This window comes from Phoca vitulina, unplaced genomic scaffold (genome assembly GCF_004348235.1).
Source record: "Phoca vitulina isolate PV1807 unplaced genomic scaffold, GSC_HSeal_1.0 scaffold2, whole genome shotgun sequence".
Taxonomy (NCBI): domain Eukaryota; kingdom Metazoa; phylum Chordata; class Mammalia; order Carnivora; family Phocidae; genus Phoca; species Phoca vitulina.
Window position 1 is genome coordinate 59,317,413 of NW_022589705.1, and position 270,089 is coordinate 59,587,501.

Genomic DNA, 270,089 nt, shown 5'->3' on the forward strand with positions numbered 1-270,089 from the left:
GGGGGGGGGGGGGGGGGGGGGGGGGGGGGGGGGGGGGGGGGTGCCTCTCAGGCAACCTCGGGGAGCCCCTTGCCCATGGGGCCTTGCTGCCAGCCCAGCCCTGCTGTTTTCCATATCCCAGGATCCACGGGGTGGAGCTCTTCCCATGGGCACCAGTGCCCCGCCTGGTGTCCCCGGCCCGGGCTCTGGGGGATCCCTCACCTCGGGAAGTCAGGCGATTGTTCTGGAGGTTCAGAGTTTCCAGCCGATGCAACCTGGAGAGCTCCCGGGGGTAGATCTTCTCCAGCTGGTTGTTCTGGGGGTTGGGGGACAGGGGTGGTGAGGAGGCCTCACTAGAGGCCCAGGGCTCCTGCCTCAGTAGAGACTCACCCCCACCCCAGTCCCAGGACCAGTCCCTCGGTTGGGCACCTCCGTTGGGGCTCACCCCCATGCAGACAGACCTGGGGCTGGGCCAGGCCTGGGTCTGAGCATGGGAGGCCCAGCAGTGACCACAACAGACATGCAGGTCTCACCCTCTAGGAGCCCATACATGGGCACCTATAGACAGTTCAAACTTGGAGTGCACCTCCCCTCCAGACCTGCTCCTTTCATGTTCCTACTTGGTGACAGGCATCCCCAGCCCATTCTCCCCACCCCAAGCCAGAAAATACTTTGGGTTCCCTTTCTTGATGGGGAAAAACCTGTGGTCCTCACTCCTTTTGGAATGCTTTACCACCTCCTCCAGAAGCCTTCCTGAATTGGATTGGGGCCTGGATTAGGAGCTGCTCTGGGCCCCGCTGCACTAGTCCTCTGTCTCCATCTGTTACCTTTACCTGTTTAGATCCCTGTCTCCCCCACAGACTGTCCGAGTCCTCCCTCCGTGCCCAGCACCTGACCCGGCACCAGAGGGGTAGGGCAGGTACCCAGGAGACATTTTATGAATAAATGAGTGAATGAACCAATAGCGAGTGTTGCTTGAACTTGTCCCTTTCCCTCACAGGCTACCCTGGCCTTGGACTCCCCCCACCATCAACCTGGACCCATCAGCTTGGGTGACCGTGGGCCGGTCCCTTTCCTTCACTGGGCTTGACCTCTGGGAATGGGTACAACAGCCCCCCACTCCCCCAGGGCTCCTGGGCCACACGAAACTGGTCATGGGTGCACCAGCACTCCCAGAGTCCCCTGTCTGGAACACTGTGTCCCACTTCTCAAAATCTAGCCTGTAGCCCAGCCAGAGAGAGTACTCTATCCTCTGAGCCCCCAGAGCACTCTATCCGGGTCTAATTTCTCTTATCTTCCTGGCCTGAAATGGTGTCTGGGGCATCCTGTCCATTCAGAGGGTCGGCTGCCAGGCAGATCCGTGTCCATTTCTCACAGAGTCTGACTCTGGGGGGTCTCAGCCCAGACTCCCCCGAGCAAAACAAAGCAGTTGTAATAGCATGGTACTCTGCGACCGGGGCGTCAGAGCGGGGACCGCCCTAGCACCCTGTGTCTGGCGTTGGGGAGCCACAAGTTCTGGGGGTTCTGGACGAGCCGGGGGCTGTGGGCAGGGGGATCGGGGACAGGAGCCGCGAGTGTAGGGGGCAGCGCCGTGACCGTTGTTGTGATGCCCGCGCACCTGCAGGGACAGGTGGTTGGTGTGCTCAGGCAGGTCCCCCGGGAACTCGCGCAGGTCAATGCCACCGCAGTCCACAACGCCCTCCTGGGAGCAGGCACAGTCTCGGGGGCAGTTGATGGTGACGGGACCAGGCCCTGGCTCCTCGGGTCTCAGCACCAACACCGGCCCCTCCTCCACAAATTCATTCTCGGCAGGGCTCAGGCTGTGGGTACCACTTCGGCCAAACCCCGGAGACCTCGTTGTGCCCACCAGTCCCAGCCGCAGCTGCGGTGGCAGCAACAAGATGAGCAGCAGTACCCTGCTCCGGGCCATGGTACCTGCGGGTACAGCAGACACAGGGCGAGGGCCCACAGAAGTCAGGACGTGGCCCTCCTGGGGTCCTGGGCACGCATCTGATCCGCTGACTGCCACCCCTTCCTTCCCCACCCGCCTCCCCGTCATCAGGCCTGCCCTCCGGAGGCAAGGCAGCAACCCTTACCCGGCCTGGCCCCAAGGAACCTGTACCCCCACTTCACAGACGGGGAAGCTGAGGCCCGGGATGAACTGTGACTTGCAGGGCTTGGCTGGGACTTTGCGGAGCTCTTGCTGCCCTGGCACAGGCGGGACGGGAGGCTCTGCGCCTCCTCCAGAGCCACAGGGCCATGGCGGGCCAGCAGCAGCAGGGTGCATCCCGGCTCTTCAGCCTGCCACTCTAGGATGTTCCGGACTTGACCCCGTCTCTCTTCCAATACCCCCACCCCAGGTATACAGGTCTACCTAGTAGATCCTCTCTCCAGGCCTTTGCACATGCTGTTCCTTCTGCCCGGAACACCCTCCCCCTCTCTTGTGCAGTCAGCAACTTCTCCAAGAACCAAGGTCAGCGTTGAGCTGCCCCAGGGCTCTCCCTTACTGTGTTCCCTAGGGCGGGGCGTGAGTTGGGTTGGGCTGTGAATACCGGAAGGTGTCCTTCTCCCACAGAGGGCCGTGAGCCACCCTCAGGGTCTGGGTGGAGGCCCAGCACAGGGCTGGCACAGAGCAGGCCTCAGGTGAATGGACCTTCCCAGTTCCTTCTTCCTGATGCTTACACCCTCACCCGGGCCTGCTGTGCTCACATGACTGGGGCTACCTGCAAGAGACCACTCCCCAGCACGGCCCTCTAGGGTAGCAGGGGTGGGGGACTGGGGATGGCCTCAGGCCATGAGGAAGATGCAGGGGTCCCATCTTCTAGGAGCGCAGGGGCCTAGCTTGGCTCTGGGGGGCTGGGCCCTGGAGTTCTCTTTACAGAAACTCACTTAGCAAACATCTCCGGGGAATGCTAAGTTGTGACAGGCCACAGCCCAGGCGCACTGATCTAGAGTCCCACAGACCCCAGTTTGAGTCCCCTTCCAGCACTGCGCGGCCCTGACCTCCCTGAGCCAATTTCCCCATCTTACAACGCAGACGATACATCTAAAACCACAGCGTCTGCGAGGAGTCGGCACGTGGCCCCTCCTAGGGGATGGGCTGTGGCTGTCCCTGCTACGGCAATTACGAATGCGGGCATAGGGCAAGCGCTTGGCCCTGGGGGCGGGGGGCACGCCTCAGTCTGAGGCCCTCACCCTGGCACCAGATTGGGGGCCACAGCCCACACAGCCACTAGAGAGGTCTGAGATGCTGGGCCTGGAGAAACTGGGAGCTGGCCACCGCAGCCGACGTCTGGTTAGGAAGGCAGGCGGGGGAGCCAGACCGGGGCTGCAGTCAGCTCTGGCTCTCAGTTTTGTCACCCACTAAACCTCGGCTTCCTCACCTGTCCACAGAGGTTACCAGAGCTGCCGTGAGAGTCAGAGAGAGGCACATACCGCACACCGTAAGTGCTCAATACACGTCAGCTCTTCCCACCACTGATATCCGTGGGCACTGCCCGCTCCAGGGCCCCCTGCTTCCGCCCCTTCTCTTGTCCAAATCCTGCTTGTGTTTGCAACCCAGCCCCAGGCCCACCGCCCCCCAGATTTGCAGACTCCAGCCTTTTGCATGAATTCCAGCTGCCCTGTGGCAATCGCGATGTTTCAGACACTGCTTTGTCCCACTCGCTGGCTCAGCCAGCTCCCCAAGGTGAGGTCCCGTCTGCCCTCAGCCCTGTGCTGGCACAGGGGACACAAGCGAGGTGGCAAATTTCCCTGCCCTCAGTCTGAGGGGGCAGCAGAGCCCAGTACAATAACTCCTGCCCAGACCGGGTGAGCCCTCTGAGGCCCCAGAGGAAGGTGTGAGGACGGAGAAGAGGGGCATGCAGGCTTCTTAGAATCCGTGTAGGTCTAGGAGGCCTAAGCAGGCTCCAGCCCCAGCCCCTGGCCGGGCAGCAAACTAGGGAGCCTAGCACACACACAGCTCCTGGGCCCCAGGGACCCGTCGGCAGCAGCAAGTAACTTGCGGCAGCCTGGCCCTAGGCCCACCCTACCACACCCCTGCTGCCCCATCCCCTGACCAAATGGGCCATTAATCCTCAACCCGTCTGCAGTCCATCACTCCCATGCACATTATAACCCTCCCCCCGCCACCCCCGACTGGCTCAACAGCCTGCAGCCCCTGGAGCCACCAGCATTAGACCAGAGTCCCCCTCCCTGCCTGTCTGTGTGATCCCAGACCAGGGCTCTGGGAGGGGGAGTGTGGGCATAGGCCCAAACCCCAAATCAATCAGGGCAGGCAGCCAGGGAGAAGGATCCTTCCCACATATCTTGTGCACTCACTGGACCAGCTAGTTTTCCTCCCTCCCCTTTAATTTGTATCTGTAAAGATCTATACACTGTATCTGTAGAAATACTTAATTTATATTAACATTAGGAACCATATTGAGGGCGCCTGGGTGGCTCAGTTGGTTAAGCGACTGCCTTCGGCTCAGGTCATGATCCTGGAGTCCCGGGATCGAGTCCCGCATCGGGCTCCCTGCTCGGCAGGGAGTCTGCTTCTCCCTCTGATCCTCCTCCCTCTCATGCTCTCTGTCTCTCATTCTCTCTCTCTCAAATAAATAAATAAAATCTTTAAAAAAAAAAAAAAAAAAAGGAACCATATTGAAAATGCTATCACCGCCACTTTATAGATGAGGGAGCTAGCAATGGGACTGGCCAATGTGACACAGCTGCTAAGCGGTGAAGCTGAGTCCAGCCTGGGGCCCTTCCCTGGGCCAAGCACAGCTGGGCACTAAGGACCCAGGCAGACCCCACTCAAGTTTGGCTCCTGCCCTTAAGAAGCTCACACCTGCGCTGTCCAATGTGGTGGCCACATGTGGCTACTGAGCACTTAAAACGGGGCTAGTCTAAATTGAGAGGTGCCTTAAGTGTAAAATGTAGTGTACATGGATTCCAAAGACTAGTACAAAAAAGGATGTAAAATAGCTCATTATTAATATTAATGATATCTCATAAAATATTTATTTTTATATTCAGTTGACTTAAATAAATTACTAAAATTAATTTTACCTGTTTCATTTTACTTTTTAAGTGCGGCTTCACATTACATGGTGGCTTGCACTTACGGCTCACATTCTACTCCTACTGGGCAGTACCAGTGCGGATGCTAGCTGTGCTCTGAGTATTATAATCCCAGTGTCATCGAGGTGCGATGGAGGGAAGCTAGAGTCCGTAGGGGCCAGAGGAGAGCTAATCATGCCTGGGGTCAAGAAGGCTTCTCTGAAGAAGCGAAGCCTTATCTAGCCATGAAGGACGAATATCGGGCAAAAGGGAAAAGCTGACATAAGCAAGGAGGTCAGCAGGCGCAAGAGAGCCCATTTGTGACCTCTACAAAGCTCGCTAGAGTGTCTGCTGGGTGTTGGGGACTGGGAGGGATGCAGGTGGGCAGTCCAGGCCAAGAAGGGATTGGAAGCCAGGTTAGGGAGAGTGATCCTTATCCTACGATCTTAGGAAAGATGAGGAGCCACTGCAGAGCAGGAGCGTGGCACAGGTGGGTTTACGGGTGGCCCAGTGCGGAGCCCTCCGAGGCTGTGCAATGGTACAGGCGAGGGGTGGTTGACCTGGTCTGGGCAAAGAGAGGTGCTGGGATGGAGAAGAGGAGCTGGATCACAGGAGAGGCAGGAAGAACAGACCAGGCTTGGAAGCTCCCATCTCCTCCTCTGAACCTTGGGATCCTGGGCAGTCTCAGCTCCACCACCTGGTTTTCTGTGTGACCTTGGCCATGTCATGGCCCATCTGAGTCTCAATTTGTTGTTGTTGTTCTTCTTCTAACAATGTTGAGCAAGATTAGCCCCTAAAGCCCCTTCTGTGTGCTCAGCCACGCTGGGAGCTGTGTGTGGAAGAACAGAGGAGAGCAGGCCCCTGGTCTCTATGCATCCCGAGTGAGGAGCCCCCCGGTGAGGAACAACTCACACACTGGGACAGCAAATGGCCAGTGAGAGGAGCAGCTCAGCCTGCAGTGAGCTCTTTCTCAGGGCGAGCGCTTTAGCCACAGGAGGACATGGCACCACTCCTGACTGCTGTGTGAGTCTGGACAAGTCACTTCACCACCCGAGCCTCTGTTTACTAGTCTGGGCAATCCTCATGAGGATTGAAATGGAATGACATATCCATCTGATGTTGGCATCAAGCAAGTGCGACACACACGGGGTTACTGTTACTGAGGAAGTCCCTGGGACCTGCTGCCTCTCACCCCACCTACCACCCCTGGGGAACCAAACCTCAAGGCCCAGAAGGGCTTAAGTGGGGGATTAAGGCAAGACTAGAAGAAGGAAAGGGAAGGGAGACCCAAATCAGGACACAGATCCTCAGCTCCTAGCAGCACCTTCCTTCTCCACTCAAATACCGTAAAAAAGCACTAATCACCCACTGTGTGCTGGGCCCCAGACAGCTGCATCTTACCATCTCTAACAGAAATCCCCAAACTAAAAGATAGTCTTCCTACTCTGCAGATAGGAAACTCAAGCACAAAGGGGCTCCCATTGCTGCCCATCCCCAGCAAACTGCTACTCAAATGTCCCTGCTCTGGGTAGCTGCTGCTCTCCCCTGACTGGGTTAGGAGGTTCTTTAGTGCTCCCACAGCACCCCTGGTCCACTGCATCCTGCAAGATTTGGCAAAGCCTTTCCTGACTCCCCAGGCATGGAGCAGGTGCTCAGGAAATGTTTGCTGAATGAAGAAATGAAATTGTGAAAGGCAGAAAAGATTTGCAACGTTATCTGGTCTGACCCTCTCAGTTTACAGATTAGTATGTTGAAGTTAAGACCAGGACTGGAATTTGTGTCTTCTGACTCCTGCCCAGAGCCTTGAACTGCTCTTGAAGGCTGAGTAGGAGCTCTCCAGGGACACAAAGGGGAGGAAAAGTACTCCAGACAGAGGGAAAGGCATGAGCAAAGGCACAGTGTGAGGATGGGGGAAGAGGGAGGTGCCTTTAAAGAAAGGTAAACAGGATGAGGCAGGGGAGGAGCTTAGGGCTGGAGGTCCAAGCCTCCAAGGGTGTCAGCCACTACGCTAAGGTGCTGGTGATAGGGAGCCATCAAGGGTACCAGGCAGGTCATGGTCAGAGGTCTTATGTATGACTGTACAGGCCTAAAGATGCCACCATTAGTCACCCATCCCCTAAGATTCAGATAGAAAGAACAAAGTATGTTCCCACAAGATTGCGTGAAAACAGTCACGTGAATCTAACATTTCTTAACTTGCACTCCAGGCTCCAGCAGACTGGGCCGTGGGCCCTAAAAGGGGACATGAGCACCCAGGGGCTCTCGCTGTTCATAGCAGTGGTGCGTCTTGGAGCCGCTAGCCCACAGCTTCACTTTTCCCCGCCGGCCCAAAGTGCAAGGGCAGCCACTCAGCTTGCGGGGGGCCTCAACGGATCCGTGATGCGCTCCAAGTGCCAGGCGCGCATCCCTCTGTGCCTTGGGGCCCAGGGACTGTCAGAGCCGCTCGCACCCTCTTGCGGCGCCCGCTCCTCTCCTTAAGTTCCGGCTGCAGCTGCCTCGCACCCGGAGACCCAGCGGCTGCCCTGCCCCGAGCCCGGAGCCCGCCACCGCCGCCTCCCCTTCCACCTGGCGGCTCCTCAAGGATTCTAAAGCCCCCGCCCCAGCCCGGCGGTTCAAGGACCAACAACCTGGGACTTCCGCCGCTTCAGAGGGAGGGCGCCGACCTCGCTTCTCGCGCTCCGCGCCCCCCCCTTCCTCAGTCCAGCTGTCCCCGCGGGGAGGCAGGCGCGCAGACAGACGGACACCAGGTGCCAGCTGAGAGCTCTGGCTCGCCGAGTGCGCGGCGCGGGGCTGGGGAGCCAAGCCGCGAGCGGGTCCGAGCGGGGGTCGCGCGGGCTCCGCCACACCTGTCCGCGCTTCCCGGAAGCACACCTCGGCCCCGCTCTAGGACTCAGTTTCTCTGTCTGTAACCAGGTTGAAGGGTGAACTAGCCGGGGTGAGCTGACGTAGAAAGACGCGCGTCTCTAAGCCCAGGGGTCCACGCCCCTCCCCAGTTCCACCTGCCCCCACATTCCCGGTCGCCCGCCCACGTCCTTCCACTCCCCCCTCCCATCCGCCCTCAGATTCTTTCCAGATGTGCGCAGCGGGGGGGGGGGGGCCGCGACCAGCCTCTGGCCGGCGAGGAGAAAAGGCCCCTGCCGGGGTCGCGATCGCGGAGGGGGTCGCACGCCCAAGGTGGAGCTCTCGACCGCGCACTCGGTGCACCGCTCCCACCGAGGGGGCGAGTTCGGCGGCCCGGCCCGGGGTAGCTGCGGGAGCCGTCCGGACCCCGCGGGGACGTCCGAGTCCGCCGCCCAGGCTCGGCCCCGACCCCTTGGCCCACCCGCCTGCCCGCGCCGGGTACCTGCTGCGCCCCTGCGCCGCGCCGCGCCCCGCCGGCCGTCCGCGCTGTCCCGAGTCTCCGCTGCGCTCCGCGGGCGCGGGCTCCTTCCATTCAAGTCGAGCCGTGAGCTCGGCGACGCAAGTTTTGTTGTGGGTTTTCTCCTCCCCGCCTCTCCCCCGCCCCCCCTCCACACCGCGTGCATCTGCTGGACGCCGGCCTCCTCCGGACACAGGCGTAGGGTCCCCACAGGCGCGGGGGAGGGGAGAGGGCCTGCCCCCTCCCCGCGTGGACTTGGCCGGGCCCCCCTTCCCGGGGAGGCAGAGCCCCCGCACCGACCCCTCTCCCCCTCTCCGCCCCGGCGGGGCCACCGTACCACGCCCCCCCCACCCCCACCAAGAGGCTGGGAAGGCGGGGTGTCTAGCCCGCAACGCTTCCTAGTTCCCGCCTTCTGCAGGGGAACTGGACCCCCTTTAGGCCCCAGCACCTGAGAGGAGGGCAGGGGAGAGGGCCCCTTCACCCAAGTGCCTCTGAGCCCAGTTTCTTCCTCATGACTGAGGATTCTGCAACCGCTCCAGGCACGAGTACCTTTGCGTTCACTCTCCCACCCTGGGGTCCTGGGCCGTGGCTAACGGGGCCGCCAGCCAAGACCCTGCCGGGCCCCTTCCCGGAAAAGTTCCCCGCCCCCCCCGCCACCCCCCCCCCCCCCCCACGTTGACCCTGGGCCCAGAGCCTCCTGGGCCTTGAAAGACTGTAAATTGGGCTGGGACTAGGGTGCATGCGGATCTCAGTCGCCGGGAGACAAGGGGGTTGGGCAGTGAGCCCTCACGGCACCATATTGCTCCCAGGAGCTGAAAACGTTTCCAAGTTAAGGAGCATTAACTACTAGCAGCTGAAGCAACACTGTCTGGCGCCAGGGGCTTTGGCGGTAGACCGCGGTGGGGCTGGGTTTAGGTGGTACTTGGCACCTCCACTGCCTCTACAAGGCTCTCCCCATACCTGCTCTGGCCTGTGGGCAGGGCACCCACAGCTACCTTACCTGGCTGCCCTCCTACTGGACAGGGAGAAGGATAAATAACTCAAACTTGGGACCACTTGCTCAACTTAAATTACCAATGCCCTGAATGAATGAATGGCTCATGTAAAGGATCTTTCATGGGCTTCTGCTGCTGCATCCTGATTGTACCACATACATTACTCCCTAAGCTTCACAACCCTGCAAGAGGATTACAGTTGGCCCCATTCACAGGTAAGGAGATCACCTGACAAAGGAAAAGCGATTAACTGAGTAAAATGGCCAGGTTTACCCTCCTTCCCCACAGCCCAAGTTCTTTCCATGATGGAAACAGGCAAGTAACTTGAGAAGGCAAATGAAGAGCCTGGATTTGAACCCAGAGCTGTCTGTTTCCATTACATCAATAACTCAAAAACAGCAAGAATGAGAAAGGGAAATATTTTGCCTTCTTTGGCCTCAGATTTCAGTTCTCTCTGAGTTCAAACTTGAGAGCTAGTATGATTCACAGGACTGGACAGGGGCCAACCCAGAGATGTATCTCCTGTCTTCTCAACATTGAGCCTAGATTCAAGTGGAGCTAGAACAAGATTCTACTGACTTGAATACCCATGAACTAAAAATCTTCTAGTCTAGAAGGACAATGTGAACCAGCACATACTGAATACCTACTAAGTGCCAGGCACTGTGTGAAATCCTTAAATATCTTAATCATCCCAATCCAGAGGGGAAGGTATTTTCTGTTACCTATAACTGCTGGGGCCAGCCACAGGGCACACCCCACAGCTCTCCCACCTCACCCCCAGAGAAATAGGCTTTTCTGTGGAATGCCAAGCCGGTGCCCACACGTACTCTGTAGCTGTCGGGTGCTGTCGACACACACACTAAAATCACCTGTCTGAAATAGAATATGGAGGAATCACTCTGAGTGTCTCTGGTGGAAAATGGAGGTGATCCTGGTGCTCTAGAAGGAAATCCTCTAACTTTCCCAATAGCTATAAAGAGTTGAGTTTCAAATTGAGGGTTCCCAATCCACTTGTGCTGCTTTGGTTCCTTCATGCCTTATTTTCAGCTCCTGTTTAATATTACTTTAGTGCCTGGTGTCAAGTACAAGCTTTGGACTTAGATTTGGGTTCGAATCCCAGCTGGGTTCAAATGGAGATATGAATAGTACCCACGCCTCACAGATTGTCTAAATTAAAAGAAATTGGAAGTAAATGAGAAAATGGAGGTACAGAACTCCTCACAGCCCCTGGCACATGGCAAGTGTTCAATAAATAGCAGCTGTTATTACTGCCAAACTGTCACCGAGGCCTAAGCATCTATGAAACATTATTAAATAGAAATGACAAGTGGCAAGAATTAACCAGAAATCTCTGCATTATCCAGGGTAAGCGCCTCTAATTCAAAACAATGAGAAACAAGAAAACTCAAAAGAGGGGAGTAAAGACATACATGTGACCAGAGAACTAGGAGTGAAAGACAAGAGGGCTCTCATGGGGGGCTGATGAGGAAGAAGGGGAGATAAGGTGTTGTTATACCTTCATCATCAGAGAAGAAAATAATTCCTCTTACTTTGAGCTGAGAGCTCAAGACCTTTCCTTATTAAGTAGCAGAGTCCTAAATACTGAGCTCTGGCAGCAGCTTGTTTTCGGCACAGAGATCAAATCACATGGTGTTGTTTTGTGTATATGGATTCCATCTGAAGGATCTTGATAAAAGACAAAACATCAAAGAACAAGCAGGGTATGATGGAAGAACCACAGGCCGAGTCAGATACAGAGAAGGTCTTCTGGGATCCTTGAACATCCCATAGAAACTCTTTTATTGGACTTTTTTGCTTTATGTTTTTTATCTCTTTCCCCCATTGGATTGTAAACCCTCCTGGGCAAGAAGCTCACTTCATGTTCGGCAAGGGCCCTTTCCAGCCCTAAAATACCAAGACTGTAGTAGGCAGAATGAAGACCCAAAGATACCCACACCCTAATCCCTAGAGCCTGTGAATGCTACATTATGTAGCAAAAGGGACTTTGCAGATATAATTAAGGTTATGGACTTTAAAATAGGGAGATTATCTTGGATTATCCAGTGAGCCTAACCTAATCACGTGAGCTCTTGAAAACACAGAACATTCTCTGGCTGGAGGCAGGAGAGATGAGGCCGAAGGGGAGATCAGAGAGATGTGAAACATGAGGACTCCACTAGCGTTAAAGAAGAGGGAAATGCAGGCAGCCTCTACGAGTTGAGAACCCCAGGCTGCCAGCAAGCATATGGAGACTTCAGTCCCACAGCAGCATGTCACTGAATTCTGTCAACACCCTGAGTGAGCATGGAAGCAGATTCTCCCCTTGAGCTTCCAGATAAGAGCTCAGGGCAGCCAACGCCTTGACTTCAGCCTCAAGAGACCTGGAGCAGAGAAACCAGCCAAACCCACCCAGACTTCCAAGCAGCAGAACTGTGAGATAATGGATTTACGTCAAGGCAAACCCCTACGTTTACGGTGATTTGTTAGAGCAGCAATAGAAAACTAATACAAACATTAGTAACTAAAACCAGTATATGGTACAACAGCATTTTCCCACACGTCATTTCACTTAATCTTCCACAACAAGCCTGATTGTATTATTGCCCCCGTTTTAGGAAACTGATGCTCAGGGAGGATAAGTTACTTGCTCAGGTGGCCAGCTAATGAGTGCTTGAGTCAGAATTCACACTCAGGTTCCAACTTCAGGGAGAGTGGTCACCTACACTGCAGCTGCCATTCTGTGGCCTTAAGGTTCTACTGTCTTCAGCTAAGTAAAAATGGGGACTTCAGAAAAGACAAAAACAAACAGACTCGGGCTGCTTTCACACGATGAAAACTGAGAAGCTTTCAGTACTCATTTCTTTCTGTTTCTTCCAAAGATATCTAGTAAGTCACGGAACAAGTCAAGTTATAAACAAGTATAAAAAAAAAAGTCTTCTTTCTGACACAAAGAAGAAAAGATTTTGATAAATGGCAAAAGGAGAAATCCTCAAGAGAGTGGCTATCAATGAAGTATTTTCTGCCATTCAGATGCTCTTCTAGCCACTGTTAAGGCACATCTTTCACAGGTGCCCTGTTTTGCCAGCCTGGTTCGGAACATCTCTGTGTTGGAGCTTTTAGTCCACTCTTTTTTTTTTTTAAGATTTTATTTATTTATTTGACAGAGAGAGACAGCTAGAGAGGGAATACAAGCAGAGGGAGTGGGAGAGGAAGAAGCAGGCTTCCCACTGAGCAGGGAGCCCGATGCAGGGCTCGATCCCAGGACCTGAGCCAAAGGCAGACGCTTAACGACTGAGCCACCCAGGCGCCCCTTTCAGTCCACTCTTGACCAGTTTTTATTGTCAGGCAGTTCAACTGATTTTTAGTCTGAAATTCCCCTTTTATAGTTCTTCCTATTAGTTCTAATAACTAGGCAAAATAACCCCTCCCTTTCATTGGTCTTTCCATCTCTCAAACATGTGTGAACTGTTATCACACCCTGCCCTTGGGCATCACTTTGCCAAGCTGAAGGCTCTTGTCTGCTTGCCTAGGTCAGTCTTGTCCTTATACTGTTGAATCTTCACATCTGAACTTCTTTTCCTTATATTCCTGTTCAAATGAAGTGTCTAATCTTAAACAGAGTGTTCTGCACACTCAGAAGTTGCTATATTCTAAAAGGTGAATTACACAATATTTTACAAAGAAAAAGAAAACATACTGCTGTTTGGTAGAAAACTGTAGCACTTACCGCTTCTCAGCCTGCAATTTAAATAAACACCAGACTACAATGAATTTCCCCCAATTCTGCATAAAAGTTTATGGCTACAAATTCAGTAAATAAAAGGTCAAATGCTTACTACCTGCTGCTGAAAACAGCACTGAATATTTACAAAGTATTTAAGTGACTATTAATAGGATAGGTTAAATGGACATCACTTTTTGCAATAAATTTTGGATATGATACATTAAAAAAAATATTTCTCCAAGAAATCTGGCTAAAATTCCATACCAGATTAAACTGCCTGCCAAATAGAATCAGACACCATATTTCTTAAGGGCCAGAATTCTGGCTCCATGTTCTGTGTTCTAACCAAGAACTAAAGAGCTGTTTGTTTGCAACAGTCTCCAGATAGATATTAATACTGGACCTTTCCAGTAGATTTTGCAACTCTATTGAGAAAAACTCTTAAAATTTGGCCAGATGCAGCTGTGGTTCCTGATAGAACATAATTCTTTCACGGCCCTTATTAGCTATTTAGTACCATACCCCCAATTCCTAATTCATATCAGTGTGGTCTCTAAACAAACCCAGTCCCACAAGGTAATTTACCCAGTAATTTACAATCTGGCTGATAACCATTTTTTTCTGGTCAACAACATCCAGCAAAGTCTTTGTGTTCAGAAAGCAGCTATGCCATGGGGAGCTAGAACTGTAATCTTTGGCTGAAATGCAAACCTTCTGTAAGTCAAACTAAATAATTCTCTATCCATTCACTAAGTTACAGAGACTATTAAATTTTAATGATTCCTGAAGAAAATGTAAGGATGTGGACAGTCCATAAAAATACACAAAGTATCCCCAATCCTGAAGCTAGCATATTATCTGAACTCAAACGATTGTCACGAAATGTTCCAAGAACAAATTCCTTCCTGTTAAAAAATTTCTCAAATAGGGGCACCTGGGTGGCTCAGTCATTAGGCGTCTGCCTTCAGCTCGGTTCATAATCCCGGGGTCCTGGGATCGAGCCCCACATTGGGCTCCTGCTCCGCGGGGAGCCTGCTTCTCCCTCTCCCACTCCCCCTGCTTGTGTTCCCTCTCTCGCTCTCTCTGTCAAATAAATAAAATCTTAAAAAAAAAAAATTTCTGGAATAACATTAGGAACTTCTATTGAGTACCTACTGTGTGGCTTGACATTTTACAGCTATAATTGCTAACCCTCACAGCCAGCAAGGGAGAATTATTATTCCCTTTTTACAAAGGGAGAAGGAAGCTCAGAGCCCTTACTTATTATTAGCTCAAGGTCCCAAAGCTGTTTAAGTGCCACAGCCTGGACCAAAACCCACATCTGATGGGCCCCAAGTTTCCTACACCAGGCTGCTCTATAGTATTATTTTCTGAAACTGCTAAAGTTTCAGAAGATAAAGCTATTCATTATACGATTTAATTTCATATTTCTTTTTTCTAAGGTGACATATATGGGGAAAACAGAACGGGTTTATATTTATATGTGATTGAACCTTTCAAAGGGATTTTCCGTTTAAAAAGAACTTTAATGGGGCTCCTGGGTGGCTGACTTCAACTCAGGTCATGATCCCAGGGTCCTGCTCAGTGGGGAGCCTGCTTCTCCCTCTGCCTCTGCCCCTCCCCCCTGCATGCTCTCTCTCTCTCTCTCTCTCTCTCTCTCTCTCTAATAAATAAAATCTTAAAAAAATAAAAATAAAAAGAACTTTAAAGATCAGTGTCTAAAACTCGAGAAACTTTACCTGATGCTTACTCTGGTAGACACTGTATTAAAACAAGACAGAGAGATGAGTAACATAGAGTTTCTACCTTCAAGGTGTTCACAGTCCAATGAGACTATTAAAAAATTAAGTGTCCCCCTTTTGCAGAGGAGGAAACTAAAAACTGGTGAGGTCTGAGTGCCTTGCTCTGACTTAGCTTCCCAGAGGCAGACAGGACCTGATCCGAGATTCTTCTGATCACACCTCAGTGACTCTTCCACACCCTGCTTCCACATTCACTTCCTAATCATATTCTCCATTATTGTTTCTCTATAAATTCAACAAGGACTGTAGAAATCAGAGAGCCTGAATTCATCTGGACAAGCACAGCAACAAGGCTGATGATTTCAATGCACACAGAACCCACTGGGCCACTTTGTTTTTAAGCCCGTAATAAAACCACAAACTGACTTTTATTGCTCGGGCTGCTTCAATCTTAAATCGAGAGACTGTTCTAAGAAGCTGCAAATATTTTCAAAGAAAGAGCAGGGTAAGTCAGGCTAAAGGAGAACTCTTAATGTCCTCTTTCATCATTAGGGCAACAGAAGGTCATTGTAATAGAGACTGCATTTCTGTGACACGGTTCCTATACTCAGAAATGTCCCCTGTGAATTGTTTTTAAATTGTTATTCAACTTCTCTCATTCATTTACTTAATGACAGCAAGCCAAGACTTTGTGCTGGGGGGATCGAAATGGACACATGAGACGCAGTCTCTCTTCAGGGAAAACAGAAACAAATTACTACAAAGGAATGATTAACTCCACTTGTGGCAAACAGGGACAGCTTCCTGAAAGCTAAGGCAGGAAAAGGATGAAAAGGAATTTGCCAAGTGGATTGGGGTTGGGGCAGGGAGAGAACGGTGAGGGTGGGCACAGAACAGCAAGATGTTGTTGTTGCAAAATGCGTGGTATGCAAGATGACCTAACTTAGAACTAAAAGCATTAGCTAATGTGCTTGCTGTGTATTAATCACTTGGAAACTGAGCATATCACTACCAAATGGAGTTTTTCTGTTCTTATTATTCATAGCTCTTTATGAAATCAATTCCAATCTAGCTTTTATCTCTACTACTCCACTGAAGTTTGATTTTGTAAGTGATCACCAGTGACTTCCATGTTGCCAAATTTAATCCAGTACACACTTTCAGACATCATCCTACTTGACCTTACAAAGGACACAGATGACCATTCCCACCTTTTGACTATATATACTCTCTTCTTGAGAAACATCTCTCAACCTCTCTAGCCCCTTTTCTTCATCCCCTTTGCCAGATCCTCCTCCTTTACCTGGTGGGGCAGGTGACTTTCTTTGGACGATGAAATGGGAGCAAAAGCGGTATGTATCACTTTGGGGTGGAAACTTTAAGAACCAGATATACTACTTCACCTTCTCTTCCTCTGCCTTGACGATCGCAATGCTCCAGGTAATAGCTGCTCCGTTAGCCTGGGTCCTAGACTTAGGATATAATGGCAAAGCGGATATGCAGCATGAGTGAGACATAAATGGATGTAAGGCTACATCTTCAACAGATCCCAAGTGCCTTACCATAATGAACAAATTCCGATAGTTAGTTCCTACGTGCCTGCCTATGCAACCTCATCTTGGACCTGTCCTTCCAGCTCACTACATCCCATTCACATTGGCCCTCTTCCCTCCCTTTCATGCATTATTCTTTGCAAGGTTCGCTCCTCAACCTTTACACCTCAGCTTAAATATTACCCCCTCGGAGAAGTCTCCCTTGACCACTTTCTCGAAGAAGGCCTGTCACTGTGATTCTGCACCACAGCACCCTGACCATTTCCTTCGTGGATTTCCTTCAGTCTGTAATAATTACCCACCTCGTTGGTCGACTGTCTCTCCCTCTAGGTTGTAAGCACCATGAGGGAAGAGCTCATCACTACCTGCAATGCCTAGCGCTGCACCTTCAATATATTACCCTGTATTTGGTAGGCACTCAATAAATACTTGTTAAATGAGTGAACAAGTGAAAAAAGATTCCAAAAGTGGGACCTAAGAAAACAACACAATCACCTATCCCAGAGGCGAGAGGTAGCAGTTGTGGGAACAGTAAGGGAACTCACATTTACTGAGTGACTATGATGTACCTAACACTAATAGGTGCTTTACTTATATGGTCTCTCTCTAGATTCTCAATAATCCTAGGAAGCCAGTATTAGTATCCTCACTTTATAGATCAGGCAACTGAGACTCAACCTGCTCAAGCAGCAAAACCTGTAAAAGCAGCAGTTTTAGCCCAGACCTGTTAACCTTTCCTCCAAACCATGATGTTTCCTTCCCTAGAGATTAAACTGCTACTAACTATATTTCATCATTAAGTTTCTAGCATATGTATAAATTGCATATATACAAATACATTTCTACCCCAAGAATCAGTTTGTGTTTATCTTTTTTTTTTTTCTTTAGGTTCATCCTAAAGCCTATTTCACGTATCTCTTATTATCTGGGACAAGTATAGCAGAATGATAAAGCAAAACCAAATTACAGATAAATCAGACATTGTTTTGGAACTTTTTTCTTGAAATCTTTTTCTTTTCAGGGTAAGAATCTACTACAATTGAGAAGTAGGTCTGAATTCTCTTCTGAGTTCATTTTATAGAACTTGAGACTGGGGCACCTGGGTGGCTCAGTCAGTTAAGCGTCTGCCTTTGGCTCAGGTCATGGTCTCTGGGTCCCAGGATCGAGCCCTGCATCGGGCTCCCTGCTCAGTGGGGAGTCTGCTTCTTCCTCTCTCTCTGTCCCTCTGCTTGCGCTCTATCTCTCTCTCAAATGAATAAATAAAATCTTAAAAAAAGAAGAAGAAGAACTTGAGATCAATTTATATTGGTTTACTATACTGTCTTTCCCCCTCACCAGGTGCTTTTCTGCCAGTCACAGAACATGCAAAGTTGAATGGTCAAAGGGGAGCTGACCCATAGTCCTGATCTGATTAGCACAGGCTCCAAATATCTAACAAACGAACCTGGCTTTTTACCTCTGACCACCTTCTGGTGAAGTAACATGTTAACAGCAGAAAGGTGGGGTCTGTGTAACTCCCGGAACAGTGCTGCCGGGCTGAGTAGACTCACAGGATTCTCAGAGCTGAAGGGGACCTTAGAGACCATCTACTTAATCCCCTCTTTTAACCGTTTGGTGAACAGGCCAGGCAGGCAGTTACGTGCCTCAAAGAAGCAAGACTCCTGGCTCCTAGTCGAGTGCTCTTTCCACTACAACACACTGCCTCCCCAACCAAGAGCTAGTGATTATATCAGAGTAACTGGTACATAACACCTGGATAACACAGACTGTAAATCCCCCAACGTTGCTCTTACTTTCCATCAGTGAGAAGACCCTGAACAAAGAGAACATACACAATACACACAAAGGAGATCAGGAAGAACTATTTTAATTTTCTATTAAACATTCTTCCAAAAGCATTATTTTATCCCGTATCTTACTGAGTTATAAGAAATAACATTAGCATTAGAAAAAACAGGAAGAAGATAAATCAAATGTGGATAATTAAACTAAACTTATATGGAAAAGGAAAATGAGAACAAAGGACTGACAGCTTTACAGATAGATACTTTGAAAACTGTGCATCTCAAAGCAAACTTTATTTGTTCAATTATTTTTAACAATAGCGTTTTAAGACCAATACACTGATTTTTTCAAGAAGGAAAGTCATTTTAAAAATATTTTTATTTTAAAAATAGGCCCGCATTCAGCTGTAGATTTTTTCCCCCCAAGCTCTGATCAGGTTTATTTTGATTTGGGAAAAAAAAATACCATTGTGATGGCATGAAAAGCAAAATTTAAGTCTTTTTTAAAAACATCTCAGTACAGAATTTTAAAAACTATTAATGGAAAATAGAGTAAGGACATTAAGTCACAACAGTAATTACCACTGGCCAGTTCCTGGTATTCGGCTTCTCCCCTAGTTCTCCAGAGGAAAACTTAAGTTGAATCTTCAGCAGAATGATCTTTAAATATACTTTATAAGCAAAATGAGAGCTTTTGTTTACATAGTTTGTAGATTTTGCTGTTCCTAATTTTATTCTGAAACTCAAGTTTTACCCCAAACCATAATTACCATATGAACTTTGTAATGCACAGTTTTGTATGCAATTCAGCATGCAGTAGTACACCACTGGGCCCTGTCCACCCAGAGCTTAGGAAAAACAGGATCGGTCACACCCATTTAAAAACAAATCTCACACTATTTGCCAATGTGTAGTTTCCGTCTAAGTTCGGACAATGAAATATATGGATATATATCTATATATCTCATCTTGATTTTCAAAGGTAGGCAAAGGGAGTTCTTCACAGCTTAGCTTTGCCCGGCTGAAGCTGAAGATTTTGTAACTTCATAGCCAGACCCATGTTGCCAGTGATTTTCAATTTGCCTTGAAAGAAGGCCTGGAAGAAGAAAGAAAATTTATTACTTGGTGTTTTTTGTTTTGTGATTGCTGATATTTCTAGATGATCCAGCCCTGAGATCATTTATTTATCCAGGTTTCTTAAACTTTCTTCAAAATATGAAAGTTGGCTTTCTGGAATAGATTTAGAACTAGATTGCTCAAAGGGAAGGCTTTGTAAAAAGCTCACTTTACAAAGAGCAGTCACACGACACATCTTTCCCAAATGTCTTCTCTTAGAAATTGAGTCTAGGGGCGCCTGGGTGGCTCAGTCGTTAGGCGTCTGCCTTCGGCTCGGGTCATGGTCCCAGGGTCCTGGGATCGAGCCCCGCATCGGGCTCCCTGCTCCACGGGAAGCCTGCTTCTCCCTCTCCCACTCCCCCTGCTTGTGTTCCCTCTCTCGCTGTGTCTCTCTCTGTCAAATAAATAAATAAAAAATCTTAAAAAAAAAAAAAAGAAATTGAGTCTACCTTTATCTGCCTTCGTCACCAATGGTACATTTTCCAAATAGTAGGTAAAGTGGGTTTGTACTAGATCGATTTTGTTTAAAAATACTACATGTGGATCAAGAATATGAACTGAGGGGCACCAGGCTCAGTCGGTGGAGCATGTGACTCTTGATCTCTAAATTCCAGCCCCACACTGGGTATAGAGATTACTTACAAATAAAATCTAAAAAAAAAAAAGAGTATGAACTGAAATTTTCAGTAGTCTGCTAGGAAAAAAAAAAGCACATGCATAACTCCTGGGATTCAATACAATGTGGATGAAATGTCACCAATTTTGTTTCCTTTTTTGGTCTGCATGATAAAGGATTTATCCCTAGAGAGGGAGGACAGACAGCCTGCTGAGACTGAGGTGCTGGTGTCAATCTTTGGCTCAAGAAGAAGAATCAAACCAACCCGAAGTGCAGAGCCACAATTTGTTCCATTTAACAACTGCCTGGGATTAGATCACTTGATGTTTGCTGAATTTATCATGTAACAAAATCCCGGGAAAACTTTAGAGAAATAATAGCAAATTTGGGAACATAGCATGATTTCCCTGCTATGATCTCAGTCTTTGACTCAATTGTTAAAATAAGGAAGAGCTAGATAAAAAAAGTTTCTGGTAGTCTTAGGTTTTTAAGCAAGTATATTAAGAAGTTAGGAGCTCTTCTGCCTTATCCATGGGAATGCACAGAACTCCGCTTTTTCTACACCTTCTGGTAAGGGTGACTAATTCCTTTTTTTCTTTTCCCCCTCTTCTGTCTGGACAAACTAAATATTTCCTTTCTATATGGCACACAGCCTTCTGTCTGATGACTTAAAGGTCAGGTGTCTCAGAACACAATATATTTAACATATGTCCTTTAAAAATATGGACCAGCAGTACCTAAAAGAGAAACTCACCAACTTTCCTTTTTTTAAAAATCAAAAGAGAAAATGACTTTTTGTTTACTAATTATTATAGGGAAAACATGAGTCTTCACCCTTTAGGGAATGCAAACATAAGGATCAGTTTAACCTGGCCCCTAGGTGTTCTTCGTGTGTGCTTACAGGGGAGAGCACACCGCTTTGTTTCAACTGTAGCCAAACACTGAAATTATAATTTCCAATGCATTTAATGGTTTCCAGTCAAATCCTCTAAGCAAAAGGGAAGACCATTAGCATATTAACAGAAATATCTGCCATTTTTATCTTTAATTCCTTTGGGTGCTAACAGGTGTTCAAGAGAAATAAGCTGATCCTTTGCTCCCCCAAATGGGTGGTAAACAGATAAACTGAGAACGAGGGCAGCTGATGTGTGAAGTCTGATCACCCCGCCAAGGAAGTGCATGAACTGCACAGCGGAACGAGGAGCAGTGGGTGGGAAGGAGGAAGACAGCCAGCTCCTGTACTGGTGGCCTCTGTTTTGTCCAGATTCTTGGAGCAGGCTCTGTGGGTGGAGATGTCCATGCCAATGGTGTGTATTAAGCTGAAACATCACAGATGCAAGTCTCTCACTTGTCAGAGCATCAACTGAAATAGGCTTAGCTGCTTAGAGAAAGCATTTTAGAAAGGAATACTAGTGTGCATCAGATTTAGTTGTTTTAGTCTTCTGGATTACCATGGGGCTGTAGGAATGAGACCTAAAACAGATCAGGCTGAGGCAACAGAAAAATAAGTTCACAATGCAAAGCCGCATCTAAGTTTCTTTTTGTTTTTTCTCTGGCTAATGAAAGCTCAGTGTATCAAGTCTGTTCTAATGAGTAGAAGAAGACCCTCGATGATTTGGGGACCAGGAAAACCCATGCAAGACATCAGTACACTTCAGACAAATACAATTTAATCCAGCAATTGTTTAGTGAAAACCTAAAAATGTCAGGCACCGTGCTAAGTTCTGGAGACATGAGGGCAAATAAGATGCGGTTTGTTCCTTTGAGACCCTCACAATCTAATGGAAAGGAAATAGGCGCATCATGACTAATATAATGTGACAAGTGCTAAGCTTGTTTCCAGGAGATGGCCCAGAAGAGGGACTGGCTACAGTTCCCCGGCAACTTGTAAGGAGGTCTTTGGGGGTAACATCTGAGCTAATTTTGAAAGGAAAGGAGTTTGTCAGAGAAGGCAGTTCAGACAAAAAGAGCATGGGCAAAGACAGGAAATATAAAAGGTCATGCCTTTGTTCACATGGCTCCCTCCCCCTAGATGGCTCCTGCTCTCCATCTGTGCACTGCTAACTTCTGGTCATTCTTATGACTCAGCTTAAGTGTCGCTTCCTCTGTGTGACTTTCTGTGATGGCCAGGAAGACACGGCGCCCCCCACCGCCGTCCACAACCAAGGCATGGCACCCTGGATATTCGGATACACTTACTCTTTTACAGATTTGTCCCATACCAAATTGTGAATGCCCTGTGCAGAACTCTTGCTTATTCATCTGGATATTTCCAGCACACAGGACAGTGCCTCGCACATAGCCTGCGCCACAAATGTTGGTCATTTGTTAAGCGAACATTTTAGGGAACACTGAGTTTTGTGGGTTTGACCACTTTGCACTTTATGGTATGAGGCTGAGGCAGGAGATGAAACGGAATGGACTAAAAGACTCACCTACTAGGAGGAAATACGCTCCATCATACTTACCGACTGAGGATTCATTTTACCAGTCATTAACGCCAGTAAGTCCGAGTCAGCCATTGTGATTGTGCAGTCAGCCTTCTTATCTAAAACAGAGATAGGTAGGAAAAGAAAGGAGAAAAAGGGAGTACTCAGTTTCGTGTATACACTTTAGTCAAAAGCCACTGACTTTAACAAATCACCTCCAGTACTGGAGCAGTGTGGGGGAAAAGGGTACTTATGTACTCTTCTATGGCAGCCTGGTAAAATGTGGCATAAATTATAAGCAACCTTAATATTTAACAAGAGGGAATCGATTAAATTAATTATTGGGGCACCTGGCTGGAACCGTCAGTTAAGTGTCCGACTCTTGGTTTCGGCTCAGGTTGTGATGTTGTGATCTCACGGTCGTGAAATTAAGCCCTGTGTTGGGCTCCACACTCAGTGTGGAGTCTGCTTGAGAGTCTCTCTCCCTCTGCCTCTGCCCCTCCCGCTTGTGCTCTCTCTCTCTCTAAATCTTTAAAAGAAATTATCATATTCATATAATGGGACACAATGCAATCATTAGATGATGTGGATCTACATTTATTGACCTGAATAAATATTCATGTTCTACTGTATCATGCATGATACTGTTACACAAGCCAGTTACAAAACAAACTGTGAGCATGGTCCCATTTTTGCTTAAAAACAGATATTCAATTATATATGTATAGGAAAAAACATTTATAAACGTAGACACCACTATATTAATAGTAGTTACTGTGGCCCCCAGACTCTAAGGTGACCCCTGTGATGCCTGCCTCCTGTGTTCATGCCTTTGGATGTGCTCTTGAGTGTGGGCAGGACCTGTGACTTGCTTCTAGCCAAAAGAATGTGGCAAAGGAGATGTCATGCTTGTGGTTCCGTTGTGTTATATAAGACTCTGTCTTGCTAACAGACTCACTCTCTCTCCTGCTGGCCTGGAATAAGCTAGTAGCTATGCTGTGAAGTGCATATGCAAAGGGCCATGTGGTGGGGTGCTGGTCTTTAGGAGCTGAGGGCAGACTCTGGCCTATGGCCAGTAAAAAAAAACAAAGTTATCATTCTCCATAGCTGCAAGGAAATGAATTCTGCCAGCAACCTAAGTAAACCTAGACACACACCCTTCCACAGTCAAGCCTCCAGATGAGAACCCAGCCCTAGCCAATGCCTTTACTGCAGGCTGTAAAACCCTACGCAGAGAACCCAGCTAAGCTGTCTTCAGCCAACTTACCCATGGAAACTGTGAGGTAGTAGGTGTGTGTTGTTTTAAGCCACTAAGTTTGTGGTAATTTGATATATAGAAATAAAAAAAAAGAGTACAGTTATCTATATCAGGAGTCATCAAACTTTTCCTGTAAAAGATCAGACACCAAGTATTTTGGCCTCTGCCCAAAGCTACTAGGTCTCTATCACAACTAGGCAACTCTGCCTCTGTAGTGCAAAAGCCGCCACTGATAATACATAAACAAGTGAGCGTGGCTGTGTGCCAAGAGAATTTTCAAAGCGGGTAGTAGACGAGGGGGATGGGGTGGCTGGGTGATGGACACGGGGGAGGGTGTGTGTTGTGGTGAGCGCTGTGTATTGTGTAAGAGATGAATCACAGACCTGTACCCCTGAAACAATACATTATATGTTAATAATAATAAAAAAAATCACCAAAAAACAGGTAGTAGAAAGAGAAGGAGAGGATATTAGCAATTCATATGTCTGACAACAAACTTGTATCCAGAATATATAAAAAAATTCCTATCACTCAATTAGAAAAGGTTAGATAATCCAAAACAAACAGGGAAATAAGAGACACTGTACAAAAGATCTACAAATGGCCAGAAAAGCATATGAAACTGTGTTCAACTTCATTATTCACCAGGGAAATGCAAATTAAAGGCATGGATGAGATACTACTATATACCTACTAGAATGAATGGCCAAAAAGGGAAAAAAAGACAATACCCAGTGCTGATTAGGATGCGGAGCAACTGAAAGGTCAATACAATGCTGGAGGGACAGTAAAATGGCACAGCCACTTTAAAAATCAGTCTAGAAGTTTCTTAGAAGGCTAAACAAACATATGCCATATGACTTAGCAATCCCATTTTTAGGTGTTTACCCAAAAGAAATGAAAACATATGTCCACACAAAAAACTGTATGTGAATATTCATAGTGGTTTTATTAGAATGGCCAAAAGCTGGGAAAAAACCAAATGTGCATCAACTGGTGAATGGATAAACTACTTAGCCACAAAAAAGAAACACCCCCCGCCCCAGCCTCGCAACGCCTCCACCTTCCACAAGGACTCAGTTCAAACGCACTCTACAAAGCAGCTCATTCTATACATGAAGAGCAGTCAAAGCAAGATGACTTTTGTGTTTTTTTTATTTTAACAATTCTCTAATGTATTAAAAAATTTTTAATCGGAAGTAGTGGATTCCTAAAGGATTCCAAAGTTACATATAATTCTTCTGTTTTTGTTCTGTTCTGTTTTTTCCTTCATTTCAGCTTTGGGTGGGAGGGAGGGGCAGGTGACACCAAGGATATTTTTTTATTGTTGGAATCTTTTCCGATGACCAGCTGAAGATCTGTACTGAAATAAAACTTGTATGCCTTTTTCATTTTTAAAGCCTGCTTCTTGAATTTAAGCACAGTGATAGTGTTCAAAGAGGCAGCTCAGTCTGTAACATGTTTGAAAAGATATATCTGCATTTTGAGGTCCCTTTCGAATGCCATTTGCTAGACCTCTCAAGTGTTTTGTTTTTTTTTAAGATTTTATTTATTTGTCAGAGAGAGAGAGAGTGCGCAAGCAGGAGAAAGGGCAGACAAAGGGAGAAGCAGGCTCCCCACTGAGCAAGGAGCCCTATGCAGGACTCGATCCCAGGACCCTGGGATAATGACCTGAGCAGAAGGCAGACGCCCAACCGACTGAGCCACCCAGGCGTCCCTCTCTCAAGCATTTTAACTGCTACATTCAAGTGCTTCACAAAGTCCAAGATGCTAGATGCTGTATGGCATGGAAAACTCAAGACTTTAGGCAAGGCTTATGGGCTTGCATTGGAGGAGGGAAGGGAACAGAATTTGTGTATTTCTTTGATTTAGAAATAAGGCATCTGGGAGATGCCATTATTTTCTGTGTTTAACTGAATTTTTGTCTTTTGGTTGAAATATGAAATGTACTGTGCCAATATAAAACAGTAATTAAGCACTGGGTGTTATGCACAAACAATGAATCATGGAACACTATATCTAAAACTAATGATGTAATGTATGAGGATTAACATAACAATAAAAAAATTAAAAATAAAACAGTAATTATTTGACCTTTGGAAAAAAATTTAAAAAGGAACAAACTACTGATGTTACATGCAACGACATGAATGAATCTCGGTGAAAGAAGCAGGCTCAAAAAACTATATTGGGCACCTGGCTGGCTCTGTCAGTAGAGCGTGCAACCCTTGATCTCGGGTTTTAAGTTCAAGTCCCACACTGGGTGTAGAGATTACTTATAAATAAAAACTTAAAACAAAACAAAAACTACATACTGTATGATTCCATTTATATGACATTCTGGAAAAGGTAAAGCTAAAGGGACAGAAATCAGAGTAGTGGTTGCAGGGCATGAGGATAGGAAAAGGGGACTGACTACAAAAGGACATGAGAACACCTTTTAGGGTGATGGAAAAATTTTATCTCTTGATTTTTGGTGATGGTTACACAAATATATGCATTTGCCTAAATTCACAGAATTATATATCTAAAAAGGGTAGACTTTATTTTATTAAATTATACCTCATTGAACCCAACTTAAAAAAAAAAAACTAACAGTACCAAGTACTATCAAAAATGTGGAGCAAATGAAACTCTCATGTAATGTGCAAGATAATGTAAAATAGTATATCCACGTCAAAAACTGTTTGGCTATACTGTACCTTATGACCTAATATTTCTGCTGGTTATATGCTAAACAGAAATGAGCACACACATCCACTATAAGACCAATATGAGAATGTTCATAACAGCTTTATTCACAGGCCCCAAAATGGAAACACTGAAAAGATATATCAACCATGGAATTAGTAAATTCTGGGGCATTCACATAGCAAAAACAAACTACTGCTACATACAACAATATTAAAGAATCTTATGATGCTGAGCAAAAAAACCCCCAAACCTAAAAGAGTAAATATTGTATGAGTCCATGTAAATGAATTTCCAAAATAAATGAAATCAATCTATGGTGACAGAATTTGGAAGAGCGGTTTCTTGTGAGAGAGAATGGTGATAGCAGGGGGCATGAGAGAGGCTTCTAGCATGCTGGCAACATTTTGCAGCTTGATCTGGGAGATATATTCATCTGTAAACATTTATCAAGCTGTACACTTCAAATTTATGCCTTTTATTATAAGCTAGACTTCAATACAAATTTTACACAAAACAAAAAAACAGATTGTCAACCCCTAACATAGATGGCGGGATTATAGGAGAGTAATTTTTCCATTTTGTTTATCTTTTCTAATGTTCTTTACACTTAAGTAAATATTACTTACGCTACAAAATTTTTGAAGTATTAATTTTTTTAAGTTTATTTATTTAATTAATTAATTTATTTTTAGAGAGAGAGAGTGCAAGCACGTGGGGCAAGGGGAGGAGCAGAGGGAGAGGGACAGTGAGCATCTTAAGCAGGCTCCACGCCCAGCAAGGAGCCCATCTCGGGGCTCACTCTCACGACCCTAAGACCATGACCTGAGCCGAAATCAAGAGTCGGACACTTAACAGACTGAGCCACCCAGGTGTCCCTAAAAATATTAATTTTAATATCAAAGTATAACAAATAAAAAGACTGTACAACAAAGACTCTAATATCTCACTGCTAAACCAGCCATGTCTACCTTGGACAAATAAGTTTCAAGTGCAAAAGGAAAAATTCACCAAGAAAAAAATCTGTCAGCAATCAGTGTCTTAGACAATTAATATAACCATAGTCCTCTAATAGTTGGCTCCTCCTCAAATTAAACTTGGCCTCTCCCTGAAACCAAGTAGCTTTCTATTTTTTTTTTTTTTTTTTTTTTTTTTTATTTATTTATTTGAGAGAGAGAGAGAGAATGAGAGAGCACGAGAGGGGGGAGGGTCAGAGGGAGAAGCAGACTCCCTGCCGAGCAGGGGAGCCCGATGTGGGACTCGATCCCGGGACTCCCGGATCATGACCTGAGCCGAAGGCAGTCGCCCCACCAACTGAGCCACCCAGGCGCCCCCCAAGTAGCTTTCTAGCTTACTATTCTGTTTTATTTTTCTTTATTGCACTTATGTGAAACTACCTTACTTATCTGTATATGTGTTTTCTGTATTTGTCCACTAGAATAAACACTTCACAGGGACAGGGCCCTTGTCAGTTTTGTTTACTACTACATGCCCAGGTCCTTGAAGAGTGCCTGACACATAAAGGGCAATCAATAAATACTTGCTGAATAAGCAGATTATGTAGAGTTCAAAAGATTATCAAGTCATGGCCTAACAGTTAATCAGATAACCCGTGCCTTAGTGAGAAATTAGGGGTTGCTATGGTCTGAATGTTTGTGTCCCTTGCAAAACGCCCTATGTGATGGTATTAGTAGATGGGGAGGTCAGGACCGTGGACCCTAATGAATGGGATTAGTGCCTTATAAAAGAGTCTCCAAAAAGACTCCTAGCCCCTTCCACCATGTGAGTCCACAGCAAGAAGGCACTGGCTATATGTACACCAGCAAGAGGGCCCTCACCAAAAGTGACCCAGCTGGCACCTTGATCTCGGACTTCCAGATTCCAGAACTGTGAGAAATAACTTTCTGTTGTTTATAAACTATTCAGTCTGCGGTATTTTGTTACAGCAGCCCAAAGGGACTAAGATAGCAGTAAGTTATTAAAGCACAGCATGCCCATATTATTAAATAGTTAAAACAAGATTGAAAGCTAAAAGTTTTTATTGTATGTCTTAGAACTCAGGGATAGACCCTAAAAAGACTGAGATTCAATGGCTATTCCATCTTTGCTTCTAACAAAATTTCCTTATTACTGGGGGAAAAAAAAAAATGTGTGAAGCTTTGAAAATGAAGGGATTTATAGTCTAAAAAATTCAGTTCCCATGTAGATTTATATTATCAAAGAGCAGGGAGAAAAAAACCACTAAATTGAGATCTCTGGACTTGATTTATAGTTGGACTTGATCCTAATATGAAAAGTGAGTTTAGGTGCGCCTGGGTGGCTCAGTCAGTTAAGTGTTCAACTCTTGATTTCGGCTCAGGTCATGATTTCAGGATTGTAAGATCAAGCCTCATGTCCTCAAGCCTCACGTCCATGCCCAGCACAGAGCCTGCTTAGGATTCTCTCTCTCTCTCTCTCTCCCTCTGCTTTCCCCCAACCTTAAAAAAAAAAAAGTGAGTTTAGGAAGTGAAGTCTGCTGCTGCTGTAATTATCAGCATGTATTGCTCTCATGCTAAGCACTTCACATCCCATGGACTCATCTGATCTTTATAACAACCCTATGAGGATTAGAGATCAAACAACTTGCTCACAATCACACAGCTAAAGAGGTTGAGCTAGATCTGAAAGCAGATTCTTGCTGCTAAAGCCCATTATTCCCAAGCTCTACGGCTTCCGATCGTTATAGGAAGGATACAAACATTGAACAGCTCAGTTTGTTGTTGTGTTAAGTAGGCTCCATGCCCAAAGTGGGGCTTGAACTCACAACCCTGAGATCAAGCCCTGAGCTGAAATCAAGAGTGGGATGCTTAACCAACTGAGCCACAGGTGCCCCGACAACTCAGTTTTAATTGGGCCTTTACCAGTTCATCAGTATCTGATGAATCTAGATGCTTTCTCAGTTCCCCAAGCCCTTTTGCAGAGTCTCAGACAAGTCTCTCATGTTCAAGCAAAATTAATGTTTAATATGTGTACTGGGGAGGAAGCAATGATTTACTGCGCTCTTACTATGCTGAAGTGCTTTACATATCTCATTTAATCCCCACAACAGCTCCATGGATAGAAATTATTCTCACCATTTTCTAGATGAGACAATTGGACTCAGGGAAGGTATACACCTAGTAAGTGACAGGGCTGTGGTCTGAGCCCAGTTTGGGTTTCTCCAAAGGCTATGCTCTTTCTATTGTACCTTGGGGATACGAGCCGCTGAGGCCTTCTCTATCATGTTGCCCACAAAGGGGCAGGGTTGAGAACTCAAGTTGATGCTAAGAAGGCAGAATAAAAGGAATGAAAGATAACGTGTCATGTTAGATTAATCAGCTGGCTTCCTAGAGATATGCTGTATGAGTTGTTTTAAAGGAGAGGAGGGAGGGGCAGAATTCATAGACAAAGACACCTAGGCAGGAGGAAAAGATTATGGAAAATGCAGAAAATCTGAAAGTCCTTAATATAACCATCTGTATAATCATTACCAAACTCTTACAATATAAGCAAATGAAATACTTTTTAGGAAATCTTACTTTGTCAACAGTAAGTAAACCTCTTAACACTGTGTATATGCCAAAAGAACTAGCAATTCTCTTTAAGATGCTAGTTCAGACTAGGACAGGTTATTAATGCTTTAACATAGCTGATCTCTAACAAGTGGGCAATTGTTGGCTGATGTAAAAGGATCTGGCAATTTCCAATGGTGGCTTTTACTGGGTAAGTCCACATTGCAACGCCACTCCTAGCTGCCAACAAGTGTCAGTTTCAGCAGAAATCACCTTGCTTCAGGGTAAATTCCCTTCAGGTCTAGGATGGGGCACCTAGTATGGGGAGAGCTCACGGCCAGAATACATACACAGGGAGTAAGGTTTTTTGAAATTATTTAATAGCTTTCCATAAGCATATTATCTTTCATGACAAACAATAATAACAAAAAACAGGAGAAATTTTTTTTTACTATCACCTTATCATCTGCCTGCGCATATCAGAATATAATTCTAAATAACTATTTTCCAAAAGTTCTTATTTTTAAAAGCTTAAATCTAGATGAAGCATTCAGTTTTTTTTTCCTACACCACATCAGAGTGGCAGCTCATAAAAATGCAAATTCATAGTTATTTTTCTGCCTACTGATTTTGAGGGGAAAAAAGTGACTATACGTAATTCAGAAACTTTCCACCACATTACCATGCTGCCCACACAAGATGCCCTTACTACTGCCTCTTCCTTCATGAATCTCTAGTTGATTCCTTGTTCAACAACGCCACTCTTAACATTTTCTCCTGTCTCCAAGCTCTAAACTCTATTCCAAAAGCTCTGCCAACCTCCTTTCTACCTCAAAATGCCCCTGAATGTTTATCTACCCTCTCAGAGAAAGAAGTATCGTCCCTCCTTCCCGCCGTGCTCCTGACATCATCCACTTCTCCAGGACCTCCCTCAATAATGTATCGGTAACAAAACTCTCCCATCTTTGATAGACTTCCTTCTCCTACATAGCTTCCAGGTCCCATCAACTTCACCCCAAATACACTGGTAACTACGATGTCACAACATCTTCTTTTTCTCACTGCCAACACTCAGGCTATCCTTTTTGCTCACTTAGACAGTGGCAACAGCCATCCTCCCAACTGCTCTCTCTGTGCCTGATTTCTCCCTTTCCAATTCATCAGATCTAATGCACCAGCTTCATCCTCTTAAAACACAGTCCTGACTTTCACTTTTCTACCTACAAAGCTTTAACTGGATTGATTATATATCAAATCACTTTCAAAGTTCATAGCATGGTATTTTAAGCTTTCCAAAAAGGTGGTCCCCACACATCATATTTTTTAATTGCACCAGGCTCTCTCCAACAAGAGAAACGAAACATAAAATACAACATACAAAATGTAACCTGCTGAATACTTACTAAGCATCACTCATTTATTTTGCTGTTCATTTTTAAATTATTTCTTTTACTGAAGGCCTACCATGTATCAGGTACTATTGTAGGCAATGGGGATGCAGCAGTGAACCTAACAGGCAAAAAGCTCTGTCTTCATGCAGTTTACAATTCAAGTGAGGGAGACAGACAATAAGGAAATAAGTAAAATATTATAGAGTATATCAGATGGCAATAAGTGCTATAAAGAAAAATAAGGCAGCAAAGGACAATAGGGAATGGTTAACAGGGCTGTGATTTAAAAGCATTAAGGCTGGGGCGCCTGGGTGGCTCAATCAGTTAAGCGTCTGCCTTCAGCTCAGGTCATGATCCCAGGGTTCTGGGATCGAGTCCCACATTGGGCTCCCTGCTCAGCGGGAAGCCTGCTTCTCCCTCTCCCTCTGCTGCTCCCCCTGCTTGTGTGCTCTCTGTCGAATAAATAAATAAAATATTTTTTAATAAATAAATAAAATAAAAGCATTATGGTTAAGGAACGGCTCACTGAGAAGGTGACATCTGGGCAAAGATTCAAAGGAAATGAGGGAAAAAGCCATGAGGATATTAAGGGAAGACAATTCCAGGCAGAGGGAATATAGTAGAAAGCCCCTAAATTGGGAACACCCTATGTTTCAGCAATGGCAAGGAGGACAGTGTGACTAAAGCAAAGTAAGGGCAAGTGTAGTAAAACAGAGAAAAGTGGGGCCAGATCATGTAATGCCAGTATAAGAACTCTGGCTTTTACTGAGTGAGCTAAAAGCGTTTGGATGGCTTTGAGCAGAGAAGAGTCACAATCTGACTTAAGTTTCAAAACGATCACTCCCAAATAAATAAATAAATAAAATGATCACTCCAGCTCGTGCGTGGAGAAGAACCTGCAGGGGGCAAGGTTAGAAACAGGGAGACCAGGCAAAAAAACGATGGAGGCTTAGACCAAGGTAGTAGTAGAAAACAGAATTTGCTGATAGATTAGACTATGTAGTGTGAGAAAAAAAGGAACCAATGAGGACCTCAAGGATTTTGGACCAAGGATCTGGTAGGACAGAGAACCAATTTCTGGAGATGGGGAAGATGATGGGACAAATACATCATTAAAGGGGAGTAGGAGCAAATCAGGAGTTTATACATGTTAGCTTCGGGATACCTATCAAGTATCCAAGTAAACTTGTCAATTAAGCAGTTGGATATACACCTTGTAGTTCACTGGCTGGGTCCATGCTGAAGATATATGGGAGTCATCAGTGTAGGGATGGCTTTAAAAGCATGAGACTAGAGGGGATCCCTAGGGAGTGAATGGAGATAGAACCGAGGCTTGGAGCATGCCAACATTAAGAAATTTGGAGATGAGGAAACAGGAATAGAGGCCAGGAAGAACATCCAGTGGGTTAGAGGAAAGTCTAGAAGTATAATATCATGAAGGCTGAGAATGAACCACTGAATTTAGCAACATGGTGGTCACTGGTGACCTTGACAAGAATAGTTTTGGAACAGTGATGCGGATAAAAGCTGACTGGAGTGGGTTCAAGAAAGACTGGGATGAGAGGAAGTGGAGACAGTGAGTATAGATAGGACTTTCAAGGCAGTATAACCATATGCTGGAGCATGTGCTTTACAGGATACTTAAGAGAGATAATTCTCTTAATCCTTGCATCAACCCTATGAAATAGGTACCATTTATTATTCCCATCTACAGATCAGAAAACTGAGGCTCAGAGAAGTTCAATAATTTGTTCAAAGCCAGAATCTGAATGGCAAGGCCAGGGACCCCAACCGAAGTTTGTCTAATTCTAAAACCTAAAATTGGCAACTCTGTGATGGAGCCTCCCAATCTTTGGGAGGAGGCAGCTGTGACCTATTCCTATTCCCAAGGATTCACTAGTTCTTTTAACAGGGTCCTATACCTCTGAAGCCAGACCTTTTGGAAAACACCAAAGCAGATCCACATTTCCCCTTGTGTATTTGTCAGTGTTCCTGTAAACGAAGTCATCACTGCACTGACCTGAGTTAGGAAGCACTGATCCTTTGCCGTTCTTCACATCCACCACCCAGGTGGCTTCTTTACCCTCAGGGCCGTCCTTCACCTTGAAGGCAAAAATACCACCGATTTTCTTCACAAACTGTTCCCCTTCCTGGAAAGGAAAAACAAAACAAAACAATAAAACGCTGGGAGTTGTATTACATTTGTTTCTCTGGCTTTTTCTCTAAATTGAATGTTTAAATAGATACATGATGTGAGCAGCTGGGCCAGCCGTAGTCCCCAAGCTCCCTCAGGATCTTTTACCCAGAAAAATCTGAAAGGCAACAGGCAACAACTCCCTCATCTGCCAAATCTTTTGTTAAAAATGGCTTTCCGGATACAACTGGTGGAAGAAAAGGGAGAACAGGGGTTGCACAGCAGTACGTTCTACTGAAGTAGCTTTCCTTTATCTCAATAATTTCTGAAAGATTCACTCTGGCCTATCTAAATGTAGGAACCCCCCATTCCCTCTTTTTTTGCAGGTAAATTTCTTTACATGTGTTTCTGGTTTCCCACAATCAGAACTTAAAGATACGGGTTCTGAGAACAAGTCTTTTATTCTGGAGGGGGCGGGGGGTGAAGGGAGACGACAACGTATTTTCTGGATTAGTATAAAGAATTATACAAGTAATATACCAACCACCAACTGCTTTCGAATCTTGAAGGAATGAAACTGAAAAAATAACCTCAGATCCCTATCTCTGTAGGTTGGTTTCCTTCCTCCTTCCCTCTTCCCTTCATTCCTACTTCTTTCATCGTTCCTTACGGAAATACTTGTTGATCACAATGACTGGCACCAGACATTGTTCTAGGCACTGAGAATACAGAACTAGGAGTTAGAAGGGTAAATGATCACTACGATCACTATGACAGCACAGGGGACTAAGCTAAGGCCACTGGCAGGGTGAAAAATGAAAGGGTGACAACAAGCTCACATACCTTTCTTAAAAAAACAAAAACAAAAACATGGTAATTCTACTGCAATTACTTTTCTTTAAAGAAACACATTTTTGGGGTGCCTGGGTGGCTCAGTCGGTTAAGCATCCGAATCTTGATTTCGGCTCAGGTCATGATCTCAGGAGATGGAGCCCCACGTCGGGCTCCGCGCTGGGCGTGGCACCTGCTTAAGATTCTCTCTCTCCCTCTCCCGCTCCCTCTGCCTCTGCCCCTCCCCTTGTGCCCTTTCTCTGAAATAAATAAATAAATCTTTAAAAAAAAAAAAAAGAAACACATTTTCTGTGGAAAAAAACTGAAAAAAAATTTTTTTTAAAGATTTTATTTATTTATTTGAGAGAGAGAGCGAGAGAGCACAAGCAGGGGGAACAGCAGAGGGAGAGGGGGAAGCAGGCTCCCTGCCGAGCAGGGAGCCCGATGCGGGGCTCGATCCCAGGACCCTGGGACCACGACCCGAGCCAAAGGCAGACGCTTAACCATTTGAACCACCCAGGCACCCCCCAAAATTGAAAATGTTGATAAGCAAAAAGAAAATATAAATCATTCATAGTTTTACTACTCAGAGAAGATAATATTTTGATGTAAATCCCCTTCATCTTTTTTCTCTCCATATGTTTTCATAAATGGGATCACATTTTATATATATTGTTTTGTAATCCACTTTTCTGTTTCATATCATTATCCTCATTTCTGTGTCACTAAATATTCTTCAACATAATTTTAAATGACCACATATAGTCTTTATTTGTGTAAATGTACTATACTTCATCTAACCAATACTCTTGCTTGATATTTAGATTAATTCTTATTTCTGGCACTTGTTAACAATGCTGTGAATAACATTCTTACTAAATATTTTTACATAGCCTTGTTTATTGAAGCTTAAATTCCTAGAATTAAACATCGCTAATAACACTAAATCTGAAATCATCATTGGTTTGAATTCCTGCCATGTACTTCATAACCCAGAACAAGTTACTAAACCTCTCTGAATTTCAGTTTTCTTCTTATCTGTGAAATGGAGATGCCAGTAGCTACTGTCATAGAGTTGTATGGTATTTAAAGACCCACAAAGCAGAGTAACTGCTCAATAAATGTTAGCATTTTGTTGTTTTTGTTGTTATTTTACTCTATGATCTGTGTGCTATTCCTGTGCCAATATTAGAGTTTTATAATGTACTTTATACTTTGGTACAATAAATCCCCATTGTAATTCCTCTCTTCCAAATATTGTTGGACTTGTTTTGGACATTTTCCCCCTCTACATGTACATTATAATAATTTAGTTAGTTCTTCTCCCCACCAAAATGCTGTTGGATTTACATGGGGTTACATAAAATCTGTTAGATCAGTTTGGGGGAGAATATCTTTACAATATTAAATCCTCCCATCCATGAATATGGTATATCTTCAAGTTTTCTTTGATGTCCGCTGGCAGTATTTTGTCAATTTTTTCCCACATAGGCTCTTGTACATTTCTTACCAAGTTCATTCTTAGGTGTATTATATTTTATACTGCTCTTAATATATTTATTGCATTTCATGGGTTATTGCAAATATATAAAAACATATTAATCTTTGAATGTTTATTTTGGAACTGGCTACCTCTTATAATTTCTAATAGTTTTTATTTCCCACCTTCTTTATTTCAGCCTTACATTCCTGCAATAATTTAGACACAAGATTCTTCCTTTTGGTATCATAATATTCGTTCTTTTATTTTTTTAACTTATTTTATTTAAATTCAATTAGTTAACAATTACTTTAATTAGTTAACATATCATTAATTTCAGATGTAGAGTTCAGTTATTCATCCGCTGCATATAACACCCAGTGCTCATTACATCACATGCCCTCCTTAATGCCCATCACCCAGTTACCTCATCCCCCACCCACCTCCCTTCCAGCAACCCTCAGTTTGTTTCCTAGAGTTTCTTATGGTTTGTCTAATACTCATTCTTTTAAAATAAAGATTTAAGTGTTTGATATGTTTAGGCACTGTGGTATAAGTACCTGAAATACTCAAATAATTATTATCCCTGAGGAACTTGCATAGACTGATATCAGATACTAACCTCTGTTTCTGTGTAAGCAGAGAGGCTGGCCTAAGTTCTTTCTTTTTGTTGTGTTTTGTTTGTTTTAAAGTATACAATTCCGTGGTATTTTAGTATATTCAAAGTGGTACAACCAACACTACTATCTAATTTTAGAATGTTCTTATCACCCCAAAAAGAAACCCAAAGCCACTGGTAGTCATCCCCCTTCTCCTCTCCTGCTAGTAGCCCCTGGTAACCACCAATCTGCTTTCGATCTCTGTGGATTTGCTTATTCTGGACATATCATATAAATGGAATCACACAATACAAGGTCTTTTGTGACTTTCACTTAGCAAAATGTTTTTCAGGTTCATCCAATCCATGCTGAAGTATGTATCAGTAATTCATTCCTTTTTTATGACAAAATAACATTCCATTGTATGGATGCGGCACATTTCATTTAGTCATTCATCAGCTGCTGGTTGCCTGCCCTTTTTAGCTATTATGAATAATACTCCACGGACACTTGTGTACAAGTTTTTTATATGAACACAGGCTCTAATTTTTCTTAAGTATATATTTAGAAGTGAAATTGCTGGGTCATAAGGTGATGTTTAACTTTATGACAAACTACCAAACTGTTCTCTGAAGTAGCCACACTATGTTACGATCCTACCAGCAATGAATGAAGGTTCCAATTTTTCCACACCCCACAGACTTTTGTCTTTTTATTTTTTTAAGTTTATTTAATTTTTTTTTAGTAACCTCTACACCCAATGTGGGGCTCAAACTCATGACCCTGAGATCAAGAGTCACATGCTCTTCTGACTGAACCAGCCAGGCACCCCAGGCTTTTTTGTCTTTCTAATGTTAATGGGTGTGTCAATCTTTTTCTTATACTAGATAACACACCTGAACCTATTCAGAAATAATCATGTGTCTTAGACTTCAAAGAAGCTATTCTAAAAATATTTAGTCTAGGCCTACTTATCTCAACAATCTCAGGAGCATTTCTTACATGTGGGTGTCCTGGAATTAACTATCAATATTTCCTAGTTAAACCAAGAAACCAACATTTCTTGTCAGATTTTTATAGAGAAATTCTCTTATTTTGGCTTCCCTTAAAATATCTCACTCAAATTATTCTAAGTTAGCTTTAGGAGAAATTAATTATTAATGACAACAATAATCTTTTTAGGGCTATAAAGTTTTCAAATCCTTTTATATACATTATTTCTTTAATCTCCATAAAACCTTATAAGTAGTTGGACAGGTATTATTATTAGCTCATTGAGCAGAAAAAACAACTGAGGCTCATAAAGGTTAAGAACCCTTCAGACTATTTTCTATCCTGTTGCCCAGTAACCTATCTAACATAACCCATCTAACACTAACATAAGCCATCTAACACTTCCAGGTGTGAATTTCTTAAATGTGGCTCCCCAGAGCCTATGGAGAAAGTCTGTCTTTACATATCATTCAAATTCTTCATAATCTGAGGGATATTTATCTGTTCCTATCCAGCCACTTTTTTCATCCTGGAGGCTTTATGTTCCAACAATACTGATCATCTTGAATTCCATAAACATATGTGCCTCCATGGCCATGCTTATGCCCTGTCCCAGCTCACTCACCTCCCATTCACATTCCCACTCCAACCTCATCAAGTCCCTGTTCACTTGCCAATTCTTCTGGGAAGGCTTTTCTACCTGTACTGGACACTTTGATAGCCCTTTGCACATGCATCCATGTTTCTTGTTAAAGCAGTATTTTTCTTTCCTGGGAAAATCTCTCCATGTCTATCATTCCACTAAACTCTGTTCCCTGAAGGGCAGGGACGTGTGGTTAGTAAGTAGTACAACCAGAACTCAGTTCCAGTTTGGTTTAACTTTAAATTCAATGCTCTTGTTGTTTGACCATACCATACTGCAAAGTAGGTTACATCAATATTTCCAACTTAAGCCTATGAAAGCAGTGTGTCTCCATAAATGAATCTTAAGTTCAAGTCTTCTCCATATTCCTTGAGATCTTTTATCCCTCAAGTTTCTGTGAAGACAATCTAAAAGAGTGGGTTAGGGCGCCTGGGTGGCTCAGTCGTTAAGCGTCTGCCTTTGGCTCAGGTCATGATCCCAGGGACCTAGGATTGAGCTCCCTGCTCAGTGGAGAGCCTGCTTCTGCCTCTCCCACTCCCCCTGCTTGTGTTCCCTCTCTCGCTGTGTCTCCCTCTGTCAAATAAATAAATAATAAAATCTTTTAAAAACAAAGCAAAAAAATAAATAAAAGAGTGGGCTGATAATGCTGGTGTGGTGGGCCACCCAAGAGCCAGGCTTCCTTTGGGGCCAGCAGCCCATGAATGACTATTTCTAGGTGCATCCATGCCATCTGCATGCATAAGCCTCAGGAATAGACACCAACAAGTCAGAGCAGAAGAATACCAGCAAACATTTAGAAATTCTACTTAGCATACTTGGAGAGAAATTCCTCCCACCTCCTTAAAACAGATGTAGATTAATTTTACACTTGCCATTACTTTTAAGAACTGATCCTCTTATAAAATAACATTTTTCATTGAAGAAGTGAGACAGGGTAAGGAAATGGACAAGGAGAGAGTTAAAAGAGGAAAGAAAATACACATTTGTTGAGAAACTAAAGATCATTAGTACTAAGAAAGTTCTAAGTGCCTCCTTGATGAAAAAAAAGTATTTCTTTCTGAGTAGGCAAAAGGTCAAGGAGTAGGTTCTGTCTCAAACTTAATTGGAACAAAAAGTTAAGACAGAATTCAAAGAAGGGCAATGGGGTATTGCTAACAGACAAAAGTGGAAATAAAATCTCTGGCCAGATTTCCTTTGCTAATGCAGAAAATGCATGAATTGACAAAAGATTCCAGGACTTTCACTTTCTAGTCCTCACAAACATTTAGGAAACTTACAATCGTGGGAAGAAAACAAGGGGACAAGGTCCACGCAAGTGAGGTTATGGAGGGAGAAGAAAAGAATTAAAATGGGAGCAGGAGGAATACAATTGCAAAGCTAAAAGAAGACTGTGAAATAAAAACAGTACTGCTTTGTTAATCCCAATAATGAAGTATTCAATGATTGACATATAGTTTACCAGGTACTAATTATTTTTATTTGATTTTTTTAGACAGAATAAATTGGAAAAAGAAACAGGAGAACTTGGCAGAAGCAATTATCCTATGGGTTGCTCTGCAGACAAATACTGGTGGCAAGAAAAAAAATTCAAGCTGAGCCCTGATAGAGTCCAATTTCAGTTCAGTGGACATATATAATGAAGGTAATTAAACAATAACAAGAGGGGCACCTGGCTAGCTCAGTCAGGAGAGCATGTGACTCTTGATCTCAGGGTCAGGTGTTTGAGCCCCATGTTGGGGATAGAGATTATTTTAAAAACAAACAAAAAACCAACAATGAGATATCTTTTCCTACTAGATTGGCAAAGATTTTTTTTTATTTTTTAATAGATTTTTATTTATTTATTTGATAGAAAGAGAGAGAGCATAAGCAAGGGAGCAGCAGAGGGAGAGGGAGAAGCAGGCTCTCTGCTGAGCAGGGAGCCCAATGTGGGGCTGGATCCCGGGACCCTGGGATCATGACCAGAGCCGAAGGCAGATGCTTAACCAACTGAGCCACCCAGGTGCCCCACAGATTGGCAAAGATTTTTAAAAATCCAGGCAACACATAGCACCAGAGAAGGTATGAGGAAAAAACAGTCACTCCCATGAATTGTTATTAAGTTTGTAAACTAGTACCCTCTTTTTGGTGGATAGCTTGGCAATATATACCAAAATACAAAATACACATGTCTAACAACTCAACAATTTCCCCCTTTATTTATGCTAAGATGATCATGGCATTAAGTACTTAAAGATGAGTAAAAAAGGAAATTTATTATACCACTACTTTACTTGCAAAATTTAAATACAAGCAATGTTCATCATAGGAGGCTAGTTAAATAGATTATGATACATTAAATAAATTCAAAGTGTACTAGGTGGTCATTAAAACTGATGGTAAGGATTTATACTTATGTGAATGGAACACTGTCAAGAGAAAAAGCAGGTTATAAAACAAGTATAACCCCCCATGCAGATGTATCCCCACAAGATGGTAGCAGGACAGGTCTGCCGCTCCTGGACCAGTGCCTGCCTGCCCAGAACTGGCAAACCTGGCCCTCTCTACCGCAGGAAGGTCCTGATCATGAAAATCCTAGAAATACAGCGTCCTTTGTCAAGACACATGAGTCGCACTGACTGTTTTCCACTCACAGTGCAATCAATCACCTTAGATGTTAAGTTCTTCGTGCTACAATGAAGGAGTTAGGAGATATGCACAATGTATGCATTTCACACTGTAGAACAAATGAAATACACAGCTTAACTGTTCTGAATCCTTTTATTTCAGCCCCCTTTGGGCAGCTTAATAGATGTGTAATTGGAATTGTGTGACTGTGGCTGTAACCGTGCCTTATTAGTCTGAAAATTAAAATCAGTAATGATATCCCGAGATGCTTTTAGGTTTGAAACAATGATGTAAATATGTAATTTTGCTTAAAGAGAAGAACTCTCAAAAAAAAAAAAAGCTCTCTTTTTTAAAAGAGTTACTGTTAGATGGCCTTAGTATGATTATTATCTATCAAGAACTGATTACTGTACATAAAAATAAATTTGTATACAGAATACAATTTAAAAACCAAACATGTACCGTATGATCCTAGTTACGTAGAACTGCATACTCACATACACAGAGAGAGGTCTGAAACAATGTCTACCACTGTTAACATTTTAGTGAACGCTAAGTAATGGAATTTCAGGAGTTTTTTAATTTTTCTTTTTCATATGTTCAGTGTGAATGTTTTTTTTAAGATTTTATTTATTTGTCAGAGAGAGAGAAAGAGAACGAGCACAAGCAGGGGGAGCGGTAGGCAAAGGGAGAGGGAGAAGCAAACTCCCTGCTGAGCAGGGAGCCCGATGTGGGACTCGATCCCAGGACCCTGGGATCATGACCTGAGCCGAAGGCAGATGCTTAACCGACAGAGTCACCCAGGTGCCCCTATTAGGTACCTTTAAAGACTCACTTTATTTTTTTAATTTTTTTTTAAGATTTAAAAGAATTTTTTTTATTTGACAGAGAGAGAAAGAGAGTGAGAAACAGCATGAGAGGGGAGAGGGTCAGAGGGAGAAGCAGGCTCCCTGCTGAGCCAGGAGCCCGATGTGGGACTTGATCCCAGGATTCCGGGATCATGACCTGAGCCGAAGGCAGTTGCTTAACGAACTGAGCCACCCAGGCGCCCCTAAAGATTCACTTTAAATATTATTCTTTTTTAATGGTTCTAAGTAAGGTCTTTTTAATTCAGAAGGAAATTTATACCAAAATAAGGGAGAATCCCTTTACATATGAACTTTGTCCAAAATTATCTCCTGACAAAGAGAGGACTGAGGAGAGTGACAAGGATTAGCCTTTCCTCTACAGTTCAGATTGTCACAGCATTTTACCACAGTTCTTTATAGAACTCAAGTGTGGAGATTTGTACATCTATGAAATGCAGTCTTATCAGAATTACAAAGAAACTATAATAGACACTCAGAAATCTAAAATACATTCAATACTTGACAATATTATATAAATTTTTAACTTGTATCATTTCATGGCAACACCAGAAATCTATATCTGCTTCCTCTAGCCTCAAGGTCCTCTTGGCAGTATTTTATATAAATCTCACTTACCTCTTCAAGCTTCTTCTCAATCTCCTTAAAGACAACATCTGCCTTAAATCCATTAACTGCAGCGCTGGTTGGAAGAGCCTCAATTTGATGAGTTCTAAAAGAACTGGGGAAAACAATCAATTTCAATCCATGGAATCATACAGATACTAGGTTTTTCAACATTTAACAGTAGTAGTTTTCAAAAAAACTCTTAAGAACAGAGATGTTATGGCTCTTACCCAAAGAAAATCACAATTAAGTCCATAAAACAAGCTTTTCTTCCCATTTTCTTCAACAAGTATTAAATGCTCACTAGGTGCTAGGCATTGTCCTTAAAAATACAGTAAACCAAAGAAACTTATCCTCACGAAGCTTATATGCTAGTTGGGGAGAGAGACAATGAACAAGCAAAAAAATAAAGGATACAGGGGCACCTGGGTGGCTCAGGCAGTTGAGCATCCGACTCTTAGTTTCAGTTCAGGTGATGATCTCATGGGTTGTGAGATCCAGCCCCCACATCAGGCTCCACATTCAGAGCATCATCTGCTTGTCCCCCTCCCTCTGCTCCTCACACCCACCCCCGCCCTGCTCATTCTCTTTCTCTCTCTCAAATAAACAAATAAATAAAATCTTTTAAAAAAATGAAGAAAATAAGGCAGGTTGAAAGGATACAGAGAAAGTATACGTGTGTGTTGGGTATTCTATTTTATTATTTTATTTAAATTAACATCTAGTGTATTATTAATTTTAGAGGTAGAGTTCAGTGATTCATCAGTTGCATATAACACCCAGTGCTCATTACATCACGTGCCCTCCTTAATGCCCATCACCCAGTTACCCCATCCCCCCACCGATCTCTCCTCTAGCAACCCTCAGTTTGTTTCCTAGAGTTAAGAGTCTCTTTTGGTTTGTCTCCCCCTGATTTTGTCTTATTTTATTTTTCCCTCCATTCCCCTAGGGTGTTCTATTTCATTTTTTTTTAAAGATTTTATTTATTTATTTGACAGAGAGAGACACAGCGAGAGAGGGAACACAAGCAGGGGGAGTGGGGGAGGGAGAAGCAGGCTTCTGCTGAGCAGGGAGCCCGATGCGGAGCTCGAACCCAGGACCTTGGGACCATGACCTGAGCTGAAGGCAGATGCTTAATGACTGAGTCACCCAGGCGCCCCGGGTGTTCTATTTTAGATAGCCTGGTCAGAGAGGCCTCTCTGAGGAGGTGATATTTAAATTAGGTCTTAAATTATGCAAATGAGCTAGCCATGTAAAGATTTAGGTGGGGAAGCCAGTTCTAAACTTCCAGTATAAAAACACTTGAGGAAAAAACTAACTTGGCAGTTAAAGGAACTATAAGAAGGCCACTATGACTGGCGCAGAGCAGAGAAGTAAAGGATCCAAGGTCACAGAAACATGTAGAGCAAGATAATAAGGAGCTTTAGAGATTATGGTTAGGAGTTTGGGTTTTAAGTATAATGAGAAGAACTGTATGGTATAAGCTACAGAGTAGCAAGATCCAATTTATATGTTCTTTTTTTTTTTAAAGATTTTATTTATTTATTTGACAGAGAGAGACACAGCGAGAGAGGGAATACAAACAGGGGGAGTGGGAGAGGGAGAAGCAGGCTTCCCGCCGAGCAGGGAGCCCGATGTGGGGCTCGATCCCAGGACCTGGAATCATGACCTGAGCCAAAGGCAGACGCTTAACGACTGAGCCACCCAGGCACCCCTGATTTATATGTTTTAATATATAAATTTCCAGCTGGAAAATTGTAAGGCTGCAAAATAGGGAAGCAGGGAGACTGGTGAAGAGGCTACTGCAGTAGTCCAGGTAAGAGATGATGGTGATTAGAACAGAATCATAAGCAGAGGTTGGACTCAAGATTTATATTTTACCTGTGACACAGAGATGAATTTAACAACCATTTGCTATTGGTTGTTTGATAGTTAGGGAACAACTATAGATAAATGACCTGATGTAGCAGAAGGAACATAGTCTTTATAGCTACAAAGGCCTGGGTTTGAATCCCAAGGGCTTCCTCCACTCACTAACTATATGATTCTGAGTAAATAACTTTACCTCTATGCACCTCTGGTGGGGAGGTAGGAAAAAGGTGGAGAGGGCCAATGACTCTGCATAATTAAACAGAATCCTGGGGAGGAGAGGGCACCTAGCAGAGCCTGTAGCCCATGGTAAAAAGTGATAGCATGACTGGTAAAGGCTCCAGAGCCTCAAGTGTTAGATACAGACAGAAACTTGAGGGGTCTGAGGAAGAGGAGGGTGTTAGGTAATTCCTCTGACATACCACAAGCAGGCTGGTGGTGGCTGGGACCCAGATGGGGACAACATGGAACTCCTATGGAACTCCATTATTGAAAGAGGAAGCAGCAGCCAATGATACAAAAGGAAAAACCAGAAGAGCATGGTGTTGCAGAAGCTGAGAAGGGAGAAGAATCTGGGAGAGAGGAATAAACTATGTCCACTGCTGCCAAAGGTCAAATACCCACTGGATTTTGTACCATGGAGAGTACAGGTGACTCTGACAAAAACAATTTGAAGAAGTGAGGGAAGGTAGAAGTCAGATTGTAGTGAAAGAGTGAAGAGGAGAGAGAAATGACATTTTGAGGTGATGACATGAGAAAGACATGAATTTGAGGGGCCGAGGACAAATTTTGTTATAGCAACTTGAACAGACTAAGACAGCAGGCCTCAATTTATCCAAGAAACAGCTCAAAATCAAAAAGTAGTAACAGAAAAAAAAAAAAAAAATACTGTTCAAAAGTGATCTAAATTAAAGGAAAGAAAAGCTTAACTATAAATTAAATGCAACTGGTCACAGCTCTTAAATATGACCTCTCCTCCTCATTTTCTCACTTCCTACTGCAGCACTGAACATTTCTTCTCCACACTGCTAACAACTGCCTCCTAAGGATTCCTGGCCTCTGGTTCCTCCACCATTCAATTCAAAGTAATCCCAGACTGATCTGCTTAAAGGGCAATATAACCACATGATTTTTTGATAAAACTCATTCTGTGGGCTCAGTTCCAAACTCCTGAGTAGAGGATTTGAAGGTTTCAAAACCATAATTCAATAGTTACAACTGGATCTCCTGTCACCACCACACTGCTGACTCTGCCCATCTACCAAGGCACACACAAAATAATCTACTCTGTATCCACACAGTGCAAACCACTCACCAAACCCTCTATCTCAAATCTCTGTGCCTGGAATACCCTTCCCTCTACCTTTCTGCTGGGCAATCCTAGTCATCTGGTTTAAATTTACCTTCTTCATAGTAATTTCTTCCTTTGGGCTTCAACAGCGTTTTGAAAAAACTATGTCTGCCTTCCCCACATACACAGAGGACCGTACTTGGGGGGGCCTAAGCGTGTAGCAGTTGCTCCATCAAAGTTAGCTAAATAAAAAACTAAGTAAATCAGATTATATGCAATGGTTACCAGCAGTATAATGACTTATAAGAAATATTATTTGGTCATTCAGATGACTAAAATATATTTCTCAGATAGATTTGGTCTTCCATCCACAGTTCCTGAAAATGTTGCAAAGCCATAAAGGTGAAATGAGTGTCTTGTTATTATTGAAGGTGACTTATAGACCCCACCACCACACATCACTACCACCAGGGAGGGGAGAGGAGCTGGAGGTTGATGAACCAATAGCCAATGGCTTGGTCAATAATATTATGTACTGAAGCCTCCATAAAAATCCAACAGGACAGATTTCTGGTCCTTTTCACAGAGCTTCCACACTTAGAAAACCAGAACCTTTCCTCATACCACCAAGCCAGGCCCCAAGCTCCTTTGTTTGGGACCTCACCCAATGTATCTCTTCATCTTATTATTGATTTGTACACTTTATCATGTCCTTTAATAAACTGGCAAAACATAAGTAAGTGTTTTTCTGGGTTCTTTGAGCCACTCTAGCAAATTAGTCAAACCTAAGGAGGAGGTCATTGGAACCTCCAACCTGTAGCCAGTTGGTCAGAAGCACAGTCTGAGGTTTGTGTCGCATCTGAAATGGTGGGAGGGGGCCGGTCTTGTGGGACTGAACCCTTAAGCTGTGGAATCTGATGCTCTCTCTGGGTAGATAGTGTCAGAACTGAGATGAATTCAGATCTACTGGTGTCTGAGAATTGCTTGGTGTCTAGGGACAGGTTGTGGGAACTCCCATTCCCCATGTTGGAACGGGGTCTGGGAACCCTGAAAGAGTACCTTAAAATGACCTTGTTCAAAACAAAACCACAACCTTGCTTTAAAACTATATTTGTACCATTAGATTCAGAATCATTTTCCCAACTTTGGCCTTTGTAGTGAGTTATGCCGTATCACTAAGACTATCAATAACACCCTCAGTATTTTCTTATTAGTCATTAATTCTTATTAGTCATTCATACAGGTATCCCTGCTTTTCCTTTTTTTTTTTTTTTAAGATTTTATTTATTTATTTGACAGAGAGAGACACAGGGAGAGAGGGAACACAAGCAGGGGGAGTGGGAGGGGATAAAGCAGGCTTCCCACTGAGCAGGGAGCCCGGTGCGGGGCTTGATCCCAGGACCCTGGTATCCAGATATCCCTGCTTTTCAAAAGTTCACGTTACACCACTTTGCTTCTACGAAAGACCTACACTAGTACCTGTTTCTACTAGCCAAAAGAAATCCAAAGAGGATTTTGGTTTTAAAAAAAAAAAAAGGTAGGGGCGCCTGGGTGGCTCAGTTGGTTAAACGACTGCCTTTGGCTCAGGTCATGATCCTGGAGTCCCGGGATCGAGTCCTGCATCGGGCTGCCTGCTGAGCAGGGAGTCTGCTTCTCCCTCTGACCCTCCCCCCTCTCATGCTCTCTCTAACTCATTCTCTCTCTCAAATAAATAAATAAAATCTTTAAAAAAAAAAGGTAAAAAGAGATAATAGCGTTCACCGTTTGTTTTGCAGCAAGCCATTTTAGAGGCAGGGTGCAGATGGAGAGTGGCACCTCCCCCAAGTTCCCTCCCCAAGAACTACACTCAGCAGGGAGCCACAGCTTTGAACTGTGCCTGTGAGCATCTGTGCTTTATCTCAATTTATTTTGTGCATCCGTTAGCAAGATGTATCCTAAGGTATCAGAAAAGCATAAAAGAGGTTATTCTGGAGGTCTGGGAAACACTCAAGAATTTTTCCATATAAGTTAATGGTAGTTGCTTCTTCGCCTTACACCATTTTGGCTTAAGAAAAATTTCAAAGGAATGTTCTACTTTTGGATAGCAGGGGAAACCTGTATATCATCTGGATTTTTTTCATACTTCTGCCCTCCCACAAATAACACTGTACGTATTTTGAACCAAATCAATCTCCCAGAATGTATTGTCCCAAATTCATAAACTTCTAATCTGAGCAAATTAGATACTATACTAATATGCTGACTCCAGTAGCTCTTTATAGTTTGGCTTCTACCGAGGGTTTTTAATGTCAAATATGAGCTGGATGAAATTCTAGAAGATGGTACAGATTGGTGATCACCTTTAGGAGGAAACTGGAAAATTCAACATTTTAACAACTTTTTATTTGATTCAATTCAAGGAACATTCACTCTTTATGTCAGAGATTCTTACAAGGGTGGAGAGAAGTCACTACAGCCTTAGGCCTCAATGATTTCATATAAGGGGAATAAAAATGTAGATATACTAAGCCAAAACTGGATATGAGTCCAAGAGGTACAAAGTGTGTGGATATTTAAAGGGAGATGATACCAGAGATGGGCCTTCAATGATAGAATTTTCACAATAGAAATGATATTCCAGGCAGGGAAAGAAAAGTGAAAGGACAGACAGAAGAGACTCTAGAGCTTGTAAAACATAAGAATATAATGGATTCTGAAAAGTGTGTCACATATCCTTTGTGGAACCAAAAGTGTGAAAAAATAAATAAATAATTACCAAGAATTTCAGGAGAAAAAAGGGAGCCAATTAGTGTTGACAGCTACAGCAAGGTTAAAGAGAACAAGAACAGAAAACAAGGACAGGGACATTTCATAATCACATCACTAGTAGCCTTACCTGACCTCTGTGGTGAGGACAAAAACTAGACCGTAAGATAGATATTTTAGCATGGGCCAAAAAAAAAAAAAAAAAAGGCCGGCCCAGTATAAAAGGCTCATCACAACAGAAAATAAGGCAAGAAGAAAAATAAATTTTTATCATATGTAAGACCTGACCATGTTTGCAACAGAAGGAAAGGAGTTAACAGAAAAGCAAAGATGAAAAGATCCAAAAGGGAGAGGGTATACTTGGAACAAAGTTACAGAACGTGGTTGGAAACAAAAGCATGTGAAGACTACAGCCACGCCTTGGAAAGGAAGAGGGACTTTTTGTCTATGGGGAGGATGAATGAGTACTTCTGACACAAGAGCAAGAAGTTCAGGGATCCTGAAAGGCTTGGAACAGAAAGCGCTTGTAGATTTGAGGAGCACAGGCATTTGGTAAGGACAGGAAGAAAATGAGCAAGAGACAAATAAAAGGGATTCTAGCAGCAGTGAGGGCCGAAGGGCATTCAGAAACATACACGTGCAGAGAGCCAAGTAGCATATTTGATAACTTTCTCCAAACAACCTCAGAAGCTTGGGAGGCTATTCAGGGAGAAAGCAATTTTGAGAAAGAAAACCAAAAAAGTGAACTTGCCTAAATTAAAATCACTCCGGTTGGCACGTCTAAGACAAGTAGTTTTAGGTCAGCACTCTTGACTATGCTGCCTCTTTCTTTCTTTTTTTTTTTTTAAAGATTTTACTTATTTATTTGACAGAGAGAGACACACTGAGAGAGGGAACACAAGCAGGGGGAGTGGGAGAGGGAGAGGCAGGCTTCCTGCTGAGCAGAGAGCCCGATGTGGGGCTCGATCCCAGGACCCTGGGATCATGACCTGAGCCGAAGACAGTTGCTCAACAACTGAGCCACCCAGGCGCCCTGCCCCTTTCTTTTTTTAAGTAGGCTCCACAACCAGCACGGAGCTCAACGCGGAGCTTGAACTCACCACCCTGGAACTCAGATCAAGATCAAGAGTCCCTCCCTTAAGCCACTGAGCCACCCAGGAGCCCCTATGCTGCCTCCTTTTTGAACACAATTTTCCTAAGGCTGGTTAGGTTTAAAAGCTAATTGCCAGTTTAAAGGTTTTAAAGCCAGGCTACCAAAGCGAAGTAACTGGATATTTACTAAGACAATAAAATTTGGACTTGATACTTGTACAACGTCATCAGCTGCGAAAAGTCAGGATTCATTAACAGACAAAACCCAGAATGCCACTCACCTGGCAGCTTCAGGAAAACCCATCTTGTAGATCGTCACAACCACAGCTCCTCCAATGCCTAAATTATGCTGCAGAGCAACCTTTGCACCAGGAACTTGCCGTTTTCCGGCTTCCCCTCTCAGCTGCCAGCAGAGTTCGGCGCACTGAGCCAGACCTAACAAATCGAACACAGAGCAGTCAAGTTCCACTGCTATTGAAAGCTGCCCCAGGGGCGCCTGGGTGGCTCAGTCGTTAAGCGTCTGCCTTCGGCTCAGGTCATGATCCCAGGGTCCTGGGATCGAGCCCCGCATCGGGCTCCCTGCTCCGCGGGAAGCCTGCTTCTCCCTCTCCCACTCCCCCTGCTTGTGTTCCCTCTCTCCCTGTCTCTCTCTGTCAAATAAATAAATAAAATCTTAAAAAAAAAAAAAAAGAAAGAAGGAAAGCTGCCCCAACCAGCTTTCTCAAGCCAGACAAGGGCTTACACTGAATCGTAACTTTTAATTAAAATATTTAATTAAGCCAAGACAATGTTTGCATAAATAATAACTTCTCTTAAAAACCATGAGGGTTTCTGCAGCCAGTTTTTTTTTTTCCCTCCTAAGTCTGTATTTAGACAATATTCAGGCTTAAGAAATTCCCTGCACTCTTTAAAATTCCAACCTGTCATTTTTTGGAAATGTTGAAAAACAAAACACTGAACATACAGTTCTCTGGCAAAATGGCATAAAAGTAATTTCACTAATTTTACCATTTTTAATGTATCAAAAGAAAATAATCTAGGATTTGGGAGTTCACTTTCCCTAAAAAGTTTAGCTAGTATGGGGAATTTTCCTATGATTTTCCCCAAAGAGTTCTCAACAAGAATGGATTTTCATAAGAATAGCATTTATCCCCTGGATAATAAAACCAAAGGTTTTTAGAGCTGGAAAGAATTTAATAATGTCAGACTGAGAAAGTGTAAGATTAAGTAATTCGTGAATGGTCACAAAGCAGGCTAATCTAGAGTTGATAATAGAACCCCGGTCTCCTGATTTACATTTGTTTTTCTTTCTACCAGACCAGCTATTCAAGGATACCTGAGTTAAGAATGTTCTAACAGGATAGACTGGTTCCACCATCGTGGAGGCAGAGCTATGCAGGTCTACCTACAATGTCTGTTCTTCCACCACTTCTGATTCCTGAGTACCTGTGACAATTTCCTACCTATGAACCTGTTAAAAAGAAAACCACAGGTCCAAAATGGTGTCATTTAGACCAAGTTCCCAAACCGAGGCTTAAATCCTCATCTTATTGTAGTTTCAACCTCCCTCAGAAATGCAGTCTTAAGGGGCACCTGGGTGGCTCAGTTGTTAATAGTCTGCCTTCGGCTCAGGTCATGATCCGAGGGTCCTGGGATCCAGACCCACATCGGGCTCCCTGCTCATCAGGAAGCCTGCTTCTCCCTCTCTCACTCCCCCTGCTTGTGTTCCCTCTCTCGCTGTGTCTCTCTCTGTCAAATAAATAAATAAAATCTTAGAAAGAAATGCAGTCTTAACTAGTCAGGAATTTTTTGATCAGTGCCACTGAGTCTGCCATCTGGGCCCTCTGCATCCCCCAAATATGAGGTAAACTGCATGATAAGACCCCTTGCTTTTCCACCTAAGCAAAAGCAGCCTTGCCTGGAGCAATCCTTTTCTTTTGCTAATAACTTTTTTGCCCCTCCCACCTATAAAAGCCTTCCATTTTGTACAACCCTTCAGAGCCTCCCATCTACTTGCTAAATGGGATGTTGCTCAATTCACGAATCATTTATTAAAGCCATTTAGGTCTTTAAAATTTACTCAGTTGAATTTTTGTTATTTAACAAACCCCAACCTCAAGAAATTTAACTGCCACTTCTTAGTTCCAAGCAGCATGTATGTATTTACAGAATATATATCTTAAGCACTGTTTGGCAGTTACGAAAGCATTAGCCTGGGACTCCACTACATATAGTCTGGTTGCTACTGAAAATAAACCATCCAAATATGTACCAAGCACTCCACTAAGTATTAAATATATAAAGAATTGACAGCGTAATATAAAGTGCTAATAAAGTAAGTACTAAGTGCAATGGAAAACCTCAGGATGGAAAAACTACAGGGAAAAACATCTTGAGATACTACCTGAGGTCTTTTCCTTCTCCTGCTTCCTTGAACCCATCACTCTTCCTTATACCATAAAGACAGCCAAGTACAAAGAAGTCATAATTCAGCTTTAGTTTACATTAGCTATCTAAAGGCCTTAGCATAAACAACATTAAAAAAAAAAAAAGCATGGTCTTCTACTATCAGAGCCTGGTTTTTTGAGAAAGAAAAGGTTTGCTGAGTTTGGAGAACAAAAAGCTTTAATGGACTCAGCATGCACTAAAGGATGCATATTTATGTAAGAGCAGTTTTTCCCTCTAAAAGTTATCAACCCAGAATGCTATCAAATACAAAATATATTTCAAAACCAAAAGTAATATAAAGACATTTTTAGACATACAAAGCTGAAAGATTTCATTACGATACTGCAACACTCACACTGTAGAAATGTTAAAAAGGAAGTCTGTTACAGAGAAGGAAAATGGTAGCAGATGGAAAAAAGGATCTACACAAAGAAATGAAGAGCACTGGAAGTGGTAACTACATGGGTAAATGGATAAGGGGGTCTTTCTTTTTTTTTATTAAAAGATTTTATTTATTCATTTTGAGAGAGAGAGAGACAGAGAGAGCACAAGCAGAGGGAGAGGCAGAGGGAGAGGGAGAGGGAGAAGCAGATTCCCCTCTGAGCCAGGAGCCCGATGTGGGGCTCGATCCCAGGATGGGGAGATCATGACCTGAGTGGAAGGCAGATGCCTAACAACCGAGCCACCCAGGCGCCCCGGGGTCTTTTTTTTAATTATTTAAATCTCTTTAAATAAGATAGAAATAAAATGGAGTCATAAAAAGAAATCCAAAAGAAGGCTGGAAAAAAAAAATGTAGAAGGGAATAACAAATAGCAGGAACAAAGAGAACACAAATAACAAGACAGACTCAAACCTAACCATTTTTATTGAGTTTTGAAAGTTCTTGATATATTATGTATCTAAGTTCTTTATCAGATACATGCTTTGCAAAAGTCTTCTCCTAGTCTGTGACTTCCTTTCATTCCTTTAGCAGCGTCTTTTGAAGAGCAGAAGTTTTTTATTTTTATTAACTCCCACTTATTTGTTTGTTCTTTTATGGATTTACTTCTGGTTTTGTATCTAAGCAATCTCTATCTAATCCAGGATCACCAAGACCTTTTCCTGTGTTTTCTCATAGATGTTTTATACTTTAAATTTTACATTTAGATCTATAACCCATTTTGAATTAATTTTTGTGTATGGCACAAAGTATGGATCCAAGTCCATTTTTTACTTAATGTATTTCCAGTTATAGTGCCATTTGTTAGAAAAGTTATATTTTCTCCATAGCATTGCCTTTGTCAAAAATCAACTGTTCATAAATATGTGGGCATTATATCTGGACTCTCTTTTCTGTTCAGTAATCTATTTGTCTGTCTTTACATGAATACTATACTGTTTTGATTATTGTAGTTTTATAATAGTTCTGGAAATTAGGTCGCCTTGGCTCTCAACTTTATTCTTCTTTTTCAGAGTTGTTTGGCTATTCTAGCTCCTTTGCATTTCCATAGAAATTTTAGAATCAGCTTATTGATTTCTTTTTTTTCATTTTTTCTTTTTTAAGATTTTATTTATTTATTTGACAGAGAGAGACACAGCGAGAGAGGGAACACAAGCAGGGGGAGTGAGAGAGGGAGAAGCAGGCTTCCTGCTGAGCAGGGAGCCCGACTCGGGGCTCGATCCCAGGACCCTGGGGTCATGACCTGAGCCGAAGGCAGACGCTTAACAACTGAGCCATCCATCCTGGGATTGAGCCCCACATAGGGCTCCCTGATCAGCAAGGAGTCTGTTTCTCCCTCTCCCTCTGCCCCTCCCCTCTGCTTGTACTCTCTCTCTCAAATAAATAAATAAAATCTTAAAAAAAAAAAGAACAACCAATTGTGTCCCAAAATAGGCAAAAGATTTTAATAGACTCTTCAGAAGAAGATATACAAATAGCAAATAAGCACTTGAAAAAACACTCAACATCATTAGTCATTAAGAAAATGCAAATTAGGGGCGCCTGGGTGGCTCAGTTGTTAAGCATCTGCCTTCAGCCCAGGTCATGATCCCAGGGTCCTGGGATTGAGCCCCGCATCGGGCTCCCTACTCAGCAGGAAGTCTGCTTCTCCCTCTCCCACTCCCCCTGCTTGTGTTCCTGCTCTTGCTATGTCTCTCTGTCAAATAAATAAATAAAATCTTTATTAAAAAAAAAAAAAGAAAATGTAAATTAAAACCACAAGGAGATGCCACTCCACACTGGTTAGAATGTCTAAAATTAAAGACTGACCATACCAAGTGCTGATGAAGATGTGGAGGAACAAGAACTCTCACACACCGCTAGTGGGAATGTAAAACAGTATGACCACTCAAAAGCCAAATTATGGAAAGAGCCCAAATGACCACTGACTGATAAATGGATAAAGAAGATGTGGTGTGTGTGTGTGTGTGTGTATAATATATATATATATATATATATATATATATATATATATATGGTGTGTATATGTATATATGTGTGTGTGTGTATGTGTGTATACATACACACACAATGGAATATTACTTGGCCATCAAAAAGAATTAAATCTTGCCATTTGCAATGACGTGGCTGGAGCTAGAGAGTATTATGCTAAGTGAAATAAGTCAGAGAAAGACAAATACCATATGATTTCACTCATATGTAGAATTTAAGAAACAAAACAAATGATCATAGGGGGAAAAAAAGAGAGAGGCAAACCAAAAAACAGACTCTTAACTATAGAGAACACACTGATGGTTATCAGAAGGGAGGTGGGTGGGGGGAAATGGGTTAAATAGGTGATGGGGATTAAGGAGTGCACTTATCCTCATGACCACCAGATGTTGTATGGAAGTGTTGAATCACTAAATTGTATTACATGTATGGTAACTAACCAGAATTTAAATAAAAACTTAAAAAAAAAAAAGTTAAACACATACCTAGTGTATGATCCAGTCATTCCACTCCTAGCTGTTTACTCAAGAGACATCAAATGTTCATACAAAGATTTATACATGAATGTTCACAGTTCATAGTAGCTTTATTTATAGTAGCCAAAAACTATAAACAACCCAAATACCCATCAACAATAAATTGTGATATATCCATACAATGAACTACTACTCAGTAATATAAAGGAATGACCTATTGATTCACGCAAAAATAAATAAATCTCAGGCAGACAAGAACAGAGAATACATACTATGGGGTTCCATTTTATAAAATCCTAGAAAATGCAAATTAATCTACAGTGACAGAAAGCAAGATCAGTGGCTGCTTTGGGATGAGGGGTGAGGAGCAATGAGAGGGAGGGATTACAGAGAAGTATATATGAAGAAACTTCTGGTTCATGGATATGTTTACTATCGAGTATGGTGATGGTTTCACAGATATATATACATGTATGTCAGAACTTATTAAACTTTACATTTTAAAATCAGTTGATTATATGTTGATTTTACCTCAATAAAGCCATTAAGATAATAAAATAAAATATGAGATATATAGGCATGATCTTCCTTCTCCGTTACTTTTACTTAGCAAGTGCAATAAAAGCCAGGAGCTGGTCCTAGCTATCTCTACCTGCCAACAGGTATCAAGAGTAAACACTCTCACTTGGGTTCCATTTCCCCTGGCACTGGAGAGTATTCATTAGAATCTAATGATAAAACTTAACTTTCCTCAATCACAGTGGCAAAAATGCAAAATTCTGGGCAATGGGAATGAGGATAGGTGGCCTATAGGACATGACGAGAGGCTAAAATAGATGCTTTGGTAAAAAGCTATTTAGGGCAGCTGCTCTTTCTGCCCACGGGTCCTACCCCCATGCTTTAATAAAACCACCATTTTGCACCAACAAAACAAAACAACAAAAACACAACAAAAAGCTATTTAGGCTTTACTGACTTACTGACTTTTTAGAGTCAGTATTAGATTTAGGTCTTGCCAGTCATCATCCTAGGATGTATTTCTTTCAGTGACCTTTTACAGAGTAGAAGGGGCAAGCCATAGTTTGAATATGCTAGGTCTCCCGGCTCAGATTCCATCTACTCTCATTTCATTTTCACCCAAATCTTTACAACCTAACTTTATAATACCTAAAAAGGTATTAAAACATGTAAACAAAAATCACATGATAGAATAATATGTGTACCATTAAAAACATCAAGAACAATGTGAATTCAGTAGGAGAAATAATTATATCACCTTGCGGGATCAGAACATCTTTGAATTAGAAAGGATCGAAGAGTTCATCGAATCTCAGGCCCCAACAAATGGGCAATTGCCCTCACAACACTGCCATCGGGTTGTTAACTTGTATTTTTCATACACAGCCTCTGTGACAGGCAACGCACGCTATCAGGAAGCAACCTACTACACTTCTGAGAAGCCATGTTCGACAGTTAATTTTCTGTATCAGCCCCAAATCTAGCTTCCCATGAATTTTTCCTAATTCTTCCCACACTAGACAAGTTTATCCCCTCTGCCCCATACCACTTTTCAGATGTTAAAGGAACAAAATTTTATTCAGCCATCCCCTTTATATGTGCAGATTCTTGTACTGAGCACTGTTCAGGGTACAGAGACTAAGGAAATACGGATTCTGCCTTTACAGGCACTTTAGTCAAATGCAGATATTTTTTCTTTTTAAGCCACAAATAATTACAATATATACTATAAGTATAAATGTCAAAAAAGAAGTACTGATTGAAAGTATAACGAGTTCAGAAAAGGGAAAGAATAATTCAGTCTATGGAAAGGATGAAGAAATTAGGGAAAGCTTCATAAGGCAGATAACACTTGAGATGGACCTTGAAGATGGGCATTTCTCCTGAGAAAAAAGCATTTTATTTATTTATTTATTTTTTAAGATTTTATTTATTTATTTGACAGACAGAGACACGGCGAGAGAGGGAACACAAGCAGGGGGAGAGGGAGAAGCAGGCTTCCTGACGAGCAGGGAGCCTGATGCGGGGCTCGGGCGCCCCGAGAAAAAATCATTTTAGTGAGTATAGTGGTTAAGAGCTTGGACTCTAGAAATACATTGCCTAGGTTTGAATCCTAGCTTTGCCACTAGTTTGGTGACTTTGGGCAAGTTACTCTGTGCTTTTATTTTCCACTTTTATAAAATACAAAAATAGACATGAGAATTAAATGAAGAATACTTAGAACAGTGCCCAGCACTTAGCACTGTGTAAATATTTGCTGTTGTTGTTATTCAGAAAATATCAAAGATAGAGTCTGCAGCAGTGACAAGGAACTAAAGTTGTCTGGGAAGGAAACAGTCCATTTTAATTTAAACATTTAAACATTTTGGTTTCACCCAAAACCCAGCTAGATATAAATGCTAGCACAAAACCTGGCCGGTGGTAGGCAATTAGTAAATCTTCACCCCGCCACTTTTCTTTCCCTTTTTCTTCTCCTCATAGTTCTGGTTTATACTTTGCCTGAATTTGTGCATTCTGCCTTGCATAATAACTATTTGCATTATCACATTATCTGCCTCTTGTACGCCTGGGTGGCTCAGTCAGTTAAGCATCTGCCTTCGGCTCAGGTCATACTCCCAGGGTCCTGGGATCGAGTCCTGCATTGGGCTGCTTGCTCAGCAGGGAGCCTGCTTTTCCCTCTGCCTACCACTCTCCCTGCTTGTGCACGCTCTCTCTCTCTGGCATATAAATAAAATATATATTTTTTTAAATAAAAGCTATAGGAGATTCTGAATCAGTACATCATTAGACACTATATTTGAGAACCAATTACACAGGCGCTTGGGGGGCTCAGTTGGTTAAGCATCTGCCTTCAGCTTAGGTCATGATCCCAGGGTCCTGTGATTGAGCCCCGCATCAGGCTCCCTGCTCAGTGAGGAGTCTGCTTCTCCCTCTGCCCGCCCCCTCCCGGCTTGTGCTTTCTCTCTCTCAAATAAATAAATAAAATCTTTTTTAAAAATAAATTAAAAATAAAAAAGAGAACCAATTACTTAGATCACCTAATGATAAAGTGGGCACACAATAAGCATTTGCTGAACTTTCATGGACTGAAAAATGAAAGATCAGGATCTAAAACTAGGTTGAAGCCATACTGGAAAGGCACTAAATGCCAGGCTTAATTGGCACAAAAGGCCAAACTAAATAACCATCGTCCAGCTTCAAAACAACAATCCCTTGTAAGGAGCTGTATCTCAAATCACTTTCGTGGCCTTTCAGCCAATCAAAAAACATTAATATGCATTTTCAAAAATCAGAGATAGCTAATAATAAGATAAAGTCAAATTTTATTTATTCATTTTAAACAACAGTTCAGTAAGCATTAATGCAATATATACGAAAGCACATTAAAAATTGAAATAAAATATGAAACTATTATATGGATGCTAACAATTAAAAAATCTAAGTTTTAATGTGATTTTCCTAATTGAAAAATCTAAAAGGGAGGCGCCTGGGTGGCACAGTCGGTTAAGCATCCGACTCTTGGTTTCAGCTCAGGTCGTGATCTCAGGGTTATGAGATCAAGCCCTGCATCAGGGTCCACACTGAGTGCAGAGCCTGTTTGAGACTCTCTCTCCCTCTCCTCCCTCTGTCCCCCCCTACACCCCCTCCCCCGCTCTCTCTCTCTCAAATAAATTTTAAAAAAGAAAGAAAAATCTAAAAGGAATTCATGATTTTAAACCAACAATTAACAAAATATTCACTTCAAATACTTAAATCTATCTTTTTTTTTTTCTATTATAGGTACTGTTACGGCAACTAGAAGATTTTTTTTATCCAGATCTGGACAAGTTAAAATTGGAAACCATATCATGAAGCTTTAATTTTAAAGCTAATTTCCCAATACTGAGTTCACACCAAAGTAGCAATATCTTACAATTAAACTAACACCGTTTGTAGAAGAGAACCTTACACTGTCCCCACCCCATCATAAGTTAGTATGTTTTGGAAGCACTTGACCATTTTCTGATTTTCTTAGAATCCTATTGCAATTTGTTATCCAAGTAACCAGGGAAAAATATTTAAACCACTCAGAGCTGTCATTCTAATATATTTTCCAGGAGTCTGAATTCTTTCTTGGACTACAGCTAATGGCCATGTGTCAGATTTATTTGAAGTATATCCAAATCCTCAATATGTAGCAAGTAAACATTTACAATTCAATAATTCCTCATCCCTATTCAGGCTACTAATCAAATCAGCAAGATCCGTAAATTTTTCCCCCAAAATGCTACCCCACCATTAAACATAATCCCTAATGACTGATGATAACAGGAAAATGTTACCAACAGTGTAGACTAAAATACTGGAAAGGGTGCCTGGGTGGCTCCGTTGGTTGAGCATCAGACTCCTGATCTTAGCTCAGGTCTTGATCTCAGGGTTGTGAGTTCAAGCCCCATACTGGGGTCCATGCTGGGCATGTAGCCTACTTAAAAAACAACAACAAAAATATATAAATAAATAAAATACTGGAAAGTGTTTTCAAAGGATACTACAGAAGGTGTGACATTCTTTGAAGTATTTAAAAGTTGAGTAAATTCTATCTTCCTGTGGTGTTTTAGGTTAGCCTTTCAGGCCAGGGGGAAGAAGTAGACGACCTGGCCAAGACTGACAAAATTGTTTACATTTGATAAAAGAATCTAATGTTGGGCGCCTGGGTGGCTCAGTTGGTTAAGCGACTGCCTTCGGCTCAGGTCATGATCCTGGAGTCCCGGGATCGAGTCCCGCATCGGGCTCCCTGCTCGGCAGGGAGTCTGCTTCTCCCTCTGACCCTCCTCCCTCTCATGCTCTCTGCCTCTCATTCTCTCTCTCAAATAAATAAATAAAATCTTTAAAAAAAAAAAAAAAAAAAAGAATCTAATGTTGACAAGATTATTAAAAGAGAAGTACTCTTGGGGTGCCTGAGTGGCTCAGTCAGTTAACTGTCTGCCTTCAGCCCAGATCACAATCTCAGGGTCCTGGGATGGAGCCCTTCATTAGGCTTCCTGCTCAGCGGGGTGTCTGCTTCTCCCTCTCCTTTTGCCCCTCCCCCTGCTCATGCTCAAGCTCTCTCTCTCTCTCTCAAATAAACAAATAAAATCTAAAAAAAAAACAAAACCTTACTAATTTGACTAATAAAATATATTATTTTTAAAAAGTACTGTCATACTCTATTGTTGGGAATATACATTGTCTTTTTTGAAAAAAATTTGGCAATGTCTACCAGTTTTTAAAGATATACTATCCTTTGACATAGTAAGTCCATTGTTTTGAACTTATCTTGAGTATACACGCAAAAGTATGCAAAGACACGAGGATGCTTATTGCAGCGTTGTTTATAATAGCAAAATTGATACCACATATATGTCTGCTAGGTATGGTTAGGTAAATTTCCTATAATGAGAATACTGTGCAGGCATTAAAAAAGAATAAACAATATCTCTAAGTGATAATATAAAAAGATTTTTAAGATGTAAGTAAAGAAAGCTGTCTACAATGTGGTAAATATACATATATGACACATACATATAGAAAAGTTGTATATAGGGGCGCCTGGGTGGCTCAGTCGTTAGGCGTCTGCCTTTGGCTCACGTCATGATCCCAGGGTCCTGGGATCAAGCCCCGCATTGGGCTCCCTGCTTGGTGGAGAGCCTGCTTCTCCCTCTCCCACTCCCCCTGCTTGTGTTCACTCTCTCACTGTCTCTCTCTCTCTGTCAAATAAATAAAATCTTAAAAAAAAAAAACACAAAAGGTTGTATAGTAATAGTAATAGTAAAAGAGGTTGACTCTGAGGAATAGAACTAAGAGTAAGAAGGAAGAGAAAGACATGTTAAATGTTAAAATTTGTCATCCTGCTATAATATTAAAAACCATATGACAAACCTTTGGAGAACTATTTGGCAGCTTCTTATAAAGTTAAACATATATCTGCCCTCCGATTGAGCCATTTTGCTGAGTTATTAACCCAAGAGAAATGCAAAAGGTATGTCCACAAATAGACTTGTACAAAAAGGTTCATAGCATCCTTATTCATAATGGCCTCAAACAAGAAGGACCTCAAATGTCCATCAACAGGAGAATGGATAAACAAAGTGGTATAAGGAATACTATTTAGCAATAACAAAGGATGAGCTACTGATACAAGAAAAATTTGGATCAGTCTTAGCCTGCCTGAGGGAGAAAGGTTTGGAGAATGGGGAAGATGTCTGAGGGAAGTCAAGGTTCATCTATGTTGTAGCATCTGTCAGTACTTCATTTCTTTTATGGCCTAAGAATATTCCATTGTATGAATATACCACATGTATATTGCCTGATGACAGACATCTCAGTTGTTTTCACCTTTTTGGCTATTATAAATAATGCTGCTATAAACAATTGTGTTTTGTGAGAACTGTGTATTTTATTATGTGAAAATTACACCTCAATTTTAAGAAAGAATATGGATATGAAAAATCGTATTGTTACTACAAAGCATGATTTCTGAATGTTTCAGTGAATGGCAGAACAAAAATATCTCAGAATGGCAAACAAGTTAATTATAATAAAAATATGTTCCTTCAGAGGAGAAAAAAGTTATGTGTCAATAAAAACAACCTGAAATGCCATATTCATCTCCTGATGAAAAGAAGTTTTTTATATGAGAGTGAGGAACCTGTCTGAAAAAACTTAAATCACTGTCTCTAATGTAAACTGCAACTCTTTTTTTTTGGTCTTTTTGTAAATTTTAATTCCAGTATAGTTAACATATAGTGTTATATTAGTTAGAGGTGTACAATACAGTGATTCAACAATTCTACACATTACTCAGTGCTCATTAAGGTAAGTTTATTCTCAGGGCACCTGAGTGATACAGTTGGTTAAGGGTCCAATTCTCGGTTTCGGCTCAGGTCGTGATCTCAGGGTTGTGAGATCAAGCCCCATCTCAGGCTTTGCGCTCAGCATGGAGTCTGCTTAAAAGACTCTCTCTCACTCTCACCCTGCCCCTCCCCACCCCCTGAGCTCTCTCTCCTTCCCTTAAATAAATAAATCTTAATCTATTTATTCCATCTAGTGTATTTTTTTTTTTTTAAGATTTTTTTTTTATTTTATTTTTTTGACAGAGAGAGACATAGCAAGAGCAGGAACACAAGCAGGGGGAGTGGGAGAGGGAGAAGCAGGCTTCCGCAGAGCAGGGAGCCTGATGCGGGACTCGATCCCAGGACCCTGGGATCATGACCTGAGCCGAAGGCAGACGCTTAACGACTGAGCCACCCAGGTGCCCCCCCATCTAGTGTATTTTTAATTTCAGCTTTTGAGTTCTTTAGCTCTGATTGGTTCTTTTTTATGTTTTTTTATGTCTGTTGAGGGTCTCACTGAAGTCTTCCACTCTTTTCTCAAGTCCAGTGAGTATTTTTATGACCATTACTTTTAAATCTCTATCAGGCATATTAGTTATCTCTGTTTTGTTTAGCTCTCTTGCTCTGATTTTGTCTTGTTCTTTCATTTGGGACATATTCCTCTGTCTCCTTATTTTGTTTAACTCTGTGTCTGTGTCTATATGTTAGGAAAGTCAGCTACATCTCCTCCAGGTTGGAGGGGACAGATCTGTGGGGACTAGGTCTACTGTTAGCAAGCTAGGTGGAGAGTGTTGGCAGTGCGCTTGGTCCCACAGGTGTCCACGTGTCAAGGCTTGATGGGGGCAGGGAGCAGGGGAGGGAAATGCCACCTGCCAACTCTTTTGTTCTAGAGAAGTCTCCCAAAGAACACTGACCCTTTAGCACACGCTCTGAAATTAGTAAACAAATCTCCCTCCTGTATACCCCAGGTGTTTTTCAAACTGCTGCTTTTATACTGTATCTCCACGGGGCTATATGTTGTGCTATATCTTTAAGGGCTGGGACACAGTTTCCTATAACTTGCCCAGCTCTCCCAGAGCTGAGCCCACTGGTTTTTAAATCAGCTGAGCTCACTGAATTGTATGGTAAGGGGATGATTCATTTCTTTTTTATTAAGTTTTTAAATTTTAATTCCAGTATAATTAACATACAGTGTTATATTAGTTTCAGGTGTACAATATAGTGATTCAGCAATTCTATACATTAGCCAGTGCTCATCATGTTTCACTTTGCAAAAACTTGCCAACATTTGGTATTGTCACCATTTTGGATTTTGGAGATTCTAATATATATGTAGAGGTATCCTGTGGTTTTAATTTGCAATTTCTTAATGACATATGATGTTGAAGATCTTTCCATATGCACATTTGCCATTGTATATCATCATCTTTGGTGAGTTGTCTGGGTCTTTTGACCAATTTTTAACCATACTGTTCATTTTCTTATTGTTTAGTTTTAAGAGTTCTTTGCATATTTTATTTTATTTATTTTTATTATGTTATGTTAGTCACCATACAGTACATCATTAGTTTTTGATGTAGTGTTTTTTAACCCCTCTATTTCTCCATTATTTACTTCTTGTGTGTATTTTCTAGTGTACCATTTTCATTCTTTGTCATTTTACTATATATTTTTTCACTATATATCTTTATATTTTAAAGTTATTTTTTAGTGGTTGCTCTAGGGATTACAATTAACAATTTATAGCAACCTAGTTTGGATTAATACTAACTTAATTTCAATAGTATACAAAAAAAGATTAGCTTTTTCCCCTCTACACTCCTTTGTGTTGTTACTGTCATACAAATTATATCTTTATGCATTGTATACCTATTGACTCAGATTATTGCTTCACGCAGTTGGATAGGAGGGGAGAAACATGACAAAGAAAAATGCATTTATATTGTTCTTTATATTTACCAAAGTAGTTACATTTATTAATGCTCTTTATTTCTTCATATGCCCTTTATTCCACTGTCTAGAGCTCTTTCATTTCAGTTTGAATGACTCTCTTTATAAAGTATTTCGTATAGGTAAATTCTCTCAATTTTTATCTGGGAATGTCTTCATTTCTCCTTCATTTTTTTTTTTAAAGGTTTTTATTTATTTATTTGACAGAGAGAAACACAGCTAGAGAGGGAACACAAGCAGGGGGAGTGGGAGAGGGAGAAGCAGGCTTCCCGCTGAGCAGGGAGCCCGATGCGGGGCTCAATCCCAGGACCCTGGGATCATGACCCGAGCCGAAGGCAGACACTTAATGACCGAGCAACCCAGGTGCCCCTCTCCTTCATTTTTATTTTTTATTTTATTTTTTATTTTTATTTTTTAGAGATTTTATTTATTTATTTGAGAGAGAGAGAGCAGTGAGAGAGGGAACACAAGCAGGGAGAGTGGGAGAGGGAGAAGCAGGCTTCCCGCTGAGCAGGGAGCCCCATGCGGGGCTCGATCCCAGGACCCCGGGACCATGACCTGAGCCGAAGGCAGATGCTTAATGACTGAGCCACCAGGCACTCTTATTTTTTATTTTTTAAGATTTTTATTTATTTATTTGAGAGAGAGAGAATGAAGAGAAAGAGAGCATGAGAGGGAGGAGGGTGAGAGGGAGAAGCAGACTCCCCACCGAGCAGGGAGCCCGATGCGGGATCCGATCCCGGGACTCCAGGATCATGACCTGAGCCGAATGCAGTCACTTAACCAACTGAGCCACCCAGGCGCCCTCTCCTTCATTTTTAAAGGGTGTTTCACTGAACATAGAATTCTTGCTTAGCACTTTCTTTCATCACACTGCCTCAATGGTTTCTGAAAAGAAATCAGCTGTTAAGCCTTACTGAGTAATGCTTCTACAGGATGAATCTTCTCTGTTGTTGTTTTCAATATTCTGCATTTTGCTCCCAACAGTTTGATTATGATGTGTCTAAGTATAAACCCCTTTGAGATATTCCTACTTGAAGTTTGTTTAACTTCTTGGACATGCATATAAAAGTTTTTTTCCTCAAGTTTGGGGAGTTATCAGTCATTATTTCTTCAAATATTCTCTCTGTCCTTTCATTCCTCTCCTTCTGGAGCCATTATTATGTGCATGTTGTTAGAGTTGCTGGGGTCCGACAGGTCTCTGAGGCTCTGTTCATTTTTCTTCATTCTTTTTTTTTTTTTTTCCTTCTGTTCCTCAGCCTGGATAATTTCAACTGACCTACCTTTAAATTTACTGATTTTTTCTTCTGCCTGCTCAAATTTGGTGTTGAGCCCCTCTAGTGCATTTTTCATTCCAGTTACTATAATTCTCAATGCCAGAATTTTTTTGGTTCTTTTCTATCATTTCTACCTAGTAACTGATATTCTCTATTTGGTAATATATTGTGATATTTTCCTTTAGTTCTTTATAGTTTCCTTTAATTCTTTGAACATACTTAAGTAGATGATTGTCTTTGTCTAGTAAATCCAATGTCTGAGCTACCTCAATTTCTATTGACTACTTTCCTCCCCCTGTGTATGGGCCATACTTTCTTGTTTCTTTGCATGGCTCATAGTTTTTTTTTGAAAACTAGGTATTTTAAATAATATAATGTGGCAACTCTAGAAATCAGATTCTTCCCCTTTCCCAGAGTTTGTTGTTGTTGTTGACCTAGTGACATTTCCAAACTAATTCTGTAAAGTCTGTATTCTTTGTCACAATTGATCACTAAATTTTCTTCTTGGTTAGCTTAGTGGTTAGCTAATGGCTGGACAGAGATTTTCTTAAATGTCTGGAACAGTAAGTCTCTCAGTCTTTGCTGAGGCTGTGTGTGTGTGTTGGGGCTCTCAGCTAGGCAGTTTACAACTTCACCTTAGCCTCTACTTCCTGCTTGCACAGAGCCCCAAGGTTAGCCAGAGATAAAGGTTAGGACCTTCTCAGGTCTTTTCTGAACATGCAGACAGCCTCGAACATACACACAGCCTTATGTATATACTTGGTGTTCTAGATTCCCAGGGATATGTCAGATCTTTTCAAAGACCCCTATAGACATTTCATTCCTCAGCTTTTTCTTTTAAGTTTTTTGGTTGGGCTGTTTGCCCCAATTGTTATCAGCACCTCAGGGAGCTATGTTGTTAAGCCAGTTTTTGCTACTTGTTCTCAGCAAATGACTCTGAGAAAATACTGTTTGCACTGGCGCAAGTTCTCTGTCAGGTTACATAAAGACAAGCCTTTTAAGAATGGTTCACCAGGGAACTGCCAGAGAGATCAAATAATGACAATTCTCTGAGAATGGGGCTTTGAAAGAGCTCCAATTCCATTCTGACTCCTCCAGTGCTGGCTAGGAGGATTGCAGGCTCTTGTTTTCAAGTCTACCATGGAGCTGGGGAAAGGGGGAGTGGTATTAGAGCAAGTCAAAATGCCATAAAGCTTAGTATTCTTATGGAGATTCACCTGTTTGTTTTTAAAAATGTGCCCCCAGATTGTTGTTAAGTCTTTGGTTAATTTCCAAAGTTCTGTAAAAACTTGATCTTGACAATTTTTACAAGTGTTCTTGGAACTTTTATAAAGGAGAATATTTGTCAGGTGTTGTTATTCCATCACTCCCAATGATATCACTCTCATTCCCCTCATTTTCAGATTACTTTGAAATATATTAGATTGTTTAGAGAAATAATAACAATAGTATACTGTGGGGTTTACAATATATTCAGAAGTGCATGGATATAAAGCCCTTACATCACATGTGAAATAGCATAACATTAATTGAAGGTAGACTGTGGTTAATTTAAAGATGCATGTTGTACATCCTAGAGCAACCACTAAAAAATAAGAAAAAGAAATAATTCAACAGAAGAGAGAAAATAAAATACTATAAAATACCCAATTAATAAAAAGATAGTATGAAAAAGAGAAAAGACCCAAAGAACAAACAAGACAAAATAAATAGCAAGGTAGCACATTATACTGCAACTATCTATGTGTGCATACCTGTCTACCTACCTCTTACTCTTTATCTACGTACATCTATTTTCTCTACCAGGTTATAAACTTACTAAATTACAGTCATAAACAGAAACAAACCAAAGTTAATTGCTGTAATGAATACACTGTTCATTCTAACTTCTTTATTTTGGAATTTACAATAATTTATAAAAATTTTAATTAATTAGGGCGCCTGGGTGGCTCTGTTGATTAAGCATCTGCCTTTGGCTCAGGTCATGATCCCAGGGTGCTGGGATTGAGTCCCACATTGGGCTCCCTGCTCAGCAGGGCATCTGCTTCTCCCTCTGCCCCTCCCCCTGCTCAAGCCTTCTCTCTCTCTCCCGAACTCTCACTCTCTCTCTTTCCTGATCTCTCGCTCTCTCAAATAAAATCTTTTTTTTTTTTTTTAAGATTTTATTTATTTATTTGACAGAGAGGACACACAACGAGAGAGGGAACACAAGCAGGGGAAGTGGGAGAGGGAGAAGCAGGCTTCCTGCTGAGCAGGGAGCCCGATGCGGGGCTCGATCCCAGGACCCTGGGATCATGACCTGAGCCGAAGGCAGACGCTTAACCGTCTGAGCCACCCAGGCGCCCCTAAAATCTTTAAAAAAAAAATTTTTTTATTAATTAATATATAAGACAATATGAAAAAAATACAAAGCTCACCTATCTTCGTAACAATAAATCCCAGATTTTAGTGCTAAGTTATTTTATAAACTTCTTTGTACAATTTCATTTTACAATTAAGGAAACTAAAAGTTAAAGTGATTAATTGACTAATTAATCAAAACAGTCAATGGCCAGTCAGCAGTAGAGCCACAGTAAAATTCTTCTTCTTTTTTTTTTAAAGATTTTATTTATTTATCTGACAGAGAGAGACACAGTGAGAGAAGGAACACAAGCAGGGGGAGCAACAAGGAGAGGGAGAAGCAGGCTTCCCGCTGAGCAAAGAGCCCGATGCAGGACTCGATCCCAGGACCCTGGGACCACGACCTGAGCTGAAGGCAGACGCTTAATGACTGAGCCACCCAGGCGCCCCTAAAATTCTTATTTCATAACTTTTAGTCCAGCTCTCTCAAGAGAAAAAAAATTTCCATGTAACATCAACGACATACACAACTATATACAAATAATGTGCTCATTTCAAATTATTCTTATCCAGCAGGTCTAGCAAGATCTCTATTTGGAAACATTTTAAGTTAAATTGTATACCTATTTGAAAATAATAAAACTTTAAAAATATACATACTAAAGAAGATGTGGTATATATATACAATGGAATATTATGCGGCCATCAAAAGGAATGAGATCTTGCCATTTGCAACGACGTGGATGGAACTGGAGGGTATTATGCTGAGCGAAATAAGTCAAACAGAGAAAGACATGTATCATATGACCTCACTGATATGAGGAATTCTTAATCTCAGGAAACAAACTGAGGGTTGCTGGAGTGGGGGGTGGGGTGGGAGGGATGGGGTGACTGGGTGATGGACACTGGGGAGGGTATGTGTTCTGGTAAGCGCTGTGAATTGTGCAAGACTGTTGAATCTCAGATCTGTACCTCTGAAACAAATAATGCAATATATGTTAAGAAAGAAAAAAAGAAGAAGAAGAATGTAGCAGGAGGGGAAGAATGAAGGGGGGGAAATCGGAGGGGGAGAAGAACCATGAGAGACGATGGACTCTGAAAAACAAACTGAGGGTTCTAGAGGGGAGGGGGGTGGGAGGATGGGTTAGCCTGGTGATGGGTATTGAGGAGGGCACGTTCTGCATGGAGCACTGGGTGTTATGCACAAACAATGAATCATGGAACACTATATCTAAAACTAATGATGTAATGTATGGGGATTAACATAACAATAAAAAAATTTAAAAAAATAACATAAAAATATACATACTGTTGAATTTAGAGTTTCAACTAATTCAAATTCTCATCAGTTATTACTGAAGTACACTACACTTAAAGGAAAATTAAAAATACTATGACTAAACAATCACTTAAAGCACTGGCTACCAGGTTCAGAGAATACAATCTTTCATTCAAATCAATGGCTAAACCATTCATATTTATGTCAAAAATGATAACAAAAAATTAGGAAATCTGTGTGTAGTATTACCTGTAGCTCCCAGTGGATGTCCCTTTGAAATCAATCCGCCACTAGGATTTATGACCCACTTTCCTCCATAAGTATTATCTCCTCTATCAACCAGTCTTCCACCTTGTCCTAAAGAAGGAAAAATAATATTCATGAAGGTTAAAAATAACATTGGGCCAGGGGCGCCTGGGTGGCTCAGTTAAGCATCTCTTTTTTTTTATTTTAAATTTCAGAGAGAGAATGAGAGAGAGCACATGAGAGGGGGGAGGGTCAGAGGGAGAAGCAGACTCCCTGCTGAGCAGAGAGCCTGATGTGGGACTCGATCCCGGGACTCCAGTATCATGACCTGAGCCAAAGGCAGTTGCTTAACCAACTGAGCCACCCAGGCGCCCCAAGTGTCTGACTCTTGATCTCAGCTCATGTCTTGATCTCAGGGTTGTGAGTTCAAGCCCCACATTGGGCTCCACACTAGGCATGGAGCCTACTTAAAAAAAAAAAACCACATGGGACCAAATGATATGTTTTGTTTTGTTTTTTAATTTCAATATAGCCAAGATTTTCTTATAGCAAACATTTCTTAACAGCTCAAACATTAAATTGATATAAGCACTTCTAAAAGTTACATAATAGGGGTGCCTGGGTGGCTCAGTGGGTTAAGCAGCTGACTCTTGATTTCAGCTCATGTCATGATCTCAGGGTTGTGAGATGGAGCCGGCATCAGGCTCCACACTGGGCATGGAACCTGCTTAAGATTCTCTCTCTCCCTCTTCCCCAGCCCCTCCCCCCTTGCTCATGCTCTCTCTCTGAAAAAGAAAAAAGTTACACAAAAAACATTGAGTAATAAAGGTTTATATTTTCAGAAAGTTTCATGCATGAAACAGAGCTCTTATTAGTTCCTAAGAATTCTCTGGCTTCCAAAATTGCTATAACTATAACACAGATTCAGATACCTAAAGAATGAAACTGGATACAATACTATAACTAAAATAATTATATCAGCTTTAAAAATCCACAATATTGCCCAATATATTCATTTCCATTTTTTTAAAAGATTTTATTTATTTACTTGAGAGAGAAAGAGCACAGGGGGGAGGGGCAGAGAGGCAGAGGGAGAAGCAGACTCCCCATTGAGCAGGGAGCCCTATGGATATGGGGCGGGGGGGTGGGAGGGGCACCTCATTCCCAGGACCCTGGGATCATGACCTGAGCCAAAAGCAGATGCTTAACCACCTGAACCACCCAGGTGCCCCCATTTCCATTTTCAATTGCACTGTTATATGTTATATAAACATTCTTAGTAAATGGAGGGTGCAGGGGGTGGGGTAAGGGCAGGGGACATGAAATGAAGGGAAGTGGCTGAAAATATTGTTAAACCATAAATGTAAGCTTAAAAGAAAATGAAAATTACATGCTTGGTGATTTCAACATTCCTATCAATTCTCTGGTGATTCTTCCAGGTGGTTAAAAAGTAAATTAAAATGCATGCATTATATAAAATATTCTTCTATCCATATAATGAAGTGGAATCTCCAAAGAAAGATGATAAAGGTGGTTGTGGTGTTGTTAGAGGTGGCTAATAACTTTAAAGTACTCACTCTGTGTCAGGCCTTGTTCTAATTATTTTCCATATATTTACATAATTTAATTCTTAACCCTGAGAAGTAGGTAGTATCATTCTCATTTTATAGATAAGTAACCAGCCCAAGGCAACAGCAGGGCATTGATCTAGGATTAATTATCAGATAGCCTGGCTCCATAGCCTGTGTTCTTAACCAAATATTTTATTGCCTTTAAAAACCAAAGAGTTGGGGCGTCTGGGTGGCTCAGTTGTTAAGCGCCTGCCTTCGGCTCAGGTCATGATCCCAGGGTCCTGGGATGGAGCCCCGCATCGGGCTCCCTGCCCAGCAGGAAGCCTGCTTCTCCCTCTCCCACTCCCCCTGCTTGTGTTCCCTCTCTCACTGTGTCTCTCTCTGTCAAATAAATAAAATCTTTTAAAAAACAAAACAAACAAACAAAAACAAAGAGTTTCTCCATTGGTAAACTGAAGCACACTAATCACAGAATTTTTTATGACTAATACTTCTTTTTTTTAAAGATTTTATTTTTTTTAATCTTTTATTTTTTTAAGATTTTATTTATTTGATAGAGAGAGACACAGAGGGAGAGGAAACACAAGCAAGGGGAGTGGGAGAGGGAGAAGCAGGCTTCCCGCTGAGCAGGGAGCCCCATGCGGGGCTCGATCCCGGGACCCTGGGATCACGACCTGAGCCGAAGGCAGACGCTTAATGACTGAGCCACCCAGGTGCCCCTAAGATTTTATTTTTAAGTAACCTCCACACCCTACGTAGGGCTCGAACTCACAACCCCAAGATCAAGAGTCACATGCTCCTCTGACTGAGCCAGCCTGGCGTCCCTATGACTAACACTTCTTTTAAATCTAGGTTGTAGATTAAAAACCATCTATTGCAGCATTCTTTTATTTTTTGGTGTGTTTCTGACATAGAACCTGATACAAGGCTCTGGTCATAACAGGTATTCTACCTGCCATCACAGCTTTTAAAACTCCTAAATATTGTTACTGTACCAAGTAATAGCACACTGAACACAAATCAACCCCAGGAAATCAATAATTCACTGCATGTTCTTTTCTATAATATATGCAATCCTATTAAATATCAGAAGATTCCACTGGGAAGTTGTCTTGAGCTCATCAACTAAAAGTGATCCAGAGATAAAAGTACTATAATGACCACTCTTATGTACCACAGATAAGAAAATAAATAGAAAGCAATTATTATGCCTATTCTGTGTCAAAAACTCTGCTCTCATGGAATTTACTTCATTGTCAGAAGAGATGTGAGGAAGAGACAGACAATATGTAAATAAAATATACAGTAGAGTGGTGGTAAGTGCCATAGGGGGGAAAAAGGCAGGAAAGGGGGTAGAGGAAGTGTTGGGACAAAAAAGACAGAGTTGGGGCGCCTGGGTGGCTCAGTTGTTAAGCATCTGCCTTTGGCTCAGGTCATGATTCCAGGGTCCTGGGATCAAGCCCCACATCGGGCTCCCTGCTCAGCGGGAAGCCTGCTTCTCCCTCTCCCACTACCCCTGTTTGTGTTCCCTCTCTCGCTGTGTCTCTGCCAAATAAATAAATAAAATCTTAAAAAAAAAAAAAAGAGGTAAGGAGTTCACATTTTAAACCAAGTGATTGGAGAAGGCTTCCACTGAGAAGGTGACAATTGGTCAAAGACCTAAAGGGAATAAAGAAGCAAATCCTATGGGTATTTGAAGAAAGGCCCTGAGCTAGGAGTAAGCCTAGAATGTTTGAACAAGGCCAATGTAGCTGCCACAAAGTAAAAGAGTCAGAGATGTACATGAAGAAAGCTGGGATGCTGTGAAGAGAATCCCTACCCCTCTGCCCCACATGCAACTGAAACATTCTATAGTGGTTTGCCATTAGGGTATTCATTCAGATAATGTTTTCCTACTAGGAATTACAAACTTTAAATACTTTTTAAACCTTAAAAATATTTAAAAACATATTAAAAGGGTGTGTTAGTCCCTACATTTTTCTTTACTAAAAAAAAAAAAAAAAAAAAAAAAGAGTCAGAGATGTAGAAGTCAGAGAGATGGGAAAGGGGACTAAAGGGGACAGATCACATTTGGCTTTTACTTCTGAATGAGATGAACAGAGGAATGACATTGATCTGCTGTATGCTTTTTTTTTTTTTTTAAGATTTTATTTATCTATTTGACAGAGAGAGTTAGCGAGAGCAGGAACACAAGCAGGGGGAGTGGGAGAGGGAGAAGCAGGCTTCCCGCTGAGCAGAGAGCCTGATGCAGGGCTCGATCCCAGGACCCTGGGATCATGACCTGAGCCGAAGGCAGACGCTTAACCATCTGAGCCACCCAGGCGCCCCTGCTGTATGCTTTTAACAGGATCATTAAAGATTCATTATAGAGAATAGACTGTAAGGAGACCTGGTAGGAGCAGACCAGTTATGAGACTACTATAATAATGTAAATGAGAAATAATGGTGGTCTGGACTAGGCTATTAGTGATAAAGAGTGGTAAGATACAGTTATATTCTGGATATATTTAGAAGGTAGAGTTGATAGCCAATAGGACTTAGAGATGGATTCAATGAGAGCTGCCAGAGAAAGAGAGGAACTGGAGCAACTGTAGGATGGGGAAGACTGAGGAAGGAAGAAGTTTGGGTCACATCAGAAACTCAATTTGGACTTAGGTTTGAGATACTCATGAGATATCTAAAAAACCTCTGAAAATTAGGCAGCTGGACATATGAGTCTAGAGATCAGGGAAGTGGTTTAAGATTGGGATATAATTTTACAAATCATCATTATATGTCAAAATGTATACATATTTAAAACCTTGAAATTGGGTTCCAGTTCTGCTAAGGCAGCATATATTCACTATAGCCTGTGTCTCCTACTGTTTACAACTGAAAACACTGGATAAATACAAAAACAACTATCTGAAGACTCTGAAAAGTAAACAAAAGCAGGGGAATCATGGAGGGAGTTAAAACGTGGAGAAGCCGCTACACAAGGATGAGTTCCAAGTTTTCTCTTTTTAGGCTCTCTTAACAGCTTTGCTCCAAGGGTAAGCAGAGTCCTGGAGCAGACTGGCAGCAGGGCAGCACAGGTAGCTAAAAGTCTAACAAAAACCCCATCTTTCTAACCAGAGAGACCAGGAAAAGAAATCCATACAGGTCAGAGAGTAAGAGTAAGCTCACAGTGGAAAGAGCCAGAGAAGAGGATCCCTTATTTCTGTGTATGGACTTACAAATCTCAGGCTCACTCTTCAGCTAAGCATGAATAGGACAGACCCAAAGCCGCACAGCAAAGGCTTGGAGAACTCAACAGAGACTTTAACCGCGACCCACAGAAGGCAAGACAGAAAGTGTCTGAACACAACTGGGTTGACTGCTTGCTAAAACAAAAACATGAACATTCTCTAGAGGATCTATACAATGTAACAATCACCTGTCCCCAATACAATCCAAAATTAATACAGAAAAGAACCAGGAAAAGGAAAGTGTGACCAGCTCTCAAGGGAAAAAATAATCAACAGATGCAAAACCCGAGAAGCCCCAGATCATAGAATTATCAGACGAAGACAAAAATAACTATTTGGACTATGAGGTAAGGAAAACACAGTAAAAATAAAAAGATATGAGTTCTCAGCAAAGAAATGGAACCTGTGAAATGAGCCAAATGTAAATCTTAGAATTGAAAATGCAATATTTAAAATAAAAAACTCACTCACTACAGATGGGTTCAAGAAGTTTCAAGAAGAAGGCAGAAGAAGGCAGAAGAAGGCAGACGCTTAACAACTGAGCCATCCAGGCGCCCCATGAAAAAACTATTAATAAAATACTTTACATTCTATTTTTCATATTAAGTCTTCAAAATCCAATGTGTACTTCACACAACACATCTCAATTTGGACTAGCCATATTTCAAGGATTCAATGATCACATCTAGTTAATAGCTACTGTATTAGACAGCATAGGTTTAAACACTCCAGTTAAAAGGCAGAAATTGACAAAGGATAAAAAACAATACACTTTGCATATAAAAAATACACCTTATACAAACAGATAAATAACATAAATAGTTGAGAGCAAATGAGTAGAAAAGAATATATCATGCAAATAGTAAGCGTAAGAATACTGGAGTGGCTATTTTATTTATTTATTTTTTTTTGAGAGAGAGAGAGAGAGAGAGAGAGAGAGAGAGAGTGGGTGGGGGAGGGGTAGAGGAAAAGGGAGAGAGAATCTTAAGCAGGCTCCACGCTCAGTGCAGAGCCTGAGATCATGACCTGAGCCGAAATCAAGAGTTGGACCTCAACCGACTAAGCCACCCCGGTGCCTCTGGAGTGGCTATTTTAGTCAGATAAAAGAGACTTCTAAACAAAGAATATAACCAGACATAAAGTAAGATATTTCATAATGAAAAAATGGAAGACATACAACTGTAAATGCACTTGTGCTTTATAACAAAGCCTCAAAATAAATGAAGCAAAAATTGACAGAACTAAAGGGGAAAGAGACAATTCAACAATTAATAGAAGAGATTTTAATACTCCTCTCTCAGTAACTGATAGAGCAAAACAAATAAATCACTAGAGACATAGATCTGAAAATCCTATCAATCATCTCAATTTAATTGACATGTTTAGAACACTACATCTAATAACTGCAGGATCTGCATTATTTTCCAAGTGCATATTTATAGATAAATTCACCAATAATATATACCATATGTTGAGCCATTAGATAAAATTCAGTAAATCTGAAAGGATCAAAATCAAAGTGTATTCTCTGACCACAGCAGAATTAAATTAGAGAGCAATAACAGTAAGATATCCAGGAAAATTCCAAATACCTGGATATTAAATAGCATACTTCTTCTTCTTTTTTTTTTTTTAAATGCATTTGATTTTTATTTATTTGTCAGAGAGAGAGAGCATAAGCAGGGGGAGCAGCAGAGGGAGAGAGAGAAGCAGGCTCCTCACTGAGCAAGGAGCCCAATGTGGGACTCGATCCCAGCACCCTGGGATCATGACCTGAGCCGAAGGCAGACGCTTAACGACTGAGCCACCCAGGCGTCCCTAAATAGCACACTTCTAAATAATTTACAGGTCAAAGACAAAATTATAAGAAACATTAAAAATGTTTTGAACTGGGGATGCCTGGTGGCTCAGTCGGTTAAACATCTGCCTTGGGCTGAGTCATAATTCCAGGGTCCTGGGATCGAGTTTCACGATGGGCTCCTTGCTCAGCGGGAGCCTGCTTCTCCCTCTGCCTGCCGCTCCCCCTGCTTGTGCTCTCTCTTTCTCTGATAAATAAAATCTTTAAAAAGTATATTTTGAGCTGAATAATGATGAAATATATTGAATTTTATGGAAGGTAGCTAAAATACTACTTAGAGGAAAGCATACAGCTTTAAATACTTATATGAGAAAAGGAGAAAGATCTAAAATAAATGACCTAAGGTTCTCCTGCAAGAAACTTAAAAGAAGAAAACCAAAGTAAACCCAAAGTAAGTTAAAGGAAGGAAAAAAAAAAAGAGCAGAAATCAATGAAATGGAAAAATAGACGATAAAGAAAATTAACAAAGCCAAAGCTGAATCTTGTTAAAGCTCAACAAAACTGACAAACATCTAGCTAGACAGATCAAGAAAAAAAAGGAGAAAGAACACCAATCACCAATACAAGGAATAAAAAAGAAGTTATCACCATAGATCCTATAGACATTAAAAGAATAATAAAAGAGTACTTTGCACAAATTTCAGCCAATAAATTTGACACAATGAAATGGGTAAATTTCTTTAAAAATATAACTTACAAAAATTGATAGACCCTGGAAGAAACAGAAAATCTGAATAGGCCCATCTCTATTAACCAATTTTCACTTATCAAAAACTTTCCCAAAAAGAAACCTGAAAAGCACTTGATTATACTGGTAAATTCTATGAAACAGTCAAGGAAGAACTAACACTAATCTTACACAAACTTTTTCAGAAAATACAGAATGAATGGTCACTGCTCAATTTGTTTTCTGAGACCAGCATAACTTTAATACCAAAACCAGGGAAAGAAGAAAACTACAGACTTTCTCTGTCTGACTTATTTCATTTAGCATAATACCCTCTACATCTATCCATGTTGTCACAAATGGCAAGATCTCATTCTTTTTTTATGGCTGAGTAATATTCCATTGTGTTTATTTACACAGAAACCCCCTCCCCACACACACACCCCCGCGCACGTGCGTGCACACACACACACACACACACACACACACACATCCCCTGCATCTTTATCCAGTCATCTATTGATGGACACAGGCTGCTCCCATATTGTGGCTGTAGTAACTAACACTGCAATAAACATGGGGTGCAAATATCTTTTCAAATTAGTGTTTTTGCTTTCTTTGGATAAATATCTAGTAGTGGAATTACTGGATTGTATGATATTTCTATTTTTTAATTTTTTGAGGAACTTCCATACTGTCTCCACAGTGATTGTACCAATTTACATTCCTATCAAAAGTGCATGAGTGTTCCCTTTTCTCTACATCCTTGCCAACACTTATTTTTTATCTTTTTGATATTTGCTATTTTGACTAATTGTGATTTTAATTTACATTTCCCTGATGATTACTGATGTTCAGCATCTTTTTATGTATCTGTTAGCCATCTGCATGTTTTCTTTGGAAAAATGTTTATTCAGGTCCTCTGCTCATTTTTCAATTGGATTATTTGGGGGTTTTGATGTTGAGTTGTATAAGTTCTTTATATATTTTGGATATTTAACCCCTTATCAGATATATCATTTGCAAATATCTTCTCCCATCCAGAAGTTGCCATTTTGTTTTGTTGATGGTTCCCTTTGCTTAATTGTGGTGTAGTCTCAATAGTTTATTGTTGCTTTTGTTTCTCTTCCCTGAGGAGACATATCCATAAAAATATTGCTAAGGCTAATGTGTCCAAGAGATTACTGCCTTTGTTTTCTTTTAAAAGATTTATGGTTTCAGGTCTCAACTTTAGGTCTTTAATCCATTTTGAGTTTATTTCTCTGTATGGTATAAGACAGTGGTTCAGTTTTCCCAGCACTACTTATCTAAGAAACTGTCTTTTCCCATTATATGTTGTAGATTAATTGACCATACAAGTGTGAGTTTATTTCTGGGCTCTCTTGTTCAGTGATCTATATGCCTATTTTTCTGCCAATACCATACTGCTTTGATTACTATAACTTTGTAGTATATCTTGAAATCTGAGACTGTGATACCTCCAGCTTTGTTCTTCTTTCTCAAGACTGTTTTGGCTATTTGGAGTCTTTTGTGGTTCTATACAAATTTTAGGAATATCTGTTCTAGTTCTGTGAAAAACACTATTGGTATTTTGATAAGGATTGCATTGGATCTACAGATTTCTTCAGGTAGTATGAATATTTTGACAATATTAATTCTTCCAATCCATGAGCATGGTATATCTCTTCGGTTGTTTGTGTCATCTTCAATTTCTTTCATCTATGTCTTATAGTTTTCAGAGTATAAAACACTTTCATCTCCTTGGTTAAATTTATTCCTAGGTATTTTATTCTTTTTGGTATAATTTAAATGGAATTGTTTCCTTAATTTCTATTTCTGCTACTTCATTATGAGGGTATAGAAATGAAACAGATTTCTGTATATTAATTTTGTATCCTGCAACTTTCCTGAATTCATTTATCAGTTCTAATAGTTTTTCTTTAGTGGGGTCTTTAGAGTATTCTATATATAGTATCATGTCATTTGCAAATAGTGACAATTTTACTTCTTCCTTACCAATCTGGATGTCTTTTATTTCTTTTTCTTATCTGATTGCTGCAGGACACACAATACTCTTTTCAGTGGCTGAAATGTTTAAAACTGTTGGTGAGGATGTGAAGCAACTAAAACTCTCATACACTACTGATATTAATGAAAAATAATACAACCACTTTGGAAATGAAAAGAAAAAAAATCCTCCAGATCTCAACAACCAGTTTTTCTATTTTCCTTTCTGCAAGTACTTATTCAAACACAATATGAAATATTTGGAATTACCTATGTAATTTTTATCCTTTTTTTTTTTTTACTTAATGGTTCATAATAAGTACCCCTGATTTACATAATACAAATTATTTGTATAATCTGTTATCTCAGTGTTGGTATTGTCCAAGACTACATGTTCTAAAAAGTCTAGTATCAAGATAGCTTACATTCACTTTGCACAGTACGGCAGAGCCAACATGGAGGTAAAAGCAATTAGTGAATTCCTCTTTTTAATGGCAAAAATGAAATTTCCTCAGTGAAATTTACTAAGTTAATCTGCATCTCACCAAAGATATTACCTTCTGGACAGAGTCCCAGGGCTTCATAAGTAAGGAGTTCATTGACAGAAAAGCAATCATGAAGTTCTATAACATCAATATCATTTGGTCTCAGGCCAGATTTCTCATAGCACTTTCTGGCAGCTTCTTTACTCATATCAAAGCCAACCTAAAACCAAAACCACATATAAATGAATTAAGGGCATCAAAACTGGGACTTTTATATAAGATTCATAAGAGATTAATATGTATAACCTTTAATAGCTGAAAATTGAATGCACATATTGAAATCTCAGTTGATTCTATATTACACAGAAAGTCAAAATAAAAGAATACTCAGAATGGAGAATGTACATATTAAATTCTGTACTATAAAGAACAGAATTTTAAATAAGATATATAAAAAGGACTTATAATTCCTCGGGCCATATCTTGTGCAGTTATAAAAACTCTTATCAAACCACAGTATGTTGTTGTGGTAAATAGATTGGAAGAGATAGATCAATAGATCATTATGACTCAGATACACTAAAAACTATGAGGAATTTCTACATGAAAATAAACAATCTTCATTTAAAAAAATCATACAGGATACCATTTTTCCAAATCCTTGCTCTTAACACCCCTTTGCCCTCAGATAATAACAAGTCAACTTTTCTCCAAGGAATAAAATTGTGGTGTAAATGTACTGTACTCAGAAAACCTGAGACGTTCTACCTCAGCCACATCCCAGCTTTGTGATCTTGGGCAAGTTATAGAGACATTTTCAAATTCAAAGCATTGTTGCAATATCATTTTGTAAACTCTAATTACCTTTTGATTATTATATATGTGCATATATATGCACCTTTGCATTTCTTTAATATGTATGTGTGTATCTTCAAATATTCAACTAACTCTAGGTCTGAATTCTCATTTTTTTAACTTCCTCCATATTTATTCAATCTTTAATCAGCATTTTTAAAGTGCTAAGGGTCAAGAAAGTTCCCTGAAAATATCCTTGTTTTTCCCTCAGCTGTGTAAGAAAGGAGCTCTGGGCATATCCAGTCAACTCAAAAAGAGAAAAGCCCACCAAAATAGCACGTTTAGTTAGTTAAAAATGCATGCGTGGCTCTATCACAAGAAGCATATGTTCTCATCAGTTTTTTTCCCTTAACAGATTCTTAAGGATGGGTTATAATACTAAATTTTCTGGACTGATTTTTTTTTCAAGTAAATAACTTCTAGAGCGAATGACAACATGATGTCACCTTAAAATTTTTAAACAGAAATCCCTCAATTGATAGATAAAATAGAATCTCAGACATACCCTATATGTTGGCTAATTGAACTTAATTTTTAAAAAAAGAATCTCAGACATACCATTTTAATAATGCTTTTCTCTTCAAATGAGCTTGGCAAATCAGTTACCATCTCTTGTGCCAAAATTTCCACAGCTTTGGATTCCAGGCCATACTTCCGTACAAATATTTCACTAGCCAAAATTGCCGCTGCAGCACCATCTGAAGTGGGACTAAGAGGAGGTAAAAACAATTATTTACACCCAGTCTACCTCTATCCTAGGATTATAGACTAGGAGTTCTTTCTATGTGGAAAGAAAAACTGAGGATGTTTGTTAGTCATTGCACTGTCTTCATTGTGAAATCTACAGTTAAAAATTATACATGCTTCCCACTTGAGGACTGAACCTCTATCAGAACTTAAATACTATCAGTCACTGCTTGGTCTCTAAGAGTCTCTCCCAAAAAGTTCTCATTGCAAAGAACCCTGGATTAGCCTCTGCCGATGCATAAGGCATCTCAGAGTGACTTCCGAGGAGTCCACAGGTTATTCCTATCCTAGTACAATAAAAATTCCACTATAGGCCTAATTAGCTCCAGCTTTGCTGTTTCCCAAATAACCAGTCATGGAATCCTTTTGAAAACTGGGAAAAGATAGGATACAGATACCAGAAAGTCCAAACCAGAAAGTGGTTTAGTTAAGACTTTGGTGATCTCCTCAAAATAGCTCTTTTCCTTATAGCAAGCTGTAAAGGAAAGTGGCAGACACAAAAAGCCTTCTCTGAGTTCAGCTGGATTTATAAATGGGCAGACCTTCATATTGCAACAGATAAAAGCTGACTCCGTTTGTTCACTTGCATCCTAGCCAGTATCTTCCAGGAGAAAGATATTGTTGAGCAATTTTCAAGATGCAACTATTACCATTATTAGAGCTATTTTCTCTTGTTTTTCATTTTTCTTGTTTCACATTTACTCTTAGTTACTATAATTGAGTAACATTTCCTAAGGTAGAAGCATACAGCAGAGAAAACAAAATGCTTAAGGGAGAAACTCTGGACTCCACTGGCCTCCTAAGCCACATTTACATGAATAAAATACAATTTTTAAAAAGTAGGTAGAACTCATGAAAGAAGGAAATAAAATACAGAATTTTCCAAGAGAAAAGACAGTCTGTCTCTAGATATGAATAAGAAGTACAGGTCCTCCCTCCAGAGTGAGGACACATTAGCAGGAGTGCTGCAGAAGCAGATACAGATACAGATTTACCCAGACACAAAGCCTAAGGTTTACCTAAGGCGGGGGGGGAGGGAGCAATTATTTTTCTCTATTAAATATTAAAATGTGGGGGCACCTTGGTGGCTCAGTCAGTTGAGCATCCGACTCTTGGTTTCAGCTCAGGTCATGATTTCATGGGTCGTGGGATCCAGCCCCACACTGGGCTCCGCACTCAGCAGGGAGCCTGCTTGAAGATTCTCTCTCTCTGCAATCTCCCATCCCCCCACTCTCTCAAATAAATAAATAAATCTTTTTTAAAAATAAATGAATAAATAAATATTAAAATGTGGTTTTCTTACCAACATTGTAAGACAGTCAAATAATCAAAAACTTCTCGAGATGTCATCACTTCGTCTAAACTGTATTCCTGTTGGAACTGGGAATGCCTAAGTACAAAATAAGTAGTTATAGAATAGGAGGTAGCAATAACAATTTTGTTGAAAATATTCTGATCCAAAAGTCAGAGAATAATATGTAAATATTGTTTTTACAACCAAAAGACAGGCTTTTATGAAGTTTCAACCTTTAATATAAGTTGTTTAAATTGAAGTTTTTTAAAAATCTAATCTCCAAAATACCATATGCTGTATAATAAAAAATTTGTCTAATCTTTGTCCTGGGTTCCTAGCATAGAGCTTCTAAAACCCTTGCAATTTTCTGAGTTATAGGAGTGTCTCTGTTATGCTAATAGGGTGACTCATAGTGGGCCCCTTGTTAACTGGGGAGGGGAAGAGGGAAGGCAAGGGGCTGGTCACCCAGAAACACCAACCATGTGAATACAGGATTAGGACTCTTGAGTCACTTTGACCGCTGAGGAGAAGGGAGGGGGCTGGAGATTGAGTTCAGTCATGTGGCCAATGATTTAATCAAGTATGCCTGCATAATAAAGCCCCAATTAAAAACTCTGGACACTGAAGCTTGCTGGAGCTTCCTGGTTGGTGAGTACCTTCATATATCAGGAGATTGATGTGTCCCGACTCCATGGGAAGAGGGTACAGAAACTCAGCTTTAGGAATTCTCTCAGACATTGCCCTATGTGCCTCTTTATTTGGCTGTTCCTGAGTTGTATCCTTTATAATAATACTGTAATCATAAGTATAACACTTTCCTGAGTTCTGCGAGTAACTCTAGTGAATTATCAAACGTGAGTGATCATGGAAACCCCTGAATTTACAGTCAGTTGGTCAGAAGTACAGGTGGCCTGGGGACCCTACTTGTGGCTGCCATCTTAAGTGAGGGCAGTCTTGTGGAGGACTAAGTCCTTAATTCAGGGGGTCTGCATCAACTCGAGTGGTTAGTGACAGAATTGAATTGCAGTACACCTAGTAGGTGTCAGATCAGTTGGGGGTTAAAATAGGATACCATTTTTTTTCCCCTGGAGAATTACTAAATACTAGTTCCTTAAAAGCAAAACAAGGGTACCTGGGTGGCTCAGTCGGTTAAGCGTCTGCCTTCAGCTCAGGTCATTATCCCAGGGTCCTGGGATTGAGCCCCATGTCAGGCTCCTGCTCAGCAGGGAGTCTGCCTCTCCCTCTCCCTCTGCCCCTCCATCCCTCTCATGCTCTATCTCTATCTCTCCCTCTCAAATAAATAAATAAAATATTTTTAAAAATAAAAAAATAAAAATAAAATCAGATGGTTTCAGAAACTGCTCTGGCACAAATAGCAGAAACAGCAGACACCACAAAGGAGATTCTAAAAGCAAATTTCAACTGGTATGGAAATTAATAAGCAATTCAAATGTTTAGAAATAAAGCCCATGTAACTTAGATCTGTATACTAGTATCTGTACCTCTGCTTCTAAAGTTAACTTTGACCATCACCAACTTCCAAAAACACCTAATTTGTGCCAGATCCTGTGCTAGGCTCATGGGACATGGGTATGTCCCATGGGTCCTTACCCTCAAGGAATTCAGTCTGAATCTGTGCCAAACAAATATAATATGATAAATATGATGACAGAGATGTTATACAGGGGGGCACCTGGGTGGCTCAGTCAGTTAAGCATATGACTCTTGGTTTTGGCTCAGGTCATGATCTCAAGGTCGTGGGATCAAGCCCTGCATTGGGCTCTGAGCTCAGCAAGGAGTCTGCTAAAGTTTCTCCCTCTCCCTCCACCCCTCCCTGTACTTGTTTTCTCTCTCTCTCTAATAAGTAAATAAATCTTAAAAAAAAAAAAAGATGTTAAGAGAAGTAATGACATTTGGGTTGGGGATTGATGGGTAAGTAGATATTCACCAAGCAAAAGAAAGGCAAAAGGATATTCCAAGGAGAGCTAACAGCCTAAGTAAAAACACAAAAGTGAGTATTATATACTATACTTGGGGGGAAAAAAGTAATCTGGTGAGGCTAGAGATTGGGAATAGCCAGAAAGTGGCAGGAAATAAGACTGGCAAAGTAGAGTGGGCCAAATTATAACGATCTTATTATCTCATATGAAGGAATTTGTATTTTATCATATAAGTAATGAAAATTCACTAAAGCTTTTGCAATACCTTTACATCTTTCATAAAATATCCTTTGATCTAGGGCATGGGATTAGATATTACTTGTTAATTAAGTATGCCCTGAACTCAAATATCAATTTAAAATTAGGAGAATCAGGAGAACTAGCAGTAGCATGAAATATTAGAAATATGTGGTAATGATCCATTTGTGGTATAAAATATTTCTTGTCATGGTTTTATTAGTAAATATGACAAAATTTGTTTAATAGTTCAGAAACAATTTACTGAGCACCTATCATGTTCCAAGATCTCTGCTAAGCATTAAGATCAGGAAGGGATGGCTCTGGTCCTCAAGGAGTTTACAATCTAGTAGGAGGAAATATAAACATTATTTTACCACTACTTAGAATGATCCTGTGCAAGTTGCTTCATTTCTGTAAACCTCGTTTTCCTTATCTATAAAATGAGAATAAAAATACCTACCTTATAGGGTCCTTGAGAGGATTCAATCAAAATGTACATAAAAATACCTAGCACAGTGACACACAGTTGGCATTTAATAAAGCTAGTTATTACTCTCTTATTGCCTAGTGGTATTGCTTTTGTAGAGATTAATTCAATTGCCAGTGAACCAATTTTATTCAGCAACCATTAAGTACATGCTTTAAGCCCGGCATTGCAGTAGGCACGAGGGATTCAAAGATGAATGATCTGACAAGATGTAATTTTACTTCAGATCATTTAGGATATAATAATCATATTATTCTACCAGAATAAGAGTTAATGATACTGACATAACTAAAACACATTACTAAAGTAATACAAATATTTAATAGAAAGTAATTAAAATGGCTACTAATAGGCATTTTATGAACACTTTAAGAAAAGTTTTAAGGAATGGTTTAAAATGGTCACTGGTTATTTTCAACCAAAATTATCACAAAAATTTCAATACTGCAGTTGCAATGTATGACCAATTACATCTTTAACAACAACCATTCACACTCTTTTGTAAACTTAAATGGCATCCTAAATACAAACAGACCCAAAACTAAAACTGTAGTCAAAAGTTTACTTGGGCCAAGCCTTTTATCTGAAAGACAATAAAACATTCTAGTTAATATCTTTGAGGTCTTGCATTTACCTTTCAAGTATAAAGTTATATATTACATAGCAGGATAACCCAGATTTTCACTATTTCATATTTCCAAAATACTTACGGGTTATTAACTGAATGTTTATGATTTTTCCATCCAATTTTTGCAAACTGTTCAACTTTTGTTCCTGTAGAGAAACCAAACATCTATTAGTGGGTCAATGCCTTCCTATTGCTTATTAACAAACGTTGCAATGGTACTCAGTGTCCTGCCAAATATTTCTACCTTTTCCCTGGTACACATTATCAGTACTGACAACTTCAACACTGATCCCTCACATAAATACTTCTTTAATTAAACTTGAGTATAGTTGAATCCACTAATAAGCATATGACATGAAAATAGTTCAAACTGGCCAATTCTACCTAGTATAACTAGAGTCCAATTTCAAAAAACAGAAAATATAGCCTGGGATTAACAGTGGATATAAGGCAGGAAAGCAATGCCAGAAATTTTTCAAGGAGTCTGCCAAAGCATCCCAATGCCCCTAGATTAAGTGAATTTTACAACTCACACCCTCCAGGACCTGATCCTTCTCCTTCCTTATGATAAGGCAAAAGGGTCTTCAGGAAAGTTATAGCATAACAAGAAATATGTATGTTTTTAAATTCCTTAACAGAAAGCTTAAAGATTAGTGTCAGGAAAACAAAAGCATACATTAAGAAAGTAAAATATGAAAAAAATTTTTACTACTTTTTTTTAAAAGATTTTGTATTTATTCAATTGAGAGAGAGAGCACGAGCGAGAGAGAGCAAGAGCGCGAGCAGGGAGCAGGGTCTGAGGGAGAGGGAAAAGCAGACTCCCCACTGAGCAGGGAGCCCAACCCGGAGCTCGATCCCAAGACCTCAGGTTCATGACCTGAGCTGAAGGCAGATGCTTAACCAACTGAGCCACCCAAGCGCCCCCCCGCCTCTTTTTTTACTACTTTTAAAAAGACAAAGCAGCATAAGATAGGTTTTGAATCCTGCTTTAGAGCCAGAAAGGCCAAGGATGGAAAAAGTCCACTGATAGGAGCTGATAATGTTACGTTAATGCATGGCACAGGAAAATGAAGAGTTCCCATTTCTGCTTCATCTCTATCTCCTCTGTCAGGAGGATGATCTTCAGAGCAGAAATGACATACATATAATTCAGCAAATCTTAAAGAAAGTAGAGTCCATATTAGTGATCTCATATCAATAAGAGTGATGATCAGGAGGCAGCCAATATGGATTTAGTAAGAACAAGCCATAGTAGATTTATATCTTTTTTTGATTGGTTTGACTGGTAGATCAGATGAAACACGGTATCTGTATATCAGCAAGAAAATTAAAATTCTTAGGACATCTTTTGGGACAAGGTAAGGAAATACTAGAGTGTGGGTTTTGGTTTTTCTTTTGTTTGGGGGGAGCACTTTGATGTTACTAAAAAATGAGGGGGGACACCTGGGTGGCTCAGTTGGTTAAACGTCTGCCTTCGGCTCAGGTCATGATCCCAGGGTCCTAGGATCGAGTTCCGTATGGGGCTCCCTGCTCAGCAGGGAGCCTGCTTCTCCCTCTGCCTGCAGCTCCCCTTGCTTGTGCTCGCTCTCTCTCTCTGACAAATGAATAAAATCTTTTAAAAAAATAAAAATTAAATAAAAATTTAAAAATTAGGGTTCTTCCGTCAAATAAGTTTAGATAATACTGGGTTAAACAAGTTAAACATACTTCTTTATAGCAAGACATTCAGAGCCTTTATTATTATTACATGTGTATTATGTCTAAAAGGGGGTTAAAGGGGGACACCTGGGTGGCTCAGTCAGTTAAGTGTCTACCCTCGGCTCAGGTCATGATCCCAGAGTCCTGGGATTGAGTCCTGCATCAGGCTCCCTGCTCAATGGGGAGTCTGCTTCTCCCTCTGCCCCTCCCCTATACGCATGCTCGCTCTCTCTCTCTCAAAAATAAATTAAAAAAATCTTTAAAAATAAAATAAAATTAAAAAATAAAACTACCACCGGGAAGAGAAAGACTCCCCCACAAATGTGAAAATACTGAACAATATTACTGCAGATCAAAGCATGACTGCAGGAAGGGTCTGAAAAGTACAGCAAATTCAAGGTGGTAATCTTTGAAAAGCATAGCTCTGGGAGAAAAAAAGGGGGCAAAAAGAAAGGGAAAGGTGTCCTTTGGTAGCTGGATAGTGAAAGAGGAAAGAAGCAAAAGGGGAAATCTTTAGGGTCCTGCAAGACAAAAAAGAGGGAGAGAGAAATCAGAGGACACACAACCCATCTTTCAAAAAAAATCCACTACAGATATAAGACATTACTACACTGACATAAGAGGGAGCCATAGAACCAGGAATCACCCCAAATCACAATGCAATAAAAAACTAAAAATTATTAATAAATTCAAAAAATTAAGAGGCGCCTGGGTGGCTCAGTTGGTTAAGCGTCTGACTTGATTTTGGCTGAGGTCATGATCTCAGCATTGTGATATTGAGCCTCATATTGGGCTCCAAGTTGGGCATGGAGCCTGCTTAAGATTCTCTCTCCCCACCTCCCTCTGCCCCTCCCCACCCCCACCACTCATGCGTGTGTCCACACATGCTCTCTCTCTCTAAATAAATAAATAAAATAAAGTAAAATAAAATAAAATGAAATAAAATAAGATAAAAGTACATCTAGAAATTTAAAAAATATTTCCATGAAACAACTCTTACGTAAAAAAAATTTAAGGAAATGCAAATGGAAATTATAAAACTTCTGTGAAAAATGATACTGAAAACACCTCATATCACAATCAATGTGATAAGTTTAAAACAGTAAACAGGAAAATACATAGCACTGAACACAGAAAGAATGATAAAATGTAATATTATTCAGCAATGAAGAGGAATAATGTTCTAATACATGCTACTCATGAATGAACTGTGAAGACATTATACTAAGTGAAAGAATCCAGTCACAAAAGTCCACATATTATGATTCCATTTAAATGAAATGTTCAGAATATGCAAATCCATAAAAACAGAAAGCAGACAGTGGTTGCCAAGGAGGAGAGGAGAGGGAGAGGGTAATGGAGAGGACCGCTAATGGGTATGGGGTTTCCTTTTGGGGTGATGAAAATGTTATGAAATTAGGTAGTGGCAATGGTTGCACAACTCTGAATATAGTAAAAATCACTGAATTGTACACTTTAAAAGAGTGACTTTTATGGGATGTGAATTATATCTCAATAAAGTTGTCATTAAAAAGAAAGAAAATGTATTAAATTTCCAACTCAAAAACTAGAAAAACAACAACTGAAGTAAACTAAAAGAAAGCACAAAGAAGATAAAAGCAGAAATTAATTTGGCAAAGAATAAAAAGAGCAGACATAATCAAGATCCTGTTATTTTGAAAAATTTAACAAATAAACTACTACTAATTTAAAAGGAAAGCAGGAATACACAAAAATAAGAAATAACAAGAGAGGGGCACCTGGGAGGCTCAGCTGGTTGAGCATCTGACTCGGTTTCAGCTCAGGTCGTGATCTCGGAGTCTTGGGATCGAGCCCCAAGACAGGCTCACCACTCAGTGGGGAGTCTGCTTGAGATTCTCTCCCTCTTCCTCTGCCCCTCCCCCTGCTCATGCTCACGCACTCTCTCTATCTCTCTCTCAAATAAATAAATAAATCTTTAAAAAAATAACAAGAGGGAAATACCATTGATAGAAATAAGTTTTAAAGTTGTAAAAGACTACTTTTCAGACTTCTATACAAAGATTTGGAAATCTAAATGAAATGGATAATTTCCTAGAGATATATAGACTGCCCAAAACGACCTCACTAAAGATAAGATGTTCAAACATAAAGAAATATATAAATTACCAAGCAACTACCAAAAAGAAAAAACGAGAAAGAAAAACAGGCCGAGATGTTTTCACAGGGAATTCTACCAAACCTACAAAGATCAGGTAGTCCCAATACTCCACAAATTGTATCAGAGCATTAAAAGTAAAGAAAGGCTTCCTATTTCTTTTTATAAAGCAGGTATAAAATTAATACAACTTGGTATTAAAACAAGGAAAAAAGAAAAGGAAAAAGATAAGGAAAAAAGCAGGAAAAAAAGAAAATTATACATCAATATCACTTATGAATATTGATTTAAAGTACTAAATAAAATAGTGACAGAATCTAACCCCCCACTAAAAAAAAAAAAAAATCAATACATCATGACCAAGTGGCATTCATTCCAGAAATGCAAAGTTGGTTCAATATCAGCAATCCATTAATAAAATATTCTAATAACAGATCTAAATGAGGGACATAATGCAATTAATTCAACAGATGCTGGAAAAAGCCTTTAACAAAATACAATTTCCCATTCCTGAAAGATAAGAAAAAAAAAACTCAAGAAAACAACTGACAAATACTTTCTGAACACAACAAAATTATATATATATAAAAGATCCTGAAGCCAGCAGCCAGAATCTTACTTAATGGGATAATAACATCCCCCATAATGGATTGTTATGAGAATTGAATAAGACAATATAGGTATGGGAATTCATTCAACAAATATTTATTGAGTATTTACATATGCTAGGGACTGTAGAAGAGAAAGGAAAAAACAAACAAAACAATTTTCTTCTGTCTAGATTACATGCCAAGCACTGTACTAAGCTGGGTATATTGAAAGTAAATAAAACAGACAGGGATCCTGCTTTCATGGAGTTTACAGAATAATGAGGAAGACAAAAATTAAACAAATAAAACCACACACAAAATATATATGAATATAAACAGTGCTAGATGCTATGAAGGAAAGCAATAGGGGGCTATCTATGAACGAGAATAACAGGAGGGACCTACTTCAATTTGAATGGTCAAAGACAGCCTTTCTTTGAAGATTAATTAATTACAGAATACCTGTTTTGTGCCAGGCACTGTTCTCAATAACAGTCAATGAACAGGGAATAAAACAAAAATCAGTGGCCTTATGGAACTTAGATTCTGGCTGGAAGAGACAGTCAGTAAGAAAAAATACATATGCCAGATTTTTATAAGTGTTACATAAAATAGTAAAGCCGGAGACAGAGGATAGGGAGTTCTGGGAAAGAGGGTGATGAAAGAAGCAGATGACAATACTTAAGCAAAACCTGATTGAAATAAGGGAGCTAGCACTGATGAGATCTTAGGGTAGAGCATTCCAGAAGTGGAAAGGGCAAGTCCCTGCCTGAAGTAGGAATGTGCTTATTGTTTTCGAAAACAGAAAGGATAATGTGGCTAGAGTACAATGGTGAAAGAAAAAAAGTGGTAAGAGATGAGGTCAGAAAGCTAAGGAGGGTGGGGGACCAGATTGTGTAGAAGTTTGCAGGCTATAGTAAGACTTCTAAGTTTCAATCTGAACGTGATGAGAGCACATGCAGAGTTTCGAGCAGAGGAGTGAAATGATCTGGCTTATATGTTAAACACACTGCTCTGAAGCAGGATTTAGACTCTAATATAGCTGTTAAGTACTGCGTTGTCCTTCCCCCTGCTCAAAATAAAGTTGTTTCTTAACTATAACTGTCTGCTATACTCCTGTAGCAGCTAGGGATGCTTGGTCTCATACATGTCAATAAAACTAAATATTGATTTGACTGGTGATTCTTGAATTAAAAAACAAAAAACAAAACAGACAAACAAAACACTGCTCTGGCTATAAAGTGAAGATTTGCTGTAGAGATACATAAGCAAAAGCAGAAAAAGTTAGGACTCCTACAATCCAAGTGAGAAATGATGGTGGCTTGCACTATAGTATAAGTGGTAGAAAGGGTAAGAAATGGATATTGAAAAATCAGTGAAAACGTTTGCCAATACAGTGAATGTCAAGTTCAAGTAGAATCAAGAACAGCTTCAAGGTTTTTGGCCAAAGGTCCTAGAAAGATGGAGTTACCATTTATTGAATGGGGAAAACTTCAGGAAGAACAGAGGGAAAAGGGAATTCAGGGAAAGAATTAGGACTTCAGTTTTAGACCTATTAAATTTGAGATGCCTCTTTGACATCCAAGTGGAGATACTTTTGTAAAGTGTTGGATATATGAGACAAGTTTTTTTTGTTTTTTTTTTTCTTTTAAGACCTAAAGGATGGGGGTGCCTGAGTGGCTCAGTCAGTTAAGCATCTGACTCTTGATCTCAGCTCTGGTCTTGATCTCAGGGTTGTGAATTCAAGTCCCATCTTAAAAAAAAAAAAAGGATGAGGACAGCTGACCTTGAAAGAATGGAGTAAAGAGCACTGTAGCCAAAGGGAAGGGAATATGAGATTCTAAGGCAGAAAACAGTTTGGCTTACTGAAGACACTGATAAAAAGGCCAATGTGCTTAAACCCAGGAGACTATACAACCAGAATGAAAACAATAAGAAATTATTTTTTAAAATACACAGTCTCATTATTATACAATAACAAATAATGAATACACATTTTGGTACCTAAATGCTACAGACTGTGTCCCTGACAAAATTCGTATGTTGAAGCCCTAACCCTCAGTGTGACGGTATTTGGAAACAGGACTACTGGGAGGTAATTAGGGTAGACGAGGTCATGAGGGTGAGGCCTTCATGATGAGTTAGTGCCCTTACAATAATCCTTTTAAGAAGGGGAAGAGAAAGATGTTTCCTTCTCTCACTCTGTCTCTCTCATTCTCTTTCTCTCTCCCTGCACCTGCACAAAAGAAGAGGTCATCTGAGTACACATGAATCTGAGTACACATGAAGCGAGGGCAGCCAGCTACAAGCCAAAGGAAAAGACCTCAGAATAAAAGCTATCTTGCACCTTGATCTTGGACTTCCCAGCCTCTAGAACTGTGAGAAATAAATTTTTGTTGTTTGAGCCACCCAGTCTATGATATTTTGTTATAGCAGCCTGAGCAGACTAATATACTGGAATTGGGGTTACACTAAACAAAAAATGTAAAATATGTGGATGGTTTTGGAAACAGGAGGTGGTTATAAGGAAACTGCTAGTGAAAGCCTAAAGTGCCTTAAAGAAACTATTACTAGAAGCCTCCAGATCCTTTGAGGATGCTGTTGGAGAGGGTTTGCAAAATGATAAAACCTTACTGAAGACTAGAAGAAAGGAAATCCTTGCTACAAGAGAAGCAGAAATTATAACACTATTATCTGCAGTTACGTGAAAATTAGATAATAAGGAAAATATTGAAGGTGCCACATGGTTTCTTCTTGGTAAAAATCTATATTGCTATATAGAGGAGAGGGCTATTAACCAAAAAGAATTCAGGACTTGATGATTTTGAAAATTCAAGCTTCTCAAATGGGAAGAGATGCTAAAATTAAGAAATGGCCTTTGAGCAAAGATCAAATCCAGGGCACTGCCAGGAAAAAATGGTCCAAAGATGAGGCCCAGGGTGTGACAATCTTTTGTTAAAGATCTCAGATCAGGGGCGCCTGGGTGGCTCAGCCGTTAAGTGTCTGCCTTCGGCTCAGGTCATGATCCCAGGGTCCTGGGATCGAGCCCTGCATCAGGCTCCCTGCTCCGCGGGAAGCCCGCTTCTCCCTCTCCCACTCCCCCTGATTGTGTTCCCTCTCTCGCTGTGTCTCTCTCTATCAGATAAATAAATAAAATCCTTAAAAAAAATTAAAATTTAAAAAATTAAAAAAAAAAAGATCTCAGATCAAAAGTGATGCCTTAGAATATAGTTCGAACAGAAAAAAAGCCCTCTAAAGAGAAAAGGGCTGCGCCTCACAAATCCTCTCATGATTGATAAGAACTACAAGGAAGCTTAAGAATATTGTCCCTCAGCCATCTCAGAAAAGACCCAAGGAAGGAGAGCTTATCTCAAAGGGATTTGTAGGTATAGCTTTTTGTCTAATGGAGTGACCTAAGATGATTCACAAGAGACCCACAAAATTCTTAAGAATAATCTACAGAGAGCATTCTTGAGTATTAACATTCTATTTTTTACCTCGTAGGTGGTTTTGATCACAGTGAGGAGCTCTGTGAGAATTCACTAAGCTGTATATTTATGTTTTGTGTACTTTTCTGTATTGAGTTTTAATACCCAGCACTGAAAATGTTTTGACTTTAAAAAAAAACTGGGTTCAACCCACTAACTTGATTCCATCATTTCCTAGCAGGTCACAACCCACAGACTGAAAAATCTAGGGTAAGAGCTGTGGTAGTGAAAGGAACTGGAAGGAAGAAACACTGGGAGTCTGCAGTTAGAATTGACAGGACATAATGAGGGACTGGGAGTCTGCAGGTAGAATTGACAGGACATAATGAGGGACTGGAATAGGGGAAAAGGCCGGAGAAGTGTCAAAGATGATTCATGTTTCTGCTTTGAACATCTGAACGGATGGAAGTGCCACTTACTGAGACGAGGAAACTAGAAAAGGAACAAGTTTAAAATTATGGGAGACCAGAATTAAGAGTCTACATCTGAACATGTTAAATTTGGGACGCCTGAGTGGCTCTGTCGGTTAAGCGTCTGCCTTCAGCTCAGGTCATGATCCCAGGGTCCTGGGATCGAGCCCTGGCATTGGGCTCCTTGCTCAGCAGGGAGCCTGCTTCTCCTTCTGCCTGCCGCACCCCCTGCTTGTGCTCTCTCTCTGACCAAAAAAAAAAAAAAAAAAATCTTTAAAAAAATAAAAAATAAAAATGAACATGTTAAATTTGAGATGCCTATTAAAGATACAAGCAGAGATCCAAGATGCCAACTGGATATGGGAGTACAGAGGCCATCACTGGCCCCCCTCTTCCCCTAAGTATATTACTTTGTTTTTTTTTTCCTCACAGGACTAATAATTACCTGAAATTATCTTCATTTTTTTCATATTGTCTGTCCCAAACTAGAAATTTAAGCAAAAATTTCACATCTCATCTGCTTATTGATAGCTTGTGAATGAATGCACTAACATACTTAATTATTTTTCCCTCTTAAATGTCCTTTTAGGTCTGTCTTTGTAGTTTCCTACCACAAAAGAAATGAAATATATTTCCCTATCCCTTGATTCCAAGTTTGCCATGTAACTTGCTTTGGTCAACAGCCTAAGTCTCAAAAGGCTTTACATGTTGCAAATTACTCTCTTGTCCTGCTGTCACCATGAAAAGGACATGCCAGGGCCGGCTCTCTGGTCCCAGGAGGAGGAGAGACATATGACCCTGACAAACAAGAGTGGAACAGAGCTTCCACCAACTTATAGCCATATGATTAACCCAAATAAGGTCTGAGCTCAGCTTAGATGAGCTGATTCCCAATCTACTAACTTGTAAACTATAATAATAAATAATTATTTTTTTAAATCACTGAGTTTTGGCATAGTTTATTACAAAGCAATAGCAAATTGATATACTGCTATATTCCAATGCCTAGAACAGTGCCTAGAATATAATGAGAGCTCAAATAATATTTTAATTGAAAAGGAAATGGACAAGGAATAGCCAAAGAGGTAAGAAAAACCAGGAGAATGAGGTGTCATGAAAGCCAAGAGAAGAATATGTTTCAAGAAGGAAGTGGTCAAAGGGATTAATGGTGCTGAGGTCTGTTAAATTAGGATTAAAATGTATGTACTGGATATGGCAACATGGTGTTCAATGGTAGCCTTGAGAAAGGAGGGAAGCCAGATTGGAATGGACTGAGTTTAAAAATGTAGGAAATAGCTTTAGGAAAGAAAATTCTCCTGGCCAAAAACTGGCAATGCTCCTCCCACCATTCTTCTCTGAAGATTTTTTTCCTTTCTAATTATTTGATCTATCAAACAACCTGGGATATTTTTCCTAGAGAGAATAGGAATGTTGAACTTTTGAGTATAATCATTTCCTTTCTTATCTAATAGTACACAGCAAGGCACTGGTCCAGGGTCACACAATTAAAAAAAAATCCCATCTGCACTATCCCATGCTTTAACTAACTGTCTAAGGCAAGCCAATCATTGATCATCAGTCAAAAAATTAGGATGTAAACCTATAAAATGCAAATCAACTATGAAATTTAAATCTAATAAAACATTATGGAATGACAGATGATGAATTCTTGGTGAATTCAAGTACTAAGAATTAAATTTGGCTATATAAACATATTACCAACAGCATGCTTTAAGTGTCATCATATTCAGAACTTAGAAACCTCAATTTATAATTCATGATTAAAGGGGACAAGATTTATGTTATTTTTCCTATTTCAATTTCTTGGCATGGATCATTCTAGGTACTTCCCATATGATGTCTTATATATAATACTTTCTCTACAACTAAACCCTTTGTGGACTATTTCTTCAATTTAATTCAAAAACCATTTTATATTTTATATATCTTGGCATTGTCCACAGATCCTGAATAAATTCTTGTTGTTTCTCATCACATGCATACAACTACCAATAGACCTTAAAATTTTTTTAACATACCATATTTTTCCATGTGCTCTTTCCCAGCACACGCAAACATCTGAGGAGCAACTGGTTTGGCAGACAATCCATATTTATTGATCAGGACCTCAAGATGTTTATCAATTGGGTTGGTCCTATGTGAAGACTAAGAGAGAGGAAAAAAAATCAATAAGTACTTGATATGATAAGGGTCTCATTCAACTCTTACACTGTAATAGTTGCATATTCTAAGACATATGCATATTCTAATATGAAAGACATATGCATATTCTAAGCACATAGTAAAGCAAAAATAAGCAATGTGAATAAAATCAGTCAGGAAATGCTTTGCAAGGAAACGTGGAAAGGAAAAATAATCAAGTGAAGTATTAATTTTTCATGAAATATTTATAAAGAATCCAGTAGGGTGTGCTCCTGGATAGCTCAGTCGATTAAGCACCCAACTCTTAGTTTCAGCTCAGGTCATAATCTCGCGGTGTGGGATCGAGCCAGCATGGGGCTCTGCACTCAGCATGGAGTCTGCTTTGGATTCTCTCTCCCTCTCCCTCTTGCTCTCTCTCTCTCAAATAAATAAATAAATAAAATCTTTAAAAAATAATAATAAAATAAAAATAAATAAAGAATCCAGTAGGTACCCATAACTACTCAAGGTGCTGGGGATAAAATAGTGAACAAAACAGATAAAGCCTCTGCTCATCTGGCATTTACATCTGTGGCAGGGAGGGGGCAAAAGGTGATGAAGATAAAAATAAATTAAAATGTAAATAGGGGCGCCTGGGCGCCTCAGTCAGTTGAGCGTCTGACTCTTGACTTCAGCTCACGTCATGATCTGAGGGTTGTGGGATCAAGCCCTGCCTCAGCTCCATGCTCAGTGCAGAGTCTGCTTGTCCCTCTCCTGCTCCTCCCACTCACTTACTCTCTCACTCTCAAATAAATAAATAAATCATTTTTTAAAATTTAAATAATAATGCTATAAAGAAGAATAAATCCAAGTAAGAGAATAAAGACTGAATGTAGCAAGTGCTACTTTATACACAACTGTCAGGGAAGCTCTCATCGACAAAATGGTATTTGAGCAGGAATGTGAAGCGGTAAGGGGTAAGTCATTTGGGCAACCTTGGAGAGGAACATTCTAGGCAGAGGGAACAGCAACAAAAAAGATCCTAAGGCAGGAGCATGCTTGGGTGTTTGAGAAAAGAAGTGAATTAAGATTAAAATAAAGCGGGCGCCTGGGTGGCTCAGTTGGTTAAGCAACTGCCTTCGGCTCAGGTCATGATCCCGGAGTCCTGGGATCGAGTCCCACATCGGGCTCCCGGCTCAGCGGGGAGCCTGCTTCGCCCTCTGACCCTATCCCCTCTCATGCTGTTTCTCTCTCTCTCTCTCTCAAATAAATAAATAAATAAAATCTTTAAAAAAAAAAAAAAGATTAAAATAAAGCAATACTCAGAGAGTATAATCACCTTTGTTTCCATGGTTCTAGAGTACAAGAACATAGTTCCTACTACTAATATTCCACAAAGGGAAAGCTAACAGTTTCTTCTCAGTTTACCTACTAGATTATGAACTCCCTGAAGTCATGAATTCTTTTTCATACACCTTTGTACAGATACCCAATGCCTAGCGTATGGACTGCCACATAGTAAACATTCTACAAATAATTGTTGAATGAATAAATGAAGATTATTTTTTGGTGCACAAGGGCTTCCAGAGGGAATACTGTTCAGCCATTCTCTTTGAAGAAGAGAAAAAAGTCTTTTTTTTATTTTGTAGGCTCCATGCCCAGCATGGAGCCCAGTGCAGGACTTGAACTCATGACCCTGAGATCAAGACCTGAACTGAGATCAAGAATTGGATGCTCAACCAACTGAGCTACCCAGACACCCCAAGAAAAAATAATCTTAAAGGAAGAAAATTATTGTTAGATACGATAAAAAAAACTTGATAATCCAAAGGATACTTTAATATAAATGGGTCTTGTATAGTCTCTGAACACAGAAATCTTAAAAATAAGTACATATAATTATGTGTTTGGATGGCCACAGATGGAAATTTTTTTGTCAAAAGAAATTTTCAAAAACAAAGAGAAAATGTTCATTGCTAAGTAAAAAAAGGAATGCTAATTAAAACAATGATATACAACTTCTGCTTCTAGACATGATGGATTACAGAAAACAGATTTATCCTTCTACCTTAACCAACTAAAAACCTGGACAAAATATACAAAGCAATCGTTTTCAGACAATGTACCAGTAGAAAGCATTGTATAGTGATCTCTGAGTTAAGGAAAATAAATAAGATGAGCATTATGATTGTCCCCAGATTGCTACCTGTAAAGAGTAGGGAGGAGAAACACAGAGTCCAGCAGTCTTCCTAAGTTGAAGAAACAGAGTTTAGAGTTCAGAGAAACCAAGCCATCTAGAATTCACAGAGAAAAGAAAGAGAGAGAGGGGGTGAGCATATGTACATGCTCTGAACATACAAAGAGTGTTCTCCCTGAGTCTTCAGTGAGTCTGATCAATACATGAATATGAGGAAACTACTGAGATAATGAAAAAAAAAAAAAAATCACTGGACAGGAGCAGACAGAACAATTCCCAATGCTCACACAGGGCCAGAAATAGTTCTTATTCTCAAGAACCACAATAGAAAGATCTCCTAACATATGGGGTATCAATAGAATCCTGAGGTTATTGTCTGAAAGGCCAGGCCAGTTTAGCCTATGAATAAAGGCTGTTCTGATTCTACCTAACAGAGCTTAAAAGCAAATCTCAAAAGGATCAAACCATTTCTAAAAGAAACTGCCCCAGAACACATCCCCAAATAGTAAAAGGAATATAAAAATTCAACATTCAACAAAGTAAAATGTACAATGTCTAGCATCCAATCACAAATCATAAGGTATGCAATGAAATAGAAAAATACAACCTGTAAAGAGTAGACTAATCAATCAATAGAAAGACTTAGAAATGACACACGATAGAATTAGTAGATAACATTAAGACAGTTTTAAATATTCTCCAATTGTTCAAGAAGGCATAAGCATAAGCATGACAATGAAAAATATGGAAGATATAAAAAAAGACCCATACAAAACTTTTAGAGACAAACAAATACAGTATCTGAAATGGAAAGTACACTGAATGCAATTAACAGCAGACTAGACAATATAGCCGATTAGTGAACTTAGGTACATAAAAAAAAAACCATGAAGAGAAAAAGAACTCTAGAAAAAAAATTAACAAAGTATCCGTGAGTCATAGAACAACAATCAAGTTTAGTAAATGTGTCATTGGAGTTCCAGAAAAAGAGAAGATGGAAAGAAAGAGAAGTCAGAAGGAAAATATTTTAAGATAGAATGGCTGGGGACACCTGGGTGGCTCAGTCAGTTAAGCATCCAACTCTTGATTTCACCTCAGGTCATGATCTCAGGGTCATGAGATCGAACCCCTAATCAGGCTCCGTGTTCAGCACTGAGTCTGTTTGTCCCTCTCCCTCTGTTCCTCCCCCCACTCATGCTTACTCTCTCTCTCAAATAAAAAAATAAATCAAAGACATAAAGGCTGAAAATTTTCCAAATCTGATGAAAACTATAACCCACACGTCCAAGAACCTCAAGAAACACCAAGCACAAAAAACACGATAAAACTTCACCAAAGTACATCATAATAAAATTGGTTAAAATCAGTGTTAAAGACAAAATCTTAAAAGCAACCAGAGAAAAAGGTACATTAAGAATATAGGAACAACTCAGGGTGCTTTGGTGGTTCACTCAGTTAAGCAAGGGACTCTTAGTTAATTTCAGCTCAGGACTTGATCTCAGGGTCGTGAGTTTAAGCCCCACATTGGGCTCCATGCTTGGCATAAAGCCTACTTAAGAAACAAAAAAAAAAGAATATAGGAACAACAACAAAATAAGAATGACAGCAGACTTTATATCAGAAAAAATGAAAGCCAAAGACAGTGAACCAATATCCTTAAAGCACTAACTTTTTTAAAAAAAATTAATGCTAAACTAGAATTCTGTACCTAGCAAATATATCTTTCAAAAAATAAGGTAAATAAAGACTTATTAAAACATACAAAAGCTAAAGAGAATTCATCACCAGCAGATCAGCACTATACAAAATGTTAAAGAAAATTCTTCTGGCAAACGGAAAATGATCCTAGAAGGAAATGTGAATCAATATAAAGAAGTAAAGAGCACTGAAAAATGATAAATATGTGGATAAATACAAATTATCTTTAAAATTATCTTTAAAAAATAAAATTATATTTTTTCAAAACTGACTATTTAAAGTAAATTCAGGGGGTCCCTCTCGGCTCCCCTCCCTCTTCGGGAGCTTTATACTATCCCTCAATAAACTTTGCTTTGCTGCCCACAAAATAAATAAATAAATAAATAAATAAGTAAGTAAATTCAATAACTGTTGTAGGGTTTATAATACATATAGATAGATAGCTATAAAATGTGCTTCTGGAAGAGGCAAACAAAAAACATACTTTGTAAGGTTCTTATAATACTATAGTGTACAGTCACAATACTACTCAAAGGTGATCTGTGAATAAGTTAAAAATATATACTATACTCCAACAATACATTAAAAAAAAAAAATCACTCACCACAATCAATTGGGATTTAGTCCTGGGGTTACAAGGGTGGTTCAATATCCACCAATCAATCAACATAACACATCACATCAATAAGAGAAAGGATAAAAATGATATGATCATTGCAAAGATGCAGAGAAAACATTTGACAAAGTACAACATCCATTCATGACAAAAACCTTCAACAAAGTAGGTTAAGAGGGAACATAATAAAGTCCATATATGAAAAACCCACAGCTAACATCATCCTCAATGGGGAAGAACTGAAAGCCTTTCCCCTAAGGTCAGGAACAAGACACTGATGTCCACACTCACCACTTCTACTCAACATAGCATTGGAAAGTGCTAGCCATAGCAATCAGATAACAAAAAGAAATAAAAGGAATACATATCAATAAGGCAAAAGTAAAACTTTCACTATTTGCAGATGACATGACACTATATATCAAAAACCCAAAAGACTCCACCAAAAAACTGCTAGAACTGACAAATGAATTCAGTAAAGTCACAGGATACAAAACCAACATACAGAAATCTATTGCATTTCTTTATAACAATATTGAAGCAACAGAAAGAGAAATTGAGAAAACAATCCCATTTACAATTGCACCAAAAATAATAAGATACCTAGGAATAAACCTAATCAAAGAGGTGAAAGACCTGTACTCTGAACACTATAAAACACTGATGAAAGAAATTGAAGATGACACAAAGAAATGGAAAGACATAGGGCACCTGGGTGGCTCAATTGTTTAAGCATCCGACTCTTGATTTCAGCTTATGGTCATGAGATCAAGCCCTGCATTGGGCTCCATGCTCAGCACTGAGTCTGCTTGTCCCTCTCCCTCTGCTCCTCCTCTCTCTCTCTCAAATAAATAAATAAAATCTTAAAAAAAAAAAAAAAAAAAAAAAGAAATGGAAAGACATTCCAAGCTCATGGATTGGAAGTTCAAATATTGTTAAAATGTCTATACTACCCAAAGCAATCTACACATTTAATGCAATCCCTGTCAAAATACCACCAGCAGGGCGCCTGGGTGGCTCAGTTGGTTAAGCGACTGCCTTCAGCTCAGGTCATGATCCTGGAGTCCCGGGATCGAGTCCCACATCGGGCTCCCTGCTCAGCGGGGGGTCTGCTTCTCCCTCTGACCCTCTTCCCGCTCGTGCTCTCTGTCTCTCATTCTCTCTCTCTCAAATAAATAAATAAAATCTTAAAAAAAAAAAAAAAATACCACCAGCATTTTTCAGAGAGCTAGAACAAACAATCCTAAAATTTATATAGAACCATAAGAGACTCCAAACAGCCAAAGCAATCTTGAAAAAGAAAAGCAAAACTGGAGGCATCACAATTCTGGACTTCAAGTTATATTACAAAGCTGTAGTTATCAAAACAGTATGATACTGCCACAAAAATAGATATGTAGATCAATAGAGCGGAATAGAAAATCCAGAAATAAGCCCACAATTAGATGGTCAATTAATCTTTGACAAATCAGGAAAGAACATCCAATGGGAAAAAGACAGTCTCTTCAACAAATAGTGTTGGGAAAACTGGACAACAACATGCAAAAGAATGGAACTGTACCATACACAAAAATAAATTCAAAGTAGATTAAAGACCTAATTGTGTGACCTGAAACCATAAAAATCCTAGGAAAGCACGGGCAGTAATTTCTCCGACATCAGCTGTAGCAATGTTTTTTCTGGAAAGGTTCCCTGAGACAAGGGAAACAAAAGCACAGCAAAAGAAACAATCAACGAAACTAAAAGGCAACCTATGGAATGGGAGAAGATATTTGCAAATATCATATCTGATAAAGGGTCAATATCCAAAATATATAAAGAACTTATAAAACTCAACACCCAAAAAACAAATAACCCACTTAAGAAATAGGCACAAGACATAAACAGACACTTCTCTAAGGAGAACATACAGATGGCCAACAGACAGATGAAAAGATAATCATCATCACGCACCATCAGGGAAATGCAAATCAAAACTACAATGAGATATCACCTCTCACCTGTCAGAATGGCTAAAATAAAAAATACTAGAAACAACAGGTGTTGGCAAGGTTGTGGAGAAAAAGGAATCCTCTTGCACTGTTGGTGGGAATGCAAACTGGTCCAGTCACTGTGGAAAACAGTATGGGGGTTCCTCAAAAAGTTAAAAATAAAACCTACCTTATGATCCAACACTACCGGGAATTTACCCAAAGAATACAAAAACACTAACCCAAAGGGATACATGCACCCCTATGCTTATAGCAGCACTGTTTACAATAGCCAAGATATGAAAAGAGCCCAAGTATCCATCGATTGATGAATGGATAAAGAAAATTTGATACACACACACACACAGGAATATTATATGGTGATAAAAAAGAATGAAATCTTGCCGTTTGCAATGACATGGATGGAGAGAGAGTATAATCCTAAGTGAAATAAGTCAGTCAGAGAAAGACAAATACCATAGGATTTCACTCATATGTGGAATTTAAGAAACAAAACAGAGGAGCAAAGGGAAAAAGAAAGAGAGACAAATCAAGGAACAGATTCTTTTTTTTTTTTTTAAGATTTTATTTATTTATTTGACAGACAGAGACATAGTGAGAGAGGGAACACAAGCAGGGGGAGTGGGAGAGGGAGAAGCAGGCTTCCCTCGGAGCAGGGAGCCTGATGCAGGGCTCGATCCCAGGACCGCGGGATCATGACCTGAGCTGAAGGCAGACGCCCAACGACTGAGCCACCCAGGCACCCCCAAGAAACAGATTCTTAACTGTAGAGGACAAACTGATGGTTACCAGAGGGGAGGTGGGTGGGGGGATGGGTGAAATAGGTGATAAAGATTAAGGACCGCACTTGTCATGATAAACATCACATGATTAAAATAAAAACATCTTTTAAAAAGTTAAATTATTGTATTTACTATGTTTTGAGACAAAAAATATTCTGCTTGAGAAAAGAATGATAAAGATATCTGTTGAATAAGAAAAAAAAGATATATACTATAAATCCTAAAAGCAAGACAAAACACCAGAGATACAGTTAATGAGCTTATAAAACAACTAATGTGAAATTACCAAAAAAAAAAAAAAATCTCAACAGAAGACAAAAAAAGGAACAAAGAAGATATTGAACAAAAAGAAAACAAGTAGCAAGACAGTAGATTTAAACCAGTGTTGTCCTAGTAAATGCTTAATAACAGGCTCACAAGGGTGGAAGAGACCTAACTGATATATTTACCAATTTTTGTTGTGTAAATACTCCTACCACAGCTAATTTAAATCACTGAAAGCAAAGATGAGAAGAGATATGCACAATCAAATCTTGCAAGCTAGTATGAGCCAGAGGTAGCAGTTTCAGCTAACCACTAATTTAAACCCTATATATCAATAACCATATTAAATGAAAAGATATAAAAAGCCCAATTAAAAGGCAGAGATTGATATATTGCTAAAAGCAAGACCCAACTATATGTTGCCTACAAAAATCTAATTCAAAAACCACAGTGAAATAGCACCTAAATCTCAGCCACTATGAAAAATAGTATGGAAGTTCCTCAAAAATTTTTTTAAAAACTACCACATGATTCAGCAATTCCACTTCTGTGTATTTATCTGAAGAAAACAAAAACACTAACTCTAAAAAATATATGCATCCCCATGTTGTTGACTGCAGCATTATTTACAATAGTCAAGATATGGAAACAACCTAAACACCCACCAATGGATGAATGGATAAAGAAAATGCAGGGTGGGGGCACCTGAGTGGCACAGTCAGTTAAGTGTATGACTCTTGGTTTCTGCTCAGGTTGTGACCTCGAGATCATGATCTTCGGGTCATGAGATCAAGTCCCACAGTGGGCTCCATGCTCAACAGGGAGTCTGCTTAAGATTCTCTCCTCTCTCCCTTTGCCCTTCCCCCCTTCTATCTCTCTCTCTCTCAAATAAGTTTTTAAAAATAAAAGAAAAATGCGGGGGGGCATATATACATACATATATATATATATAATGGAATGTTATTTGGCCATGAAAAAGAATGAAATCTTGGGGCACCTGGCTGGCTCCGTTAGTAGAGCATGTAACTCATGATCTCAGGGTTGTGAATTCAAGCCCCATATTGGGTGTAGAGATAACTTAGAAAAAAATAAGAGGAGGAATGAAATCTTGCCATTTATGATAACATGGATGGAACTTGAGACATTATGCTAAGTGCAATAGGTTAGAGAATGACAAATACCGTATGATATCACTTATACGTGGAATCTAAAAAAATAAATAAGGGGCGCCTGGGTGGCTCAGTGGGTTAAGCATTTGCCTCTTGATTTCAGCTCGGGTCATGATCATGAGATCAGGCCCTGTGTTAGAATCCACATTCAGCAGGGAGTCTGCTTGAGATTCTGTCCCTCTGCCTCTGCCCCTCCCCACCACTCGCACATGCATGCATGCTTTCTCTCTTTCAAATAAATAAATCTTTAAAAATTAATTAATTAATTAAGCTCATAGATACAGAGAACGGACTGGTAGTTGTCAGAGGCAGAGGGCAGAAGGTAGGCAAAATAGATGAAGGTATTCAAAAGGTACAACTTCCAGTTATAAAAAAGTCATAGGGGCAGTGCCTGGCTGGCTCAGTCAGTACAGCATGCAACTCTTGATCTCAGGGTTGTGAGTTCAGGCCCCACACTGGGTATAGAGGTTTCTTAAAAATAAAATCTTTTAAAAAGTTATGGAGAAGGGCGCCTGGGTGGCGCAGTCGTTAAGCGTCTGCCTTCGGCTCAGGTCATGATCCCAGGGTCCTGGGATCGAGCCCCGCATCGGGTTCCCTGCTCCGCGGGAAGCCTGTTTCTCCCTCTCCCTCTCCCCTTGCTTGTGTTCCCTCTCTCGCTGTCTCTCTCTGTCAAATAAATAAAAATTAAAAAAAAAAAAAGTTATGGAGATATAATGTACAACATGGTGACTATAGTCAATAATACTGCATTGTATATTCAAAAACTGCTAAGACTATAAATCTTAAAAGTTCTCATCGTAAGAAAACAAGTCTACCTGCCTCACGATCTTGTGGAAAACTGACAGGACTAGAGCCACTTTAAAACAGAGTTGGAGGGCGCCTGGGTGGCTCAGTTGGTTAAGTGACTGCCTTCAGCTCAGGTCATGATCCCAGGGTCCTGGGATTGAGCCCCACATCGGGCTCCCGGCTCAGCGGGGAGCCTGCTTCTCCCTCTGACCCTCTCCCCTCTCATGCTGTTTCTCTCTCGCTCACTCTCTAATAAATAAATAAATAAATATTTAAAAAAATTAAAATTAAAAATAAATAAATAAAACAGAGTTGGAGCAGACATTGTAGAGAAACCGCCTTACTTGCTTTTGTTTGAACTGGCTGAAACCTTCTGGACAAAATGGTAATTATGTTAAGCAATTGTTTGAGAAGTCACCAGGAGAACAGACACCCTGATTACAAGACTGATTGTTATGGACTTTCTGGGGAAAAAGTCAACAGTTAATGTATAACCCAGAGTAATTTGGCTTGTAAACATAAATAGAAAACCTTTTTTCCCCTTTTATTCAACTCAGGTAATTGCTCCCTACCTCTTCCTCTAAAAACCTGTTGCTTTCACCCGACAAGTGGGAATCCTATTTGGGTATTTACTTGAATTTGTCCTCCCCACAGTGCAATTCTTTAATCCCAAATAAATGCTCATTTGCCTCTCAAAAAAAAATCTATAACTATATTTGGTGACAAACATTAACCAGACTTATTGTGGTGATCATTTCACAATATATGCAAACATTGAATCATTATGTTGTATACCTGAAACTAATATAATTGTATATGTCAATTATACCTCAATTAAAAAAAAAAAACTAAATCAAACATAAAGACAGAAATAGGCAAAAGGATGGGAAAAGACATACTATTCTAATTCTATTCAACAGAAAGCTGAAATGCCTACGTCAATAACAGACAAAATAGATCTAAGATCAAGGAACACTACATGGGATAGAAGAGGGCTATCCCACAATGATGAAAGGGTCAATTTATCAAGTACCTAACAATCCTAAATGTTACTATGCCTAATATCAGAGCTTCAAAATACATGAAACAAACACTGATAGAAGTGAAAGAAATAGACAAACCCACAGATTTAGCGGTTCTCAATACCCCCTCTCAATAACTGATAGAACAAGTGGACAGAAATATCAATAAGGATATAGAAGACTTGATCAATATTAACAATCAATGTGATTTAGCATTTATAGAACACTCTACCCAATAACATCAGAGTACATATTCAAGTGCACAGAGACTATTTACCAAAACAGACCATATCCTGAGCCAAAAAGTAAGTCTCAGTAAATTAAAAAGTATTCACATCATACAAAGTATATTCTCTGACCACAGAGATTTAAAATGGAAACAAATAACAGAAAGATATCTGAAAATGCCCAAATACTTGAAAAATTAAGCAACACACTTCTAACACATGGGTGAGAGAAAAATCACAATGGAATTTTTTTTTCAAGTTTTTATTTAGATTCCAGTTAGTTAACATACAGTGTAATATTAGTTTCAGGTGTAGAATTTAGTGATTCATCACTTACATACAACAACCAGTGCTCATCACAAGTGCCCTCCTTAATATCCATCACCCATTAAACCCATCCTCCCCACTCAGCACTCCTCTGGTAACCATCAGTTTGTTCTCTATAGTTAAGAGTCTGTTTTCTGGTTTATCTCTCTCTTTCTTTCTTTTTTTTTTTTTTAATTTTTTTAAAGATTTTATTTATTTATTTGAGAGAGAGAGAGAGCACAAGCAGTGGGGAGGGGCAGAGGGAGAAGGAGAAGCAGGCTCCCCGCTGAGCAGGGAGCCCGATACAGGGCTCATTCTCAGGAGCCCAGGTTTATGACCTGAGCCGAAGGCAGATGCTTAACCACCCAGGCATCCCTTTTTTTGGAAATTTTAAAATAATTTGAAATAAATGAAAATAAAAGCTTGACATAAGAAAATTTGTGATATGCTGCTTGAGTGTTTTTGGGTTTTTTTAAAGATTCATTTTATGTATTTTAGAGAGAGAGAGAGAGAGCACGGTGTGGGGAGGGGCAGAGGGAGAGAAAATCTTAAGCAGACTCCGCACTGAGTGCGGACCCTGACACAGGGCTCAATCCCACAACCCTGAGATCATGACTTGAGCTGAAAACAAAGAGTTGGGAGCTTAACTGACTGCACCACCCGAGGGAGAAGCAAGCTTCCTGCCGAGCAGGGAGCCTGATGGGGGCTCGATCCCAGGACTCTGGGATCATGACCTGAGCTGAAGGCAGATGCTTAACGACTGAGCCACCCAGGCGCCCCAACATTTCCCACTTTCTTAAAAAGCTCTCTAAGGGAAAAAGGGAAATAGCTCTTATTGATTTGAATGCCTATTATGTGCCAGACACTCTCACCAATACTAAGAGATATTATTACATGTATTTAATTTTATTTGATGTAGAGGTCCCTTAATGTTTGAACAGAGAGAACTGAATCAGATTGACCTCATAAGTTAAATAATAGTATAATCTTAGATGAAGAGGCTAAAAGTTATCTTCAACTCATTTTCTAACAATGATTCTAGTTTTAGGGGAGGCTGGCTGGCTCAGTCAGAAGAGCATGGGACTCTTGATCTTGAGGTCATGAGTTCAAGTCCCATGTTGGGTATAGTGATTACTTCAATGAATAAAACTTAAAAAAAAAAAAAAAATGGGCGCCTGGGTGGTACAGACAGCTGAGCAACCGACTCTTGGTTTCAACTCAGGTCATGATCTCAGGGTCATGGGATCAAGCCCCATATCAGGCTCCTGGCTCAGTATAGAGTCTGCTTGAGATTCTCTTTCTCTCTCCCTTTGCCCCTGCCCCCCTCTAAAATAAATAAATCTTTTTAAAAACACACACACACAATGATTCTAGTTTTATATTGTACTGCCTTCTATAGAAAAATCTGTTTTTACCAGAGATCAATTCCTACATATTCATATTTTAAATAGTCATCAAGTATATAATTTAAGAAGCAATTCCCCTTGAAAAAAAATACATTTATATCAGAAATTGCCTACTTGCCACTAGAGAAACAAAACTAAAAAGTAGGAACCATTACTAAATGATTATTACTGAAATGAAGATTACTTTTAAAATGAAGAAAATGGATTAAACTAAAATAGAAATCTTTAAAATCATGTTGATAATCAAACTCAAAGGCCTTCAATCACTAAATTGCCAAAAATTGCTTTAAAAGTTGCTTGCAGGGCGCCTGGGTGGCTCAGATGGTTAAGCGTCTGCCTTCGGCTCAGGTCATGATCCCAGAGTCCTGGGATCGAGTCCCGCATCGGGCTCCCTGCTCAGCGGGGAGCCAGCTTCTCCCTCTGCCAATCTCTCTCTCTCTCTCTCTATCGTTTATAAATAAATAAAATCTTAAAAAAAAAAAAAAAAAGTTGCTTGCAATTGCTTTAAAACTGCTTTGAAAAGTTTTAAAAACTGGGGCGCCTGGCTGGCTCAGTCAGTGGGGCATGTGACTCTTGATCTTGGGGTCGTGAATTCAAGCCCCATGTTGGGCCTAGAGCTTACTTTAAAAAAAAAAAAAGTTTTTAAAATTGCGTTTTTACAAACAGAATGTAAGACTATTCTAAAGGTGACATAAGCCCAAAACTCAATATCCATACATATACAAAACAAATATCTATAACCTTCTGTTCTAGTAATATTCTTCATATAAAGACAACACTAGGGGTGCCTGGGTGGCAAAGCTGGTTGAGCATCTGTCTCTTGGTTTCAGCTCAGGTCATGATCTCAGGGTTGTGAGATCCAGCCCCGAGTCGGGCTCCATGCTCAGTGTGGAGTCTGCTTGGGATTCTCTCTCCCCCTCCCTCTGCCCCTCCTGCTCATGCTCTTTCTCCCTCTCTCAAATAAATAAATCTTAAAAAAAAAAAAAAAAAGACAATACTAATACTCACCCCACTATTCCCTTTGCTTTTGTTTTGTTTTTTTGTTTTGTTTTGTTTTGTAGTTTCATTGTGGGGTTTCTTTTTATTTATCCTAATTTGGATTCACTGGGATTTTTCAATCTGCAGATAGTGTCCTTTGCCAGTTCAAGAAAATTAGTAGCCATTATCTCTTCAAATAATGCCTATGCTCTATAAAACAGCCAGAAAACAATTAACAAAATGGCAATAAGTCCATACCTATCAATAATTACTTTAAATGTAAATGAACTAAATTCTCCAATCAAGAGATAGAGTGGCTGAATGGATAAAAAAACAAGACCCATCCATATGCTGCCTATAAGAGACTCACTTTCAGATGTAAAGACACACAGATTAAAAGTAAAGGGATGGAAAAAGACATTCTACGCAAATAAAAACCAAAAGAAAGCTGAAGTTGCTATAGTTATATCAGATAAAACAGATTTTAAGACAAAGACTATAATAAGAGACAAAGGTCACTATATAGGATAAACTAAAACCCACTTCTATTTGTTACACCTAAATTCAAATATTCAATCTAAAAAAAACCACTTCATTATTTTGGCTCTTCTCTACATTCACATGCTGATATACATATTAAAGTATAATTATGTTTGGTCTTATTATTTTAACTCAGGTTTAAAACCTCAAAACCAGGGGCACCTGGGTGGCTCAGTCGTTAAGCGTCTGCCTTCGGCTCAGGTCATGATCCCAGGGTCCTGGGATCAAGCCCCGTATTGGGCTCCCTGCTCCGCAGGAAGCCTGCTTCTCCCTCTCCCAATCCCCCTACTTGTGTTCCCTCTCTCGCTGTGTCCCTCTCTGTCAAATAAATAAATAAAATATTAAAAAAAAAAAAAGAAACCCTTAAAAAAATAAAAATTAAAAAAAAAAACCTCAAAACCATGATAAAGGGGTTAATCCAACAAGATGACATAACATCTGTAATTATTCATGCACCTAACACAGGAGCACCTAAATATATAAACCAAATGTCAACAGACCTAACAGGAGAAACAGACAGCAATGCAATAATAGTATAGAAAACTTTAATACCCTACTTTCATCAATAGATAGATTATTCAGACAGAAAATCAATAAAACATTGGACCAGATGGACTTAACAGACATATACAGAACATTCCATCCAAAAGCAATAGAATATACATTTTTCTGTGGTACACATGGAACATTCTCCAGAATAAATGATGTGGTAGGCCACAAAACAAGTCTTAATAAATTTAAGAAGACTGAAATCATCAAGCATCTTTTCCAACCACAATGGTATAAAACTAGAAATCAACTACAAGAAGAAAGCTAGAAAATTCATAAATATGTGGAAATGAAACAACACGCTACTGAACAACCAATGGGTCAAAGAAATAAAAAAAAGAAATAAAAAAAAATCTTAAGATGAATAAAAATGGAAATACAACATACCAAAATTTACAGGATGCAGCAAAAGCAGTTCTAAGAGGGAAGTTCATAATGATAAACTCCTACACTGAAAACAAGATCTCAATAAAAACCACACAAAAACAAACAAAACATTTAACTTTACACACCTCAAGGAACAAGAAAAAGACACCCAAACTAGGCCCAAAGTTAGTAGAGAGAAGAAAATAACAAAGATCAGGTTGGAAATAAATGAGAGAGTAAAAAGAAAACAGAAAAGATCAGTGAAACTCAAGGCTGGTTTTTAGAGAAGATAAAATGTCCATGCCTTATTTTCTCTCTCACCACTTCTTCTCCATTAATTCAATTAAACATAATTATATCTTATCACACTATCCTCCATTTATCTTAACTTCCTGCCAATTTTTCATCTTTTTTCTAAAAGATAAGAATACTTTTTAGAGTGTATTCTAGATAATTTTTTTTTTAAGATTTTATTTATTTATTTGACAGAGAGAGATACAGCGAGAGAAGGAACACAAGCAGGGGGAGTGGGAGAGGGAGAAGCAGGCTTCCCGCTGAGCAGGGAACCCGATGTGGGACTCGATCCCAGGACCCCAGGATCATGACCTGAGCCGAAGACAGATGCCCAACGACTGAGCCACCCAGGCGCCCCTAGATAATTATTTCTAATCTAATCCAGTTTCACTAATTCTCTTTTTAGTTATGGGTAATCTGCTATCAAACCTACCTTCTGATTTCTTGATTTTAATTATTTTATTTTTCTTTTCTATAAACTCTATTTTTTTCATGCCTATAATGTCCCTTTTCACAGCTTCCCTATGCCCTTGGGATATTTCCAAGCTTGTCTTTTATTTCTTCAAACATGGTAAGTGTGTCTAAATCTGTGTTCAATAAATCCAGTTTCTGAGGTCTTCAGAGATCACTTTTTACTATGCCTTCTTTCTCCTGGTTCTCAATTATGGTGCCCTGTTTCTTTAATGCCTGGTTATCTTTGACTGTGTGTCTTAGAAAGTTACTTGAAGAGTTCTCAAAGCCTCCAAAAGAAAACGCTTTCCTCCAAAAGCAAATTCACACTTGTGTCTGTTAGGTGCCTTCTGGAACCAATTTAGACTCAATTCAAGGTTTAAGGTTTCTTGGACTGCCCTGTAATAAGAATTTTGGTAGCAATCTCAATGAGGAATAGCTTCTGGTTTATTAATTATCAATGAAAGGTTTTTCTGGGGGATTTCTTTCCTTCTCTTTTTTCTCCCTTGCTCTGCTCAGGGCCAAGTCAACTCTCCTTGTAATCTCATGAAAGTGGGGAAAAGAGGACATAGGGGAGGAGGACAGTTTTTCTTTGGGTTCACCCTTACCCAAAGGATTTATCCCCACAGAGCCCCTATTTTATTGTGGGAAGTGGTTATTACACTTCTGATCATAGGAGGACCTGAATTTTGACTACTTTCCTCTTCATTTTAGGGGGCCGTCAAAACTGAATCTCACAGCTTCCTGATGAAAAGGCATTCAAGGCAAAAGCAGCTTCAAATACTGATCTTAATTCTCTGGCATTCACCTGCAATTTCTCTTCTCTCTTTAACACTTCAATGCCTTTAGGATTTTTTGTTTATATTCTATTCAAATATTTTAGTTGTCATCAGGAGAACTGGTTCAAATAACCTGGCTTCCCACTACCAGAATCAGAAGTCCCATACTTTAGTAATCCTCTTCAATTTGTTAAATGGAATTAATTTTTGAATTAATGCCTCTCAAATTAAATAGGTAAGTCACCTCAAATTCAATTATTTGACCTCTCTGAACATCAGTTTCATCATTGACAATGTAAAGAAGCTAAACCAAATCATCTCTATGATTCTTTACTGTTCTAACATACCAGAATTTATACATACATATGCAATGTCACTTTTCAGATTGTGAATTCTATCAGCTCATTTAGTAACTATGCCAAGTTACGCTTTATGTTGCTTATTAACAGGTTCTATTCATAGTAGTCAAACGGGAAAAGTTTTCTCACAGTGTTATAAAACTCCAGAATAACAGTAAATAAGACTCACATTTGTTAGAAGGGATCCCTTCTCCATCTTCTCAAACCCAAGAGCCAAGACACAATCTGCCATACCTTGAAAGAAAATGTAATTATTATGAAAAATTAAATTTTCAGACACCTAACAAAACCATTAAATACTTTAATTTATATAAAATGGAAAAAGATGCTATAATCCTACAAAATGTTTAATAAGCGAAAAATTAGGGAAAGTTCTTACATGATTCTATTTCTTTTAAAGATTTATTTATTTATTTGAGAAAAAGAGACAGAGAGCACGAGCTGTGGGGAGGGGCAGCAGGAGAGAGAGAAGCAGACTTCCCACCCAGCAGGGAACCGGTATGGGGCTCAATCCCAGAACCCTGGGATCATGACCTGAGCTGAAGGCAGATGCCTAAGCGACTGAGCCCCCCAGGTGCCCTACATGATTCTAGATAAGAGGAAAAATTAGGAAAGTATTGAATTCTTCTTTTGATTCCCAATATGCTAACAAAACTTTTTACTAATATGGAAATATGATTCAGTGAAAAAGAAATATAAACAGCTAATTTTGAATTTTAAAACACTAAATAAAATTTAAAAAAAATTTTTAAAGGATCCTAATCAAAATCTTAACAGAATTATTTCTGGAGGGAGGGGATGCCTAAAAAAATGATGTTAAAGTTCAACTGAACATCAAAACAGGAATTACTAAAATTTTTCTTTAAAAAAAAAAGAAAAGGAAAAGAAAGGGGTGCGTGGGTAGCTCAGTTGGTTAAGAATCTTGATCTCAGGAGAGAGGAAAGATGGCGGAGGAGTAGGGGACCCTATTTCAACTGGTCCCCGGAATTGAGCTGGGTATCTACCAGACCACTCTGAGCACCCACGAAACCAGCCTTAGATGTAAGAAGATCTGGATCTCTACAAACAGAATATCGCAGGTAGTTGGTTTTGAGGTACGAAGCAAGGAGCCGTGATTCCGCGGGCAGATATCGGAGGATAAACGGCAGTGGGAGGGTGCCTGGCCCTGGGGATCCTACACCGCCGGTGAGTGACAGCCTCGCGCGCTGCGGACGGGCACAGACTCACAGACCGGTAGCGGCGGGGAAAGGACTTTAGGGCAGCCCCCGGGCGGAAACCCGGAGCAGCGGGGTCGTGCCTGCGAACTGGGAGCGGCTGGCGGTTTTAGAAGCACAAAGGGCAGAGACATGCCCCGACCTGGAGGCAGGACTGGGAGCACTGCAGAGGGGCGCACAACCCAGACGCTGCAGTTTATAGCAGCACGGACAGAAACAGAGACAGTGTGGCCTGGAGGGCTCACTGAAGAACAGACTGTGGTCTCTCTGCTCTAAGGCAGAGGGTTGGAAACGGTCTCTTCTGCTCTGACTGGCGGAAGAGATGCGGAAAGCCGCCAGAGAACAAAAGCCCCCAAAACTGATTTCCGCTGAGCTCATCCCCCGCCACAGGGGGGCAGGGCAACTCCGCCCAAACAGGGTTGCCTGAGTAACAGCGCGGCAGGCCCCTCCCACAGAAGACAGGCTGGGAAAACAAGAGGCCAGCAACCCTAAGGTCCCAAGAAACCAGGTGCATCTTGCTTGGGTTCTGGTCAATAATTTGGACTCTATACACTCCCTCAAACACCCATCAACAGAATGACTAGGAGGAGGAGCCCCCAAAATAGAAAAGACTCAGAGATTATGACTTATGCTGCAGATTTACAAATGGATGCAGATATAACCAAGATGTCAGAGACGGAATTCAGGCTAGCAATTGTGAAGACAATGGCTAGAATGGAGAAATCAATTAATGGCAACATAGAGTCTCTAAGGGCAGAAATGAAAGCTGAATTGGCAGAACTTAAAAATGCTATCAATGAGATCCAATCCAATATAGATAATCTAACAGCTAGGGTAACTGAGGCAGAAGAGCGAATAAGCAACCTGGAAGAGAATATAATAGATAAAAAGGGAAAAGAGGAGGCCAGGGAAAAACAACTCAGAATCCATGAAAATAGAATCAGAGAAATAAGTGACACCATGAAGCGTTCCAATGTCAGAATAATTGGAATCCCGGAGGGAGTGGAGAAAGAGAGAGGACTAGAAGATGTATTTGAGCAAATCGTAGCTGAGAACTTCCCTAATCTGGGGAATGAGACAAACATTCACATCCTAGAGGCAGAGAGGACCCCTCCCAAGATCAAGGAAAACAGGCCAACACCCCGGCATGTAATAGTAAAACTTGCAAATCTTAGAACCAAGGAAACCATCTTGAGGGCAGTTAGGGGGCAGAGATGCCTTATGTACAGAAGGAGGAACATCAGAATAACGTCAGACCTATCCACAGAGACCTGGCAAGCCAGAAAGGCATGGCAAGACATATTCAGGGTACTAAATGAGAAGAACATGCAGCCAAGAATACTTTATCCGGCAAGGCTTTCATTTAGAATGGATGGAGAGATGCAGAGCTTCCACAACCAGCAGAAACTGAAAGAATATGTGACCACTAAGCCAGCCCTGCAAGAAATATTAAGGGGGGTTCTATAAAAGGAGAAAGACCCCAAGAGTGATATACAACAGCAATTTACAGGGACAATCTATAAAAACAACGTCTTCACAGGCAACATGATGACAATTAATTCATATCTTTCAATAATCACTCTCAAAGTGAATGGCCTAAATGCTCCCATAAAATGGCACAGGGTTGCAGATTGGATAAAAAGAAAGGACCCGGGCGCCTGGGTGGCTCAGTTGGTTAAGCGACTGCCTTTGGCTCAGGTCATGATCCCGGAATTCTGGGATCGAGTCCCACATCGGGCTCCCGGCTTGGCAGGGAGCCTGTTTCTCCCTCTGACCCTCCCCCTTCTCATGCTGTTTCTCTCTCTCTCTCAAATAAATAAAAAAAAAATCTAAAAAAAAAAAAAAAAAAGACAGGACCCATTCATATGCTGCCTACAAGAGACTCATTTTGAACCTAAAGATATATCCAGACTGAAAGTGAAGGGATGGAGATCCATCTTCCATGCCAGCGGACCTCAAAAGAAAGCTGGGGTAGCAATTCTTATATCAGACAAATTAGATTTTAAACTAAAGTCTGTAATTAGAGACACAGAAGGACACTATATCATTCTTAAAGGGTCTATCCAACAAGAAGATCTAACAATTGTAAATATCTATGCCCCCAACATGGGAGCAGCCATCTACATAAGCCAACTGTTAACCAAAATAAAGAGTCATATTGATAACAATACGTTAATTGTAGGAGACCTCAATACTCCACTCTCAGCACTGGACAGATCATCTAAGCAGAAAATCAACAAGGAAACAAGAGCTTTGAATGATACATTGGACCAGATGGACCTCATAGATATTTACAGAACATTCCACCCTAAAACAACAGAATACTCATTCTTCTCGAGTGCACATGGAACTTTCTCCAGAATAGACCACATACTGGGTCACAAATCAGGTCTCAACCGATACCAAAAGATTGAGATTATTCCCTGCATATTCTCAGACCACAATGCTTTAAAACTAGAACTCAATCACAAGAAAAAATTTGGCAGAAATTCAAACACTTGGAAGCTAAAGACCACTCTGCTCAAGAATGTTTGGGTCAACCAGGAAATCAAAGAAGAACTTAAACAATTCATGGAAATCAATGAGAACGAAAACACATCGGTCCAAAACCTATGGGATACTGCAAAGGCGGTCCTAAGGGGGGAATACATAGCCATCCAAGCCTCACTCAAAAAAATAGAAAAATCCGAATTCACCAACTAACTCTACACCTTAAAGAACTAGAGAAAAAGCAACAAATGATGCCTAAGCCATGCATTAGAAGAGAAATAATTAAAATTAAAGCAGAGATCAATGAATTAGAAACCAGAAACACAGTAGATCAGATCAACGAAACTAGAAGTTGGTTCTTTGAAAGAATTAATAAGATCGATAAACCACTGGCCAGATTTATCCAAAAGAAAAGAGAAAGGACCCAAATTAATAAATTATGAATGAAAGGGGAGAGATCACGACTAACACCAAGGAAATAGAAACAATTATTAGAAATTATTATCAACAACTATATGCCAATAAACTGAGCAATCTGGATGAAATGGAGGCCTTCCTGGAAACCTATAAGCTGCCAAGACTGAAACAGGAAGAAACTGACAACCTGAATAGGCCAATAACCAGTAACGAGATTGAAGCAGTGTTCAAAAACCTCCCAAAAAACAAGAGTCCAGGGCCTGATGGATTCCCTGGGGAATTCTACCAAACATTCAAAGAAGAAATAATACCTATTCTTCTGAAGCTGTTTCAAAAAATAGAAACAGAAGGAAAACTTCCAAACTCATTCTATGAGGCCAACATTACCTTAATCCCCAAACCAGGCAAAGACCCCATCAAAAAGGAGAATTTCAGACCGATATCCCTGATGAATATGGATTCCAAAATCCTCAACAAAATCCTAGCTAATAGGATCCAACAATACATTAAAAGGATCATCCACCACGACCAAGTGGGATTTATCCCCGGGATGCAAGATGGTTCAACATTCGCAAATCAATCAATGTGATAGAACACATTAATAAGAGGAGGGAGAAGAACCATATGGTCCTCTCAATTGATGCAGAAAAAGCATTTGACAAAATACAACATCCTTTCCTGATTAAAACTCTTCAGAGTATAGGGATAGAGGGAACATTCCTCAAGTTCATAAAATCCATCTATGAAAAACCCACAGCAAATATCATCCTCAATGGGGAAAAGCTGAGAGCCTTTCCCTTAAGATCAGGAACACGTCAAGGATGCCCACTCTCACCACTATTGTTCAACATAGTACTAGAAGTCCTAGCAACAGCAATCAGACAACAAAAAGAAAGAAAAGGTATTCAAATGGGCAAAGAAGAAGTCAAACTCTCTCTTTTCGCAGACGACATGATACTTTATGTGGAATACCCAAAAGACTCCACCCCCAAATTACTAGAACTCATGCAGCAATTCAGTAATGTGGCAGGATACAAAATCAATGCACAGAAATCAGTTGCTTTCTTATACACTAACAACGCAACTGTAGAAAGAGAAATTAGAGAAACGATTCCATTTACAATAGCACCAAAAACCATAAGATACCTCAGAATAAACCTAACCAAAGAGGTAAAGGATCTATACTCTAGGAACTACAAAACACTCATGAAAGAAATTGAAGAAGACACAAAAAGATGGAAAAATATTCCATGCTCATGGATCGGAAGAATAAACATTGTTAAAATGTCTATGCTACCCAGAGCAATCTACACCTTCAATGCCATCCCGATCAAAATTCCAATGACATTTTTCCAAGTGCTGGAACAAACAATCCTAAAATTTGTATGGAATCAGAAAAGACCCCGAATCGCCAAGGAAATGTTGAAAAAGAAAAACAAAGCTGGGGGCATCACGGTGCCCGATTTCGAGCTATATTACAAAGCTGTGATCACCAAGACAGCATGGTACTGGCACAAAAACAGACATACAGACGAATGGAACAGAATAGAGAACCCAGATATGGACCCTCAACTCTATGGTCAAATAATCTTTGACAAAGCAGGAAAAAACATGCAATGGAAAAAAGACAGTCTCTTCAATAAATGGTGCTGGGAAAATTGGACAGCCACATGCAGAAGAATGAAACTCGACCATTCTCTAACACCATTCACAAAGATAAACTCAAAGTGGATGAAAGACCTCAATGAGAGACAGGAATCCATCAAAATCCTAGAGGAGAACATGGGCAGTAACCTCTTTGACATCAGCCACAGCAACTTCTTTCAAGATACATCTCCAAAAGCTGGTGAAACAAAAGCAAAAATGAACTTTTGGGACTTCATCAAGATAAAAATCTTCTGCACAGCAAAGAAAACAGTCAACAAAACAAAGAGGCAACCCACAGAATGGGAGAAGATATTTGCAAATGACACTACAGATAAAGGGCTGGTCCAAGATCTATAAAGAACTTCTCAAACTCAACACCCAAAAACAAATAATCAAGTCAAAAAGTGGGCAGAAGATATGAAAAGACACTTCTCTGAAGAAGACATACAAATGGCTAAAAGACACATGAAAAAATGTTCATCATCATTAGCCATCAGGGAAATTCAAATCAAAACCACATTGAGATACCACCTTACACCAGTTAGAATGGCAAAAATGGACAGGGAAAGAAACAACAAATGTTGGAGAGGTTGTGGAGAAAGGGGAACCCTCTTACACTGTCGGTGGGAATGCAAGTTGGTACAGCCATTTTGGAAAACAGTGTGGAGGTTCCTCAAAAATTTAAAAATAGAGCCACCCTATGACCCAGCAATTGCACTCCTGGGTATTTACCCCAAAGACACAGATGTAGTGAAAAGAAGGGCCGTATGCACCCCAATGTTCATAGCAGCAATGTCCGCAATAGCCAAACTGTGGAAAGAGCCAAGATGCCCTTCAACAGATGAATGGGTAAAGAAGATGTGGTCCATATATACAACGGAATATTACCCAGCCATCAGAAAAAATGAATACCCAACTTTTACATCAACATGGATGGGACTGGAGGAGATTATGCTAAGTGAAATAAGTCAAGCAGAGAAAGTCAATTATCATATGGTTTCACTTATTTGTGGAACGTAAGGAATAGCATGGAGGACACTAGGAGAAAGAAGGGAAAAATGCGGGGGGGAATTGGAGGGAGAGATGAACCATGAGAGACTATGGACTCTGAGAAACAAACAGGGTTTTAGAGGGGAGCGGGGAGGGGGGATTGGTTAGCCCAGTGATGGGTATTAAGGAGGGCACGTACTGCATGGAGCACTGGGTATTATACGAAAACAATGGATCATGGATCACCACATCAAAAACTAATGATGTCTTGGGCGCCTGGGTGGCTCAGTCGTTAAGCGTCTGCCTTCGGCTCAGGTCATGATCCCAGAGTCCTGGGTCGAGTCCCACATCGGGCTCCCTGCTCAGCGGGGAGCCTGCTTCTCCCTCTCCCACTCCCCCTGCTTGTGTTCCTGCTCTCGCTGTCTCTCTCTCTGTCAAATAAATAAATAAAATCTTTAAAAAAAAAAACAAAAAAAAAAACCAATGATGTCTTGTATGGTGACTAACATAACATAATAAAATTTTAAAAATAAATAAATAAATAAAATAAAAGTTGTTTAATGTGTAAAAAAAAAAAAAAGAATCTTGATCTCAGGTCAGGTCTTGATCTTAGGGTTGTGAGTTCAAGCCCCACCTTGGGCTCCATGTTGGGCATGGAGCCTACTGAAGGGAAAGGAAGAGAAGGGGAGGGGAGAAGAGGGAAGGGAAGGGAAGGCAAGGGAGGGGAAGAGAAGGGAGGGGAAGGGAGGGGAGGGGAACGGGGGAGGGAAGGGAGAGGGGAGGGGAGGGGAAGGGGGGAGGGAAGGGAGGGGAAGAGAAAGAAAAATAACAAGGTGAGGGGGACAGAAGACACCAGCATTATCAAACAATAACTGTACGACCCAGCAACTGCACTACTGGGTATTTACCCCAAATATACAAATGTAGTGATCTAAAGGGGTACGTGCACCCCAACATTTATAGGAGCAATGTCCACAATAGCAAAACTATGGAAAGAGCAAGATGTCCATCAACAGATGAATGGATAAAGAAGATGTGGTATATATATAAAATGGAATATTATGCAGCCATCAAAAAAAAACCCGAAATCTTGCCATTTGCAACAACATGGATGGAACTAGAGGGTATTATGCTAAGCGAAATAAGTTAATCAGAGAAAGACATGTATCATATGATCTCACTCCAACAATGGGGAGTGACTGCTAATAGGTTTAGGGTTTCTTTATTCAGTGATAAAAATGTTCTAAAACGAGATTGTGGAGGGGCACCTGAGTGGCTCAGTAGGTTAAGCATCTGCCTTCAGCTCAGGTCATGATCTCAGGGTCCTGCGATCGAGCCCCACATAGGGCTCCCTGCTCAGCAGGGAGCCTGCTTCTCCCTCTCCCTCTGTGCTCCACCTGCTTGTGCTCCCTCATTCTCTCTGTCAAATAAATAATAAAATCTTTAAAAAATAATAAAATAAAACTAGATAGTGGTGATGGTTCGTAAAATCTGCAATTCTACTAAAAAAGACTGAATTGTATAGTTTCAAAAGATGAATTTTTGGTACATAAATTAGATCTCAATACAGTATAAAGCAATCCCTCTGATGGTCATGTGGAGAACTGATAAAAGAGGAGAGCAATAACCCCATACCTATTTCAGTACACTAGACAAATAAGCGATCCTTACCACCCTGAATCAGCTGCCGGGCCATAAACAAAGCAGTAGAACCAGTAGCACAGTTATTGTTGACATTTATTATAGGAATTCCAGTCAGTCCCAAACTGTGATAGATAGACCTCTGCCCGCAGGTAGAGTCACCTGTATAGAAAAAGAAACAAAAAATATAATATCTGCAACATGGGAATTTATGAAGCTGCAATGCAACATGATACCACATTATGGGTTTTTTTTTTCAGTATTGTGCCTTTGTGCATATAACACAGGCACAACAATAAACTATTGACATCTTATTCAGAAAGTTTTTGCATTAAGCATTATTTACACTCCAAATATGAAAAATCCTCAAAACACAGTATATGTGTACTTTCTTTACATGTCACAGACATAGGAGAGTAGAGAAATGACCAAGTAATAGCAAACAATTCAATCTTCTAGGACTCCATGATAAAAAAGGAAGCAATGTTTCATTTCTGCTTCAGATATAAATCTTTTTATTTATTTATTTTTTTATTTTTAAAGATTTTATTTATTTATTTGACAGAGAGAGAGACAGCGAGAGCAGGAACACAAGCAGGGGGAGTGGGAGAGGGAGAAGCAGGCTTCCTGCTGAGCAGGGAGCCCGATGTGGGACTCGATCCCAGGACCCTGGGATCACGACCTGAGCTGAAGGCAGACGCTTAACGACTGAGCCACCCAGGTGCCCCAGATATAAATCTTTAAAACTACATCAATTGATTAAAAGGCTGTGGTTTTCTCTTCATATAAAGGTTCTACAACTTCAAAAAGTTTAAAAGATCCTGTATGGCAGGGTGTTCCAGAAAAACAGTGATCCAAGCTGAATATACATTTGACTCCCTTTCCCAAGTAACACAATCATCAAGGCAGGACATGCTGGAGCAATCTGATGGGAACATGTGAAGGGACAGACTCTCCAGAAGTCTTCAGGGAAAACAGCAAGGTTCGGGACCTTCTTTTCAATAAATACATTGTGCATCTCTTTGACCTAGTAAATTTCCCTTTGAGGATGCTCTTGATATCTTGAAATCTCAAAAAAAATAAATAAACACAGCTAAACACAAAGATTCATCTACAGTAATGCTTACTATAGCCTTTTATGGTAACTAGAAATTAGAAATAATTTAAAATGTCCAATAAATAAATAAATAAAATGTCCAAGAACAGGATATCATTACAATATCCCCAAGACTAGAAAAGCATGCAGTCATGAAAAATGCTGTAAACAGACCGGGGACATTCTAAATGTCATTTAAAAGGCGGTGGATTATATGATATATCTATTCAATGGAATTTTATGTTATCATTTTAAAAAAGACCAAGGAAGCTCTTAATGATATAATTTGGAACAGTAGCCAAGAACTACTAAGTAAAAAAAAAAAAAAAAAATCAAGATACAAAACAGTGAGTTTATTATGCTACCATGTGTGTAACAAAAGAAAGGGAAAAAGGGAACTTACACACTCATACATACTTGGATATGTACAAATCACCTCTGCAAAGATACACTAGAAATTAGTGAAATTGGCTTTCTAAGGGAAGGGAACCATGAGACAGGGAGATAGGAATAAGAGTGAGACTCTCCATCATATAACCATCCACCTTTGGTATTTTTGTACCATGTACATATTTTATCTATTCCAGAAAAAAAAAAAAAAACTTAATTGAAAAAATGTTAATGGTACTATAAAAGAAGACTTTTTTTTAAATCTTTTTCTTTTTAAGATTTTATTTATTTATTTTGACAGAGAGACAGAGAGAGAGGGAACACAAGCAGGGGGAGTGGGGGAGGGAGAAGCAGGCTTCCCACTGAGCAGAGAGCCCATCGTGGGGCTCGATCCCAGAATCCTGGGATCATGACCTGAGCCGAAGGCAGACCTTAACGACTGAGCCACCCAGGAGCCCCTAAAAGAAGATTTAATGGGGAATATGAACTATACTAAAATGAGAAAAGTAGGTTACCAAAAAGTACTAGGATCCTTCTTTTTTTTTTTTTTAAGTTTTATTTATTTAAGTAATCTCTACACCCAACATGGGGGTCAAACTCACGACCCAGAGATCAAGAGTCGCATGCTCTTCCAACTGAGCCAGCCAGGCACCCCAGGACCTTGTTTTCTTTAAGAGAAAATTCTATGTGCATGCAGACTTACATGCATTCATATTCACTGAAGGATACATCAAAAAATTAACGGTAATAACTTCGGGACTGGACAATAGGGTTACAGGTGACTTTTTTCTTGTGTTTTTCTGTGTTTCCTTATTTCTTTCTTTTTTTTACAATTAGTCTATACTCTTTTCCTAGTTAGGAAAAAGTTTAATGAAAAATTTTTATTGGGGGTGCCTGGGTGGCTCAGTGGTTGAGCGTCTACCTTCGGCTCAGGTCATGATCCTGGAGTCCTGGGATCGAGCCCTGCAATGGGCTCCCTGCTCAGTGGGGAGCCTGCTTCTCCCTCTCCTGCTCCCCCTGCTTGTGCGCTCTCTCTCTCTCTGTCAAACAAATAAATAAAATCTTTTAAAAAATGTATTGGATACAAAAAAGTCAACGAATACAAATTTTAAGATAACAACAAAAATTTATCTTCTGAATAGTAATTATCTTTACATGGTAGAACTATGGGTAATTTTTTCTTTTTTAAAGATAAACAATGCTTTTTAATTTATCTCCTGTTTTGGCAATAAACAATGGCAAAAAACATATGTTAAACTAGGCTGACACATAAGGGAAATCTAGGAATGATGGAAATAAGTCTGAATTCTGAGTTTGGAGGGTTAAAATTCACAAACGCCTCTGCATTGTTTATGAAGTTGCTGCTAGATTAGGTGAAACATTTTTAAAATATATAGTTTACCACATACCATAAACGTAGCCAATACATGCCTGTTCCACTACTGAATAAGGGATCTGTGCATCAGCTAAAGCCTTCTGGCCTATAAAAACAAAAGGGTTTTATCAAAGAGTGCTTTGAGTATTTGCTTTAGGTGGGTCAAAATTAAGTTTAGAGTTTTCCCAGAGTAGATCTGCCTCTAAATAGTCTATGCTCAATTCAAATGACAAATCCTTCATCAATTCATCTCAGATCTCTCCATTCAGAAGTAAATGTTTCTTCCGCTAAGCTACTACTTTTTTCACACCTCCTTTTTGATACTTAACATTTTCTGTTCTAACTGTATACCTAACTATAAATATATTAAATCCCAAAGTCTTAAAGCTCCTTAACCTCAAGGTCCTTACTCATCTCTGTGGCTCCACTGCACATCTAAAGGACAAAATTGGAAAGAACATCATTATTGTGGGGGGGAAGGGGAGACTCCCACAGAGCCCTTTGATGTCCCAGCAAACAGTTGGACAGTACATAAAATCACAGGCCACTGTTTGCCCTGGTTATCTAGCTAAGAATGCCCAAGCTCTTCTCCCTTTGTCCTTCCTAATGAATCACTAGGCAATTGTCTGTATAGGTCCTTCTCCCTTGACTCAGCTTCTTTTTATGGTTCCAAGGTTCCACAATCAAGGCAGATGACACAATAAGTCCAATGTTCAAAGATCTAAATTTTCTATATTACCTGCTTCTTTTGCCAAGTCAGGGTAGTCTCTTGAATTCTCAAGTCCAGGCTTCATGAACTAGAAATACAGAAGGAGATAATAAATAGAAGCAAATATAGTTAGATTTTTCTCACAACAGAGCACTGCAAAAATTCATTTATCAATTAATTTAAACAAAAACATACTGAGCACCTAACATGCTCCTAGACTCTGATAATAAATAATATACAGTCGTTGCCCTTGGGGAGCTTCCAGTCCAAAGGAAAACAGACAATTATACTATAGTGTCCTTAAGTACAGAATAATTTGGGAAAGAAAACTACCTAGCCTCAGAACGAGGACTAGAAAGGCTTCCCAGAGGAACTGACATTTAAATTAAGTCTTTAAGAATGAGTAGGAGTTAGCCAAGTGATAGAAAAAAAATTCTAGGGCAAAGACCTAGAAGCGAGAGAATATGGCTCAATCTAGGTACTGTAAGCAATTTTATGTTGCAGAAGCTGAAGCACAAATCAGATTCGGCAAGTGACAGGGACAGAAAAGTAACTTAGGACCAAATGATAATAACTACTAACGCTTATTGGGCACTTACTGTGTTCTGCATTATGCTAAGCACTTTTCATGTTTTAACTTACTTAATCCTCACAATAATCCTAAAAGGTAGGTACTATTATTACCATCACTTTACAACAAGAAAGGGTACAGAGAGATTAAGTAATCTGCCCAAGGACACATAGCTAATTAAGTAGTGAAGCTGAAATTTCAGACAGTCTGGTTCTAGAGCTAACTCAAAAGGGAACTTATATGCTTTCCTATGATGTCTCGGCTTTATTCTAAAAACAATGGATTTTTCTTTTTTTTTTAAGAGACTGGGGATGCCTGGGTGGCTCAGTCAGTTAAGCGTCTGCCTTCAGCTTGGGTCATTATCCCAGAGTCCCAGGATTGAGCTCCGCATCAGACTCCCTGCTCGGGCTCCCCGCTCTCTCTGAAGTGGAGAGCCTGCTTCTTCCTCTGCCTCTGCACCTCACCCTGCTTGCTCTCTCTCTTGCTCGCTCACTCTCTCTCCCTCTCAAATAAATAAATAAATAATCTTAAAAAAAAAGAGAGAGAGAGACAGGAAAAAAAATGAGATACTGCTACACACCCATTAGAATGGTCAAAATCCAAATACTGACAATACCAAATGTTTACAAGGATGTGGAGCAACAGGAAGTCTCATTCATTGCTGGTGGCAATGCAAAATGGTATAGCCACTTTGGAAGACAGTTTGGCAGTTTCTTATAAAACTAAACATCCTCGGGCGCCTGGGTGGCTCAGTTGTTAAGCGTCTGCCTTCGGCTCAGGTCGTGACCCCGAAGCTCTGGAATTAAGTCCCACGTCAGGCTCCCTGCTCCCCACTTGTGCACGCTCTCTCTCTCTCAAATAAATAAATAAAATCTTAAAAAAAAAAACAAAAACAAAAAACTAAACATCCTCTTAACATATGATCCAGCAATTGTGCTCCTTGGTATTTATGCAAATGATTTGAAAACTTATGTCCACACAAAAACCCACACAGGGATATTTATAGTAATTTTAAATAATTGCCAAAACTTGTAAGTAACCAAAATGTCTTCAGTAGGTGAATAAACTGTGGTAATACAAACAACGGAATATTATATTATTCAGCCCCAAAAAGATATGAGCTATCACGCCATGAAAAGACATGGAGGAATTTTAAATTCATGTTACTAAGTGAAGAGGCTAATCTGAAAAGCCTACATACTGTATGATTCCAACTATATGACATTCTGAAAAAGGCAAAACTATGGAGACAGTAAAAAGATCAGTGGTTGTCAGGGGTTGAGGAAAGGGAGGGATGAATAGGCAGAGCACAGAGGATTTTTAGGGCAGTGAAACAATTCCATATGATACTATAATGGATACATGTCATTATACACTTGTCCAAACCTAGAATATTCAACACTGAGAGTGAACCCATCTTCAGTGATAATGATATGTCAGTGTAGGTTCATTGATTATAACAAATGCCCCACTGTGGTGCAGATTACTGATAGTGAATGAGGCTGGGCATGTGTGGGGGCAGGGAGCATATGTGAACTCTACTTTCTGCTCAATTTTGCTGTAACCTAAAACCTAAAACTACTTTGAAAAATAAAGCCCTATTTTTAAAAAAAAGAGACTGGGGGGTGCCTGGGCGACTCAATCAGTTAGGCATCTGCCTTCCACTCAAGTCATGATCCCAGGGTACTGGGATCGAGTCCCGCATCAAGCTCCCTGCTCAGTGGGGAGTCTGCCTCCCCCTCTGCCCCCTCCCCCTCCACTCATGCGCTCTTGTGTGTGTGCGCGCGCGCGCGCGCGCGCACACTCTCTCTCTCCCTCTCTCTCAAATAAATAAACAAAATCTTTTAAAAAAGAGAGAGAGAGACTGGGATGAAAAGACCTGCATTTTAGATCATTTCAGATGCAATGTGGAGAATGAATGAAGAAATAGGCTGGAGGCAGTGAGAAGGCAGAGGGTTAACGACTGAGCCACCCAGGCGCCCCTGAATATTCTTATACTATTACTTCTTTAACAATTTAAGAAATTATACCACAATCTCCAATATGGGCCAATAAGGATTAGGTCTCTTAGGCCCCCTCACATATACATTTACACTTCCCCCAACCCACTTATACAACTGAATAAATAATTTTTTACTAAATCAGTACTCAGTGTTTACCTTATTAAGTAAATATGTCTCAACACTGGGCCAAGTTGTGTGCTATGATTACACTTCCTTTATGGTACAATTTTTTTTTCCTAGAGTTATCAACTGCCTCATTCTTAAAAGTTTTAACCTGGTGCCTCAAAAATTTAAAAATAGAGCTACCTTATAACCCAGCAATTGCACTACTGGGTATTTACCCCAAAGACGCAGATGTAGTGAAAAGAAGGGCCGTATGCACCCCAATGTTCATAGCAGCAATGTCCGCAATAGCCAAACTGTGGAAAGAGCCGAGATGCCCTTCAACAGATGAATGGGTAAAGAAGATGTGGTCCATATATAATATGGAATATTACTCAGCCATCAGAAAAGATGAATACCCAACTTTTACATCAACATGGATGGGACTGGAGGAGATTATGCTAAGTGAAATAAGTCAAGCAGAGAAAGTCAATTATCACATGGTTTCACTTATTTGTGGAACATAAGGAATAGCATGGAGGACACTAGGAGAAGGAAGGGAAAAATGGGGGGGGGGGAATTGGAGGGAGAGATGAACCATGAGAGACTATGGACTCTGAGAAACAAACAGGGTTTTAGAGGGGAGCGGGGAGGGGGGATTGGTTAGCCCGGTGATGGGTATTAAGGAGGGCACGTACTGCATGGAGCACTGGGTGTTATACGAAAACAATGGATCGTGGATCACCACATCAAAAACTAATGATGTCTTGTATGGTGACTAACATAACATAATAAAATTAAAAAAAAAAAAAGTTTTAACCTTTTGGGGGTACCTGGCTGGCTCAGTCAATAGAGCATGTGACTCTTGATCTTGGGGTTGTGAGTTCAAGCTCCACGCTGGGTGTAGAGATCACTTAAAAATAAATAAATAAGGGCGCCTGGGCGGCTCAGTTGTTACGCGACTGCCTTCGTTCGGCTCAGGTCATGACCCCAGCATCCTGGCATCGAGCCCCACATCGGGCTCCCTGCTCAGCGGGAGGCCTGCTTCTCCCTCTCCCACTCCCCCTGCTTGTGTTCCCTCTCTTGCTGTCTCTCTCTCTCTCTGTCAAATAAATAAATAAAATATTTAATAATAATAATAATAATAATAAAAGTTTTAAGGGTGCCTGGGTGGCTCAGTTGGTTAAGCATCTGACTTCAGCTCAGGTCATGATCTCAGGGTCCTGGGATTAAGCCCTGCCTAGGGTCCTAGGATTGAGCCCTGCATCAGGCTCCCAGCTCAGCTTCCCCTCTCCCTCTCCCTCTGCCCCTCCCCCTGCTCATCCACTGTCTGTCTCTGTCTCTCTCTCTCTCTCAAATGAGTAAATAAAATCTATAAATAAATAAATAAAAATAAATAAATTAGGCATTAGCTCTTTCTGCCCACAGTTCTTGTCCCCGTGCTTTAATAAAACAACCATTTTGCACCAATAAATAAATAGATAAGTAAATAAACAAATAAATGAAACTTCAAAAAATAAAAATAAATTAAAGTTTTAGCTTTGTTTAAAGTTTTTATTTAGATAATAAAAGTAAATATATATATTATCCTAATGAATTATTGTAAGGCAAACACTCTTGCCACCACTGACAAAGATTCTCTTCTCCCCTTCTACTCTAGCCAGGCTTCTCTGAGAGCTAAGGCTCCGCCTTGGCCTATAAAAACTTAAACACTAACACAGTTTCTAATAGCTCAAGTCCACATTCCTAGGATGACCCTAGCCCTACTTAAAGTGCCTTAAGGCTACCAAAAACAAGTTACTATTTGTTCCCACAAACACCAGAAGATAAGGTCCCTGTTTCCAACTCCCTGTGGCAAAGTAGGAGCCTAAGTTTGGATAAATGCCAGTTAGCAAACCCAGCCGGCTTTCACATGGACCAAGCCCCTCTTCCCACTTTTTATCAGTTTTCACTTCCCTGACACTACTGAGCCCCAGCTCACTCCCTATTCCCTCATTTTCCCTTTAAAACACCCAGTCACCTCTGTATAAATCAAAATTCAGTTGAGTTCACACTGGACTTTTCCCTCTATTCCCAATAATATATTACTGATGAAAACTTTCCTAATTACCTAATGTAAGGTAATCCTTACCTAGTGTGTGCCATTCCTTATCTTTGATACCACCACCCACACAAAAAACTGAACTTGGCCTTCTACTGCAGAAACTCCTCTAAGCACTCTTTCTCAATCTCAGTCTCTACTCCACCCCCATAGTAGTTACTATCTTCACTCCTACAGTAATCACTTTCTTGTAATATTTCATAATTTTATCATCCAAGTATGTATCTATAGACACTACAGTTTAGTCTTGCCTGTTTATGAAAATTTTATGGGTCTTTTAATTCTTTTTTAATCTACAGGTCCTCCTCCACTACTTTGTTTTCCTCTCAATATATCTATTTAAGAACCTGTAACATTTGACCTAGAGCTTCCCCAAATAAGTGTTGCTTTAGCAAACTTGTTTCAGTTGTGTGTGTGTGTGTGTGTGTGTGAGGTTGTAATGTAAGGTGTATTTCTTCTGTGGGTCATGAAATTATCTCACATAAAATTATTAGAAAAATTAAGTGCTTAATTATTTGGTCCTAACTACAAGGGCACCAGAATTTAAAAAAAAAAAAAAAAAAGGTAACCAGAATAACTTAGAGCAATATGAAGAAATAGAAATAAAAAAATATAGGACTTGGACTCTGCTATAGACTGAATGTCTGTGTCCTCCTAAAATTCATATATTGAAATCTAATCCCCAATGTGATTGAATGATTGAGGTGGGGCCCTTGGGAGGTCATAATGATGGAGCCTTTACAAATGGTATTAATACACTTATAAAAGAGACCCCAGAGAATGACCTCACCCCTTCTGCCTATGAGGACACAGCAAGAACACAGCTGTCCATGCTCCAGAAAGCAAGACCTCACAAGACACTGAATCTGCCAGTGTCTTGACCTCAGACTTCCCAGCTTCCAGAACTGTGGGAAATAAATATTTGTTTTTTAAGCTATCCACTCTGTTTGTATTGCTGTTATATTGCAGCCAAAACAGATGAAGTCAGATCATTTCTTGAAATCGGTAGAATGAAAATCTATGAAAAAAGGGCATATCGGAAGGTAGGCAGCATAAGCAAAGGGCCTTGGCCTGCTGTCAGCCTGGTAGTAGTGCTGATTTAGTTGTATTAAAACCTGTTGACATCCACCATAGGAATTCTAACTTATTTCCTACACTGATAATAAAACCTTATTAAGGGAACTTCAAGTTGTATCGGGAACTCAGCTATTCAAATTAAGAACCATAACATAGGAACCCAACCATTAGAGATTTACTAATAGAGCTTAAAGTATTATCTAGTAAGTTTCTCCCTCTACATCAAACCCTGCCCCAAGTTCCAAAATATCTAACCTAGAAAGAACTGGAATAAGTACATTAATAAAGCTGTTCTTCACACTCCCAATCTCTTCCCTCAATACTGTAACTAATACTGCCCACACCTCCACCTCCTAACTTGGAAAAAGAAAACAAACTATTTCCCAAAGGGTTAGAAAGTTCTGTGCTTTTCTACACAGCCAATATAATCAGATATTCAACAGCCAATGGAGGACCTGACTGCATGAATGTCATACTTAAAAAGCTTCTACTGTCCATCTATATTAGAAGTCCCCTCTCCCATGAAACAATAGGATGAACTCCAAGTATCTGCTTTATAATGATTAGTTGACTTTTCTACTCACATGTTTTGATCAAAGTATGTAGTCTCACCCCATTTGGTAAGATAACAAAAACTTTAAGGCTGTTTTCTCAGAAAGAGAACTTTCCCTTAGAAAGTCTCTTTCACAAAGTATATCCATTTAGTACTATCTAACATTCATTAGGATCTTCAGGCACCAGGCATTTTCAAGGTGTTACAGATACAGCAACGAATTAGACATGGTACTCACCTTGGAGGAGCTTACATACTAAGGAAGAATATGAACATATAAACAGAGAACTTCAGTATAACATAGTAAGTACGGGTTTCCCCTGCTATCAAAAATATTGTGTTCCTCCGAAAACTTTCATAAACTGAAATGGCATAATGTGAAGAAGCAATTACCATTAACTTATCTGGAAAATTTTTTGAGTGTTCTTGGACCCCAGAACATAACCTCTTAGGCTTTTCTGATACCTTAGGACACATCTTGATAATGAATGCACAAAATAAATCAAGATAAAGCACAGATGCTCACAGGCACAGTTCAAAGCTATGGCAGCGTAATGCTGAGGTGCTGAGTGTATTTTCAGGGAAGGAGCTCGGCAGTCCCACTCTGGCAACTGCCTGGGGTGCTCACTGCCTCAGTAACACCTCCCTGCAGAGCAAATGCTGGATGCTATTTTCACTTTTTGCCTTTTTCTAAAAGCAAAAATCCTCTTCAAATTTCAGTTAACAAAAATAGGTAGTAACCTACGCCTTTTGTGAAAGTCACGTGGTAGAACTTGAACTTTCCAAAAGTGGGGGATATCAGCACTGAAGCAAAGGTAAGTACAGGGCTCTGTGCGAAAAGTCAGGAGGATCAAGAGACTTCTTGGAGAAGATGAACTGGTCTTTTAAAAACGCAAAGAAGTCAACCAAGTACAAGTAGTGAGAACAAGAGAAGCAAAGCAGGAGAGGCATAAAACAGTGTGGGGTGAAACTAACAGCAGTTTGGCATTACTAGAACGTGGGAGTGGTGAGGGTGACAAGAAATGAGACTGGGGGACCCTGGCTTCCTAAGAACCAAGCAGAGTACCATTTGAGGAACAGAAAGGAGGTCAGAGGATCCAGAAAACCTGCCACTTGTGCCAAGACACTGAAGATCACTAATGTTTCTCCTCCTCATCCTCACTTCTAACTGTAAAGGGATCCTACAGGAGAGTATTCCTGGGTGTGTAGAGCTGGGGACAGTCCCCACCCGCTTTCCTTTCCAGTGTAAGGAGGATGTTGCCTCATCAAAGGTCCACATACCTTGGGGTTCCACTCAGAATCAAAGGAAGTGTGGACTTTATTGGGGCGTCCGTCACCAACTCTGATCCAGGGAGAAAAGGGAAGGAGGAACGGGAAAGCAATGGCCGCAGGAGTAACCCCCGGACAGTACCACACTTCAGAGACAACGCTAAACTGCAACCCCTCCGAGTCGCCAAGAGCCAAGACGCCGGAGCTGAGCAGTGGGATGCCCGGGACCCCCACCCCGTAGGAAGGACAAACCACCGCACAGCACCTGGCCCTGACCTGGGCTCCCGTTTCCCGGTCACCTCCGGGCTCCCCCACTCCCCGGCCTCTCCCGGACAGAGCCGAACTGGGAGCCCGCCTCTGGGGGTCCGCAGCTCTGTTTACCTTGGTCATCCCAACCCCCACCACGAACACCCGGCGCAGAGGCCCAGACTGTGAGGTTGCCAGACGCATGGCTCAGGTGGTGCAGGGCGGAGGCGGGTGCGGCGGGCCCTGAAGCAGCTGACGCGAGCGTGCACAGACTGAAGCGGCGGCGACGCCGGCGATCACTCAGAGCCAGGGGCGGGGCAGGAGGAGGTGAGGGGGGCGGGGCAGGAGGCGGTGAGGGGCGGGGCAGGAGGCGGTGAGGAGGCGGGGCAGGAGGCGGTGAGGAGGCGGCGAGGGGCGGGGGGGCACCCGGAGGGGAGGGGGGAGAGACTGAGAGAGAGAGAAAGAGAAGGGCGCTCCGCGTGCGCAGAGGCGCCGGAAGTGGCGGAAGGGAGTGTTGAGTAGTTCTTTGCCGCCGAAGTTCTGGTCCCCGGCTCAGGAGCGGGTCGGAGAAGAAGTCCACATCAAACGTCCGAAAAAAACTTTATAACCTAGTACAGCCATTGGGTTTTAAGTCCTCTATGATGAGAGGGAGTGTGGCCTGGAGTAGCGCCCGAGACTGACTTGATGGCAGGGGTTGGCCTGAAACCAGATTCACAAAACGGTAGCCTGAGACAAATTTGTGGAGTGTTGTAATTGTTCCGTATCCTGTTAGTGTTGGTACTTAGAAGAGTCAGTGCAGGTGTTAAAACTCGGAGGGCTGTCCACCAACAAGAGCGTGGGGAGTATTTTACCGTATGTCTAAAAGAACCAAAAATCATTTACTAGCTATGTGACCACCTTTGTTAATCTCTGAAACTCACTCTTGTTTCGCTCCAGCAAATTATGCCCAGAAACTGAGATTTGTCTTTGCCAATAGTTTATATAGCACAGGTTCCCTGTAGGGACTCTAATTTATAACAGTAGTAGTTCACAAGCCAGTAGCATACAGGTTAATGTCTCTTAATAAGCTAATGAAGAAATAACATACTCCAGGGGCGCCTGGGTGGCTCAGGTCGGTTACTCGTCTGCCTCCAGCTCAGGCCCTGATCCCCTGCATGGGGCCCTCTGCTCTGTGGGGAGCCTGCTTCTCCCTCTCCCTCTGACTGCCCCTCCCCCTACTTGGCTCCCCCCCAGTCAAATAAATAAATCTTTTTAAAAAATAAAAAAAAAAATAACATACTCCAAAACAAAGATAGATTAATTACATTATAGTTCCAGGCAAAAAGGAGATGAAATAAAGTCCAAGTTTAGTTGTGATGTGCTGTCTACGAGTTGGTCCTCTGTGAATCAATCCTCCCAACTAAGCTGGGAATCAGCTGCCAGCTTGCGTTCCTTGCTGCTGGGGCACACAGCTAGCTGGCACTCTGTTGACCACCGCCCAGAAAGACGGCCTTGCCAAGGCAGGAAAAGATGTCTTTCTCTTCTTCAGACCATTGTGTCTTTAACACCACTGAGGACCAAGAGTATCCTGGCCACCACAGGAACAAATGTCTCAAGATCTTCAGAGATCTGTTTAGATCAGCAAAGAGTAGCCTTGCCCAGACCGAATGTTCTCAGTAAGTCCTCATAAATTCTTGGTATTTCAAGTTTAAATGTCCATTATGTCATAGTTGCTTCTCCATATGTTCCTATCTATAAGCACCTGGTAGCACAACAGTTCAGCTGCTATCATCCTCATGTGGCCTTCCAAATTCACCCTTAGATCAAAACAAGTGCATTTAAGTCATAAACAAGTGGATTTGAAATCTTAAACCAATACACAGTTCCCATACATTGTTTTGTGAGGATGAAATGGTGACAGCAGCAAAACCTTTAGCATTTAACAGAAGGAATATATATGTACATGTGGGATGATTTTTATTTGCTGATTCTGAATTTACAAATTTGCCTACTCAACAAAAATTTATTTATAACCCCAAAATCAGTACTTCAAGAGCTCTTGAGGTGGCCAAAAAAAATTGAGTTGCCCCAGGCATCTGTTCCCAGCTGAGGTAGAACAATACCACGCCCGCTGCCTTCTTGTTTCAACTCCCATGCTGCCAACCAGTGTCTGTCTCATGATCTACTTAGTGCCACATTTTTCATGTTTTTGTGCTTTTTGTTTGTGCTTTTGCTGTTTAAAATGGCACACAAGCATAGTGCCTGGAGCGCTGTCTAGTGTTCCTAAGTGCATGAAGGGCATGATCGGGGCCAATCCTTTGATCTCTGCTGGCATGGCTGCAGCAGGCGCCCCCAGGAAGAAGGGAAGCTCAGGAGAGGAGACCAGGTGGCCCGTCGCCCAGGTCCTCCAGCTGCATTGCCCTGCGTAAGATATTCGCCGGCATCAAGCTCGCCCGCACACCCACTCTGATTCAAGTTGGATCCAGAGTTGCATCCAGACCAATTTCTCCATCAGCGTTATCTTGCCCAGACGCTAGGACTGGAGAGAGAATAGCAGTAATAGAAATTAAGTAAACCCACAAAGGCTCTACGGTATTTAATGGGGCCCAGAATGGTGTGTCTCAGTAATCCAAAGGGAGTTTCAGACCAGCGCAATCAGCAGAAACATTGGTACTGCTGCCAAATTTCTTGGTGCAGTTGCTGCGACAGCTGGAGTGGCTGGTTCTGGCGCTGGTATTGGAACAGTCTTCGGCAGCCTTATCGCTGGTTACGCCAGAAACCTTTCACCGAAGTAGCAGCTGTTCTCATTGCTATCCTGGAATTTGCCTTGTCTGAAGCTATGAGTCTCTTTTGTTTGATGGTTGCTTTCTTGATTTTGTTTGCCATGTAACAAATTATTGCTCGAAATGTTGGCATTCATATTAATTACAGATGTAATTCTGTGTATCTTACTGTGACTCCGAAAACTGTAGTATTGGTGTCATGGAAATAGATGTTATTTCCAAGGTCATTTTTTTTGCTGTGATTTGTACTTACCTAAATTTAGATCGTCACAAAGCCTTCAGGTAGATGCTGTACAAGTCAGAGGAGACTACAGTAGTGGCCCTAGGATGAAAAAGAGCCAGTTTTTATGAGAATTCTTTTATATAGTATTCTGCACATTGTAATTTATAGTGCTTTGGGTTATTCATATAAAGGAGAAATGAGTGTTTTCAGCTTCTATGAAATATGATTAACTAAACCAAGATAGTAATTGCTAAAAAAAAGGGGGGGGTATGATATGCTTTATGAAGAAAATAGGTGTTAGATAAACTTAGTTCACACATGAGTTATAGTGCTACTGGCCTTGAGTTCAGTGTTAATGAATCAACAATATATACTAAATAAGGTGCCTTTAAACAGAAACATAAAACAAGTAAGGTTATGTGTTGATAGGTTGACAAATCAGAGGCTTGCAGAAGTCTAACCCTGTATTTTTCCCAGGAGCAATGGTTCAGTATTCACTAATTTAATGTTCACAGGAACTTTTAGAACATAACTATTACAAAAAAGAGAGGTGTGTGTGTGTGTGTAAAGAGGCGCCTTCCTGCCCTAAGGGTCTGTGATAAGAGCCCCTTACAGATCTCTGTGACATAAAGCATCAGAACAACTGGAAGGGGGCACCTGGGTGGCTCAGTCACTAAGCGTCTGCCTTCGGCTCGGGTCATGATCCCGGGGTCCTTTGATGGAGCCCCACATTGGGCTCCCTACTCGGCGGGAAGCCTGCTTCTCCCTCTCCCACTTGCCCCCTGCTTGTGTTCCCTCTGTCAAATAAATAAAATCTTAAAAAAAAAAAGAAAAAAAAGAACAACTGGAAGGTCACTCCCTCTAGGAAACCTCCTATAATTGTTCCTAGAACTGCAAGGCCAGGGGTCCATTTAGCAGAAACTCCTTGGCTGAGGAGCCATTGGGCAGGAGGGGGGAAAGGGTAGCTATAAGGAAAGACCAAAGGAAGAACTTGGGGCAAGTGAAGGTGTTCTGAGGCTGAACATGCTGCCTCTGCAGGGGGCTGAGTCCCCTGTCTCTGGGGGAAGGGACATGTTCAAATTGATGCTGACCAGGCTCAGGGATACTGCAGAAGATAGCCTTACACCAGGAGGGAAATTGAACCAAATGGACCTCGAGTTCACAGGCTATTTTCATTTTTTCAAAAAGCCTTATAGAAATTATATGGATTATACCCACCATACCACCTCCAATAAAAATCACCATAGGTTCAAAACATCCACATCCAGATCCCATTCCCTACTGAATCAGAGCCTCTGGGAGGGAGTAGAGCTTGGGCATCAATATTTAGAACGATTCTTCCAGGTGATTCTAAGAAGCCCCCACTGTGTTAGGTAAAGAACTACTGGGCTAGGACTAGGTCAATTTAGTAAAATCCCCGGCTGCTCAGAAAAGGGGCAAAGAATCTCCCTCTTTCCTGCCTATCCCTAGAGCTTAGCATAAAGCAAGGCACTGAAGAGGCTTTTACTAAGTGTAGATTTCTTTCTTGAAACTCTGATTAGCCAATAAAGACAGCAATGTGATCGGCCGATAAGACAGGGTTACCAACCCAATGGAACAAATGACAGGGTCCAGATTAATCATTATGTAACGAATGCTCGCTGTCCACTGGACACTGGCTTCAAAACAGAAGTCCAAAACGCCGGCCTCTGAGCCCGCCCGCCCGCCTCAGGGCCAGGCGCTGACCCGTCCTGGAGCTGGAGGTCGGGTCGCTCCCGAGGCTCTTTATAGAAGCTGATGCCCGGGCGCGTGCCAAGGGCCCACCACAGGAACTCCTGCGTGTCCGGCTCCAAAGGCAGCGGGAAGGGAGGCACTCGCATCAATAGACGGCTCCACAGCGCGGGCAGACACAAGCCATCAAGCCCCTCCAGGACCACCTCGTCCAACAACGACTCCAGTGTGTCCATTGCTACTTCAGTTTGCAGCTCCCCGGGCGCCTGCGCACCAGGACACGAAGGGCCCTCCAGCGCGCAGACGCACTACGATCCGCAGCCCCGGGACGCGGATTGGACCTAGAGATCAGAAGAGGAGTTCCAGAGCGCCGGCGTGACATCACGCCCTTTGGGGGGTGGGCTCAGTCCGCGGGGCTCCAGCGCCATTGGTCCGGAACCCCGCAGTAACCAGGGGAACTGCGAACAGTGTAGGGGCTGCTTCCGGTTCGAACACCCGGAACCGCCGCCTCTAGGGATGGGGGTCGCTCGGGCAGTTATTCTCCCGTCTCTCCTGAGGCTCCCTCAGACAGAATCTTAGGCAAGAGAGCCCTGGGCCACCACTGCCTGACCCAGGGTGGTCCCTAGTCAGAGGGAAAGGGAGCCCTACTGGTCCGGGATGGGAAGAAGAAGCTGGGGGGAGTGGTCAGTGGTTTGGCCACTGTGCAGAGCTGTGTTGGTGTAGGAACCCGGTACAGGCCGGGGGCTCAGAAAAGGTTGAGTGGAAAGGAGAAGTAGAAATCTGAAGGGGGATCTTGTATGTCTTCGTCGGATGTGGAACTGTGATATCTGGGAGTTGTTATGGGGGTAAGCGTCATCCTGGGGAGTGCGGTCGTCAGCTCCTGGGAAAACGGAGTTGGTAAGGTGGGTGTGGGAAGACGAGAGCATACTCTTTCTGTTCGCTACCAGGAACTCTATAAGCGCTGTCAAGCAACACCTCCTTAAGCTTCTTTAAAAAAAAAAAAGAAAGAAAGAAAAAGATTTTATTTATTTGACAGAGAGAGAGAGAGAGAGAACAAGCAGGGGGAGAAGCAGAGGGAGAGGGAGAAGCAGGCTCTCTGCTGAGCAGGGAGCCCGATGTGGGGCTCTATACCAAGACCCTGAGATCATGACCTGAGCCGAAGGCAGATGCTTAACCCACTGGGCCACCCAGGCGCCCCCCTCGTTAAGCTTCGTAACAGCGCTGTGAGGTCAGTGGTGTTATCCTGTTTTGCAAATGAAGAAACTGAGGCTCGAAGAAGTTAATTTGCCCCAAATCAAATAGCCAGCAAGTGGCAGAGTGAGAAAGAAACCCAGACACTCTGTCTCTGGAGCTAAATTATAGAGTTTGAGATTTGGAACGGGTTTCAGAGGCTCTTCATTCCAGGCGCTGCAAATGCAGATATCTGCAGGGGCAAGTCTGATGGGTTGGATTGGGCTGTAACTGAAAATCAATTCCCCTTTTGAAAGGAAGGCTCACTTAGCTCCAACCGACTTTTTTCCTGGAGCACTTCTCTAAAACCATGACAGCCAATCAGTCTGACGACCAGATGGCCAGATGCCTCCCTTGGGCCACTATTTAGGGTTCCCTGAATCTATCCATGGAATTGACCATTGAAAACAATCTAAAAATAGGCTACTCTGATCTCATTTTGAAGATAGGAGGACTAATGTCTAAACAAGACTGTTACGTCTGTGCTAGAATCCAGATCATTTTTCTCATTTCACCACTGTCCCTTCAGGGAATTTGTTCCTTGTATCCACTTAATGCAGTGTGGGAAAATTTTTGTTTAATTGAACGGTACTTAAAAGACATCTATGTCTTTTGTACTTCAGAGGTATTATAAAATGTCATTTGCAGTTTGCCTTGTGGGAAGATCAATGTAACATTGCTACAAAACAACAGTTCTCAAATATTTTTTGATCTCAGGACACCTTTATGCCCTTACCTCAAAAGTGTTTTGTGTATATTATATCTATGATATTTACCATATCAGAAATTAAAGCTGAGAAAATCTTAAAACATTCATTTATCAGCTGTTTAAGAATAACAGTAAACTTGGGGTGTCTGCATGGCTCAGTTGGTTAAGCATCCGCTTCTTGGTCATGATCTCATGGGTTTTGAGATCCAGCCCCATGTTGGGCTCCATGCTCAAAAGAAAGTCTGCTTAAGATTATCTCCCTGTGCCCCTCCCTGCACTTGTGCACTTGCTCTCCCTCTCTAAATAAAATAAATCTTTAAAAAATAACAGTAACCCGTTACTTCTGAATATAAATAATAATTTTAATGAAAAATAGCTATGCTCCCCCCCAAAAAATATTGGTAGGAAGAGTAGCATTATATTACATTGTCTCAAATCTCTTCAATATCTGGCTTGATAGAAAATAGTTAGACTATCATTTCTGCTTCAGCAACCAAACTATTGTGTCTTTTGACTGATGTATATGAAGAAAGTCTGGTCTCACACGGATTTTTAATTGCCTCTTCAAATAACTGTAGACATTCTTTTTTGATACTACACTAAAACTTAGCAAGTGGTAATTTCTTGAAGGGTATGTACAGCGTGCCATCTGAAACCATACTGATGAATTTTGTACTCTGTTATGTTAAAATCCATTGGTTTGGGACGCCTGGGTGGCTCAGTCGGTTAAGCGGCTGCCTTCAGCCTGGGTCATGATCCCAGGGTCCTGGGATCGAGTCCCACATCGGGCTCCTTGCTCAGCAGGGAGCCTGCTTCTCCCTTTCTCTCCCTCTGCTTGTGCTCTGTCAAATAAATAAAATCTTAAAAAAAAAAAATCCGTTGGTTTATCTTGCCCTTTGTTCGGATATTTTACCCAAGTATGATTTTATTACATTAGGCATTGGTCATTTGGAAAATGTTAGTTTACTGAGTTAAGCAAATCTTCCAAATGTTGACATTTCAAATTCCATAATGTAATATCAAGTGGAATGTCAGTATACAATATCAAGAAAGTCACATTTGTGAGTATCACCACCTATCTCATTTTTTAAGAAAAAAGTTTAAACTGCTAAACTCAAAGTAGTAGAAACAAGCTTTCATTTGGGCAAAAAATACTGTCAGTTGTTTTGTTGAAGGGACAGACTCACTTTTTTTTTACAAATTTGAGAAAAATGTCTGTGAAAAACCCAAGTCTGAATAACTATAGTTTGTTAGCTGTTCATTCAAGTAAAATTGGCATTCTATATGTATGTGGCTAGTTCAGCTGGTAACTCAAACACACGAGTGTTTTCTAGGATCAGCTATTATACTTTGGCTTGTAGCAGAAGTGCTTGATGTGTACTTTCCATTTTGTCACATAATATTAAAAAGATATGTACTCATGGGATGAAATTGAATAAAATTAACTTTTACTATTTCATAAGGACGAAAAAAAACAAAATAGAAGTCCATGGAAGTGGAGAGGGACTAGTAAGATAATAAAAGTTGCTGTTAATGCTGAAAAGATTGGGAAAGAACATTTCCATTTTCAATGTGGAGGACTAGATAATAAAAAAATTCTCCTGCCAGGGCACCTAGGAGTTGGTTGAGCTGGCAGCTCTTGATTTTGGCTTGGGTCATGATCTCAGGGTCCTGGAATCAAGCACCACGTTGGGCTCCATGCTCAGCGGGAGTCTGCTTGAGGATTCTCTCTCCATCTCCCTCTGCCCAACCAACCCCCTGCTCATATGCACTCTTTTGCTCTCTCTCTCTCAAATAAATAAATCTTTAAAAAGAATTTTTTTCTGGGGCACCTGGGTGGCTCGGTCGTTGGGCGTCTGCCTTCAGCTTGGGTCATGATTCTGGGGTCCTGGGATCGAGTCCCGCATCAGGCTCCTTGCTCTGCAGGAGGCCGCTTCTCCCTCTCCCGCTCCCCTTGCTTGTGTTCCCTCTCTCGCTGTCTCTCTCCCTCTCTCTCTGTCAAATAAATAAATAAAAATCTTAAAAAAAAAAAATCTAGAAAAAAGAATTTTTTCCTACCAAGAAACACCCAGAAATGCTGGATAAAATGCAATAAATATTCTTTTAAATGCATACAGTATAGAGGAGGGGCGTTTTTTCTTTTAATTTTATACCCATCTGTACTGTTTGAATGTTTTGACTTTGTATATTACTTTTTTAAGACTATTTGAGAGAGAGAGAGAGAGCATGAGCTGGGGGGAGGGGCAGAGGGAGAAGCAGACTCCCCACTGAGCAGGGAGCCCAAGATGGGGCTTGATTGCAGGACCCCAGGACCCTGAGATCATGACCTGAGCTGAAGGCAGATGCTCAACCCACCAAGCCACCCAGGTGCCCCTGTGTATTACTTTTATTTTTACTGTGTCATGTCTTTAATTTTTGTCGTGTTTTGTTTTCATTTTCCTTATTTTGGGGGTAGATAATACTCACCACATGAATTAAGATTCAAAAAATACAAAAGGTCAAACTGCCAAAATTCTCCCTCCCACCCCTATTCCGTTTCCCAGTTCCTCTCCCTATCCTAGAAATATTTTATGTAACTACAACCAAGTAATGTTCGTTGTACATGCACACCTGAATGGTGTTATCCCCCTCTATAACACACATTTTAGCTTTCTTTACATGCTATTTCACATCTTAAATTTTTCATACAACAATAGATTTTGAAGATTATATCAGTGCATAAAGAGCTGCTTGTGTTGTTTTTTTTAATAACTTCCTAGTGTTCAGTTTATGGAGGTACCATACTTTATTTAACCATTCCCCTATTGGTGGATATTAAGATGGTTTTCAGTGGCGCCTGGGTGGCTCAGTCAGTTAAGTGCCTGCCTTCGGCTCAGGTCATGATCCCAGGGTCCTGGAATCGAGTCCCTCATCAGGCTCCTTGCTCAGCTGGGAGTCTGCTTCTCCCTCTCTTTCTGTCTGCCATTCCCCCTGCTTATGTTCTCTGTCTCTGTCAAATAAATAAATAAAATTTTTTTAAAAAATGATGGTTTTCAGTCTTTTGTTATTATATGGCATCCTGCAGGGAGTCTGTTTCTCCCTCTGCCTGCCGCTCCCCCTGTTTGTGCATGTATCATTGCACACCTGTGTGGGTATGTCTGTAGGTTAAATTCCTAAAAATGGAATTTGTGGGTCAAAAAGGAGATAATTTATAGTTCTGATATATATTGCCAATTGCTCTCCATTAAAGACATTCCTACAGCAATGTGAGAGTATTTGCATATATTCTTTTATAACTAAAACAATAGTTTTATTTATTTATTTTTAAAGATTTTATTTATTTATTTGATAGAGAGCACAAGTAGGCAGAGCGGCAGGCAGAGGGAGAGGGAGAAGCAGGCTCCCGTTGAGCAGGGAGCCCGATGTGGGGCTCAATTCCAGGACTCTGGGATCATGAACTGAGCTGAAGGCAGATGCTTAACCGACTGAGCCACCCAGGCGCCCCTAAAACAATAGTTTTCAAAACTTATAATTCAGAAGAGATTACTGAGGAATTACTTCTGCTTAAAAGCAGCAGGATTAAAAAGGACAAAAATATTATTACCTATAGCCATATTGTTATTACCACTGTTCTATCCCCATTGCCCCTCTGCTGATTTTCCTTGGAGTCTCAGGAACAATAATAATGTAGAGGAAGGGGGGCACCTTGTTATTTTAAAAACCAGGCACCAAATCTCTTAACAAAAGAAATTCTGTGATTGGTGTATTAGTTTGCTAGTGCTGTCATAATAAAGTACTATAGATTGGGTAGCTTAAACAGCAGAAATGTGTTTTTTCACAGTTATAGAAGCTGGAAGTGTGAGATGAAGGTGTCAGCAGGGTTGATTTTGTCTGAGGCCTCTCTCCTTGGCTTGCAAATGGCTGTCTTCTCCCTCTGTCTTCACATGGTCTATCTTCTCTACTTATCTGTGTCCAAATCTCCACTTCTTGCAATGACATCAGTCATATTGGATGAAGTTCTACCCTAATGACCTCATTTTAACTTAATTACCTTTTATTTTTTAAAAGATTTTATTTATTTATTTGATGGAGAGAGAGAGCACAAACAGGGGGAGCGGCAGGCAGAGGGAGAAACAGACTCCCTGCTGAGCAGGGAGCCCGATGTGGGGCTCGATCCCAGGACCCTGGGAACATGACCTGAGCCAAAGGCAGCTGGTTAACCCACTGAGCCACCCAGGCGCCCCTTAATTACTTTTTAAAGACAGTCACACTGTGATATAGTAGGGAATAGGCCTTCAACGTATGAATTTAGGGGGGACATAACAGTCCATAACAGCATTAACCTCATTAAGTATGAGAAGTGGAGTCCCACAGTTGCTCCTCAGCCTTTCTTTCTTATGCAGTCTGTCTCTGTTATTTAAGGAGTGAAAGAATTAGAGTTGTGTCCAGGAATATATAGAAAAGGGACACAGAGGGATGGCCGGATGATCCATGATCTGAATTAATTCATTGGAAGCAAAGGCAAGGGATCAAAAATGACTAGGACTGCTAAAAACCCCAATTAATATTTTAGGTCACAGAGAGGAACTTAGAGTTTCCCATTAGACCCAGGAAGGAGATGAGAGCCCATTTTTGTTAAAACCTTAATGGACATAGTGATGACCCCAGCAAGCACCAATGGCTTTAAAAAGAGAAGATTTTATTTCTAGATCACCTAACAGTCCAGCCATTGGTTGGAGGTGTGGATTGTTAGTGACTTTGGGGTCATCAACAAGTGGAAGGTGGAGGAGGGAGAGTGTGCACTGAATACTCCTTATTGATCCGCCCAGAATGAACTAAACAGGGCCTCTGACAACTGCTGCACCAGCAGTTTGGGTAGATAGTGGAGCAGAAGCTAGGGACTCACAGTCACAAACATTTTTGAAATCTAATTATTGAGCATAAAATTGGGATGATTGAAGCGTAACTGAGCAGTGAGGGAGTGAAGTCCATGAATGCAGACAATGCCAGAATGAATAAGTGAAATGACATTTTAAAAATGAAATAACATTTATTGGGCATTTATGTAAGCAAGGTTCACACCCCCCCATTCAGTCATCATAATACCACCATGACATGGTAACAAAGATACTCTTCTTCACCCAACTCTAGCCACACTCCTCTGAGCCTCACCCAACTCTAGCCACACTCCTCTACTAGGCCTCAACGTTGACCTACAAAGACTTAAACACTAATATAGTTTCTAGCAACTCCAGGCCACATTCCTAAGATGACCCTAGCCCCCCTTAAAGTGACTGCATGAGAAATATAAGCCAGCTATAGAAATTAATAAAGAGAAGCCTTGCGTATATTGGTGTTGGTTTTCCCTGTAAAACAAAACAAAACATTAAGTTATCAAAAAAAAAAAAAAAAAAGAGAGAAACCTTACTAAAATGCAGTCAGGAGGCTAGAAGGCGGAGCTCTGGTGCTATACCACTGGACATCAATCACAGGAAGAATTGTCAATTATAGACCCATCAGGAGAGGATGTACATTGTATCTCCTTCCAGAAATCCAGTAGGTCAGCAGCTCAGCTGATGAGAAACCCTGTCACCCTGAACTCTTGCTTTTCTCCAGTGGGTTTTGGTTTCAAAACAACCCCTCCCAACTTCTCTCCTCCGTTGGACTAACCTATGGTTGTATCCTGTGGCTTGTTTGTCTCAAATCGCAATTCTCTGCTATTCCCAAATAAACCTATTTTTGCTGGTAAAATAACTTTTATTTTTAAGGTCAACACTGCCAAAAGAATTTACTGCTTGTTCCAGCCAACACCTGAAGACAACCCTCCCCAACCCTCCCCCCCCCCACTTTCTGTGGGAGCCTAATTTTGGATAAACCTCCCTTAGCTGACCCAGACAGGTTTAACCTGGCCAAACGCGTTCCATGATTTTTGTAACTTTTCACTTCCCTGATTCTATTATACAGGCCCGGTTCACCCACCTCCATATTCCCTCCTCCGTTTAAAACTCTCAGCCCCCTCTGTACAAACGGGAGTTTGAGCTCATTTGGTTAAGCGTCTGCCTTCCGCTCAGATCACGATCCAGAATCGAGCCCAGCCTCTGGCTCTCCGCTCAGGGGGGAGCCTGTTTTCTCCCTCTCCCTCTGCCTGCTCTCTGCCTACTTGTCTCTCTCTCTCTCTCTCTCTCAAGTAAATTTAAAAAATCTTAAAAAAAAAAAAAAGTTTGAGTTCAGTTCACACTGGATAGTCCCTTTTGCCGTAGTATATTTTATATTACTGAGTAAAACCTGTTCTCACGACTTTAACCAGCCTCCCCCTTTATCTTTGACAGTAGTCACTATTACGATCCCCGCTTTACTGATGACAACACTGACACTTAAAAGAGGTTGACATCCAAAAAAAAAAAGAGGTTGACATCCTTGCCCCCCGTCGCTCAGCGGAGCTGGGTGGGCTTCGCCTAGCCAGGGCTCCAAGTCTCCAAAAGGCAAGAGGCGTAGAGAACCGCTGTGGGCTCTGCGCCAGGAGGTGGAGCAGTTGCGAAAACCTGCGGCCCAGCTGCGAGCTTTCCCCGGCAGCGGACCGAGCAGTGGAGGGGCTCTTGGCACCTTCCCAGCCTGCGCCCAGATGCTGCGCGCCCTGACCAGCGCCCTGCGCCTTCCACGCCCCTGGAGGCCCCTTCGCACGCGCAGCTGCGCCTCCCACGGAGCTACCGGCGACCCCGAGATCCAAGTGCGCGCCCTGACCGGCCGCGACCAAGGTAAGTGCGCTGTCCCCGGGAGCGCCCAGGAGGCGCGGGAAGACAGACCGGTAAGGGGAAGGCGGGCCGCTCGCGGCGTTTGAGGATTTGATCCCCGGCTGCGGTTTCCCAGTCAAGGCTCCCCAAACCTTTTGTAAGGCCGGGGAGGAGGGTGACCACCTTACCAGCCGGCCCGACCCCTAATTGCGGTGGAACTCTACGTCAACCTAAGTCCCTTCAGTCCCCCATTCGGTGGCCTGGGGCTGTGAAGGAGGGGAGAGGAACTCGCGCAGGGATAGGACGAGGCACCAGCGACCCACCGCTTCCACCCCAGTAACTTTAAAAGGCCAGTTGTCCGTCCCGGCCTAGAGTCCTGGCTCGGTTCCAGCGGGGCAGGCGGCGGAGCCAATCCCGCCGGCCAGGCAGGGCCGAGTAGGGGGGAGAGGAGAGCAGAGGATGGGGCGTCAGCTGCGCACGGCTCCCTGCTCTCTGGCCCTGCCCACGCTGGCCGACTTTTGTGCCCTTTTGCGTCAAGGAGAGAAAGTTCCCGCTGGTCACTGGTGACGTGGTTTGGAGCCTATGGCCAAGAAAGAATTCTGGATGCGAATTTGGTGCAAAAAGTGGTTTTATTAAAGCGCAGGGACAGGACCCGCGGGCAGACAGCGCCCGGGGGTTGTGAGGAGTGGCTGATTATATAAGATTTTCTGTCCTATGGAGGGGTGGGTAATGTTAGGGCTCCAGGAATCTATAGGTTTCTGGAGATTGCTTTTTTTTTTTTTTTTTAGAAATCATTAAGACAGTTGCAAACTGCTGGAGACTCAAGTCCTGCGGGACTGTGATCCCTATCAGTTAACCGTTTTTTTCCCTTTCCTTTGTGCTGGGGCAGCCAGGAGTCCCTGAGGAATGTCACACACATTCCACCTGGGCCAGCGGGGGTTGGGGGGGAGGTTGCTGCGTGTTAGCTTGTGCTTTGCCCTCAGCTTGCCTTCTGCTCCCTCATCAACGGGCAGAGAACATTTTCCGATTGCACCTGTTGTGTTGTTTTTGGGGGGTGAGAGGAGACCAAAGTGCATTCAGTGGCGTTACACGCCTCAGTCCGCTGCCTGTTACCATCAGGGCAAAGCCATTTTCTTGGCTTTACTTTCTCCCCAATCCCAACCCCTCTCCCTAAATTTGATGTAACAGAGTTTGTGCTTTAATTTACATAGTTCTAATGTACATAGATGGTGTCCTACTATACATTTTCTATTTATTTCTTCCTTTTTTCCCTGCTTGAGTCTAAGGTTTTTTTGTTTTGTTTTTGTTTGTTTTGACAACAGAGAGAAGTTTTTTTAAAGATTTTATTTATTTATTTGACAGAGAGAGACACAGTGACAGAGGGAACACAAGCTGGGGAGCGGGAGAGGGAGAAGCAGGCTTCCCACAAGCAGGAAGCCCGATGTGGGGCTCAATCCCAGGACCCCTGAGCAGAAGGCAGATGCTTAACGACTGAGCCACCCAGGTGCCCCCGGAGAGAAGTTTATTAAGATACAGAAAAAGCTCTCTATTGACTCTTCCGGGGAGCAAGAATTTTCTGTCCCCTTCAAGGTCTTTCTAGCTGGACTAAATTGACATGAAAATTCACACAGGAGAAAATCAAATTTAATTTTGAATGTACAGGGAATTCACACAGAATGGAAATTCCCAAAACAGGCAAAATGAGATATATATATGTCACTCTAAACTAAGGAGAAGAGGGTAGGGGTCTGGGACTTCAGATGGAGGGAATGCAATTCACAGGAAGATAAAAGGAGTAAATGTTTGGTAAACAAATGTTTGCTGGGCCACCCAGGAACAATGGGACATAGAGGACTTTGATCAAACAGGCAATGGAGTGCCTGGGTGGCACAGTCGGTTAAGGGGTTAAACTTCTGAGTCTTGGTTTCAGCTCAGGCTCAGCACTCAGCAAGGAGTCTGCTTAAGACTCTCTCCCTCTCCCTCTGCCCCTCCCCGCCTGCTTGCTCTCCCGAGCTCTCCCTCTCAAATAAATAAATCTTTTAAAAATATATTTATTTATCTTTTTATCTCTAAGATCTTTTTTTAAAAGATTTTATTTATTTGAGAGAGAGAGCGAGAGAGTGAGCACGAGTGGGAGAAGAAGCAAAAGAGGGAGAGGGAGAAGCAGACTCCCCGCTGAGCAGGGAGCCCGACTCCAGCTGAATCCCAGGACCCTGGGACCATGACCTGACCTGAGCCGAAGCCAGACGCTTAACCGACTGGGCCACCCAGGTGCCCCTCAAGCAAATAAATCTTAAAAAACAAACAAAAAAAAACAGGTCTTGCTAGGTTCCTCCCAGTCTACCATACCTAGTTCATAGTAATATAGTTATCTATGGTGATAGCTCTCGTCCTGGATCAGATCCTCTATCTAAATTCTTTTTAGGCAGTTGTGGGGGAGGTAAAGAGCTTTTCCTGAATCTGCTGGGTTTGATTGCTTAACTCAAATAATCTTCATGCCAAAGTGACCCAAGGCAGCCTGTCCTTGGCCCCTACAACTCCCACCTACATTACCTAGCCTGTGATCTAGGCCATCCAAACGTAAGTGACCCGAGGTCAGCTGCTAAGGAAATTATTAGCCAGTGGCATGGTGGGTTTGGTAAGAGTGGAGATGGGGTATGGTACAGACCTATCCCCACTGCAGAGGTCCCGTAAGGGCAATGTTCTCAGAATCAGGGCTCAACTAAAAGCTTAAGGACCATGGCTGAGTCCTCTCTTACTTCTCCAGGACCTGACATGGAGTAGTACAAATTGAATGAAAGCCAAAGATGCCCTGTCTGGCTCCTCACAGCACCCAGCTTGAAGTTCTTTCCTTTTATTGAATCCTGGAATTTTCCTTAGCATCTATGCCTTTTTCCTGCTCACTGTACCCACAAACTCTGGCTAAGCACTTATGGGCATTATATATATATATTTTTTTTTTTTTGAGATTTTATTTTTAAGTACTCTGTACACCCAGTGTGGGGTCTGAACTTACAACCTCAAGATTAAGTAAGAGTCCCATGCTCTACCGACTGAGCCAGCCAGGTGTCCCAAGGCATTATTTCTTTAAATCCTCATAATGGGGGCGCCTGGGTGGCTCAGTCGTTAAGCATCTGCCTTCGGCTCAGGTCATGATCCCAGGGTCCTGGGATCGAGCCCCGCATCGGGCTCCCTGCTCAGCGGGAAGCCTGCTTCTCCCTCTCCCACTCCCCCTGCTTGTGTTCCCTCTCTCGCTGTGTCTCTGTCAAAGAAATAAATAAATCTTTAAAAATAAATAAATAAATAAATAAATCCTCATAATGGCCTTTTTATTATTTCTATTTATGGATCAGGAAATTGAAGGCCAGAAGAGTAAAGCAACTTGCCCAAAGCCAATGGCTAAGCTGTGACTTGAGCCAAGTCCCCTATTTGTATTCTGCAGGGAGGAGATAAAGATGGAGAGAACAGATAGAGATGAAATATGGGAGACAGCCAGAAAGAAAGGAGACAGAACAGGAAAGTGAAGAGGAGAGAGGAAAGTTTCTATCAATCTCAGAACGTCATGACCATGATAGTTTTCTATTGCCACATAACAAATTACTACAAACTTTACTGCTTAAAATAATATACATTATCTTATAGCTTCCGTAGGTGAGAAGTCCAAGCACAATTTACCCAGATTCTCTGCTTCAGGGTTTTACTGAGCTGCAATCCAGGAGTTGGCCAGGGCTGTGGTCTCATCATAGGCTTGACTGAGGAGAGATCTGCTTCCAAGCTTCTCCCGTTGATAGAATTCACCTCCTATGGTTGTAGGACTGAAGCCCTGTTTTCTTCCTCTTGGCCTGGGGGCCATTCTCAGCTCCTGGGGGCTGCCTCTAGTTCCTTGCCACATGACCCTCTCTGTAGGCCCACTAGTTTGTCTAGTGTACCCTAGCAAGACAGAGTCATACATACATTGTAACCTAATCATGGAACTAACACCTCATCACCTCTGCCATATAATTGAACCCCAATCTTGGAAGTGACATTTTATGATCTTAGCTGCATTCTGTTGGTTAGAAGCAATTCTCCTGCCCACACTCCAGGTAAGATTATTGAGGATATGAAGATTGGGCCCAGTCTAGGGTCTCTCTGCCACAAAGACCTTGGACCTCTACACTCTGACATGGTTTTTCTGTATCTACCAGAGTTTCCCTTCCCCAAAGTTGCAGCATTTTCTTTCCTGGAGCACTAGAGCTGGAGAAGACCTTGGGCACATCTTTCTGTGGGACCTCCAGGCCTGCTGGGCTCAAAGAACTTTTTGAAGGTTTCTAGGGAAGCTAAGGAGCCCACCTAGTCTGAATGTTATGGTTTTCTCTCCTGAACCACAGTTCTCTAACTCCTGGCTGGAAACTCTGTCCCTTGAGAGCCCTGAAACTTTCATTGTCCCTTCCCTGTGTCATAAATCAACTCACACTGAGAATGCCATCTTAATAAATACTGCTTGTTCCACAGACAAGGCTAAGAACCCTGGGATAAAATAATAAGAGGCCTTTGAAGGCTAAAGGATTGGTAAACACAGGAGGGAAAACAGCCAAGAAGGTGTAAGAGTATTTGAGCCCTTGCCCAGAGCCGGTCTCTCTTCCCTACAACTGGCCCAGATTGTGGGGGTGAGTTGAGGCTAGAGTGGGAAGCAATGGCCAGATTGGGGAAGGGGGGCATCTTTTGGGTGGTATTAAGGAATTTGACTTAATTTTGGTGAAAAGAGAAAGGGAGGGACATGGCTGGATTTGGGTTAGAAAGAGGATTCTGACCCAAATGAGGGAATGAATGTGGAGTGGGGAGGAGGAGCAAGACTGAAGGCAAGAGGGCCAGTTGGGTGATTCATGTAGTAGAAGACAGCCCACACCAGGTTACTGGCTGCAGAGAGGGATATTAGCCAAAAGATCTGAGATCTATTTAAGAGGTTGAATTGGTTAAGGAGACTGAGTAAATTTCATGGGTGAGGAAGAGGGAGCAACAGGACAGACTCCTGGGTTAATAGAGCATTTGCTCACCAAGGGTACAGGAGAAAGACCGATCCATGGAGTTTACAAGCTCTTCCAGTTCTGTGAGGCAGAAAGAACAAGGGGTTATTCTCTCCTTTTTATAGTCAGAGAAACTGAAGCCTGGGTGTATGTGACTTGCCTGAAGTCACAGTGCTCATGAAGGTAGAGGTTGCCCAGAACCCAGGCTGCAGGCCTACTGGCTCACCCAAGGCTGCCCTGTCACCTGCAGGAATCACTGAGATTCTGATGAATAGACCGAGTGCCCGCAATGCCCTGGGGAACATCTTGGTCAGCGAGGTGAGAAAGGGCAGACCTCAGGGTGGGTGCGGGGGTGCTGGGCCGGGGCTGGACTGGGAGGTTTCTGACAAGGTCTCCTCTGCAGCTGCTGGAAGCTCTGGCCCAGCTACGGGAGGACCAGCAAGTGCGTGTTCTGCTATTCAGAAGTGGAGTGAAGGGTGTGTTCTGTGCAGGTGGGTTTCCTCCCCTGCCCCTACCACGGGGCTCAGCAAGATACCCTCAGCCTACAGGGGGTTGGAGGCTTAGGTCAGCTCTAGCATAGGACTTACTATTCCCATTTTACAGATGTGAACTCAAATACTCAGACATAAAATTCCTTGCCTAGTGTTACACAGCTAGTAAGAGGTAGAACAGAATTTTAACTTGGCACCTCTGACCCCCAAATCCTTATTCTTTCTGCTACACCATGCTCTGTTCTGACCCTTCATTGAGGAAATGAGGAAACTGAGTCCAGTGACATTCACAAGGTCTGTGGCCAAGATGGGACTCTGTGCCCCTTTGCCCACCCACAAGATCTCAGTCCCTGTCACCATAGCTCTCCACCGCCCCTGGACAATTTGGTCCTCACAAGAGGACAAGCACCATGAACTTCTGTCTCAAAGACAAGAAACGTCCCATCCCCACAACAAGAAGCAAGTGAGTGAGAGATATGCTGGGCTAAGAACCTACTCTGGGTGATTGGGGAAGGGACAGCAGTGGTCAATGGGGAGGTGGGAAGAGGCCATGGGGCGCTGTAGGAGGTCTGGGTCTGTCCCTGACTTGCTCTGGAATCCTGGGATCGCCCCTATTCCTCTCTGGGCCTCAGTTTCTCCATCTGTCATTGAGGGGTTGGAACTAATCAAAGACTTGCAAGGGCTCTCAGCTCTGACTTCCTAATCTCAGACTTGAAGAGAATATATTCACCCCCTACTCCTACCTCCAGCCCCCTGCCATCTGGCCTTAGATGACACTACTCTCACCAAGGTCCTTGCCCACCTCCATGCCACTGTGTCCTGCCCTTGCTTCTCAGTTCTCATCTTACCTGACTGCTCAGCCTCCTTGGACCACACTGACCCCTCCTGTTAAAAAATAATCAATGTCAGCTATTTCTCAATAAAACTGGAAAGAAATAATACATTTTAAATATTATTTTATACATTTAAAATTGTGGTAAATATATACAGTACACAGAGTTTACATTTCAACCATTTTTAAGTATAAAATTAAGTGACTGAGTACATTCACAAGGCCATGAAACTATCACCACTGTCCAGTTCCAGAGATTTTTCATCATCCCAAACAAATTCTGTACTCATTAAGCAATCCCTCCCATTCCTCCTCCCCCCAACCAGCCCCTGATAATCTCTGTTGTACTTTCTATCTCAATCAATTTGCCTATCCTAGGTACCTCATACAAGTGGAATCATGCATGTCCTTTTGGGTCTGGGTTCTTTTACTTAGCATAACGTCCTCAAGGTTCATCCATAGTATAGCATGGCAGAACTTCATTCCTTTTTATGGCTGAACCATATTCCATTGTTTATATACTACAGTCTATCTTTTTTTTTTTTTTAAGATTTTATTTATTTGTCAGAGAGAGCACAAGCAGGGGGAGCGAAAGGCAGAGGGAGAAGCAGGCTCCCTACTGAGCAAAGAGCCTGATGTGGGACTCGATCCCAGCACCCTGGGATCATGACCTGAGCCAAAGGCAGACGCTTAACCAACTGAGCCACCCAGGTGCCCCTTGTTTATCTATGTTGATGGGCACTGGGTTGTTTACACCTTTTGGCTATTGTGAATAATGCTGCTATGAATCACGGCAGGCAAGTCTCTTGAGTCTTTGCTTTTAATTGTTTTAGGAGTGGAATTGCTGGATCATATAGTAATTCTACGTATAACTTTTTCAGGACCCACCTGAGTGTTTTCCATAGCAGCTGCATCATTTCCCGTTCCCACCAGCAATGCATCAGGGTCCTCCACACCCATGCCAGCACTTGTTTTCTGCCTCTGTTGTTGTTGTTTATAATAACCATCCTAAATGGTGTGAAGCTGGTTTCTCATTGTGGATTTGACTTGCATTTCCCTAATAACTAATGATGTTGAGCATCGATTCTTGTGCTTATTGACCATCTGTATGCATCTTCTTTGCAGAAATGTCTATTCAAGTCCCTTGTCCTTTGTGGTTTTTGTTGTTGAGTTCAAGGAGTTCTTTATGTATCCTAGATTATTACTACCTTATCAGATATGTGATTTGCTAGTATTTTCTTCCATTCTGTGGGTTGTCTTTTCACTCTCTTGATAGTGTCCCTTGATGCACAAAAGTTTTTAATTCTGATGTCCAACTTATCATTTTGTTGTTGTTGCACCTGTCCTTTTTTTGACACACAACCCCCCTTTTCCTCCCTGGCTTCCTTGACCATGCTTTCCTGATGTTTCACCTTCCTCTCTGGCTGCCGCTCCTCAAGTTTCTTGGCTGGATCCTTCAATGGCCTGGGATTCAGTAATGGGTCATGTCACCAACCCCTCACCGTCTGCAGGTGCAGACCTGAAGGAGCGGGAGCAGATGAGTGAGGCAGAAGTGGGGATCTTTGTCCAGCGGCTCCGAGGCCTGATGAATGAGATTGGTGAGGTTCTTGGAGTGGGTTGGAGGAGGGCATTCCATAGGAGTCAAATTTCACCAAGCATGCTTTCAGGCTTCGACAATTACTGTTCCTTTTGCCTGGAATTTCCCTCCTTGGCCGCCTGAACTTTTTAGTCATCCTTTAAGACCACCAGGAAGCTTTATCTCGAAGCTTTATCAGAGCACTGATCACCCTGGGTCATCATTGCCTGTTTATAGGTCTGCCTTCCCCATGTCTATTCAGTCTATGTTCCCAGCCCACCGAGTATGGGGCTTGACACAGAACAGAAAGGCTGGTCCCAGGGAGGCCAACAGGAAAGTGGGCTTGAGTGGGGATCATCTAGCCCATCTCCCCACTCTAGTACCCCAGCTGATTCCCCAACTTTCCCCAATAGGAAAACCTACTTCTAAGATAACCTGGCTGAGGTACCAGGTAATGTTCCAAACCTGGGACCAATGAGGCCATAGCCCCTCCCCAGCCTTGAGTCCCTGTCCTGGTCCTGCCAGGGCCTCTCAGGCTGAGCCCTTCTTCATCTCCACAGCAGCCTTCCCTGCGCCCACTATTGCAGCTATGGACGGGTTTGCCTTGGGCGGAGGCCTGGAACTCGCCCTGGCCTGTGACCTCCGAGTGGCAGGTACTGGGCAGGAGGAGAGGTGGGATAGGGTGAGGAGGCAAGTGTAAGTAAAACAGAGTAAGTCTGGGGACTTTGCAAAGCTAGCCACTACTCTGGGCTTTCCAAACAGCAGCAAAACTAGAGAAAGACGATGTGGGAGATCCAGAGTTTGGGTGTAAGCTGGTTCCCCTCCTGGCCCAGCCACCGACCGCTGTAGCACCTGTCACCTCCCAGAACCAGCCTCCCTCATCTCAAGAATGCTTCTACCAACCCCAGAGCAACTGGCTAGAGGACAAAAAGAGAACAGAGAGCGGAGACTGAGGACAAAGATTAATTGTTCAACTTTCCAGTTCTATGCAAGCCAATTCTGTGTCATGTTTTGCACAAAGACAGTCACAGGGGCAGTCTGTCACCAGTCCAGCTACTCACAAACATGCCTGGGCAGGAACATTGCCCTCTGGTTCACTCTGGCACCAGCCAAGGTTTGCATTACTTGTTCAGAGCGGTTGAGCTTTGAAGAGTGGAGGGAGGGGATGAAGATAATTGATCGCCCTTCTAGGAGGCAGTTAGAAAAAGTCCGAGGGCTATCTGGTGCCACTCTCTTCTCTTCCCCTCGCTGCTTTCTCCTGCCACTCCAGGTGTATCTCCAGGCATAGAGGTAGCTTGTATCTACATGAGAAGACATCAAAATACCAAGTCGGGTTATGCTCCAACTTGCTTCTCAGGGGCCCATGTTTAGGGCAACTAACTTGCAGGGTTTTGGTAGATAGCGGAGAGAATATAAAACCCCTTATAGGCAGGAGTAATGGCCATTCCCTGCAGCCACACTGTATGGTTCAGATGGCCTGTGAGGGGATTCAGGAGAAGCCTGTGGGGTGGGACGCTCCAGGAGAACTCCTTAGAGGACACAGAACTCGGAAGGAGATGTGGACTGGAACTCAGGGAAACACAGGCTGGTGAAAAGCTGAGGGAATAACTGGTAGGAGCAGGAGCCTGAGGTAAGGGTCAAGTGAGACAGAGAATCCATTACCCCACAAACAGGCACTGGGCAACTTCCAAGAATCCCTTCCTTGTTACAAGCACCATTACCTCATTTGATCCGTAGCAGCTCTCTAAGGTAATCCTATTTTTTCCACCTGTGAATGAGGCTCAGGGTGAGATTGGCCTGGATGCATACCTTCACTCCTGGGAAGTAGGATGAGGGCCTGGGCTTCCGGACTTCTGTGCTAGGGCTCTTCCCAAGGCAGAGTCTGGAGAGGTCTGTTATGGCCCATGAAGTGGTTGGCTGGAGGGCTGAGCAGAGCCTAGAGGCAGATGTCTCTTCCCTCTGGGGACTGGCCCTGCAGGATAGTGTGGGTGCTTCACTCTGTTCTGTTTAAGCAGCTTCCTCAGCTGTCATGGGGCTGATCGAGACAACCCGAGGGCTCCTCCCCGGAGCAGGTAACTGTACCCATTGCACCCATCCTTCTCTTACTTAATCCCACTCTCTCCAGGTTACTTCCCTGCTTTCCTCTTTTGCCTTGTGCTCTGGGCTCTGCCCTTCCATCCTAACTCAGAATCTGCTCCTTTGAGAAGTCTTGGTTGACTCCCAAACTGGGCTTCTCTGGGCTCCCACTTCCCATGTGGATTTACTAACCCTGCTCCATCCCGGCAGGAGGGACTCAGAGGCTGCCTCGATGCCTGGGGGTGGCGCTGGCAAAGGAGCTCATCTTCACAGGCCGAAGACTGAGTGGTGCACAGGCCCAAGCCCTGGGGCTGGTGAACCACGCTGTTTCCCAGAATGAGGAGGGCAACGCCGCCTACCATCGGGCACGGGAACTGGCCCAGGAGATCCTGCCCCAGGTGTGGCTGCAGTCCAGCACAAGAGGGAGGGCCTGTGCCATGGGGGAGGGAGGGGGGGTGCAACTGTGGGGAGGCCAGGGGGTATGTCCCATGGGGCCACACTAGATCCACTTATCCAGACTTACATTTTATTTATTTTTTTAAAGAGTTTATTTATTTATTTGACAGAGAGACACAGCGAGAGAGGGAACACAAGCAGGGGGAGTGGGAGAGGGAGAAGCAGGCTTCCCGCTGAGCAGGGAGCCCGATGTGGGGCTTGATCCCAGGACCCTGGGACCGTGACCTGAGCCAAAGGCAGACGCTTAACGACTGAGCCACCCAGGCGCCCCCCAGACTTATATTTAAATTGAATTAAAAATTTAGTTTCTCTGAGCACTTGCCTGGCTCAATCAGTAGAACACACGATTCCTAATCTTAGGGTTGAGATCAAGTCCCACACTGGTGTACAGATTACTTAAAAATAAAAAAAATTTAGTTTCTCAGTTACGCTTCCCCATTTCAGATGCTAATGGCGACATATGGCTAGTGCCTACTACATTGGACAGTACTGCAATAAAATGTCCCCAAAACTAAAAAAGCAAAATTCTAAAGCAGATAAAGAACAACCAGCTTATCTTTTCAGCCACACTGCAGGGTGGAGAAATTCCTGAAATACATCATGTAAGACATGTGTTAGGACTCAGCCTACATGTACCAGGACAGGATCTGGCTGATGGGGTCTCCAAGGACCTGGGAGCCTCTCACTGCTGGCTTCTCACTACTCTAAGAGGACCAAGAGGGATGTCCCAAGTTTCCATATGAAAGCAGCGTGAAATGGAGCTAGGTTTTATAATTTATAGTAAATACTGACTTAGCCAATATGGAGCACTTCCTATCCATCAGACACAATCCTATGTACTTTAAAAGTCTCTGAATTACTAGGAGAGTCTAGCTGAGTTGATTATCCCTGTTGTATCTGTGATATAACAGACCCAGAAACATTAAGTGACTTGCTCAATCAAGGTCACAAAAAAGTGATTGCAATACCAGAAAAAAAGACAATACTGGTATTTGGGCTTTTATTTTGCATAATACAAAATACAATATAAAAACTGGCATTCTAAAGAGTGCAGGGGGTGTCTGCCTTCGGCTCAGGTCATGGTCCCGGGGTCCTGGGATCGAGCCCTGTATCAGGCTCCCTGCTTGGTGAGCCTGCTTCTCCCTCTCCCTCTGCTGCTCCCCCTGCTTGTGCTCTCTCTAATAAATGAGTAGAATCTTAAAAAAAAAAAAAAAAAAGAACCACTGATGTATAGTACCCTTTTAAAAAAAATAAAGAGTGCAGAATATTATTAAACTCAAACTAAATATCAAATGCATTTCCAACACAAAAAATTAAACATGTTACAAAACAAAGATAAAAGTTTATAAAACTGTTAACCATATATTATTTTAATATTAACAGATGAAAGTATTTTAATTAATCACAAAAATTTTATTTCAGAAAAAAATCTGTCTCCCTTAAATTTAAATAATCCTTCTTCTAACTTGGAGGTCTTCTTTGAGGGTAAAGATTATAACTTTAAAAAATTAATAGTGAGTTCGGTCTAAAAGAAAGCATTTGTCTTTTCTTTTTTCTTTATCACATACAAACGGAATCTGATGCTGTTACCTAGACCATCTTAAAGCTGCCAGGTTTCTGTTACACTTGAGCAAAAAGTCTCTGAACCAACACAAAACTCTTGAGTGACTCAAGGTAGTGTGTGGCTGACTGCACTTCCACAGGGGGGCACGGAAGGGGGGCAGCGGCTATAGCAAGCAAGACTTGTGGACTGTGGGGTTTGTCTTTTTGCATGAACTGAATGCAAGGAGTCAGATTTCAGATTTTTTAATATACTAAAGCAATGGTATTCTACTAATTACTAGTATTTCAGTACTTAAAGCTAGCTTTGTATACCAAGACACCAGCTTACCAAAAATTAGTTGTACATTCACTAATCCCAATCTTTAATTCCTAGCAGAGTTACTGGGTGCCAAGAATGAGAGGGTTCCTGGATGGGGTGAGTGCTGGGGATGGTGTGGTAGTGGGCTATTCTCTAGTGCATAAACCACCAAGACTAGGGAGCCAAATGGTGTGTATATATATATATCTCCATACACTCAGGAAAAAAATATTATATTTTCAACACATACACACATACCATATCTATATAGTTTTTACTTTTCTTTGGTGAGAAATCAGTTTATTAGGTAGTTACCTAAATAATAATGCATATTCATAACAAGCAAAACAAATAGAACAGAAGAATATAGGGCATAAAGTAAAAATCAAAAATAGGGTCGGGTGCCTGGGTGGCTCAGTTAAGCATCTGCCTTCAGCTCAGGTCATGATCCCAGGGTCCTGGGATTGAGTCCCACATTGGGTTCCCTGCTCTGCAGGGAGTCTGCTTCTCCCTCTGCTCCCTCCACCCCCGCTTGTGCTCACTCTCTCTCTCAAATAAATAAAATCTTAAAAAAAAAAAAAGTAGGGTGACCCAGGTGACCTTGTTTTCCCAAGGCTGTCCCAGTTAAAAGCGAAAGTCCCACATCCTAATAACTCTCAGTCCCTGGCAAACCAGGATAGGTGGTCACCAAAACAGCTTTCAATTCCCCAATCCCTCTCCCCAGAGATGACCACTGTTTTGTTTTTTTATTTTTTTTGAGATGACCACTGTCAACTTACACACTCTTCCAGAAATTTTCATTGTATATATAAGAATATATATTATGCACATATACTCACATATCTAAACAACTCTGAATTCCTTTTAAGATGGTTTGGGGGACAAGGAACACACCTTTAGAGGCTAATCCAGTTCTAAGAGACATTTGAAAAACATGAAATTAAAATACACATAGTAAAGAATTCAATATACATAGTAAAGAATTCAAACAGTATGGAAAAGTATAAAACAAAAAGTGAAGTTCTCCATTCTGACTCTTCCCAAAGGCATGTCACGCCAACATCTTTTACACAAAGGAGATAACAATATACATACTTAGTATGCACCTTGATTTTTTTCACTCAATATTTTGGAGAGTTTCCCATTTCAGCACATACTTACCGACCTCATTCTTTTAAATAACTGCACACTTTTTCATTCACAGTACAGATGTGCCATCATTACTTAACCAGTACTCTAATAATGAACATTTATGTTGCTTTTTGCTACTGCAAAATAGCTGGAGTGTATAACTAAACATCTTCATGTACTTCTAGAAGTACATCTGTAAGGTAGATTCCTACATAGAATTACAACATCAGGGTACATACATCCATCTAATAACATTTGCCAGTTCTTGCCAAGTTGCCTTCAGAAGCACTGTACCAATTTACTCCATTAATAATGTATGCAAATACCTATTTCCTGAATCTCAGCAATAGTGGGCATTATCAGCATTTTATGATTTACCTATTCTTAGGTGAAAGGGGGCACCTCATGGTTTTGAGCTACATTTCTTTAAGAGTAAAACTGAAAAATCCTTATGTTTATAACCCCTTTTCTGTGAACTACCCTTGTGAATATTTGTTAAAAAATTATGCCAGATCTTTGTAAATCAAGGACATTTGCTGGTCAGAAGTATCACAGGGGCGCCTGGGTGGCTCAGTCATTGTTGAACATCTGCCTTTGGCTCGGGTCATGATCCCAGGGTCCTGGGATCGAGCCCCGCCTCAGGCTCCCTGCTCAGCAGGAAGCCTGCTTCTCCCTCTCCCGCTCCCCCTGCTTGTGTTCCCTCTCTCGCTGTGTCTCTCTCTGTCAAATAAATAAATCTTTAGAAAAAAAAAAAGTATCACAAATATATCTTCTCAGTTTTTTACTTTTGTCATTTATTCATGGCATTTTTCCCTACAGGAGGTCATTCATGTTTATGTAGCTAGCTTTTTCATTTATGGCTTCTATGTTAACAGACTTAAAAATCTTTTTTTCTGAGAAAGCTGTACTTACAGAAACCTCAAATAATACAATACAAGCAATAGAGGAAGTAAATGCAGTCTTTGCCAGGAAGTGAAGCTGGGTATGGAGTGCCAGGCCCTGTAGTGGCACAAGTTAATTAGAAGCAAGATCAGTGACGCAAAGGTGGCCACTTTGATGCACTTGCTTCCAAGTGGCCGTGTAAAATGGCCCCTTGGGATCTCAACCCAGGCCGGTCAGACTCCACAAAGCCCAAGTTCCTAATCTTGACCTTTTGTTTACTCTGCTGGGATGAAACCTTCTTGCAGTGGAGGCTTCTATCTGCCAAGATGAGAGGGGTAGGGGAACACAGCAACAGTGGGAAAGGTGACTGGGAACCAATCCAAGTGTCACCACTCTTTGGACAAACATGGCGAAGTGCTTCACCTCCCTGAGTCTCAATTATAAGATGGCACCATCCTTGAAGGGTGGGTAGCACCATTAGACAAGTCTGTGGGTAGGAAAACACTTTGTAAATGGTAGCATGTTATACACATTGGTGGGATGGATTAAATGACAAGAACCTCAGATAGTCAGAATTGGGAGGATCAGGGATCAGTCAGGCTTCCTTCATTATAGGTAAGTATGTCAATATGGTGGCTAACTGAACATTAAAAAAAAAAAGACTATCAACCAAGAAGTAGTAGGTACTAACACTAACAAAATGTAACAGTCAGTAGAATAGCTGGAACTTGACCCAGACCGATCTACCTGTCCATGACTCTTCCCCCACCATGAAGCTCTGTCCCTCTCTTTATTCCAAACCCCCGTCCCCCGCCAACTATCAGCACCAATCCCCTCAACCAAGCCTTTTCTATTTTCCCTAGGCACCCATTGCTGTGAGGCTGGGCAAAGTAGCCATTGATAGAGGAATGGAGGTGAGCAGGCTCTGGGTCAGGACTTGGGTCCACTAACGTCAGTGGGGTGGCTGGGAGGCAGTGCTTTCACGTCAATGCAGGCTGAAGGCACAGCTGGAAAGAACTCAGAAATGGGACTCTTCTAACAGACACTGAGTCTGACCTCTCTCTTTGTGCCTGAGTTTACCCACCCATGAAATGTAAAGTTCGGCCAGATGACATTCTGAATTACATTTTATCTTCATCTCTCTCTGCTAGAGAGAAGGTAATTGAGGTCCAGAAAGGGTAAACGACTTGTCTAGGGTCATACAGCAAGTGAGTAATAAGAACGAAGCTCTGTGTGGCTCCCAGGCCATGTTCTCGGGTTTGTGCTGGTGGTAAAGGTGACCTCAAAGATAGAGCTCAGGGTAGTGTCTTGGATGCAAACTAATCCATCCTTACACAACTTACTCATCAATTCACTCGTTACACACTGAATCTAGACCTGAGCTGAGAACACGGACACAGAGATCAGTTAAATATGGTCACTGTCACCAAGGTGGGGAGAGAGGACAGATGCACACAGAATCACTAATACACTAATACAAGGTTAAGGATACCAAGCAGGGGTGCCTGGCTGGCTTGGTCAGTAGGGCATGCAACTCTTAATCTTGGAGTTGTGGGTTCAAACCCTACATTGGGTGCAGAGGTTACTTAAAAAGGGGGGGTATCAAGAAGATACCCTGGAGGGGTGAGAGCTATGATATCGATGTGGCTAGTGGCTACTACTGGGTAGTGTTGGGTTAGAGATGTTTTGTAGATTGAGGCCTTGGGAAGGATTAGGGTTTGAGAAAAAGAATGGTATGAGCAAAAGCACAGAGGTGTATAAATAAGCAACTTGACTGAATGGGAGTGAGGAATGAGTGAAACTACATAGCACAGAAGTTAGGGGCAAAGGCTCTGGTGCTAGCCTGCCTGGGTTCAAAGACCTGCTTTTCCATATACTGTTGTGACCTTGACTTTCTATGCCTGATTTCTCAGCTGTATAGTAGGGATAATAACCCTTGCTGTAAAAGTAGATGAGTTCATACACACAAGGTACTTCTCTTAGAACAGTGCTTATAAGTGGTAGTAGCAGTAAGCACTGGGCAGCAGAGGCTGGAAAGCTGCCAGAGGCCCGGCCATAGAAGCCTAGGACGTTATTCCTCAGGGCAACAGAAAGCCTGTGAAGTTCCCTCACCAGGAGGGACAGGAGGCATGGAGAGGCGGCCACCGGCTGTGCAAGCACAGCTCACTTACCCTCCTCCTCAGCTCCCCAGGCTGAGTGCCATCCTCCCCGCTGTTTTCAAAGCCCCCCCACCCCTTTGTCCCAACATTGTTTTATCACTGTTACAAACGGTGTTCCCTCTCCAGGTGGGAAATGCCTTATCATAATCACCTCTGTCCACATGGACTAGCATACAGTAAGCCTCAGTAATACTGCACCAGACGAATCCGTGAACAGTAGGGAATGGGGGTGTAGGCAGTAGGGTGCGCTGCACCCAGTGCAGACGGAGGTGGCTAAGGTCAGGCTGATCAGGGCACCACTTCTTTCTCACAGGTGGACATCTCATCAGGGATGGCCATTGAAGGAATATGCTACGCCCAGGTACGTGACTGCTGCCAGTCCGCGCACACTTCCAAGCAGAGGCCAGGCCAAAGTGGGGAGCCTTGTGCCATATGTGACCAATCTAGTAGGTTCCTCCTAACCTGAAGAGTTAGACTCTGGACCACTCCCTCTTAGAATTAGCCCGGGGCAGTCCTAGGGAACCCACCTGCTTCTCTCTGGGACTGCTGCCTCAGCCATCTAATCGTGGCACAGCCTGCCACACTCGGTGCACCCAGAATCACGGAGCACACAGGTAGGTGCCTGTCAAAGCACCACTTCCACTCTCTGTACCGGCGGCTGCTGTAGCGGCCAGGCTGGAGTTGGGATGTCACGGCCTTGGTTATAGCCTGCAGGCTGTGTGTTCAGTGGGGGTGAGGGGGGGAAGGAGGGGTGACCTGGGGCTGACTTATTTAGCCCTGGACTCCTGGGTGAGTCAAAAATACTAATCTCTAGAGGTTAACAAATATCCACAATACTCTTAAACAAGGAGTCCTGGAACTTGCAGAACCTGGTGTGAACTAACTATACACCAGACTCAAAGCCAGCTTTCTTACTGCAAAACTTAACTGTTTTTCTCTACTAAGCAGCCGCATATCAGACTGCTGCAGACTATCATCTCTCTGGGGCATGTAAGCAGTGTGCAAGAGACTAATGTGATAGGCCACGGATGCTAGAGATGTGGCCTGCCTTCCCCAGGAGACCAAGGAGCCACTGAGGCCCATACCTCTGCCTGGCCCATTACCAGAGTCAAGAGACAATGGAAAGACGTGGACTCTGACCTTGTCAGGGGGTAGACAAGTTTGAGCACGTCTTTATTGGCCTCTGGCCCTGCAGCTCCCCCCAAAATTAATACTCTGTCTTGTTGTTTCAGAACATCCCCACTCAGGACCGCCTAGAGGGCATGGCAGCCTTCAGGGAGAAGCGGCCCCCCAGATTTGTTGGCAAGTGACTCCCATTTAACTATAAGCATGGGAGACGCCTGCCTTCCAGGGCAGGATCCAGAAGGAAAATGAGCAGGGTGACTGTTCATCATTTCACCTCTCTGGGCTTCAGTCTCCTCACAAGGACAAGGACAGATATAAAACCACTGGAACGGTGTTTGACACCAAGGTACTGCCGATGTCACCTACAGCTACATTCCTAATCCCTCATCCTGGCTAGATAATCACTGGGGTCAAGTTGGCTTTGGAGAGTATGTCTCTCCCTACTCAAACGGTAAACTAAGGATTAAAACAGACCACTCTGGGACTTCGTATTATTGGCTCTCAGGCCTGACCTCTGCCTCTCAGTTATCGGGTGCTCACCAGAGATGGCAAATGTTGTAAGAACCCTCCAGTTTCTTCCTCTGTACAACAGAGATAATACAGAAACCCTGGTAGTGGCTGAACAGGCATCAGGGATCAGACTGCAGATCCCAGCTCTCTGCCATTCACTGTGTGCCTCAGCTTCCTCATCTGCAAAATGAAACTGCTGTGAGGATTAAAAAAAAAGCCTATGCCTCATGTTCAATAAACCTGAGTTATGATTAATGTACAGTGTTTTTAATAGAACCAAATGAAATTATCACTGAGAAAACTTTTTGTGAACTCTATAGGGTGGCAGGCAATCTTCGATGGCTGCAGTATATAGCCCTTAGGAGCACTGAGAAGGGAGCATTAAGTCTGAGGGAGAGAACAAAGGAAATGGGCAGGTAACACTGGAGTGAAGCCCGAAGGTTCAACAGACATTTGTGGCAAGGAGAGGGGGGCTGAGGGGGAACAGCAAGAGTGAAGGTGAGCAAGAGGACGACACACTTAGAAATGATGGGGCTTGATAAACACATATGCACACTAGCTAGCCCTCCTCCTAGACCAAGGTAGAGAAGGCTGCATCTTACGCTGCGGCCTTATGGCCATTCTTTAATTCATCTGAGCTTCCGGCGCCTAGGTCTGACCTAGAGACACTAAGCCAAGGGCACAGATATATACTCCCTCCCCCCCATTGTTGGTATGCTGCTAAATACAAGTGTGCCCAAGGCTGGGTGCTCTTTTCCTGGAAGGAAGAGTAAGAGAAAAGTCCAGGCCATAAAACCAGAACCAACCATATTAGCTGGAACTATGCATTAGCTCTAACTACTCCGGAAAGTAACAACCTTACTGAACGTCCTTTTTCTCATCTGTGAAATGAGGAGAATACAACTTATCTCTCCCAGAGGACTGTTGTGAATGAAATGAAACTTGGAGGGGTGCCTCAACAGGCACTAGTTCCTACCACATTCTCTCACATTAGCAAGAGCTAGTATCTGGTAACAGGATGTTCTAAAGTACTAGAACCCAGGTCAGTAAATGAAGACAGCCTTTTGGAATTATGCAGAACAGTGAATAAGAGAAAATACGGTGCAGTTTCAGAACTGTAGAAGGAAACAGGTTACAAATTCCCCTTATCAAGTGGGACACTGGTGAGCAAGAATCTGGAATATGATTCAGAGTAAGGGTAAGCCTCATTTGATTCCAAAAGATGGTATACAGTACTCCAGTTAAGAGTCTGGCCAGCTAAAAGCACAAATATCTGGTATGAAAATACACTACTCATCAAAAAGGAATTTACTTTTGTTCTTTGGACAGATGAATGGCAAGACACATTTCGTTAGCTGTCAGTAATAAGGAAGGAATTGATACTCTGTTCCACAGAGGAGGTTTGCAAAGGACACAAACAGAAGCTTCTGGTACTGTATATTGCAGGTGAGGTTGGTTCTCAAAAGCCCCTATTTTTCTTGCCTCCATTCTAGGCAAGAGCACTCTTGAAATCTATAGCAAAGTCTTTTTTCTGGCTTCCTCCTCCTCCTGGGTTGGTCACAATCCCACTAAAATCAAAACCTTACAGGATCAAGATTTACAGTCCCCATATAATCTTCATCTAAACACTCTACTTGAAGTCCTAAATTCTATTTTCCACCACCACACCCACTTACACAGAATGTTTTGTTCACTCAGTCTAATGTGTAAAGTTGGAGGAAGAAAGGCCAGAGGCAGAATATCCAAAATTGTAAAAAAAAAAAAGAAAAAAAAAAAAAAGTTATTTTTCTTCCCCTCTACCCCCACAAGTGGAAGATACTTCGGTATTTATTTAAAAAAAATTCCCCCCACCTTGTTCCTCCCCTCCAATGGAGATTCTGCCTCCAATAAGCATGTATTTCCCAGAACTTTTTCACGTGCTTCTTTTCTATTAGCTTCACATAACTAGAAATAACAACTCAGGATATTCTTCCAAACATGAAATTTAACATAAATACGAAGGTCTCCCTGTTGGTCTTTCTTTTCCCCTTCCTCTGACAAACTCCCACAGTTAAGAAACTGGCCAGGGTTAGGAAAAGTAATTGGCAGAGCTGTTGCAACACAAGCTCACAGATCTTCCCACAGAGTCCGAGACTTGATTTTGCAAAACTTTTTTTTTTTTTGATTTTGCAAAACTATTGAAGGGGTGTTCTCAGAATGATTCCAACTTGATTTGGGATTATGGCTATCATTCAAATCCAACCTTTTTGTAGCCTACAGAAAATCAACAATAAAAGGCCAGTGAGGCGGCCAACTCACAAACTCCAATGACAACTGGTTTCAACATTCAATTACTGGCAAGGCAGAAGTCCTGACACTGAGAACAGAGAGCACCTCTGAAGCCCCAGAGGTTAAGAAGGGCATTCAACACAGAAGGGGTCTCTGATAGTTCATGAAATGCATTCTGAAGTCATCTAGCATGGAGGCTGCAATCTGCTGTGCTTGGGGGTCTGCCTCACTGTGCTTCTGGATGTCACACAAAAGCTGCAATCCTTCTTCTTCAACTAACATTTTGCAGTATTTGCTGGCTGAAAGAAAATCAAACAAAGAAACTTGGTGGACAAATTGGCATTTTAAATATTCCCAAGTCACCACATTCACCGTTTTGAAGAAAAGGTACCAAGGTTTAAGCCCCTTGACATAAGAATTAACAGATAAAATTAGTCAATTCAAAAGAAATATGTCAAAACTTAAATAATGCTTGACTTGTGTAGTGCGGTAACAAATGATTATTTTAGTATGTTTACTTCCAGACAACTCTAAGCTTCAAAATCTCTAATCCTAGCTAAAAGAATAAGAACTTCATTTATTATATATATAATAAACATTTCAAGTTCAGGCATTATGTTGAGCTAGATAACCTGAAAACACCAGATGCTGGATAAAAATGTAACAAAAAATTTAAATGCATATTCATGTGTACAAAGTAAAGGATTTGTCCAGGAGCCAGATACAAAGAGCAGAGAGCACCTAAACTCATGTAACTACCTAGAGTTATTCTGGGGCAGAAAGGGACTGTGAGTTTCAGTAATCCAAGAATTTAGGTTTTAACTTACGAAGTTAAAAGCAATATGTATATAATAAAATATATATCAGTGCATAAAGTTGGTCCCTCAAAGGACTATACAGGAGAAGGGATAAGACATGAAACATCTTTACGATTGGTCTGGGCTCTAGGTGGGTAAACAGGGGTGGGCTGGACAAGTCTTTCCCAAGAATTCCTAACCACAGTACTGAGTTGGTATAGGATTTGAATTTAACCTACACCTAAATGTTCTGGGAACCCTTGAGCTGAGAAGTTAACATAAAAATTAGTTAAATCCCAGAGAAACCTCTAGAGCACCTGACAGAAGCAAATACAAAATTGCCGAAGGAACATGTCTACAACGCAGCCTAGAAAAGATTCTCTTAATCAGTCCAAAAGCCAATTAGACACAGAGAGATATAATGATCTAAAAACACTGCAGTTACCAAGAATGTAGCACAAATAAACAGACATGGAAATTGTTCTTTTAAACATTTAAAAAATATATTTTATTTATTTATTTTTGAGAGAGAGAGAGAGAGAGAGAGTGAGTGAGAGTAAGGAAGGGGAGAGGGACAGGGACAAGCTGGCCCCATGCCCTGCACGGAGCCCCATGTGAGGCTCAATCCCACAACCCTGAGATCACAACCTGAGCGGAAATCAAGAGGCAGATGTTCAACCGACTGAGCCACCCAGGCATCCCTGAAATTATTTTTAAGTCCACAGGATGTGTAGGATAAAGTGAGAGAAGATACAAGATACTTCTGATAGACATTCCATAAGGAAAGTATAGGGAAAAGGTAATATTTTTAAATAGCTGAGAATTTTCATCAATTTTGAAAAGTTTAACTGTGACCTGAAATCCAGAGGCCATATAACAAAAGGCTGACTAAACACAATGAACAAAGTCAAGATGATAAACTGGGAAAAAATATTTGCACGAGTTCCTTCAAATTAAAAAGACCAACAAACAATAGATAAAAGGTGAATAAAGAATATCAATAGACAATTCAAGGAAAAAAAAAAGGACTCTTCATTATAAGATGGTTAACTGCACTTAAAATGTCAAGTGAGACTATCACTTTCACCTTAGATTGGCAAAGATCAAAAAGTTCAATTAAACATTGTTGTAAGAATGTAAGGCGACTGGCAAGCTCTCATACATTGCTGGCAGGAATGAAAATTGGTAATCAATTCTCTGGAAAACAGTTTAGCAATAACTATCAAAATTATAAGTGTTCCTAACATTTTGACTCAGCAATTCTACATATTCTGCAGATGAACTCACACACTTGCAAAATGATGTATTTTATTTAATAAATGCTATGTGCTATGTGTGAACTAATACTATGCTATGTACAAATGCTAATACTATGAGCCAAGCAGTGTTTTAAATGCTTAACAAATATTAACCCACTTAATTCTCAGAACAGCCCTATGAAGTATTATTTTATAGATAAGGAAACTGGGACACAGTGAGGTCAAGTAACTTGCTCAAGTTCCCACAGTTAGTAAATGGCAGAAACTGGGAACAGAGCACAGATAGTCTGGTTCTAGCATCTGTCCTCTGAATTACCCACATGTGCACTTCACCTGATAGATAGTGTAAATGTCTATTCATTGTATATGAATGTTAATATTCACTAAACTAGTGCTTATAATAGAAAAGATTAGAAATAGAAACAATGTCCATCTAAAGCAAACTGGATCCATATAGTGAAGAAATACTAAGCAGTTTAATTCATAGTGGTGATGTGGAGTTCTGCCAGTTGCTAGCTATTTTAACTTTGGGCAAGTTACGTAAGTTCTCTGTGCCTTGTTTTCTCATCTGTAACAGATGGATAATAAAAATAATAATGCTACCCTCTTCTAGTTGTTGTGAAGATTAAATGAGTTAACTCATAAAGAGCTTGCAATACTGCCTGGCACAGAGAAAGTACTCAACTAAGTTCTAGTTGTTATAGTTATTGCTAGTCTGTTCCAGGGCCATTCTGACTGGCAAATCTGCCTGTATCTGTTCATATGCCAGCACCATTCACAATACTTTTTTTTTTTTCTTTAAGATTTTATTTATTTATTTGCGAATGCAAGAGAGAGAGCAAGGGAGCACGAGTGGGGGGAGGCAGAGGGAGAAGCAGACTCCCCACTGAGCAGGAAGCCAGACACGGGGCTCTATCCCAGGACCCTGGGATCATGACCTGAGCCTAAGGCAGACTCTTAACTGACTGAGCCCCCCAGGCATCCCTCAGAATACTTTTTTACAATTTAAAGAGAAGTGTTAAGGGAGGTTCCTAAAAACCATTTTTCTTGGGGCGCCTGGGTGGCTCAGATGGTTGGGCGTCTGCCTTCGGCTCAGGTCATGATTCCAGGGTCCTGGGATCGAGCCCCGCATTGGGCTTTCTGCTCAGCAGGGAGCCTGCTTCTCCCTCTCCCTCTGTCTCCCCCCCTGCTCATGCTCTCTCTCTCTCCGTATCTCTGTGTCTCAAATGAATAAATAAAATCTTTAAAAAAAAAACAAAAAACAAAAAACATTTTTCTTGGTCAGTTCTTTCCTGCTTATTCTGCCAGGTTAACTTTAGAATAATTTTCAAATCCCTCATATCACACTCATCCACTTGAATTGTAGTATATCCAAAAATTGAAAAGATCTGACATCTGTCTCTTAAAAAGTCTTTCCATCTAGGAATATAGTATGTCTCATAATCACTTCAGGTTTTTCAATTATTTCTCAATTTTCTGCATATAGGTCTCATATTTGTTAAAGTTATTTTTGGTATTTTATACTTTTGTTGGTAGCTAATCCTTTAATTAATTCTAAAAGTCAGCTCTTGAGTTTTTTAGCATAAAAATATAGCCTATATTTCTTTTATAATAAGAGCAATAATTTTTTACAATAATCCTTAGCAGAGAATGTAAGCCCCCAATGCTCAAAACAGCCAAACATGGAAAAACATTTAATCTGGCTGGGAAACAGCTCCTGACTCCTGATCCCCCAGCCTCCCACAGACCATTACAAAGAGGTAGATGTATGTATTACTATAGGAAAAGTATTATTCATGATAAACTGTTGAGTGAAAAGAGGAAGCTATAGGACATCATGCACAGAATGAGCCCATTTCATTTAAAAACATTCATATTTACATATTCTATAAATTAACTACGGTATGTGTATAGAAAAGTATTTGGAAGGACAGTTATAGTTATCAAATTATTAACAGTACTTGCCTGTGGGGAACAGGAGTGGGAGCCAACTTTCACTTTTATTTTTTAAGTTTGTTTTTTTTTTTAGATTTTATTTATTTATTTGACAGAGAGAGAGACAGCGAGAGCAGGAACACAAGCAGGGGGAGTGGGAGAGGGAGAAGCAGGCTTCCCGCCGAGCAGGGAGCCCGACGCGGGGCTCGATCCCAGGACCCTGGGACCATGACCTGAGCTGAAGGCAGACGCTTAACGACTGAGCCACCCAGGCGCCCCAATTCTATAGCATTTTAAAAAACTGTTTATTTAAATTCAGTTTAATTAACATATACATATTATTAGTTTCAGAGGTAGAATTCAGTGATTCATCAGTTGCATACAACACCCAGTGCTCATTACTTCAAGTGCCCTCTTTAATGCCCATCCCCCAGTTACCCCATTCCCCCAATTCTGTGGCATTTTTTAAACAAAAACATTTTCCAATTTCTTTTTTAAAAGAGTTAAAATTCAGGGGGCGCCTGGGTGGTTCAGTTGGTTAAGCGTCTGACTCTTGATTTCAGATCAGGTCATGATCTCAGGGTCATGAGATCGAGTCCTACATCGGGCTCCATGCCCAATGAGGAGTCCGCTTGAGACTCTCTCCTCGTGCCCCTCCTCCCCCCATACCCTCTCTCTAAAATAAATAAAATCTTAAAAAAAATTAAAACAGAAGAGTTAAATTCAGTACATAGGTGAACACATTTCCAAAATTCCATCTTGAATTTAGTTTTTATACAGAAAAATAGCTGGAAAACTATTGTTTTGAATACATACGGTTTTTACTGCAGACATGATACATTGCCCATAGTGCCCAGAGCTGAACTGCTGGTTGAGAGAAGTTGCCAAGGAGTGGGAAAAATGCCTTGAAGGATCTAAAAAGGCACAAAGAAGTGCATTCAAAACTCTGGCTAGTGTCAGAGATATAATAATTATTTTCAACCTTTTCCACATAGGGTCATATCCTCACTGAGACAGACACATTGTTGAGCATATATCAGAAGCTAATGTTTAAGAAACTGCATTTGTGTTAGATACTCTTTACATTCAATATCTCATTTCATCCTCAATCTTGCAGACTATCAGATAGCTTCATTTTACAGATGAGAAAAACTGAGCCTCAGAGATCTTCTAAAAGTGATTTTCCCAAAATCATAGAAATAGGATTTGAACACAAGGTTATTTGACTATAATATTTTATCACTGTACCATGGCCTCTACATAGTACAATGAGGACAAGCTTTAGGAGAAGTACTATACAATCACGAGATTACCTGTAAGTCACCAATGCTGTCATCTTACAACTTGAACTTGGCCAATTCTGGATGGTTGCATACTATACAGAAAGAGAAACCAAGATGCTAGTATTGTGTTCCATAATTTTTAAAAGGTCAGAATAGGCTATTTTATGTCATTTATACTTATATGTATATGAAAAAACAAATTTTCAAAATATGGGAATGATCACCCAAATTAAGGTATCCCTACCTGCCAAAATATCAATTAGATAACCATTATATATGTAAAATATGAACAAAGTCGTGTGGAAAACAGTGCAATAAAAGGGGGCTTCTGTTTAAAGATGCAGGATTGAGCATGCATCCATTCCTTCCCTAAATCCCATGAACAGAATAGTACAAATGGTTTAAAATAAAAGAAGGCAAACACACAAGAACAAAGCAGAAGGAAAATGGTAACTGATTTAATAGATCTAGCACTGGGGAATGTTAAAAAATGAACCAATTTGAACAGAACCCACAAGAGACTTAAAAATTTGCACACCAGTTACTTCAGGAAATGAGATTAGAGGTAAGATTGAAAACAGGAGGACTGGTTCAAAGTACTAAAGAATCAAGACTCCCAGATCTTCTCTCCCACCCCTAACAAAAATTTCTGGACTGGGCAACCTTGCAAACAACTGAGGGTGGGAGTACCATGATAAAAACAGGGGATGAAGTGAAAATCTAAATGGTAAATGCTCAGAGTCCCCTGTCCTCAACTCTCTTCCTCTAACGGGCTTTGAGGCCGTTGGAACCAAACTTGTAATTTTCAGTCAGAAGAACAGAAGATTCTTCCTCAGGTAAATTCCAACCAGCTCAGGACAAAAGATCTAGTAACAATGACAATGACTAATCCAGATCACTCTAAGTGAAACCCACAGTTGACAAGTTCTACCCATCTGCACGCAGCTTCCAAAGTGAAACCCACAGTTGACAAGTTCTACCCATCTGCACGCAGCTTCCAAACAGCCCCACTCTTAGATATGACTGGACAGCTGAGGATCACCATATAGTTTAAGAAAATCTGTAACATAAAGGAACAAAATAAGGGGAAAAAAGCAACTTGCAGGAAACAGAGACCTTGAAGGAAGAGAAAAACAAAAAAACAAACAAAAAAACCACCCAAACTAATCACTAATACCTTTAAAGAGATAATAGATATAACAACCATGGAAAAAGAGTACAATATTGTATAAAAAAAGAAGAACTCAGAACAAAAAAAGAATTCTTGGAAATTAAAAACAGAAATATAAAAATACAATATAAATATGTAAGTATACATAATAAACATTAAAATATATATTATATATAAAATATAAAGATATATTAAATGTACATTATATTAATTATATAATATATAAAATTATATTAAAATATAATTATATAATGAAATATATAAGATAAAAACATAAATGCAAAATCCAATAGGACTAGAAATTTAAAAAGATTTTTTTTAAAAAGGACAAAAAGGGAAATAGGCAAGAAAAAATTGAGTCCGTGAAGGCTGACAACCCAGAAAAAAAAAAAAGGAGAAGAGGGAAGGTAGGGAGGAGGGGAGAAGAGAGAAGAGAGAAAGAAAGAAATTTCCCAGAACTAAAGGAAACAAGCTTCCAGAGCAATAAGTAGCCAACATAACAGAAGAAAATAAACCTATATCAACGCACACTGCTGAGATTTCTAAACACTGAGGACAAAGATCTTAAAGGTCCCAAAGGAAAATGGCACGGGCTTCTTAACAGTGATACCAAGAAAGAAAAGACAAAGAAGCCAATGGCTTAAAAATTCTGAAGGGAAAATATTCCAAAACTAAAATTCTATACCCAACCATGTGACCAATTAAATGTGAAGGAAAAATAACGGCCTTTTCAAACAGAGGTCTGAAGTTTTCTATTTCATGCATTTCGTCTTAGGAAACTACTAGATATGATCCAACAGAATAAGGGAGTACATAAAAAAAAAAAGAGAGAGAGAAAAGGAATGCAATCCAGAAAACAAGGAATCCAACACCAGGGAGGCAAATCCCCACAATGACAGTAATGGAATATACCAAGATGACAGCAGTATGGCAGATACACAAATAAGCAGACCAGATGGAAGAAAACAGAAGGTTCTGAGAAAAGTCTCTGAGAAGCTGAAATGGATAGAGTATGTTTAACTATGCTGAAAGGAGATTTATACTTGGAGTATAGGAAAGGGTGTGCACAGAGACAATGAGAAAAAGAATCTTCATTTTCCAGAGAGGGAAAATGAATGAACAGATAATGCCTATTACTGCAAAGTCAAGAAGTACCAACAGATGTTATTTAGAGATATGGAGGCAAATACCAAAAGAAATAGCCTGAAAAGGAGCTGAAAGTGGGAAAGAGAACTGGTAAAGCCATATACAACTGTTTGCAATGGTAACTTTTATAAAAGAAAAATATCAGAAGGAACGTAACAAAATATTAACAAAGTTAGCATTGGATGGTAGGGTATGAGTGATTTAGAATATTTTCTTTATACTTTTCTATTATGTTTCCCATTTTCTACAATGAAAACATATTTCTAAAATTCTTATCTAGAAAAATAAGTTTCCTACAAGAAGAGATTACTCCCGATTTTGTAAAGAGGAATGGTCCTTGTACCAGATCCTGGAGAAGAGCACTCCTCTGAAGGTCATGGGACATCCAGGGCTGTCTGTCAGATGTCAGGTGGGCTATGATGCCTGCAGCAAAATAGCTGACTTCCATCTCTTTGCTATGGAGCAAGCTGCTAATATGTTTCAGCACATCTTCAGTCACCAGCTTGGAAGAGAGTTCTCTAACTTCAGCTATGTTGTTCTACAGGTCAGATGAAGCAGAAAATATCAGGGATAGAAAGGAAGACAGAATCAGACACTGGCTCCTCTCCCTCTCCTACTGCTTAGCTCAGATACAGACAGAACACTTAGTCCCATCCTCCTCCCTCTCAATTTAGCCTAATACCCCACAATCCCACCCCTTGATGATGAGGATGATCAGTAATGACAAATCACTGAGTAAGCACTTACTAAGTGCCAGGCACTGTACTAGACAAAAATGTCTTTTTATCTGCCTTATCTCATTTAATCTTTTTTTAAAGCTTATTTATTTATTTGAGAGAGTGTGAGCATGCACAGTGGGGAGGCGCAAACAGAGAGGAAGAGTCTTTTTGTTTTTTAAGATTTTATTTATTTATTTGAGAGAGAGAGAAAGAGAGAGAATGAGACAGAGAGAGAAAGAGAGAGAGAGCATGAGAAGGGGGAGGGTCAGAGGGAGAAGCAGACTCCCCACCAAGCAGGGAGCCCAATGTGGGGCTCAATCCCAGGACTCCAGGATCATGACCAGAGCCGAAGGCAGGCCCTTAATGACTGAGCCACCCAGGCACCGGAGGAAGAGACAGTCTTAAGCAGACTTCACGCTGAGCTTGATCCCACGACCCTGAGATCACAACCTGAGCCGAAACCAAGAGTTAGACGCTCAACCGACTGTGCCCCCAGGAGCCACTCAGTTAATCTTTAACATAGTTGTACAAATAAATAAGTCACTCAGCAAGACTTAACTTGTCAGTCAGTGAACTTGTCTGTCAGGTTCACACTGCTAATAACTGGTTGAACTAGAATAAAATCCAGGCCTGACTGAATACTTAAAGTTCCTCAGTGCCTACTATATGTTACATTAGCTTGAAATTTAACAATAACAATGAAAGACAGGTGGCACTGTATTTTATATGTATTAGTTTTCTATGTTGTTGTTTAACAAACAACTGCAAACTTGGTGGCTTAAAATATTTTTTCTCTCAGTTTCATCCATGTGCTTAGCTGGCCCCTCTACTCTGAGATCTCACAAAGTCACAAAGTGCTGGCTGGGCTGCATTCTCATCTGGGGGCTCCGCTAGAGGGAAACCTACTGCCAAGCTCACTCAGACTGTTGGCAAAATTCATTTCCTTGCAGCTGCAAAACTGAGGGTTTCAGTTTCTTGCTGGAGGCCACCTTTAGCTCCTAGAAGCTGCTCATAGCTCCTTCCCACGTGGGTTTCTCCCTTCTCCAACCACTTATTTCATGGCAGCTTGCTTTTTCAAAGACAGTTAAGAAGAGTCTCTTAGCATACCTACTAGCAAGAAGGACTGATACAGAAGTCCCCTCTTATCTGTGGGGGACATGTTCTAAGACCCCAGTGGATATGCCTGAAACTGCAGATAATACAAAACCCTATATATACTATGTTATGTTTTTTCTATATATACATACCTAAAGTATAATTTATAAATTAGGCACAGTAAGAGATTAACAACAATAACTAATAATAGAACAATGGTAACAATATAATAAGTTACACGAATGTGGTCTCTCTCAAAATAACTTATTCTACTGTACTCACCCTTCTTCTGCTTGTGATGAGATGATAAAATGCCTATATGACAAGATAAAGAGGTGGATGACGTAGGCATGTGACAGCGTTAGCCTACTACTGACTTTCTGACCATTCGTCAGAAGGATCACCTGCTTCCACATTGCAGGTAACTAAAACTGTGGATGGGGGGTGTGTCTACTGTACATACATTGTAACATAATCATGGGAGTGATGTCCTATCATCTTTGCCATATTCTGTTGGTAAGAAGCAAGTCACAGTTCCTGCCCACATTTGACAGGAGAGCATTACACGAGGACATGAACACCAGGAGAGAAGAATCACTGGAGGTCACTTTAGGGTCTGCCTACCACAGATATTAAAAAACAAAGGTTTAGAAGTGAAACACATATTTAAATTGCACACAGCAGTTATTGTTCCTTCTGAAGTAGCTTTCAGAAAAGTATACCCTAGAAACTAGTAGGTTAAAAGCAGCATACGGCGCCATGCAGAAAACTGCATTGTCCTGAGCTCACTTCCCCCAGTTTTTCACAAGACCAGCTGTACCCTATTGATTTCAGCAGAAACTGCACTATTTTGAGATTTACCCCCGTTTTTCCCCAAAGCCAGCTATACATATCCTCACCAGTAGCAGGATTTCAACATTAAGCTGATCAGATGGAAGCCCCGAACAAGGAGAGACAACACAATAGCATCCTTAGCATAACTGAGCACACCTTAGATGAATCTCAAGATTTCTCTTGTAAGCCTGGCAGAGGCTACTTTTCTAGCAGCTTTTTCATTTCAAGAGTCTATGAACAAAATGTTGAGAAGATGCAAGCTACAGGAGAATGTGGGTCTTCTTCATTCAGAAAAAGGAAGGAAAGGGGGCAACCTCATAAATCCTCAGCATTCTGAGAGTCTCTCAGAAAAAAAGCAAAAGATCTTTTAGAATAGGTTAGCTGAGGGGCACCTGGGTGGCTCAGTTGGTTAAGAATCCGACTCTTGGTTTTGGCTCAGGTCATGATCTCATAGGTCATGGGATCCAGCCCTGTTTCGGGCTCTGTGCTCAGCGGGGAGTCTACTTGAGATTCTCTCTCTCTTCTCTCCCTCTGCCCCTCCCCTTGCTCTCTAAAATAAATAAATAAATCTTAAAAAAAAAAAAAAAAAAAAAGGTTAGCTAATAGTAGGACACTTAACATTATATAGCATATATGAGGCTCCAATCCACCTTTCTGGCCTTATTTTCTATTGCTTTTCTTCTTCCCACCATCTCCCAGAATTCTAGATATTCTGTATTACAGTGTCCCTCAAATGATTACATTTTCTCATCTTCCCTAGCCAAAAGACCTTTGTCTCCTGCTTCTTTAGTCCCTCCTTTCTACTTTTCTATACCTTACAGATTTCCAATATTAATCATTTAATCCTCTCTACTCTGTTCCAAGTCCTATATGTGCTAGGGATACAAAGGAAAAGATATAGTCCCTGCTTTCAAGGAGGGCATGATCTAGAATCAAAAGCTCCCATGAGACTTTGTGCTTCTTTTCTAGCACTTACCATAGTCAATCTTAAGTTGGGAAGCTATTTGTATACCCGTCTACCACCACCTCCCAAGTGTTATAAGACCATCAGCTTGATACATTTCACGCACGGCAAACTGAAGGGACTTACAGTATATCTTCATTACTTTTTGTAAATCTTCACCTTTATCTTTTGGAAACAAAGAAATTTCTCAATTATGTATATCCTGATTGAGAAGTAGTATAACAGTATGAGCAAAGAAATTTTTTTTTTTTAAAGATTTATTTATTTATTTTAAGGGGTGTGGGGTTGGGGAGGGGCAGAGGGAGAGGGAGAGAGAGACACTTAAGTAGACTCCACATTGAGCGTGGAACCCGACACCGGGCTTGATTTCATGGCCCTGAGATCACGACCTGAACCAAAGAGTTGGACACTTCACTGACTGCACTACCCAGGTGCCCCAAAGAAATTTCCAAACAGGGGCACCTGGGTGGCTCAGTCGTTGGGCGTCTGCCTTCGGCTCAGGTCATGATCCCGGGGTCCTGGGATCGAGCCCCGCATCGGGCTCCCCGCTCAGCGGGAAGCCTGCTTCTCCCTCTGCCTCTCCCCCTGCTTGTGATCCCTCTCTCGTGCCTCTCTCTGTCAAATAAATAGATAAAATCTTAAAAAAAAAAAAAAAAAAAAAAAAATTTCTAAACAACTGATTGCCTTGATAAAAAGGAAGTATAGTAAAGTGGTTAATATCAGAGGGTCTGGGGCCAGACTGCCTGAGTTTGAATTCTGATTCTGCCTCCTACTACCTAGGTAACATAGGGTAAATGGCACTTCTGTGCCTCAGATTGTGTCTATAAAATGTAACTAACAATGGGTGGTAGAGTATAGAAAATAGCACAATTTTTCCTATCCCTGTTTGACTTAGCCATGTGACTTCCCTGCTTCTCCCATCAAGGGGTGGTCACCTCCTTTAACCTGGGCTTAACCATGGGCATATAATAAGAAATACACATTTTGTCTTTGTCCCGAATTCTTGAAATCCCTTGGATTTCTTAAGTCCCTTGGAATTTCCCAAGTGATAGGAGCATCTTTGTTCTAATGAGGCAACTCTTGGCAGGCACCTAAATAGCTTCAGGATGAGGACTGGTTGCCAAAAAACTCACCTTAATTAGAAGCCTGGGCTTTAAGCCCCACCCTATAACTTCTGGGGGATGGGAGAAGGGCTGAAGACTGAATTAATAATCAATTGTGCCTATGTGATGAAACCTCCATAAAAAGTCCTAAATGATGGGTTTGGAGAATTTCGGAGTTGGTGAACACATCAAGGTACTGGGACGTGGTGTGCCCAGAGAGAGTATGGAAGCTCTGCACGTACCCATCCTTCCTACCCTATACACTTCTTCCATTTCAATGTTTCTCAGTTGTATTCTTTATAATAAACTGATAATAGCAAGTAAAGTGTGCTTTCCTGAGTTCTGTGAGCCATTCTAGCAAATTATCAACCTGAGGAGGGGAAACCCTTACTTTACAGCCAGTCAGTCAGAAGTACGGGTGGCCCAAGACTTAATGACTGGCAACTGAAGTGGGGGCAGTCTCATGGGACTGAGCCCTTTAACTTGTGAGGCCTGATGATAACTCCAGGCACTCAGAGTAAGAACTGAATTGAACTGAACTGTAGGATATCCAGTTGCTACTGGAGAGTTGGAGAAGTGATTACTAGGAAACACCCCAGACCACCTAATGTGCTTTGCCCAGTGAGACATTAGAAAATGTAACATAAGCGGGACTTGCCTTCTACCGCTACCATGAAACTGCCAAATAAAGAAGCCCATGGAGATACAAGCCCTAACTAAAAACCTGCACCAACTGTCACAGCAAGAGTCAAGCCATCTTAGATCATCTAGCTCTAGCCCTAGGTGACACCACCAGGTGTCAGCAGCAACACGAGTAACTCCACATGAGACCAGAACTGTACAGCTGGGTTCAATCTGCTGACCCACAGATTCGAAAGTAAATAACATGGCTGTTTTAGCTGTAGTTTGTTCACAGCAACAGATGACTGATACGGTATTACTTTATAGGGAATTATGTGAAGATTAAATGAGTTAGTACACAGAAATTCCTTATAAAAGTGCCTAGCATATAGTAGGTGCTACGTAAGTGTTAGTTTTATTTACTTTTTTATTTTAGTAATTAGAATTAACTGAAAACAAGTCACCTTACCCAAAGACCAAGTACTTTGCTTTGTATTGCTGACTCTGAAAAAGTCTGTCAAAAGAATATACAGGTTACTTTATCATGAAGAAAAGAACTTTACATACAAACTCAATCCTGTCTTCCCACCTCCAAGACTTGGATAAAGGTTGTCAATCCTTGATTTTCCATAAAGTGATTGCAGGCAGCTGGAGACTCATCTGTAAGATTCCAAAGTGCTTTCAAAGTAAACAAGAGGGTGACATCATCTAAATTCTCAGTAGTCTTTTGTTTTACTATTGCTAGAAGTTCCTAAAAACCAAAGAGACGAAAAGTTAGATGCCCCAGTGACTGACTTGATTACAATATAAGAAAAGCAATAGTTGTTATGCCACTTAATAGCCTTGTGATCCATTTTTTCTCTATATAATGAATTACACCTAATTCCTAAGGTTTTTATGAGGATTAAAGGGGAAAAAAAGTTAGTTTTGTGAGCACTTAACCTAGTTCTTGGTCCTTGTTAATAAGACTCATAATCAAGTACATATTAACTATTCCATTATTCATTTATTGAGAATGCTTAGTAAACATCTCCTGGAAATCAAGCACTTATTCAGGTAAGTGAGACAGATTAAAAAAAATAGTTGGTTTTTCTCATCTAAATAAAAGAATTTTAAGTTTTGGTAAATGTTCTGAAGGAAACACATAAAAGCCTAACAATTTATTTTAGAAAAGGTAGGAAAGGGAAGCCTCCCTGCAAAGGTAATATGTAAACTGAGACAAATGAGACCAGCAGAGAAAGAGAGAGATGTGAGTTAAGCAAGAAATGGAGACATGGTGGGGAGGGGGTTAAGCCAGGCCAAAGAAAAAGTATGCTGTTCTAGGTCACTGAGCAGATCAGGATGGCTAGACGGTAACACTAGTACTACAACCATATGTTGTAGTACATATCACACATACATACAATCCTCTGAGCTGCACCCTGTATCAAACTGCCTCCTTGACATCTCAAGCACCTCAGAACTTAATCCATCTAAAATCACTCTGATTTTTTTTAAAGATTTTATTTATTTATTTGACAGAGAGAGAGACAGGAGAGAGGGAACACAAACAGGGAGAGTGGGAGAGGGAGAAGCAGGCTTCCCTCTGAGCAAGGAGCCCAATGCGGGGCTCGATCCCAGGACCCTGGGATCATGACCTGAGCCAAAGGCAGACGCTTTAACGACTGAGCCACGCAGGCTCCCCTAAAATCACTCTGATTTTTATCCCCCAAACCTACTGACTATAGATACCAAATACTCAGAAGATTCCACTTGTAACAACCATATGTCCTAATAGCTTAAAGAAATCATGGGTTCACTTGAACAGAGATTCTAAAACACCGGTTCAGATCAGAATATTTCTGGACACAAGCCAGTATCCATGCTTTCTTTCAAGCATATTAGACTGTCATAAGAGAGGAAAAAGATAGGTGTTTTCACTCAGCCACCTAATGTAAAGGTACATAAAATATAACAGCACTAAACAAATCAGAGTATGTCTATTTTCAAGAGGAATGCAACCACTTCAAAAATTTTACCCATGGGGCGCCTGGGTATTTTTACTCTTCTTATTTGATCACTTCATCTAGTTTTTCAGAGAACTATCGCTGTTCTTCCTAACAAAATCTCCCAGCCTACCTGCTTGCATCAATGTATTCCTCTTTCCCTTCTGCTCTAGTCTAAAGCCAACATCTTTACTCTTGCTGTACAATTCCAGTACACACACAAAGATTTGGCACCAAATTATTTCCCTCTGTCTTGCCTTTGCCATCAGTTTTCCCCTTTGTGTCAGAATTATTTTCATGGGCATAAAATACATCTTAATGTAACTGATCTTGGAAAAAAACAACTACTGGCCCATGTAGTATCTTCCTTTTTCTTTCTTTCTCATTAAAATATACAGAGGGACGCCTGGGTGGCTCAGTCTGTTAAGCGTCTGCCTTCGGCTCAGGTCATGATCCCAGAGTCCTGGGATTGAGCCCCACATCGGGCTCCTTGCTCAGCAGGGAGCCTGCTTCTCCCTCTGCCTGCTGCTCCCCCAGCTTGTATTCTCTCTCTCTCTCTCTGACAAACAAACAAACAAACAAACAAATAAATAAATAAAATCTTTAAAAATAAAAAAATAAAATATATCAAAAAGTTGCCTCCATTTCTCACCTTTCATTTGCTCATCATGTAGTCCAAACAGGTTTTGTCCCACTACTGCACTAACATAATGTAAGCAAGACAACTGATGACTTCTATCTTGCCAAATCCAACTGGCAACTCTGTCCTCATTTCACTCAACCACTCAATAGCATCTGAATTAACTGCTCAATTTTTCTTGAAATAATTCTCTTGGATTCTAAGACATCACTCTTTCCTGTTTTTCTACTACCTCATTTTGGACACTCCTCTCTCTTTTCCTGGCTCCTCCTTCTCTTCCAACATACTCATTCCAGTCCTTTTCTTTTCTGTCTATATACTCCACACTCTTTAGGTAGGTACTTGCATCCCACATCAGAACTGATGACTCAAAATTATTCTCTAGCCCTGTCTACCCAATCCTCTGAGCTGCACCCTGTATCAAACTGCCTCCTTGACATCTCAAGCATCTCAGAACTTAATATGTATAAAATCACTCTGATTTTTATCCCCCAAACCTACTGACTAGATACCAAATACTCAGAAGTTTCCACTTGTAACAGCAATACAAAAGGTAAAGACCTTAGGAATAAATTTAAGAAATACAGAATATCAACATGAAGAAAACACCACATACTTCTGATGTTCACATTAAAAAAACAAAAGGATAAGGATAACTAAAAGAAACCCAAGGAAAGATCTTAACTATTAAGGAATTTATAAAGCCAATAAATAAAAAGTGTGATATCAGCACATAAATAGACATACAAATTAACACAGCACAAAGTCCAGAAATAGACGCAAACAGATATGGGAATTTAATATATGATAGAGGCAGCAATGCATAACAGTGGAGAAAAGATAATTCATTCAAGAAAAGGTGCAGACACTGAGAAGAAAACAGACCCTTACATCTAAAAAAAAAAAGAAAAAAAGCTCCAAGTAAATCAAGTATTTACATGTTAAAAATCATGAGAAATTTTTAGCAATACTTTCAAAATGTGCCATCAACGTCAGAGAAATAAAATAATAAATTGAATCCTATAAACATTTTAAAGTTACTGCATGGCAAAATATGCCATAAATAAAGTAAAAACAGTCAAACAGCCAAGTGGGGAAAATAGATGCATCTCATATCACAAAGGCTCAATTCCTTAATATATATAGAAACCTTATAAATCAGAAGAAAGCTAGCAACCCAAGGGAAAACATATCAAGGCCATGAATAAACAGTTCACAGGAAACATAAATGACTGGGGGAAGGGGGAGGTATTGCAAGCCTCATCTCAAAATAAGTACAAAATAAAACAATGTATGCTTTTTTAGTGAGCAATGTTAGCATAATCATAATGTAAATACTGATTAAAAATTAAGATATATTGAAGTATTGAGCACTGTGTGTTATATGCAACTGATGAATCACTGAATTCTACCTCTGAAACTAATAATACAGTATATGTTAATTAAACTGAATTTGAATAAAAAAATTATGATATAAATGTGTTGGGAAGGGAGGTAATTTGTAAAGATACATGTGGGAGAGCTAAGTTCTTATTTACCATAGCAGCGGAATCACTAGGAAACATCTAAAACTGATAAATCAAGTTAAAAGCATTTTATTTACAGATGTGGAGGTAGATACTAGAAGAAGTAGCTCCAAGAGTAGAAAGTAGTTTCTTCTGGGGAGCAGGTCTTATAGATTTTTCATTTTATAAGCCTTTTAGAATGATCTGACTTTTTAGATTATGTTCATAAATTTTTTATTAGAAAAAAGGTTATGAAAGTGACAACCCACCTACCTTAACTGCCATGAGGAGCTCTTCCTTAAGTTGTGCAGTTTGCTCAGGTGAGAGCTATAAGCAAACAAAAAGCCGAAAGTGAAATACTGGAGGTCTATCAGAGCTCCGTCAAGACTAGAGAGAGAAATCTTGCCTTTAGCGATCACATACCTGCAGGGCTAGAATAGAGGTGATGCTCACTGCCATTGTTTGCATCTTGGGGTTCTCATGTTTACAGAGCCATCTCATAACAAACTTGGCAGCATCAAACCTGAAAAGCAGTATTTTTCTCACAATAAAGTTTTAAACTGTACATAAGGAAAGAGGAAATCACTTAGCCTCCCCAACAAATCCTGTTTCTTAGGTTTCTAAAGACTCAGCTATGAGAATCAAGAGCATCTGACAAAAAGAGAAGATCAGAAGAGAGCAGGCAAATAAGAATGTAAGTGAAATGCAAAGAATTCAAAGAAAGATAAGCAGATCTAAGAAAGACTTATTTTAAGCATTCAGTTTCTACTATGATGGGTCTGAAAAAACGGAAAGAAGTTCCCCTAGAGGTAGTAATTTATAATCTGAATTGTAGACAATGCTAAAATGCCACAGCAAACACATCACGTAGCTAGAGAGAATGCCTGCCTTTTTAAAGGGGTAGCTGGTAGTCAGCTCCTATTGATTGCAACTGTAGGAATGAAGACTGAGTTGAGAAAGATCTAACTTCTCAAGAGAAGGTAGAAATAGATTTTTTTTTTAATGAGGAAGACCACCTTCCCTATTGTAATTTTAAAAGTCAACTCTCATTTTAAGCACACATCTCAATTAGATTTGAGAATGGCTTAGCCTACAACTCTGTGCCAATGTATCACAGGCTTTGTTCATGTTAGCCTGTGCTTAATTTTCCTGCCGTTAGCAGCAACTATTATAAATGTTTTTGAGCTCATGAATCTGCAAGACTATAAAGTCCTCAGGAGGAGCCCCTTTAGAGTCTATGAAGATGATTTTCTTAATTATTATCAATAAAATAATAAGAATGACTAATGTTTAGAACAGACTCTACTTCTTAAGCTAGGCGCTGCCGTAAGTACTTTACATTGTCATGTCTAACCCTCAGAAGAGTCACCATTTTATAAATGAGGAAATTAATGCACAAAGATAATGGAAGGGCTAGAACTTGAATCCAAGTATGTTTGACTCTCTGAAGCCCATGTTCTTACCACTCACTACCCTGAACTGGAATCACTTCGGGAGACATTTGTGAGCACAGTCGACCCTGGAACAACACAGGTTTGAACTGTACTGGTCCACTTATACACAGATTTTTTTCAATAAATATACTGGAAAATTTTTTGGAGATTTGCGACAATTTGGAAAAACTCAGACAAACCGCATAGTCTAGAAACATCAAAAAAATTAAGAAAAAGTTAGGTATTTATAAATGCATAAAATATATGTAGATACTAGGTAGTAGTTTCTTTTACTATTTATAACCATAAAATATACACACATCTACTATAAAAGGTTAAAATTCATTAAAACTTATACAAACACTGACCAGTCAAGAGAAATGTAAACAAAACATAAAGATGCAGAATTAAATGGTAACAGCATAAAATTAACTGTAGTAATACTATACAACTGTATTATTTTGCAGCCACCTCCTATCAATATGGGGGTGAGCTCAAGCATTGTGAGTATCCACTTAAAATGCCATGCAAAACTAATCACTCCATATGAGCAGTTCGTCTTTCCAGTAAATTGAAAAGTAAAAAGTAATCTCTTACAGTTCTCGCATAGTTTTCATTGTGTTTAGTGAAATACTGTAAACCTTGAGTAACACCATGGGGGGGACCCATACAAAGTGCCACTAGCGATGTTGGAAGTGCTCCCAAGAAGCAGAGAAAAGTCATGACATTACAAGAAAAAGCTGATTGCCTGATATCTACCGTAGAATGAGGTCTGCACCTGGGGGTACCCATCATTTCAAGACAAATGAATCCAGTATAAGGCCCATTGTAAAAAAAGAAAAGGAAATTTGTAAAGTTGTTGGTGCAGCTATGCCAGCAGAAATGAAAACCTTGCACTTTTTGCGAAACACCTTTTTATCTCTTTGAAAATGCAGCTTTTATGTGGGTACAGGATTGCTTTGAGAAAGCCATACTTATAGACTCTAACATGACTCGACAAAAAGTAAATTCATTATATGACAAGTTAAAGCAAAAGGAAGGTGAAGGATCTAAAACTGCAAATTCAATGTCAGCAAAAGACGGTTTGATAATTTTAGAAAGAGGTTTGAATTAAAAAATGTCAAGATAACAGGAGAAGCAGCTTCTGCCAATCAAGAGGCAGATGAGTTCCCAGACACCATTAAGAAAATCATGAAGAAGAAGAGATCTACCTGAACAAGTTTCTAATGTAGATGAAAATGCTCCATCCTGGGGGAAAAAAAATGCCACAAAGGACATTTATTTGTAAGAGAGAGAAGCGAGCACCAGGAATTAAGGCAGAAAGGGATAGGCTAACTCTACTGGTTTGTGCAAATACAGTTAGCTTTATGATAAGAACTGCCCTGGTCTATAAAGCTGCTAATCCCCAAGACTTGAAGGGAAAAGATAAACACTGGCTGCTAGTCTTTTGGTTGTACAAGAAGAAGGCTTGGACAAGAATCCTTTTTCTGGTGGTGCCTGGGTGGCTGTCGGTTAAGCGTATGCCTTTGGCTCGGGTTATGGTCCCAGGATCCTGGGATCGAGCCCCATGTAGGGGGTCCCTGCTCAGTGGGGAGTCTGCTTCTCTCTCTCCTTTTGCCTGCCACTCCGCCTGCTTGTACTCTCTGTCAAATAAATAAATTAATTAATTAATTAATTAATTAATTAAATAAAATCTTAAAAAAAAAATCCCTTTTCTGGATTGGTTCCATCAATACTTTGTCCCTGAAGTCAGGAAGTACCTTGCCAGTAAAGGACTGTCCTCTTTTTTTTTTTTTTTTTTTAAAGATTTTATTTATTTATTTGACAGAGAGAGAGACAGGAGAGAGGGAACACAAGCAGGGGGGGAGTGGGAGAGGGACAAGCAGGCCTCCCGCGGAGCAAGGAGCCTGATGTGGGGCTCGATCCCAGGACCCTGGGATCATGATCTGAGCCGAAGGCAGATGCTTAACAACTGAGCCACCCAGGCGCCCCAAGGACTGTCCTTTTTTTTTTTTAATTTTTAAATTTTTCTTTAAATTCTAGTTAGTTAACATATAGTGCAATATTGGTTTAGAACTGCCTTTTAAAATTCTTTTTATATTGGATAATGCCCCTGGCCACCCAGAATCCCGTGAGTTCAATACTGAAGGCACTAAAGTGGTCTATATGCCCCCAAACACAGCGTCTCTAATTCAGCCTCTAGATCAGGGGGTGATAGGGACCTTTAAGGCTCATTACACACAGTATTCTAGGGAAAGGACTGTCAATGCTATGGAAGAGAATCCTAGTAGAACGTCATCAAAGTCTGGAAGGATTACACCATTGAAGATGCCACTGTTGTTATCGAAAAAGCCATAAAAGCCATCAAGCCTGAAGAAAAAAAAAAAAAAAAGCAATCAAGCCGGAAGAAAAAAAAAAAAAAAAAGCCATCAAGCCTGAAACAATAAATTTCTGCTGAAGAAGACTGTGTTCAGATGCTGTGTGTGACTTCACAGGATTTATAACAGAGCCAATCAAGGAAATCATGAAAGAGATTGTAGATAAGGCCAAAAAAGGGTGGGGAGTGAACAGTTTCAAGATATGGATCTTGGAGAAATTCAAGAGCTGATACACCCCACACCAGAGGAATTAACAGATGTCAACTTGATGGAGATGAGCTCTTCCAAACCAGTGTCCAACAATGAGGAAGAAGACGTAGGAGAAGCAGTGCCAGAAAATAAACTGACATTAGATAATCTGGCAGAAGGATCCCGATTATTCAAGACTGCTTTTGACTTCTTTTATAACATGGACCTTTCTATGATATGGGCAAAGAAACTAAAGCATATGGTAGCAGAAGGATTGGTACTACATAGAAATATTTTTAGAGAAATGCAAAAGCAAATAAGTCAGACAGAAATTATGATGTATTTCTGTCAAGGTACCCCAAGTGTGCCTGCCTCCCCTTTCAATCCCTCCACCTCGTCCACCCCGAAGACAGCAAAACCAACCCCTCCTCTTCCTCCTCAGCCTACTCCACATGAAAACGATGAGGATAAAGACCTTTATGATGATCCACTTCCACTTAATGAGCAGTAAATAATCATCGTGCTTACAGTTAATAAACTTATCCGTTGTGTATGTATCTTCATGTGAATATCTAATAACTGCACAGCAAGAACTGTATGAGATGTTTCTGTGTCGTCATCATCATCACTGCCTAAGTATTCATGATGCAGAACATCACATGCAAGACTGGAAGTGGACAGCCTATCCTTATACGGCATAAAGTAAGTGATATTTAATATAAAATTAATAACGTGTTAGTTTTCTTACAGCTTATAACTTTGATTTCAAAGAATTACATTACCATATAGTATGCCTTTCTTTCATAATTGGAGAAACTGCATATCAGCCTATCATCACAGGTAAGTAGTTTTATTTTTTTTAATGTAACAGTGTTTCCAATATTGTATTATAAATATGACTGTTATGCTGTATGCCATAAAAATGTCATAGCAATTCATTCATTAGTGGGAGGCTACGCTACCATGAAGCAATTCTATCGATTATACAACACTACCATAAAGCAATCATATTGCTGCTTCTCCATTATCGGTGCATGAATTACCCATCAATAAATATATATGCGTGTTTTTGTTTTTGTTTTTGAGAGAGAGTGTGTGTGTGTGCACGTGAACACTCAGGGCGGAGCCTGACAGAGCCACAGCCCCAAGATCATGACCTGAGCCAAAATTAAGAGTCAGGTGCCTAACTGACTGAGCCACCCAGGTGCCCTGTAAATAAGTATTTCTTTTTCACATTATCTTTTCTTTCTAAGTAAACTCCACCCCCAACGTGGAGCTCGAACCCATGACCATGAGAGCAAGAGTCACATGCTTTACCGACTGAGCCAGCCAGGTGCCCTACATTGTCTTTTTTTTTTTTTTTTATTTGACAGAGAGAGACACAGCGAGAGAAGGAACAAGCAGGGGGAGTGGGAGAGGGAGAAGCAGGCTTCCTGCAGAGCAGGGAGCCCGATGCGGGGCTCGATCCCAGGACCCTGGGATCATGACCTGAGCCGAAGGCAGACGCTTAACGACTGAGCCACCCAGGCGCCCGTCTCTTCTTTTTTTTTGTAAAGATTTATTTAGAGAGAGAGAGTGCATGAGCAGAACAAGGGGCTGACATTAGATATCTGGCAGGAGAGAGAGGAGGAAGAAGAGAAGATTCCCTGCTGAGCATGGAGCCTGACACTCGATCTCATAACCCTGAGATCATGACCTGAGCTGAAATCAAGAGTCGGACGGTTAACCGACTGACCCACCCAGGCGCCCCTACCTTTTCATTTTTGATATCTAGTCTTAGTAATACATACATCTACAGTGTTTTGTATGATGTAAGATGATATTGATGTAGGTACTGACGGATGATTCATCTTATAAACAGATAATGTAAGCTTTTCATATTGATAAATACAGTATGGTACTGTAAATGTATTATACTTTCTCTTGTTTATGATTTTAATAACATTTTCTTTTCTCTAGGTTACTTTATTGTAGAATACAGTATATAATAATACTTAACATACAAAATACGTGTTAATCGACTGTTTATCACTAAGGCTTTCCAGTCAACAATAGGCTATGAGTAGTTCAGTTTTTGGTGACTCAAAAGTTACACATGCATTTTTTACTGTGCAGGGTAGAGGTGGGGGGGGCAGTGTCCCTAATCCCCGCATTGTTCAAGGGTCATCTGTAGGGTACTTCCAATCACCTCTCTGGCAGGTGCTCAACAGAACATTCTCCTCAAACACCTTAGCCCAGCCTTAATCAAAACCTTGCTAATAAGCTAATAACCAAAAGCCAACAATGTTCAGAGTAACACTGGTCAACACCCCAAAATCAGATGACCAAGTTTTATACTTGCCTGTCAAATGGAACATCCACAAGAATCCTGGAATTAGTTAAGGAGAGAAGACAATTCTTCTGTAACTTTAAGGGAATAAAGAAAAATAATTTTGAGCAAAGGGATACCCCATTCTAAATAAAGATTCTAAGCACTTGGAAGGTGCTACCAATGAGCTTTTCTTACTGAGAACTCACTGTGTACCTGGCCCTCTCCAAGTTCTTCATGTAATCTTACTCTGTCACATTCACCTCTGCCTAAAGAATAATCTGCCCCCACTTTTTTTTTTTTTTTGGCAAAGCAGGGGGTCTTTTCCCCATGAACCCTAGTGGCCTGCCTGTGTGTCAATCCAAACCAATTACCTGAAGCCTGGCCATCTACAAATGTCCTTACCAGACCTTATAACTAACTCTGTGATAGAGCTGTACTTGCAACTTAAGACTGGTAGGGTTGAACTGGGCCTTTACAGATAGAAAAGAAAGAGAAGGCCTCCTGAGAAAGCTGTAGCAATAGAAAAATACACCATCTCTTTGAAAGGCCATAAGTAGGCCAGGAGGCAGGGGCAGCAAGCCTGAAATGCCAACAGGAACTAGGCAGTAACAGAAACAAGTGAGGAGGGCTGACTGTGACACAGCAGAGCAGTGGTGGGAATTACGAACAACTGGAGAATTCATGCCCTTTTATAGGGGCAGTTGTTACTCCAACTGATGGCTTCCATGAAGGAATAAACACTGAACTGTGAAGGAGCTTCCAACTTTTCAAGAGAAAGTGAAAATGCAGATTTTTTTTTTATTGAAGAAAGACCACCTTCCTTATTGTATTTTTTAAAAATTTCCATTGTAAGTACACACTTCAATTAGATTTGGCAGACTGATACAGCTGTATAACCACTACCATCCACCATCACCATAATTGAGATAAAAAATATTTCCATCACCCAAAGAGTTGCACTGTACCACCTTCTAGTCAATCCCAACCTCAGAAAATTACATTGTCATTACAGATTAATCTTTTCTAAAGTTTCACATAAATAGAATCATATAATATCTACTCTTCTGTGTCTGGCTTATTTTGCTTAGCATACAATGCTTTTGAGATTCATCCATGTTGCATGTACCAGTACTTTATTCCTTTTTATTGCCAAATAGAGGAGTTTCTTATATGAATATACCACAATTTGTTTATCTATTCACCTGCTGTTCAACAACAGAAAGGTTTTCAGTTTTAGGGGATATATTATGAATAAAGATATTATAAATATTCATGTAAAAGGCTTTGTATGAATATATGATTTCATTTCTCTTGGAGTGGAAAGACTAGGTAGTAAAGAAGGTGTATGTCTGACTTTGAAAGAAACTACCAGCCTGTTGAACTGATAGTTCTATCATTTTACATTCTTAACATCTATATATGAGAATTTCAGTTGCTCCACACCCTTGCTAACATTTTGTATTGTCAATCTTTTAATTTCAACCAATCTAGAGGGTGTGCAGTAGTATCTAGGTATGCAGTGGTAATTCAAAGTGGTTTTAATTTGCATTTCCCTTATGACTAAAAACACTGAGCATCTTTTCATATGCTCATCTGTCATCTGTTTAATCTTCTTAGTAAAGTGCTCAAATCTTTTGCCTTTTTAAAAAATGGGCTTGTCTTATGCGGAGTTAAGAGTTCTTTATGTTCTCTATAAAAAGTCCTTTTTCATATAAACAAAACAAACATTTTTGCCATCCCATGACTTACCCTTTTCAATTTGTGTATGTCTGTGTATATGAGAAGCCTTTAATTTTGATGAATTCTAATTTATTATTTTTCTTTCATGACATGTGCTTTTTGTATCCTAAGAAAACTCTGCCTACTCCAAGGTCACCAATATTTTGTCCTGTTTTCTTCTAGAAGTTTTATGGTTTTCAGTTTTTATATTTACATCTATGATTCAATTCAATTTAATTTTTTTTTTAATTTAATTTTCACATATGATGTTAAGCCTGTAAGGATGTACTGAAGTGTTAACAGTATATGGATTTCTGGGTCAATGGTTTCTAAAAAAATTTTAAAAATTTAAACCCATCTAAAATTAATGATGTAATGTATGGGGATTAACATAACAATAAAAAAATTAAAAAAAAAATTTAAACCCAATTGCTAATCCAAATTTGCTATTTTTTTCTATAACAAACATAAATTCCTTAACTATTCTCTCTCAGGGAGGATGAAAAATTAAAACAAAATAATGCTAATATTAATAATAGCTAATATTAACTAATACTAATAATTTTTTTCATGTTATTTGTCCTGAAGTAAGAAGCAGTCAAGTATTCAATTACCTGCTGGTAATGGGGGAAATTTTTCAGAGCCTTGAAAAGCAGACAGGTGACCTCTGACAACAGACGAACAGGCATCCCCCTGGCCAGGCCCTGGCGTGTTAAGTTGAGGGCGCAAGCACTGGCTGTGAACTGCACTGGCAAATCCAATGGATGATTCCTCATTCCTACAGCCACAAGCTGAAGATGAACTTGTTTTTAGTGGCATATGACAACATGAGCATTCTTTTTTTTTTTTAAAGATTTTATTTATTTGACAGAGAGAGACAGCACAAGCAGGGGGAGGAGAGACTGGGAGAAGCAGACTCCCTGCTGAGCAGGGAGCCCGATGCGGGGTTCGATCCCAGGACCCTGGGATCATGACCTGAGTTGAAGGCAGATGCTTAATGACTGAGCCACCCAGGTGCCCCAAACATTCTTTATACTGTCTTGTTTTTGTGTTGGCAAAAATATTTGCTCATTGGGACAGAAAGTAAAAGATCTTTCCCTACCCTCAGCATTTATTTTTTAGGGCAACAGCAATAACTTCCCAACCAAATGAAGCTGTTAACTAGATGTGTGACTTTAGGCAAGTCACTTCCCTTCTCTGGACTTCTTCCATTTCCTCCATGATTTCATAATCATTTATTAAACCTTACTCCATACAAGGCATTGTGATAAGCACTACAGGACACAAACATGAATCACACCCTATTCCTTAGCATAAAGCCCTGTGAGAAAAATACAGTATGTAAACAAATAACATTGAGAGGGATATCAAAACATGAAACTGGAAAAAAAAAAAAAAAAGCACCATAAACATATATATGTTTACCTAAGTGCTACCTAAGGTAGTTGTGGAAGGAGCTACCTGTGGAAGTGCTACCTAAGGTAGTTGTGGAAGGAGCATTCATTTCTGGTATGGAACAGAATTCTTCATTCAGACAGCACATTTAAGGCAGGGTCTCAGATAAGATTTGGACAGAAGGAGGTAGAGATAGGGATGGAATGAAAAGGGAATTCCTAAGGAATGGAAATGTGATAAGGAAATACACAAAACAGACAAAAGGATGGGATGAATCCAACAGAGGAGGAAAATTTTTGAATTTAACAGAATTTTGAAAGAATTTGAAAACTGCAAACATAACATGAGAAAGGTCATTAGAAGACAGACTGTGGAAGACCTACAACACAAATGTAACATGAAGGCGTTGTACTAAGCTTAGACCACACCTGCACTAACATTCAGGGACAGTGCAATCTGTTGTCCATTTCTATCCACCTCAGAAACCAGTCTGCTGATACTGGCATGAACCATGATTTTAAGAGACCAGAGCCCCTCACTCTGACAGCTGCATGAAGTAACAGAGCCTAGAGACAGACGTGGGACACAGTTCCACTACGGAAAATGACTTTCTATATTGATAAATTGCTCCTAGGATTTCACTGGATTGCCATCATCCAAGTTAAATACATAGGGGGAAAAAAAAAGCAAAACACAAAACATGATTTTCAAAAATCACAGAATCTTAGATATGAAAAGGACTTTTAGAATATCTAATTCAATCTCCTCATTACAAATGGGAAACAAAGGTCCAGAGTTTTTTTCACTTTATACGGTACTGCTTTTAAGTTATGAACAAAGCTTATCTCCCACAGTGCAGAAATACCCAATTTTTTTAAGGAACTATAAAGAATTACAAATAATAATAAAGACAAAGTGACTTCAAGTCTTCATTTTCATGTTACGTTTCACCTTAAATAAATGCACTTTTCTTTCCCAAACCACTTAATACTTCCAATAACATTTAAAACAAATTCATTTTTCTATAAACCAAAGCAAAGTTTGGCCCTATCAATACTGGTCATTTTACTTTATTCACAAAATACTTGATATGGTAAATCTGGCACCTTCATTTTTTTGCTCTGTTCTTGTTGAAGACACTGTTGTTTTCTTTTAGAAAACCAGACGTTAGGTTTTAAAGAGTAAATGAATGAATAAATAAGAAACATTTACAGCAAAGTGAATACTTTGTTTATAGATTAAGATCTCCTATTTTAGGCAAAATAGTACATATGTCCTATGTCTCGTTCTCAGACTAAATCAAAACACTGGATGACTTGAACTAATTTAGATGCTGAAAATGAGAGATGATCTGGCAGTTAATTAAGCCTAACACTGTTTTCCTTTCTCCGTGAGGGTACTTTGGCTCACTATAGAATAAGGCATATAAGTTACTGTACTCCGTGTGTTTGGTGAACACCTTTAATTGAACTAAGCAAAAAGTAGTAACAAAAACTACCTTTCTGCAGTGTAGTTACCTTTAAAATAGCAGGCATGGTTACCTGCATTGAAAATGTCTCTGTGAAGAGCCTGTAGAGTGCTTCCTTCATAAAACATGACCTATTCCTGTATCGGCTCAGTGCTTCTGAAATCTGACTCATATTGGCTCCTCCAGCAACCTGAAAAACAAAGATGTTACCAATGGGTTTCATAGTTCAGGCTTTTAGGGGCTTTGAGTGTTTGAAACAATGACAGGTGTTCAATTAAATGTTCCAGGGGCTTTACAAAGTTAAACGAATCCTAAGTCTAATAGGTAAATGTTCTCCTCAACCTCATTTTTACAATGGGGCCAGAGAGATGAAGTATGGTGCTAAATGTAACAAACCAATTAAGTAGTGGAGCCAAATTCATCTCCCTACAACTATATTACAGTTAAGACTTCAACTGAACAATGGCTAGCATATAAATTTTTAAACAATCAAAACCAAGACTGCATATCTTCTAAGTACTACTCATATAGAATAAATTAGACAATAAGAGAAAGGTAAAAGGCCACATAAAACAACTAAAATGAAAAAGGGAACTGACTTCTTTGTAGTAATATTTTATTTATTATTTATTTATTATATAAATATTATATTTTATTATAATATATATTATATATTATATAATAATACATAATTATTATATAAATATTATTATTTATTTATTATTAATTAAATGTTAACATAATTTTTCCTTGCTACCACTTAGGTAATAGTTTTTAAAAATCTATACATAGACTTTGGGTCTGGAGGATAATGGTACCCCCAGATACAAAACATAAAATTAACAAGGAATGCAAATAAAACTAGGTATGACCCAATTTTCAGCATTCCTAGATAGTGAAGGGAAAAAAAGAAAATAAAGGGGGAAATTCAGATCTTGCAAAAATGAAAAGAAAAACACTCCCCTCTCTACTCTACCATGACCAGTAACAACATCACTCAAGAAACCTCACATTGTTAATTGACATCACTAATGGATAATGCTTCTGAATTAGGAACTATGTCAATTAAATAACAAAAAATTAAAAATTCAAACCAATTCCATATAAGGCTATTATAAGAAATATTTAAGCAGCAAATCTACACATTTCAGCTGAGAAAAATTCTTCCTATAAACCAACAACAGGGGCGCCTGGGTGGCTCAGTTAAGCGTTCAACTCTTGATCTCAGTTCAGGTCTTGATCTCGGGGTTGTGAGTTCAAGCCTTGTGTTGGGCTCCATGCTGGGTGTGGAGCTTATTTTAAAAACAAAAACAAAAACAAAAAAACTCAACAACAAATCAGAAGAAAATTTTAACACGGCACTTTAAACTGAATTAAATATTCTCAATAAGCATTTTGGGATGTGAAAAAATATCTTCAACAAAAAGATGAAAAAACAATTCATTAAAAAGGGAAGAAAAAGACAAAATTATACCAAATATAAAAACTAAGTTAAAGGGGCGCCTGGGTGGCTCAGTCGTTAAGAGTCTGCCTTCAGCTCAGGTCATGATCCCAGGGTCCTGGGATCGAGCCCCGCACCGGGCTCCCTGCTCGGCAGAAGGCCTGCTTCTCCCTCTCCCGCTCCCCCTGCTTGTGTTCCCTCTCTCTCTGTCTCTCTCTGTCAAATAAATGAAATCTTTTTTAAAAAAAAAAAACAAAACTAAGTTAAAAGGTACCCAAGGAAAGACAGATTTGAATAAAAATTCGGTAAGGGGAAGAAATGCAAGAAAACAAGAAACAAATTTTTAAAAAAAATTTTTTTAAATATTATTTATTTATTCATTTGAGTCAGAGAGATACAGAGAGAGAGAGCATGAGCAGGGGGAGGTGCAGAGGGAGAGGGAGAGCAGGCTCTCCACTGAGTAGGGAGCCGGATGTGGGACTTGATCCCAGGACCCTGGGATCATGACCTGAGCCAAAGGCAGAGGCTTAACCCTCTGAGCCACCCAGGCGCCCTGAAAACAAGAAAATTTTTTAAAAGAAAGAAGTACAAAAGATCTAAGATTAAGTGTTGATACGGAAAAAAGACAAAGATCCATGATGCATATACCTGAAGTTCCTGAGGGGAAAACAAACTAATATTTAAAACTATTATCTAGGGGGTGCCTTGGTGGCTTAGTAGGTTAAGTGCCTGACTTCAGCTCCAGTCATGATCTCAGGGTCCTGGGATCGAGCCCTCCATCGGGCTCTTGTGCAGTGGGGAGTCTGCTTGTCCCTTTCCCTCTCTCAAGTAAAATCTTAAAAAGAAAAAAAAAGGGGATGGCTCAGTTGGGTGTCTGCCTTTGGCTCAGGTCATGATCCCAAGGTCCTGGGGTCGAGCCCTGCGTCGGGCTCCCTACTCAGCGGAGAGCCTGCTTCTCCCTCCCCTCTGCCTGCTGCTCTGCCTATCTGTGCTCTCTCTCTCAGTCTCTGTCAAATAAATAAATAAAATCTTTAAAAAAAAAAGAAAAGAAAAGAAAAGAAAAAGAAATCAACAGCAACTGTCCCTGTAAAGAAAGAAAAAAAAACCCGATCGCGGATCTATTAGGAAAGAATTCTTGAAAATGTTCAAAGAACTAAAGGAAGATACAGATAAAATCAAAGAAATGATGTATGATCAAAAGAGAAAAATCAACAGAGATAGAAAACAAAAAAGAGGGCGCCTGGGTGGCTCAGTTGGTTAAGCGACTGCCTTCGGCTCAGGTCATGATCCTGGAGTCCCGGGATCGAGTCCCACATCGGGCTCCCTGCTCGGCAGGGAGTCTGCTTCTCCCTCTGACCCTCCTCCCTCTCATGCTCTCTGTCTCTCATTCTCTCTCTCGCAAATAAATAAAATCTTAAAAAAAAAAAAAAAAGAAAAGAAAAATTCTGGAGGTGAAAAGTGCAATAACTAAAATGCAAAATTCACTAGAGGGATTCAAAGGCAGATTTGAGTAGGCAGAAGAATCAACCAACTTGAAGATAGGACCATGGAAATTACTGGGTCAGAGGAACAGAAAGGAAAAAGACCTCAAAAAAGTGAACAGAACTTCAGGAACCTATGAAATACCAATAAGCAGACCAAACTACACATTGTGGCAGTCCCAGGAGAGAGAGACACTATTTGAAGAAAACATGGCTGAAAACTTCCCAAATTTGATGAAAGACATGACTATGAACACCGATGAACTCAAGAAGACTCTCACCAAAGACACATTATAATCCAATTTTTGTAGGCTAAAGACAGAAAATCTTGGAAGCAGCAAGAGAGAAGTGAATCACACACAAGGGATGCTTGATAAGATTATCTGCAGATTTCTCATCAGAAACTTTAAAGGCCAGAAGACCACGGCCAGTATGTTTAAACTGTTAAAAGGAAAAAAAAAAAACAAAACACCAAAACCCTGTCAACCATGAATCCTATATCCAGCAAAACTGTCCTTCAAATGTGAGAGAGAAATCAAGACATTCCCAGATAAACAAAAGCTGGGGAAGTTCATTACCACTAAACCTGCCCTTTAAGAAATGCTCAAAGGATGGGACGCCTGGGTGGCTCAGTCAGTTGAGCACCTGCCTTTGGCTCGGGTCGTGATCTGGGGGTCCTGGGATCGAGTCCCACATTGGGCTTCTTGCTCAGCAGGGAGCCTGCTTCCCCGTCTGCCTGCCTCTCCCCTGCTTGTGCTCTCTCTCTCTTCCTGACAAATAAATAAAAAAATCTTAAAAAAAAAAGAAAAGAAAAGAAAAGAAATGCTCAAAGGAATCCTGCAGGGCAAAATAAAGTAACACTAGACAGTAAGAAGAAACCATATGAAGTAATAAAGACCTCAAAAAAAGGTAAATACAGGGCAATTTTAAAAGCTAGTGATATATTAAAACTGGCCTGTAGGAGTCCCTGGCTGGCTCAGTGGGTACAGTATGCAACTCTTGATCTTGGAGTCGTGGGTTCAAGCCCCATGTTGGGCATACAAATTACTTAAACAAACAAACAAAAAAAAACAAAAACTGGCTTGTAACTCTACTTTTTGTTTTCTACAGGATTTAAGAAATTAATACATGTTCAAAAAATATTACTCTAAAAGCTATTATTATAACTTTGGTTTGTAACTGCAAATTTTGTTTTCTACATAATTTATAGATTTTATTTATTTGAGAGCAAGAGCAGGAGGGAGGGACAGAGGGAGAGGGAGAAGCAGACTCTCCCACTGAACAGGGAGCCCAACACAGGGCTCAATCCCAGGACCCCAAGATCATGACCTGAGCCAAAGGCAGATGCTTAATTGACTGAGCCACCCAGGTGCCCCTGTTTTCTACATAATAGGCAAATGGATTAAGAAGAATTATCATTTTATACTTTGGGGCAGACAATGTATAATGATGTAATTTGGGGACACCACTGATTAAAAGGGTTGGGGATGGAGATGTAAATTAGCAGTTTTTTACGTTATTGAAGTGAAGCTGGTATAAATTCAAATTAGAGTATTTTAACTTTAGGATATTAAATGTAATCTCCATGGTAACCATAAAGAAAACAGTTATAGAATATACACAATAGGAAATGAGAAAGGAGTTTAAACATTTTGCTATAAAAAAAAAAAAATCAGCTCCCTGCTTAGTGGGGAGTCTGTTTCTCCCTCGCCCTCTGCCCCTCCCCTTGCTTGTGCTGTCTGTTGCGCTCACTCTCAAATAAAATCTTAAAAAAAAAAAGAAAACTCATTCTCAGAAAATTAAAAAAAAATATCAGCTGAACAAAAAAGAAAACAGTAATGCAGGAAATGAGGAACAAAAAAGCTACAGAACATATAGAAACCAAAGAGCAAAATGACGTAAGTCCTTCCTTATCACTAATCACTTTAAATGTAGATGGATTAAATGCTATATATAATCAAAAGACAAAGATTGGAAGAATGAATAAAAAACACATGATCCAACTATACACTGTCTATAAAAGACTCACTTTAGACCCAAAGACACAGCTAGATGGAAAATGGAAGGATGGAAAACAATATTCCATGCAAACATAACCAAAAGAGAGCAGGGGTGACTATACTACTATCAGACAAAGTAGACTTTAAATCAAAAGAGGTTATGAGACAAAGCCAGACATTACATATTAATAAAAGGTTCAATACACCAAGAAGATATAATAAGCATAAATATTTATGTACCTAATGACAGACCATTAGAACACATGACACAAAAACTGACAAAATTAAAGGGAGAAATAGACATTTCTACAATAATGGAGACTTCAACAACCCACTCAATAATGGATAGAACAACCAGACAGAAGTAAGAACAGAGAGGACTTAACACAATAAACCAACTAGATCTAAAAGTGCAAAACACTCTACCCAACAACACCAGCATCCACATTCTTTCAAGTGCACATGGGACTTTTCTAGGATAGACCATATGTCAGACCACAAATTAGGACTCAATAGATTTAAAAAAAATAGGTATCATACAAAGTGTTTTTTCTGACAACAGGATGAAGTTAGAAATAACAGAGGTAAAACTAGAAAATTTATAAATTTATGGAAATTAGATAACATACTCTTAAACAACCAATGGATCAAAGAAGAAATCACAGGGAAATTAGAAAATATTTAGAGACAAATGAAAACAAAAAACACAACATACTAAATCTTATGGGACCCAGTGAAAGCAGTGCTAGGGGGAATTTTATAGCTATAAATGCTTAAATTAAGAAGACAAGAAAAATCTCAAGTCAACAACCTATCTTTTCACAACTTAAGAAACAAGAAAAAGAACAAATTAGACCCCAAACTAGCAGAATGAAGGAAATAATAATGATTACAGCAGAGATCAATGAAATAAAGAATAGACAAATAACACTGAAAATTAGTAACACCAAAAGTTGGTTCTTTGAATAAAATTGACAAACCATTAGCTACTAGATGGACTAAGAAAAAAAGAAAGGACTCAAAATACTAAAATCTGAAATGAATGTGGGGACATTCCTACCAATTCTAGAGAAATAAAGAAAAAATTATAAGAGTATTATGAACAATTATGCTACAACAAATTGAATAACCTAGATGAAATGGACAAATTTCTAGAAACAGAAAATTTTTAAGAGACCTGTAACTTAGTAAGGACAATCGATGAGTAATCAAAGATCTCCTGCAAAGAAAAGTCAGATCTGATGGCTTTGCTATTAAGTTCTACCAAACATCTAAGGAAGAATACCAATCCTTCATAAAGTTTAACAAAAATTGAAGAGAAAACACTTCCTAATTCATTCTATGTGGCCAGCATTACCCTGACACCAAAGCCAGATAAAGATACTACAAGAAAACTACAGATAAATACACTTTATGAACAGTGATTCAAGACTCAACAAAATACAGGCAAACTAAATTCAGCAGCATATTAAATGGATTATATTCCATGGCCAAGTGGGATTTATTCCTGGATTGCAAAGATGGTTTAACATATGGAAATTGAAAGGTGGAATACATGTTAACAGAACTAAGGGAAAAAACATGACCGTTTGAACTGATGCAGAAAAAGCATCTGATAACCCTTTCCTGGCAAAAACATTAAAAAAACTAGAAATAGAAGGAAACTACCTCAACTTAATAAAAGCCATGTATAAAAGGGGTGCCTGGGTGGCTCAGTTGTTAAGCGTCTGCCTTCAGCTCAGGTCATGATTCCAGGGTCCTGGGATCGAGCCCCGCATCAGGCTCCCTGCTCTGAGGGAAGCCTGCTTCTCCCTCCCCCACTCCCCCTGCTTGTGTTCCCTTTTTTTTTTTTAAGATTTTATTTATTTATTTGACAGAGAGAGCGAGAGAGCACAAGCAGGGGGAGCAGCAGAGGGAGAGGAAGAAGCAGGCCCCCTTCTGAGCAGGGAGCCTGATGTGGAACTCAATCCCAGGACCCTGGGATCATGACCTGAGCCGAAGGCAGATGCTTAACCATCTGAGCCACCCAGGCGCCCCTTGTGTTACCTCTCTTGCTGCGTCTCTCTCTGTCAAATAAATAAATAAAATCTTAAAAAAAATTTTTTTTAAAGCCATGTATAAAAAAACCTGCAGTGAACATCATACTCAATGGTAGAAGACTGGAAGCATTTACTCTAAGATCAAGAACAAGACAAGGCTACCCACTTTCATGACTTCCACTGAACATAGTACTGGAAGTCCTAGCTAGAGCAATTAGGCAAGAAAATGAAATAAAAGACATCCAAATTGCAAAGGAAAAAGTAAAATTATCTCTGTTTGCAGATTAATATCATCTCATATGCAGAAGTCCCTAAAGATCCCACACACACAAAAGCGCCATTAGTGCTAATAAATGAACTAAAAGTTGCGGGAAACAAAGCAAACATAAAAAAATCAGATACATTTCAGGGTACCTGGATGGCTCAGTCGGTTGAGCATCCAACTCTTGGTTTCAGTTCAGGTCATGATCTCAGGGTCATGAGATCAAGTCCCACATTGGTTTCCGCACTCAGTGCTGAGTCTGCTTATGAATTCTCTCCCCAATCCCTCTGCCCCTCCCCCACAGTCTCTCTCTTAAATAAATAAATCTTTTTAAAAAATCAGCTACAGGGGCGCCTGGGTGGCTCAGTCGTTAAGCATCTGCCTTCAGCTTGGGTCATGATCCCAGAGCCCTGGGATCGAGCCCCACATCGGGCTCCCTGCTCTGCGGGAACCTGCTTCTCCCTCCCCCACTCCCCCTGCTTGTGTTTCCTCTCTCGCTGTGTCTGTGTCAAATAAATAAAATCTTAAAAAAAAAAAAATCAGCTACATTTCTGTATAATAACAATGAACAATCTGCCAAGGAAATTATGAAAACAATTCCATTTATAATAATATAATAAAGCACTTAGGAATTAACCCCAGAGGTGAAAGACTTACACAACGAAAACTACAAAACACTGCTAAAAGAAATGAAAGAAGACATAAATAAATGGACAGACATGTTCATAGATCAAAAGACGTAAGATAACAATACTACCCAAAGTGGTCTACATATTCACTGCAATCCCTACCAAACCCCTAAGACTTTTTTTTACCAAAACAGAAAAATCCATCCTATATTCATATGGAGTTCCAAAGGACCACAAATAGACAAAGCCATCTTAAAAAAGAACAAGACTGGAGAAGTCACCTAATTTCAAAACTTAACTACAAAGCTACAGAAATCAAAACAGTGTGGTACTGGCATAAAGACAGACATATAGACCAATGGAATAGAACAGAAAGCTCCAAAATAGAAAGCCCTTACACATATAGTCATATATGTGATCATATGATTTTTTTTTTAAAGATTTTATTTATTTATTTGAGAGAGAGAATGAGAGAGAGAGAGAGAGAGAGAGAGCACAAGAGGGGGGAGTGGGAGAGGGAAAAGCAGACTCCCCACTGAGCAGGGAGCCCGATGCGGGACTCGATCCCGGGACTCCAGGATCATGACCTGAGCCGAAGGCAGTCGCTTAACCAACTGAGCCACCCAGGTGCCCTGATCATATGATTTTTGACAAGGGTGCCACAACCATTCAACGAGGAAAGGACAGTCTTTTCAAGAAATTGTGCTGAGTGAGGGTGGGGGGATGGGTTAGCCTGGTGATGGGTATTAAAGAGGGCACGTATTGAATGGAGCACTGGGTGTTATAGGCAAACAATGAATCATGGAATACTACATCAAAAACTAATGATGTAATGTATGGTGATTAACATAACATAATAAAATTAAAAACAAAAAAATTGTGTTGAGTAAACTGGATATGCACATGCAAAAGAATAAAATAAATACACCATATAAAAAATTAACTCCAAATGGATCAAAGACCTAAATATAAGACCTAAAACTATACAACTCTTACAAGGAAACCTAGGGCAAAAGCTTCATGACAATTCCTTGGGGCACCTGAGTGGCTCAGTTGGTTAAGCATCGGCCTTTGGCTCAGGTCATGATCCTGGGGTCCTGGGATCAAGCCCTGCAGTGGGCTCCCTGCCCAGTGGGGAGTCTGCTTCTCCCCCTGCTCATGCTCTATCTCTCTCGCTTGCTCACTCTCTCAAACAAATAAAATCTTAAAAAAAAAAAAAAGTTTCATGACAATGGATTTGAAAATGATTTACTAGATAGGATACCAAAGACTGGCAATAAAAGAAAAAAATCTAAGTATCGGACCTCAAAGAAAAAAATTTTTTTAAGTAATCTCTATATTCAGTGTGGGGCTTGAACTTAAAACCCTGAGATCAAGAGTCGTATGCTCTACCAACTGATCCAGCCAGGCACCCTGGACCTAAATTTTATTTTTTAAATTTTGTTCAAATTATATTATCAACAGAGTAAAAAAGCAATCCACAGAAAGGGAGAAAGTATCAGAAAATCATGTATCTGGTAAGGGACAGATATATGAATAGATACCTATATTCATGATATAGAGAGAACTATACTCAACAACAAAAAACAACCCTACTCAAAAATGGGCAAAGGACTTAACCTTCTCCAAAGAAGACAAAGAAATGGCCAATAAGCTCATGAAAACATGCTTAAAAATCACTGATCAGTAGGGAAATGCGTATCAAAACTTCAATGAGATACCACCTCACTCCCACTACGATTGTTAGTGTTCAAAAACAAAAACAGAAATTAACAAGTGTTGACAAGGATGCAGAGAAATTGGAATGTTTATGAACCATTTGTGAAATATAAAACTGTACAGCTGCTGTGGGAAACAGTGTGACAGCTCAACAAATTGAAGATGGAATTACCATATGATCCAGCAATTCCACTTCTAGCTATATTCCAAAAGAATTGAAAACAGGATCTCAAAAAGATATCTGAGTACCCTGGTTCATAGCATTTTTCACAATAGCTGGAAGCAACATGGAGGCATCCAAAGTGTCTACTGACAATAAATGGACAAACAAAATGTGGTATACATAATGGATATTATTCAACCTTAAAAAGGAAAGAAATTCTGCAATATGTTACAACATGGATGAACCTTGAGGACATAGGCTAAGTGAAATAAGCCAATCACAAAAAGACAAATACAGTATGATTCCACTTATAGAAGTAATTAGTCAAAATCATAGAAACAGAAAGTAGAATGGCATTTGCCAGGGTCTGGAGAGAAGGGGGAATGAGGAGTTAGTGTTGAATGGGTATACAGAATTTGAGTTTCACAAGATGAAAAGAGCTGTGGAGATGGATGGTGGTGATGGTTGCACACATTATGAAGGTATTTAGTATCACTGAACTATACACTTACCATCTTAATTTAAACTTAAGATGGTAAATATTATGTTATGTGTAGTTTGCCAACCAAAAAATTTAAAAGGATGGACATACAGAGACACCTGGCTGGCTCAATTGGTACAGCATGTTACTCTTGATCCCTGGGTCGTGAGTTTGAGTCCCACATTGGGGGTAGAGATTACTTAAAAAAAAAAGTTTAAAAAAAAAGAATGGAAATATGAACTGACATGGGGTCATTTTCAAGACATATTATTAAGTAATAAATGCAAAGTGCCTACTACATATTAAGAGGAAGAAATAAGAGAACCTAAGTACATCTGCTTCGTACCTTGATTATACCCTCAGTCTAGGAAAAGAAAAAAAGAACTGCAAACAAATCTTCAACTCTTTTTTAGCAGGTTTGTGTTTTCTATAGTATAAGTATAGCAATTCTGAAAACTCTTTTACATGTACTGTAGGATTAAGCAAATGTGCCAATGCTGCTAAGAACCAAGTTCTCACTGTGGAAAAGAGATACAAAACAGAATGGGGAAGGGCAAAGGAAAATGATGTGAGGATGGCCACTTGGAAGTATTATTATTTTTTATTTTATTTTTTTAAAGATTTTATTTATTTATTTGACACAGAGACAGACACAGCTAGAGAGGGAACACAAGCAGGGGGAGTAGGAGAGGGAGAAGCAGGCTTCCCGCCGAGCAGGGAGCCCGATGCAGAGGGCTCGATCCCAGGGTCCTGGGATCATGACCCGAGCTGAAGACAGACTCTTAACGACCCAAGCCACCCAGGCACCCCGTATTATTATTATTTTTTTAAAGATTTTATTTAGGGTCGCCTGGGTGGCTCAGTCGTTAGGCGTCTGCCTTCAGCTCAGGTCATGATCCCATGATCCCTGCTTCTCCCTCTCCCACCCCCTGCTTGTGTCCCCTCTCTCACTGTCTCTATCAAATAAATAAAAATCTTTAAAAAATAAAAAAATAAAGATTTTATTTATTTGTTTTGAGAGAGAGAGAAAGGAGGAGGGGGGAGGGTCAGAGAGAGAAGGAGACTCCCCACTGAGCAGAGAGCCCGATGCGGGACTCAATCCCGGGACTCCTGGATCATGACCCAGGCCAAAGGAAGTCGCTTAACCAACTGAGCCACTCAGGCACCCCAGAAGTATTATTTTTAAACTTATTTCATATATCTCTTTTGCCAAAAGGACTTAAAAACAAAGTACACCAACAACAATGAGCATACCAATATTCAGATTAGCTTCTTAATAAAAGGAACCTGGGCGCCTAGTAGAAATGTCAGAAGGGCTAAAACAGGGAAGCATAAGAAGCCTAGAACACCTTAATGTGCTAAAAGTGAGGAAGTACTCAAAATTATAACAACAATTATAATGGGAGCAGTAAAAAATAATATAGGAGCCAGTATGAAGGAGCTCTCATTGGCCAATCTGTAACAAACTGAGCATCAAAATAATTAAGGACAGTAATGAATGGTAAACCCCTGAAAACAACAAGAATCAATGAGTTCACACTGAGGATAGGTTAGACATAGAGGGAGAAGACAGGGTTCTTCCTCACAGTAGGAAGCCTACTACTAACTGTAGAAAGGAGGGCTGGAGTTGGAAAATCATCACTTTGCAACGATTCCAGTAAAGATTGGTTCAGGTAAGAATCTTCAGTGGCGCTAAATCCAGATTAGAAAGTTTGATGAGGACCAGGATATTCACAGTCTTCAAGTATCTTATATACCACTTATTAGTTGCAAGAGAAAAAAATATTACTTATATATAGTGTAGAAAGAATAACAATACTATGTAAATAGTATTTTATCTGTACAATTTTATCTAATATCTGGACAATACTTTTGACCACGTGATAAAAAGTAACATGACTAATGAGAGGCACTGTGCGCTCCAGGATTAATATTCTTGAGACTGTCACAATATCCTTCACACAGAATTCTGGCCAAAAACGAAGAAACTGATTATACGGAAACATCAGACAAACCCAAAATGAGGAACATTCTATTCTTCAAAAAAGTCAACAAAACAAAGCTAGTCTGTATTCCTCAAAAATATCAATGTCACAAAGGACAGGAAGGACTAAGAACTCTTCCAGATTAAATTACAAAGGAACATGACAAATGAATGCAAAAATGACACCAGACTAAAAGGAAAAATATTTTACAGAGGGCATTATGGGGATAATCAACACTGTAAATATGTACAGTAAGATTATGTACAGTATTGCATCAATGTTAAATTCCCTGAAATTTGATAACTGCACGATGGCCATTGAGGAGAATATCACTGATCTTAGGAAATACAAAATCAAGCATTAAGGGCTAGAGGGGCATGATGTATGCAACCTACTCTTGAATGGTTCAGAAAAAAATTGTGCATAGAAAGAGGATATGATAAAACAAATGTGGCAAATGTTTAAAATTAGTGACCCACAAGTTAAAAATTATATCAAAACAATTTTTAAGCACTATACATAAATTGCCAAGGACCTACACATTCAGAATCTAAACAATGGATATATTCTAAAATTTTTAAAAGATTTATGATCATCCAGATGTAAGACCTGAAAAGGAACAAAGGATAAGCCACAGCAAGACCAAGCAAAAGACCAGATAGCTGTTGCCTCACCCTCTCTTCTCCCTGGCTTCCTGCAGATGCCATTACAAAACAATCTTCAGAAGGAACTCTTGCCACACCCCACCAATGGATCAACAAGGATTCCCTACCAAATGAAGATGTTGCGTGGCTTTTAATACTAATGTTGGGTGTCCTTTCTGCCTATTTTTTATTTTTATTTTTATAAGTAGGTTCCATGCTCAACATGGGGCTTGAATTCATGACCCTGAGATCAAGAGTTATACGCTCTACCGACTAAGCCAGCCAGGCACCCCCCACTTTCTGCCTATTTTAGAGGAATTAAGTACATGCTGCCCATTCTAATTTGCGGTGCAATAAATATCTGCTTCCATTAAATAAAAGGTTTCCTGAAACATAACCCCCCCCCTTTATTTTTAAAGATTTTATTTATTTGACACAGAGAGAGGCAGCAAGAGAGGGAACACAAGCAGGGGGAGTGGGAGAGGGAGAAGCAGGCTTCCTGCAAAGCAGGGAGCCCGATGTAGGGCTCGATCCCAGGACCCTGGGATCATGACCTGAGCCGAAGGCAGAAGCTTAACCAACTGAGCCACCCAGGCGCCCCTGAAACATACCTTTTAAATTTGCCATACCTTACACTCCACATAAGGCTGGCTTAAGATCTTTAGAGTTTCTTAGTAGTGGGAGAATTGTGGTTTCTCCTCTCCATCCCAACAATATCTAACACTGCGTATAATGCATAATTTTAAATTTTCAAAAATTTCAAAATTTCAAAAAATAAACTAAACTCACATGTATACCAGGTAAGTTTACTGAAACACAGTTTCTCGTTTTCTTTTGGCGTACCCACTCTGACAGTATTTTAACTACATGCATAATCCGTCTACAGAATATTCCAACATTTGTCCCATATTATTGCATATACCAAGAGTTTATGAGCTAAAAACAATTTTTCCCCGATTGCGGCAGTCTTTTGATCACTGCGACACTAAATGCTAATAATCTGGGGCGCCTGGGTGGCTCAGTTGGGTTAAGCGACTGTCTTTGGCTCATCATAAACCTGGAGTCCTGGGATCAAGTCCCGCATCGGGTTCCCCGCTAAGCGGGGGGTCTGCTTCTCCCTCTGAGTCTCTCCCCTCTCACGCTCCTTCTCACTCTCTTAAATAAATAAAATCTTAAAAAAAAAATGCTATTAATCTGAAACAGGCCTAGGCATACATTCCTAGTAAACAATTCTCTACATATTTAATCTGAAAGTGCACATTATTACCTCTATTTCAAGGCTAATGATGTAACTGATGGCTCCAGCTTCAATAGACATGCCAGAAAATTAAAAGGACTTCAGGGGCACCTGGGTGGCTCAGTCAGTTAAGTGTCACTCTTGATTTCGGGCTCAGGTCCTGATCTCACAGGTCATGAGACTGAGCCCCATGTAGGGCTCCGCACTCAGTGGGAGTCTGCTTGGATATTCTCTTCCTCTGCCCTTTCCCCTACTCGCGCGTGCTCTCTCTCTCAAATAAATAAATGAATAAATATTTCTTCTAAAATATAAAAGGACTTCAAATTACAATTGCTATTTTCAAATCAAAGAATAAAAATGTGAAAATAGCTCTCTCCTTTTCTATGCCATCATGGTGTATGCGGTTGACTGTCCTTTGCCATGTCTTCTCACAAGACTTTCAGGATCAAGCAATTCCTGGCCAAGAAACAAAAGCAGAAGCGTCCCATTCCCCAGTAGATTCGAATGAAAATTATTCGAATAATAAAATTCAGTACAACTCCAAGAAGAGGCATTGAAGAAGAACCAAGCTGGGTCTAAAGGGATCGCACATGAGATGGTACACACATTTATGCTGCATGAAGGTCATGAGCTCATATCCTATCACTCTGTAAACATCACTGCTACCTGAACAATAGATATGTTTTATTGGGGAAATGATTTTTCTCTGTCACTATGCTTCTGCACCAGTAGGCTGGTTCAGTAATTACGTGAGAGACCTTTTGTTGGGGGGTGGGGGGGGAGAATAAAAATGTGAAAACAACTGGGGCACCCAGCTGGCTCAGTCGATGGAGCATGTGACTCTTGATCTTTGGGTTGTGAGTTCGAGCCCCAGGCTGGGCACAGTAAGTAAATAAGTAAGTAAGTAAATAAATAAATACAACTAATGATTGCAAATCATTTTGCTCTCTCATCCTAGAAGGAATTACATATGGTGTAATTATAAAGCATTTTAAAGCAGTGTTTCTGAACCCTGGCTGCACATTAGAATTACCTGGGAACTTTCAAAATTTTGATGCCCACTCCAAGTCCCAGACCAATTAAATCAATCTCTGGGAGATCAGACACGGGCATCAGCACATTTCAAAACTTCCAAAGTGATTACAATGTACAACCAAGGTAGAGAACCACTGTTTTAAAAAAGAAATATTCTGAAACATAAATATTTAAATATATGCTGTTTTAAAAACAGTACCATGAGTGCTTCCTTCAACAGTACATATATTAAAACTGGAACAATACAGAGAAGATCAGCACGGCCCCTACGAAAAGATAATACGCGTATCTGTAAAGTGTTTCACATTTTAAAAAATACAAATTAAAAAAACAGCACCATGACTGGCTATAAACTTATTCTGGCAATGTTCAAAACTTTCTTCTTCTTCTTTTTTTTAAGGATTTGTTTATTTGAGAGAGAGAGAGAGAGAGAGAGAATGAGTGTGAGCACAATTTGTGCCAGCAGGGGGAGGGGCAGAAGAAAAGGGAGAAGAAGAGGGAGAGGGAGAATCTCAAGCAGACTCCTGGCTGGGCATGGAGCCTGATGCAGGGCTCAGTCCCACAACCCTGAGATCATGACATTAGCCGAAATCAAGAGTTGGACACCTAACCGACTGAGCCACCCAGGCACCCTGTCTTAAGACTCTTTCCAAAATTGTTTTCTCTCATATCTTTACCAAAAACGTTGATCACCTGGCCTTACTAATTATATTTAGGTAAACAACACAAGTTTTAGAATCACAAAGACTTGGATACAAGTCCTAGTTCTATCATTTAATACACAGTTATATGATTAGCTTAACTCTGAGCTTCCATTTCCTCATCTGTAAAATGGGAGGATTAAAGAGGGAAACAACATGCACAATGTGGCATCTGGTACATAGGAGTGAATGTATAAATGGCTATACTTACCATACCAAACTAGACTAGAAGACCTGGAGGCCAGGACCATATCTTGTTTAAGGTCATAATTCCAGAACCTACCACATGGTAGCTAGAGAGTAATTATTAAACTCCTTAAGGATTTTTTTATCTGTCTCTGTAACCCTAATACCTCGTGTACATTCTTATATACAACAAAAACCTAGTAACGTTCTGAACAAAGGAAACAAACTGATTTCAGATAAAAAACAAACCCTCAAGCCTTGCTTTGCAGTAAAGAAGTCAGAATAACCAGCATCCGTAGCCAACAGTCCCACAAACTGCATCGCAGGTCGCTGCTGTATGAACAGTTCTACAGCTCCATCGGTGATGCAACTGCCCCCTGAAATATCCAGCGACACAAGATGAGGCAGAATATCCTTTTGCTGCAGCAAATGAAAAGCTAAATCTGATTTGAGTTGCCTGTGATCAGAAATATCAAGATGAAGCAGACATTTAAGTTCTCTAATAACTGCAAGAATTTGTGGTTTGGTCATAGTCAGACATTTCAGATAGTGCATTGTCAGAGATTTGAGTCGATCCTTACAGGTAAGGAGTGCAGAGATGTTAGTGACCAGAGTATTGGAGATATCCAAGCTTTCCAGTTTTGGTAACTGAGAAACATTAGCCAGGTCTTCACTATGAAAACAAACATTGAAAACACTTAAAATGCGAAGACCAGTGAGCTGACCAAAGAAGAGTAGTCTTGAATCTCGAGGGATGCTTGCCGAGTCCAACAGGAGACACCGAAGGTTTTGCTGGATCCAGCTATTGCTGCAGAGTCCACTTATGATGTCTGGAACTGGGAGGTCAGTGTGCACAGCAGTAGCATCTAGCTCAATGACTTTGTGATGGCAGAAGGCTTTTGTGAATGCAGCTGCCGAGATTTTAGCTTTTTGAATATTGACCAGCTTCAGTTTCATTTGGTTGCCTTGGAAAATGCTTGCCGTTCTATCAGTCAGCTTGCCTATAAGAGAACCAAAACCAGCTGTAATAACAACTAAATCTCATGCCTTTTCCAGCAGGCATTGTGGCCAATGAACAATGACAGATGCTAACAATAGTGACTATATTTACTGCTTACTCTGTGCCAAGCATTGTTCTAAACCCTTTACTCAGATTACTTCATTTATTCTTTATAATACCATAATAATACTATAATACTATTATTACTACTATCGTAACTGAGGAAACTGGAGCTTAAAGAGGTTAAGTAACTTGCTCAAAGTCAAAATATGTAGCAGAATCAGGAATCAAAACCAGTTCAACTCCAGAGCCCATAGTTTTATCCACAATAACCTTGTTCACACACACACAAAAAAAAAGAAGAAAGAAAGAAAGAAAGAAAATAGGTAAATAAGTAAATAAGTTCAGGATATATAATATACAAATAACACTACTAATGATTACTTTTAACCAAATTAATCAATAGCCTCTGACAATTCACTTACCTCTCTGGGCCTCATTTTCCTCATCTATAAAATAAATGGGTTATATTAGATTTTACTTAGAAAAGATTTACTAAGCATCTTCTATGTGTGAGATCCTGTGTTAAGTAATGGGCACACAAGGTGATTAGACTTCTGTGGCCACAAGGAGTTCCAGTCTCGGAAGGCACATCAGGCAAATAAATGATTATAATAGTGTATTACATGCAGTACTGATTTGCACCAGCTATTGAACTAGAACAGATGAGATTAGCTTTGGGAAAAGTTCTGAAGACTAAATATCAGTTTGGGGGAGTGGGGGAGAAGATGAAGGGTGGAAGGACATATCAAAGACAAGGAGGCACAGACCAGCAGATTATTTGGAAAGGCCCTAAGTAGATCAACACTACTGGAACACAGTCGTGTAAAGTGAGGAAGGAAAGTGGAACAGAAGGTAAAAAGGCAGATGGGGCCTGTACACAAAGCTATGGACAATTCAATTTTGAAGCAGAAAAAAAAAAAATGGTCACAATTATATTTTTAGAAAGAGCGGGGCGCCTGGGTGGCTCAGTCAGTTAAGCATCTGCCTTCGGCTCAAGTCGAGCCCCACGTTGGGCTCCCTGCTCAGCGGGGAGTCTGCTTCTCCCTCTTTCTCTGCCCCTCCCCCATTCATGCTCTCTCTCTCTCTAATAAATAAAATCTTTAAAAAAAAGAAAGACCAATTATGTGACTATAAAATAATTAAGATGGTGTTTGGTGGGAATGAGATGGGGCAAGATTTTATTAATGCTTTTCATAATGTGAGATAAAAGTTTAAACTAAGGCTGACAGAACATGGTGGCTGAACAGACTGGGGGAGAACTGAGGAAAAAAAAAAAGATACATAATGGGGCGCCTGGGTGGCTCAGTTGGTTAAGCGACTGCCTTCGGCTCAGGTCATAATCCTGGAGTCCCTGGATCGAGTCCCGCATCGGGCTCGCTGCTCAGCGAGGAGCCTGCTTCTCCCTCTAACCCTCCCCCCTCTCATGTACTCTCTCTCTCAAATAAATAAATAAATCTTTAAAAAAAAAAAAAAAAAGATACATAAGCTGATTCCCAGCTTCTGAGTTTGAACTGGGTTATGCTACCAAGACAGGAGGAAGGAAGTCCCTATACTTCAGACTTTGAGGAAGAATTCAGTACATTCACTCATACATTTATCCAACAAATAGCGAGTGTTCGCTGTATGTGAAGTGCTAGCTATGCTAAGTGCTAAGAATGGTGAACGAGACAAACATGGCTCCTCCCAACACGGAGTTTATTTACACCCTAGAGGGAGAACACTGAACAAGCAGAAAACTACTAATATTAAAAATACAGTGAGAAAAAAAATAGTGAGTTAAAAATAGAACTACCTATGATTCAGCAATCATACTACTAGGTATTTACCCAAAGAACACAAAAGTACTAATTCAAAGGGATACATGCACCCTGATGTTTACAGCAGCATTATCTACAACAGCCACATTATGGAAACGGCCCAAGTGTCCATTGACTGATGAATGGATAAAGAAGGGAGGTATGTATATACATATACATATATGTGTGTACACACACACACACAATGGAATGTTACTCAGCCATAAAAAAGACTGAAATCTTACTATTTGTATCAACATAGATGGAGCTACAGAGTATTATGGTAAGCAAAATAAGTTCTAAGAAAGATGAATACCATATGATTTCACTCATATGTGGAATCTAAGACACAAAACAAAAGAGCAAAGGGGAAAAAGAAGGAGAGAGACAAACCAAGAAAAAGACTTTTGGGACATCCTGGTGGTTCAGTCGAGTGTCCAGCTCTTGATTTCAGCTCAGGTCATGATCTCAGGCATGAGATCAATCCCCAAGGCAGGCTCCGCCCTAGATGGGGAGCATACTTGGGATTCTCTCTCTCTCTCTCAAAAGAAAGAAAAGGAAAGAGAAAAGAAAAAAAAAGAAACAGACTCTTAACTAGAGAAAACAAAATGATGGTTACCGGGGGAAGGGGGGAGGGGACAGGTTATAAATAGGTGATGGGGATTAAGGAGTGCACTTGTCCTGATGAGTGTTGGGTGATGTATGGCTGAATCACTAAACTGTACACCTGAAACTAATATTACATGGTATGTTAAATAACTGGAATTTAAATAAAAACTTTAAAAAATGTAGTAAGTGTTTAAAGGAAACAAACAAGAACATAATACAGGGGTAAGGAAAGAAAGAAGGATGACAAGAATTTTCTGTCTCCCTGTAGAGTTTGAGGAGGTGATGTTTTAAGCTAAGACCTAAAGGACATGAAAGATAAAGGTCACTGTCATTCTAGATGGAAGGAAGAGCTAAAATCCTGATATGGGAAACAGGTAGGCTTTTTCTGTGAAATGAGAGGAAACCAGTGAGACTAAAGCACGGCTGATGAAGGGGATACCAGCATCTGACAGGGTAGAGACAAAAGCAAAAGTCAGATCTCGCAGACCAGGGCAAAGAATTGACATTTTATCCTAAGTACAAGGAGAAGCCTTTCAAGGGTGACAGAGGAGTGGCCAGATCTGTTAAGAGGGCTGTTTGCTATGTGGCAGAGCTTGGCAAGGGGCAAAAGAGGAGGTAAGGAGGGCACTTGTGAGGTCAGGGGAGAGGAAAGAGAAAGGTGTCATTAATAGGAGCTAAGAGGAAAAAGAATGTTTGAGACAGATATTTTGAAGGTAGAAAATGTTTCAATAGAACCAAGGAGAGAAGAAGGAAAAATGAAAAATGACTCCTTCTAAGTCATTGAACAAGGAGGTGGATGGCCAAGTCATTTTGGAGATGGGGGAAATGGTAGTGCAGTAGATGCTATAATATGACACCAAGATCCTTTATAGGAACAAAGGACTTACTACTAGAGCTGCTGGGAGTGCCACCAGCTAAGAGCCCTCATCCATAGGACATCAGCTGAAATGACCCAAGGTCACACCATTTCCCATGCAGACCCATATACTGAGTTGGGAGGTATAAAGGTCCAGCCCTCACATTCCAACTCTATACAGATCTGAGTAATTGTTCCACCTTCAGGATTCCCCAAAGATCAGCTGAGGTGTTCTACAAGACAGAAGGATAAACACTTGGAATTAACTGGCATACAGAAAGTATTTAAAGCTATGGGAATGGATGATATGGGAATGAAAGAGAAGGAGCAAGGATGAAGTACTGAAAACATCTACATTTAAGGTCAGTAGAATGAGGAATAAGTCATAATAGCAAATAACAGCTGCTGAATGTTCTAAACATTTTAGAAATATTAAACTCTCTAAATGCTCATAAAACCCAATGAGGAAGGGATTATTATTAATCACATTTTACAGATGAGTTGAAGCATAGGAAAGTTAAGTAACTGGCACAAGGAAACATATCTAATAGTCATGACAGTGTACAAACCCAAATGGTCTGACACCAGAACCAGAACTCTTAAACCTTAATTTGTACTGCCTTTCAAGGGAAGCTGGATAAGGAGACAGATCAGCAGCAGCCACTGAGGCAGGAAGAAAACCAGAAGAATATGATGACTGAGCGGCCCAGAAAAGAAATACAGTATATGCAGGATGCATCCTGGATATGTGATTCTGAAGTCTAGAATAAAAATGTGCTGGGAACTCTGGGGAATCAGAGTAGAAATGGTAGCTAACCCCCCCCCCCCCAAAAAAAAGGCCTACGGAATGTTCAAAGTGAGATGGGTACCCAAGATGGAACCTCAAGGAACATAAAACACTTAAGGTACATACAGAAAAACAACAGCATACAAAGGAAATTGTGGAAAAGTAACCAATGATACAAGGGAAAAAAAAAAACAAAACAGAAAAATGAAATACTCGGGACACATGGGTGGCTCAGTAAGTTAAGTGTCTGCCTTCGGCTCAGGTCATGATCCCAGAGCCCTGGGATCAAGTCCCGCATTGGGCTCCCTGCTCGGTGGGAGCCTGCTTCTCCCTCTGCCTGCTGCTCCCCCTGCTTGTGCTGTCAAATAAATAAATAAATAAAATTTTAAAAAAAAGGAAAATGAAATACTCTAAGTCAGAAAGGTCGAGTAATTAATACTAAAAGTCAAAGGTACATGAATCCCTGATGATTTAATGAATCTAGGTAATGCTCATTTATGGCCACCAAAGTCACAAAACCAGACAACCAAACTTAATTAACCCCCTTAAGGAAGTATAGGGCCCCACCAAAAACATCAAACCTGAATCTGATCAAGCCTCTACATCTAACTTCCAATTTAGAGGTATTACAAGGATCAGAGGAACAGTCAAAAATCATAGTACTGTCAAACAATGGCAAAATCCAGACTGGAAAAACTCTACATAACAAACCACCATGGTTTCTTTGAAAAAAGTAACTGGAAAATCCCCAAATACATGGAGATTAAACAACACATTTCTAAATAAACATATGGATCACAGAAGAAATCTCAAGAGAAATTTTAAATTTTGAACTACATGAAGACACAACTTATCAAAATTTGTGGGATAAAATGAAAGCAGTGCTTAGAGGGAAAGTTATAGTTCTGAACACATACACTAGGAAAAAAAAGATCTAAAATCAATCATCTAAGTTTTCACCTTAGGAAACTAGAAAAAGAACAAATTAAATCCAAAGTAAGCAGAAGAAAAGAAATAATAATTAGAACAGAAATCAAGGAAATTGAAAATGTGAAATCAACAGAAATTGAGAGAGAAAATTCAACAAAACCAAAAGCTGATTCTTTGAAAAGATCTATAAAAATCAGGCTAACTGGGGCACCTGGGTAGCTCAGTCGGTTAAGCATCTGCCTTCGGCTCAGGTCATGATCCCAGGACCCTGGGATCGAGCCCTGCATCGGGCTCCCTCCTCAGTGGGGAGCCTGCTTCTTCCTCTCCTGCTCCCCGCTGCTTGTGCACCTGTGCGCACGTGCTTTTTTTTTCTCTCTCTCTCTGTCAAAAAAAAAAAAATCAGGCTAATTAAAGAAGCCTCTAGCCAGGCTAACTAAAAAAAAGGAGAGGAGATAAATTACTAGCATCAGAAATGAAAAGAGAAGACATCATTCTAGATCCCATGACTATTAAAAGGATAAGAAAAGGCCAAAAAAAAAAAAAAAAAAGGGTAAGAAAAGAATACTATGAACAACTCTATACCCACAAATAACCTAAATAAATGGACCAATTCCTTGAAAGACATAATCTGCCAAAACTCATACTTCTCGAGAAGAAACAGATTATCTGAACAGCCTATCTATTAAAGAAATTGAATCAATAATTAATAACCTTTCAAAACACAAAGCACCAGGTCCAGATGAGTTTACTGGTGAATTTTACCAAACACTGAACAAGAAATTATACCAGTCCTCCACAATTTCAGAGGATAGAAGCAGAGGACATACTTCCTAACTCATTCTTTGAGGCCAGCAATATCCTAACAGCAAAACCACACAGATGTTTAGAAAAGAAAACTACTGACAAATAAATCTCATGAACACAGATGCAAAAATCCTCAACAAAATCTTAGCAAACCAAATCCAACAATGTATAAAAAGAATTCCACACCACAACCAAATGAATTTATCCCAGGTATGGGAAAGCTGGTTCAAAATTCAAAAATCAATTAATGTAAAATAAAATGCAAAAAAAAAAATCAATTAATGTAATCCATCATATCAAGAGACTGAAAAAAGAAAAATCACACGATTATATCAATAGACGCAAAAAAAAAAAAAAAAAGGCATTTGACAAAATCCAACATTCATTCCTAATAACAACTCTCAATAAACTACAGGAACTTCCTCAATTTGAAAAGCCTACCTACAAAAAATCTACAACTAATCTACTTAGTAGTAAGAAAGTAAAATTTTTTAATAAGATCAGGTACAAGGCAAGGATGTCCCCTCTCACCACTCCTTCCTAGAAATACAATTACATCAGCACCCCAAAACAATGAAATACTTAAGTATAAACCTAATAAAATATGTACAAGATCTATATGAGGAAGACTAGAAAACACTGATAAATGAATTCAAAGAACTAAATAAATGGAGAGATATTCCATGTTCACAAATAAGAAGACTCAATATCATCAAGATATCAGTTTTTCCCATTACTCAGCCATAAAGAAGAATGAAATCTTGCCATTTGCAACAACATAGACAGAGGTAGAGAGTATAATGCTCAGTGAAATAAGTCAGTCGGAGAAAAACAAATACCGTATGATTTCACTCATGGAATTTAAGAAACAAAACAATGAGGAGAGGGCGCCTGGGTGGCTCAGTTGGTTAAGCGACTGCCTTTGGCTCAGGTCATGATCCTGGAGTCCCTGGATCGAGTCCGGCATTGGGCTCCCTGCTCGGCAGGGAGTCTGCTTCTCCCTCTGACCCTCCCCCCTCTCATGTGCTCTCTCTCATTCTCTCTCTCTCAAATAAATAAATAAAATCTTTAAAAAAAAAAAACAATGAGGAGAGGGGAAAAACGAGAGAGAGACAAACACAAACCAAGAAACAGACTCTATTGAGAACTGATGGTTACGGGGGGGGGGGGGGGGGGGGGGGGGGGGGGGAGTGGGGGGGTGAAACAGGTGATGGGGATTAAGGAATACACTTTTTGTGATGAGCACAGGGTGATGTACAGAACTGTTGAATCACTAAGTTGTACACCTGAAGCTAATATAACACTGTACGTTAACTACATTGGAATTAAAAAGAAAAAGAAAAAAAAGTTATCAGTCTTTCCCAACTTCATCTACAGATGCAGTGCAATCCTAAGAAAAATCCCAGCAAGTTATTTTGTGAATATCAATAAGCTGATTCTAAAGTTTATTTTTAAACTTTTTTTTAATCTTTTTTTTTTTTTTTTAGATTTTATTTATTTATTTGACAGAGAGAGTACAAGTAGACAGAGTGGCAGGCAGAGGGAGAGGGAGAAGCAGGCCCCCCACTGAGCAGGGAGCCCGATGCAGGACTCAATTCCAGGACCCCGGGATCATGACCCAAGCTGAAGGCAGATGCTTAACCGACTGAGCCACCCAGGCGCCCTGATTCTAAAGTTTAAATGGGAGGCAAAAGACACAGAATAGCCAACATAATACTGAAAGAGAACGGTGTTGGAAAGCTGACACTACTAACTCAACTTCAAGACTTACCATAAAAGCTACAGTAATCAAGGCAGTGTGGTACTGCTGAAAGAATAGAGAAAGAGATCAATGGACTAGAAGAGAGAGCCCAGAAATAGTCAACTGATCTTTGACAAAGGAGCAAAGGCAATTCGATGGCTCAAATACAGTATCTTCAGCAAATGATGTTCGAACAAATGGACATCCACATGAAAAAAACAAAAACAAAAAAACACGCATCTAGACACAGACCTAACACCCTTCACAAAAATTAAAACAGATCATGCAGCACCTAAATGTAAAACACAAAATTATAAAACTCCTAGAAGATAACATAGGAGAAAACCAATGATACAGTATGGTGATGCCTTTTTAGATACAACACCAAAGACACAATCCATGAAAGAAATAATTGAGGGGCACCTAGCTGGCTCAGTTGGAAGACCATATGACTCTTGATCTCAGGGTTATGGGTTAGAGCCCCATGGGGGGGGGGGTTAGAGATTACTTAAATAAATAAAATTATAAAAAATAATAACTGATAAGCTGGACTTCATTAAAATTAAAATCTTGGGGTGCCTGGGTGGCTCAGTTGGTTGGGTGTCCAACTCTTGGTTTCAACTCGGGTTGTGATCTCACAGTCATGGGATTGAGCCCCATGTCAGGGTCTGTGCTCAGTGCAGCGTCCGCCTCACGTTCTCTCTCCCTCTTCCTCTCATTCACACTCTCTCAAATAGATTAATAAATAAATTTAAAAAAAATTAAAATCTTATGCCCTGTGAAAGAGTATATCAAGAGAATTAAAAGACAAGCCAGACTGGGAGAAAATCATTATAAAACACATATCTGGTAAATACCTTATCCAAAATATACAAAGAACTCATAACAATAAAAAAACAAAAACAGTAAGAAAACAAACATCCCAATTTAAAAAAATGGGCCAGAAACCTGAACAAACACCTCACCAAAGACAATATATAGATGGCAAATAAGCATACAGAAAGATGCTCCACATCATCTGTCATTAGGGAAATGCAAATGAAGACAACAAGGAGACACTACTGTATACCTGTACACCTATTAGAATGGCCCAAATTCAAAACACTGGTAACACCCAAAGCTGGGCAGGATGTGAAGCAACAGGAACTCTCTCACTGCTAGTGGGAATGAAAAATGGTACATAAGCCATTCTGGAAGACAGTTTGTCAGTTTTTTACAAAACTAAACATATTCTTACCATATGATCTAGCACTCGCATTCCCAAAGGAAGTGAAAACATGCCCACACAAAAACCTGCACAGAGATGTTTATAGAAGCTTTATTCATAATTGCCAAAACTTGGAAGCAAGACATCCTTCAGTAGGTAAATGAATAAAGTGTGGCACATCCAGACAATGGACTATTATACAGCACTAAAAAGACATGAGCTAGGGGCACGTGGGTGGCTCAGTCAGTTAAGTGGCCAACCAACTCTTAATTTGAGCTCGGGTCGTGAGATCCAGCCCCGAGTCAGGCTCCACGCTAAGCAGGGAGTCTGCTTGAGATCCTCTCCCTCTCCCCCTGCCACTGCCCTTCTCCCTGCTTGTGTGCTCTCTCTCTCTAAAATAAATAAATCTTAGGGCACCTGGGTGGCTCAATTGGTTAAGCAACTGCCTTCGGCTCAGGTCATGATCCTGGAGTCCCAGGATTGAGTCCCACATCAGGCTCCCTGCTCAGCAGGGAGTCTGCTTCTGCCTCTGACCCTCCCCCCTCTCGTGTTCTCTCTCTCATTCTCTCTCAGATAAATAAAATCTTAAAAAAAAAAGAATATAAAAAAATAAATAAATCTTAAAAAAAAGAAAAAAGACATGAGCTATTAAACTATAAAAGACATGGTGAAACACATATTACTGGGTGAAAGAAGCCAATCTGAAAAGGCTACATACTGTATGATTCCAAATATGCAAAATATGGGGACGGTATGAAGATAAGTGACTGCCAGGAATGGGAGGAAGAGATGAATAGGAAGAGGACAGAAGACTTTTTGGGTAGTGAAAATACTCTGATATAATGATGAGTATGTCATTATACTTTTGTCCAAACCCATAGAATACACAACACCAGGAGTGAACCATAAGGTAAAACATGGACTCTAGGTGATTATGATGTGTCAAATGTAGGGTCACCCTTGGTTTAAAAAAAAAAGTACCATTCTGATGAGTGATATTGACAACAGGAGAGGCTATGCATGTGTGGGGGCAGAATTAATGAGAAATCTCTGTACCTCCTTCTCAATTTGGTTGTAAACCTAAAACTACTCTAAAAAATAAAGTCTTAAAAAAAAATACACACACACACAAAGATAGAAACACACACACAACATACATATTGCAAAATAATACAAGAAATAGATGGAAAGCCTGTAGATTAAAAGAGTCCTAAAAACCCCATCAACCATCACAATATATGGACCTCACCTAGATACTAATTAAAACAAAGGTTTTTTAAAAGTTGTAAGACGGGGGCACCTGGGTGGTTCAGTTGGTTAAGCAGCCAACTCTTGATTTCAGCTGAAGTCATGATCTCGGGGTCCTTGGATCAAGCCCTATGGGCTCCGTGCTCAGCGGGGAGCTTGCTTCAGGATTCTCTCCCTCTGTCCCTCTCCCCATTCTCTCTCTCTCTCTAAAATAAATAAGGGGCACCTGCGTGGCTCAGGTCATGTGGGATCGAGGCCCCGCCTGGAGCTCCCCATTCAGCGGAGAGTCTGCTTCTCCTCTCACCCCCCCACCCCCGCTCTTCCCCCTCACCCTGCCCCGGCTCTTGCGCGCTCTTAAATAAATAAAATCTTTAAAAAAAATTAAATAAAATAAAAAATAAAATCTTTAAAAAAAATAAAGTTGTGAGACAGTCAAAATGAACACTCACTATATATTTGATAAAAATATTAGAATTTTAAATGTGAAATTAAAATTACGGTGTTATGTATATACATATACGTACGTACACACACACACACACACACATATATATACACACACACACACACACATGCCAACAAGTCCCCACTCCCCAACGACACTTACAGTTGAAATGACAGAATATCTAGGATTTACTTCAAAATATGTGGGGGCAGGACAAGGGTGGGCAGAGGTATAGATGATACAAGATTGGCCATGAGTTGATAATGTCTAAGTTGAATATACTGAGGTTTAGTTTCTCTAGTTTTGTACATTTCAAAATATTTACGTAATAGTTTTTAAAAACTCAAATCTACAGAGAGATTAGAAGATATAAAATTTATCTTCTTTTCTTACTAAACTATATACACTCTGAAGAATATATGCTGCTCCGAGGGTAAAAGCCACATGATAGAATACATTTTCTTTTCGTTTTTTTTTTCATTTGTAAGATTTTTTTTATTTATTCATTTGACAGAGAGCACAAGAGGGAACACAAGCAGGGGGAGTGGGAGAAGGAGAAGCAGGCTTCCCACAAAGCAGGGAGCCCCATATGGGGCTTGATCCCAGGACCCTGGGATCATGACCTGAACCGAAGGCAGACGCTTAACGACTGAGCTACCCACGTGCCCCACCGCAGCTGGATTCTTTGTAGAAATTGGCTGACTGGGATGGGCGCCTGGGTGGCTCAGTCGGTTAAGGGTCCTGAGATCAAGCCCTGCATCGGGCTCCGTTTGGTGGGGAGTCTGCTTCTCCCTCGCTCTCTGCCATTCCCCCTGCTTGTGCTCTCTCATGTGCATTCTCTTTCTCAAATAAATAAATTCTTAAAAAAAAAAAAACTGACCAACTGGTTCTAAAATTTATATGGAAATATAAAGTACCCAGAATAGCCAAGACAATCCTAAAAAGAACGAAATTGGAAGACTCGCACTTTCCAATTTCAAAATTTACTACAAAGCAACAGTAATAGAGTCATACAGACATAAGGACAGACATACTGTTCCATGGAACAGAACTGAGAGTAAGAAATAAACCCGTGCCTTTATGGTCTTCCAATATATTTTTTTAAGATTTTATTTTTAAGTAATCTCCATACACAATGTGGATCTTGAACTCACAACCCTGAGATCAAGAGTCTCACGTTCTTCTGACTGAGCCAGCCAGGCACCCCACTGGCACCTTTTTAAAAAACTGGATGACCAGGGGTACCTGGCTGGCTCAGTCCATACAGCTTGCAACTCTTGATCTCAGGGTTGTGAGTTCAAACCCCATGTTGGGTGCGGAGCCTACTTAAATTTTTAAAAATAAAAAATAATAAAAAGGGTGCCAAGACCACTCAATAATCAAAGGTAGACTTTTCAACAAATAGTGATGGGACAACTGTATAGGAACATGTTAAAAATGAAGCTGGACTCTTACACCTCATGCCATATACAAAAATAAACTCAAAATGGATCAAAAACCTTAGAGTGTGTTAAGGGTGAAGAAACCAACACTCTTAGAAGAAGAAAATACAAGTGTAAATACTTGGGACCTTGGACTTGGCAATGGATTTTTAGATAGGATACCAAAAGCAGAAGCCATAAAAGAAGCAGAATAATTGGGCTTCATCAAAATTAACTTCTGTGAGTCAAAGAACGCTATCAGCAAAGTGAAAAGAGAATTCATAGAATGGAAGAATATAACTGCAAGCCAGTAACTGATCAGGGACTTGTATCTAGAATATTTAAAGAAAACAGACATGGAGACATAATGTATAGCATAGGGAATATAGTAATAGTGTAAAAACTTTGTATGGTGACAGATGGCAACTAGATTTACCAAGGTGATCATTTTGTAACATACGCAATGAATCACTGTGTTGCACACCTAATGATGTCAATTATACTTCAATTAAAAAAAAAAACAAGAACTTGGGGCGCCTGGGTGGCTCTGTCGGTTAAGCATCTGCCTTCGGCTCAGGTCATGATCCCAGGGTCCTGGGATCAAGTCCCACATCAGGCTCCTTGCTCAGCAGGGAGCCTCCTACTCCCTCTCTCTCCCTCTGCTTGTGCTCTGTCAAATAAATAAAATCTTTAAAAAAAAAAAAAAAAGGGGCGCCTGGGTGGCTCAGATGGTTAAGCGTCTGCCTTCAGCTCAGGTCATGATCCCAGGGTCCTGGGATCGAGCCCCACATTGGGCTCCTGGCTCAGCGAGGAACCTGCTTCTCCCTCTCCCTCTGGCTCTCTCCCTGCTCATGCTTTCTCTATCTCTGTGTCTCAAATGAATAAAATCTTAAACAACAACAACAACAACAACAACAACAACAACAACAAAACTCTTGGGGCTCAGAGTGGCTCAGTTGGTTAAGCAACTGATTCTTGATTTCGGCTCAGGTCATGATCACGGGGTCATGGGATGGATCTCTGCAATGGGCTCCACACCCAGCATGGAATCTGCTTGAGAGTCTGTCTCTCCCTCTGCCCCTTCCCCTGCTCACACTCTAAATAAATAAAATCTTAAAAAAAAAAAAATCCCCTCTCACAACTCAATAATAGAGGACAACCTAATTAAGAAATGGGCAAAGGATCTGAATAGACATTTCTCTAAAGAAGATATACAACTGGCCAAAAAGCATATAAAAATATGCTCAACGTCATTACTCATTAGGGAAATACAAATCAAAACCACAATAAATACTTAACACCCACCAGGATGGCTATAATCAAAAAGTCAAACAATGACTCTGGTGAGGCTGTAGAGAAATCAGAACTCTTGCATGCTGCTGATGGGAACATAAAATGGTGCAGCCACTTTGGGAAACAATTTGGAAATTCCTCAAAAAGTTCAACACAGAGTTGCTGTTTAACCCAGCAATTCTACTCCCAGGTACACACCCAAGAGAAATGAAAACGTATCTCCACACAGAAATGTGTACACGAATGTTTTTAAGCAGCATTATTCATAATAGCCAAAATGTAGAAACAACCCAAATGTCCATCAGCTGATAAATGAATAAAATGTGGTACAGTCATACAGCGGAATATCATAGCCATAAAAATGAAGTAGTGACTGCTGCTACAACATGGATGAACCTTGACAATATTATGCTGAGTAAAAAAAGCCAGACATAAATGGTCACATATTGCATGATTTTATTTATATTACATGTTAAGAAAAGACAAACTCATAGAGACAGAAAGAAGATGAGTAGTTGTTTAGGGTTGGGGAAACGGGTTAGGAGTTTCTTTTTAAGATGACGAAAATGTTCTAAAATTGATTGTGATGATGGCTGCCCAAATCTGTGATTAAAAAAAACAAAACAAACCCCTGCCCACTGAATTGTACACCTTAAATGGGTGAATTATATAGTATGTGAAATTACATCTCAATAATTTGTTACAAAAAAGCCTTCTTAGTAAGAAAAAACTGTAGGGGCGCCTGGGTAGCTCAGTCAGTTAAGCGTCATGATCTCGGAGTCCTGTGATGGAGTCCCGTGTCAGGCTCCCCACTCAGCAAGGAGTCCGCTTGTCCCTCTGCCCCTTCCCTGGCTCATGCTTGCTCACTTGCTCTCTCTCAAATAAATAAATCTTAAAAAAAAAAACAAAAAACAAAAACTGTAACATGGTAAATTAAACATAGCCCTTGAAGGCCCGACTACAATGGGAAGTAAAGTAAAAAATTTTTTAAGGGTTTTTTTTTTTTTAGATTTATTTGAGAGAGCAAGTGAGCACAAGCAGAGGGGGTAGAGGGAGAGAATCTCAAGCAGACTTCACCTAGCGTGGAGCCAGATGCGGGCTCAATCCCAGGACCGTGAGATCATGACCTGAGCAGAAATCAAGAGTCAGTCACTTAACCGACTGGGCCACCCAGGTGCCCCAGAAAAATTTTTTTATTTTTTATTTTTTATTTATTTTTTTTAAAGATTTTATTTATATATTTGAGAGAGAGAGAATGAGAGAGAGCACATGAGAGGGGGGAGGGTCAGAGGGAGAAGCAGACTCCCTGCCGAGCAGGGAGCCCAACGCGGGACTCGATCCAGGGACTCCAGGATCATAACCTGAGCCGAAGGCAGTTGCTTAACCAACTGAGCCACCCAGGCACCCTAGAAAAATTTTTTTAAAGTCTCATATTCACAATGAAAAGAGTAGGAGGGGTACCTGGTTGGCTCAGTTAGAAGAGCATGTGACTAAAAAAAAAAAAAAGAAGAGCATGTGACTCTTGATCTCGGGGTCATTAGTTTGAGCCCCATGTTGGGTGTAGAGATTACTTAAGTAAAACGTAAAAAAAGAAAAAAAGAAAAAAAAAAAAAGAGTAGGAGACAAGACTACAGCAACAGCATTTCAGAAGCTAGAGAGCCGATGGAAGAGCGGGAACTTGGTTTAGTTCCCCACCGTCTTCACTCTGCTAAGCCAATAGCCATAAGCCTAGAAGCAAGATAAATTTCCATCAAGGGATCCCCAAAAGACTCAGAGATTCAAATCTCCACACAAATAAAATGGTAATAATTTCCATATTTCCCATCCACTTGTTGTGAGGAGCAAAACAGAAATTGTATATGAAAGTGCTTTTCAAATAGTAAAGTGCCATAAGAGTACAATATAAAGGAGCCTTATCAAAAAAAATTAAATAAAATAAAAATAAAGAAGCTTTATCTTTACCTTGCCATGTCATTACCCCAAGGAATCGATCAGCTACTTCCTGAGGGAAACTCCAATGCTCTGGAAGGCACAAGGTTCCGTCAGATCTTTCAGAACACAATTTCTCTAGGTTAGCAATCAGGACGTTCAGGCAGATATTGACCAAAGAGTAGGGAGATGCCTCCTCCTAGAAAACAAACTTTGTTAGAATACATCTACAAAAATTCAACATAAAAGTGGTCATGCAAAATACATCTAACTACTTGATGAGGATATCTGAAGATACATTCTCTTTACCCTAATAGTGATTTATATGATCTATATGTAATGAAACCACCTTATTCCAACTGTTAACTGAATGGAAAATTTTATCTATTATACTTTCTGTTCTATCTTGAAAAAAATTAAGTTCTCTCAATCCTTCACTCATCACCTGTTCTGTACCAGCCACTGAAAATACAGGATGAGCAAAATATAGTTCTAATCTGTTTGGAGCTACAATTTAGAGGGGAATAAAACCAAGAAATCCGACAATTTCAGTAAAACACAAGGGACAACTCAAGCAGAGATCACATGGTCATTCATTCAACAAATATTTATTCAGTGATTACTATGTCCCAGAGGATAAGAAGGAATGCCTATTATTACCCTCAAGCGTTCACAATGTAAAAGGCTGCTATACCCAGGGTGCTGTAGAAGGATAAGAACCTTAAGAGAGGTGAGACCTATGGTCCCTTTCTCCTCTAAGAGAAACTGGCATTTGTTCATTCAACAAATATTTGAAAGGCATGGCACTGTGTTAGAAACGACTGTATTAGACAAAGGCCAAACTGAGGTTGTTACCTTTGTCAAAGGCTTCAACATGGAATAATTCTTTGACCTCCATGGTCCAAAGTTTAAATTACTCCTTTGCAAATACCCTCAACTCCTTGTTCCCTCTCCAGACAAAATTTCATTCCTGGAAGAACTTCACTATCCAGTTTTTTATAGCAACACGCAGCAGCTAAGCATCTACGGAGAGGGGAAAGACTCACATAACATAGTTTGTCACAGGAAATTCATAATCATTTAACTTCAAATGAGCCCTCAGTAGCTCTGAGCCAATAGCTCTGCTCACAAGATCTCTTCCAGACAGGGTACTCTCCCAACATCAAGCAAGAATTATTCCTTGGCTTCCACTTGTTCCTTAAACACATTTTATGCTGTTATCAGAATCTGACTCACTTCACTGAGAAAAATGAAGCCATCTCACCATTAAACTTAGCTGGAAACCACATGGATCTTTTCTTTATTCTCCTCTTACATGGAGAACATGTACCTCCTTGAAATGGCCAACACTTCCACATGTGCTGACTGGATTTCATCCCTCCTTGCCTTGGTTCCTCTTGTCATTTCTTCATTCGTACATACATATTTCAAACTCTCCTCAAATGGATCACTTTTTTTTTAAGATTTTATTTATTTATTTGAGAGAGAGAGAGAGAGCATGAGAGGGGGGAGGATCAGAAGAAGCAGACTCCCCGCTGAGCAGGGAGCCTGATGCAGGACTCAATCCTGGGACTCCAGGATCATGACCTGAGCCGAAGGCAGACGCTTAACGACTGAGCCGCCCAGGTGCCCCTCAAATAGATCATTCTTAACATATAACTTATGCTCTACTATATACCTTAAAAACAAAAAAACCTTCTGCTGACCCCTATATTCTCTTCAGTTACTCCTCTTCATAACTGAATTTCTCCGATAAGTTCACACGCTATAGAGTAGTCCCCCTTATCTGCAGAGGATACGTTCCAAGACCCCAGCGGGTGTCTAAAACTGCCAACAGTACCAAACCCTATACCCACTATTTTTCCCTATACATACATACCTATGATAAAGTTTCATTTATAAATTAGGCACTGTAAGAGATTAACCTACTGTATTAAGTCATATGAATGTGGTCTCTCTCAAAATATCTTACTGTACTATAACCCACCCCTCTTGTGATGATATGAAACGATAAAATGCCTATGTGATGAAATGTAGTTAGGTAAATGACACGGATGACCTTCTGACAATACAACAGGAGGAAGATCACCTGCTTCCAGATCACAGTTGATTTCGGATAAGTGAAACCACAGAAAGTGAAACCTCAGATAAAGGGGGACTACTGTAATCACTTTCTTCCTATTCATTTTTGTTTTTGTTCTTTTAAGTGAGATGTAATTTACATATAGCAAAAAAATTACTTTTTGTTGTATCCTTAGTTCTGTAAGTTTTAACAAATGCAGTCATGTACCACCACCATAATATAGAGAACAGTTCTATGACCCCAAAATTCCCTAGTGTCCCTTTGTAGATACTCCCTCCCACCATCCCCATACAATAACAATCTGTGTTCTGTCCCCAGAGTTCTACTTTTTCCAAAATGTCATATAAATAGAATCATACAGTATGTAGGCTTTTTGAATCTGATTTCTCTCACTTTCCATAATGCATTCGCGATTCATCCATGTTGTTGTGTGTTTTTGTGTTTAGTTCCTCTTTATTGCTGACCTGAGCTAAAGGCAGTTGCTTAACCAACTGAGCCACCCAGGCGCCCTGGAATTCCATTTTCTGAGGTCTCCTGGAATATAACTCTTTTAGTCATTGATTCTTACTCATGGAGACTCATGCTTTATAAATCAAGACTGTGAGTGCATCTTTAGTGGGATTTTATTTGTAGGACTCCTATGAGGCCTGAGTAGAATATATGTCACATCAGAGAGATTCTGCTAAACACCAGTTACCCCAGGGGCATTACCAGGGATCACTTTGATGATTTCTCAGCTACAGATTTCCTGAACCAAGCAAGATATGTCATTTACAACCCTGAATCTGTGTGAAGACAGGCCTGTGATAGCAAATTTTTAGGAGATATCTTTCCACTCAAAATACAAGCCAAAACTGACAAGATTCCCCAATTCCCTTTCCCATAAGCAGATTTTTTTTAGATCTAACACTTCACCAAAGTAAAGCCAGACTTTATTAGCCCATATTAACTATATTATACATATAGTTACAGTTACAGTCTCCACTCAAATTCCCTACCTGGTTTTGGCAAAAGCCTGGCCTCCAATCCCTGGTTATTGACATTGGTAAATATCAAAGCTTCAGGGTCCGCTTACAGTGCTGTTTTCCAGCTTCTCTGAATTAGGTGGGAATGCTGGGGATTTCTCTTACTTTGAGTGTGTTCGTAACATTTTATCCCAAATATTTAGTTTTAAGACTTTCTGACATTATTTGCCATATTGCTGAGCATGACAGCCCCATTTTAAAAATACCGTATATTAAAGACTAAATCCACATATAAGTTATCAAACATTCAAATATAAAAATGTAATAAAATATAAAACAATATAGATCTATTTTTAAATATTCTTATATAGGGGCGCCTGGGTGGCTCAGTTGGTTAAGCGGCTGCCTCAGCTCAGGTCATGATCTCAGGGTCCTGGGATCGAGCCCCACATCGGGCTCCCTGCTCCACGGGGAGCCTGCTTCTCCCTCTCCCACTCCCCTGCTTGTGTTCCCTCTCTCTCTGTGTCTCTGTCAAATAAATAAATAAAATCTTAAAAAAAAAAAAAAATTCTTATATACCCCATAGCTTAAATTGAATATACCAATATGTTTGGAGTCCCTTATTGTGTCCCTCCCTCATGTTATTTCCCATCCCTTCACCCAGAGGAAATCATCTTGAATACTGTTTAGTTCTCCATGTTTGTGAACTTTATGCAAACAGAATTATACTACAGTATTCTGCTACTGGTTTTTATTTCATAAATCAGTGTATGTTTTAGAGAAACATCCTATGCCATTCATTCTTCAAATCACTCTATTAGGTTTCCACCCACCACCAACACCACTAATGACTAATGCCTCTACCTCTGTATTATTTGACTACTGATTACATGACTCTAAATATTAATCTATAGGGGCACCTGGCTGGCTCAGTCGGTGGAACATGCGACTCTTGACCTCGGGGTCGTGAGTTTGAGCCTCATGCTGGAATAGACTTTACTTAAAAATAAATAGATAGATAGACAGGTATTAATCTATAAACCCAATGAATTCCAGATTATCTCCAGGTCATATCTCTCATTAAGCTAGTCTTAGATACCCAGTTGCCTCCCTGACATGTCTACTTAACTGTCACAAATACGTCAAATTCACCACGTAGAAAACTGAACTTCCCCAGTCTTTTACTGCTCAATAAAATGGCATCACATCTATTTAGTTGTTTAATCTTTACCGATACTTTCTTTTTTTTTTTCCTTGCTTAGGCTTTAATTTTGATCAACAACGGCAGATATTTACTTGTCAGTATCCCCTGTAATTTTATATTAAGAACCTCTGAGGGGCACCTGGGTGGCTCAGTCAGTCAAGCATCTGACTCTTGGTCTCAACTCAAGTCTTGATCTCAGGGCTGTAAGTTCAAGCCTCGCTTTGGGCTCCACGCTAGGCATGGAGCCTACTTATTATTTTTTTAAGATTATTTATTTATTTATTTATTTGACAGAGAGAGAGAGAGAGAGAGAACACAAGCAGGAGGAGCAGCAGAGGGAAAGGGAGAAGCAGGCTCCACACTGAGTAGGGAGCCCAACATGGGGCTCGATCCCAGATGCTTAACCGACTGAGCCACCCAGGTGCCCCTGGAGCCTACTTTAAAAAAAATGGGGTGCCTGGGTGGCTCAGTCAGTTAGGCACCTGCCTTTGGCTCAGGTCATGATCTCAGGGTCCTGGGATCCAGCCCCACATTGGGCTCTCTGCTCAGGGGGAGTCTGCTTCTCCCTCTCCCTCTCCCTCTGTGCTCTCTCTCAAATAAATAAAATCTTAAAAAAAAAAAAACAAAAAAAACCTCTTAAACTACTGCCATGGCTAATAATTTAGAAAATACATTAAAATGCTGAATCGAATCATAACCAAGTTGTCAGGCCCTCATGCTGCAGCTCTACCTTTGGCATTTCAATTACATATGGCATTAGAGTTTTGATTTCCACAATGCGTTGAGAGCACACAAGAAACAAGACCATTTCTTTTAAAAAGCATCATTTGCCAAACCCTTTCTTACAATCAATTCTAAATCTTCCAAGAGAATCAAGCAATATAAGTTCACATTGCAATCTGGATCAATCTAGTTTTAATCACATTTCCCCCTTTTCTAGAAATTAGTGTGCTAAAAATAGCATGTTTTCAAATAAACTAACATAATGGGTAATTGTATTCCTTCTACTGTCTTGGATGGATACAGACTAACAAGAAAAATTTGCACTCAAAAACACTATTTTTAATTCCTTGAAATACAGACAGTAGAGAAATTTTAACAGTGTTTCTATAAGACACACCAATAATTGTTTATTGTGGCTAATTCTATTTATCAGCTGTCATAAAGCATGCATGGGAACTAGTTGCTGTGCTCAAGTACCATCTCTTGAAAACCAGAACATGAAAACAAATTCTGACCCACCAATAGGCCATCAACGACCTTTCACTCAGATATTAAATTTCCCCAACGCTGAAATTAGAATAAAAAGCAGCTGTGTCTTTATGTGACTTTTCCCCAGCAGGAGTACAACCCGGGACACATAGCAAAGGCTCAATGAGCATATGTTAAAAGAATAAACAATAAAAATAATGTCAAGGTTCAAGAGTTTACAATATGTACCAAAAAGTAAGAAGTATTCACACACGCTTTACTTTTGGCAATAGATCAAGCTGCAAAAAAAGTTACATATATGATCTTTATAAATTATTTCATTTTGGGGCTCCTGGGTGGCTCAGTCCGTTAAGCGGCTGCCTTCCACTTAGGTCATGATCTTGGAGTCCTGGGATCAAGCCCTGCATCAGGCTCCCTGCTCAGCGGGGAGTCTGCTTCTCCCTCTGCCCTTGACCCCCTGCTAGTACCCACTCACTCTCTCTCAAATAAATAAATAAATTATTTCATTACCAATCTACCTTGCTATATGAATTGCTATCTAGATGACCTTGTATTACTGCATCCTATAAAGAAAAGTTTGGTGACTATTTGTTAGAATGTGAATAATTTCCTAATTTATCTATTTCATAACTGATGATACTGGATTTGTTATTGTCTCATTCTTTATAAAAGTAAATATGAAGATAACTCAAATTCATTTTGGAAGTATGAAGAGGATAAATATAAATAACTAAAAAGTGAAGTACCTGTACATTCAAATGATTATTTTTAACCACTCCTTTATACAGACATATTGGGGAATGTAACAGTACTGAAAGAAGATTTCTCAGGATTAATAACATAATTTGATAAAGAGTAGAACATCTGAACAGAACTGGGGAGAACAAGCAGTATCAACCTATCAAAACCCATTGTTTCTATTTCTTTTGCTTTACATGACAGTGCTTTATATGGAAGGTATACCGTAAATTCAAATTAATTTAAAACAAAATCCTATCCATATATACATTATTTTTAAGTCGGCTCTACACCCAATGTGGGGCTTGAACTCATGACCCCAAGATCAAGACTGCTCTACTGACTAAGCCCAGGAACCCCTCCTATCCATTTATTCTAGTAGATGTGCTGCCGAAGCAAGCACTTCTATCCATATATTCTAAATACACAATTTTATAAAGTACTCTTGTGAATTTGGAACATGCTCCTTGTAGTATGTGATTATTACAAGATCACATTCAAAGCCCATGCTGTATCAACGGTGAATGTGAAATTCTATTTAAGCATAATATAGATTCCATTATTTCTCATTTTAAAGACCTATACTTTCTGGGGCGCCTGGGTGGCTCAGTCGGTTAAGCGGCTGCCTTCGGCTCAGGTCATGATCCCGGAATCCCGGGATCTAGTCCCGCATCAGGCTCCCTGCTCAGCAGAGAGCCTGCTTCTCCCTCTGCCCCTCACCCCATTTGTGCTCTCTCTCTCTCTCTCTCAAATAGATAAATAAAAATCTTTAAAAATAAATTAATTAATTAATTAAATAAATACCTATACATTCTAAGAATAAATCAATTCCCTGTCCAGGATAACCACCAAGTCAAACTCCATTGTCACAAACTTTTTGATTTAGAGTCAGGAGCTGTGTGACACATGAAGTTTTATATAAATGTGGATGGATTATCACTAACCTCCACAATTCCTAAAAAAGAATTTTAATCTAAGGTTACAGAGGCAATGCACATACACTGTGTGCTACGAAGTCTAGGTCCTTCCACTGACAGAGAAATTACTGATACTTTCTTGTTCTTAATGAACACCCCATACAAACACACATTTCCAATACTTTAGCAAAATCCTAACAGTTCTACCTATCGGGTAGCTTCAATTTGCCACCTACCTCCCACCCAGATTCACCCCCTTATTCTTCACCCTGCTCTCTATTCCTGGAGGTCAGTGGATCCCATGAATAGATTCTCTTGCCCTGCTATCAGTTTGGTTCTGACAATGTGAAACTCCCAAAGAAGACAGGAGGGTGAATTAAGTTAGAACATGTATTCCTATCCTAGTGTGACTATACAAATGCCACAAAAAATGGAATGGCTCAAAATAACAGAAATTTATTCTCTCACAGTTCTGGAGGACAGAAATCCAAAAATCAAGTCCCCTGTGAGCAGGGCCATTCTCCTCTGAACGCACTAGGCAAAAACTGTTCCTTTATTAGCTTGTGGTGGCTCCTGGCTTTCCCTGGCTGTGGCAACATAACTCTGATATCTGCCTCCATCTTCACATGACCTTCCTCCCTGTGTCTCTAGGTCTCAAATCTCCCTCCCTTTTCTCATAAAGATCCCACCAGTCACTGGATTTAGGTGGACCCTAAATCCAGATAATTTCAACAAGATTCTCAACTTAGGAACGCCTGAGTGGCGCAGTCTGTTGAATGTCCAACTCATGGTTTCAACTCAGGTTGTGATCTCAGGGTTGTGGGATCGAGCCGCGTGGAGCTCCACACTTGATGCTTGAGATTCTCTCTCCCTCTGCCCCTCCTGCTTGTGCTCTAGCCCTCTTTAGGATAAATAAATAAATCTTAAAAACAAACAAACAAACAACATTCTCAACTTAATTGCATTTGCAAAGACCCTATCTCCAAATAAGGTCAAATTTATAGATTCCAGGAGTTAGGACGTGAACATGTTTTTGGGGGGCATGGTTCAACCCACTACAGATTATTTCCCCAGCTCTCTCTCTTTAAGGTTGCCTTGAGGGGCTGTGTCCCGCCAATTACTGCTTTAAAGTTAGCTCTCTCTCCTGGCTATAGACTGAATGTCTGTGCTCCTCAAAAATTCTTATGTTGAAATCTAACCCCCACTTTGATGATATTTGGAGGTAGGAATCTTTGGGAAGTGATTAGGTCATAAGCCCTCATGAATGGAATTAGTGCCCTTATAAAAGAGACTCCAGAGCACTCCCTTCCCCTTTCTGCCATGTAAGAACACAGCAAAAAGTATCTATGAAACAAGAAGTGGGTTCCCACCAGACACCAAATCTGCCAGCAGATATGGACTTGATCTTGGACTTCCTAGCCTCCAAAACTACGAGAAATAAATTTCTGTTGTTTATAAGTCACCTAGTCTATGGTATTTTTGTTACGGCAGCCTGAAGACTAAGACACTCCTTCTGGGAGGTCATCTGGGCCCAAGGATGGCAATAGTTACTTAGTGGGCATGGAGTAATACATTATTGTGCTTTTCCATAACTCACCCTATTATCTCTGGAAATAGTCCTTTAATTAAATTATCATTGAATTATCCCTGTTCTGAATGTGTCATCTATTTCTTGCCGTGCATATGCCTGTTAAACCTTCCAAATTAATTTCTAGTCCATCCCCTTCTTTCTAGCTACACTACCAGTTTCTTCTTTTTTTAACACTACCAATTTTTTTTTTTTAAGATTTTATTTATTTATTTGACAGAGAGAGACACAGCGAGAGAGGGAACACAAGCAGGGGGAGTGGCAGAAGAAGCAGGCTTCCTGCCCAGCAGGGAGCCCAATGCGGGGCTTGATCCCAGGACCCCAGGATCATGACCTGAGCCGAAGGCAGACGCTTAACGACTGAGCCACCTAGGCGCCCCTACACTACCAATTTCTAATCCAAGTTACTACCATATCTTACCTAGAATACTGCGAAATTATAAATTAATTTCTCTACTTTTGCTCCTAATCCTTTTCCAATCTATCTCTACCTGGAGTCTAGACTCATCATTTCTAAAATATAAACTGTACCATGTAACTCTAATAAACATGTTTTATTTATTAAGATTTTATTTATTAGAGAGAGAGAGAGCATGAGTAAGCAGGGAGAGGAGCATAAGGGGAGGGAAAAGCAGACTCTGTGCTGAGCACAGAGCCTGATGCAGGGCTCGATCTCACAACCCTGAGATCATGACCTGACCCAAAATCAAGAGTTGGACAATTAACCAACTGAGCCAACCATATTTAACATGTTTTAAAGACAAGGACTTTAAGGGGCACCTGGCTGGCTCAGTCAGGAAAGCATGTGACTCTTGATCTCAGGGTCATGAGTTTGAGCCCATGGGTGTAGAGATTACTTAAAAATAAAATCTTAAAAAAATATAAAATAAAGTCAAGGACTTTAAAACAGATATTATAATTCATGGATATAAAGGAGAACATGAGCATAATGAGAGAATAAGTATGGAATCTCAACAGAGAAATGGAAGATCTGAAAAAGACCCAATGGAACTTCTAGAGTTGAAAAGTAAAATGCCTAAAATAAATAATGCATCAGATGAGATTAACAGATTAGACACTATAAAATCAGACATCAGTGAAGTTGAAGGTAGTGCAATAGAAACTATCTAAACTGAAACAGGAAAATGTTGACAAAAAATAAATAAATAAAAAGTAAGCATAAAGCCCCAAGTCACAGTCTTAAGCAGTCTAATATAAACATGTGATTGAAACTTCAGAAGACAGGAGATACAAGGGAAAAAAAAAAATTTTTTTTAAATAATGGTCAACAAGGACACTGTCCTATCCTTGGAATCTATGCAGTTGTTTTTGTTAAATATTTATTGAATCTCACAGTTAATTCACTGGGTACAAAGAACAATTTAAACAAATGCAATGCCTTTCTTTAAAAAGTCAAAATATGTCCAATTAGATACAAAATATAAACCCACTGATCCCAGAAGCAAAACAGACCCAAAATGAAATAAACTAAAGATCCCACAATATGGGAAATGTCTAAAAACCAACGATGAAAAGAAAAATCCTAACATGGAAGGTTGAGGGCGGATTGTGGCACAGTTCTTTTTTTAAAAGTATGACCACTGAATTTTCATCAGATGCAAGACTAGCCAGAAGACGATGAACTACCTTTTTTAAGTAGGTTCCGTCCTCAGTATGGAGCCCAACACGGGACTTGAACCCATGACCCTGAGATAGAAACCTGGGCTGAGAACAAGAGTTGGACACTTAACTGAATGAGCCACCCAGCTGCCCCAATGAAATATGTTTGGTTTTTTTTTTAAAGATTTTTATTTATTTATTTGACAGAGAGAGATACAGCGAGAGAGGGAACACAAGCAGGGGGAGTGGGAGAGGGAGAAGCAGACTTCCCGTGGAGCAGGGAGCCCAATGTGGGGCTCGATCCCAGGACCCTGGGATCATGCCCTGAGCCGAAGGCAGACGCTTAATGACTGAGCCACCCAGTCACCCCTGAAATATGTTTTTTAAAGATTTATTTATTTATTTGAGAGAGAGAGTGTGCACACAAGCAGGGGGAGGTGCAGAGGGAGAAGGAGAGAGAGAATCTCAAGCTGACTCCTTGCAGAGCACAGAGCTTGACACAGGGCTCAAGCCCATGACCCTGAGATCATGACCTGAGCTGAAATCAAGAGTCAGATGCTTAATGAACTGAGCCACTCAGGCACCGCCCCCTTTTTAAGAACAGTTTTTTTAAAAGAACAATTTTAAAAAACATTTTCAAAAGCAATTTTTTTTTAAGTTTAGTGATAACAGAAGCACTGTTTTACATTTTGCAAATTCATTAGTGTGTAACTTAAGAAAATGGAGTCTTAGGGTCACCTGGGTGGCTCAGTCGGTTAAGCGTCTGCCTTCGGCTCAGGTCATGAGCCCAGAGTCCTGGGATCGAGTCCCGAGTCGGGCTCTTTGCTCAGCAAGGAGCCTGCTTCTCCCTCTGCCTACTGCTCCCCCACCTTGTGCTTGCTCTCTCTGTCTGACAAATAAATAACAATTTCTTTTAAAAGACTGAAATAAAAATATTAAAACAAAACAAAAAAACTGTTACCGTTGAGTGACCATTAAAGACCGAGGGAAGGGAAAAAGAGGGGCGCCTGGGTGGCTCAGTTGGTTAAGCGACTGCCTTCGGCTCAGGTCATGATCCTGGAGTCCCTGGATCAAGTCCCACATCGGGCTCCCTGCTCAGCGTGGAGCCTGCTTCTCCCTCTAACCCTCCCCCCTCTCATGTACTCTCTCTCTCTCATTCTCGCTCTCTCAAATAAATAAATAAATCTTTAAAAAAAAAAAAAAAAAGACCGAGGGAAGGGAAAAAGAAAAAAAGAAAGGAGAGAAACAGAACAGTAAGTCAACAGAAAAGATAAAATGGAACTTAAAAAATGTTCAATTCAAAAGTCAGGGAAGGGCACGCCTTGGTGACTCAGTCAGTTAAACATCTGCCTGTGGTCCAGGGTCCTGAGATTGGAGGGGCTCCTTGCTCAGCAGGGAGCCTGCTTTTCCCCCTGCCTACCATTCCCCGTTTGCAAATAAACGAAATCTTAAAAAAAAAGTCAGGGAAGGAAGAAACAAAACAACAAACAACAGGACAAATAGAACACGAATAGCAACATAGTAGTCTTAAACCTCACAATTTTGAGTAATTACATTTACTCTAATTTAAAAGGCACACATTGTCAAACTGGATAAAAAAGACTTTTGTTTACAAGAGATGTGCTTTAAACAAACAATACAAGACTGTTAAACACTAATCATATGGAAAATGGAGTTAACTATATTAGTGTCAAAAGAAGAAGGCTTCTGGGCAAGAATATTACCAGAAATCATAAAAATAAAAGGATTAATTCATCAAGAAGACATACTTCCTAAATGTATATGCACTTACTAACAGCTTTAAAATTCATGAAGCAAAAACTGAAATAAAAAGAAAAATCCACAATTACATTTGGAAATAAACACTCATCTTCAGCAATTGATAAAAAACAAGTAGTTGGAAAATGAGTAAGAATATAGAAAACTAATATTATCAACCAACTTGACCTGACATTCATAGAATATTATATCCAAATGTACAATATTATTCTTTAAGTACACATGAACGTGCACCAGGATAGACCATATCTGAGCCATAAAACAAATCTCAATAAATATAAATGGATTAAAATCAGAGAGTTCTATGATCATAGTTCTCTGACAACAATTACATTAGAAATCAATTAAAAAAAAACTGTGAAATATCCCCAACTGTTTGGTAATAAAGCAATACATTTCTTTTTTTTTTTTTTTTTATTTAAAGATTTTATTTATTTATTTGAGAGAGAGAGAATGAGAGACAGAGAGCACGAGAGGGAAGAGGGCACAGGGAGAAGCAGACCCCCCGCTGAGCAGGGAGCCCGATGTGGGACTCGATCCCGGGACTCCAGGATCATGACCTGAGCCGAAGGCAGTTGCTTAACCAACTGAGCCACCCAGGCGCCCTAAAGCAATACATTTCTAAATATCCCATGGCTCAAATAAAATCTCATAATGGAAATTAGAAAATACTTTGAACAATGTATCAGAATTTATGGGTATTAACCAAAGCTGTGTTAGAGGAAATGTATAGCTCTAAATGTTTCTTTCTTTCTTTCTTTTTTTTTTAAAGATTGTATTTATTTATTTGACAGAGAGAGACACAGCGAGAGAGGGAACACAAGCAGGGGGAAAGGGAGAAGCAGGCTTCCCGCTGAGCAGGGAGCCTGATGCGGAGCTCAATCCCAGGACCCCAGGATCACGACCTGAGCCGAAGGCAGATGCTTAACAACTGAGCCACCCAGGCTCCCTGCTCTAAATGTTTCTATTATAAACAAGAAAGATATAAAATTAATGACCTAAGTTCCCACCTTAAAAAGATAAAAAAGAGAGTAAGTTAAACCCAGAGTAAACATAAGAAACTATAAAGATAGGAGCAGAAATAAGTGAAAACAGATGTACAATGGATATAAATCAAAGCCAAAAGTCAGTTCTTCAAAAAAACTTATTACCAAATCCCTAAGTACAAAGACTAAGAGAAAGAAAAAAGAGAAAACACCAATACCAGGAACAAAAGACTGAACATCATTACAGATCCTATAAGCATTAAAAGGATAATAAAGGAATTGTATGAACAATTTTGCCAATAAATTTGGTAATTCAGATGAAATACGGAAATTACTAGAATAACAAACTACAAAAACTGACAATCTGTTAGACATAACATTCCTAAACGTGTGTGCACTTCTCGATAAATTGACCCTTTTATAAATATAAAATGAAAGTATATGAATAGCTCTCCCAAAGAAATTCAAGTCTCAATGGCTTCACTGGTGAGTTCTATTAAACATCAAAGGAAGAAATAATCTTGGGGTTGAGTTCAAGCCCCACAATGGAGGTAGAGTTTACTTAAAAGAAATAAATAGGGGGTGCCTGCATGGCGCAGTCGGTTAAGTGCCGGACTCTTGATTTTGGCTCAGATTATGATCTCAGGGTTGTGAGATCGAGCTCCACATTGGGCTCCGCACTCAGCTCAGGGTCTGCTTAAGACCCTCTCTCCTGGGGCGCCTGGGTGGCTCAGTCGTTAAGCATCTGCCTTCTGCTCAGGTCATGATCCCAGAGTACTGGGATCGAACCCCACATCAGGCTCTCTGCTTGGCGGGAAACCCTTCTCCCTCTCTCACTCCCCCTGCTTGTGTTCCCTCTCTCGCTATCTCTCTGTCAAATATATAAATAAAATCTTAAAAAAAAAAAAAAAAAGACCCTCTCTCCCTTTGCCCCTCCACCCCGCTCTCTCTCTGACTCTCTCAAATAAATAAATAAAATCTTTAAAAAAAGAAAGAAAAAAATTAAAAAAAAAAAATACCCATGCTCCACAAACTAAAAAAATTGAATAGGAAAAAAGAATTTCAATAGGGGACATTTCCCAATTCATTTTTTGAGGCTAGCATTATCCTAATACTAAAACTAGATAAAATATTTCTGGAGAGCAATTTTCCTCATAAACACGGACATAAAAATACTTAACAAAATATCAGTAAATAGAATCCTGTGATATATAAAAAATACATCATGACCAGGTGGGGATTATTCCTAGAATATAAAGTTAAATTCACAATAAAATCCACCACATTAACAGAATAAACAACAAAAAAACATATAGTCTTAAATGCTGAAGCATTTGACAAAATTCAACACACATTCATAACTTAAAAAATACTCCTGGCAAAATAGGAATAGAAGAAAACTTCCTTAATTCGATAAAGGGCATCTATGGAAAAACCTACAGCCAGTATCATACTTAAAGGTGAAAGATCTAGAATACAAAGATGTCTACTCTCCCAACTTCAACATTCTACAAAGGTCCTAGAAAATGCAATTTAGAAGAAGGAAGCAAGGGGGCGCGTGGGTGGCTCAGTCGGTTGGGCGTCCGCCTTCAGCTCCGGTCATGATCTCCGGGTCCTGGGATGGAGCCCCGCCTCCGGCTCTCTGCTTGGAGGGGAGTCTGCTTCTCTCTCTCACTCTAGCCTGTGTTCACCCCACTCCAAATAAATAAATAAAATCTTAAAAAAAAAAAAAAGAGGGAAAGGAAATAAAAAGCATAGACTTAAAAAAAAAAAAGCTGAACTAAAAGGGAATAAAGTAAAGCTGTCTTTATTTGCTGATGACATGATTGTGAAGAAAACCCTAAGAAATCTAAAAAAAAAAAACCTAGAGAAAAGTGAACCTAGCAGGTTGGAGAACACAAGATCAATAAACAAACAAAAAAAAATTGTATTGTTTTTAAAAATATTTACAGTATCAAAAATAGAGATCAATTTAACAAAATATGTGAAAGACCTTTGTATCAAAAACCACAACACATAAAAGCAACATAGACAAACGGAGAAACAGATATAAGTGAAAATGTATTCGTGCATTGTATTAATTTTTAAAATTAATTAAAAATAAAATCTTAAAAATAAAACGACTGTATACAGTACACTATGGAACCAGACAGAAAACGGGTTGATCACTTTTCTAAGGAAATTTGTTTTAATTTCAGGCAGCGGCAACAAAAAATGTGCTTGAGATACTGCGCTAGCACACGCTTAAAAACCCAGCTTTTCTATTAGGTACAAACAAATTTACAAATCATATACCAGCATTTAAAAGTGAGTCCAAAAAAGTACAGGAGCACAGGCAAGATTTTTGCAGGGCACAAAAGCCTTCCAACAAGGCGTTGTATGCAAAGTACAACCTCAGTGAATATTTCCTTCCCTCCGTATTTTAGGTTCATTAGAACCCTCACTAGATTTTGAGTTCTACGAGGGTGACCCTTGAGGCGCTGTAGAATGTGGAGTCTGACTTCAGAACACCTGATGTCAGGTTCAGGTTCTTGAGCAAATCAACTAACTTTCAGAGTTCTCAACTTCTCTACACACCAGTAAAATAGAGACTATCAATGCCTACAAAAGACAGGAGATAACCAAATTACTCTAGAAACGAGACACTTAACACACAGTAAGCAGCAAATACACTCTTTTGGTTTGCATTTGGTAAGTTTAGTTTAATAGGAATTCCGTGGGGGGGGGGGGGAGAGAACACGTGAAATGAAGGAATTTCAGTCTTGGGGTTCCAGTTCTCCCCGCCGGGCTCAGGAGGGCCTTCCAGTTAGAGCTGCCAGGCCCAAGGCCTCGGATAATAGGGACTGCTGGGTCACAGCCTCTGTGGAGTACCACGCCCACAACGCACGTGGCAGTAAGGTCGAGGTTTGGGACATTTGGCTCCATTTTGACAGTAATAAGCGCCACCGTCTACTGCCGGCCAAGCCTAATGCTACGACCAGAGCTTACGTCCAAACTTATCCCACCCTGCAAAAGACCGGCTGCCTTCCGCAAACACAGGTAAGAGTCGGAGACCGGAGGAGGACTACCCCCTCCCCAAGGTCACCCGGGGGGCGGCACTTGGCCGCGCCGCGCCTCCACGCTAAGGCGCGAGGTCAGCGCGCTCCGCCCGGAGGCTGGGACGCCCCGGGCAGAAAACTCCCTTCCAGCAAGCACTTTCCCAGCGACGACAGGAGCCCAGCCGCGGCTCAGCCTTTCAGACTTTACCCCCGCGTCGGGCAAACGAACCAACAAGTGCCTCCGCGCAGTCCCCGACGACTCCCTGACGAGCGTGGCGTCCAGCCGAGGTCCGCGTCCCCGCCCCCGTGCTCACCTGCACCACGCAGCAACCCAGCGCATCCTTCTGAGCGTCAGGAGGTTCGATGGTCCGGGGCGAGAGGCCCGGGTGCAAGAAGTGAACCATGGCGACCCCCTTCGGTGGGGCGTCAGGAGAGAGCGGGCGTCGAGCCGGGACCCGGATCCCGCGAGAGGAGGAGTCGACTCCAGCCGGGAAGCAGCTTGAGCCGCGCCGGCTCCTAGGCAGAGTACGCAGCCCTCACGCCGCTCCGTCCCCGCCGCAAGAGTTTTGAAACGCCCGGCGTGGCGGCGCGCACGCGCCCGCCGCAGCCTCGCCCCTCCCGCAGAGGACTGACCGCCGCAGACCCCGCCCCCAGGATGGGCTCTCCCCTCGCCTATTCTCCCCTCCCCCCCCCAAAGCCGACAACTACCCCACCCTCTCAGGGCCCAAGCGCACCCCTTCGGGCACCCCATCGCAAGCAGCTTAATACCTGCTGTGCCACTCACCCAACTTCTACTCACCCCTCTGAGACCAACTTCCCTCAAACCCACACCTCAAAGATTGATAGTGCATTCCTGTCGCCCCTCTAAAGCCTGCCCGCAGACCACTTCAATGAAGTTGGGAAGTAGAATATGTTTTTATTTTTGTTTTCGTAATCTCTATACCCATCGTGGGGCTCGAACTCAGGACCTAAGATCAAGAGTCACATACTGGGGCGCCTGGGTGGCTCAGTCGTTGAGCGTCTGCCTTTGGCTCAGGTCATGATCCCAGGTTCCTGAGATCGAGCCCCACATGGGGCTCCCTGCTCGGTGGGAGCCTGCCTCTCCCTCTTCCACTCCTCCCTGCTTGTGTTCCCTCTTTCGCTGTGTCTCTCTCTGTCAAATAAATAAATAAAATCTAAAAAAAAAAAAAAAAAGTTGCATACTGTACCCACTGAGTCAGCCAGGCACCTGTAGAATATGTATATATTAAAAATATTTATATTTTAATATAATATTAAAAATATATATATTTTAAAGACCTTTCTCCTAAAACTCCCGCACAGGCACCTCTGTTATATCAGCCTTCTCTGTTTCAACTCCTACTGACATTGGACGAATCAAATACCAAAACCACTTCTGACCTCTTAGGTCCACAAAATGAACTAGTCCACTTTCTTCTAACCTACAAGGTTCCAAGAAGATCCTTATAACCTGCTCCAAGAAATAAACCTTTAAAGAGCAGTAAATTAGTACACTTCAGCTAATTTAAGAAAAAATATGTCTTGAAAAGGGTAGTTCTATAAGAGCATGAAACTTGGATTTGAATCCTGGATTGGAATGCCTGCTCAGCCCTATCTACTAAGTTGTAAACCTTGGGCAAGATTCTTAATTTCTCTGAAACGCAACATCCCCTTTGGTAAAGTAGGGTAAGAATGTGTTAGCACACAGAGTTGATGTAAAGATTAAACAAGATAATGTACATAAAAAACATAATAAGCAAGTCCTTGATAAGTGGATTCAAAGTACAAATACTTTGCAAAATGCTTTCCTTTCACATTTATTCTTTTATTTAATCCTCATGCAAAAAAAAAAAAAAAAAAATCCTTCTCAGTAGGTATCTCCATTTTACCCACAGAGAAACTGAACACCTGAGAGGTTGAATAGACAAGGTAAATTGTACCCACCTGATGAGTGGAAAACCTGACAGTCAAAATCCAGTTTTCTAACTCCTAGCCAGTAAATGTTCAGGGGTTTTTCAGTGGACTATTTCATAACTTCTCCTCTATCCTCAAACTTCCAACACCTCCTCCCCCAACCATATTCTCAGCTGCCTGTTTTACTGAAAAAAGAAAAGCAATTAAAAAAAAAAAAAGACCATACCAACCTCCCACCATCACATCTACCCACCTATCTGTATTGGCTGGCTTTGCCTTACCACCTATTACTATCACCTATTTTGCTCTTACCTAAGGCCAACTCCTGCACTTGGACTTGTCCACTAGATCTCATCCCCTCTTGCTTACTCAAAGATATCATCCAGCAGCATCCTTTCTTACTCCTGCATTATCATTTTTTCCCTCTTTCTTGGATCATTGCCACAGCGTACAAACAAACTGAGGGGTGCCTGGCTGGCTAAGTCAGTGCAGCGTGGGACTCTTGATTTTGGTTGTTAAGTTCCAGCCCCACTTTGGGTGCAGAGATTGCTTAAAAATAAAGTATTTTTTAAAAAATTAAAAATTGGGGCACTTGGGTGGCTCAGTCAGTGAAAGCGTCTGCCTTGGGCTCAAGTCATGATCCCAGGGTCCTGGGATGGACCCTGCATTGGGCTCCCTGCTCAGCGGGGAGTCTACTTCTCCCTATCCCTTTGCTCCTCCTCCCTGCTTGTGTGCTCTCTCTCAAATATATATATAAATAAGTATCTTTTAAAAATAAATAATAAGTCAAACTGATACTTTTCCCATAATTAAAAACAAAAATACTTCTTTTAACCTAATTTCTCTATTCAGGTTGTTAAAATCAAAACAAATGGAGACCAGCTTTGAAAATTCCCTGAACAGAAAAAAACAGTTTAGTTTAGCTTATTTTGCAAAGCTAACTTAACCTAGGTCATTTCTTGCCTATGCTTCTGAAAATCACAAGCAAAACTTAAACTTGGGGTGTCTGCATGGCTCAGTCTGTTAAGCGTCTGCCTTAGGCTCAGGTCATGTCCCAGGGTCCTGGGATCAAGCCCAGCATTGGGCTCCCTGCTCGGCTGAGAGCCTGCTTCTCTCTCTCCCTCTTCTGCTCCGCCTGCTTGTGTGCTCGCGCTCACTCTCTCTCTCTGTCAAATAAATAAATAAAATCTTTAAAAAAAACAAAACCCACAGAACTTAAACTGTTTCCCAAGGTTCCTATGTGGTAACCACTGACCAATTCCCTATCATTTAAGAAAACTCTAGTATTATAACCAACCACTGTGAAGAGTAAACAATCCCTGCTTTCTCACTATATAAGCGGCTTTATAACCGCTGAACCTCAATCCATATTTTGGTTTTGAGTGCTCTTGGTTTGCAAAGTTTTGGTGTGCACAATAAACTTTTACTAATCACTACTTTGGTGATTCATTGGTTTTACTTCAATTATTTCTGAACTTTTGACAAGGTATTACCCCCATATCTGTTCTATGCTTTACAGCGAAGCTTCTCCATAGTGTGGTCTGTATTCACTGTCTCTTACCATTTGCTTTCACCCTGACCACTCCATTAAACAGTTCTTGTCAACTTCCAAGTTGCTAAATTCAGTGGTCACTTTTCTTTCTTTGTCTTGACAATTCAGCAGCATTTGACCCAAGTGATTTCTTCTTCTTTAAAATACTTTCATTTGGCTTCCAGAACACATCTCTTCCTCCTCTCCCATCCCTACCTCCTCCTTCTTTCTTTCTCTCTTCCTCCTACCTCATTGGCTGCTCCTTCTCATCCTCTTGATTCCAGAGTTCTACATCTTTGTGTATGCCGGGACTTAACACTTGTATACCTCTCCTCTATCCATTCTCTTTTACTCATGGGGATTTTATCTAGTCACAATTTTAAAAGCAATCTATATGCTGATGTATCCCTATTTTTTTTTTTTAAAGATTTTATTTATTTATTTGAGACAGAGAGAATGAGAGAGAGAGAGAGAGCACAGGAGAGGGGGGAGGGTCAGAGGGAGAAGCAGACTCCCTGCCGAGCAGGGAGCCCGATGCGGGACTCGATCCAGGGACTCCAGGATCATGGCCTGAGCCGAAGGCAGTCGCTTAACCAACTGAGCCACCCAGGCGCCCTGATGTATCCCTATTTTAATATGTCCACCCTATGCCTCACTTTAAAACTTCAGACTCATATCCAGCTGTCTATTCAACATATCCACCTGGTTATGTAAACAGCCTTAATGTGTCCAAAAGTAAACTCTTGATACCCTTCCCTAACTTGCTTTTCTGGTCAGTCTTTCCTATTTCAGGATATGCCAACTTCTTCATTTCAGTTGCTTATAAAATCTTGGAAATCATTTTTAACTCTTCTTTTATTCTTGTTTTCTAATTTTTAAAAAGATTTTATTTATTTATTTGAGAGAGAGAGAGCGCGTGCATGAGCAGTGGGAAGGGGCAGAGAGAGAGGGAGAAGCAGACTCCGTGTTGAACAGGGAGCCTGAAGCAGGACTCGATCCCAGGACCCTTGGATCATGACCTGAGCCGAAGGCAGGCACCTTCTCAGGTGCCCCTCTTTTTTTTTTTTTTGAACTATGCGCTACGCCCAACATGGGGCTTGAACTCACGACTGCAAGATCAAGAGTCCCATGCTCTCCTAACTGAGCCAGCCAGGTGCCCCCTCATCTTTTATTCTTATATCCCCTATCCTATCTGGTAAGAAATTCTGTTGGTTCTATCTTCAAAATATATCTAGAGACTATGTCTTACCTCTTCCCCAGGCCAAGTGGCTGTCACTGCCCACTTGGATTTTTACAATATCCTCCTATCTGGAATCTATAAGATTCTACATAGTCTGTTCTCTTCATGCCCTTCTCTCCCTTCCCCTTCTGCCATTCTCCCCTGTGCTTATTCCACCCCAGCTCTGTTGGACTCCTTGCTATTCTCATGGATGGCTCTCTTACCTCCTTCAAGTTTTTGCTCAAATACTGCCTTATCAATAAGGACTTCCCTGGCTGGGATACATTAAATAGCAATCCTCACATCCATCACCACACCATCCCCATACTGCTTGTCCCTTTTGCTCTGCTTTCAAACTTAACACTATTTGTCATGCTATTTATTTTATTTCTTTTAATTTTCTGACTGCTCCTCTCTAAGGGGGAAAAAAAAATGTAAGCTACATGAGGACAAAGACTTTGCTTTGTTGTATCCCTAGGCCTAAAACACTGCCTAACTTTTAGAAGGTGGTCAGTAATATTTGTTGAAAAAATACATGGCTACCTGGAAAAAAATGAATTGTAGCTCTAGAGGAAAGTTTCATTCTGAAATCACAGACAAGATTGCCTCTATTTAGGGAGGGATAAGTTTTGTGATAACCTGTTCCTCTATCCCTTCTTCCCCTAATCTTCTCTATGCCTATCCCCCCACCAATTTGTCCATTTTTCTTTCTTTCTTTTTTTTTTAAAGATTTTATTTATTTATTTGACATAGAGAGAGAGAGACAGTGAGAGAGGGAACATAAGCAGGGGGAATGGGAGAGGGAGAAGCAGACCCCCCGCGCTGAACAGGGAGCCCGATGCAGGGCTTGATCCCAGGACCCTGGGATCATGACCTGAGTCAAAGGCAGACGCCCAACGACTGAGCCACCCAGGTGCCCCTGTCAGTTTTTCAATTCAGTTTAACCGTTTTTGAAGATTTAGTCCATGGTCCTAATTGATCTGTTACCAAACTCATCCCTTCTAATTCTTCACCCACTTTCAGTGAGTGCTCTACCTAAAACACAAATCTGATCACCTTTCTTCCCAGTTTAAAACACTTCCATGTCCCCATTGTCCTCAGAATGAAACCCAAACTTCTTAGAATGGTTTTCAATGGCTCTTCATGATCAGGCTCCTGGTTACCTCTCTAGTTTAAACCATGAGTACTCTCATTATAACCTTTCCTTTGGCCATTGTGTACTGAAGTTTCACTTCCAGAAATGTACTTTTGCACACTCGTTGTTATCCACTCTACCTGCCTCTACTAATTCCTGTTGATTCTTTAGATCTCACTTAGATGTCACTTCCTCTAGAAAGTCTTACTGACATACCCCACCCTCTTCCTGCCAACTCTGAAGAAAAGGTAGGGGAATGATAGTGCAGATGCAGACAAATTGAGAAGTTTAAAGAAATTAAACTTCTGAAATGAAATTAGAAAACCCTAGTCAAGATCTCTTTAAATTATGGTAGAATTTCTTTAAGAACTTTATAAAATCTCAGGGCACCTGGGTGGCTCAGATGGTTAAGCGTCTGCCTTCGGCTCAGGTCGTGGTCCTAGGGTCCTGGGATTGAGCCCTGCATCGGGCTCCCTGCTTGGCTGGGAGCCTGCTTCTCCCTCTCCTTCTGCTGCTCCCCCTGCTTGTGCTCTCTCACTCTCTCTGTCAAATAAATAAATAAAATCTTAAAAAAAAAAGAACTTTATAAAATCTCTTAAGCTTTGTTGCCCTGAGGTATAGGGGAAAGATCACGAAGTTTGATGTCAAAAAAGCCTGAATTCAAATTCCACTTCACCTCTGCTTTGGGCAGTTACTTAACCTATGAGCTTCAGTTTCCTTTTTTGGAAAATGAGTTTAATAAAAATACCAAACTTGCAGAATTTCAAAAACTAATAGAACATCTACCCCATGTGTTATTTTTGGCTTCTCAAATAGAAAGGATGCTTTCTAAGGGAAAGGGTCATGTGATGGTCTGTAACTTTGAGCAAGTATTTGTCTCTTTCTGGGCATCAAAGAAACACACAAAAATAAGCTATTAACATTGGTGGTTTACCCATATCTATGTCTGTTAGCTTTGGTTTATTTCTCCCATTGTAGTGATCAGCAATAAAGCCTTTATTATGGAAAAAGCATGCCTAGGATATAAAGACTGAAACTGGAACCACGGAGGAGTACAAAGTGCCAGAGCTCTAAACAGGAAAGGTTTAAATTGGATTTGAGATTGGCCTTAAAGGTTAAATTGGATTTTCCCTCTTCATAGCACAGGGATTAAGAGCATAGATTTCAGAGTCTGACAGACCTGAGTCTTATGTGTGACTCTGACACCTAATAGCTTGTGACCTTGGCAAAATTAATACCTCACAATTTCTGTATCCATAAAATGGAATAATTATCATCTTTACAAGGTTGTTGCAAGGCTTAGCTGAGAAAATAGATATAAAAAGGCTTAGCATAGTGCTTGCCTTGATATACTTTCTGGTTATATTGGAATTCCAAGTCAGCCATTGGAATCTATCAAATAACTAGTAGTATTTGAAATTATAGACCCCCTACAACAGTACTTGCTGCATAGTGCTAATTGATTGACCCCAAATCCTAAACTATGGTTGATTTATTCCCATAGGTCTTTAAAGGGGAAAAGTCTTTAAATCCATTGCTAATATCCACAAACAATGTGATTTATTTCATGAGCCGTTTCAGAGGGCTTTTGATTATAATTATAATTATACCTTTGCCTTCACATTGAAAGACATCAGTACTAGTATTTTACAAAGTAGCCAATGTTCTACCAATAGTGGGGACACTAGAGTCAAAACAGTGTCTAGGTTTAATCTACAAGTTCCTCTATGTACTGTCTTATGATTTGAGGCAAGTCTGTTGACCTCTTTAGCCTTCCCTTTAAAGGGGATAATTCTCTTCCCTTACAAGATGTTTGAGGGTTAAACACAGCACTTGGCTCATTATTCATAATATCTGCAGTTTTGAAGTGTTTTGTTTAAGGCTGAATTGATGAGACGGAGAATTAGGTAGAAAATGTGTTTGGTAACTCCTTAATTTCCATATTCAAATATGACAATCACCATTCGTATGTAATTGAAAATGGTTCCTTTTATAATGTGTATTAATGGGAAGTGACAGGAGATCTAAGCTTTTTTTGTTTTAAGTGATTTCTATGCCCAGCGTGAGGCTCAAACTCTTGATCAAGAGTCGCTTGCTCCACTGTCTGAGCCAGCCAGGCGCCTGAGCAAAGTTTTTTTTCGTTCTTAGCTCTTATATTCACATCCCAGTCTAGGAGGGATACTCACTAGAGATGGTCTTTGAGTCATTACAAGATGAGTTTAAACAGCTGTCCTACTGAATGCATGGGAGTAAGCCATTCATTTGCAGCATCTGGCTACTAGTGCCATTTCCCCAAACCTGTTCCAAAGGCTTACTCTGAAAGCTAAGAGCTCACTGCGGGTACTCCTACCCTATGATTTGCTCTTTCACAGGCTGGAGCCTGTGTAAAGGCTGAATTTTGAGGCTGCATTGGAATCTAAAATTATGAGACAAAAATGATTAATGTGAATGCTCACGGTTTCTACCATTCATCTCCTCCTCTCAATTCGAGGAGTTACGGTTAGTCAGATCTGTTCACTGGACTCCTAAAATGCAGATTAAGAATGGAGAATAGGAGATGGAAGGGTAATGGGGAGGAAAGGAAGAATTTAGTTGAGAGATTGGGTCAATTTACATAATAAAAACTGTGACAAAGGGTGAGGGAGGGGGAAGAGTGGAGGACTTTAAAATTTTTCCTTTTTGGAGTGTTGGCTATAGACTACACAACTCATCCACTTATTTGGTTAAATATTAGCCAAAAGTATTTCTTTTCCTCAGTATATATGGACCATAGTAATACCATGTCACTATTGAGTGAATTATTGGACAGATAAACAAGTTAAAACTAGTAATTATTATAAAAATTATAGTGAAATTTAAAAACAAACCCTATCACCCGAACACAGCTAACCTCATGTTTGTGTATTAGTGAAGCAATACTATTTGTAGTGGCCATTCATTAACAATTCTATAGCATTTAAACACTAATGCTGCCTTAGAACACCTCCTCATGGACAATCTCCACTTCTTTGACCATTTGGTGTACATCATTTTCTGTACCATTCACTTGATGCTTAATCACATAATGCCTAAGATCTAAGAAATCTCATGCTATTATGTAACAACATGGTGGGGAAGAGAGGCCCACTTGATTAGAAGTTGGAAATTAGAACTATAGGGCAGAGTCTGTCACTGACTTGCATGTGACAGACAAGCTCATTTTATCTAAGACTACATTTCTTCAACTACAAAATTAGTTTCTGAAACTAAAATAACTAAGGATTCTTCCTGGCTACGGGGTTCTTATACTTTGTTGTTTGGTAGTCCCTCATTAAATGTATTTAATATACATAATACTGTTAATTATCTCAATAGTTGTGTGAATGGATGTCAACCCAGATGTTATGTTCTCTAGGAAGTCTTGTTGGGCTGTGTAATGGGTGCCCACTTTGGATTAAGTGTGATCTCCGTGCCTCTATAACTAGCACTTTGGACTGGTCTGTGATACAATGTTAGATAATATTTATATGCTTAATATTTCTTCTCCAAAAAACTGTAAGTTCTCTGAGGGACTTATAAATTATATAAATTCCAAAACTTTAACAGTACCTGCCATAGGTATTTAATGAAATGAATGAATGGAGTTCCAATACTAGAAATTTCTGCACTAAAACCACTGGTAAGCAATTGTTACAAGTGAATAACCAAGGAATCTAAATCTTGCATTAAATTTAAAGCAAATGTCTAGAAATAAAATAGACAAGACACACTTTACATAAAATTTATATATTTATTTAGGCAAAAAAAAAAATCCAAAACTCTGTACACACACAACATTAATACCTAAGTGATGTCCTGATTTAAAATATAGCATGATTCATGTACAGAACACTCCCATTCATCTGGCCACAGTGAGAACAGTGCCTTCAGTCCAGATAACTGAGAGCCTTTGAAATGAACACATTACACTTCCCAATGCATTTTTCATATCCTTTGAAAGGAGTTAAACTCTTCCATCAGAATTCAAGGAAAAGATAGCTTTTCTCTCACAAGTCCGTGGGAATTTGACAGTGGGAATTCTACAAAAATCAAGGATTTTAAAATTTTATTCTTGCAGATTATCTGAGTATAAATCTTGACATTAACATTATCCCATTTTTTTTAAAAAATGCTCTCAAGAATTTCTTGCTTTTATGAAAGTGTCTCAGCTTTCATTAGCTAAGTAGCTTCTTGCTTCTAAGCTGATTAAAATAATCTTAAAAGAACCCATTTGAACAGTTTTCCCAAAAGTAAGTTCAAAATTAAGCACATACTATTAATGAACTAGATTTATGATTTCCCAGAATAATTTTGATCAATGTGGATTTTCTAAATATTCTTAATAGCCATTCTATCTAGCTCTAAAGTTTGGTTGTGCCGTCCAAACAAACCTTGCTTCATCCAGAGAAATGAGAAATAGCACTGATTTTCCCATAATTTACCCCAAAAAATTGGGTGATGGGAGAAACAGGCAGAGAAAGCTCTTTCTCAGGCTGCCAATCAGTTAACATAGAATGTCTTAGGTTAAGATTTGGAAACTAAAGAATGCATAATTAGGAGTGTACCGTGTCATGCAAAGTCTATGAGATACTAAAAAAGATAAAGCAATTACCCATTTAAAGCACATTCAGCAAATTCCTATTATACTGCTATTCTCATCACTGGATGAAGGCTGGATTTGCATTATTCCTAAAGTAGTACATGAGTTAACACTAAAAATAAAAAATGTGTCAATACAAAGTAAATGGTAAAGATTAAACATCCAACATCCACACAGTCATTTGAAACTGCTACAATGGATTTGAGAGGGAAACTGTAAGTTTTACAAAACTGCTCTGTAAGCTGTCTTGGTACAGTACTCTGAAGCCCTACCCATATAAAGTTCCCAAACGAGTAACATACAGATAAAACTGCCCATGTCCGCTGATATTATGATACTGCTTTTAACTTAGACTTTCAGTTTAATAATACTGTTTATTCCATAATAAAAGCTGCACAATGACCAAATAGTGTAAACATACCAGTAGAGGGCAGGAGAGGGGTGGGTTTCAACAAAAACAAAACTAAGTTTGTCTTCCCTGTTACTCATGACCTCTTTTCAACTTTGGGTACTGCTGCTGCACGGTGTTCTATGGGTGGTCATGCATTTTAAAATACTAAGCCAAAACCATCATTCATTAATCTATCATAACTTAGCATATAAAATATGTTTTCATAAAAATGTGTTCCAAAGGGCTAGAAGATGGCCCAATGTGCTCTTGATACATAGCATAATTAAACATACAGCCAAATAAAAGTGATGAGGGAGAAAAAGTGCCAACTCAAAAGGTCTCAATAGTAAGAACAACTTTCTAGGCTGGATAGACTAATGTTTTAAACATGAATCTTTGATTCTTTGGAAGTTTGCAAACAAAAGAGATCATGAAATTAAATCCCCGTAGCACCCTTTTGTGGTGACTCACCTCCACTTTGGGTAATTAAGTTGACTATTGCTACCAAATGGCATTTCTATCTAGAGCTAAAGAGTAGCAATATTTAAGGTCAATTCCTGGAACTGTGGGTCTGATAATTCAAAAAATCCTCAACTAAGATCAGTAGCCACTGAGTCCTTGGCCAGAGGGTAAATTAAATTAACCCCTTATTATTACTTGATTTATGTTTCTTTTCAACTGCCAACAGGAAAAATGATTTTTTAGAATATAAAGACCACAAGCAAAACTCACTTGATGGAAAGAATGAGATCCCTTATTTTTGCTTTAATTTCAGACCATTCTTGTTTTACTCAATGATACCAACATGCATAATTATACTTTAAAAAGTCTAATTCCATTTTCTTTGGTAGATCTAAACCTTGCTGCTGCTTGTGGACTGATGGAGTGACATTTTATAACATCTGAGTGCACCAATGATTTGAGCAATGAGTGGTTCAACCCTAGTCTAAATTGTGCTTGAAATAGCACCTCTAAGCCACTGAAGAGGTAACCCTTGAAGGCACCAAGTACATTCCAGTATACACATGTAAAAGGGAGGCCTAACAGATTCTAACTGTAGACACAGGCCAGTTATGCCTCATAATTTCAATATATACATCTACTATATTTTAGCCAGATTCAAGACCTTACAGACAATTCTGTGCCTTAGTTAGATATACAATTTTAAGAACCATCCCAACCACAAAGGCACTACCATTTTTATATATGGGATGTGATCAATTATTTTGCTCTTAAGACTCAGAAATATCCCACCATTACCAATGCTCAAAGTAGTAAGTTTAGAATTAATTTTAAATATTTTTGAGTCTTCATCTATCAAGTTATTCTGAATAATGAAGGGAGTTATTGTTTTCTGTACATTTTTAGCTATTTCTGAAAACAATTTGTAAAGATAAAAACCTAAGATTAGCGTGTAAGGAACATGCATTTTTGTCTTGAACAAGACATAAGAGAAACTTGAAGCCAAACTTCTCACACAGGCTTTCCCTTAACTATGCAAGCTAAGAGACCTGAAGATAGTCAACATAGCTGGCAACTTCCAAGCTATATTTTCTACATTTTGCCTTAGACATTAAAATCTGGGAAAAGGAGGGAAAGTTAAAAGAATTTTCCACTTCCTCTGAAATAGACAATCTGAAAATTTATCTTGAGCCTATAAAAATTCCTTAAACCCATCAAGTCAGAAGTAACCCAGAATATAATATGGGTTTTAATGGTTCTAAATACCTCTTTTCTTTTAGTTTAAGTTTTCATCCCTGCAAAGGAGTACAAAATAATTCAAGTATGACTTTTGTGATAGTGGTTTGAAATACATATGTCAAAAATGTTATCAGCATACTAATAAGCCAGCTCCTTTCTAAATAAAAATGCTTCTAAATAATCACCATAATTTAAACCATTTAAATCTCTATTGAAGGGGCACCTGGGTGGCTCAGTCGTTAAGCGTCTGCCTTAGGCTCAGGTCATGATCCTGGGGTCCTGGGATCGAGCCCCACATCGGGCTCCCTGCTCCGCGGGAAGCCTGCTTCTCCCTTTCCCATTCCTCCTGCTTGTGTTCCCTCTCTCGCTGTGTCTCTCTCTGTCAAATAAATAAATAAAATCTTAAAAAAAAAAAAATCTCTATTGAAAACATATTGGCCATCTACGAAGAAAACACAATCATCTGAAATTTGTCATTAACCTCACTCACAAACTAAAATTTAACATGGAAATTAAGTTTCTTGGTGACTTGCTGCCTCCCAGCTTTCATTATTGATATAACGATAACTGATTCTTTACTATGCTGTAATGGGTATCATAAAGGAAAGGCAACTGTCTAAAAAATAACCCATCAAAAATATTTCCTTTTATGCACCGCAACTAGAATCATTATATTTAATAATAGCCTAATGCTTCTCATTCATTTTTGGCAGTGAGATGTGGACATCTTTCTCCAACATGAGAACATAAGATACATGTATTTTGAAACAAAAGAAAATTTAACTTCTTGTGACAAAATTTACTGTTGTTAACTGTATTTTAACTGAGCAGGTAATACCATGTGTAGTCTCTATTTCACTGAACAAAATAACTTTGAAATAGAGGGAAAAGAACGGTCAGTTTTAACAAGAGACAATTTTATAAAAATTCACATTTTCACAATAGCATGATGTATAGAGATTCAGACAGTTAAATCTTTAACACAGAATGCTGTAATATTTTACATTGTGATGCCTGGGGAAATATTTCTAGAGAGTAACCAGCAGTCCGTGTAGGAAACAGCAGCCCATGCTCCCAGGAATAAATATGAAGAACAAGCTACTGCTCACTGCCTCAGGAGAGGTACGGGTTCCAGAAGGATAGCTTGTTCCAGTTTAAGAACCATAAGAGCAGACCTTTCTCCAGTTCCTAATCTTTTTTCTCCCTTACTAGTTTTCTTTCTAATACATTTTTTCTGCCAACTACCCAGGCTCCAGTCAGTGAGTAGCTTTCAAAGAGGACTCGGATTTCCATTCTTTCACACTAAGGACATCTTATAAAAGGTACACAGACAGAGAATAAAGGCATTTTATACAGAAGCAGTATAAAACTTACAACTGAAGCAGTGCCAGAAATCAGGTTAACAGCTTATCTGAAGCTGCAAATTGATTGGAAGGGACTTTAAGATCAGAAAAGTCTGGCCTAAGGGTTCGTGCAAACTTTATCATAAAACTGTAGAATTTCAAGCACAGTAAGTTCAAACACAGAAAGATGTGGAAAATTTCCTAAAAGGCAATGACGAAGGAAGAGACCCTTCTTGCCTCAGAAGTTAAAAATCACAAGACAAATTAGAGACTGTTCACGTCGGCAGTACTGTACACCCTCAATCCCAAACTGATCTTACGACTCTTGTCATAGAAACCCCTAAAACATCACAGAAGATAAGATATTCCAAATGAGCCTATCACAAAGAGGATTCCTGTGATTCAATTATCCAACTACCTATGGCTATCAATTTAGTCTAGCTTGGGGTTGCTTTTTACAGGGAGGTGGTCTGCCATGGCGCACAATGTGTTTTTCTAAGCTGTCCAGAATGGCCACAGCAATCTGTTGGACATGGGGATCAGTCTGTTCATGTTCTTTGATGTTGTATAAATGCTGCAATCCTCCTTCCTCAATCAGCATGCTGCAATACCTTGAGGCTGAAAAAGAGGAGAGCTTTTCTTACAACACTTAAAAATTATACCACACATAAAAAAGTTCTATTTTCACTTAAATCTTAGCTATTTCGTTTTGACCACTAACATATGCTACAGCTTGATAAATACCTCTGTAATGATGTCTACACTGCAAGTCCCCACAAATAATAATGATTCTCAATCATATATGTATATATATATATATGATTCTCATATTCATATATATGGTTCCCTTATCAAGGCTACCATAGCTGGGTGGGGGGAGGGTGTTGGTCCCTCACATCCACAAGTCTCTATTTGGAAAGAAAGGACAGCTGAAAACTGCTTAGAGAGATGTTTTAACCAATCTTCCTCCTCGCTGCCCTTGTACTATAACTGGGACGGAAGAAATAATGAGATATGTGGAAATTTTAAAAGTTATATGGAAAAGCATAGACAATTACTTTAGACATGGTAAAAGAAACATTTGTATGTTCTTAAACTCAAAGTTTGATAAAAGTACCTTTCCATGGGGCAGGTTGTATGTTGACTGGTTAGGTTAGATAGTTTTCTCCCATGTGTTTTATACAAAAATGGAACTGATAAACCATTTTTTACCAAAAATAAATAAAAATCATAACCTTAAAGCACAGACAATCTGGAGAAGAAAATTTCGTTAATCCCAAATCACAGGTAAGATAGGTACTATTACACTTTTATGCGTTTCCTATATATTTTTTAAAAAATTTAATGTATTCATATTGTACATGTAGTTTTCCTTTTAAATATTTTCTTTGCCTTGTTTTTAAGTATTTCTTCTTTTTATATACACAACTTTTGGAAGTTTTTTTAGTTTTGGGGTGCCTGGGTGGCTCAGTTAGTTAAGTGTCTGCCTTCGGCTCAGGTCATGATCCCAGGGTCCTGGGATTGAGTCCTGCGTCAGGCTCCCTGCTCAGCGGGGAGGCTGCTTCTCCCTCTCCCCCTACCCCTCCCCCTGCTCGTGTTCTCTCTCTTAAATAAAATCTTAAAAACGTTTTTTTTTATTGGGCATCTGCCTTTGGCTCAGGTCATGATCCCAGGATTCTGGGATCGAGCCCCACATTGGGCTCCCTGCTCAGTGGGGGGCCTGCTTCTCTCTCTCCTGATCCCCCTGCTTGTGTTCCCTCTCTCTCTCTGTCAAATAAATAAAATCTTAAAAAAAAAGTTTTTTTAAATTTTAGTCATATTTATTAAAGTATAATTTATACACAATAAAATATACCCAAATTTAGTCTATTATTTGATGAGTTTTGGCAAATGTATACACTTCTGTAACTACCACCACAATCAGAATATGGAATGTTAAAAAAGTTTCCTTGTGCACCTTTGTAGTCAATCTCCTCTGCAGCCTCACCCAGGCAACCACTTTTCTTTTTTTTTTTTTTTATAAATTTATTTATTTATTTGAGAGAGCGAGAGTGAGAGAGAGAGAGAGTACATGAGAGGGGGGAGGGTCAGAGGGAGAAGCAGGCTCCCCGCTGAGCAGGGAGCCCGATGCGGGACTCGATCCTGGGACTCCAGGACCATGACCTGAGCCGAAGGCAGTCGCCTAACCAACTGAGCCACCCAGGCACCTGGCAACCACTTTTCTAATTTCTATGATATAGACTACTTTTGCCTGGTCTAGAACTTCACGTAAATAAAATCATACAGTATGTATTCTTTTGAGTCTGTCTACTTTTGCTCAGCATGACATTTTTGAGATGCATCCATATTGTTATACACATATGCATGTTGTAGTTTTAGGTTTTTCTTTTTTTTTTAAGATTTTATTTATTTGACAGAGACACAGCGAGAGAGGGAACACAAGCAGGGGGAGTGGGAGAGGGAGAAGCAGGCTTCCTGCGGAGCAGAGAGCCCGATGCGGGGCTCGATCCGAGGACCCTGGGATCATGACCTGAGCTTAAGGCAGACACTTAACGACTGAGCCACCCAGGCGCCCCTGATTTTATAATTTTTCAATCCCATCAGTAATGAATGAGAAAGTTGTTTCACATCCTTGCCAACACTTGTCATCATCCATCTTTCTGTTTATAGGCAGCCTTCCTAGTAGGTGTGAAGTAGTGTCTCACTGTGGTTTTAATTTATATTTCTCTATGACTAATGATGTTGAGCTTCTTTTCATCTGCTTATTGGCCATTCATGCGTTCTCTTTGTAGAAAGTCTATTTAGATCCTTTGCCCTTCTTTAAACTGGGTTATTTTTATCATTGAGTTGTAAGAACTCTTTATATGTTCTGAAAACATGTCCCTCATCAGCTATATAATTTGCAAATAATTCCACCATTCTATAAGTTGTCTTTTCACTTTCTTGGTGGTATTCTTTGAAGCATAGAAGTTTTAAAAATTTTTTTTATTAAATCCAATTAAACTAGTTTTTCTTTTGTCACTTATGCTTTTGGTGTCCTAAGAAGCTATTGCTTAATCCAAGGTTATGGTGATTTATGTCTCTGTTTTCTCCTAAAAATTTTATATGCTTTTATATATGTAGATGTGGTTCTTACATTTAGGCCTTGGCCTCATTTTGAGTTAATTTTGAGTTAAGTTTTATATACGGTATGAGGTAAGGAATCAAGTTCTTTCACATGTGCCTATTCAGTTTTCCCAGCACCGTTTGTTGAAAAAACAATTCCTTCCCCACTGAATAGTCTTGGCACCCTTGTCAAAAATCAATTGACCATAAATACATGGATTTATTTCTGGACTCTCAATTCTAATGCACTGACATATATGTTTGTCTTAATGACGTTCAACATCTTTTCATGGGCTTACTTGCCATCCATTAATCTTCTTTGGTGAAGGGTCTGTTCAACTCTTTTGTCCATTTTCTTTTTACTTGTATTATTTTCTTATTATTAAGTTTTGAGAGTTCTTTTTGTTTTTAAAGATTTTATTTATTTATTTATTTGAGAGAGAGAGCACAAGCGGGGGGAGCAGCAGGCAGAGGGAGAGGGAGAAGCAGGCTCCGCGCTGAGCAAAGAGCCCGATGTGGGGCTTGATCCCAGGACCCTAGGATCATGACCTGAGCTGAAGTCAGGTACTTAACTGACTGAGCCACCCAGGCACCCCTAAGTTTTGAGAGTTCTTTTTCTTTCTTTCTTTTTTAAGGATATTTATTTATTTATTTATTTGACAGGGGGAGAGCACAAGCAGGGGGACCGGGAGAGGGAGAAGCAGGCTCCCCACTGAGCAGGGAGCCTGATGTGGGGCTGGGTCCCAGGACCTGGGATCATGACTTGAGCCGAAGGCAGACACTTAACCGACTGAGCCACCCAGGCGCCCCAAGAGTTTTTTTTTCTTTTTTGAGGATTTTACTTATTTATTCGAGAGAGAGCAAGAGTGAGCACGAGAGGGGTGAAGGGCAGAGGGAGAAACAGATTCCCCACCGAGCAGGGAGCCCAATGCGGGGCTGGGTCCCAGGACCCTGGGATCATGACTTGAGCCGAAGGCAGACGTTTAACTGACTGAGCCACCCAGGTGCCCCAAACGTTCCTGTTCTTTTAAGTCACCCACATGTGGAACTTTGTTATGAGTACTAGGAAACTAATATGTCATACAATAAAGATAATGTGATTATTAAAAATCACGTTGTTAAACTTTCTAAAATATGGGAACATACTCATTATAATGTGTGAAATAGGTACTATTATTATTCCCATTTAACAAAGGTGGAAACTGAGATCCCAGGCTTAATAATTTGCTCAAGCTGGCCTACATAGTAAGTGCTGGAATATGATTTGAATCCAGGTAGATTCCTGTGTGCCCTTAACTACTATGCCATACTATCTCTTAATTATTAAAAGCTGTAAGCAGCATTAGAACTTTTAATGCAAACTGAGAAGTTAATTCCATTTAAATATAAACCAAATAAGCCTGGGAAGCAAGAATACAGAAACCTGAACTACCTGAGTTGGAGATAAACTACTCTAACATTCCCCAATTACAGTGCATTTTATTTATTGTCTTTTTTTTTTTTTTTTTAAAGTAATCCCTATACCCATTGTGGGGCTCGAACTCATGATCCCCAGATCAAGAGTCTCATGCTCTACTGACTGAGCCAGCCAGGTGCCCCTCCAGTGTATTTTATTTTTATTTTATTTTATTCTAGATTTTATTTTTAAGTAATCTCCATACCCATTGTGGGACTCTAACTTACAACTCCAAGATCAAGAGTTGCATGCTCTACCAACTAAGACAGGCAGGCACCCCCCCCCTACAGTGCATTTTAGAATAAATTTTTCAGGGTGGTCACTCCACAGAGTAAACTTAAAAGAACACCTACACCTAAAAGTAGACAAAAAAAAAAAAAAAAAACCCACTTATATGAAAATACACTATTCTTTATGTTTTCTTTTCTCTTATAAAACTGTGAAAAGCCCATTGCTTGAGTAATAAGGAAAGAAGCCTAGAGATTAGAGGCTGGGTATAACATGGGATAGGCTGTTAAGAAACTAGGGAGTTCTCAGAACCTGTAGGGACAATAAAAGGAGGAAATTTTTGGATCAGAGACAGCTTATGTTTATGAATAAACTGGGAATTTAGTAGGAAGGGTCAGAAAAGCTTCCAGGTAGAAGTTTAGTTGGGTACAAAGCAGTTTTGTCTGTCACATCCCATTCCCTAAACCCTCCTCCCCTGTCTATCCCACAGAAAAGAGCTTTTACTGAGTCCCCTTTTTGCAGTATGCACTGAGTTTTCATCAAAGAATAAGAAAGTATCTAATAAAATGTTACTGCTCTTTTCTACAAGACTATTGTTAAAAACAACACTCGCATTTCCTATATAAGGCCATTTATAATATCACCACTATCGAGGTTCTATAAAAGAAATTTAATTTGTAGTTAATTGCTCAGAAAAGCTTTCCCATGAGGATATGGAATAGTTTTTCCTCCTTATATGGAAAGAGAATCCTGTAGCTGATTATTTGTAGCCCCGTCACAAAAAGAACATGAATCACCATGTATGGTCTACATATTTACATTCTATTATTTTCCCTATAGTCTTTAATTTCTTTTCAAATTATTTTTCCTTGATCCTGATTTTTTTTTTTTTTTTTAAAGATTTTTTATTTATTTATTTGACAGAGAGAGATACAGCGAGAGAGGGAACACAAGCAGGGGGAGTGGGAGAGGGAGAAGCAGGCTTCCCGCTGAGCAGGGAGCCCGATGCGGGGCTCGATCCCAGGACCCTGGGATCATGACCTGAGCCGAAGGCAGACGCTTAACGACTGAGCCACCCAGGCGCCCCACCTTGATCCTGATTTCTAATTTCAAATATTTTAATTTATACTCAAAGTGTTTTTACAATTAAAGTGTTCCTGTGTAATGTTTCAAATCATTTATGGAATGAGTTTTTATTAATAAATAAACAACAAAGCGTTGTATCACAACCCTCAAAAAAGAGTAATACAGAATCTGATCTAAATTCTTGCTTCTCCAGAGACTATGGGTGCTGAAAGCAGTATCTTATTAAACAATGGGATTTTGTGTGGATGAGGATTGGGCACTGGAATGAACCATAAACACTGGATTGCCTTAAAACTTTTGCTTTGTATATGGACTCACTGTAGGCTCCTAATCTTCATACTCCATGAGGTCAGAACAGTGCCTCATTCATCACTGTCATTCAGTATCTAGTATTACTAAGCTAATTCTGAAAGAATAAATTTAGTTTATAACCTAAGATTCTGTCTCGCTCTTTTTTTTAATGATTTTATTTATTTATTTGAGAGAGAGAGAGAGCACACAAGCAGGGGGAGGGGCATAGGGAGAGGGAGAAGCAGACTCCCCACTAAGCAGGGAGCCCGATGCAGGGCTTGATCCCAGGACCCTGGGATTGTGACCTGAGCTGAAGGCAGACGCTTAACGACTGAGCCACCCAGGTGCCCCAAAAGACAGATGCTTAACAGACAGGCGTCCCTCTCTCTTCTTTTTAAAGTAATCTTGCTGTCCTACATGGGGCTTGAACTCATGACCCTGAGATCAAGAGTCATATGCTTTACCAACTGAGCCAGCCAGGCACCCCTAAAGATTCTCTTATATTGTATCTTTTAAAATCTGTATCCTTAAAAAAATCACTTCACTATACCACATAGAAATGGTTTTCCTGCCTAAGGAGAATTTCACTGAAAAAAGAAAAACATAGTTCTTTTTGGTACGTACGATTCTTGCTGCAGACATGCTGCATGGCCCAAACTGCCCATAGCTGGACTCCTGGCGTTGTAAAACAGCCAAGTAATGGGAAAAATGGATTAAAGGACCTAAAATTTCAAAAGAAAAGAGTAAAAGTTACATCCTATACTTAGTGTCATTTTCTAAAGCAAAATTCCTGAGTTTTTCATTCTAGAAATTTCATCTACTATTTTCAAACTATAAGTGAACTATAGAACATCTTTTCTTTGTCTTAGCCCTTTGAGAAAGGATCGTATTCGGATAACAACCACAACCCTGAGATCACAACCTGAGCTGAAACCAAGAGTTGGACACCCAACCGACCGTGCCACCCAGGCGCCCCAGCTGTCAGGTTCTTGTGTGTAGGCACCATGTCTTACTCATCTTTGAATTTCAAGAGCACAGAACAAGTCCTTGGCACTGTCTTCAATAAATGTGGAATGAGCGAAGAACTGATGAATGACAGGTAGCAGAAAAAAGTAAAAATACTCTGATCCTTTTAAAAGTCAGTAAAAAGACAGATGCCTGAGGGAAAAATACATTATATATCTAGTAGGAATGATCTCTAAGAAAGCAAAATGACTAGGTTACTAGCTTAATATTAATTATCTTGTTAATTACCTGTATGCTACCATCTCACACTCTGGAGTTGGCCATTTCAGAATAGCTGAATGCTGCAAGACACAAGACACACAAGAAAGAACACAATATTTATTTAGCACTGCATTGTTGCATTATGAGACTCTGACAGTTTAACTACTATAAATGAGCGCCCGGCTAGCTCAGTCGGTAGAGCATGAGACTCTTAACTACTATAAATGTTGTTTGTATGCTTCTATGAAATACCAAATGACCCTACCAGATCATCCAGAAGAGAATTCCTCTGGCTACGGCTCAATGTCCAAGCTTGTTCACCTCTAGATATTAAATGGGCAATAATCCCAGCTGCAAAGTAACTGACTTCCACTTCAACACTATGTAGGAGGCTACTGATGTGGTCTATGAAATCCTTCCACATTAATTCAGAATGCAATTCTTGTACTTCAGCGATATTATTCTGGAAAAAAAGAAAATATAAAAATTAAAGTATTATGAATAATAAATGGCTAAATGACCCTTTACATTCTAAGAAGGAACCCACTGTGCTTAATAATAACAGTCTTCACATTTGTGCATATGCCAATACATGTTTAAATAATAGCAGTCTCTGTTCCTTCTTAGAATGGCTTCCCTAGGCAGTACATAAGAAGACCTCTGTTCACATGGGAAACAACTGAGGGGTTTCCAATTTAGACTGTTGTTGATCTTCCAAAGGATCTAAAATCCAACTTACTATTCTGAAGATTAATCCTTATTCTTAAAACTTCATTTGATCTACTATAAAATAGCAATTTTCTTCCTAACACGTTGATTCCATTTCTTAGGAACCAGGACCCTGAGCTTTTGATTGTTAAGAGACTATTCACTCCCTAGCTTAAGTCATTCTATAATAAATGAAAGTGAAAGGCATCATGTCCAAATGTATACTTTGTAAGGACTAACAAGTTTTCTTCTTCAATATGAAAAAGAGTGAGGATAGAAGAGACAAGTTTAACTATATACACTTTAGAATGCGTATAATCTATTTTTCACCAGCATCAATGATTAATCATCACCCCTCTCTAATCTCACACATTCAAATAAGAAAAGGCATTTCAGGGGCGCATGGTGGCTCAGTTGGCTAAGTATCTGTCTTCGGGTCAGGTCATGATCCTGGGGTCCTGGGATCGGGCCCTGCGTCAGGCTCCCTGCTCAGCAGGGAGTCTGCTTCTCCCTCTCCCTCTGCCCCTCACCACTGCTCATGCTTTCTCTGTCTCAAATGAATAAATAAAATCCTTAAAAAAGAAAAGAAAAGGGCGCCTGGGTGGCTCAGTCATTGGGCATCTGTCTTCGGCTCAGGTCATGATCCCAGGGTCCTGGGATCGAGCCCCACATCGGGCTCCCTGCTCCGCGGGAACTTGCTTCTCCCTCTCCCACTCCCCCTGTTTGTGTTCCCTCTCTCGCTGCATCTCTCTCTGTCAAATAAATAAATAAATAAATAAATAAATAAATCTTAAAAAAAAAAAAAAAGAAAAGGCATTTCACATTCGTTTTTCATATTCTTCCCTATTTATATTTTTCACGTAGCATTTTTATAGTGACAAAAACAAGAAAAGGAAGAAAAAAAGGAAAGTAAAGAAACAAACCCTCTGAGAAGAACACACTTGGAACTTAAAGCCCCAGAAAGATGACACATCACAGTGCTAAATTACAATTCGCAATGAATACAATCCATAATAAGTAAGAATCATCAAACACAACAGTAGATAGACTCCCCTCCCCAAACTTCATACTGTGAGATAGTAACCAATAAAAAAAAAAGTAAAAACAAACAAAAGACCGCCACCCCCCCCAACAAAGACACCACTATTAAAACAAGAAACAAAGGAAAGATTTGGAATAGAGCAAAATAGAGCATCAAAAGAATTATGGCCATTATTGGGGAACCTGTCTGTCTCAGTTAGTAGAGCATGCAACTCTTGATCTTGGGGTTGTAAGTTTGAACTCCATGTTGGGGGTAGAGATTAATTAAAACAAAAATAAAGTTCTTTTTTTTTTTAAGATTTTATTTATTTATTTGACAGAGAGAGACACAGTGAGAGAGGGAACACAAGCAGGGGGAGTGGGTAAGGGAGAAGCAGGCTTCCCACGGAGCAGGGAGCCCGATGCGGGGCTCGATCCCAGGACCCTGGGATCATGACCTGAGCCGAAGGCAGACGCTCAACGACTAAGCCACCCAGGCGCCCCAAAAATAAAGTTCTTAAAAAAAAAAAGAATTATGGCCATTCTTTCCTGCCATAAACAAGTTATTAGAAAACCAGACAAAATATATGAGAGAACTTTTTTTTGATAGTGGGCAACAGGTATACAAGAATGTCTATACCTGAGAGAAGGTATTCAAATGGGGCAGTTTCCAGGATTGCTGTGCAGGTATGGGGAGCCTAAAGAGAATCTGGCAGTATTTGCTGAATTGAGGAGACAGAGATCAGTGATCAAGATGGCCAAGGAAGCAAAAATTCGTAGAACAGAGTACTAGAAAAGAAAAAGCTCCAGAGAGAGAGAGAAAGATACCTGCAGAAGGATCCCCTCAAATCCTTGGCTGGGTAATGATGCAGAGTGAAGCTCCATGAGGCTAGAGAAAGAACTACCAGAAAGTAATACATGAACACATGCCCAAATCACACAGGGTTAGGAACAGTTCACATTTCCATCAGCCAGAGTGAAGACACCACATAATAAAGCATTGCATAGGAGTGGAGCTAAATTATGATCAGTCCCAGGATAAAATCTAATCTGAAGCCACTATAACAAAGCAAATACATATGCTTCGAAAGGAACAACTTGATCTGTAAGTAGCCTAACTGTATGCCAGAACAAAGTCCAAGACTCTTTAAAGAAAAATAATAAAATCCAGCAAAAATCAATGTAAATTCCACAATGACTGGCATACAAAGAGTCAGGAAAATATGATCCAAAACCAAGAGAAAAATCAATCACTAAAATGGACGCAGAAATGACAGGGATAATAGAATTAGCATACAAAGACTTAAAACAGGTACTATAAATGTTATAAATATGATTCAGGATGAAAGGAAAACATAAACCTGAAGACAGAAAATGAAGCTATAAAAAGATTTAAATGTAACTTCTAGAAATAAAAAGTATTCATATATATATACACATATATATGTATATATATATCTGAAATGAAAAATATACCAGATGAAATTAGCAGCAGATGAGATGTTGCAGGAAAAAAACCCTAACAAACTAAAAAACACAGCAACAGGAAACCGGGAAACATCTAAGTGAAAACACAGAAAGAAAAGAAAAAAAAAAAAAAAACTCTTGGGAAAAAAGCCAATAGATTTCCTCTGTGACCTATGAGATAATAGTAAGCAATCTCACATACTGATAACTGGAGTCCCAGAAAGAGAGATGAGAGAGGGTACCCCCCCAAAATAATAATACATATACACATATATATATTTATTTGAAGATATAATGGCCAAAATTTTTCCAAATTTGATGAAAATTATAAACCCAAAAATCCAAAAGAAAAAATATCCATTTAAACTCAATAGCCAGCAGAAATTTATTTTCTTTATTTATTATTTTTTTAAAGATTTTATTTATTTATTTGAGAGAGAGAATGAGAGACAGAGAGCATGAGAGGGAGGAGGGTCAGAGGGAGAAGCAGACCCCCTGCTGAGCAGGGAGCCCGATGCGGGACTCGATCCCGGGACTCCAGGATCATGCCCCGAGCCGAAGGCAGTCGCTCAACCAACTGAGCCACCCAGGCACCCCTATCTTCTTTTTTAGAAATGTATCTTTGAAAGTAAAAGCAAGATTCTTTTTCATACAAACAAAACCTGAGCAAAAATTCATTGTCAGCATACCTACACTAAAAGATATGTAAAGAGTAGTATGAGAAATATGTTGGCAAATATAAAAGACACATTTCTCATCTTTAATTCTATTTGATGGAAGATTGATGAGAACACCTACTTCTGGCCAAGATTAAGTAAAACGGGGCCAGAGTTACTCTCCTATCTGAAACAACTGAAACTGTTTGAGGGCAGGAAATGATAAAAAATGATTAGAGAAAAGTTCCTAGCATTCACACAGGTGATGAAAACAAGCATTTTTTATCTTAGACATCATCATTTTCTTCTCTAGAAGTTTTGGTCTTTATTATATCTTCCATGTTTCTATTTAACTTTTGAACATATGAAATATATATTTTTTTTTTTTTTTAAAGATTTTTTATTTATTTATTTGAGAGAGAGAGAATGAGAGAGAGCAAGCACATGAGAGGGGGAGGGTCAGAGGGAGAAGCAGACTCCCTGCCGAGCAGGGAGCCCGATGCGGGACTCGATCCAGGGACTCCAGGATCATGACCTGAGCCGAAGGCAGTTGCTTAACCAACTGAGCCACCCAGGCGCCCAACTTTTGAACATATGAAATATATTTGTGATAACTGTTCTACTGTCCTCTGCTAATTATAACATGTGTCACTTCGGGGCAACCCAAAATGGTCAAACTGTTTAAAAGTAAGTTTATATCTCAGAACATAGTTCAAGAATATTTTATAGGAAAACAAAAAATATCCAGCACCCAACAAGGTAAAATCACAATGCCTGGCATCCAATCAAAAACTCCCAGGCATGCAAAGTGGCAGGAAAACACAACTCAAAATGAGGAGAATAATCAATCATTTGAAATTGACCCAGAAGTGACACATTTATTTTTTTTTTAAAGATTTTATTTATTTATTTGACAGAGAAAGACACAGCGAGAGAGGGAACACAAGCAGGGGGAGTGGGAGAAGGAGAAGCAGGCTTCCTGCAGAGCAGGGAGCCCAATGCGGGGCTCGATCCCAGGACCCTGGGATCATGACCTGAGCCGAAGGCAGACACTTAACCGACGGAGCCACCCAGGTGCCCCGAAGTGACACGTGTTATAATTAGCAGAGGACAGTAAAACAGTTATCACAAATATACTTCGTATGTTCAAAAGTTAAGTAGAAACATGGAAGATATAATAAAGACCAAAACTTCTAGAGAAGAAAATGATGATGTCTAAGATAAAAAATGCATTGGATGATGGGCGCCCGCTTCTCCCTCTCCCACTCCCCCTGCTTGTGTTCCTGCTCTCGCTATCTCTCTGTCAAATAAATAAATAAAATCTTTAAAAAAAAATGCATTGGATGGGATTAATAGCAGATCAGACATTGCAGAAGAAATGATTACTGAATTAGAAGGCATAGCAATGGAAACTATCCAAATTGGAACATACATAGAAAAATGAACAAAGAAAATTAAAAGAGCACCAATGAGCTGTGAGACAATTTCAGGCAGTTTAATGTATGAGAAACTGTAGTCTCCAAAGTCTCCAGTGGGTTGGGGGCAAGAAGAACAGTACAAAAAAAATTATTTTGAAGAAATAATGGCCAAAACCTTTTCAAACTTGATGAAAACTATAAACCTATAGATCAAAAGCTCAATGAATCCCAAATACAGGAACCATGATGTAAATTACATCAAGATACATCATAATCATATCACTTAAAATCATTGCTAATCTCTTAAAAGTAGCCAGAGGAAAAATCATGTACATACAGAAGAATAAAGATAATGATGACATCAGATTTTTCACTTAAAAATGCAACTAAGAAAAAAGTTAACATCTTTAAAGTACTGTCAACCTAGAATTCTATATCTGGCAAAAACATCTTCCAAAAACGAAGGTTAAGTAAAGATATTTGCAAACATATAAAAGCTGAAGAATTAATCAACAGTAGATGTGCACTACAAGAAATATTAAAGGATGTCTCTCAGGCAGAAGGAAATCGATATCAGATAGAAATCTGGATCTACACAAAGGAAAGAAGAGTATCAGAAATAGTAACTATTTGGGTAAACATTTAAGTATAATTATTTGAATGTCCTTAAAAGATAATTGACATTTTAAACAAAAATAATGTCTGTATGGTTTATAACATATGTAAAAATAAAATGCATGATAATAGCATCAAGGAAAGAAGAGAAGAAATGGAAGCCTACTATTATAAAATTCTTATACATATATATGTATAAGAAATGTATGAAATATATTTGAAATTGTATAAAATCACTTAAAGGAAGACTGTGATTAAGGATGTATACTACAAACCCAATGCAATCATTAAAATAACAAAGAGTAATCACTAATAAATCAAGAGAAGGGATCAAATGGAATCATAAAAAAAACTTAAACCAAAAGAAGGCAGAAAAAGAAGGGAAAACGAAGGACAGATGGGATGAACAGAAAACAAATACCAGGTTAATGAACTCAAATCTAACCATGTCAATAATCACATTAAATTTAAATGATCCAAACAGCCCAAATAAAAAGCAGATTTTCAGACTGGATAAAAAAGCAGGATACAAGGGGCGCCTGGGTGGCTCAGTCAGTTGAGCATCTGCCTTCGGCTCAGGTCATGATCCTGGTGTCCTGGGATCGAGCCCCACATGGGGTCTGTGCTCAGTGGGGAGCCTGCTTCTCCCTCTCCCTCTGTCTGCCTGCCTACCTGCCTATCTGCCTACTTGTGATCTCTCTCTCTCTGTGTCAAATAAATAAAATCTTTAAAAAATTAAAAAATAAATAAATAAAAAATAAAAAAGCAGGATGCAACGTACATAGCTGTCTATAAGAAACACACTTCATTTTTTTTTTGAGAGAGAGAAAGAGAGTGTGTGCACAGGTGTGTGCAAGTGGGGGATGGGAGATGGGGGGGTGGCAAAGGGAGAGAGAGAATCTTAAGTAGGATCCAAGCCCAGCGCAGAGCCCAACAACATGGCTCAATCTCACAACCGTGAGATCATGACCTAAGCTGAAATCAAAAGTTGGACGCTTAAATGACTGAGCCACCCAGGTGCCCCAAGAAACACGCTTTAAATTAAAGACATATACATGTTAACAGTAAAAGGCTGTAAAAAGGTAAACCATGTTAACCTTAGTCAAAAGAAAGCTGGAATGACTATATTAAATGAGACAAAGGAGATTTCAAAGTAAAGAATATTGCCAGGGATAAAGAAGGTCATTTTATAATGATAAGGGGTCAATTAATCAAGAGGACATTTTAACAGTTTATGAACCTAACAGAGCTTCAAAATACATGAAGCAAAAATTGATATAACTGTAAGAAGAAATAGATAAATCAACAATTACAGTTGAAGATTTCAAAACTCCTTTATCAATAATTGCTAGAACAAGTAGGCAGAAAATCAGTAAGGATACTTGAATAATAACAACAAATTAGACTGATAGACATTTATAGGACATTATACCAAGAACAGCAAAATATACATTCTTCTCAGTGCACATGGAATATTTACCAAGATAGATCATATTCTGGGCCATACACAGGTCTCAATAAATTCCAAAGGACTCAAATCAAAGTATGTTCTCTGCCCACAAAAAAACTGTTAGAACCAATATTTTAAAATAAATTTTTTTTTTTTTT

At 40.5% G+C, this 270,089-nt stretch overlaps 5 protein-coding genes, 2 non-coding genes and 1 pseudogene across 19 annotated transcripts in view; 4 read left to right on the plus strand and 4 right to left on the minus strand.

Moving 5' to 3' along the window:
• The window catches only part of PODN (podocan), a 22,663-nt gene extending 14,169 nt beyond the window's left edge, over positions 1-8,494 (minus strand). For all 3 annotated transcript variants that reach the window (XR_004302332.1, XR_004302331.1, XM_032428728.1), the window contains exons 1-3: positions 8,363-8,494; positions 1,598-1,914; positions 202-295 (exon numbers count right to left, since the gene is read on the minus strand). Coding sequence is in view for 1 of the 3 variants with exons in the window: in XM_032428728.1 (XP_032284619.1) it covers positions 202-295; positions 1,598-1,909 (406 nt within the window). In the remaining 2 variants the exon portion in view is untranslated. The remainder of the gene's footprint in view (positions 1-201; positions 296-1,597; positions 1,915-8,362) is intronic.
• Positions 8,495-18,245: 9,751 nt separating this feature from the next.
• SCP2 (sterol carrier protein 2) lies at positions 18,246-131,728 on the minus strand. The gene is made up of 16 exons (XM_032428746.1): positions 131,559-131,728; positions 123,532-123,589; positions 122,827-122,898; positions 119,962-120,093; positions 111,702-111,766; positions 94,651-94,777; positions 84,371-84,434; positions 81,003-81,089; positions 79,511-79,661; positions 78,170-78,317; positions 68,286-68,393; positions 49,247-49,400; positions 41,981-42,083; positions 33,230-33,359; positions 22,379-22,458; positions 18,246-19,274 (listed from the first exon to the last, which is right to left on the minus strand). The coding sequence occupies exons 1-16, from the start codon at positions 131,625-131,627 to the stop codon at positions 19,179-19,181; spliced, it is 1,644 nt and encodes a 547-aa protein (XP_032284637.1). The 5' UTR covers positions 131,628-131,728; the 3' UTR covers positions 18,246-19,178.
• LOC116626968 lies at positions 89,731-89,862 on the plus strand. Its single transcript, XR_004298382.1, has one exon. It is a non-coding gene; the product is annotated as a small nucleolar RNA SNORA63 (small nucleolar RNA).
• Positions 131,729-133,724: 1,996 nt separating the features above from the next.
• LOC116638485 lies at positions 133,725-134,292 on the plus strand (annotated as a pseudogene).
• Positions 134,293-136,576: 2,284 nt separating this feature from the next.
• Positions 136,577-163,127, plus strand: ECHDC2 (enoyl-CoA hydratase domain containing 2). Of its 10 annotated transcripts, none has more exons than XM_032428757.1 (11): positions 136,577-137,020; positions 144,366-144,791; positions 150,024-150,091; positions 150,177-150,264; positions 152,608-152,694; positions 153,233-153,325; positions 154,688-154,744; positions 154,959-155,146; positions 159,942-159,992; positions 161,551-161,598; positions 162,470-163,127. In XM_032428757.1, the coding sequence occupies exons 2-11, from the start codon at positions 144,659-144,661 to the stop codon at positions 162,545-162,547; spliced, it is 891 nt and encodes a 296-aa protein (XP_032284648.1). In that variant the 5' UTR covers positions 136,577-137,020; positions 144,366-144,658; the 3' UTR covers positions 162,548-163,127. The 10 variants fall into 10 exon arrangements, with proteins under 10 accessions (XP_032284648.1, XP_032284681.1, XP_032284672.1 ...); XM_032428790.1 differs by having other exon boundaries at positions 153,236-153,325; XM_032428781.1 differs by having other exon boundaries at positions 136,577-137,015; positions 144,472-144,791.
• Positions 163,128-165,191: 2,064 nt separating this feature from the next.
• On the minus strand, positions 165,192-226,120 carry ZYG11A (zyg-11 family member A, cell cycle regulator). The gene is given in 15 exon segments (XM_032414509.1): positions 165,192-165,439; positions 169,948-170,045; positions 170,445-170,506; positions 173,075-173,269; positions 178,537-178,581; positions 178,657-178,818; positions 182,471-182,524; positions 182,621-182,720; positions 188,539-188,603; positions 190,842-191,018; positions 193,140-193,280; positions 209,343-210,094; positions 225,256-225,421; positions 225,668-225,729; positions 226,078-226,120. Coding segments are annotated over 15 exon segments (2,370 nt in total).
• Positions 208,411-208,517, plus strand: LOC116626818. Its single transcript, XR_004298343.1, has one exon. It is a non-coding gene; the product is annotated as a U6 spliceosomal RNA (small nuclear RNA).
• A 28,090-nt stretch (positions 226,121-254,210) lies between the features above and the next one.
• The window catches only part of ZYG11B (zyg-11 family member B, cell cycle regulator), a 69,791-nt gene continuing 53,912 nt past the window's right edge, over positions 254,211-270,089 (minus strand). Inside the window, exons 11-14 of one of the 2 annotated variants that reach the window (XM_032428846.1) lie at positions 262,863-263,060; positions 262,625-262,677; positions 261,995-262,092; positions 254,211-255,822 (exon numbers count right to left, since the gene is read on the minus strand). In XM_032428846.1, coding sequence (XP_032284737.1) covers positions 255,632-255,822; positions 261,995-262,092; positions 262,625-262,677; positions 262,863-263,060 — 540 coding nt within the window. In that variant the 3' untranslated portion in view covers positions 254,211-255,631. Of the gene's footprint in view, positions 255,823-261,994; positions 262,093-262,383; positions 262,529-262,624; positions 262,678-262,862; positions 263,061-270,089 lie in introns of those variants that run through there. The other variant, XR_004302336.1, reaches the window with a different exon arrangement.

What these genes read in the sequence shown, in the direction of transcription:
- ECHDC2 (XM_032428757.1), top strand. Translation starts at nt 144,659, where the DNA reads ATGCTGCGCGCCCTGACCAGCGCCCTGCGCCTTCCACGCCCCTGGAGG. An exon ending in GGAACATCTTGGTCAGCGAG is followed by an intron (nt 150,092 to 150,176) that starts GTGAGAAAGGGC and finishes TCTCCTCTGCAG; the next exon opens with CTGCTGGAAGCTCTGGCCCA. An exon ending in AAGGAATATGCTACGCCCAG is followed by an intron (nt 161,599 to 162,469) that starts GTACGTGACTGC and finishes TTGTTGTTTCAG; the next exon opens with AACATCCCCACTCAGGACCG.
- SCP2 (XM_032428746.1), bottom strand. Translation starts at nt 131,627, where the DNA reads ATGCGTCTGGCAACCTCACAGTCTGGGCCTCTGCGCCGGGTGTTCGTG. An exon ending in ATGTATTGGCTACGTTTATG is followed by an intron (nt 120,094 to 122,826) that starts GTATGTGGTAAA and finishes TTTTCTATACAG; the next exon opens with GTGACTCTACCTGCGGGCAG. An exon ending in ATCAGTGCTTCCTAACTCAG is followed by an intron (nt 22,459 to 33,229) that starts GTCAGTGCAGTG and finishes TCTCTGTTTTAG; the next exon opens with ATAAGAAGGCTGACTGCACA.